We start from the raw sequence: 275,994 nt of genomic DNA on the forward strand, positions 1-275,994 counted from the left end.
AAAAAAATTCACTAAAAATTTGGTCAGATTTTGGATTTTTCAAAAATTTTTCAGAAAAATAATTGCCAAAAAATTCAAAAAAAATTCCTAAAAAAAATCTACAACTGTTTCTATTATCGAGAACCCTTCTTTTTTGCTTTTGATTTCTTTTGTCTCCTCTGTGTTTCTGATCTATGTGTATTTATCGGGATTCAATTTCAAAGTCCCTAACCAATTCAAATTTCCTTTCTGATTAGGTTTTCTAATAGTTGAATTTATCCTATACATGGTTTAATCCAACTATGATTTTCTACTGCCCTTATTCATGGCAAAATTCATTTTCATTTTAATTATTATCTCCTAGCCGAAAATTAATCTGAAAAAGAAAAAGAAAAAAAATCTTGAAGAAAAACAAATCAATAAATTAGTAAATCATAATATATATATATAAACCCAAATCTTTAGGTTTGTTTGACCCCATTTAGACTAGGCCCAATAGATTCAGGCTTGGACCAAATTGGGTATCTACAATCACCCTTAAAAAGGAAAAAAATAGGTGCATCTACTTCATTCTAGCATTTTTTAGCAACTTCATATTCATATCTTCAAGAAATAGTACCAACTAACTCTCTTGCAGGGCCAACGATAGATTAAAACGCCATCTTTGAAGGTTATTGCTTTTTTTTTTTTATCTTTTTGATTTTTGCGATTTGGGTTTTTTGAAAAGTTGAAACTTTTTTCTTATTTTGATTTTTTTATGTTGGTTTACCTTTTTTTTTTTTTTTGGTTCTTTTTTCTTTTGTATGCCTATATTATTTTAGATCTTTTGTTTCTCTCTTTTTTTTTTTTTTTATGTTTGGTGTGGACTTTTTTGGATTGTCTGCATAATTTTTATACTCAAAAATATATTTGGTCTATCACTCACACATGGCAAAAAATGTTGTGCATTTATACATGTATTTTGGTTTATGTATCTATTGAGCATGAGTTGAAATATCTTCTAATTGTTTCACTTTTTTTCACATTTTTACAAGATTGAAAAGTGAACATCAGAAAAGAATAAGGATTGAATTCAAAGCAACCAATTTCTCTCAATCTCTAAAACCTAAAAATACTAATACAAATATCATTTTTTCTTTCCTAATGTATGTACATACATATATGTTTTTATGTCAGTAATGACATGCATTAGAAAATAAGGTCAGTGAACACCATGCATGATGTCATCATACATTGGGAACTCGCAAGACATACTAATTTTATTTTTATCATATTTATCAAAGTAATTAACATCACTATATATTATAATACTATCAATCTAAATACTAACAAACTACTCTTTTTTTCTTTTTACAGTAAATAAAGATATAAATAAAGTTCTTTAAACTTGTGTAATGTCACCTAGCTTATATTCAAGACTTTGTTATCGATATAATGATGAATTTGTATTTATGAATTATATTGACCTTTGGTTGGTGAAATATTGTTTCATGAAAATTTTAAATTGTTTTCAAACAATTTTTTTTATTTGAATAAATGGTGACAATATGGATTGGCAATTTTTTTTTTTTTAATTTTTGTTGGTTGGTTTAAGGATGGGACTTTTAAGGTATAGAGGAAGAAGACATAGCTATTTGTTATTCCATTATTTTCAGGTGATAATTTTTGTTTGGCTTTCATATATTAAGTATGTGTGTGTGTGCACTGTAATCATGTATATTATTCATATCTTTTTGAGATGTAAGGTTAATAGTTAGTTATATTTTCTTTCCATGTTTTGGACTTGTGTAATATAGGATTTCTTTTTTCCATGCATGGTTTCATTTCATTCACTATGATTTTAATTTGATCTTCATTTGTATTGTTTTCAAGAATTTTTTTCTACAAAAAATATATAGTCTTACCTTCATTTTAATAGATATATATATATATATATATATAATTGTTTTTACCTTAATATCAAACTTTAAAGTTTGTGTTTTTTTTTTTTTTGGTTAATGACAAATTACATTATCAATTCATTAGTTTTTGTTAGTTAAATACAATTAGCATTGTTATTTTTTAAATGCTATGATCTTTAGGAACTAATAAAACATTTTAAATATGAATTTGCTAAATATAATATCACATATTATAGATTTTACATTATAGATATATGTTTCTTAAATTCAATATATGTTATGATAAATTAATAGATTCAGGTAAAACTTTACAAGTGAGGAAAGATAATAGCTTCTTTTTCAATATTGAATTGATCTACTAATTGGAAAATGATTAAAAGATAGAAGGTTCTATTTGTTTTCAATGATTATATAGAAAAAAATATATAAACTATATCAGTATTTAAATATATTCACTCTAGACTCAAATATTACATGTGTCCATCATGTACATTATTGTTATTTTTAACAAGTTTATTAGTGTTGTACGTTATTCTCTTAACTTTAAAGAAAAATTTTTAAGAATTACTTAAGAATCTTACGGGTAAAAGAATATGAAACAAGAATTACATCTGTTTATATTTAAAGATTGAAGGGTAGGGTTCATAGGGATAAAATAGCAACTAGGCAAGTGGTATGGGTAAGGTTGTGGGACTTATAGATATATCTAACTTACATATATTTTCATTCCCTATTATCTAGAATTGTGATATATGGACATTACCACATCACCTCCATATCATCAGAGAATACCACATCAGTCACATTAAATCCATTTATAGGTCCATTTTTTCGAAGCTTGCAATTCATCTTCATATTTGAAAAAAAAAAAAAAAAAACCTAGTCCTTTAATCTCTTTAAATGCTTTCAATCTATCCAAATAGCCTTTTGACTCCCTTCAATAATTTCAATCAAGCATTATATTCTATTGACAGTTTACCATACTTTAATGTGTTTGAACTGTTTGGTATTACATTTATAGATTTATATAAGTATGCTAAGCATGTTATTTTACTTTTTTACATAAATCTTTGATTGTTTTAATATAGATTATGCAAGAAAATGAAAGATTGCAATGACACATAGATTGTTATATAGTATATATATATATATATATATATATACATTGCTATTTATTTCTTTTATATCCCATTTCTTTCTTTTTTCCCATACTCTTTCTTTTTGTTTCTTTTTTCCCATTTCTTTTTTTTTTTTTTCAAAATTGGCCTAAACACACCAATTTGTCTTGCTTTTTCAACAAGAAGATTTTATTTTTTTTTAAATTTCCTTTTTATTTGTTCTATGCTTTTTTTTTCAAGTTATTTCTTTATGTTTGTGTTTCTTTTTTGTTCTTGATAATTGTTTAATTTTGTCTTTATAATTCTTTTCTTCATATTTTTATTGGTGATTTTAAAGATAACTAAAATAGATTACTGCATGGAATGATTTGGTTAGTTTGTTAAAAAGATTAAGATTTAAGCCTAAAATTTTGTTTTTCAATTTCTTTTAACATTTTATCATTGAGAATTGAAGTAGGGTTGATGTTTTATGAGATTTCTTATTTTTTTAATAGGAACCTTTTTCTTTTAGAAAAATTTCTGTTGTAATATTTGAATATAAAAAATACAAAATATTTTTCCTCATTAAGGTTCATACATAACATATAACTCGCTAGCTCATTGGGTTACAACATGGGTAGCATTAGAGCATGAGGTTTGCATTTCATCATGTTTTCCTATGTTGAAGTATTTTTATTTTCTTTTTAAATTGTTGGATATTTAATTTTTATATTGAAAAGCTATAAAACACTATAACATGTGCAAGCTGTCTTAATGTAAAATATGTGCTTTAATAAATGTTTTATTTAGATCGAAGTGTATGGTGATAGGAAATCTATAGTTTGGACCCATATATATTTATTAATTATATCTCTCAATCAACATTGATTTAGGTTGTTATGTTATTTTTTTATTCTTTTTGGAAATTGAGAACATAATTGAGATCTAGGTTTTTTTTTTTTTTCATTTTAGGTTTTTAATTTTAAGTTTTGTAGCACAGGAAGTATGTATAATGGCATTGAAAGACTTGGACATTTCTTTATAATTGCATACTTATTATGTGAAAATTTTATTCCTATTGATTAATTAGCAAATTTGGAATATATGGAAGAACGAATGTTGATGCTTCCCTGATTAGATTGTCATTGCTTCTAAGTTAACCATTTTTGTGTAAGTTTTTTTGCTTAAACAAAATCAAATCTTTTACTTTTTTAATGTTACATGTTCCACTTTTAGAGGGTCTTTAAAGAAAATTTTTTTTAATGAAGCAAATGAAGGATATTACTATTAAGGGTAACTTAATAGTTTTTTTTTATTTTATTTTACATGGAAATGTTAGATTTCATATCACCTTTATGATGTGCTTGGATATTTATTTAATTATTTTTCCAAAATTGGAAATATGATATTTTTTCCTTTCCTTTTTTATTATAATTTTGATCACCTATTTGACTAAGTTTTAGCATAGCTAGATCTTGGTGATGGAAAAGCATATAAAAAGTGTTTCATTTAGCATTGATCTTTGTGGGGATGTTTGTTATTAGCTATAAACAATTTTGAACATTTTCAATACTTCTATTGGGTTTTTTTCATTTGAAAATGTTTCATCTTTCAAAGTTTTTTTGTGCTTTTATTTTATAGAATCTAATTGGTATCAAAGTCTTTTATTTAAAGCTTATCGTATCCTTGGGCTATGAGGCCAGTAACAAAAGGCCATTTTTAAACCATCTTCATCAATGTTGTACTACTTATTATTTTTTGTTCATTAAAAAAACAAAATTCTTTGATGATTTTTCTCTTTAAATGTTTCACTAACATCGCTTTCCTAATTGAATGTTGGTTTATTTATAGGTTACTGCAATTTGCACTCATTAATCGTGATTTGTCATGTGAAGGTTTCGTCCTTTGATTTTAAGAAAATTTTCAAATTTAATTGTTGTGATCTTTCTTATCTTTTTCTTTGGCGTTTGTACCTTGCTTAATAATTTATTTATCTTTGAGGTTATCTACATGTGTGTTTTGGAATTAAAAGCTTGATAATATGTTTTACGTCTCTTTTATAATTTTTTTCATTTATTATTGATTGTATTTTAACAAATTTAAAACATGCATTTTCTCGTTGTTCGATTAATTATTTTTGTTTATTTTGCATTATGTAGGTTGTTTTCATGTGGGTTGTGTATTGCTGCTTCGATGTTTTTGTGTTTGTACATGCATGTTGTTCGCTTAATTATTTCTATTTCTTTTACATTGTGTAGGTTGTTTTTCTTGCATTATGCACTTTGAAGATGAAGTAGAACTTAGTTAATTAAAGTTTGGCTCATAGCAAAACAAGCAAAAGGATAAGCTCCTAATAGCTCTCTTTATAGAAAAGTAAGTCTATCAATTCTCAATATTCCTACTCAGACCTTTTTCTTTGAAGGTGAAATTAGATCTAAGCTTTTTTATCTACATTATAGATATTACAAATGGGCTTCAAGTCAGTTGCACATTATTTCATTCAAACTCGACGTGTGCAAATCAATTTTCTGTTTATTTGGTTTTTTACGTATAGTAAAATGTGTTACCCATCTTTTTTTTTTTTTTTGGTTTAAGAGAGGGCATAGCCCTAACAAAGGGACAATAAAAAGGAGATATAAGCTTGAAACCAGGATCTCTATGTCTTCATAAAGCCTTTTTAACTACTAGACCAAAATGTGGTGGACTGTTACCCATTTTCTTTAATCAATTTGCAATATATTTTTTCATAGAGTGTAACATGGTTTGTTTTTTTAGTTTGCAGCTTTTTGATGAAACCTGAAATGCATTATGCTGAGGAGAACTGTCTTGTTTCAATTTCAAGTAGTTTCCCAAAAGAAGATGAACTCCATTTTGAAATTGAGTTGATAGATTTCTCCAAAGCCCAAGGTAAGATGCTACAAATTTGATAGTTGTCTTTTTGTTATAATATTTTGGCATAAACCAATTTTCGTTTCTTTATACAATGTATATTCATTTTTCTTTCGAAGTAATGTCTATAGTATTCATCAAAATTTTTTTTGATGTTTGAGGTGCTGATAATATCTAGTTGTCATTGATTAATTTGTATATGGCTTCTTTTTAGTTCTAATATCATGTTATTTTATGCCCGTTTTTAGGTCGTTTGAGATGATTTATGAGTTTTAAAGAAAGCTATAGTGCCACACTACGGCTTAAATTTGGCTAGAGTTTGGTGGTAGTTTGTAATTTAGAACTATATAAGGAAGATTAGGAAATTCACACCTTATTGTAATATGCTGACTAATTTTTAGTACTTCTTATACGTGAATCATTATCATAATAATTTTTTTTGTTTGCTCTGCTTTGTTGTTGCATGGACTTTTATTCTCTCTTGCATATTTGCACCAAATTTATTTTAGTATGAAAATGTTCATAATTAATACTTATATAATATTGGAAGGCAATAGATGAAGACTAAGGTTGGGAATCACCTAGGGAACCATATGAAGTAAAAGTTTCATAAACTTATTCTTAAGCCTTTTAGCATATTCTTTTTTATATATTGCATTAAATTTTAAGAATGTTGTTGATCATTTGTCAGATGTATTATATGTGAGTCTTTTAGGATTTCTACTAAGATGGGTGATAGGAAGTTGATTCTGTCACACACATAGGATAACAATATTTTTTTACTTTTGGAAAATTTAAGGTAAGTGATTTGTACTATTTATAGTGTTTCATTTTTAATTAGTCATCATGGTTTTCCTTATTTAATAATGTGCTTGATTTACCTTGCTTCATGTTGTCATGCTTAAACTCTTTTTGATATGGATTATGTACTTGATCTCATTAAATTTAGTTACCCAAAGGTCTTGAGATGGGAATAGGAACAATGGCATGGAAAGAGAAAGCTTTTCCTTGCTCCAAAACTTTCATAAAATCAATAGAAAATTGATAGAATTTTTTATTATACTGCTCAAATGTACTTACTAACTTGAATCTCTTGATTTTTCGTCTATTTTTCACTACTTTATTTTTGTTTGATTTGTTGCTTGGTTGGTAAAAAAGTGAAAGAAAAGATCGAAGAAAAGGAATGGAAATGGAATTGAAGTTATTAATTTATAAAAAAATTTTAAATATGAATGAAGTAAGTTTTTAGATATGAGTAATGAGTTCTTCTTGTCAGTCCATATTCTTGGTAAACAAATAAAAATGTGATTTTAAAGATCTATTAGCTTATATGATTATGTTATTACTGTATCATTTATTATAATGATTAGATAGATTAATAATTGAAGTTATGATTGTTTAAATGTTTCATGTTAATAAAGAAAGGATTGATGGTGTCATTTTTCTTTTTTGGTATATTTTCAAAAGTGATCTAATTACTGAACTCTATAAATGTTTTTTGAAAGGAAAACCTTTAGACTAGAATGACTATCTACTGATTTGTTATGAGAATTGAGAAGAACATTTTTTAGAGATAAGGGCTCTATTACATAGATTAACTTCAGATGCTAAGAATAATTGATACTTAGATTATTACACAATTTTCATTTGAAAAGATATTGACATGAAAGAAAGTGTTCAGTTGCTTTTTTTTTTTTTATGATTATGATTTTGTTTTATTATATTTTTGGATTCTTTTCGCTTTCATTTTAACATATTTGTAATTTGTTGGTTCCAACTACTCATGAATGGAACAAATCCTTTGAAATTACTCATTGAAATGAGTTGAAGGCGAGAAGGCAAAATGTTTTAATTTTGGCTATTCAAGTTTGGTATTAAGAATGTATAGATCTTGAATTGTTTTACTTGTAGGAAATCTTGACTTCTCATGAACTTACTTTTTTTTTTTTTAATCTTCTATTCATTTGTTGGTTTTATTGAATTGTTGTATATTTGTAATGCACGATTAAAGGGATTAGTAAACACAATTGAAACTATTTAAACATTATCTATTATCTTTTGTTTTTTTGAACTATTTTAAGACTTTAATTTCAAATTACTATCATTCATGACAAACAACTTTTTCTTTATTATTCAAACAAACCCACAACATCACAGGCCTTCAGTCTAGTATATATAATTATAGATGTATTTATTAATTTTTACTACAAAATGTTTCTACAAGAAAATTTTTCTTTATTTGCTTATTGTTTAATCTTTGATATATTTATAAATAATCTTGACAAATATGAGGATCCACCATTAATTCGTCAAGCTTTAGCTTTCTTCCCATAAAAAAAAAAAAAAACTTTTTAGCTCCTTTAGAACTTACAAAGATAATTAATTTTTGAATTGATAGAATTTTCTAATGCTAATTATTGTAATAATTTTGGGGTTGCTAGACAAATTTGAAAACAAAAAGAGGAGTCACCACTAATCTTTGTTGGCTAGGTGTGATTGGTCATCTATTAAAACTTATCTTTTTTATAAAATTTTAAAATTAATTAAAACTTAATAAAAAGATGATTTTTTGGATTTAAGAGTTGGTTACACGTGAGAAATAATTAGCACCCCCATAGTACTCATTTAAAATGATACTAATTAGTTATGTGTTATCCTTTTAATTTTGATTTAAATGATCTTAATTTTGATATTTAAAATTAATTTTTTTAATTTTTTTATTATAGTAAGAAAACATATTTTTATTTTTATTTTATCTTGGTTGAAAAAATAAATAAGAACCTTATTTATTGAAAAATTTTCAAAAATATTTCAATACTTTGACATTATTAAAAAGAACTTTATCACCTAAAAATCTCTTAAAAATCACTACTTGAATTTTTCAAAAATCCTATCCTCGATAATTCATATTTATCTTTAAAATCAATATTTACTATTCGTATAAGAAAGTATGATGTCTATAATTTAATCCAAATAAATTTTATAAAAATTCATTTCTTATTTTATTTATTAGAAAAACAAGAAATCTTTATCAAAAATTATTCTAAACGATCTAATACATTAATAGTATTTTAGACAAATTTTTTCACCTAAGAGATTTTTAAAAAATCAGTGCTTAGATTTCTTTAGACTATCATCTTCAGAGATTTTTTCTATTTTTTAGAATTGATGTGTATGAATGAAATATGATGTACATAGACTTATTAATAATATTATTGCATTGTATAAAAAAAAAATTTTTTAGGAAAAGTAGTCTTAAATATCCTAATATTTTGATAATAATTTAGGAAAATTTTATCACTTATAGATTTCTTGAAAATTACTATTTGGAGTTATCTATAATCCCATCATCGAAAACTTTTGTTTTTGCCCCTCTTTTTTTATTACAAATTATTATTAACAATTTTGTCACTATCAAAAATTTATTTCGTAATTATTAATTATTATTTTTATTATTATCATTATTATTAGTAAAGTGTTATTATTATCATTTTTTTCGAAAATCTTCATATTGAATATTTTTTCCAAACTTATCGTTTTGGCGATGTTTTAGAAAAATGTTTTTACCTAAAGATTTTAAGGATTCACTATTCGGATATCCTCAATATCTTATCTTTGAATTTTGTATATATATATATATATATTAATTTTTATCATTTTTTACATTTTTTTATATTTTTTACATTTTTTATGTTTATTTTATACACATATTTCTTAATTTACTAAGTTTAAAACACCTAATTTTTTATTTCTAAGAATATAAATTTATTGTTAATAATTTAAAAACACAAATATGCATTAATAAATAAAATAAATAATTTAAAAATTAGAGAAAATTAAAAAATACAAAAAATTATCCAAAACTGGCTAGTTAATGCAATTAATGGTTCAAGGCGGTTCGAGCCAGTTCAAGGTGATTCAAGTGATTTTTTACAATTTAGAGAGTTTTTGACTGGTTTAGGAGTTACTTAGGTGGTTGAGAGTTGTTTTTGGTTAGTTCAAGCATGGTTCAGGTTCGATTCAATTGGATCGATTAAGGTTTGGGGCTAAAGTGGGTCGTCGGGTCAGGTAACGGGGTCACGCACGGATCCTCTGGGGTAAAATAACGTCATTTTGGCTCTTTTTTTTAGCTATAAAAATGAACTTTTTTTTAATTCATTTACAACTTTTCTTCTAAAAAATATTCATAGAACTCCAAAAAAAAAAAACTCCTAACACTTTCTACCTGGTCTTGAATTTGGCGTCGTGCCACTGTGTCAGCTATCGTTGCTCTATTGCCGGCTGTCTTTGCCAATGTCGAAAAACTCTAAAAAAACACTAACAAATTTCAACTATTATGTAGAAAGTTTTTTTTTTTTTGGTTTTTTTTAAAAATAGGTTTCAGAATAGGAAATTGAAGGATATTTTTAGGTAATTTTTGGTTGTTTGGTTTCGATTTGGGCAAGAATGGAGTTGTGGTGTTTTTGGTTTGGACAGTGGGTGCTCATAGTGGTGAAAGGAAAATTTTTAGTTGCTGTTTAGGGAGTCAGGCGATGGCTATCAATTTTGGTTGAGGCTAAGTTGGTTTTTATGTTAGGGTGTTTTATGAGGGCTCTAAGGAAAAAAAGTATGGTGTTAGGTGTGACATTGTTACTGGGAGTGTATGGTTTAGGAGGTGGCTTGGGCTTAAGGGTGGCTGACTAGGTTTTGTGAATGATGGGTGTTGTTGGTGCTTAGTGTTGGTGTTTAAAGGGTGCTGCTGGCTTGGTGGAATAGAGGGTTGAAGTTGCTAAGGTGGTGGAATGAAAGGACTGTGCTGGGGGTTTGGATTTGCTAGGTTCCGGTTGAATGGGATTTCTAGGTAGTTTTGTGAAGGAAGGATTTTTTTGCCCATTTCTTTTTATATGAATTGTCTTCTATCAATAAGAGTTTGCTATCTATAATTTGGCTTATTGTGACGTGCAGGTTGCTTTCAAGGTATGGTTGTAGGGTAATGGTTTTTGCAATTGCTTGTCGACCACTACTTGTTGGCTGTCTTTTTTTCTGTTCTTCTGTTCTTTTTTTTTTTTGTTCATTTGCTTTTTTTGTGTTCTTTTTTATTTTTCCATTTTTAATTAATAAAAATAAAAGTAAAATTGGATTTAAAATTGAAAGTTGAGTTCTATTGGATTTTAATTGAATTTGTATTTGGACCATTAATATCGTATTTGGATTTTTTATATTGGGCCTTTGAACATAAACTTAAAATTAATCCAATAATTAAATGGAATTAAATTTGAATATATACAAAATTTATTCAAAAATGATTAATTCAAAATAAAACCTAATCAAGCTCAATTGATAAATCTAATCCAAATCAAAATATTTAAATCAAGTACAAAAATTGAATAAACTCAAATGATTCAGATAAAATTAGATGTCTACACTAATAATATATAAATAATTTATTTTGAATTACTATTAGATAATTGTTTTTTGTTCGAGTATGCAACTTAATGTTTAATATATAAATTTTTCTTTTATCCTTTAAAAAAATGATTTAAGGTGTTTTTTTCAAATAAAAAAATTATTATGAGTGAAAATGAGCCATGAGATATTCAAATTGATCACCTTTTTTATAACCAAATGAGATACATTTTTTTTGAAGATAAAATATTGCTTTATGAAAATATGGATCATTTAATAGATATCTCATGAATGCATACATATATGCTTTTAATTTACTTTGGCCTTCAATTTTGAAGGTTTCTCCGTCTCTCTCTCTTTTTTTTTTTTTAAATACTGTTAAAAATATTTTTAAATTTTGGTTGAGTTTAATTATTGGATAATTTTAAAAGTGCACTTTTTTATATTGATATGGCACATTCTTTTTTTTTTTTTTTGAAATATTTTCATGATGATCGAATTTTAATTGATAAGAAAATATTTTATCAAATGTAAATAAATAAAAAAACCTCAAAATATTGCACCCCAAAATGAGTTTACATATGTATAGATAGACAATAAAGATACGAAAAAAAAAGGAAGAAAATATAGGGGAAAAAGCAAAAGCGACAAAGTCTCATATTAAAATTTTATGCATTGAATTTGTAAATGGAGAAAGTTAGGATTAGGAATGCTTTGGAAATGAAAGAAAAGATTGGCAACCGCCCAAAGACATTGAATTCAAGGGGAGATGTACATGAGGAAAGGCCAGCGGAAAACTGTGGGGTCCTTCGAAATGTAAGCCCCACCACCACTAGCGCCATTGCATGTGGACGAGCCCCACATTTGCTTTTTATTTTTTTAAGAATTTATTTTTTAATAAATATAATATATATTCTTAGTTTTTTTTTGTTTTAAAATATTTGTTATATATTTTTTAAAATTTTAAATTTTTTTAGTTTAATGTTTCTAATATTAAATTTTAAAATTTTTTTTTATAAATTTAAAATTTCATGATTTTTAATGTCAAAAAATTAAAAAAAATCATAAAATATAATTTTAAAATATAAAAAAAGAATTTTGGATATTTAAACAAATAAGACACAATTTTAGGAAATCTTTAAAAAATATGAATAAAAAAATGGATAGAAAAAATATATCATAAATCATTACATTAAAATATGTATTTTTTAAAATATAAAATTTTAAAAAATTATAATAATCATATAATAATTTATGATGCTCTGATAATGAATAACAATAAACAACTATGCGTTTGTGCTAGTGGGTTAGGCTCCACGCATGCAGCCTGCCAATGCCTTACTCTTGACGTATGCTTCATGTAAGACGGGAGAAAGCAAAAAAAAAAACTCGAAATCGATGAGGTTTAATTGATTCGATATTTTAGGATCGATTTTTAATTTTAAAAATTAAATATTGGATCGAGTCGGATCGGATGACATGAAAAAAAATTGAGGTTAAATTTTAGATAAATATGACTCTATTCGATTTGATATATATAAAAATAATTTTTTTAATAATTTTTTTAATTTTATAATTATTTATAATTATTTATATATTTAATTTTATATTTATATTAAAAATAAAATTTTATTAATTTTAGATCGGATTGGGTTTAATGTGATTTTATATAATGTCGGGTTGGATCAGGTTCAGGTATAAAAATAATAAAAAATTATTGAATCAGATCAAATTCAAATTTTACATGTTAAAATCGAGTCGAATTCGAGACGAACAAAAATTCATCTCAACTTGATTCGTTGTCATCTTTAACTTTACATCCGGAATATGGATCCTCCGACGATTGTGATATTGAGATGGTGTACTTTTTTTTTCAGAGATACTATAGTTAATACTTCAATTGTGTATAAAATTTGTATATGATATATATAACTTTTAAATTATTATTATATGATAAACAATATATAACAATATTCTCAATTTTTAAGATAAAAAGTCATTCTAAAATATTTTCAAATTTTAAGATAAGAATTTAATATAAAAGTAATTAGTAATATGACCAATGCGTCTCGTGATTTCCATTACAAGCACAACAACTCTATTAAGTTCCACCTCTATTTTAATAGCATGTTAAATTTTAAAATTTATATTTAATTTAAAAATAATCAACAAAAGATTAAGTAACTGTTATTATATTTATATATGTTATGGATATTCAATTTAATTGATTTAATTTATATGGTCTGATTTTTTTATTAAAGTACTAATCTCTCAATTTAAGTGATCAAAATTAGTATTGATAATTTTAATTAAAAAAAATTTTGCTTCATCATCATATCTCTTAGTATTAATTTAAGAATTTTTTATTTATAATGTATTGAACACGTGCCGGCTACCTAAAGATGTTACGAGAGAAAATGCCACCGCGAGTCGGTGAATAAGTTGAATAATTTTAATAATTTTTATTTGCTTAAATTACACTTTTTGTATTTTTGTTGATAGATTAAGCTCTTACTGAATTTAGTACTAGTATCATGCAGCAGAATCTACAAGTGTTTATTTCTCGATATAAGTAAAGGTTTCTTCATAACTCTTTTTTTTTTTTTTTTTTTTTTAGAAGTGAGAAAATGATACTTCACTTGTTGACATGGGGTATCCATTCAATGTTGAAAATGACAATTTTCATTTCTCTAAATTTGTAAATCGGTTCATTGCTCCAAATTAGGTGTAGTTGTAAGGCTGATTGCTTATTTTTTCATTATTGTTTTTACGTTTTAAGAACAGTATATATATACATATATATTTTACAGATTTGCATATTTTTCCTCTTCAAATTTCAGTGGTTGTCAATAAATCTCAAACGTTATTGTTGTTGTTCATAAAAGACATTGATTCTCCATGTAATAAATAATGCAAAAAACAGTAGAGACGTCAAACTTTGAAAATGTCAAAAGAGATGGACTGGATGAATTAGTCCACGCGGAGAAAAACCATATACTTGTCTTTACTCTTTATCCTCTTTATACTAAAGGATCAACGACATTTTGAACTTTTGGGAGTTGGTCCCAGCCAGGGTCAGTTCTTGGGTCCCATTGTGGCCAGACCCTGCCAGGTCTAGATCAGTTGGACAACCCCAAAATCAGGTGATACCAGGCCCAAGTCCATATAATTCAAGCTGGCTGGAATTTCCCAAGCCGACCGCAAATTTGTCATCTAATTATTGATTTAAGCGGAACCATACAATCGGAAATGCAGTATATGTTCTTTTATGCTTCAATAAAGAATAATCATACTCTGCCCTGGAATGCTCTGTGATTAACTGTATTATTGCTATGATTTTATCAGTATCAGGCCAATAGCAGTGACTATAAGAGTGGAAGGGACTCCAAATTTGAGATGGTTCAAAAAGGTTAAAATGTGCCCCAGATTTGGAACACGGCTGGCCTGCTCACACGCTATCAAGTTGGCAGCAGATCCCAATAATGAGAGGTTCCCAGCCGCAGTACCGACCCAAGCTAAAATCAGCCATGCCTTCTTCTCAAAGGCTGGTGAAATCAATGCTGCTGATGCCGCCATTCTTGCCCCAAGCAAGAGAACTGAGACGAGGAAAAACATGTTGGGTTTAAGTTATCAATACCTCATATTTGCATAGTTTAAATTATGACAGCTTAGAAGTCAGTAATGATTCAAAACAAACAAAAGCTTCATCCTAAGGATAGAGAATTAAGACCACACGCACTCAACACGAACATGTGAAAGAATTTCAGTCAGAGATGCTATTCAAGAGGTCCATTGGCAACTTAGAATATGTGCCTTGTCCCATAGATCTGATTCAAATGGACACAAAAGCATAAGTTCAATACTTCCACAAATATGCACAACAAAAAAAATGCCTCATCATTTGTTCTAAATTTCCATTACTTTAGTTGCAGTTGAACCTTCAAAGAATTAAAAAAGAGATTCTTACCTAATTGAAGCTTGTTAATTTCATGAAATTAAAGTAACAAGATCCACAATTTCAGAAGGAAATTGATTTTTTTTCATTGCCCTTCTTGACTTTGTTAAGTGTATGTGTGTGTGAGTTGGAATATTATGGGAAAATTCTATGGGAGACAATTTAGGAGAGATTAATTAGGCACATTAATGTGTAATTTGTAATTGATTCTCTTTCTTTAGTATTGTCAATATAATGAAAGGCTAATCCAATGGATTAGCAAGTTGTTCTCCAAAAACCTTAATTTTAACATGGTATTAGGCCAGCAGCACAACCCTAGCCACTACCACCCTTTTTTCTCTTTCCCTAAACCTCTCAATGATAGCCCTTGTGCCGTCACCCAAGCTGTCACTACTATAGGCTTTGATCTTGTAGCTCTAAAACTACATATTTAAAGCCTTTCTTTCATTTTCAGTAATCCTTCATCTGTTGAGAGAGGGCTGCCTTTTATTCTCAAAGATGACAAGAAGAAGGGGTTGCAACTTCTTCATGAATGATAGATTAAGGGAGTCAAGTTCTTTTCAATATAGAGCATGGCTGCAGAACTAGGGACAGAGTTCCTCATTGTTAATTAAGAGTTGTGTTCCCCAATTAAAAGATTATTAGTTGTGTTTTGGAGGAAGAAGGTTGTGTGATCATGCCCAAGGAAGAGGCAACCACATAGAAGGTGATAACTCAAGAGATTATCACAGGCTTATGGTTGTTGAATGAGAAACTTGATGGCTCCAACTATTTGTCATGGAGCAAGACTATATTGGTGACCTTGCGAGGTCTTGGAAAGGTTCAGTTTTTGACAAGTGAGCCGCTAGCAAATGAAAGCTTGGAGTATGCAGCGCGGAAGCAAAAGGACAATCGAGTACTAGGACAATTGTTCAACTTCTTGGAACAACAGGCCAAGGCGATGTTTAATCAATACCTCACAAGTAAAGAACTTTAGGATGCTTTAAAAATTGTTTATGAAAATTCTGAGAATTGGCAGAGGATCTCAGATGTTACCATGGACTAGAATGAAGAAGTTTGATAGGAGCCTGAGAGAATATTTTATTGTGTTCAAGGAGGTCTATGACAAGTTTAATGAACTCATGCCCTTGTCTACCAATTTGAAGATAGACCAAAAGCAAAAAGAGGCTATGGTTGTAGTGTTTTTCTTCATAAGATTGAGAAAGGAGTATGCCACTGTTAGAACTCAAATATTAGTAGGTAGAGATCCATTTTATTTACTGGATGCTTATAAATGCCTAAGCAGGGTCTCCTAATATGATCTTCCACAAGAAGACAGGGTAGCATTTATGGCCCTACAGTGTAAGGGGTAAGCACCACGCAGAAGACATGGTGGATAAGGTAGAAGACATGAAGGTGCTAAAGGGGACCCATAATCTTGCTAACATTATGAACAACAAGGATACTTACAAAATGTTTGTCAGCACCTTTGGGGCAATTCTGGCCCATTAACGGCATATGTAACTGATGCTATGCTTCAGCCCCAACAGCAAGAAGAGAAAAGAGTTTAGTTATCTTAAGATAAGTATGACAAGCATATTTAGATGCTTCAGAATCAAACTTTGATCTCCACTTTGACAACAACTTTTATATAAGGTAAATCTACTACAAGCCTGGCTAACCCCTTTAGGACTTAAGTGATTGATTCAAGAGTTTTGAATCATATGACAAGTACTGTAAGTACTCTTTATTCATTTACTCCTATGACAGAGAAATAATCTGTTTTGGTTGCTGATGGAAAATCTATAGATTTGTGGGAAGTGGCAAAGCTCGACCTTTATCTACATTACCTTTACATTCTGAGCTATATGTCTTTTTTTTTCTTTTTAACTTACTTTCAATCAGTCAAATCACAAGAAATTTAAATTGTAGTGTCTCATTCTTTCTTACTTATTATGTTTTTCAAGATCTGTTGACAAAGCAGACTATTGGTAGGGAAAGAATTGAAGAAGGTCTTTATGTGCTAGAAGACATACAAAAGATACAGTCTGGACTAATGGTATACTTGAGAGAATTATCATCAGCTTATGAGTTGCATTATTGTTTTGGTCATTTATCCATGTCAACTTTACGAGCTATGTGTCCTAATTTATCATCTTTTAGTTTTGATTGTGAATTGTACAAGTTTGCTAAACTACACAGTGTCTTATCTACCTTGATTTAATAAAAGAGAAAAGTTTTCTTTTGCTTTTGAGATATGGAGGTCTTACCCTATTATTTTGAAATCTGATTATAGAGACTTTGTGATATTTGTTTATGATTATTTATGAATTTGTTGGTTTTATTTGTTATGGAGCTGCTTCGAATTATTTTCTATCTTCACTACCTTTCATACAGAAATAGAGAATCAATTCGGTAAACCAATAAAAATTTTACAGACTGATAATGAGGGAAAGATTTTTCTATAGAGTTGGTTCAATTCTTAAATGCAAAAGGTATTATTTATCAGTCTTTGTGTTTAGATGCCTCACAACAAAATGGGATTATTGAAAGGAAGAATTGTTATTTGTTGAAAATGGCTAGAGCTTTTTTGTTTCAAATGAAGGTCCTTAATCTATTCTGTAGTGAAGCTATCCTCACAACATGCTATCTTATAAACCGTTTGCCATCTTTGACCTTTCAAGAAAAAGTTCATTTTTAAGTATTGTGTCATGATCGTCCCTTATTTCTAATCTCCTTCAAGGAGTTTGGGTGCACATATTTTCTTCATGAGACTCATTTGGGTTGCACTAAATTAGACTTACGTTCCCTTAAGTATATCTTCCTAGATTATTTACATGTCCAAAAAGGGTATTGGTTCTACTTTCCAGACCATGATTTCGATAAATGTTGTGTTTCATAAGTTAGTTCCTTTTCTTTTGGTATTACAATCTCATCCATCACCTATCTCATCAAAAATTTTTTTTTTCTCATCTATCAGATACATAGTTCATCGATCAATGCATATCTTTTAGAGGTATGCCCTAATACTTGATTTGTTCATACGTACACTAGACAAGCCTGCCTAGATCTACTTGCGAAAACTTCCCTTATCAAGATAATTTCTTTGTCGATGGATACATCTTGAGACACTACGACTAAGGATGTATCTATTGTTCTATGGAAATGTATGTGAACTTGCAAAAATTTTCCTTTATACACGCCCTCGTACAAAGGATTTTTTACTTAACTTTGGACTTGTATTGCCATAATTGATACTATTACTATGTCACATACTTTTCATGATGCTTTTGTAAATTTAAAAGGGCGTAAGGCTATAAAGGATGAGATAATGACCCTAGAGACCAATCATATATGGGACTTGGTTTCCCTGCCAGAAGGGAAGCAAGCTATTGGGTGCAAGTGGGTCTACACTACAAAATTGAATCTTGATGGTTCATTGGCTAGATTGAAGGTAAGGCTAATAGCATAGGGATATGCACAGACATATAGAGTATATTATTTTCATACATTTTCACAAGTGGCAAAGACGACATCTATTCGCCTATTTCTTAGTTTTGCTACTACACATATATAGGCATTACATCAGTTGGATGTGAAGAATGCTTTTCTATATAGTGACTTGGTTAAAGAGGTATATATAGAGCAACCACTGGGGTTTATTGCTCAAGCAGAGTTTAGGAAGGTGTGCCATTTGCATAGGTCTTTGTATGGCCTAAAGCAATCTCCACATGCGTGGTTTGACAAATTTAGTGTAATTTTTGTTTAGTATAGCATACAGCAGAATGAAAAGGACCATTCAATATTTTATATATCTAAGAGTGCTGACCATATATTGTTAGGATTGTATATAGATGATATCATCATCACTGGCAGTTATAGTGCAAAGATTGATAGACTTAAGATGTATCTTAAGTCCCAATTTGAAACCAAAGATATTGATAAATTGAAATATTTTTTGGGTAATGAAGTGATAAAGTGTAAAAAGAGAATCTTTGTATCTCAAAGGAAGCATGTGTTGGATATTGTGAGAGATGCAAGCTTGTTTCATGCCAAGCCAAGTGACACATTGATGGATCTAGGTATCAATCTTTCTTTAGAATATGACACTTTATTTGATGATATCACACTTTACAAGAGACTAGTGAGAAAATTGAATTACTTGAACATGACGAGACCTGATATATCTTTTTCTATGAGTGTGGTTAGTAAATTCATAGCAGCTTTTAGAGATACTTATGGAGGGCAGTGATACGCATCCTTTGATATTTGTTGAGAAATCCTAGAAAGGGAATACTCTACAATTCTACTAGTGATGGAGATATTCGAGCCTATATAGATGCAGATTGAGCAGGTTCTCCCATAGATAGGAAGTTTATATCTGGTTATGCTACCTTCCTTAGAAATAATTTAGTGTCTTGAAAGAGCAACAAGCAACAAGTATTTGCTAGGTTTAGCGTAAAAGCAGAGTATAGAGCCATGGCTTTGGCTACAACAAAGGTATTATAGATGGCTAAATTCTTAGATGAAATTTGGCTTTTAGTTCAGACACCTACAGAGTTATGATGTGATAATTAGGCAACAATTCATATTGCTACCAATCTAGTATTTCATGAAAGACCAAGCATATAGAATTTGATTATCATTTCATCAAGGAAAAGATGTTGAGTGGAACAATATTATAAGCATGTGAACACAAGGGAACAACTAGCCTATATTCTTATGAAATCACTTCCAAGAGTTCGAGTTAACTATATATGTAACAAGCTGAGCATGATTGACATATATGCGCCAGTCTAAGGGGAAGTGTTAATTTATGCATGTGTGTGGGTTGGATATTATGGAAATATTCTATGGGAGACAGTTTAGGAGGGATTAATTATGAGCACTAATGTGTAATTGATTCTCTTTCCTTAGTATTGTTTATATACTGAAAGGCTAATCTAAGGGATTTACAAGCTGTTCTTCAAAACCTTAATTCTAACGGACTTGACTTGAGTATTTGTATTGCATATGACTTCAGCCACATATTTGGCAAGATTATTACCTTTTTGAAGCTTGTCAATTTCATTAAATTAAAATGTGTAGAGAGCCATAATTCTTGAACAAAATTTGTTCCAGTGCATTTCTCTTCTTTTCCCACATTTGAGTAATGCTTGGCCCATACCGCATATGTCAAAAAAGCAGTTAAAATGTTTCAAGATATCATAAAAAAAAATTCACTTTTTTGGGGAATGAGGCTGTTTCAAACATACATGGTGTGGATACTGATTTTTTTACATCAAATGAATTTTGCTAAGTTTTATAATTTACCAAATTGCCATGTTGAAGTTTGCTTCTTTACATGGTTAAGTTCTTCAAAGCTCTCAAAACATACGGCTTAGTTCTCTCTAGAAAGATATGCTAAAGCATATCTTGTTGTCATAACGCATATCAAATGTATCATCAGCAAATTTGTTCTTTGCATTTTTGTGTTGTTCATTTGTTCTTATGACTATGACTAGGATCTATTCAAGTTTTATATTTTTCATTTAGTAACATCAGTCATTCTGTTAAAAACATAATCCATCACAGCTGCAAGAACCAAAAAATCCTAGATACCTAAAATAAAATGTGAGAGATGTTTTATATTCTTCAGCACTGATTAGCATTTCTACTGCTGAAAAACTACATTTGCTTCCAAGCAAGTGTTGCAAAGAAATTAAATTTAAATGAGCTAGATTTCCAAACCAGGTCTGAAGGCCACTCTTATCAAGAAGATAATAGAGTACATGGAAGAGAAAAATCAACATACCGGTAGGCACATTTGAAACCAAATTTGACAAGATAAAAATTACAAGTGCAAGAACTGCTATTCCACTAACTTAATCAATCTTTCCACAGGTTTCCATTAACTCCCATAGAGCGCTTGGGATCCCAGTTTTATTAAACCTTTGGACTGTGACAAACATCCCGCAGAAGAAAATTAGAAGAGAGTAGGATACCTGTTCAAACCAGAGAAATAAGATCCCCAACAAGTTATTGACACTTCCATCGGTCCATGCAAGCAGTAAAATGATCAATTTGAATCTAAATTAGGGAACAAAAGAGCCATAGTTGCTGATTGTCCCTTCTCTAAGCAAGGCAGAGCATCCTTAAAATCGAGAATCATGAGAGCAAGTGAAGCAGTAATTGCAGTCCCTGACATATTAAGACCCATAAGCAAAGAGATCAACATTCCTACAACAACTAGATAAACACAGGATTTCCACAGCTTCCTTTTCCATCTTTCTGAACAAGTTAAGGTCCTGGACTCCTTGGCACAATTCATGAACGAGTGAGTCTCAGTTTCATTCTGGTTTGAATTTACATGGTTCCTAAGAGAATCATGATGAGTCAAGCTCCCACTGGCATTCAAATTGGGAGAGGTTAGCACATTTGTAATTTCCAATCCAGGTAGTCGTCCTTGAGAGCTAGATGATGCAAAGTGTGACATTGTGACTGGTGAAAACTGGTAAGAACTCACACTGTCCCCAGTAACAAATTCTGCAGCTGAATCTTCATTTTTCTTAACAGACGTCAAATTCCAATACATGCACATAAGTAATATAGCATTGACAACAACTCCTAGTATGGTCGCAGGAAGAATTCCGGTTAAGAATTCCCTAAAAGAAATCCCACTCTCAACTGCTATAACCAAAATTTGGGGGGAGTTGCTGTAGATCCAATATTAGCACTTAAGGCAAGGGCAAGTAGGAAAGGTTGAGGTGGGAGATTATTTTGCCTTGCAATTTTCAACACAAATTCAGTCAAAACCATACAAGATGTGTCATTGGTGAACAAAGCACTTGAAATGGCAGAAATTAAGCAGATTCTGCAAATTAAGTCCTTTGCGCCTTTACTCTCCGTGTGAGCAACTTGCCGAAGTACTTAAATGCAACTGCTCTTTCAAGATATCCACTGAAAACCATTGTACCAAAAAGAAGACCAAGGATTGAAAGATCAATTGCTTCATATGCTTGATCAACAGTAAGGACTTGAAAAATGACCATCAGCATACCTCCGAAGAGGGACCTTGCAGTTCTCCCAATAAGTAGAAATGGAACTGTAGGGAAAACTGCCAGTACCCAGAACATTGCAAAGGCAATTGAGCCTAGAAGCGATTTTACATAAGATGCCATTACCATCTTTTAGCATTCTTAAAAAACCCTTATCAAACAGAAATTGTTGGAGAGACTCAATGCCTCAAAACTCCGAATCAAGATAATTTTAAAACGATAAGGATAAATTAGATTGCTGACATCATTCTACTAAGACAAAAAAAGTCATGATACTACTTTTTCAACAAGTACAATGCAAAAACTGGAAAGTTAATTGGTGCGTTTTATCAGCAATATTGTTGTTACAAAGCTGTTGACAGTACGCTGACTAAATCCCTTACCTGGAATCAGCTATCCCTTTTAGTTGAGAATGCTAAGCACTTCCAGGAATAGGATCATCCCACATGTACCTTTGGCATGCCTCTCGGCTCTCTCTCTCTCTCTCTTTTCAGAGTTTAAAAAACTAGTAAGACTCGGAGGTTAGACATGAAATTATAGAGGAAAAGGTACATGCAACAACTGCAAAACCTCAAGTTGTTGACGGCTCGTTTGGAAACAAAAAATTTTTATGGCTAAGATCAACTGCTTCAAATGCGGCATTGTCATTTCAATATTTTAATAGCGGCCTATACTCGCAAGATTTCCTGAGGTAAGCCTAAACAAATTATTTACCATATTTATTGTTCTTACAAAGAAAGCTAAACTCATGGTAAAAGAAAAAGAGGTTAAACCTTAATAACTGGAGATTGAATAGGGCTCAAAATTGTAGTTCTAGTTTCCAAGTTAGGGCCCAAGCCTTTATAACACGAGAGAGTTTAGTTAGATAAAAGATGAGATTGATTTTAATAAAAATTAAAATAATTATGAAAGTGAGATTAGTTATTATAATATTATTGATTATTATAACAGTAAAATTAAATGATTATTAAAGATATTAAATTAAAAAATTTAAATTATTTAATGTTTATAAAATTAATAAATAATTAAAATTTTTATTTATTATGTTAAATTAATAAGATTATTTTAGAGTTCTTAAAGAAAAAATTTTAAATGAAAAAAAAAAAGAGTTGTCTTGTAGGGATATATTTGTCTTTATGGTCCAAATAAAGGGTAGAATAAGAAAAAAAATGAGATGAGAGGTGCGTTTTGCCACAGAACCAAAAATGTCACTGACCAAACGTAAGAAAAATCAAGCCATCGTGCCATGTGTTGGGAATCCAAATGACTATCCAGTAGCTTTTTGTTAGTTTTTGGAATGTAATCGCGCCTCAACGCCAAGCCTAACTTTGGGAAAACAGAAAAAAAAGGCATTGGGCAAAGCACACTCAAGCTCAAACTGTGCGGGTATCAAAGGCAGTGTTTATTAACTTGATATAATACTTACATTGATGGCTAAAAGGGAAAAAGAAACTTCAAAGTGATCAAACTTTTTGCAGAATATTGTGACACTCTCTTTCTCCTTTTTTGCTAGAAGAAAAAGTTTAAAACCATAGCATTATTTCAATTTAACATTGCAGCTTTTGATCTTCCCTAATCTCTGGAGAGAAATGCTCACAAGAAAGTGGAAGCGGGATTTCTTCCCTTCTTATGTGAGCCTCTTATTGAAGTACATTTATTTAATCATCTAATGAGTGTCAAACCAATAGCGGTGACTATAAGCGTGGAAGGAACTCCAAACTTAATGTGTTTCCAGAAGGACAATGTGTATGCAAGGTGTGGAGTACGACGAGCTTGTTCACACACTATCAAGTTAGCAGCTGATCCCAATAGTGACAGGTTCCCAGCAACAGTGCTGACCCAAGCCAAAATAAGCCATGCTTTCTTCCCATCAGATGCAGAAATTGCAGCTGCTGATGCTGCCACTCGCCCTCCGAGCAAGAGAACTGGAAATATTAATCATGTTAGTGGTAAGCAACTGCATAAAGGTGGCAGTACAGAACTGATAAGTGTTCACAGGGGAAAAGCATCAACATACCAGTTGGTACATTTGAAGCCAAATTCGACAGGACAAGTATTACAATGGCTAGAACTGCTATCCCTGAAACATGATTGATCTTTGCATAGGGTTCCATCAAGTCCCAAAGGCTGCTTGGAATTCCAGTTTTGTTGAACCCCTCGACAGTGATAAACATTCCACAGAAGAAAATTAAAAGCATATAGGACACCTGGTCACAGAAAATAATTGAGCTTAATTAATTAACTATAACATTGAAAATCTTGCTTTTCTATAAATATGTTTTTAGTTTTCAAATCTGATTTCATTTTTGAAAAACCTTTTCTAGGCAAGGCCGAGCATCCTCGAAATCAAGAACCACAAGAGCAAGTGCTGCGGTAATTGCAGTCCAGGACATATTGAGACCCATAAGCAGAGAAATCAGCATCCCTACGGTAACAAAGTAAACACAGAATTTCCAAAACCTCCTTTTCCACCTTGTGGTTAAGTTTTCCTTTTCTTCTGAAGGTTGCGCAGAAAGTGCATCTTTCAAGCTATCCGCTGTTGCAATCATCTTTGAAGCAACAGCATCTGTTGGTGCCTCCTTTGATGCATTTGAATTCTTTGCAGAATCAGTTGCACCACCAGGTACCCTCTGGATTTCATTCTGATCAGCTGAAATTACTCGGTTTCTAAGGGAGTCAGGATGAGCTGTGCTTCCATTCCCGTTGGGAGAGCTTTGCACATTCATGGATTCCAATCTTGAGTTCCATTCTTGAGAGTTCAAAGATGGAAAATGTGACATTGTAGCTGGTGAAAACCTATGAGAAATCACATCGTCTTCAGCTACAACTTCTCCAGTTGCGTCTTCTTCATCCTTCTGAGCAGATAACAATCTCCAATACATGCATAGAAGAAGTAAAACATTCACTAAGACTCCCACAAGCATTGCAGGTAGAATTCCAATAAGAAAATCCCCAAAGGAAATTTTACTCTGAACTGCTATAACCAGGTTTTGAGGATTTCCAATTGGTGTAGCTGCGGACCCTATATTGGCACTTGAGGCAAGGGCAAGCAGGAATGGATGAGGGGGTAGATTATGTTGCCTTGCAATTTTTAACACAAATTCAGTCAAGATCACACAAGTGGTGTCATTGGTGAAAACAGCACTTGAAATGGCAGAAATCAGGCAGATTCTACAAATTAAGTCCTTAGCTCCTTTGCTTTTCCATGAAAGCAACTTACCTAAATATTTGAAAATATCTGCTCTTTCAAGATAGACACTGACAACCATAGTACCAAATAAAAGACCAAGGATTGGGAGATCAATTGCAGCATATGCTTGATCTGGGGTTACGACTCTGAACAAAACCATAAGCACGGCCCCTAGTAAGGACCCTGCTGTCCTCCCAACTGGTAGAAATGGGACAGCAGGGAAAACTGCCAATACCCAGAAGATTGCAAAGGCAATTGAGCCAAGAACCACTTTAACAGAAAAAGCCAAGGCCATTGTTTCTGATCAATAAAAAGAATAATATCCTTGCAAGAATCCCAAACCTTCAAAATCTTATTCAGTACAGGCACTCCAGTTCATGTCGTCAGTTTCCCGCCCAAAAGAACAGCCCAGAGCAGCTTATGAGTAAAACCCAACAGAACATTGCTTTCTAAATTCTAAGTGAAAGAGTTTTGAGCTCCAGACACTGTCATAGATTCAAGTCAAATGTCAAAAGAGCCCAGAAAATTCAGTAACACTAAAGACAATCAACTCAAAAGCAGCAAGCACCCCATAAACTTTTAGAAAGATATATCATATAACCGTGTCCATGGCTATTTTAGTGAAATTCCAATGTAAACCCTGTATTGAAATTCAAATACCCAGATAGAAGGACACAAAGTAACGAAGAAAACGACGTAGTTCAGACTCACCGAAACGTTCAGTTAAACATGGCCGTCTTTGCATGCGAATTGAACACCTTTTCATCAAACCTAATGTATAATTTTGGATTAGATGGGTTGGACTCAAAAGCAGTCATACCACTTGTTTTTGAGTTTTGTGAAAGAGAAATGTGGATCACAAGTTCGGTTTTATGAGCTGAAGCTTCTGCTTTAGTATATATTATGGAAGAAAAGCTTGTATTACATTCATGGCCACGAGTCAATCGCATCATCACTATCTTCAAAAAATTTACAACTCTATTCAAGATTTCTATTTCATTTTTGCTTTTTTTTTTTTTTTAAGTTACTGTCCTAATCATCCTTGTAATAACACTAATTAATCAAATTGAATTTAACGCACAATAATTCACTCCTCTAATATATAAATGTTGCATATTTTGCTTTAGACGTGTAATACTTCACTCATCTAATTTATAAATGTTACACATTTTGCTGTACACGTACTCATCTAATGTATAATTCACTCGTCTAATTTATAAATGTTGCACATTTTGCTATACACGTACTCATCTAATGTATAATTCACTCATCTAATATACAAATGTTACATATTTTGCTTTACACATATAATAATGTACTAACTTAAATATATAAATGTTGTTTACTTTACGCGCATCAATCCTTTATTAAGCTCTCCTTTTCTACCATATCCATCTCGTAAAAAAATTCAAAGTCCTTGTCACACTCATTTACTCATCCACCCAGCCATAAACACCATTATCACCATTATCACTTGAAATTAAAAAAAAAAAAAAAAAAAAAAAAACACAAAGAAAAGATGAAATGCTTGATTGAAGAGAGAAAAAGGAAAAGAGAAGGAAGGAGAATGAATGAAAATGAAAGGTTTTTTTGCTGAGATTGTTTTCGATGACACTGATGCTTGCAAAAAATGAAGTTCATTTTTTCTTCCTTTTTATTTTCTCTTTTGCTATCAATTATATTTTTTTATTCTTGAAGAATTTGGGCTTTTTGAAATGCAAAGAAAAATTGCATCTTATTTTATCATTTTCTATTAGTTATTTTGATATCTTGAAAATATTAAAAAGAAAAGGAAGAATCTGGAAATAAAAGAGAAGACATGAAATTTTTTGACTAAATACTTAACTTAGGATTTAACATATGTGAGTTTTCCCAAGGAAATCATCTTTAATTTGACTTAATGCAGGACTAAACTTTTTTTTTTGTTAAAAAAAAAGCTCCTTTACAGTTGTGTTTCACGTGTGTTGAAATAAAGTGAAGTTGCTTATTTGTCTTGGTTGGTGGAAAAACAAGGGTAAAATGTTATTTTTAATATAGAAATAAATCAGGCTTAATAAAAAAACATAATTAAAAAATAAAACTAATAAATCAAAACCAACTTTTTCATTTATATGCATTATAAGGATAGAAATAAAAGCAACATCAAATGCTCTATTAGGAGTCTATTCATCATATTATATGGAACAGAGATGTTCATCTACAAACCCCTTCACAGTTTGCTCAGAATTTATTTCATTCCCCTTTTGAAAATCCCATAAATGAATTTTTTGAAAGCAACATGGAAACATCTCATCCCTATCCCAATGTACATCTCTGCCATTCCCATTACACCTTAAATCGTCCCATCTCCTAACAAAATGCTACATGTTTTATCATCTTTCAAGGGCATTTCATAAAAAGCTAGAGTAATCCCAAAATCCAAGTACCCATTTTGTCCGGGGTCTTTTGTCAATTAAAACCAGTCCAAGCTCGATTGTAAAATTTTTATTCATTTTTATTTCAGATTTTTATTTCAGATTTATCATTTTTTAATTTTTATCTTATGGTCTACTTATTGTTTATTTTCTTTTTCTATTTTCATTATCTGATTATTTTTTTAAAAAAAAAGAAAGATTGAGATTAGGCTTGATGATGATTAGAAAGCATAATTAGATACTAATCTTTAGCATTGGATGACTAATTGGAATTGAACTGAAACTCTATCAGCATGGTTTGATAAATCATTGTGATTCACAGTTTGAAGGTATGAGGAAAGATAGAAGAAGAATCCGAATAGGAGAGGAAAAAAGTAGAGTCAAAAGGTGTTCAGTCTTCTGTTAGCAACTTTACCGCCTAGAGTAGTATCGAGAAGGCGTGGGCTGTTTTATAAAAGCCGATAACCTGCTCGCAAGGATGCTGCTTGAAGCGGTACAGTCTGGGTGATTGCTATCTTCCTTCATTTGATAAAAGAATCCAACTTTCAAGGGTCAGATGAATAGGCTGATTATATAGTCCGGATGGACCCTGGTTCCATTTGAATCTGGCAATTGGTTGATCTCAGTCAAAGACTCGGTTGTATTGAGGATCTATAGAGCATCGGAGGTGAGTAAGATGACTACTTCTAGCCCGAAACTTTGAAGGTAAAATCTCTCACTCTGAAGGAACTTTGAAGGAAATAGATCACTTTTAACCAAGAAAAAGGTTCAGCCTTTCCCTTCGTGCACCAGAAAGAAAAGAATAAAAATGAGGCACTTCCTTCGTCAAGCAATATAGACCAACCAACACAACACAACAATCACAGCCTGCATTTAGAGTGGTATATTTGGTTCCTCCACACCTTTTGGTTCAAGTCGATCTGCATTTAGTTCCAGTACTTCTGTTTTTGGTGCCACGAGCACCCCTACCTTTAGTTCCACAAGCATCCCTGCCTTTGGTACCCCTGCCTTTGGTTCAACTGGAAGTCCAGCATTTAGGAGCATTGGAACTGCATTCGGTGTGTCTAATGCCCAGGTATTTGGAACAGGGGGGCACATTTGGAGCATCAAGCACACATACTTTTGGTACTTCTAGCACTCTTGTTTTCGATTCTTCTAGTTCTACATTTGGGGGTTCCATCCCTCCTGCTTTTGGGGCTTCAAACACTCTTCCTTTTGGAGCATTTTCTACTCTTTCATTCAGCTTTGGGTTTAGCCTAGCTTTTGGCCAATTAACGTCAACATTCGGTAGTTCTCCTTTTCGAACCACTACATTTACAGCCCCAAGTTCTCTTTTTGGGACCTAATCTTTTGTACCGGCATCTGGAAACACAAGCTTTGGCCAATCACCATTTGAGGATCAATGTGGGGGAAGTAGAGTAGCTTCTTACACACTTACAATCGAAGCAGATAGTGGGAGTAGTGCACAGCCAGCTGCAAAGCTGGAGTCAATATCAGCGATGCCTGTTTACAAAGATAAAAGTCATGAGGAGCTGCGATGGGAGTATTATCAATTAAAGGATAAAGGTGGACCACAGGTAGCTGTTCAACCTTCTGGAGAGACTGGCTTTGTTGTGTCAACCGCACCTATTAGTCCTTTTGGCTCTTCGTCAACGTTCGGTCAAACATCTCTAAATCCATTTTCCAGCAACACAAGTATCAATCTATTTAGCCTAAAATCGCCATCCTTTAATAGTACAGGTTGTACAACCTCGACTACTACATCAAATCCTTTTCAATCAACATCATCAAACGTTTTTCGCCCAACTTCGTCAACAACTTTAGTATTTAGTTCATCTGCAACTCTTACATTTGGAATCGATCCATTTTTTTTTATCTCATCTGTCACTCTTTATTTTCAACTTTGACATCCATTTTTTGTATTAGTGGAGCTCCGATAACAACTCCAACATTTGCTACTAGTTTAAATTTCATTTTTATTTTTATTTTATTTCCTTTAAATAAAATTCAAAAAAAATATTTTTGAGTAAAAGTTGAAAGCATCAATTTTTTTTGAAAATAAACTTTTCAAAAAATATTTTTGGAGAAAAATTGAAAGTACCAATTTTCCTTAAAAATAAATTTTCAAAAAAAATATATTTTTTTAAGAAAAAGTTGAAAGTATCAATTTTCCTCAAAATTAAAATTTTCAAAAAATATTTTTGGAAAAAAGTTGAAAGTATCAATTTTTCTTGAAAATAAGCTTTCCAAAAAATATTTTTGGGGAAAAGTTGAAAGTATCAATTTTTCTCGAAATTAAAATTTTCAAAAAAAATTTTTGGGGAATAGATAAAAGTATCAATTTTCCTTGAAAATAAATTTTTAAAAAAAGTTTTTTTTGAGAAAAAGTTGAATGTATCAATTTTCCTCAAAATTAAAGTTTTCAAAAAATATTTTTGAAGAAAAGTTGAAAGTATCAAGTTTTCTCGAAATTAAAGTTTTCTAAAAAATATTTTGAGAAGAAGTTGAAAGTATCAATTTTTCCTGTATAAAAGCGATCATTTTTCTTTTCCTTTTTTTATTTCTTTGAAATTTTTTTAATGTTAAATAATCCGATGATGGAGCTTTAATGTTAAATAATCCGATGATGGAGCCTTTACAAATGAAACAGTAGTTTTCTTGCATACTCTTGAGGTGAGGAAATTTTCTTAATTTTCTGCTAAAAGTATTAGAGTCAATTGAGAATAATTTTCAATAATTAATTACTTGGTAAATTTTTAAGGCTTATTGGATAACATAAAATTAAGCTAGTACCATCTTTCGATGGGCATTGTGAGGGTGCTATAACCTTCCTCACACGTAATCGAACTCTCAAATCCTGTTCTGGTTAGTAGACCCGAATCTATTCTTGTAGGGACCCTTAAACTTAGGTGTTCCCTGAAAGGATGAATTCCTTAGGTGGCCAATCGCACATAGATAAAAAAGATTGGTGGCGACTTTTTCAAGTCAATGTCTAGCGATAGATCCTCGGATCTAGACGTTATGACAGCTTGGCGACTCCACTGAGGACGTTTAAGAGTCAGGCTAGTAAATATATTTGTGTTAACCAAAAGCCTAATTAAATTAAACCTTTTTGTATATATGTTTTATTTATTTATTCATTCATGATTATTTACTTTATTAATTATGTCATTATATGCATATGCATAACATAAGCTTTATACCCGAGCTTCGTCCCTCTAGGAGGGAGTAAAGTACCTATTACTTTCGTGAGGTTTAATACCTCCGCAGTGGCTAGCGAAATACTTTCATTCAAATTGAACATTTTCTGCTTGTAGCCTGTAATAGGTGAGGATTAGGGTGCCTTACTAGTCTGTGATGAAAAATGATGTAATGAACAATTTTAAAACCTTTAGACTTTAACCTTAAGCCACATATAGTGAACCTTATAATTGCCTAAACCTAAGATAGAGCCCTTTCTACCCAATGATAGGTATACCCTGAAACTAGGACACAAGAAGAATGTTTATCTAATCATTTTGATTGTCTGACTTTGTGCATCATTTTCATTATCATATGTAATATTATGCATCGGCATCACTTTCATTTCATTTATGAAACTAACTATGTTGTTTGTCTGATTTTATGCATCTGCATTATTTTCATGATCATATTTTAACGCAATCATTTACATCCATTTCATATTAGATTTCATCCAGAAAAATGTACATTTCATTCATGCATCAATGTATCATACATAAAGCATAGCATTTCTAATCATAATTATGGTGCTAAAGGTTCAATGATAGCTTCACCAAGTAACCCCACTCACCAATACAATACAAGAGCTCAAGCCAGACTAATGGAACAAGAAAATTTCAATCGTCTCAAGAAAATAGAGAAAGCTCAGAAAAAGTTAGAAGGGGAATTGAATAAGATTTTAAAGGCTTTGAACAAGTTAAACAAAGGGAAGTTAATAGAGGAGAATGCTAGCTAACAAGATCATCCCTTACAAGAGGAGGATGACTTACTGTACCCTCATGGTTTCAAGCCACATCAAGTTTAACCTGCACAAGGTTCGCCATCACAGCAGTTCACCTATCTTGTGGAGTACACATATCCCAGAATACCATGTGATTCAAATCAAGGACAGTACCAAAGTTATATAAATTTTATCTTTACTGAAGAGGCAGTAGAACCAATATCAATCCCTAATTTGGATGATATAAAAGAATAAAAAAATTGAGGCCCAAAGAGAAAGAGCTCGTAGAAGCCTTAAAAGCTAAACAAAAGATAAACTTGTTAGAAAAAAAGCTACGAGTAATGGAAGGAGTGGGTTTTTTGTGGTTCTGTCGATGCTGATAGACTTTGTTTAATCTCAGATATGGTTATTTCTCTGAAGTTTAAAGTACCAGAGTTTGAGAAATATGATAGTACAAGGTGTCCGAAAACTCACATTACTATGTACTATTGAAAAATGGCTGCCCATGCTAATAATGAAAAGCTCTTGATGCACGTCTTTCAAGATAGCTTAATAGGCTCTGCTGCTAAATGGTATGTCCAATTGACAGGACCCGTATTTGTTCTTGAAGCAATATGGCTCATGCTTTCATTAGTCAATATCGGTATATAATAGACTTGGCCTCTGATCGTCTTTTTTTACAGAATATGGAGAAGAAAGCAACTGAATCATTCAAAGAATATGCCTCAGAGGTGGAAGGACATAGTATTCAGGTACAACATTCTTTAATTGAAAAGAAGACCACTATATTGTTTGTCAGCACTTTGAAATCTCCTTATTATGAAAAGATAATAGAAAATACAATAAAAAATTTTATCGACATAGTGATCTTTGAAGAAATTATTGAGAGTATCATCAAGAATGATCAGTTGAAATAAGGAAAAACCAAGAAGGCATCAGAAAAGAAAGAAACTGAAGCTCAAGCTGTGAGTTTTGATAGGCGATAATTCAAGGGATATCAACCCTATCCACCCTAAGATTACTCTTCATACTACCCTACTATGAACAATACTTCATCTTATCCATATCAACCAGCCCCATAATCACCTAATTCATCAATATACTAGCCTATTTTTATCATTCAAGCTCCCATATATAGCCTTAACAGTCAAACTCTTGTAAGACCCTAAATTCATCTTATTAACCTGAAAAGTGGTTCACGAGAACAATAGACTATTTGAGAAAAGCTTGACTTATACGAAGTTATATCGAGAGCTCTATAATAGCCACCTGATTACCTTCAAGTTGTGTGAAGCTGCTCAAGCCATCTTATCCTAAGCGGTATGATCTTATAGTTCACTGTGACTACCACTATGAAATTGCTGGCCATTTCACTGAAAATGACACTACTCTAAAGCATGAGGTGCAACGATTAATCAAAGATGGAATGGTAAGTTTTGATCAAAGAAGAGCAACAACACTTAATGTTAGTGGTAATCCATTGCCTAATTAGAATGTCAATGCTCTAAATGAGAATCAAGAATATGTTAATTCAAAAGGGCCTGAAGAGTCGCAATGAATCAATGGGGCGAGATAAAAATCCTTCACCTGATTGCACATGGGCATGATTTTAAAGAGAGATGTTAAAACTGGTTGAATGCTACTTGTCATTCTAAGAGTTCTTTTAAAGCAATGTTAGGATTTCTTTCTTACAATATGATTTCATTTATTATCATTTTAATAAAGGTAAGTTAATGCGTTTCATTACATTTTTTTTTTCACTCGACCATTATTTCATGCCCTGTTACCTTTCGTAGCTTTGCACCCATTCTCAAATTTCAGATGATGAATATTTAGACAATGATAACAATAATTCTGAGATTTAATTTTGAGAACTCATCCACATTAATATGATAAGATGATTTGAGCAAAAAAGAAGTAAGCTGTTACCAGAGGTGAAATAAATATCTCTTGAAGATGTGCAATCTTTTATACAGGTTCATAAGCTTTGTTCAATAGATGATGTTCAAGAAAAGTATTCACAATTGAGATGAAAAATGGCTATCTTTCTTTTACCATTCGAAAAACCATTCATTGCTACCCTTTAGAGCCTATTATGATTTTTTTTTTAAAGAACCCTAACCAATGATCACCCTTTACATTGGGGGATAATTTTTGAAAAAAAATATCACAAAAGGTCTCAAAGATATAAAGAAAAAGAAAAGCAAAAGAAAAAATAAATGCCACACATGATTTGGGGGTAAAATAATGAGAATCTTTTATGTGAGAAAAGAAAAAGTAGTAAAATGATGTGGGGGTAAAATGTCAAGTTGCATCAAATGATCCTTTGATCTTGAACCTTTTTAATACATGTTTTACGCCTATTATATCCATTTCTTTTATGACCCCTCACTTTGGCCTACATTATAACCTTAAAAAGTCAATTTGGATCAAGTGTGAATGCTCAACTTGAATGATCATATGTTGGGCGAAGGCATGCTCATGATGAAATAATGGAGTCATGCTACATTGCTCTAAAGTTTGATATGAAGAAAGATATCAACAATGGATGAAAGATAAGGAAAAAAAAATGAAGATGATGAAAAAAGAAAAAATGAAAAATGAAGAAAAAAAAAATAAAGAAAAAAATAAAAAAATGAAAAAAGATTCAAATTGAAAACCTGAAAAGATGATTTTGGTAGAAAAAGATCTAAGTTAAATGGTTCACATGGATGGAAGATCAAAGACATCTGAAGATCCCTCAAAAATTGGGGTAAAGTTCACCAAGCTCAAAATGACTTCAACAATAAATGAAATGAGTTTTTGAAAAAGAATCCTAGATTAATGTTGAGAATTGTCTGAATATTCATCGTTTGGATATACCATTCATCCCAATGACATGTAACCAATTTATTTCTTTTTCCATTTGTTTTGTATCAAAATAGATCTTCATTGATTATCTTTATCATAATTCACCTTGTGTTCTCTTATTGTTACATCCCTAGAATAAATCAAAAAAATGTATAAGTGCATTATAATTGTCAAGAATTGAAATGATGATGAATGAATGACAATGTGCATAAAAAAGTCTTGCATTTCTTTAAAGAGAAATCTAAGATGAGGGTGGCAACACAATGAAAAAATGGTAGAAACCTAAAAGAGATGATTTGGAAGGACATATGATGTGACCAAATGGAGAATATGATGATGGATTGGATAATAAAATGAAGATGGGACAAATCTTAAAAAGTGGTATAATCAAGTGATGAATATGAGGATGTATTGGTTGATATAACCTATGAGTTATTATTAAGTGATGAAAATGATATGGGGTAATAGATAAAATTGGTGCTGAGAAGCTTATGAATGATGACCAAGTGATAGATGATAAAATTTCTTTTGAAGTGGCTAGTATTGAGAAGCTTATGAATGATGACCAAGTGACAGAACATGAAATTTATTTTGAAATGGTTAGTGCTGATAAGCCTAACATGTAGAGTAATAGGTAAAATTTATTGGTGCTGAAAAACCTCCGGATGGTGATCAAGTAATGGAAACAATGATGATCAGTTGATAAAACTTGTTCCAAAATGTTGAGAAGCTAAATAAAGGGAAAATGTGAGATGGTAGGCTCTTGAGGACCATATTTCATAATTATTTAAGATTTCATCACATTATTGACATTCGCATTACATGCAACATGTTGGCATCATTGCTTGAATAGTACATGCACATAATTTGATGAATTAAACTTTGTTTGGACATGCATGGCACTATGAGAATCTAGGTTGTTGCATTTGTATCATTAAGAAAGCATTTGCATTCTTGATCATAACATTCATTCATGCAAATTTTTGAGTCACTTAAGAAATAAATTGTGAATATTTTGATAAAAATTTTTGAGAACTCAAATGAGAATCTTTGAGTTTCAAAATGAGAATCTTTGAGGAGTGAAACCCTAAAGTTCGTCGAATATGAATCTTCAAACAAATGAAAAGTTTTGAACTTTTGGATGTGAATATCCAAAATACAAAGCTTCAACTTTTTGGATATGAATTTATAATGTTTTAAATGAGAACCTCTAAACTTAGATGTGAAACTTTAAGTTTAATTGCATGTGAGCCTTTGAACTCAAATGAGAAGCTTTTTGGATGTGAATCTTTAAAATTCAAATGAAAAGCTTTAGATTTTTGGATATGAATTCCAAGTTTGCTAAATGAGAACCTTTGAAAAGCCTTGAACTTTTGGATGTGAATCTCCAAAATTCAAATAAGGATTTTTAAATGTTGGATGCAAGTCTTACAAGTTGCAAATGCAGATCTCGAGATATTACAAATTTGAATGAAACTAAAATTTTGAGAATCAAATTTTAGTAAATTCTTACGAAGCTGAAAGATTCTTACGAATTTAAACCTCTGAATGTTGAACTCGAATTGTGAATCCTTAAGTTCCTATTACAAAATTCCTTCAATCACGATCTATAATTCCTTTGAACATGATTGTTAAGGAGTAATTTATTTTTCAAAGTTGTGGTGCCTCTATTTAGATGAGCAATTTACTTTTCAAAAGTTGAGGCTTCTCTGTTTAGAGGAGCAATTTACTTTCAAAGTTATGGTGTCTTTGTTTAGAGGAGCAATTTATTTTCCAAAGTTGTGGTGCCTCTATTTAGAAGAGCAATTTACTTTTCAAAAGTTGAGGTGCCTCTGTTTAGAGGAGCAATTTACTTTCAAAGTCGTGGTGCCTCTGATTAGAGGAACCATTTATTTTTCCAAAGTCGTTGAACCTCTGATTAGAGGAGCCATTTATTTTTCCAAAATCGTTGAGCCTCTGATTAGAGGAGCTTTATTTATTTTTCAAAGTTGTTGAGCCTTTGCTTAGAGGAGCTTTTATTTATTTTTTAAAGTCGTTAAGCCTCTGTTTAGAGGAGCCTTTATTTATTTCTCAAAGTCGTTGAGCCTCTGCTTAGAGGAGCTTTGATCAAATTTAAAAAAAAAACCAAAAAAATAAAAAAAAATTGCCTCTGTTTAAAAGAGCTTTGTTTATGTTTCTCAAAGTCGTTGAGCCTTTGCAACTTTGATCAAAATTAAAAACAAAAAAATAAAAAAAATTACCTCTGTTTAGAGGATCTTTGTTTATGTTTCTCAAAGTCGTTGAGCCTCTGCTTAGAGGAGCTTTGATCAAATTTAAAAAAAATAAAAAAAATAAAAAAAATTACCTCTGTTTAGAGGAGCTTTGTTTATGTTTCTCAAAGTCGTTGAGCCTCTGCTTAGAGTGGCTTTGATCAAAATTTAAAAAATAAAAAAAATAAAAAAAGTAAAAAAAAAATTCAGTTGAATCTTGAATGGGTGTCTACGTCTTTGCACAATTTTTATTTCACAGAAAATGTGTAAAGAGAGGCAGTTGTAGACACCACATTTTGTCTGGGGTCCTTTGTCAATCAAAACTAGTCCAAGCTCGATTGTAAAAATTTTTATTCATTTTTATTTCAGATTTTTATTTCATATTTATCATTTATCATTTTTATCTTATGGTCTACTTATTGTTTTTTTTTTTCTATCTTCATTATCTGATTTTTTTTTTTTAAAAAAAGATTGAGATTAGGCTTAATAATGATCAGAAAGCATAATTAAATGCTAATCTTTAGCATTGGATGACTAATTGAAATTGAACTGAAACTCTATCAGCATGGTTTGATAAATCATTATGATTCACAGTTTGAAGGTGGGAGGAAAGATAGAAGAAGAATCCGAATAGGAAAGGAAAAAGGTAGAGTCAAAAAGTGTTCAGTCTTCTGTTAGCAACTTTATCGCCTAGAGTAGTATCGAGAAGGCATGGGATGCTTTATAAAAGTCGATAACCTGCTCGTTAGGATGCTGTTTGAAGTGGTACAATCTGGTGATTGCTATCTTCCTTCATTCGATAAAAGAATCCAACTTTCAAAGGTCAGATGAAGAGGTTGATTATCCAATCCGGATGGACCCTGGTTTTATTTGAATCTGGCAATTGGTTGATCTCAGTCAAAGACTAGATTGTATTGAAGATTTATAGAGCATCGGAGGTGAGTAAGATGACTACTTCTAGCTCGAAACTTTGAAGGTAAAATCTCCCACTCTGAAGGAACTCTGAAGGAAATAGATCACTTTTAACCAAGAAAAAGGTTCAGCCTTTCTTTTCGTGCACCAAAAAGAAAAGAATAAAAATGAGGCATTTCTTTCGTCAAGCAATACAGACCAACCAATATAACACAGCAATCATAGCCTGCATTTAGAAGTGGTATACTTGGTTCCTCCATACCTTTTGGTTTAAGTCGATCTGCATTTAATTCTAGTACTCCTGCTTTTGGTGCCATGAGCACCCCTGCCTTTAGTTCCATAAGCATCCCTGCCTTTGGTTCAACTGAAAGTCCAGCATTTGAGAGCACTGAAACTGCATTCAGTGTGTTTAATGCCCAGGTATTTGGAACATGAGGCACATTTGGAGCATCAAACACACTTGCTTTTAGCACTTCTAGCACTTTTGTTTTCAGTTCTTTTAGTTCTGCATTTGGGGGTTCTATCCCTCCTATTTTTAGAGCTTCAAACACTCCTCTTTTTGAAGCATCTTTTACTCTTTCATTCAGCTTTGGGTCTAGCCTAGCTTTTAGCCAATCAACGCCAACATTCGGTAGTTCTCCTTTTGGAACCATTACATTTGGAGCCCGGAGTTCTCTTTTTGGAACCCAATCTTCTGTACCAACATCTGGAAACACAAGCTTTGGCCAATCACCATTTGAGGGTCAACGTGGGAGAAGTAGAGTAGCTCCTTACACACATACAATCGAAGCAGATAGTGGGAGTAGTGCACAGCCAACTGCAAAGCTGGAGTCAATATCAACGATGCTTGTTTACAAAGATAAAAGTCATGAAGAGCTGCGATGGGAGGATTATCAATTAGAGGATAAAGGTGGACCACAGGTAGCTGCTCGACCTTCTGGAAAGACTGGTTTTGTTGTGTCAACCGCACCTATTAGTCGTTTTGGCTCTTCTCCAACGTTCGATCAAACATCTGTAAATCCATTTTCTAGCAGCATAAGTATCAATCCATTTAGCCTAAAACCTCAATCCATTTAGCCTAAAACCGCCATCTTTTAATAGTACAGGTTGTACAACCTCAACTACTATGTCAAATCCTTTTCAATCAACATCATCAAACCTTTTTCGCCCAACTTCATCAACAACTTCAGTATTTAGTTCATCTGCAACTCTTACATTTGGGACTGGTCCATTTCTTTTTAGCTCATCTGTCACTCCTTCATTTTCAACTTTGCCATCCATTTTTGGTATTGGTGTAGCTCCGATAACAACTCCAGCATTTGCTATTGGTTTAAATTTCATTTTCATTTTTATTTTTTTATTTTATTTTTTTATTTGAAAATGAACTTTCTAAAAAATATTTTTGGGGAAAAGTTGAAAGTATCAATTTTCCTTAAAAATAAATTTTCAAAAAAAAAGTTTTTTTTGAGTAAAATTGAAAGTATCAATTTTCCTTGAAAATAAGCTTTCCAAAAAATATTTTTGGAGAAAAGTTGAAAGTATTAATTTTCCTTAAAAATAAATTTTCAAAAAAAGTTTTTTTTGAGGAAAAGTTGAAAATATTAATTTTCCTCGAAATTAAAATTTCCAAAAAATATTTTTGAGAAAAAGTTGAAAGTATTAATTTTTCTCGAAATTAAAGTTTCCAAAAAAATATTTTTGGAGAAAAGTTGAAAGTATCAATTTTTCTTAAAAATAAATTTTCAAAAAAAAGGTTTTGAGGAAAAGTTAAAAGTGTTAATTTTCCTCGAAATTAAAGTTTCCAAAAAATATTTTTGAGAAAAAGTTGAAAGTATCAATTTTTCTCGAAATTAAAGTTTTTTAAAAAATATTTTGGAGAGAAGTTGAAAATATCACTTTTTCCTGTACAAAAGCGATCATTTTTCTTTTTTTTTTTATTTTTTTAGAATTTTTTTAATGTTAAATAATCCGATGATGGAGCCTCTGCAAATGAAATAGTAGTTTTCTTGTATACTCTTAAGGTGAGGGAATTTTTTCAATTTTTTGCTAAAAGTATTAGAATCAATTGAGAATAATTTTCAATAATTAATTACTTCATAAATTTTTAAGGGTTATTGGATAACACAAAATTAAGTTGGTACCATCTTTTGATGGGCGTTGTGAGGGTGCTATAACCTTCCTAACACGTAACCGAACTTCTGAACCATGTTTTGGTTAGTAGACCCGAACCTATTCTTGTAGGGACCCTTAAACTTAGGTGTTCCCTAAAAGGATGGATTCTTTAGGTGGCCAATCGCACCTAGATAAAAAAGATTAGTGACGACTCCTTCAAGTCAATGTCTAGCGATGGATCTCCGGATCTAAACGTTATGACAATCTCCACTTTTTTTTTCTCTTTGTGCTCTTCCATCCCACCCAAAATCAACCTAAAAACTCATAGATTTCTTAATTCTTGGACCTATAAAAATAAAAAAGACAAAAAAAAAAAGAAAAAGACACAAAACTTGGAGAAAATGGGTAAAAAATGTTGGAACATTTTTAATAATAATATATTACATGAATTACATGCGATGGTAAAAGGTTATGTTCCTCTAAAAGACATGATTATTTCTTAAGAATTGTGTTTCAAAATTATGTATATCTAAATAGTCACATATTAGAACTGTTATGTCTATACAAATAGACATCTATTTGGATAGTCATGTTTGTACAAAGAGATGTCTATTTTATTATAAATAGATTTCTAATTTTGAAAAGTAGAACAATAATTTTCAGATATAACACTTTATGTTAAATTCTCCCTCCATTGTTCCAATAAATTTCAGATTACTTCCATAAAGTTTTGATGTAGAAATTCTTTATATAAGACAATAATCTTGTTATATGCTACTATATGCTTAGTGGATTGATTTCATTAATGCAAAACGCAGTCAATCGTTGGACTTCATTGTATTTTCAAGGTTTATCACCAGTAGCTCTTTTCACATTAATTAATCAAGTGGTGAGGGCAAATAAAACTTTAAAGAAAGTGGCACCATTATATGCCTTGAAGCCTTTCCTTAATTTCTCATGTTTTTTTCAAACCTCAAGTTCTAACCATCTTAAGATTTTATTTTTGTAATTTTGTGAGAAATTATGGTTCAAGGCGGTGATGACAGACAAGGAAGGGTTCATTTTTGTGGTGGAAACAAAAATTATATCTTTTATTCAATATGAATTAATTTTCTCTTTGGACTTGTTCAAGAAAAATTGGATTCTTTAATCAAAATAGGTATGTAATTTATTTTACGCATCATTCTGGTAAGGATATTAACTCAATGTGCTAGACAATTTTTATCAAAGTGTATGCATATTAATTACATTAATTACTATATTTATTTGAGATAAGTGTATTTGTTTTTAATGTAATTAGTATTTGCATATTCAATGAAACTGGCCTGAAATTAGGTCAAGAAAAGTTTTATTATGCTTTAATGGAATGATGTTGTCTTTAGTTACATATAAAATAGACATGGATTTGATATTTTCATTCCATGATTTTCATGAAAACCCACTAGCTAGTGATAAAAGGAATGTTAATGAAAGTATGCATGTGGAGTAGATGATTAAAACTTATAAATTGAATCTTCTTAGAGTACTAATCAACAAATTTATTGATATATGCAAGAAACAACAATTTCACTTTTAAGATACCATAGCATGAAAATTGAAATACTTGTATATTTAGAGAATAAGTGATTTCAATATTTATTTAATTTTCGTAATGGCCATGATATGTATATTATGAAGTGCATAAATTTATTTTCATTTATTGTATATCTTCAATTTTGAGTTTGCAAAAGTGACCATTGAAACATGGGATTACTATTGAATTAATAATAGTAATCATTTTGTTTATTCATGATATGATATAATCATGTGATGATTATGGATTATTATTGAGAGAACACTGCACTTGAAAAGGTTAAACTATTAACCATGAAATATATATTTATATGCAAAATGCAATTATGTAATAAAAAATAAAGATATGGGTTAAATTTTAATTTGTAATTTCATCAAGAATGTAGGCAATGTGACATTTCTTTTGCCTGTTGGATGTATTACACTATAAATAATTTTACAAAATAGAATTTTATTATGAACAATCACAAAATGAAAATCATAAATAGCCATCAAAGAGTTAATCAATGCTACACAAAAGCATTGCTGCTTTTGGCACATGAGATATTGATTACAAGGAAAAACATGTCATAAACATTGAGACAATTGCCAGTTATCATAGGTTTGAGGGAAACTCATCCAGTGTGTAATTAGTCATGTTTATGAATTTGAAAAGTTCTATGTTGGAATGTAATGGAGAAAATGACACGGTTTGCCATGAAAACAAATAAAAATAAAGTTTGTTTTAATGCAAATAGAGAATATAAATAATTGTAATGATATATGGCATTTATGTGCAAAAAAAAAAAAATGAACAAGTCTCCATGGATTTTTATAATTTCATGACAAGGATGTGTACTAGTTATGTATGGTTAATGTGTAAGCCTTGGTTTGTCATGTTTCATGACTTGCATTGTCATGATGATTTGGATATGAATATAATGATCACAAAATATTTGTGAAGGCTATTGAAATTAGAAATAAATATTAATGGACTCTAATTGCAATTTCATGAAAAATTTTTATAGAAAGTGACAAGGTTAGACAAAGACATTCATTTTTGGATTACAAAAGTTAATTCTGGGATTGTGTAATTTAAAAATTCACATGAATTCACAAGGTATGTTTTGCATATCTTTTATTATGGCATATTGGTCCTATAAATAAAGTTTGAATTTATTATACACAAAATATTATTATGACCCATTCAGGTGATAGACATGGTTTTGATCAAGGCTATAAAAATGACTAAAAACATTCATGATAAAGGATATGTATATGTACGATATTTTGATTGTCGCTTGGTAGGTCCATTGATGACCCTTTAATAAGACTACATTTTAAAGGGATATATGAAACACCTTTGTTCATATATGTAACTTGTTGACAAAAAAAGTCAAGTTATTTAAGTATATATACACACAATAAGCTTCAAATTTTACATTAACTATGATTAGAAGCAACGAAAGATAGCAAAAAGATTGTCTTTTAACACCAAGAGATTTGAGGTCTTTTACCAATAATTTACTTTGTGAAAAAGGCAATATGATGTATAGTTCGTAATTTGGTGGTAATCACATTGATTTCTTTGGATATCAAGAAATATATAAAATAATCAAATGTGAAACCATCATGACAAAAATAAAGATAAAATGATCACTGTAGACACCCTATTTAGTCCAGACCCAAGTCCATTGGGCCTGGTCCAATAAGATTTGAGTCTAAGCCTATTGGACTCGATTTAAGATCTAATTAGCTGGCTCCAATTGGCTTTTATTTTTATTTTCATTATTTAATATAATATATTTTTTTATCTATTAATATTTTTATTATTTATCTGCTTTTATTTATTATTATTATTTATCTATTTCTTTTATTTATCTAATTATTTTTTTTGTTATCTATTAATATATTTATCTTTTTATTTTGATTAATTTTCGGTTAAGATTAGGATAAAAAAATTAGAATGAATTTGACTGTGATTTGAAAATTGACAGAGTTGGAATTGGATTCAAAGATTGAATCCAAATCCCAGAAAGAGTTGAGATTGATCAAAAACTTTTCTGATCAATCTTTATAAATAGGTGCTGGAAGAACAGAAGAAAACACACAGAAAAACACAGACACAGAGAAAAAAAGGAAGCTAAAAAAGGGTTTTTGTATGTTAGAATAGTTTTAGAAATTGATGAAAAATTTTTGGAGAGATTTTTACGATTTTTTTTTAGAAATTTCTGAAAAATTTTCAGATTCCAGTTAAATTTTCTGACGAAGGTTGAATTTTTCAGTAACTTTTCCGGTCAAGTTTGAATTTTTCGGACAACTTCCCAGTTTTCGGTGATTATTTCCAGAAACCGATTAGTTTTTCGACGAACTTTCAACGAAAAACCTAAATTCCGACGAAAATTTCCAGAATCCAATGAAATTCAACCAGAGTTCTTCATGTTTTAGAGAGAAAAGAGAGAAGAGGAAGGAAAGAGAGAGAGAGGGAATGAGGGTTCTGCTGAAAAAATAGAGGAATTAGCCTTTTATACCTACTGAAAACGACGTCGTTTTGATGTTACTGTGCCCAGAGGATCCGCGCGTTTTAAAATCGAGCGACCCGACTCGATCGCCAACCCGCTTTCGACCTGTGTCTCTGAACTGTTTTCTTGAGCCGAGCCGACGCCCCGAGCTGCATCTCCGAGCAGTCTTTTCTTCCTCCAATCGAGTCGAGTCGAGCCCTCAAGCCTAGCCGTTCCCAGGTTTTTTTTTTCATTTTTTTCGTTTATTTATTTATTTTTTATTATTATTATATTAGAATTGTTTAATATTTTTATTTTTATTTTTATTTTTATTTTTATTTTTTATTTTATTTTCTTTAAATAAAATTAAAAATATATATTTTTGAGGAAAAGTTGAAAGTATCAATTTTCCTTAAAAATAAGCTTTCTAAAAAATATTTTTGAGGAAAAGTTAAAAGTATCAATTTTTCTTGGAAATAAATTTTTCAAAAAATATTTTTGAGAAAAAGTTGAAAGTATCAATTGAAAATAAGCTTTCTAAAAAAATATATTTTGGGGAAAAGTTGAAAGTACCAATTTTTCTTAAAAAAAAGTTTTCAAAAATGAATTTTTGAGAAAAAGTTGAAAGTAAATTTTTTCCTTAGAAACAAGTTTTCAAAAGTGAATTTTTGAGGAAAAGTTAAAAATATCAATTTTCCTTAGAAATAAGCTTTCAAAAATGAATTTTTGAGGAAAAGTTGAAAGTATCAATTTTTCTCGAAATTAAAGTTTCAAAAAAATATTTTTGAGAAAAGATTGAAAGTATCAATTTTTCCTGCACAAAAGCAATCATTTTTTTTTATTTTCTTGAATTTTTTTAAATGTTAAATAATCAGACGATGGAGCCTCTGCAAGTGAAACAGTAGTTTTCTTGCATACTCTTGAGGTAAGGAGATTTTTTTAATTTTTTGCTAAAAGTATTAGAGTCAATTGAGAATAATTTTCAATAATTAATTACTTGATAAATTTTTAAGGCTTATTGGATAACACAAAATTAAGCTGGTATCATCTTTCTATGGGTGTTGTGAAGGTGCTATAACCTTCCTCACACGTAACCAAACTCTCGAACCTTGTTCTGGTTAGTAGATCCGAACATATTCTTGTAGGGACTCTTAAACTTAGATGTTCCCTGAAAGGATAGATTCCTTAGGTGGCCAATTGCACCTAGATAAAAAAGATTGGTGGTGACTCCTTCAAGTCAATGTCTAGCGATAGATCCCCAGATCTAGACGTTATGACAATCACTATGAGCTAAAAGAATTTATGCTAATTTTACAATGGATATCTTTAATAGTTGAATTACTATGGAAAAAGCATTTTTTAAAGAATGGATAAACATACATGGTAGGGTTGTTGGTTTTATGAACCTTCAAATTATAAAATATGAATAAAAGTTTCACCATGTAATATGAAAAATTAATGTAGCTATGGAAATTTAGGGATGACGTTCAAGCCTATAACATAAAGTCACTCAAGATAGAAACTTGACTTAACGTTTGGTATAACGTCAAGTCTTGAATTCAATGAGCCAAAGTACATCATCTGTATGTGACTAGAAGTACTATAATCTTATATTTTCATATTAAGTAAAGTACTTGGTACTCGTAATGATAAGGGAAATAGGAGATTATTTTCTTAATAGACTCATAACATAAATATGTTAGAGTGTTATAGTTACGAAAACACTCTTGATGAAAGTTACCTATGTGAGTATGAAGTATTGTCGCTTCTTAAGAGTTGAAGGGCTTAGCTCTAACAGCACTCAAGAAAAAAAGATGTAGAGACATGGCTAAAATAGTGTCCCTGGATATTGAGCATTCATTGGGTGTTGAAATCATTGTGTAAAATAAGTTCAGTTAACCAAATGGAACAGTTGATTCAAAGCATAGTCTACCATATAATTTCGGTTAACTTTACTTATTTTCACTAAATGAAGGTTCAAATCGTAAGATATCTTCATTTATGCAATTCATTTATAAGATTGTCATAAATCTGAATTAAACCATAAAATAAGACTTTAACTTTTTCTTTTCTCTCCCCAATTTTCTCTTAAATGAAACAAAAGTTACAATATCAAAACTACTAAAAAAAATGTAAGTTTTAACTAATAGATCTACATACAAACCGCAATGAACACTAAAATTAAATAAAAACAATAGCTAAAAAGTATTGTTAAACATTAAACGAAATAAAAGAAAAGAAAAACTTACTTCACATGCTTTGAGCTATGAATTTGAGTTCCAACTTACTGATAAATTGACAAAAATCGAGCAAGAATTTGATTTAAACCATGTAATATATTGCCAGCTAAGAAGCACAAATAATGACAGATCTTGACCTTTAATTTTAATGGGGGCCAATATAATATTTTATAATAAATTTTTTTTCAAAATATATCAAATCTATTAATAATAGAAAATAGATACAAACATATAATAACAAAACTTATAATTATAAATATGCTAATATGTAAAAATATATATATATAACAAAATAAATATATTAAACAATTAGTCTCATGATTCCTAATTATAAATCACTAATAATATCCTTTATAAAAATAAAATCATTATATTTTTTACAATATCAACACATTATTTTATCATATTTAATATTTAAAGTATTAAAGTGAAAAAAATCACAAAAAAATATATATTTTAAATAAATTAAATTTTAAAAAAATAAAATAAAAATTTTGACATGATAAATTAAAACCTTCTAATTTTTTACATGATGTTTTTACATTATGAAAATTGAAAATGTATTTAAGCTAATCATATTATTATTTTGACATGTAACAATTTTCAAATAAAATGAACATACAAAATATAGTAAAAAAATGATTAGAAAAAATAATCACAATTGGATATTTGTCAAGTCTGTTTTAGTTATTATAATACTTACGTATATATTAAACTTAAATTTACATGGTTGTGAAAATATAGTGTTGACAAATTTATTATTCATTTTAAATTGAATAGTATTTATAATAAGTAAACAAAAGTTAAAGAATTATAGTTTTTTTGAAATTAAGAGTTGTAATAGTTAGATATAAATAACTTTTGTAACTATATATATAATATAAATACATAGAATAAAGAATAATATATATATCAACATAATAAATTTAAGTTTAAAGGGGCCAAACTAATTTTTTTTAACAAAAAATTCAAAATTATAATGATGATAATATATGTATAAAAAATTTAAAATTTTTGGGGAGGCCATGGCTCATCTAGGTTCTTTAAAGGATTTGCCACTAAGCAAAAACCAGAACAAAAAAAAAAAATCCTAGAAATCTAAATTGACAGAGAGATATATTTCACAATTTTTAATTTTTTTTTTTTTTTAGCTTTTGATAAATTGTGAGTCTCTTAATGGATCCATAGAGACTGGAGAGAGACTGATAGAAATGGAAAGAAAGGAAGTCTGAGTTGAGACTTGGGATTGTCAAAATGTTGATTTTAGAATATTAAAAAGATAAATTGTATTAATTATAAATAAAATAAATAAAAAGTATTGTCATAAGATATAGGTTGGGAAAACTTAAGACACAAAAGTTATGGAGTTACCATTAATATTTTTTATGTAGATATAATTGATTACTTATGTGAATTTATCTTTTTTAAGATTGCCCTAAGTGTAAACTAAGAGTCATTAAAAAAAATAAATTATAGTCTGTATCAATATAACTAAGGTTTCAAAATCGGTTATATGTAAGAAAGTTGTATCATCTCTTTACGTTCAAATCGGTATTAAATTAATTATGTGTTGTCTTATCTAAACGTTAATCAAAGATAATTTTTCATCATGCCAATACATCAATTCAAATCCTTTTATTTATTTATTTATATAACATGATAATATAAAAATTCTATTAAAAATCAAATCATGCAATCATGCAAATATAAAAATATTCTATTAAAATTATAATGCGACTAAAAATCATGCAAAAATATCATACAATTTACCAAAGTTTTTTCATTTCCAAAGAACAATAGAATATTAAAAAAAAAAAAACCTAAAGTCAAATAACAAACAAAATTAAATTAAAAAAAGGGTTTACCATTCGGGTCGGGTTATCCACCGAGCAACACGAGGGTTTGAGTTGGAATTTCGGCTTTGAAACGGTGCCGTTTCAACTTAATCACAAAATCTTAGTCTTCCCCTTCAAATTCTCCCTTCTTCAACAGCTTCAAAGACCAGTGCCCAACAACCCATAAACCAGTGAACTAGCCGTCGTTCGACCACCACCAACCTCTCCGCTGTTCGCCGCTGGCAGCCTTCTTCCTTTCCCCTTCTATTCTTCACCGAAACACCTAGCTGCAACCCAAACCAGAACAACAGTGGCGTCGTTCCAGAATTCGATGAAATCCAACAGCCACTTCCCCTTTTTATTCCTTTTCTAAATTGAGCCAAAGCCCAATCACAAATCTCTCAAAAAATCTATGCAACCGAAATCCCCTAAATGGAGCTGCTGGGTCTGTTTCTGGGTTTGCCGAATGTGTGCTCTTTTGTTCCTGGTTGTCTGTTTCTTTTTATTGCAGTTGGGGTATGTGTTGGCTGCTAGAAGCTTGTGCTGCAATCTTTATTTTTTTTGTATAATGTCTGCTGTCGATGACTGAGACTGTGGTGTTGAATTGGCTTGCTGGATTGCTTGATTGATGATTTTACTGCTGAATTGATTCTGATTTGTTTGATTCTTCTTCTTCGTGCTTTTCGGTACTGTCCGGCGCACCTTTCTGATTGCAAATTTGAACAAAGATCTCCAAGATTTTATTCTTCTAAATTTACCATTTTTCCCTTTAATGGAACCAAGTATTTTCATGCATCATCAATCAATAATTTCAGAATCTGAGGATGAGAATGCAAGATTTACCCCTTTTACAAAATCTTTTCCTTTTTTTTTTTTTTTTTACTTTGATAAAAATAATATAAGATTTAAAAGTTTAATAAATTTCAAAAAAATCTTCGAGTACAGCTAGGAGAAATAGTAAATTTCCACGTGCAATCATTTTTATATTCCTCTTGATCTGATTCCGTCTTTTAACTTTTTTTTTTCCTTTTTTAAAAGTCATTTTGATTTTTGGAAAAAATAAATTAGAAATTAGAAATAGGACTCTGCTCCATTCTTTAGTCGAATTATAAAATTGATTTAATTTGTAAATTCTTTATCTGTATTTTAGTATTGCTTCATTAATTATTTTGAATATTATTATATTTTAATAATTATGTAAGCAACGTCTTGTTATCTTATCCATATTGATACATAATTTCAAGGCAAATAATTATATCATCATTCAATAAGTATAAAAAAAAATCGATATTATTCTTTACTTTATTCTCTGTTTGTTTTTCTCTCATCGTCTCTTTTTATTCTTTGCATCTCTCCTTTTTATTTATTTATTTGACATTTTTTTTGCTTTTAATTAGTTTTTGTAACAAATTTGAACGCTTCCTACGCCAACCTCTATTCAGTTTTTCCTTCACCAAAATTAGAAATTATATCAATAAATATTATAATATGAACCTCAATCTATTGTCTTTTTTGCAAAAAGCTTAACTATCATTTAATCAAATTTGAATTCTTAAATCATAAAATTTGGTAAGTCAAATTTAAGTAATTCGATATTTTGAAATGATAAAATGTCATGTTGCAATTTTTTATTATTAAAATTTAAATTGAAAGGAAAAAGACGGCTTAATTTAATTTTTGTCGGAGGAAAGTATTTTTACTTGGGTGGACAATGTGCCTGATATTCATTAAAACTTTAAAAGAAGAAAAAAATATATAATTATGGGATCAGTGGGCTATAACTATTAAAAGAATTATATACGTACTAAACGAGTTTCATTCTTTAAAAAAAGAAATAATTTGATTCCCAAGGTCAATCAACATTTCTCTTAATATTAATATAATTTTTCTTTATTTATAATGTATTGGACATGTGCCGGCAACCTAAACGTGTTTATGAGAGAAAAAATTCCGCAGCGAGTCAGTGAGTGTGTTGAACAAATTTTAATAATTTTTATTTACTTAAAATACGCTTTTTGTTTTTTTTTTTTTGTTGATAGATTAAACTTTCTTACTCTATTGAGTACTAGTATCATGCAGTAGTATCTTCAAGTGTTTATTTCTTGATAATAGTAAAGGGTTCTTAGAACTTGCATTTTTGTAGTGGTGAGAAAATGATATTTCACTTGTTGAAAATGACCCTTGGGGAATGACAATTTTCATTTCTCCAAATTTGTAAATCAATTCATTGCTGCAAATTAGATTTTGTTGTAAAGTTGATTGCTTATTTTGATGTTGGTGGTATTTTTGGATGTTTTAGTTGGAACTAATTGGTGCTAGATTGTTGGAGGGTGTGTGACTTAAACCTATAGCTAGCAAGCATAGTCAAAGGGTGTCAGGAGTTTTTTTTTCAAGGTGTACCGTAATGCTCAAGTTAATAAGATGCCTAATGAAGAGTGAGGAAGGAGGTGAGGTATGTGAAGAAATCTTCCTTGGAATGAAGATGCTTAAGTGTGAAGTATATGGATTGTCTTATGTACTTGGAACTCATCTTTATCTTATATATGAGATAAAGGATGGTAACCTAATTGAGATAGTTGACAATGGAGAAGAAGTATATTTAAAGCTCGAAGAGGATCCATGTAGATAACTGCAAGTCACATTTTATGACCTTAGAAAGACACAAGCTACATTTCATGATTCCAAGCAAGTTGGAAGTCAAATATTCAATTATGATATAATGTCTTAATGGAATGTTTGTAGACGTTGAACGAGTCTTTCTTTTGACAAAGGACAACCCATTTCTTTGGATACTGATAACATGACAACTTAGACGTGCACTATCTAAATGACCTAGGAATTTGATCGTATTGATCAAACTTTGACTAGGTGAATGGCCATAACATTTCTCATTATTGCTTTTAAGTTTTAATAACAATATTTTTCTTTACAAATTTGCACATTCTTCCTCTTGAAATTTCAGTGGTTTACAATAAATCTCAAATGTTGTTGTTGTTGATAAAAGACATTGATTCTTCATGTAATAAACAAAAATATCACTTATGTGAGCTTTAAAGCTCAACAGCTCATGCAAAAATAGTAGAGATGTTTGTCATAACGTATAGATTTATGGATTTATAGCTAGACATGACTTAAAAAGTTGTCACAAACTTTTTTTATCGGAGTGCAATTGGCCACTTAAAAAATCTATTGCATTTTAAAGAAAAATCTCAAGTTTGACTCAAATATCTTTAAAAGATAGATTATAGTTTACAAAACTAAAACTAAGTTTTGGAGTATAGTTATGTATGAAGAAAGTTATATCATCTTTACAACGCCTATCGAAGGATGGTACCGATTTGATTTCGTGTTATCTAAACCTTAAAACATGTTAGTAATTTACCAAGTAAATTTAATTATTGAAAATTAATCTTAAGGTCACTCCAATCATTTGGCAATAATTTAAGATAATTTTTTCACCTTAGAAGTATTTATAGAGACTCATGTCCTACTCTAAAAAGGTTTCGTCGTTGTATTATTTATTTGTCTTATCAAAATTTATGCATTCTAGAAAATCTTAATTTTAAGGAAAAATTAATATGTCAACTTTTTCCTTAAAAATTGATATTTCGACTTTCCAAAAATCTTAAAAATATTTAAACAAGGAAATTGATATTTCAACTTTTCCTCTTATTTTAAAATTCATTTTTGTTTCAAAGAAAAATTAATATTTCAATTTTTTTCATAACTTTTCGCAAAAATTTTATTTTAAGGAAAAATTAATGTTTTACTTTTTTCTTCACATTTTCTTGAAAATTACTTTTGTTAAAGAAAAAATTGATATTTCAACTTTCTCCTTAATTTATTTTTTATGAATTTCTTTCAAGGTAAAATTGATAATTTAACTTTTCCTTAAATCCTTTGAAATTTTTTTTGCAAAGAAAATTGGATATTTCAACCCTTTCTTTTAATCATTTGAAATTTCTTTAAAAGGAAATATTAATATTTCAACCCATTCCTCAAAACTTTTGAAATTCATTGAAAAGAAATATTGATATTTCAACTCTTCCCTTTAATTTTGAAAAAAATATTTTTTTTGTTTAAGGAAAATTTAATACTTCAATTTTTCCTTAAATTTCAAAATTATTTTTTTTATTTAAGGAAAATTTGATATTTAACTTTTTTCTCAAAATTTTTATTTAAAATTATTTTTGTTTAAGAAAAAATTGATACTTCAATTTTTTTCTCAAAATTATTTTTGTTTAAGGAAAAGCTGATACTTCATATTTTTCCTTAATCATTGAAATTATCATAATAAATTTTAATAAAAAAATTATTTGAATTTTTTATTTGATATTATACACTTTACCCATATCAAATAATAAAACACTTTCCAGGAACTAGCACAAAAGTAGGTGATTAAATAAACAAAAAGTAAAAATAGAGAAAAAAGAAAAAAGGTACCAAAGTTTGACTAAAACGAGGCCTGAGCACGTAGGTCTTTATAAAGTTCCTCAAATTAAATTATGGGTTTGTCTAAACTAAGTCTTCTTTGTATAAACCACATCAGTTTCACTCTCTTTCTCATATCTTCTATGCAAACAATGGTTTTTCATGGTTTGCTTGTTGCAATAGAATTGGTGGGGATTCAAATTCTAAACAGCTTGTGGTGGCCTTTTGGAAATCAAAGCTTCAAAATAGAAAAACCACTACCATTTCCTTTATGTGAATTATTCTTTTAGTGAATTGTTGTTGGGTAAAATGGATTATGGCATATTCAGTAGAGGAATTTGCAGGGATTGTTTGCTTTTTCTTTTTCTTTTTTTTAGAATATGAGTATGTCTCTCTATTGTATGTGAATTTTGGTGAGGATTGGATAAAGGGTATCCGAGGTGGCTTTAGGAATGGAAAAGATTGAATAACGGTGTTGGACTAATTCTTTTTTAGGCTATCAAAAGTTGTGGCTAGGAATGACAAACATGTATAGTGGAATGCTTGGTGGCTGTGGATTTTGAAGGTTTGGGTATTGAATAGCTAGAATTGTTTAAAGGATGGTGGACTGGATTGGCAGTGTATTTAGTAAAAGTCGGGTATAAGAGGACTAGTGATGATAGTGGCGATAAAAGGTTTTTGGTACCAATATTGTTGAGTTACCATGGGGTAAAAATCCCTTTAAGCTAAGTTATAGTTGATTTTATAAGCACTTTGATCACAATCCAAAAAGAAATTTAGACCAGAAACAATTCTTTTAAAAATTTGCTATCTTTGGGAAATTTTATCTCACAGAGATTTAATTTCAAATGATTTTATCTAGAAGTTGTTTTGTCAAGATCAAATCCATTTTTTTTTCAAATCTTCCCCTTTTCTTTTTTTTTTTTTATTGTTAATCAGATAATGAAAGAAAAAAAATTAATGAGATAAAGGAAAATAAATTGCCAAAGATAACCAATAATAAAATAAAGAGGATAAGCAAGATAAAAAATCAAATCAAATTAATTAATTAATAAAATAAATATAAAAATATAAAGAAGATAAATGAGATAAATATATATATATATATAGATAAATACAACACTGGTAAAAATGTAAAGTAAAAAAAAAAAAATTCAATAGTTGAGTTTAGAGTGAGTCCAAACCTAACTAATTTAGGCTCCAGCTTAAATAAGGTGTCTACAATGTCAAATTTTGAAAATGTAAAAAGCTAGATGAAGGAGAGAAAAACCATGATATATATATATATATATGTACATATATTTGTCTTTATGCTTTTGACACTTACGGATCAATGACATGGTGAACTTTTGAGAGTTGCGACTAGGGATGTAATAGATCCGGGTTGAGACAATACAGTGAAAAGCTTGAGCTTGAGCTTGAGCTTGAGCTCAAGCTTCACTTTTAACTCATGACTCAATACTCAGCTTGAACTTGATCGAATTTCGTTGTTTTAGCTCAAGCTAGACTCATGATTGAAACCAAACTACTTGAACCCACTTGATTAGGCTCATTTTTTAATAACAAATGAGTTCGATTTCATGCTCGGTTTCAAACTCAATTATTTATACTTGAGCTTGAGCTCAAACTCAAACTCAAATTTTTTTCACATTAAACTATTTGTATAAATTAAATCAAATGAATAATTATATTTTTAAAAAACATAAAATAAATTAATTAATTAATTAAAACCTTACCCAACATGTAAATCTAAATTTTTCTTAACACAAAAATCCCAATCAAATTAACCAAATATAAGAATACTACTAAACATTACTTTCAAGTTTAGTAAAGGTTAATTATTATTGTTGAATGGAAGCCATTTGAAATAGAATATCCATTATATTGTCAAACTACGTTAAAGTGAAAAAAATGAGAAAATATAACAAATTATATAAAGATGAATTATAAAGAAAAGCAAGATTATTAAGCACCTTAAATCTCCAAAGCTGGTGAAATTTCCACAGCAACCTTTAAATAAGTATAACTGCAAAACTCAATTATTTTCTGCCAAGCTTCGAGCTGGGGATAATCTTGGAATTACAAGATAAGATAAGAGAACGGTTAAAAGCAAAGGCAAAGAATGTTCCCTACGTTTGCATTTCGAGGTGTAAATCAAATACCAGCATAAAAGATGTCGAAAAAAGAAAAAAACAAGAAAATGGGGATAAGATAGAATTGGAGAGATAGTACCAAACATGTCAAGTTGGTTTAACATTTCAAATTAATCCAAATGTCTAAAATGCCCTTGGCTAACTACTGACAGTTTCTAATGAGAGAAATGATTAGAATACCCTTTTGACCAATAAATGCCTCTAACATTCAATCTCTTTACCAAACAATCTAAGTATCAACTTGTTGGGTGTTTAGTTAACCATTTTGGTATATATTTGCAAATTCGACCATAATTTTTACACATACAAGCCTTGAAAAATTGCCTGGAGTCAAACCTTTTATTGTCGAGGTTGAATGTCTATAAGGCTGTCGTGAGAAACAAGCAAAAAAAGCTTGCACTTATTATTTAGCTCAACTTAGATGGTCCCAGCAAGTGTCGACCTAGCGTAGGTTTGATTTTGCACATGTGATTTAGGTTAGGTATATAAAGAATCTATTCAAGGGTTATTGAAGTAACTCTTTCTTGGGTGTCAAAGAGATGAAAATATTTATATGAGCTAGTAAGGTTTGTTTGTCCGAGGCAAGGCTTGGCATTTTTTAAAATTTAGTCCTTGTGTCTACCCTAAAGTTAGTCTAGTAGTTGGTTCACCTAGTCGATTTGACTTGGATTCTACGATCAGTTTGGCCTATTTGGTCAGGTAAGATGATCAATTTACCCTTTAGGTATTTAAAAATTACATTTAATGAGAAAAAAGATTTTTAGGTGGTAAAATCTAAATGGGGAAATGTGAAAAGATGCTATTCAACGGTAACCTGACACATGGCACGATTTGTGCTATTCATTTTATCTGAGACACGACTATATAAAGGGCTATTTAGGCCTTCATTTGTTATTTTTTTGCTTTTTACTTTTAATTCAACCTAAGTCTTCTAACCTAAAAAGTTTTTGAGTTCTCTCCAATTTTAAAATTCATCTTTCTTTCCAATCGTTATCCCTTCTTTCACTTCGATACATATTTTTTCTTTATATCTACTAGCATGAGTTCTGGGAGTGAAAGAGGTTATAAGGTGGAGCCCAAGCCGGGTCGGTTTAGCCATGGTGATGATGACCTAATCCTATCGATCATTATTGGACTAGCTATAATAAGATGGCATACTAGCTAAATTTGATATAAAAAAGAAAGTGCAACGGAGGGTTGAAGACAATGCTCGAGCTTGTGGGAAATGATTTTGAATGTGGACAAACTATATGCTCAGATTGACTTTGACTTGGAGAATTCTTCCATTCTTTTTCTAATCTCTTAGGTTGATCCGACTTCTTTTATTGATTTTTTTTCTTTTTTAGTTGTTCCCCCTTTTGGGGTTTAACTTCATCAACTTTCTACCTTTTTTACTTCTTAGTCTTTTATTATCAATGCTCCTATCTTTTCTTTCCTTGCTCTTCCTCAGTCAACTCCTATTAACATCTCTTTTTCCTTGGAGAAATCTTTTTGTCCTTTTTCTTTTTTAATATTGTGGTACTTTCCACCACTACTTTAATTTAACATCCCATTTTTTCCTTAGAGTTTAAGTTTTCTGACAATGAAAGCTCCAATGATGAGGGGGGTTTTGATGAAGAGCTAATGGGGAAGGATAACCTACTCAAAGATACTGAAAATGAAGAGGAGTCTTCTTTAGTCTCAGAGGGTTTGGCTGAGGTCTTTTTTTATACTCTTTGCTCTTTAGGCATAGTTTTCAAAAATGTGATGATGAATTTAAAGGGCAAGGCTAACCCCAAAGATTGCCCTATGATGTGTTCTACTTATCACATCCATTTTTTTAGAGTGAACTTTTGTTTTCCAAATAAGGGGTCTAGTATATTGATGTTGAGCATCTCAGACTGGATCATTGATAAATTAAAGCCTCGTCAGCTTTAAGTGTACTAGGACTTAATAATGATTAGCCTGAGGTTCCTTTTTTATGTTTTGTTTACTAAAAATTTTCTTTCTTATAATCACTCAGTTCACCTCTAATTCTTTTTGGTACACAGTAGTGTTTATTATTCTTTGCCAACACTTAGGTATTCTTCTTATTTTAACTCTATTCAGGGAGTTTTTCTCTATTAAAAGGCATCCAAATGATAAAATATGGTTCTATGTGACAGCTCATCCCATTAAGAAGTTATTTGCAAATAGCATGAGCTTAATAAATTGAAAGTTACTTTTCTTTTGCATCCAAAAAAAGAAAAAAATAATAAAGACAATGAGTTTAAGGTGAGCTTAAAATTTTGATGACATGTCCATTGCTTTTTTTGCATCTAACTTTATAGATTAAGATAAAATAATGGACTTCACATAAAGAAGGGAGTTGGTTATAGATGTAAATAAACTGACCTCCTCTAAAATGGTAAAATAGTCTAAGTATCAGGGTAAGTGTAAAGTAATCTCATAGAGTCTTTAATTTTATTGATTTTTTTCTAACTCTTAGCTTATCTTTGAAAAGATGACTTCTTAGCCATCCAAAGAATTCAACTTCCATTTATTCACACATAAGCTGAGGTCTAAGAAGAGTTAGAAAAATAACTTATTTAGCTCAATACCCCCTCCCTAAGAGCTATAAGCCAACAAACCCCTCATTTAGTAAACAGTCGAGCTTGTCAGCTCAGACCTCTGCCACCATAGGGGCAAGCAAAAAGTGATTGCACATATTAAGATCTCAATAGTAGCTCTTTCTCTCCTTAAAAAAAATAAAAGGATAAATGCATCTTTCTCTTTAAAAACCCTAAAGCCTAAATTTTAAGACCTAAATAAAAAAAAATCTACATAAGCCAACCCATTGAAGAATGTTGACATGGCTAGGAGGTTTGCTAAAGCTGTGGTCTTTCTAAGCAATAAGTAATGTTTTAGCTTGATTCTAGTGTTACAACTATTAGTTTTATTATTTCTCAAGTTTAAGCATTATTTTGTTATTGCTTTTAGTTTATGAAAAACTCCCACCTAAGCCTTTCATCTATGCCAGCTAGGCTTTACACCACATCTATATGGCTATGGCCTGTATCCTCAAGTTGAGAAAGACCTAAATGTCTTGGTTTAAAAGAATCAGAAAAACACTTAGTCCCTAACCAGTCTACGATCCAACCTCATCATTTCCTATAAAAAAGAGCTAGAACTAAAAAAGAAAATGGATAGGCTAGCGACCAAGCTCAAGGGAATGTAGATTAAAAAGATTTCAGCTGAATCAATAAAGGAGCAAGCCAAGCTCAAGCTAATATTGCCAAGCTAAGGTCTTAGATGAAGGCTGAGGTGTATGAGAAAAAAGAGATCAAGTAAAAAGCCAAGAAAATATGTAAAAATGAGATCATCCATGAGTTCATGGCTTTCAAGAAATTTACCAAGCTTCATGTCGATTTCTCAAGGATGAACGTCATCAACACGTTCTAACTAGCAAAACAGAAAGTGCTTTTCAAGTATACTGACCACAACCTTTACCTCCAGGACATCAGTTTGAATAACATTAAGTCAAGGTCTCCATTGCCTCAATCCAAAATGGAAAAAGAATAGGACAAAGATGTGGCCATAGATCTAAGGTTGAGAAGGGGCTTACCACTGTTACTATTGATCAAAGGGATGATTGAAGGGCATTCTTTCTTTTTTTTTTTTTTTTTGTAAATTTATGTAAGTGTAAGGTTGAGTTTTTATAATGACTTTAGTTAAGAACACTTCAAACTTTTATCAACTGATTTTTTTTTGTCTTACTGATCACTCGATGAGAATTCTATCAATAAAATGAATAGGAATATTTTTTGTTCAAGTTTCAATTCAATCATTCAAGTTTGTTTTCTTTTTATGCTTTGATAAATCAATAAGACATCTAATTTTTAATTCAAATAAATCAAATAACAAAGTCTTAGCTCAGGCACTATGTTTGGTCAAGCTTAAATAACTTGAATTAATCTTTTGGTAAATCAATTAACCAAGGTAACCTTAGCCCATATCAGGTGAGCTTATAAGGATTTAATTAATTATTTCAAAATTCATTAAATTAACTTGAGAATCAAGTCCCAGCTCAAACTTGTCCAGTTTTCATGACTAGATCAATTGATGCTTGAGTTTGAGATTCTCATAATAAATATAACCAGAGTGTAAGCTTTATTCCATTATATAAATTACAATGACTTTTAAATTATGAGGGTGAGCTCGATTTGTCTGAGCTATTGGTAGTAAACTTTTAAGTTATCTGCATTCTATGTCTTTAAGATAGGACTACCATTCATATCTTATAGCCTGTAGGTTATATCATGGGTAACCTTTTTAATGATATAGGGCCTCTCTCAAGTCGAGGCTAATTTCCCACCTTAACCTTTTACTCTTGAGGCTTCAACTTTTCTTAATACTAGGTCATCTTTCTTTATGATCTTACATTAGACTCTTTTGTTGTAATAATTAGACACTCTTTATTGGTAGGTTGCTATTCTAGTTAAAGCTAAATCTCTTCATTCTTTTACCAAATTTAGGTCGTCCTTAAGGGCATTTTCATTTTTCTTTTCTAATCTAATCTCAATTCTCAAGCTTGGGAGACCAATTTTAACGGGCATCATAACTTCATTCTTAGGGCCTATAGGACCCCAAAAAGCTCATCAGCCCACTTGCCCTTAGCTTCATCTAGTCTTTTCTTTAAAGCTTCTAATATTGCTTCATTGGCTACCTGATCATTAGATTGGGGATAGACAATCGGCATAAATCATAGGTCGATATAAAGGTTAAAGCACCACTCTTTGAACCTTAAAATTTTAAATCATTTATTATTGTCTGATATGATAGACCAAGGTAAACCAAATTCACAAACTATATTCTTCCATAAGAATTTCTCAACCTACGCTTTCATCATAGTAACTAGGGCCTCAACCTTAAGCTATTTTGTGAAATAGTCGACTATTACTAGAACAAATATTCTTTCTCTGATAATCAAGATGAATGGTCTGAGTACGTTCATTTTCCATTGTATGAATGGCCAAGGGCTAATAATAAATGTAAGCTTAATTAACGGAAGATGTTGTACATGGGCAAATCTTTTGTATTTGTCACATCTTTTCATTAGGTCAATCATATTCTTTCTGATAGTGGGTCAATAGTAACCCTGTTTAAGTATGTTGTAGATGAGTAGCTGAGGTCTGAGATGATGTTCATATATCATCTCATGAAGTTTCCTGAGGACATGGTTTGCTTTATCGTCATTGATGTATCTTAGGTAGGGCAAATTGAAAGATATCCTATATAGCTTTCCATTAATTATGGCATATCGAAGAGCTTTTCTTCTCAAGGCTTTAGCTCGAACCTTATCTTTAGACAATTCTCTCGAGGTCAAGTATGCCTTAATCGGGGTCATCCATTGTTCTTTTTCTTCGATTTGTTTGACCAATTTCTCTTTAATGCTTTTTTATGTCTGTCATCTACCAAGACTTAGTCTAATTTTCTATTATTATTCCTGAGGCCAACTTAGATAAAGAGTCTGCCAACATGTTCTCTAATTTTGGTATTTTCTTAACCTTTACTTTAAAAGGTGGCGATAAGAGCCAATGCCTTTTCAAAATATTTTTTTTATCTTTTCTTTTCAAGCTCTAAACTCATTATTTATCAATTGACCACTAATTGTGAATCACTGTATGTAATGATATAATTAACATTAAGTTCGGCTGCAAACTTTAGGTTGGCTATTAATGCATCATATTTGGCCTCATTGTTGGATATTTTAAATTTGAATATAAGGGCATATGGTATCATAGGTTTTCTATGCCAATTAGAATGAGATCAGCCCTATTACTATGGTTGGTGGCTGATTTGTCGAAGAAAAGTTTTCATATTTCCTCTTCTCTAACTTCCTTGCTTTTCAGGTCACTCATCAATTTGAGCCAAGGTGCATTCCATAATAAAGTCCACTAGGGCTTGTGATTTTAAGATTGACCTAAAAAGCATATACAAGTCATATTTACTAAGTTTTACTATCTATTTGATTAGTATTTTGGTTTTTGCAAGATCTACCTGAGCGATTAGTCGATTAACACATGAATTATATGAGCTTGAAAATATGGTCTGAGCTTTCTGGCCTACATGACCACTACGTAGGCTAATTTTGCAATCCTGGCATAGTTTATTTTTTACCCTGTCAATACCTTACTTACAAAATATATTGTTCTCTACCCTCTTTCTTCTTTTCAAACCAATATTGAGCTAATGGCCTGATTGATAATGGTTAGATACAAATATAATATCTTGTTGGGTCTCGACATGAAAAAAATAAGTGGAGTAGAGAAAAAAATTTTGAGCTCTTTAAATACTTTCTAACATTGAAGAGTCCATCTAAAGTTATAAATATTTTTTAAGATCTTGAAAAATGCCAAGCAACACTCTACCAACCTAGACATGAACCTACTTAGAGTAGCTATTTTACCTGTTAATCTCAACATCTTTTTTATTAAGGTCTGCACTTTCATATCTAAGATGACTTGAATCTTTTTTGGGTTTGCTTCTATCCCTTTTCTATTGATTATATAGCTAAAAAACTTGCCCGACGTAACTCTTATGGTGCATTTACTCAGATTAAGTCTCATATTATATTTTTTTCATAATATTTAAAATCTCCTATAGGTTCTTTAACTATTAGACTAGACTCTTGCTCTTCACTATTATGTTGTCTACATATACCTTTATATTTCAATTGATCTAATTTTTGAAGACCTTGTTGACCAACCTCTAGTAGGTCACTTCTGTATTTTTGAAATCAAATGGCATGACCTTATAGTAATAGAGGTATTTCTTAGTAATGAAAGCCATTTTTTTTCATCTTCCTTTAATATTTTGATCTGATTATAGCCATAATAGGCATCCATGAAACTAATAAGGCCATGTTTAGTGCTTTATCCACCAAACAATTTATGTTAGAGAGAGAAAAATTATCCTTTGAATAGGTTTCATTAAGGTCGATAAAGTCAATGCACATTTTTCATTTATCGCTGTACTTATTTACCATAACAATGTTAGCTCTCTATTTAAGGTAATAGACCTTTTATGATAAAGCTTGCCTATAGTTGCTTACTAACCTCTTCCTCAATAGCTTTTTACCTTTCTAAGGTAAAAGTTCTCTTCTTTTCTTAAACTAGTTTCATGTTTTAGTTAGTATACAATCTATGGACCATCACTTCAAAGTAAATTCTTGGCATGTTAAGTAGTGTCTAGGCAAATAAGTTAGCATTATTTCTCAAAAGTTAAATTAATTGTTCTTTATGATTAAGTATAGTCATGATTTGCACGCACTTTTCTAAGGTGTTCTCTAAAAATGGTATAGAAATGAGGTCTTTTTTTTATTTAGGTCGATTTTTATCTATATCAGGTTTTTGGTAAATTATTTATTTTTGCTTAGTCAAGTTGAGACTATTTCCTACTAGGATGGATCTCTACGTGGTAGTTAGTTCATTGTTAGTAAGATGATAAACAGTAAGAATGTATAACAAAATAAAATGTATATTTTCATTTATATTTTCCTTTGGTCAATGTATTAGCTCAATCTGTTGACATGTATGTGTTTATGCTGTTTAAGAGATCGGTCACTATAGAATCTGTTTAAAAGTTACAACAACTATGGTTTACACAAGTATGAAGCTTAAAAGCTCAGAACAACTTAAATGTGTACTTTTTTAGGTCAATTTTCTTTTGTTGCTATTGCTTACCCTTACTTTCTTATTTTTTTTCACTTTCTATTGCTTCCTTCTCTTGTTCATTTTTCTTGGTTTCAATCAAATTGTTAGTTTACTTCTTAATCCTTCCTCTCATCACTGTAACATAGAATTATCATGCCATGGACTGGTCTCCTTAAATTTCTCTAACTCCATCAGGTGTTGGAAACTTTACTTTCAAATAGAGAGCTGAACCTATGAATCACATAACAGATTGACAGGTCGATCTAATTTATGTTGTAGGCTGACGGGACATCTATGAGCATAAACTCTATAATCGAGGTGATTATTTTTGGCTCAGTTTCTAAGAAGATCGAGAGTTTGATGGTCCCCTTAATTGTCACTTGCTAATTCCTAAATCCAATCAAAGTGGTGGTGATCAGTTGCAATTGGTCTTCCCTAATTCCCATCATTTTCATGGTTACATAATATAAGATGTCAATCGAGCTTCCCTTATCGAATAGGATTTTTTTAACCATATAATTGTACATTACAACTATAATTACTATGGCTTTGTCACGATGATATTAGATTCCCTCTAACTCTTTCATACTGAAAAGAGTAGCTTTTTCTTCTAGTCTTTTTCTTTTTTTACCAAAGAACTAATGGCTATGACCAAACCTTGGTCACACTTTTTCTTGGTTAAGGTAGAGCTTCCCTTAATGATTATATTGATTACCCTCTAATTGGTTAATTATCAATAGCTTAATCTTCGTATTCCCTTTATTCATCCCTTCAAACTTTTTCTCTTTATTTCTCTTCGGTCTATCCATCCTATTTCTTACAAGTTTTTTACGGTCTCTCATTTTGTAATCTGACCTGTTCTGACCTTGTCTACGTCGATTCATAAACTTTTCTAGTTGGCCTTTCCTAATTAGACTTTTAATTTTATTCTTTAGATTAACATAATCTTCAATGTTGTGGTCTCTGTTGAAGGCACATCTTTTGGTTAAATCCTTCTCTGTGTTTTATCTCAATGGCTTCAACCATTTGACCTTTGGATTTCTTTTGATTTGTATCATAATCTTATTTCGAGAGAAATTTAGTGTGGTGTAATTTCCTTCTCTATTAAGGCTCTTAGCCTTGTATTTTTTCCCTATTAGGGGAAGGTCATAAAAATCTTTACCTTTTTTACGATCGATGAATGGAGATGAGCTTCTTTCACCTCAACCGCTGATGAAAAGGGATGAGCCTCTCTCACTTCTATTGTTTTTCATTATAACTTCAACATTTATATATTTTTTTACCATAAATAAAACATCAGCTACTTTCTTTGGTGGCCCTAAGGATAAGGTCGGTTTAAAATGGTACTCTCTGTCACTAAGTTCACTTGTCAAGATGATTACAATAGTTGTCTATTCTAAGTCTTTCACTTGTAGAGCTTTCACATTAAAACATGTAACTTAGTCTTTCAAAAACTCATTTTTGCTTCTATGAATTGACATTAAGCTTGGTTCTTTTACTACTTACAAAATAAAAAAATAATGAATGGCTAAGCTCTTTAAACATTGTGACTGACTACAGTTTGAGGTTGCAATACCAGGACCAAGCTATCTTTCTAAGAACAATGGCTATTCTTTTACACATAAGCATTACATCATCATTTAGTTCTATAAAGTTCTAAATGATCAAAAGGATAAGATATACCATTGTAAGTTTCTAAGGTCGGCATCTTAAATCTTTTTGGTGGCATAGCCCTATCAAACTTTTAAATGATGGGTGAAGTCTTCAAGAATTTAAGCTCATCCTTAAAAGCAATAGCCTTCCTTTTCAATTCCTTTTTTATAGCCTACATTTGAACCTCTAGGTCTCTGCTCGGTTGGGGTTTTAGGTTTATTTGTTTAGACTTTTAGGTTGTGGCTGGGTTAAATTATGGTTAGAGTAATGGTAAATGGTTGAGGCAATGCGTTCTTCTTCTTTAAATGCTAAGGAAGCCTCTGCTTCCTTGTAACTCAATTGTCTTTTTACAACTTGTCAACCAAGGGTGGCCAGCTCAAGCACCTTTAAATCCTGAAGTGTGCTTATATTTTGTAGCAATTTTTTTAGGGCTTGTATCTACTTAATTAGAGTTTGGAATTGCTCCATGTTCAAACCAACCTATTGTTAGGTAGATTAATTCGTGTGCTGCCTATTATGTGTTTTTGCTCCAATAAAGATGGCTATCTCTCTTTCTTTATTAGCTTTTTTTTGAGGTGGTATGGTTTTTAGCTTGGCTAACTAATGAGTATGCCACACCTGGCATGACAAATGTTTGTGTCAAGCTCTGAGTTGGAGATAATCCTAAAATTACAATATAAGAAAAGAAAGTGGTTAGAAGTAATGGCAGTGAGTGTTTATTGTGTTTACACTTTGCCATGCAAGTTAGAAACCAATATAAAAGAGGTCAAAATAAGAGAAAAGTAAAGAATTAGGGATAAGATGGAATTGAAGAGATAGTATTTTAATGTCAATATTTATAGGCAGAAACAGGGGACTTGTGGGAGACAACAGTGACATGGCCAAGCGAATATGGCACTGAGCATGTCAAGTTAGCCTAAAAGCTTAAAATGTCCTTGGCTATCTACTGACAATCTATAATAAGAGAAAAGACTACAATGCCCTTTTGACCAATAAATTGCCATAACATAAATGTCAAAAACAATTCAAGCTTAATTTTTTTAAGTAATAAACAATTTTAATTAGCAAATAAAAGTAAATGCATATTAACTATATTAGTACTTAAAAATATAGAAATCAATGTTTCAATCAAATTTGATGAAAATGATAAAAAAAAAAAAAGGAAAAATTAACATTAAAAGCCAAGGTTCTATTCAATAGCCAAAACATATATTTTGCTTCTTTTATATTCACCTATAAGCTCGAATATTCTGTCATGTATTTTTTTATCCTTGGTAAATGAAATATTGATTCAGAGATAAGATTACAGCCTAAAAAATCTCCTCTATATGACTTGCAAGAGCAGGGACATAGCAACAACAAAAGGAAATCAACCATTACTATTAAAAGACTATAACTTGCTAGTTATCAAAGAAATTATCATTTTGGCAGAATCAATCATTTTCATATTATGACTATTCATCAAAGCTATCTATATTATAAGAAAATTGCCCATTTTATATACTAATTTCAAGATTCAAGCAGCCTGTATATTTATTGTTGAATTTCTTTTACCAACAAAAATCGTAAGAAGTTAACTAATTCATGAAATGAAGTAGCTAAGCACATTTTCTTTATCTAAAAAGAAATGAAATGTTTGTTATGATTCATAGGGAAAAAGCATATTTACATTCAACATTTTCTAAGTGATTTCAGATCAAAAGCCAAGGCTCTATTCAATTTCATATTTATATTGCTAGCTAGCCAAACCAAATTATACTGTACAAATTGTGACCAATTCAACTTAAATGTACAAATGATAGATCATAAAATGACAAAGTTCAAAGTAACCTAAAACATAGCCTCAAAAGCAACAAACTTCCATTTAGATTATATTTAAATAAACTATTATCTTAGTTAACATCAACGAACTAAACCTTGGTTAAACTTAAAATGAAACAAAAAACAATCTTTTTCTAAAAACTAGAAGTACAGACCTTGGCTACTGCTTTCTACCTTTGCTGTTGCTAGTTATGGTGTCGATGTTCTCATTGCTTAATTTAACGTGAATGAGTTTCACTATTGCTCGAGTTCTATAAAGCTTCACAATAGCTATGCTAACTAGGAAAGGAAAGGGGTGTCATTGCTAGGAGTATGCATCAGCGATAGACGGCAATAAAAAAAGAAAAAAATGTTATTGATGAAAGCAAAAGGATAAATTGGTAGAGTGAGGAAATGAAGGGCATCGTTAGGGGAAAAAAAAGAAGAAAATGTTTTGAGTTTTGTTTTGAAGATTAAGAATTTAAGGTTTTTAGGTGAGTAAATATATTAAGGGTAAAATAGTAAATTACTAATAAAATATAAAAATATATATTAAAAATAAAAAGCTTGATTAGGCTTAATAGTCATTCTAGCCAAACATCAGAATACTCAAACTTGGCTTGTTAGATAACTTGAGCTATTTGAGCTCGAGCTCAACTCAGCAACAATCAAATCGAATTCGAGTTTTTCTCGAACCAAACCTAAATAGCTTGCGAGTATAGACGTCTCATTTGCACCGCTAATTAGGACTAGATGGGGTCACTTTTTGGGTTCCATTGTGGATAACCTTTCCAAGTCTGGATTAGTAGGACAACCTCAAAGATCAAGTGATGCTAGGCCCAAGTCCATATAATTCAACTCGGCTAGAATTTACCAAGCTAACTGCAAATTTGTCATCTAATTATTATTCAATGGGAACCATATAACCAAAAATGCAATATATGTTCTTTTATGCTTCAATAAAGAATAATCATACCCTGCCCTGGAATGTTCTACGATTAATTGTATTGTTGCTATGATTTTATCAAAATCAAGCTAATGTTAGTGGCTATAAGAGTGAATGGAATTCCAAATTTAAGATGGTTCCAAAAGGTTAAAGTGTACCCCAGATTTAGAACATTACAAGCCTGCTCACACACTATCAAATTGGCTAGAATTAGCCATACCTTCTTTTCAAACACTAGTGAAATTAATCCTGTTGATGCTACCATCTTTGCCCTAAGCAAGAGAATTGAGACAAGGAAAAACATGTTGGGATTAAGTTACACAATACCTCATATTTGTGTAGTTTAAATTATGACAACTTAGAAGTCAATAGTGATTCAAAACAAACAAAAGCTTTATCATAAGGATAGAGAATTAAAACCATACACACTCAACACAAACATGTGAAAGAGTTTCAGTTAGATATGCTATTCAAAAGGTTTAAGTCCATTGGCAACTTAAAATATATAAACTAACACAATGAGTGATTAACAAAGGCACTTTGCCTTGTCTTCTAGATCTTATCCAAATGGACACCAAAGCATAAGTTCAACACTTCCACAAATATGTACAACAGAAAAAAAAAAAAAAGTCCAATCATTTGTTCTAAATTTTCATTACCCTAATTGTACTTAAATCTTCAAAGAACTAAAAGAAAGATTGTTACTTAAGTGAAGCTTGTTAATTTCATGAATTAAATTAAAAAGATCTATAATTCCATAAGGAAATTAATTTTGTTTCTTACCTTTCTTAACTTGACTTGAGTATTAGTATTGCATATGACTTTAACCATAAATATTTGGCAAGATTATTACCTTTTTTAAGCTTGTCAAATTCATTAAATTAAAAAGCATAGAGAGCCATAATTCTTGAACAAAATTGTTTTGAGTTCATTGCCTTTTTTTTACTACATTTGAGTGATGCTTCACCCAAACTGTAGATGTAAAAAAAGCAGTTACAATGTTTCAAGATTTCATAAAAAAAAAAAAAGAATCATTTTTTTTTGGGATGAAGTTGTTTCAAACATATATGGTGTGGATACTAACCTTTTACATCAGATGAATTTGGCTAAGTTTTATAATTTACCAAATTGATATGTCGAAGTTTGCTTCTTTACATGGTGAAGTTTTTAAAAGATCTCAAAACATATAGCTTAATTCTCTCCAGAAAGATATGCTAAAGTATATCTTATTGTCATAATGCCTATCAATGTATCATCAACAAATTTGTTTTTTACATTTTTATGCTATTCATTTGTTCATATGATTATGAATAAGATCTATTCAAGTTTTATATTTTCCATTCAGCAACATCAGTCATTTTGTAACAAACAAAATCCATCACTTCTTCAAGAACTAAAGAATCCTTGATGCCTAAAATAAAATGTGAGAGGTACTTTATATTTGAACAATAATTAGCATTTATACTACTCAAAAATCACATTTGCTTCCAAGTAAGCATTGTAAATAAATAAAATTTAAATGAGCTAGATTTCCAACCAGGTTTGAAAGCCACTCTTATCAAAGAGACAATAGAACACATAAAAGAGAAAAATCAACATACTAGTTGGCACATTTGAAACCAAATTTGATAAGATAAGAATGACAAGTGCAAGAACCACTAACTTGATCAATATTTGCATAGGATTCTATTAACTCCAATAGAGAGCTTGGGATCCCAATTTTATTAAACCCTTGGACTGTAACAAACATCTCATAGAAGAAAATAAAAAAAAAAGTAAAATACCTATTCAAACCCGAGAAATAAGATTCCCAACAAGTTATTGACACTTCCATTGGTCTAAGTAAGTAGTAAAATGATCAATTGGAATTTAAATTAGGAAAAAAGTCATTGTTGCTAATTCTACCTTTTCTAAGCAAGGCACAACATCCTTAAAATCGAGAATCATGAGAGCAAATGAAGTGGTAATAATAGTCTCTGACATATTTAAGACCCATAAGCAAAGAGATCAATATTCCTACAACAACTAAATAAACACAGGATTTCCACAACTTCCTTTTCCATCTTTCTAAACAAGTCGAAGTATTCAACTCTTAGAAACCATTCATGAACAAGTGAGTCTCAATCTTATTTTGGTTTGAATTTACACGATTTATAAGAGAGTCATGATGAGCCAAGCTCCCACTGGCATTCACATTGGGAGAGGTTGGTACATTTGTAATTTCCAAACTAGGTAGTTGTCTTTAAGAGCTAGAAAATGCTAAATGTAACATTATGGTTGGTGAAAACTTATAAGAAGTCACATTGTCCCTAATATCAAATTTTACTATTGAATCATTTTCATATTTCATAACAGACAACAAATTCTAATACATGTATATAAGTAATATAGCATTGATAATTACCCATACTATGGTCACGCTAAGAATTTTGATTAAGAATTCCCTAAAAGAAATCCTACTCTCAGTGGCTATAACCAAATTTTGGGGGTTACAATAGGAGTTGCTGTAGATCTAATATTAGTACTTAAGGTAAAGGTGAGTAGGAAAGGTTTACGTAAGATATTATTTTGCCTTGCAATTTTCAACACAAATTCAATCAAAACCATTCAAGATGTGTCATTGGTGAACAAAGCACTTGAAATTATAGAAATTAAGTAAATTGTACAAATTAAGTCCTTTACACCTTTACTCTTTCATGAGAGTAACTTACCTAAGTATTTAAATGCATCTACTTTTTGAAGATTATAGACAACTAATTTTGTCCAGGCAAAATCTGATCATTTGTGAAGTGCTTTAAGTTTTAACCCAGCCTAAATTCAATATTTCTTTAATTTTGACAAGCTTTTAAAGTCAAAATTGAGACCAATTTGATCCAAATGCCCCAAAGTTAACTCTAATCAAATATGGTTAACATTAGTCAAACCAAGTCAAATTTAGTCAACTTGATCAAAATGAATAGAACTTGGGTCAATTTTCAAAATTCACAACCTAATTGGAATCAATGAGGTTCAAAATTGAAATTTATGATTTTTAAAGCACTAAGAAGTTTAATTGCACTTTGGAAAATGTAAAATTACTAAAATACCTTTAAAGGTATTTTTTCTTATTTGGTTTTTTCGAAGTCTAATTTTTGTGAGATCAATTTAGCCTTTCAAATAAAATAATATCTTGGTGGGTATTAGAATGGCAAAAATGAAAGATCAATTGAAAGTAAGGATCAGTGCATTGAAGCTAAACCAAGAGAAATACGAGCACGAGATTCATGAAATAGAATAACAAATTACCCAATTGGTGGAAATGGTTAAGTGTGGTGAAAAGGTTAAGATTGTTGCTCCTTAAGGGTCTTAATCACTTTCAATTCAATGAAATCAAGATCAACCAATTCTTACCAAGCTCAACATGCCTCAGAAGGATCTTGATGCACATGATGTCTTGAATGAATATAAGAGTTTGAACAAGTCCATGACAAGAATGAATAACTTGACCACCGAAATGACTGAACCTAAAAGTTTGATTTTAAAGACAAAGTCACTAGGTTTCAAATAACCCTTACTAACTATCTTGACTCCAAATCTACATTCAAATTCCCCCATGTCTACCTTTGACCTCTTTTTAAGACACCTAGGACTAGGCCCTCGAGCTTTATGCAACCTTTAATAATCCCATATCTGAATTCATATTCTTAATCACCTATTCCATCTCACATTCCACAACCATCTGTTCAATCTGTTACTCTCTAACCACATATTCAACCAATATCACAAGTTTGAACCTTTGCACCATCACCAAATATTTAGAGTTTGAGCAAACTTGTTGCCCAAAAACCACTCAAGAGGAAAAAATATACACAGCGAGATCATTTCCATCTCATATAGAAAATGTTTTTCCTTTCTAGTTCAAAAACACCTTGTTGCCTCATTGCTTGTAAACCCTAAAAAGCCTTCTTACCTAAAATGATACAATCCCAATGCCAAATATGAATACCATTATAGGGTTAAAGGGCATTCTATAGAATATTGCTCTACTTTCAAAGATACAGTTCAATCTTTAATTGACATAAATCCTATAAAATTTGAAAAGTTAATGTGTGGTTATCATAATTGATGGTGATAGAATTAAGGGTCAAGATTCTAAGACTAAGACACCAAAATAGGGATATTTAAAAAAAAATTCCTTCAAACCTTTTTTTTTTTAAGAATTACTTTTCAGATTTGAGTGACTTATGCTTAAAATGATAAATGATCATCTTTTATCATCCCTTCACAAATATAAAAATTTATCCTTTGCTACTTCTTTAAGCTTGATAAAAAATTTTTTAAAATAAATTCAAACTAAGAATCACCCTTTATACTAAGAGACAAAAGGGATACAATGAGAAGATTAAGTATGGTAATGTTTATGAACAAACTTTATATGTTGGGGGCAAAATGTCTAATAAAAGGTCCCTAAGTTTTACATTGATTCAAGGAAAAAAAATTAAAAAAAAAAAATGAAAGAAAAAAATAAAAAAATGAAAAAAATGAAGGAAAGAAAAAAAAGAAAAAAATAAAAAAAAAGAGAAAAAAAAAAAGAAAAAGAGAAACAAAAATAAAAAAGAAGAAAACAATGAATGAATGATTGAATGGAATACATAGGAACACAAAGTGACATATGCCCCAAAGTGAATCCTTTAAATAAAAAAGATGATGCTCCTTGGTTTAATCTTGAATATTTTTTGTCTCCCTTTATCACATAATTACCCATTTGGACCATTAGTTCATACAAATAATTTTGAATTCTTAAGTGCATAGTATAATGATCAAAAATGAAAAAAAAAAAAAAAGGAATATGGCTTTAGAGTGAAAACCCTACAAAAAGACAGTCTAGAGTAAATTTTGAAGCCCTCAAAGCCATTTTAATGTTAATCTAAGGCCACCTTTACCTTTTTAAATAATCCAAAAGCTTTGAAATGCACAAAAAGATGTTAATTTCAAAAATCTGAGCCTTTTTTTATCCTTCCTAAATGGCTTCCCAAAATTTTGAACCCATCACAATTGACCTTAATATTTATCAAAATGTTATATTTAGATACTAAAGAAAATGTCAAACTTGTTTGATTTCAAATGACTCATGTTTTAAAAAAATATTATTATTATATTTCATTTGTGAGCTTGGTTGAAAAAATGTATATCATTTTTATCTCCTTTAAATGATGAAAACTTTTTTAATTGAACTAAAACCTTCACATGCTGAATCATTCAACCCATTTGAAAAAAAAAAACTATCAGCTTTTTTATTTCTAGTAGGGAATGCTAACTTTCAAGAGACTCTCAAAGCCATATCTGTTTAAATGTTTTATTCTTTTTGACTTAGGAATTTAATTATGTAGGGTAAATTTTATTGACCATGTCATAACACATAGATCCGTAAATCTATAGCTAGACTTAATAAATGGATTCACTACCAATCTTTTTTTACTAGGTGTGATTGACTACATAAGGATTCTATTTTTTTAAGAAGCTTCTAACCTTGACTAAGGGTCTCTAAAAGAATAGTTTCAAGTCTACTAACAAGAACAGCACTCGAGAGTTCGGTTACATATGGAAAAGGTTATAGCACCCTCACATGCCCATTTGAAGGATGGTACCATATTATCTTAAATTTATCCTAAGGTCTTAATTCTAATAGTTTCAAATTTTTATGCTAAAATATTGAAAATAATTCTTAAGACTCTCTATCGATCTGATAGAACTCTTAAAAAAATATTTTCTCACCTCAAAAGTATGCCAGAATCCTTTTTGTTTTCTTGAATACGCTCCATCATCGAAAAGTTTTTTTTTTTAGTTTTATTTTTGGTCTTTGTCGAAAATATATCTAATTATTCCACCATTTGAGTCAAATTAGAAATATTTTCTCTTTTTCAATTTTTAAATTTTTCACCAATTGGGCCTATTTAAAAATTCTTATTATTTTTTTTTTATTTTTAGAAAGAAAATAATATGATAATTATTTTTTATTGAAATTTCATTTAAATTCTTTCACCATTTGGGACAAATTTAAATAAATTTTTCACCTAAAAATTTCTTAGGAATTTACCATTTGAAATTTCTAAAAAATCTCATCATTAGATAATTATCAAATATTTTCAACCAAAATTTTTTTTTTTTTATTTTTTCTTTTTTTGATTGAAAATAAATATTAATTATTGTTATTGAAACTTTTTCTAAATTATTCCACCATTTAGAACAAATTTAAATAAAATTTCTCACCTAAGAATTTTATAGAAATTTACCATTTAAAATTTCTATAAATTCCACCATTAAATAATTAATATTTTATTTTTTATTTTATATTTTTTCAATTTTTTGTAATTTTCTCTAAAATTTGTTCATGCAAAAATATTTCTAAAAATAAACAAATACATAAATAAAAATAAATAAATAAATTTAAAAAATACAAAAAAAGATTAAAATGGCTCGACTGGTGGATTCGGCTATACTCAAAGGATCGGTTGGTACGTGGGTCAAAAGTGGGTCGTGCTACGGGTCTGATCGCCTAAATGAAAAATGTGCGGATCTTAGGTTTTCTTAAACGCCAAAACGATGTCATTTCGGGGTGCTATAAATGGTCAAATTCCAACTTTTTGCTTTCAATCTCCCTTTCCCCTTTTCTCTCTTCCTTTTTATTTTCTCTCCCTCTCTCTAGAACTGAATAAACTCCAGTTAAATATCAACAAAATTTTAGGGAATACCGTTGGAATCTAGGTAGGTTCATCAGATGGTCGTAAAAAAATTCAACCTTTACTGGAATCACGATCAGATTTTGGAAAACCTATCAAAAAAATTTAACCAACATCGAAAAAATCACCGAAAAATTCAACTGATGCCAAAAAATTGTCAAAATCTAAAAATTTTTCAAATTTTTCTAAAAAAACCTTTTCTTTTCTCTAAACCCAAAAATCTTCAAAATTTTTTTGGCACTTTCTGCTTACTGTGTTTTTGTGATTTTGCTTATGTCCATTATATTGAATTTAATCCAGTATTTATAAGGCAAAAATCAAGAGAGTTTCTGTTTGTAAGTCCACAATTAGATAGGATTTCACAACTTATCCCATACTGATTGAGTCCATCCACCATTTTGCCACCCCTTTTATGGTAGAATCTTCTTTTTTTTTATGTTATCCTAAAAGGTAAGTCTGAAAAGAAAAATAGATAAATCAATAAATTAATAAAATCATAGATAAACAAGTAAATAATCAGGAAAAGATAAACCTAGAAGAAAATAAAATATATATAAATAATTAATAAATAAAATTAATAAATAAAAGGTAATTAGGCCTAATTATTTAGACTCTATTGAATCGGGCCCAATGGGCTTAAGCCCAAACCCTGTTGAACCAAGCCTAATAGGCTTGGGTTTGGACCAATTTGGGTATCTATAGCCGCCCCTCTTTATGCAATTCTTGTATAATAGGAATTATGCAAAGACATAGACACCCCATATATGATCACCCCAATAAATTCATCTTTTTTCGATTTTTTGTTTTTAAAAATAAACAAAGCTTCTCTAAATAGAGGCTTAATGACTTTGAGAAAAATAAATGCTCCTCTAAGCAGAAGCACCATAACTTTTGAAAATAAAAGGCTCCTCTAAACAGAGACTCAATAACTTTTGAAAATTAAAATGCTCCTCTAAATAGAGCTACCACAATTTTGAAAAGTAAAATGCTCCTTTAAACAAAGGCACCACAACTTTAAAAAATAAAATACTCCTCTAAACAAATGCACCACAATTTTGGAAAATAAAATGCTCCTCTAAATAGAGGCATCACAACTTTGAAAAATAAAAGACTCATTGACAATCATGTCTAGAAGAGTCAAAGATCAAATATGATGAAATTTGTAATGGAAACTTAAAGATTCACAATTTGAGTTCGAAATTCAAAGGTTCAAATTCGCAAGAATCTTTCAACTTCATAAAAATTCACTAAAATTTTATTCTCAAAATTTTAGTTTCACAAGAATTTGATTCGTAAAATTTCATATATGCAAGAATTCAAGATTCACATTTATGAGATTATCATCTAAAGTTTCAATATAGGGATTTGCATGCAAATTGCAAGGCTTACATCTAACATCTAAAAATTTTCATTCAAATTTTGGAGATTCACATCCAAAAGTTCAAAGCTTCATTTAAGTTTGAAGATTCATATTCGATAAATTTTAGGGTTTCACACCTTAAAGATTCTCATTTGAAACTCAAAACTCAAAGATTCTTATTTGAAAACTAAAAAATTCTCATTTAAGGATTCACAATCTTGTCTTAAAGACTTTATCCAAAGATTCAAAATTTTTTCTTCAAATGACTTCCAAACTTTTACCAAAATCAAAATTTTGTATGTAATAAATGTCATGATCAATGATGTAAATGCTTTCTTAATGCTGCAAATGCAATAATCTAAATTCTCACAATGCTCTATTTTAAGTCATAATTCAAATGCTTATTGGCCGATGCATGTCCTAACAAAGTTTTAATTCATCAAATTATGCGCATGAACTATTCAAACAACAATGCTAACATAATGCATGGAATGTGGATGTTAATAATGTCATGAAATCCTAAATAATTGTTGTAACAAAGTTCTTAAGACTCCACCATTTTGAGCCTTTTAGCACTAGCCATCTTAGAATATATTCTATCTTCTATCACTTGATCATCGCTTATAAGCTTCTCAGCACTAGCCATTTCAGCATATACTATTCAAACAACAATGCTAACATAATGCATGAAATACAGATGTTAATAATGTCATGAAATCCTACATAATTGTGGTAATATGGTTCTCAAGACTCTACTATTTTAAGGTTTTTAGCACTAACCATCTCAAAATATATTTTATCTTCTATCACTTGATCATCACTCATAAGCTTCTCAACACTAGCCATTCAGAACAAATTTCATCATCTATCACTTGGTCACCACTCATAGGTTTCTCACACTAGCCATTTCAGAATGAATTTCATCCATTGATCCACATTATTTTCATCACTTAATCATAACTTACAGGTTATGTCGATCAATTCATCTTCATATCCATCACTTAGTCATACCATTTTTTCAAATTTTGACTTTTTTCATTTTGTTGACCAATCCATCATAATATTCATCATTTGGTCATAGCATGTGTCTTCTCAAATCATCTTTTTTTAGGTTTCTATTATCTCTTCATTTTTGCCCCCTATCATCTTAGATTTCTTTTCAAAGGAATGCAAGAATCTTCTAATCACATATTCATTCATTTATTATCATTTCAAATCATGACAAATACAATGCAATCATACATTTTCTCAATTTATTCTAGAGATTTAACAATAAGAGAGTACAAGGTGAATTGAGAGAAAGATAATTAATAAGGATCGAGTTTAGTATAAAAACAAATAGGAAAACAAACAAGTTGGATACATGTCATTGGGATGGATGGTATATCCAAACAATGAATATTCAAACAATTCTGAACATTAATTTAGGATTCTTTTTCAAAAACTCATTTCATTAACCATCAAAGTCATTTTGAGCTTACTGAACTTTGCCTCAGCTTTAAAAGATCTTTAGATGTCTTTGACCTTCCATTCATGTGAACTATTTATCCAACTCTCAACTCAAAGATTTTTCTATCCAAATTACCCTTTTGGGTTTTCAATTTAAGTCTTTCTTTTCTCTTCTTTTCATTTTTTATTTTTTCCTCTTTTATTTTTTTTTCATTATTTTCTCTCTTTTTTTCTTTTTATCTTATTTTTTTTTTCTATTTTTCCCATCTATTAGCGATATCTCTCACACATCAATATCTAGAGTAATATGGCATGATTCTATTGTTCTATCACGAGTATACCTTAGCTCAACATATGATCATTCAATTCGAGCACCCATATTTGATCCAAATAGACTTTTAAAGGTTATAATGTAGGCTATGATAAGGGTCATGAAAGAAATGGATAAAACAGGTTCAAAATATATGTTTAAAGGGTTCAAAATCAAAAGATTATTTTTCATCATTTGATGCAACTTGGTATTTTGCCCCATTCCACATCATTTCACCACTCTTTATTTTTTCATTCATCTTATTTCTCATAAAAAGACTCTTATTTCTTTGCTCCAACTCATTTGTGACATTTATTTTTTTTCTTTTTTTTCTTCCTATTTGAGATCTTTTACGATCTTTTACCTTTTTTCTTTTTAAAAAATTATCCTCTAATGTGAATGGTGATCATTGGTCAGGGTTCTTTAGAAAAAGAAATCATAATAGGTTAAAAAATGTAGCAATGAATGGTTTTCCAAATAGTAAAAGAAAAATAGCTATTTTTTATCTTAAATGTAAATGCTTTCGTTGAAGATCATCTATTAAACAAAAACAAGCTTATGGATATTTATAAAAGACTGCACATCTTCTAGACATATTAAATTTGTATCTACTAGTAGTTGACTTCTTTTACTTAAATAATCTTCTCAAATCAATGTGAATGAGTTCTCAAATTAAATACTAGTTATTGTTGTCATTGTCTAAATAATCACCATCTGAAATTTAAAAATGGGAATGAAAAGTTATGAAAGATAACAAAGTATGGAACAACAATTGAATGAAAGAGAAAATGTAATGAAATGCATTATCCTTGCCTTTTATTAAATGATAACGAATGAAATCCTATTGCATAAAAGAAATTCTAACATTACTCTAAAAGAAATCCTAAAATGATAAACAACTTCCAATCAGCCTCAACATCCTTTTTTTTTCCAAAATTTATGCCCTTATATAATCTAGTGAAAGGCTTTTATTAACATCTGCCCCCTAATTCATTAAAGCTCATCAAGCCCTTTTTAGATCAAACACATTCTTGGTCTTCAATCGAAGCACTGACATTGTGATTGGGCAATGAATTGCCACTAACATTAGGTGTTATTGTTCATTCTTAATCAAAGTTTATCATTTCATCCTTGATCAATCGTTGCCTCTTACAATTTAGAGTAGTGTAATTTTTAATGAAATAATAAAAAATTCTACAGTGGTATCACAGTGAGCTGTAAAATCATAGCACTTAGGATAGAGTGGCTTGAGTGGCTCCACATGGATAAGAATAATCAAGTGGTTGTTATAGAACTCTTGGTATAGCTCCGTATAAGTCATGGGGATTGGGTCAAATACGAACTTCTTTTGAGTAGTTTGTTGCTTTCATAAATCACTTGTTAGATTAGCAGGATGAATCTGAGATCTTATAGGCCATTGAATGTTAAGGTTATATATGGAAGCTTGGGAGCTGAAAATAGCCTAGTATAGATAAGATGACAATGGGGTTGGCTGGTATAGGTAGGATGAGGTACTATTCACAATAGGATAGTATGGAGAATAATCTTATAGTGGATAGGGTTAATCTTTCTTGAACTGTCTACCAAAACTCACGACTTAAGTTTCGGTGTCTTTATCCTTTGATGCTTTATTGGTTTCTCCTATTTTTAACTTATCATTTTTATGGCAATCTCAATGATTTTGCACGAGATCATAATGTCAACGAAATCTTTGTTGCATTCTCTCTCATCTTTTTATAATAGAAAGATTTCAAAGTGCTGACAAACAATACCATGGTTTCTTTCTCAATAAAAAAAAATTACACTTGAGAAGCAATATCCTTTCACCTCTGGGCATACTCTTTAAATGATTCAGTTGCTTTCTTTTTCATATTCTATAAAGAAAGGTGATCTGAGGCTAAGTATATGATATATCGATACTGACAAATGAAATCATGAGCTATATCACTTTAGGTTCAAATATGGGTCTTATCCAGTTGGACATATCGTCTAGTAGCAGAGCCCATAAAGCTATCTTGGAACACATGCATTAACAGTTTTCATTATTAGCATAAGTAGCCATTTTTTGATAGTATATGATAATGTGGGTCTTTGGATCTTTGTACCACCATACTTCTCAAACTCTGACACCTTGAACTTTAGAGGAATAACTATATCTAAGATAAACAGAGCCCAACAGCTTTTACAGAAGCATAAAAATTGATACCTTCTATGGCTCGCAACATTTCCTTTAATAAGTTCATTTTCTATTCAACTTTCAAGTTCCTCAGTAACTTGCCCCCTTTTGGTTTTAACTTTTCATTCTCCTTTTGATCATCCAAATCAAAGACTTGAATTGGTTCTACTATTTTTTTGTAAAGACTTGATTTGCATAACTCTGGTATTGTCTAGGGTTTAATGTTGATGGCATTCTAAAGTATGTTTACCTTACAAGATAGGTGAACTGCTGTGGTGGTGGACCTTATTTGGGTTAGGCTTAATGTGGCCCAAAATCAAAAGGATACAGTAGGTCATCCACCTCTTGTGATAGATGGTCTTGTTGGCTAGTACTTTTGTTTATTCTTTTTCCCTTATTTAATTTATTCAAGGCCTCTAAAATCTTACTCAACTTTTCTTCTAACTTCTCTTGAGCTTTCTCTACCCTTTCAAGATGATTAGAATTTTTTTATTCCATTTGTCTAACTTAAGCTCTTGTATTGTATTAGTGAGTGGGGTTCTTGCTTGGTGAAGCTATTCTTGAACCTTGAGTACCATAATTATGATCAGAAATTATATGCTTTATGTGTAATGCATATAACATACATTTCCATGGATGTTGGTATAAGATGTGGCAAACATTCCCTATATGAAAATAATGCAAATGATAATGTTAAATATGAAAATGATGCATGACATTATAATGCAAATATACAAAGTCAAACAAACAAAATGGTTAGATCACAAATTGTTCCTTTTTGTGTCGTAACTCTAGGTTTCATCTATCACTGGGTAGAAAGGGCTCTATGTTATGGCTAGCCTCTTAAGTCTACACCATATGCAGGGTTAAGTGATATTAACCACTAAGGGTTCCCAAATTGTTCCTTACATCATTGTCCATCACAGACTAGTAAGGCATTCCAATCCTCACCCATCACAAGCTACTAACGAAAAGGATTTAATTTGAGTGAGAGTATTTCACAAGCCATTGTGAACATTATCATCTCACGAGAGTGTAGGTACTTTACTCCCTCCTAAAATGGACAAAGCCTAGGTATAGAGCTTATGTAATACATGTGGTAATGTATATGAAGGAACATATGGGTTTTATGCCCCATAAATCAAATAAGAAATATAAAAGGAAACATGTTAGTAAACAAATAATTACAATTTAAAACCTTTAGATGAAAAGGATAAAATTAAAATGTTATCGCCTAACTCTCTATAGCATCCCCAACGAAGTTGTCAAACTGTATAAAATATAGATCCAAAAATCTATAACAAGACTTAACAAATGGATTCGCCACCAATCTTTTTTTACTAGATGTGATTGGCCACCTAAAGAATATATCCTTTTAGGGAGCTCCTAAACTTGACTAAAGATCCCTAAAAGAATAGGTTCAGGTCTACTAACCAAAACTAGGCTCAGAAGTTTAGTTAGATATAGGAAAAGTTATAACACCCTCACATTCACATCCGAAGGATGGTACCATATTATCTTAACTTTATTCTAAGGTCTTGATTCTAATGGTTTCAAATTTTTATGTTGAAATATTATAAATAATTCTTAAGACTCTCCATCAATTCGATAGAACTTTTAAAAAAATATTTTCTCACCTCAAGAGTATTCAAGAATTTTTTTTGTTTTCTTAAAAAGTCTCTGTCATCATAAAGTTTTTTTTTAGTTTTATTTTTTATTTTTGTCAAAAATATATCTAATTATTCCACCATTTGAGCCAAATTAGAAACATTTTCTCATTTTGAATTTCTAAATTTTTCGTCATTTGGTCATGTTTAGAAATTCTCTTTATTTCTTTTTTTTTTTTTTGTTTTTGAAAAGAAAATAATATGACAATTATTTTTTATTGAAATTTCATTTAAATTCTTCCACCATTTGGATAAATTTAAAGAAATTTTTTACCTAGAGATTTCTTAAGAATTTTACTATTTTAAATTTCTAAAAATCTCATCATTTGATAATTATCAAATATTTTCAACCAAATTTTTTTATTATTTTTTCTTTTTTTATTGAAAATAAACATTAATTATTGTTATTGAAACTTTATTTAAATTATTCTACTATTTGAGATAAATTTAGATAAAATTTTTCACCTAAAAATTTTATAAAAATTTACTATTTGAAATTTTTATAAATTTTATTATTAGATAATTAATATTTTATTTTTTATTTTTTTAATTTTTTGTAATTTTCTCTAAAATTTGATCATGCAAAAATATTTCTAAAAATAAACAAATACATAAATAAAAATAAATAAATAAATACCAAAAAATTGAAATGGCTTGGCTGGTGGATTCAGTCCGACTCGACTTGGCTCAAGGGATCAACTGATACGTGGGTCAAAAACGGGTCACGCTACAAGTCGAGTCACCCGAATGAAAAATGCCTAGATCTTGGGTCTTCTTAAACGTCAAAACGATATCATTTTGAAATACTACAAAAGGCCAAATTATAGCTTTCTACTTCAAATCTCCCATTCCCCTTCCTCTCTTCCTGTTTCTTTTCTTTTTCTCTTTCTAGAACCGGATGAACTCCAATTGAATATCAACTGAATTTTGGGAAATACCGTTGAACTCTGGGTAGGTCCATCAGATGATCACCGAAAAATTCAACCTTTGTCAAAATCACTAATGGATTCTAGAAAACCTAGCCAAAATATTCAACTGAAGCCGAAAAAGTCACCGAAACATTCAACTGGTGCTGAAAAATTTTGTCAAAATTTGAAAATTTTCCAAATTTTTCCAAAAAAAAACCTTTTTTTTTCTAAACCTAAAAATCTTTGAATTTTTTTTTTGCACTTTCTGCTTACCGTGTTTTTGTGATTTTGCTTATGTCCATTCTATCGAATTTAATCCAGTATTTATAAGGTAAAAATCAAGAGAGTTTATGTTTGATTATGAGTCTACAATTTGATGAGATTTCACAATTTATCCCATACTGATTAAGTCCATCCACTATTTTGCCACCCCTTTCACGGTAAAATTTTCTTTTTTTATGTTATCTTAAAAGATAAGTCTAAAAATAAATAAATCAATAAAATCATAGATAAACAAGTAAATAATCAGGACAAGATAAACCAAAAAATAAATAAATAAATAGATAAATAATTAAAAAATATAAATAAATAAATAAAAGGTAATTGGGCCTAATTAGTTAGACTCTATTGAATCGAGTCCAATAAGCTTAGGCTCGGACCCAATTGAACCAAGCCCAATGGGCTTAGGCCCGGATCAATTTGGGTATTTACAAACCATTTTGAAAATTTTTAAATAACCAATCATGCATTTTTGTGAAAAAAAAAAAGAAATAATATTTAGCAAAAAAAAAAAATCATTGGTCTATGAAAACCTTGAAACCAGTTTGTATTCAAAAAACAAAAAGTTTTTTTGAATAATTATGTTGTTGAAAAAAAAAAAAAGAGAAAATATGTTTTTAAGAATGGTGGTGTGTCTACATATTAAGTAAGAAAAACACGATGAAAAAAAAAATAAAAAAGGTAGAAATTGGTAAAAAAGACCATGAAAAAAATGGGAGAAACAAAGAAAAGGACATGAGAAAATGGAAAATGAGACCCTTTTAAGAGAAAGTTGAAATGCTAAGAAGAAATCAACAAAAACAAAATCTAAAAAATGAAAAAAAAAACCTTGGCATTTGTATCTTTATGTAGACACCTACATCATGTAAAAAAAAAAGTGTACATTTCCATCATGGTAAGGATTTTTGCATCTGTATCCTCATATTTGCATCATGAAAAAGGTCTTTACAATTGCATCATTGCAATACAATCACATTGCTAAGACAAAAATTTGTATTTATATGGATCATTTGCATCAGGAAAAAATATATGCATTTGTATCAAGAGAAAGATATTTGTATGTTCGCAAAAAGCATTTATTTGCAACTTTGCATGAAGGAGAAAATTTACAGTTGCATGATTATTTCATTAACCTTTTGCATTATGGTTATGTTTGCCAAATTTAGGTAGTAAAACAAAAAAGAGAAAATTTATTCTTTGAACTTTTAAAACACTTAAGAAATGGTTTAAAGCACTTCTAGAAAGAAAAAGAGAAGTAACAAAGATGAATTATTGAACATTTTCAAATCTAAAAAGATAAGATTTTTTTAAACAAAAAGTGAAAAACTTTTGAAATAAAAAGTGAAAATTTTGAAAGTGAAAACTTTCAAACTCTAAAGAAGAATATAATTGAGAGAATGAATACAAAACTTTCAAGACTTTCAAGTAAAATCTTAAAATTTTGAATGATTTCCAATACTTCAGGGTAAAATCTTAAATTTTAAATGAATTGCAAGATTTCTATGCCAAACTTTAAATTTTTTTAATGATTTCCAAGACTTTTGGACAATTTTTAATTTTCAAAAAATTTTCAAGTCCCTTGGGCAAAATTTTAAATTTTCAAAAAATTGCAAAGTTATCTAGACTCATTCTCAAAGTCTTGTGGGCATAATTTCAAAATCCTCCAGGCACAATCTAAAAGTCCTCCAGGCACAATCTAAAAGTCTTCCAGACACAATCTCAAAGTTCTCCAAGCATAATCACAAAGCCCTTCGGACACAATTTCAAAGTCTTTCAGGCATAATTTTAAAGTCCTCCGAGCACAGATTCAAAGTCCTCCAAGCACAGTTTCAAAGTCTTTTGGGTGGAATTTCAATTTTCAAAAATCTCCTACAACTAAAAAAACAAAAGCAAAAACAAAAAATTAAAAAAAAAAACCTCTTCCAACTCGAAAACAAACAAATGTACAAACAAGACCCTCTCAACCTTTGGTACTAGACAAAATTGATGTCTTTGGTCTTTGTAGTATTTCTGATTCTCAAAAATATGGTAAGAAGGACAACTGTAAACACTTAACTTTGTTTGAACAAAATTCAATCATTTGTGAAGTACTTTAAATTTCAACCTAGTTCAAATCCAATATTTCTTTAATTTCGACAAGTTTTTAAAATCAAAATTAAAACTAATTTGACCCAAATGTTTCAAAGTTAATTATGGTAAAATCTAGTCAACACTGATTAAATAAAATCAAACTTAGCCAAAATTGGTCAAATTTGATCAAAATGAATAGAACCCAAGTCAACTTTTAAAATTCACAACCCAATTAGAATCAATGAGGTTCAAAATTGAAATTTGTGATTTTGAAAGAACTAAAAAGTTTAATTGTACTTTGAAAAGTATAAAATTATTGAAATACCCTTAAGGATATTTTTGTGATTTGACTTTTTCAAAGTTAGATTTTCGTGAAAACTTCTAGCTCATAATTGAATTTTTTTAATGATTTTTGATACATTGAAAACTCATATCACACCTTGGAAGGTGTGAAATTACAAAAAATACTCTTAAAGGTATTTTTGTAATTTGACTTTTCCTATGTCAAAATTTCTTAAAATACTCTAGCTCATGATTTGATATTATTTGATAATTGTTCGAATTTTGAAAACCTTGATTATACCTTGAGATGTGTGAAATTATCAAAATATCTCTTAGGGTTAATTTCCTAATTTCACCTTCCCAAGATCGATTTTTTCCAAAACTTTTCAGATCATGTTTTTATAATATTTGATTATTTTTTGTGCATTCAAAATCACAACAGTATCTCAAGAATATGTGAAATTATCAAAATACCACTTAGGGGTAATTTCATAATTTGGCTTTCCCAACATTGAATTTTCACAAAATTTTTCATATCTCAATTTTATAAGATTTCATCATTTTTAGTGCCTTAAAATCATAAAATTGAATATGGGAACATTGATTTCCAAAAAATGGTCAAAAGATTGAAAACTTTATACTATAGGTAAAATGCTTTTTTCACTTGGTTTTAACAGCTATAAAAATCTAACATTTGCAATGAACAATATAGACCATTGGATCACATGAGGAATCTTGATCTAATAGTTAAAGTTTGCTCCTTGAATTAAAAATAAGGATGAATTTTAAACCCTTTGATGAACTTTTGATCCTAAGGTCAATATTCAATCTTAATGAGATATTTTTCCATCTTCTTTAAGAACCAAATAAGACATTTTTTGCATGAAAAACTAGAGGATGAGCTCATGAAAAATAGAGGAGTAAAGAAATAAAAAATAAAAATTGTGAGAAAAAATTTTATTTATCCTTTGTTTGCTTAGAAGTATACTTTCTCAACTCCCATCTACATTTTCTTGCATCCTAATTACATTTTTCATTACATTTTCATATTGTTCTATTCCATTTTCTTTGGTTTCTTAAAGCTTTTTAATTCATTTTTGTTTGATTAAAGCTTGAATCATCTTCAGCCAATTAGGCAATAGTTGGATTGAAGTTGAAATTCAAGCAACAAAAATCAAATCCACCATGGAAACAACAAAGCTGAAGGTTCGATCATGGTGTCCCTTTTATTAGCTAACCTCTTATTGGCCTCTTTAATGTTTTACTTGCTTTTTAATTTTGCTTATAATGGTTAAATGACTAGTTTGTATTTTGTATAAATTTTGCTTGGTTAACGATATATGATGGTGTTTGGCTCATGTTTCAATTATTCATGATCTCTTTGTTATTTTTGCTTTGTTTTATCTTTGATGAAATTCTCCTTGTGAAATGAATGTTTTTACATGATGGTTTGGAAGGCAAATAAGGTAAGGTTGGCTTTAATGAAGTGAAATTGCTATGATGGAATAATGTTGAAGGTTCAGCCATGGTGGACCTTGGTTTGTCGAACCTCTCTCTTCATTTCATCCATGATGATTGCTTTAATTCATGTATGGGATTATGCTTTTATGATGATTGGCAAGTTTTTAATGTGTTTGAACTAAATTTTCAATGTAAAAAAATGTTGTTTTGATGGTTGTTTTGGTTGATATTTAAAATTGTTCGATTGGGTTTAATGATGAACAAATGATGGAAGATTCAAACAAAATTCAAAGTTTTTTTTTATGTTTGATTTATAATGTTCTTGAATTTTCATGCATAACATGTTTATGATTTAATTTTACAAAAACCTTAGTTTGTAATTATTTTTCAATGTCATACTTTTGTCACATTCATTCATTAATGGCATTTTTGTAATTTTCTTTTGTTGCATATCTATTTTTATGAAACCACAAATCCAATGAAACCCAAATTCCAAATCTCAAAACCCTAAACCCCAAACTCTGAACCCTAAAACCCAAACCTTATCCATAAAACCTAAAATCCTAACTCCTAAACTATACCTCAAACCTTAAACCCTCAACCAACCCAAACCCTAAACTGACCCAAAACCCTAAAACCAAACGTCAAACCCTAAAACTAATCATGCATTTGCATTTCATCATATGCATTTTTATATTGTCATGTATTCATAATTTGTCATTCCTATTATAACATTATGCATTCATCATATTTTATTATGTTCATGTATTTCATGCATTGATTTTCAAATTTTGATTTTCAAAGAAAAATGTTTTAAAATAAGATAATATCTTAAATAAATATAATCATTGAGATCCGGTCAAACTATAAGAGGACTATCAATGATTTTTATTTATGAAAGGTGTTATTTTGATTTTGTAGGACAATTTAAAAACCCTTAAATTAGAGATATATTTGAAACATTACCTAATTATAGGAAAGTGAAAAAAGTGTTTCGATATTTAAGATATTATCATATTGATCCAAAAGTAAAAAAAAAAAAAGTTTTTTTTTTTAATTTTGATTTGTTTTTGTTTATAAAAAAAAGAAAAGAAAAAAAGGAATTAATTTTAAAAATTAAGTAAAAAAGAACCAGTTATACCAAAATTAAAGGATAGCATACAATCAATTGGTATCATCTTCGACAAGCATTATTGAGGTGCTAATCTTTTTTCACGCATAATCGACTCACGAATCTAAACTTTGATTTTCTATACCATAAATTTGTTCTTTTTACAAAAATTTTAAACCTATTTTAAAATGTTTCATTAAAAGAATAAAATTTTTGGGTGGCCAATCATATTTTAAAAAAAGTTGATGGTGACTCTTTGTTTTAATTTTTTATAAAAAAATTTTAGCTCACGTTTTTCCAAATTTTCCCATTCGATCAGCTTTTGGGTCATCTACCCCAAGGTCTCAAAATATCACAACAAAGATATCCATTAACAACCATTTTACCAAAAAAAAAAAAAAAAAACAAGGATTGAAAGATCAATTGCTTCATATGCTTGATCAACAATAATGACTTGAAAAATGACTGTCAAAATAGCTCTTAAGAAAGGCACTGCAATCCTTTCAAAAAGTAAAAATGGAACAACAAGGAAAACTGCCAATACCCAAAAGATTGCAAAAGCAATTAAACCTAGAATCACTTTTAGAAATATAACATTGCCATCTTTTAGCATTCTTAAAAAACCTTTATCAAACAGAAATTGTAAAAGAGACTCAATGCTTCAAAACTCCAAATTAAGATGATTTTAAAATGATAAGGATGGATCATATAGCTGACATAATTTTACTAAGATAAAAAAAATAATAATACTATTTTTTCAAGCAAGTACAATGAAAAATTTGAAAAGTTAATTTGTGGGTTTTATCAACAAGAATGTTATTACAGAGTTACTGACTATTTTGATTAAATCCCCTAGCTGGAATCAGCTTTTTCTTCTAGTTGAGAATATTAAGCATTTTCAAGAATAAGATCATCCCAAATGTACTTTTGGCCTGCCTTTCAACTTTTACTCTCACTTTTTATAGTTTATGAACTAATTAGACTTGGAGGATAGAAATGAAAACTATGCATATGATAAAAAAATCCTTAAAAGATTATTAAATTGCTCTCGAAGCCATTTTTTATGTTAACTAAATGCCACCCATACCCTTTTGAAATATCCATAAGCTTTGAAATGCACAAAACAATACTGATTTTGAAAATTTAAGCCTTCTTTCTTCCTCCCCAAATGGCCTTCTAAAATTTTGAACCTATCACAACTGATCTTGAACAAAATGTCGCATTTAGATATTAAAGAAAATGTCAAACTTGTTTGAATTTCAAATGACTCATGTTTTAAAAAAAAATTATTATATTTCATTTGTAAGCTTGGGTGGAAAAGTATAAACCACTTTTATCTTTTTCAGGTGGTGAAACCCTTTCTGATTGAACTGAAACCTCTGCATGCTAAATTATTCAACCCATTTAAAAAAAAAAATCACATCCTTCATTTCTAATAGGGAATGCTAACTTTTAAGAGACTCTCAAAGCCACATCTATTCAAATATTTCATTCTTTTTTACTAATGAATTTAATTATGTGGGGCAAATTTTATAGACAATTTTGAAAATTTTTAAATAATCAATCATGCATTTTTGTGAAGAAAAAAAGAAATAATGTTTTGTAAAAGAAAATCATTGGACTATAAGAACCTTTAGACCAATTTGTATTCAAAAAAGAAAAAGTTTTTCTAAATAATCAATATTGTTGAAAAAAAAAGAATGAGAGAAAAAATGTTTTTTAGAATGGTGGTGTCTTCTTGTTAAAACTAAAACACATTACATATTGAGTGTTGTATATTGCATGATTGTATGAAAGCTTGTTGAAAATGATAGGAAAATCAAGAAAAACATGATGAAAAAATAAATAAGGTAGAAATTGGTAAAAAAGACCATGAGAAAGATGGGAGAAACAAAGAAAAGGACATGACAAAATGGAAAAGGGGACCCTTTCGAGAGAAAGTTGAAATGCCAAAAAGAAATCAGCAAATACAAAATCTGAAAAATGAAAAAATCTTGGCATTTGCATCTTTATGTAGACACCTGCATCATATAAAATAGTGTACATTTCCATCATGGTAAGGATTTTTGCATCTACATCATTATATTTGCATCATGAAAAAGGTCTTTACACATATATCATCGTAATACATCTACATTGCTAGGACATAAATTTGCATTTGTATGGATCATTTGCATTAAGAAAAGACATTTGCATTTATATCAAGAGAAAGATATTTGCATGTTCGCATAGAACATTTATTTGTACTTTTGCATGAAGTAAAAAATTTACAGTTGCATGATCATTTCATTAGCCTATTACATCATGGTTATGTTTGCCAAATTTAGATGGTAAAATGAGAAAGAGGAAATTTATTCTATAAACTTTTAAAACACTTAAGAAATGGTTCAAAGCACTTCTGGAAAGAAAAAGGGTTGTAATAAAAATGAAATAGTGAATATTTTCAAATCTAAAAAAATAAGATCTCTTAAAACTAAGAGAAAAAAACTTTTGGAATGAAAAGTGAAAATTTTGAAAATGAGAACTTTCAAAGTCTAAAAAAGATTATGATTGAGGAAATAAATACAAAACTTCCAAGACTTTTAGGTAAAATCTTAAAATTTTTGAAAGAATTGCAAGAGCTTCAGGTAAAATCTTAAATTTTTGAATAATTTCCAACGCCTCCGAGCAAAACCTTAAATTTTTAAATGAATTGCAAGATTTATGGGCAAAACTTTAAATGTTTTGAATGATTTCCAAGACTTCTGGATAAAATTTTAATTTTCAAAAGATTTTCAAGACTTTGTGGGCAAAATTTTAATTTTTCAAAAGATTTCAAAGCCCTCCAGCCACAATTTCAAAGTCCTTTGGACAGATTCTCAAAGTCTTAAGGACACAATTTCAAAGTCCTCTAGGCACAATCTCAAAGTTCTCATGACACAATCTCAAAGTCCTCCAAGTATAATTTCAAAATCCTCTAAGCACAATCTCAGCATCCTCCTAGCACAATTTTAAAATCCTTCGAGCACAATATCAATTTACAAAAAACTTTGACAACCAAAAATACAAACAAACAAACAAAAACAAAAACAAAAGCAAAAGCAAAAGCAAAAATAAAAAAATAAAAACTCTTCTAACATAAAAACAAACAAATGTACACACAAAACCCTCTTAACCTTGGTCCCAGACAAAATCAGTGTCCTTGATTTTTGTCTTATTTCTAATTATTAAAAATATACAAAGAATGACAATTATAGATACCTAACTTTATTCAGAGAAAATCTGATCATTTGTGAAGCACTTTAAATTTTGACACAGTTCAACTCTAATATTTCTTTAATTTTGATAAGTTTTTAAAATCAAAATTAAAATAAATTTGACCCAAATGCCTCAAAGTCAATTATGGTCAAATCTAGTCAACACTGGTCAAACAAAATCAAACTTAGTCAAAATTGGTTAAACTTGATCAAGATAGATAGAACTTGGTTCAACTTTCAAAATTTATAACCCAATTGGAATCAATGAGGTTCAAAATAAAAATTTGTGATTTTTATGCGCTAAAAAGTTTAATTGCACTTCAAAAATATAAAATTACTTAAATACCTTTAGGGGTATTTTCATAATTTGATTTTTTCAAAGTTGAATTTTTGTGAACACTTCTAACTCATAATTGAATTTTTTTTAATGATTTTTAATGCATTAAAATCTAGATCACACTATGAAATGTATGAAATTACAAAAAATACTCTTAGAGGTATTTTTGTAATTTGACCTTCCCTATGTTGAAATTTCGCAAAACACTCCAAGTCATAGTTTGATATTTTTTGATGATTTTTAAAATTTTAAAAACTTCGATTGTACCTCGGGAGGTGTCAAATTATCAAAAATCTCTTATGGGTAATTTCCTAATTTCAACTCCCCGAGATCATTTTTTGTAAAACTTTTTAGATTATATTTCTATAATATTTGATGATTTTTGGTGCATTTGAAATGACATCAATACTTTAAGAGGTGTGAAATGACCAAAATACCCTTTAGGGATAATTTCATAATTTAACTTTCCCAAGGATGGATTTTCATAAAAAAATTTTTATCTCAATTTTATAATATTTCATGATTTTTTGTGTTTTAAAATCATAACAATTAATACAGGAACATTGATTTCTAAAAAAAGGTCAAAAGGTTAAAAACTTTATATTATAGGCAAAATGGTTTTTTCACTTGATTTTAATGGCTGTAAAATCAACATTTGCAGTGAACAATATAAGATCACATGAGTAATCTTGATCTAATGGCTCAAGTTTGCTCCTTGAAATAAAAATAAAGGTGAATTTTGGACCCTTAAATAAACTTTTGACCTTAGTATCAATATTCAATCTTAATGAGATATTTTTCTATCTTCTTCAAGAGCCAAATGAGACATTTTTTGCATGAAAAACCTAAGGATGAGCTCATTAAAAATAGTGAAGGAAAGAAAAAGAAAAGAAAATTTGTGAAAAAATAAGAAAAAATTTATGTGTGCTTTGCTTGCTTGGAAGTATACTTGCTCAACTCTCATATTCATTTTTTTTGCATCCTCATTACATTTTTCATAACATTTTTATATTGTTCTATTCCATTTTCTTTGGTTTTTAAAGCTTTTTAATTCATTTTTGCTTGATTAAAGCTTAAATCATCTTTAGCTAATTAAGCAATAGTTGGATTCAAATTGAAATTCAAGCAACAAAAATAAAATCCACCATAGAAAAAGCAAAGTTAGAGGTTCGACCATGGTGTCCGTCTTGTTGGCTAACCTCATATTAGCCATTTTAATGTTTTACTTGCTTTTCAATCTTGCTTATGATGGTTAAATGACTAGTTTACTTGTATTTTGTATAAATTTTGCTTGGTTAATGATATATGATGGTGTTTGGCTCATGTTTCAATTGTTCATGATCTCTTTGTTATTTTTAATTGGTTTTATGTTTGATGAAATTCTCCTTGTGATATGAATGTTTTTACATGATGGTTTGGAAGGCAAATGAGGTATGGTTGGCTTGAATGAAGTGAAATTGTTATGATGGAATGAAGTTGAAGGTTCGACCATGGTGGACCTTAATTGGCCTAACTTGTCTTTTCATTTTATGCATGATGGTTGCTTTAATTCATGTACGGGATTATGTTTTTATGATGATTGTGAGTTTTTAATGTATTTGAACAAAATTTTCAATGAAAAAAAGGTTGTTTTAATGGTTGTTTTGGTTCATTTTTGAAATTTTTCGATTGGGTTTAATGATGAACAAATGGTGGAACATTCAAACAAAATTCAAATTTTTTTTTAATGTTTGATCCATTTTGTTCTTGAATTTTCATGCACAACATGTTTATGATTTAATTTTTTAAACACTTTAGTTTGTAATAATTTTTCAATGTCATGCTTTTGTCATCTGCATTCATTAATAGCATGTTTATAATTTGCTTTTGTCACATATCCATTTTTATGAAACCCCAAAACCCTAAACTAAACTCTAAACCTCAAACTCTAAACCTTAAACCTCAAACCCTAAACCTTAAAATCAACCCATACCCCAAAAACCAAACCTCAAACCCTAAAACTAATCATGCATTTGCATTTCATCATTTGTATTTTTATATTATCATGCATTCAAACTTTGTTATTCATGTTATATTGTCATGCATTCATCATATTTTTATTATGTTCATGCATCTCATGTATTTGTTTTCAAAAATTGATTTTCAAAGAAAAATATTTTAAAATAAGATAACATCTCAAATAAATATAGTCATTAAGATCTAGTCTAACTATAAAAGGATTCTCGATGATTATTATTTATAAAAGGTGCTATCTCAGTTTTGTAAGACAATTTAAAAACCCTTAAATTAGAGATATAATTGAAACTTTCCTAATTATAGGAGAGTGAAAAAAGTATTTTGATATTTAAAATGTTTTCATCTTGATCCAATGTTAAAAAAAAAGTTTTATTTTTTTTAATTTTAATTTGCTTTTTTTAAAGAAAAAAAAGGAAAAAAAATAAATGAAAAAAAAAAGAAAAGAAGAAAAGGAATTAATTTTAAACATTAAGGAAAATATGACCATTTTTACCAAAATTAAATGATAGCATACAATCAATTGGTACCATTTTTTATTGGCGTTATTGGGGTGTTATTCTTTCTCCAAGTGTAACCGACTCCCTAATTTAAACTCTAATTTTGTAGACCATAAATTTTTTTTTTTATAAAATTTTTGAACCCATTTTAAAATGTTTTATTAAAAAAAATAAAATTTTTGGGTGGCTAATCACACTCTAAAAAAAATAGTGGTTACTTTTTATTTTAATTTTTTATCGAAAATTTGTTTTCACCCCCGTTTTTCCAAATTTTCCCATGCAGTCGACTTTTGGGTTATCTACCCCAAGGTTTCAAGATGTTGTGACAAAGATATCCGTTAACAGCCATTGTACCCAAAAAAAGACCAAGGATTGAAAAATCAATTGCTTCATATGCTTGATCAACAGTAAGGACTTGAAAAATGACCATTAGCATACCTTCTAAGAAAAGCCTTACAGTCTTTCTGATAGGTAAAAATAGGTAAAAATAGAACAACAGGGAAAATTGCCAATACCTAAAAAATTGCAAAAGCAATTAAGCCTAGAATCACTTTTACATAAGATGCCATGGCCATCTTTTAGCATTCTTAAGAAACCCTTATCAAACAGAAATTGTAGAAAATACTCAATGCCTCAAAACTCCAAATCAAGATAATTTTAAAATGATAAGGATGGATCGATTGCAACATCACTTTACTAAGACCAAAAAGTAATAATACTATTTTTTCAAGTAAGTACAATGAAAAAAACTAGAAAATTAATTGGTGGGTTTTATCAGCAAAAATGTTATTACAAAGCTGTTGACAGTACTTTGACTAAATCCCCTACTTGGAATCAACTTTTCCTTTTAGTTGAGAATACTAAGCACTTTCAAGAATAGGATCATCTTAAATGTACTTTGGGTTGCCTCTCAACTCTCTCTCTCACTTTTTAGAGTTTAAGAAGTAATAAGACTTTGAGGATAGACATGAAATCTATACATATAATAAAAAAAATCCGTAAAGAAATTACTAACTTGCCTTTCACATTATTTAATAAGTAGTGCTATTTACACCTAAAAATTCTCAATACACCCCAAAAAATTAACCTTTAAGAAAATTACTAAATACCCATTACTTAATTACCTTTTTATCATTCACACCCCTTCTCAGTAAGTTATCAAAATTTCATTTTTGAAAAGTTCTTCACTATACCAAAAAATGCATTTTTGGAAAACATTACAATTATCTGAAAATTCATTTCCAAAAAGTATTATAATTATACGAAAATTCATTTCTGAGAGTAATTTTTTACTTTAGTTTCTTTGTTGCAATCTCTTAGTCAATGTCTAGCACGAGAATATTGAATGTCTCTTGCTGTGATCTCCAAATAGGTTTCTAATGATTTCTTCAAAATATAGGCTATTTAAATCCAGTAATAGAAATCTCTAATCTTTTAGTCACCGAGCATTATCCATTCAATAAAGTTTGCAATATTTTGTAATTTTGACAAACATACATCTGAGAGGAATTGGTAATTATGAAGAGACATTCATGCAAGTTGGCTATTGCACCATATGCAATGAGACAGTCACACTCCATTACATATAATGCAATAGCCAAATTGCATAAGCGTCTCTTCACATTTAATGATTCCTCTCAGATGCATATTTTTCAAAATTACAAAAATATTACAAATATTATTAAATGGATAGTACCGTAACCAAAAGATTAGAGGTCCTTATTGTCGAATTTTCTAGCCTGTTGATAACATTGTGAGGGTTAATGTTCATTACGCTGCCAATTTATTATGTATTAAAAGTCCATTTTCAAAAATTTTTAAAAGATTCCAAAAATAAACGTTCGAAAACCATTAAGAAATGTCGAAAATACACTTTCAAAAATTCTTAAAAGTTTTTGAAAATGGATGTTTAAAAGCCTTTAAGGGATTCCAGAAATAAATTTTCAAAAGTTCTTGAACGATTCTGGATATCTATTTTAGAAAATCTTTAACAATTTCTAGAAATTCATTTTCAAATGTTCGAATCGTACCTTAAATCACATCCAAAAACTTAAAATCCTAAATCTTTTTAAACTAAACACAAAATCAAATGAAAAAATAAAAAAAAATGAATGATTTACCTCTAATTCTAAGTTATCTAACATCAAATGGGTGATTGAAGCTTAATCTGGAGCTTATTCCTTCAAGGGTTTAGGTTTTCGATTAAGGGAGATAGGGCGTGAAGAGATTGGTATTTGGGTTTTTAATAAATTTGTGTTTTGGATTTGAGATATGTTGAGTAAAAAATTGAGTGTTAATAGTAGTAGGGTATTAAGAGAATAACTTAAGGTGTAAATAGTACCACTCTATTTGATAAGAAAATTACACATGTCCAAATCATTATTTTGTCCTCATATCATAATTACGAAATATACATTTTCATATAATTATTTACAATAATATCCTCTTATCATAATTACAAAAATATCACTTATTATAAATTGATTGTTATGCTCTCAAATTATAACTATGAAAATACCATTTTCTTATAATTATTTACTATAATACCTCATATTATAATTACAAAAATACCCTTGCACTTATTATTGAATTACAAAAATACCTTTTTCTTATTATTGATCAAATTTAATATAATATCCTCTTCTTATAATTATGGAAATACTTTTCTCTCATAATTGATCAAAATTACTATAATACCCCACTTACTATAATTACGAAAATATCTTTATGAATACTTAATAGGAAGTTGACATGTGGCATTTTGTTTCAAAATTAATAACATGTATTAAAACAATTCCCTTAATAATTATTATAATATACATATAATGAAAAAATCCCTAATGAAATTGCCAAATTACCTTTCACATTATTTGATAAGAAAATGACACATGTCTAAAATTACAATTTTATGCTCACATCATAATTACAAAAATATCCCTTCTCTTATAATTATTTACTATAAACCCTTATTCCATAATTAGAAAAATATCCCCTCTCATAAAATTGACTACTATTTTCTCATATTATAATTACAAAAATATTCATTCTCTTATAATTATTTAATATAATACCCTCATATCATAATTACATAAATATCCATTCACTTATTATTGAATTACGAAGGTATTCATTCTCTTATTATTGATCAAAATTACTATAATACCCCTCTTATCATAATTACAAAATACCTTTATGAATGCTTAATAAGAAGTTAACATGTGACATTTTGTTTCAAAATCAATAACATATAGAGATGGTAATGGGTCGGGGAAGGGAAGGTTTTTGCTCACCTCAAATCCAACTCGATCTGATTTTTTTTAATTTTTTTAATTTTTTTATACCTGATCCGACCTAAAATTAATAAAATATTTTTAATATAAAATATTATTTTTTAATGTAAATATAAAATTAAATAAATATATAAAAATATACATATAATTAATTAATTAATTAAAAAATAATATATATACCAGATAAGGTCAGGGCAGGTTTGCCTAAAACCTAATCCCGATTTTATTCTACAATTATCTGAGCTGAAATCTAATTTTCAAAAAAAAAAAATCAACCCTAAAAGGTCGAGTCAAATCAAAACTTGTCAAGTACAGATTAGGCTACCATTCCTAATAACATATAATAAAACAATTCTATTAATAATTGTTATAATAACCCTCTGTTTATTTGATATAATATCAATATGTATTCAAATTTACTACAATGCTTTTCTACCATAATCACGAAAATACTTATCTTCTTATAATTACTTAAAATTACTATAATATCTTTCTACAATAATTATAAAAATATCTTTCCAATATAATTGACTAAAATTTGACATGAAATTTTTTTAAAATTTACTATAATACGCTATTAAATAACTTATTAAATGTTAAATAACATATATTAAAATAATTTTCATAAAAATTACTATAATACCTCTATATTTATTTGATATAATTTTGACACGTATTCTAATTTACTATAATACTTGTTTATAATAATTACAGAAATACTCCTCTTCACATAATTAATCAAAATTATTATAATACTCTTGTACTATAATTATAGAAATACCTTCCCACTATAATTGACCAAAATTATTATAATGTTTTCTTATTATAATTACAAAATATCCTTTTTACCATATTTGATTAAAATTATTATAATACCCCTCATATCATATTTATAAGAATATTTTTCTTATCATAATTGATCAAAATTATTGTAATACTTCTTATATCATAATTATGTAAATACTCTTATGAATGTTTTATAAAATATTAATATGTAATATTTTGTTTCAAAATTATTATAATATTTTTATTAAATTATGTATTAAATTTTAACATAATATAAAATTAATCACATATTAAATTATTAAATTGACATTATTTTATAAATTTTGATATATGATATTTTATTAAAAATAATCAAATGAGTTAAACAATTATAATTTATATTAAAATAAAAAATTAATTTATATTTTAAAATTAAAAAATTTGATCCTGACATAATAGGACCGGACACTAGTTATTGAGGGAAAGGTACATGTAACAACTATAACACCACAGGTTGTTGACAACTCGTTTGGAAATAAAAATTTTTATGGCTAAGATCAACTGCTTCAAATGTGGCATCGCCATTTCAATATTTTAGCGGCGGCCTATACATGCGAGATTCCCTTGGGTAAGCCTAAACAAATTATTTACTATTTGTATTGTGTTTACAAAGAGAGCTAAACTCACGGTTAAAGAAAAAGGGACTTGTTTTTTTGTTATATCGGGAAGAAAAGAATTTAATATGAATAAAAAAAATTTTGATTCAAAATTAAACTTTTAATATTTTTTTAAATATCTTTAGTCATTAAATCAAAAATTTAAGAATAAAAAAAAAAGAGATTAAACCTTAATAAATGCATATTGAATAATACACTAGGGCTTGGGTTGCCTGTTAGGCTTGAGAATAAAGGGCTCAAAATTGTAGTTCAAGTTTTTAAAAAGGGGGCCCAAATCTTTATAAAACTGAGGGTGAAGATAAGATTGACTAATGATGTTAAAAATAATAACGAACATGAGATTAATTATTATAATATTAAAATTAATTATTAAAATAATAAAATTAAAATGGTTATTAAAAATATTGAATAAAAATTATATATAATAAAATTTTTAAATTATTTAATATTTATAAAACTAATAAATAATAAAATTATATTTTTATTATATTAAATTAATAAAATTATTTTATAGTTTTCAAATTAAAAATTAAAAAAATAAAAATAAAGAGTTTCTTGTAAGGATATTTTTGTCTTTAGGTATCAATAAAGGGCAAAATAGGAAAAAAAAAAAGATAGGAGGGGCGTTTAGCAACTGAACCATAAATGTCGGTGGCCAAACGTAGGAAAAATCGAGCAATCGTGCAAAATCCAAATGACTATACAGTAATTTTTGTTAGTTTTTTGGAATATCCAGTAGCCTTTTGTTAGTTTTTGGAATGTAATCGCGCCTCAACGCCAAGCCTAAACTTTGTGAAAACAGAAAAAAAGGCACTGGGCAAAGCATACCCAAGCTCAAACTGTACGGTTATCCAAGGCAGTGTTTATTAACTTGACATACTACCATATTGATGGCTACAAGGGAAAAAGAAACTTCAAAGTGATCAAACCTTTTGCAGAATATTGTGACCCTTTCTTTCTTCCATTTTTGCTAGAAGAAAAAGTTTAAAACCATACGTTACGAGAACAAAGTCTTAACACAAGAAAAAAAAAATCTGATTCGAAATCATGCTTTGATATCCCTCAAGCGTCTCACATCAATCAGTTCATAGCTAGTCAATTTGAAAAAAAAATTTGAGCAAGCCAATTTACATTTGCTGCCAGTTACCATGCCTCATTTGTGAAACATTGCAGCTTTTGATCTTCCCCAATCTCTAGAGAGAAATGCTCAAAAGAAACTAGAAGCGGGATTTCTTCCATTCTTATTATATAAGCCTCTTATTTAAGTACATTTATTTAATCATCTAATGAGTGTCAAACCAATAGCAGTGACTATAAGCGTGGAAGGAACTCCAAACTTAAGGTGTTTCCAGAAGGACAATGTGTATTCAAGGTGTGGAGTACGACGAGCTTGTTCACAAACTATCAAGTTAGCAGCTGATCCCAATAGTGACAAGTTCCCAGCAACAGTACTAACCCAGGCTAAAATAAGCCATGCTTTCTTCCCATCAGATGCAGAAATTGCAGCTGCCGATGCTGCCACTGGCCCTCCAAGCAAGAGAACTGGTAATATTAATCATGTTAGCGGTAAGCAACTACATAAAGGTGGCAGTACAGAACTGATAAGTGTTCACAGGAGAAAAGCATCAACATACCAGTTGGTACATTTGAAGCCAAATTCGACAGGACAAGTATTACAATGGCTAGAACTGCTTTCCCTGAAACATGATTGATCTTTGCATAGGGTTCCATCAAGTACCAAAGGCTACTTGGAATTCCAGTTTTGTTGAACCCCTCGACCGTGATAAACATTCCACAGAAGAAAATTAAAAGCGAATAGGACACCTGGTCACAGAAAATAATTGAGCTTAATTAATTAACTATAACATTGAAAATCCTGCTTTTCTCTAATATGTTTTTAGTTTTGAAATCTGATTTCATTTTTTGAAAAACCTTTTCTAGGCAAGGCCGAGCATCCGTGAAATCAAGAACCACAAGAGCAAGTGCTGCGGTAATTGCAGTCCAGGACATATTGAGACCCATAAGCAGAGAAATCAGCATCCCTACGGTAACAAAGTAAACACAGAATTTCCAAAACCTCCTTTTCCACCTTGTGGATAAGTTTTCCTTTTCTTCTGAAGATTGCACAGAAAGTACGTCTTTCAAGCTATCCGCTGTTGCAATCATCTTTAAAGCAACAGCATCTGCTGTTGCCTCCTTTGATGCATTTGAATTCTTTGCAGAATCAGTTGCACCACTAGGTACCCTCTGGATTTCATTCTGATCAGCTGAAATTACTCGGTTTCTAAGGGTGTCAAGATGAGCTGTGCTTCCATTCCCGTTGGGAGAGCTTTGCACATTCATGGATTCCAATCTTGAGTTCCATTCTTGAGAGTTCAAAGACGGAAAATGCGACATTGTAGCTGGTGAAAACCTATGAGAAATCACATCTTCTTCAGCTACAACTTCTCCAGTTGCGTCTTCTTCATCCTTCTGAACACATAACAATTTCCAGTACATGCATAGAAGAAGTAAAGCATTCACTAAGACTCCCACTAGCATTGCGGGTAGAATTCCAAGGACAAAATCCCCAAAGGAAATTTTACTCTGAACTGCTATAACCAGGTTTTGAGGATTTCCAATTGGAGTCGCTGCAGACCCTATATTTGCACTTGAGGCAAGGGCAAGCAGAAATGGATGAGGGGGTAGATTATGTTGCCTTGCAATTTTTAACACAAACTCAGTCAAGATCACACAAGAGGTGTCATTGGTGAAAAGAGCACTTGAAATGGCAGAAATCAGGCAGATTCTACAAATTAAGTCCTTAGCTCCTTTGCTTTTCCATGAAAGCAACTTACCTAAATATTTGAAAATATCTGCTCTTTCAAGATAGACACTGACAACCATAGTACCAAATAAAAGACCAAGGATTGGGAGATCAATTGCATCATATGCGTGATCTGGAGTTATTACTCTGAACAAAACCATAAGCATGGCCCCTAGTAAGGACCCTGCCGTCCTCCCAACTGGTAGAAATGGGACAGCAGGGAAAACTGCCAATACCCAGAAGATTGCAAAGGCAATTGAGCCAAGAACCACTTTAACAGAAGAAGCCAAGGCCATTGTTTCTGATCAATAAAAACAATAATATCCTTGCAAGAATCCCAAACCTCCAAAATCTTATTCAGTACAGGCACTCCAGTTCATGCCATCAGTTTCCCGCCCAAAAGAACTGCACAGAGCAGCTTATGAGTAAAACCCAACAGAACATTGCTTTCTAAATTCTAAGTGAAGAGTTTTGAGCTCCAGACCTGTCATAAATTCAAGTCAAATGTCGAAAGAACCCAGAAAATTCAGTAGCATAAAAGACAATCAACTCAAAAGCAGCAGATACCCCAGAAACTTTTAGAAAGATATAACCGAGTCCATGGCTATTTTAGTGAAATTCTAATGTAAACCCCGTATTGAAATTAAAATACCCAAATAGAAAGACACGAAGTAATGAAGAAAACAACGAAGTTTAGACTCACCGAAACGTTAGTTAAACAGGGCCGTCTTTGCATGTGAATTGAACACGCTTTCATCAAACCTAATAATTTTGGATTAGATTGGTTGGACTCAAAAGCAGTAATACTACTTTTTGAGTTTTCTGAAGAAGAAATGTGGATCACAGATATGGTTTTAGGAGCTGAAGCTTCTGTTTTAGTATAAATTATGGCAGAAATCTTGTTATGACTTTCATGGCCACGAGTCAACAAATCATCACTATCTTCCAAAATGTACTACTCATTCATGATTTCAACTTCATTTTTTGCTTTTTTTCTTTTTTAAAGTTACTGTCCTAATCATTCTTTTAGTAACACCAATTACTCAAATTAAATTTAAGGCACGATAATTCACTCATCGAATCTTAAAATGTTGCATATTATGCTTTACACGCATAATAATTCACTAATTGAATGTATAAATGTTTCATATTTTGCTTTACACGTATCCATTCCATATTAACCTCTCTTTTTTTTCTTATTTCCTTCCCTTTTGTTCTCCCCTTCTCCCATAATCATCTCATCTCTTCCCGTGTAAAAAATTTCAAGGTCTTTATCAGACTCATCTACTCACCTACTCATCCACCCACCCACAGACACCATTATTGCATTATCACTTGAAAGTTAATAAAAAAATATTACCACAAAGAAAAGGAGGTGAAAGGCTCGAGCGAAAAGAGAAAAAAGAAAAAAGAAAGAAGATGAATGGATGGAAATGAAAGATTTTGCCGTTTTCGATGATACCGATGCTTGCAAAAAAAAAAAAAGGAGGAGTTCATTTTTTTCTGCCCTTTTCTTTTCTCGTGCTATAAATTATATATTTTTTATTCTTGAAGAATTTGGGCTTTTTGAAATGCAAAGAAAAATTCATATTATTTTATTATTTTTTAATTTTTTAAATATTTAACATACAAATGTGGCAAATGTTCGGGGCTATTGTAGAGGCCTTTATTTTTTTTTTGCTTTTTTTTTTATATATTTTATTAATATTTGTCTCTTACAAATGGGGTCCATCATTTTTTTTAGGACCCATATTTTTTATCCGGTTTTCGCTTTCCTTTTTTTGTTATTTTTTAATTATTTAATTAATTTTATTATTTTCAAGTGGAGCTCATTATTTTTTGTTGGATTTTTTTTGTTTTTTTTAGTTTATTTTTTTTAATTTTTTAATATATAATATTATTAAATTAAATTTATTACTTTCGACTGAGGCTTGCTACTTTTTGTGAGACTAATTTTTCTTTTCATTTTTTTTTCTTTTTCAACTTTTAAAATATTATTATTTTTTAATATTTAATGTTATAAAATATTTTTTCATGACCCATTATTTTTTAATGGTAGGACTATTTTTTCCCTTGATAAATTTTTTTACCGTTTGACTTACTTATATTTTTATATTTTTAAAAGTTTTATATATTTATTATTCAAAAATATTTTTTTTTGTTGGAAGCCATCAATATTGCCTTATATAAAAAGGATCTCTTGAGGATCCTAGTGATGACAATTAGTTTTTTTTCTTAGGCTTTAATTCTTTATTCGATTCAATAATTGTTTTTTTTGTTTTTTTTTAATTATTTTTTTATGTCTATGAAAGCTTTCACCTTTTTTTTCACAACCCTTGAACTTCATTCTATTACTTTCTTTCTCTTTTTCATATTTTACCTTTCTTTATTTTTCTTGCTTTTGCCTTTTTTTTAATAGGTCTTTAGGTTTCAACATTATCGACCAATAAACTTGTGTTTTTTTCATTGTAGCTAAAACAAACCTAGTTCATATTTTTTTTCAATCATCAATATTTACTTTTTTAATCAAAAATATTTTTCTTAAAAGCTCAATTTTGATTAAAAATTTGCTTACTTTTTGGTGTTATTAACACGATTTTTTTTGTTTTTATGTTTGAGGGTATAAATTGTATTTTTATTTTTTGTGCAGGGAAATATAGTGATATATTTGAAAAGTTCTAGATGTGAGTAGTAGATTCAACCAAAATGACAAATTAAGTTTTTTGTACAATTTTATTACCATTGAATTATTAATTATCTCTCTGTCTATGTCATTTTAACATTAAGGATAAAGGACAACAACTTTTCTCTTTCCAAATTGGTTCGCATGTTAGTAATTTTTTAAAATATTTATCTAAAATATTTGTTACATATTGCATGGATAATAGTTAGTTAGATTTTTTTGTAAATTAGTTTGTATTTTTTTGTTTAATTAGTGTTTTTTTATATAGATATTATAGAAAATTGTTCTGGAACAAGTCTTGAATCAAATGAGTGAATGAATTGGCAATGATGGCAAAAGTAAAGAAATTTGTGGAAGCTAATAGTGCATTGATTTGTTCCTATCTCAAGAACAAACCCATAGAAGTTCTTAAAATTGCATTTTAGGGCTCTCTGCCTATGACCCGAAATGAGTGATGCAAGGTTTCGAACAAAAGTAGAAACTTTTTTTAAATTTTTTATTTAATTATAAAAAGAAATTTTTTTTTTTTTTGGATTTAGGCTTTGCAGTCTACAAATTAGATAGCTGTGCATAGAGCATTAATGGCTATAAAATATGTTGAATGAATGTTCTTTACTTTAGATCTCAAGTATTATGATATTTTTATAAAGTGAGTCTTTTTTTTTCTTTTTTATTATTTTTTTTAGTTTAAATTGCAATTCATTTATATATTTTTATGTTTTATTCCCAATTATGCATATGATTTTTATGATCCTTGCCAAAAATATTAATGTCTATTCCCTCTTTTTAATTGTTGATGATATGAGTCCAATTTCCTGCACTTTACAACTTTCTCAAAATAGCTCAATTTCAAAAATTTTCCTTTAGATAAGTAAAATGTTTTGTTTATCCAACGAAATAGCAATTGCTACTATACTCACAAACAAAGCTATACTCAGTAGCAAAATACGATCAAACTATTATGCAAATATAGAAACACATAGACTCTAAGCATAACATAAAGACTTACTTATAGAATCTCATGCTATGTTTTTAAATCCAACTAATAAAGATTAAATTATATTAGTAATTAATCAATATAAAATATGGTCTGATTTGCTCAATCCTCTATGGAGTCTCCCATTATGGTTTTACACTTTTACTATTTATATTGATTAAAAGTTTAATTGAAAATCATGTTACTCAGTTCATAAAGAATGCTACGAATGATAGATTTGTTTTCTAAACATTTAAAAAGATATTGGGTCTTTTAACCTAATCGAGTTTGGTTTTTATTATCATTGTTTTTGACAATTGCTTTCATTACAAACACATACTCTATAGTTGTGTATTCGATATTGCAAATGAATAACAAGTGATGACTATTATGTTATTTCTATGTACTTATATAGAGGATTGTTAACTAGAGATCACCCCTTATGTGATCAGTGCCCTAAGATCCATAATAAGCTGACAAAGAAAGCTAGTTTGGCATGCATACTTCATTCCCTTACAAACATTGTAAATACAATTTGAATCTAATTAACCTTTCTCTCGAAAAATATGTATTCTAGAAAGATTTGGCATTTTCCCCCGATTATTACACATGTATGTGAAATATAAATATTGTTTCATGGCTACAATTATACATCTTTGTTGAACAAAAAAGTGCAAAATGTTTTCAAGTGTTATTCCTTAATAATCGAAGTCCTTAAAAGTTTGTGTGATACCTTTTTCCCCTAATTCGTATTTCATTAGTCATTTTTTCATTCTTGGAATTATCACATTCTAAGCCTATTGCAAAAGGTTTTTTTTTTTTTTGTCAAGTCTTGTTATTATGTTAAAATGAAAGTAAAAATAGTGAGGTATTATCACTTTAATTTTGAAGCCTATAACAAATAAAAAAAATGATTAGAAACACGACTTATAGTTTATAATAATACTCATATATAGCTTTTCAACTTGGGGTAATTAGAAGTCTTTAATTATTGAATAATGAGCTGTTACCTCTCTCTGTTCTCAATTCTACTTATCGAATTACTTTATTTATATGTTTACCTAATGATTCTTTTGTGATTCTTTTTTGTCTTTCTTTTTTCTTTTTATATAGAGAAGCTAAATTTTTTGGATATTTGGAATGTGATTGATCAAAGTCTCCAGTTTCTAAAATGCAGAAATCTCTTGTTGAGTTCATACTAATTTGCTCTCCTCTCCTTTGTTAGTTTTAATCATCTTTCAAAATGAGGGTTTTAAAAAACATATTGATACTTACATCAATACTTTGGTAATAGTAAAATATATCTAAGTAATCTCTTCAACTATAAATGTATCTAATCTATTTATTTTATTTATTTAACATTAATTTAGCCTAAAATTATTTTGAATGGAGGTACATTCATCTTTCAATACAATTTCCCGCTTAAAATGTAATACATTAGTCATGATTGAATAAAAATATGGGTTTGTTTTGGACAGGAAATATTCAAATGAGCTAAATCCATCTAATAAATGGTTTAAGCAAGGAAAATTTCTAAGTAATACATACTTGCATATTGTCTGGGTTTTAGCACCTAAACTATGGCTTAAAGTTCTTTATTTTTTACTTTAATTTGATTTAATAGGTGAAGGCTTATCCAGTTTATGGCATTGGTGAGAAAGCTAAAGATTCAATTTTTTCACTAACCATGAGAACTAGCTCTCAAGCCTTAGTTGATGTTTTCAGGTAAGGTAAATACCTTATATATATATATATATATATATATATATATAAGGACTATCTTCAAGTAATTATTATTACTTCTAAATTTTATTTTGTGATTAATTCTGATAAGTTAAATATTGGTTTTTTTTAGTGAGTTTAATGAAAAAGCATCAATGTTGGAGCTTAATTTAGCTAGAAATTTGATGGCTACTTACTTGCTTTGGTATAAACTTGATTTATATGTGCTACAGTAAGATTTAAGGGGATTTGATTTTGGCTAAAATAGTGTTAGAAGTGAGGTGCTAAAATAGTGCTAGAAGTGAGGTGTTGGACCAAAAGAGGCAAATATCTTGGTTTCGCACTTACATTTTCTTATGTTTCACTTCCATGCTCCAAGGTCCCAAATGATTATCACTTAGGTTAAGTATGATCCATTCTACAACTCCAAAGAAAGCATTATAGTTGTAGTTTTTATTCTTTACATTTTTCATTAAAAATCAAGTTGGACATCTCTTAAATTCCTTTTAATTATAATTTTACATATTAGTTTTGCTTATTAATTTCCTTACTTTAAAATTCAGTGCTAGTATTTTTTAAAATTTTATTATTCTTTCTTGAAGTCTTAGTTTTATTTATGTTAGAGGAATGATCAATAAGTTTTCAATTCAATAAAATATTAAAAATTATTATAATAATCTGTGCAAAGCGGTGTTTTATGAACTAATTATTTTAATAGCGTTCATCTTTTTTAGTTTCTTTTATATATATATTTACATTTTTTTTTATTTCAATGGGGACTATGATTTTTTATTGAATTATTTTTTGTTTTGTATTTTTTCAGGGCTTATTATTTTTAAATTTTTTTACTAATGGGCCGGTACTGTGCAATCTACGCATCAGTTATTCAAGCTTTTTTTTTAAATTTTTATTATATATTTTATTATAAAAAATACTTTTAATGGTGGAGCCCACCTTATTTTTGGGGCCCATTTATTTTTTTATTATAAAAACATTTACAGTGGGCCCACATCTTATTGTGGGACCCATTTTTTAGCTAGTTTTTATTTATTTTTATATATTTTGTTATAAAAATTCTTTTACAGTGGGGCTAACGCCTTTTTCCCCTTTTCTGTTTTTTTATATTTTATATATTTTACTATTTTTTCAAGCTTTTTTTTTAATTTTATGTATAAAAAAATGATATTTTTAGTCAATAATATCAAATTAACTTTGCAAATGATTACAATATAACAAAGAATATTAAATATAAAAATGAAGAAGTAAATTAAAAAAATATAAATTATTATATAAATTTTATAAAGAAAAGTCATCATTGTTAATATTGCATCATTTTAATTAGATAATTAACAACAAAGGCAATTGATAAATTAATTTTTTAAGAAAAATTTTAATTGAGATATAGATAATAAAATAATTTGTATTTGATGGGTTTGATTTATTTAGATCTAAGTTTTTTTATTTTGGCATCAAATTGAGAATTTTTTCATAAAAAATTAAAGTCAAGTTGAATGCTAGTGTATGATGTTCCATCCTATCTTAACTATATATATTAAATTATATTTTAAATAATTTTTTTACTTTTATATTTGCATATATATATTAATAAAATTATTATTCAATATTAGAATTTAATAAAAATTTTATTTATGCATAAATAAAATGTAATCCATTAATCTATCCATACATTATATATATTTGATTCATTATATGTTTAACCTTCGTTGGAAGTCTCAACATATTATTTTTTTAAATTATTTTTACTATTTTTCTTTTTTTTTTTTGAACATTTTTATAGATCTTTTTTTTTTTAGATAAATTTATGAATAAAATAATATAGGCGCATGCATAATGTTTCTATTTGCCTTTTTTTTTTTTCTTTTCAATTTTTAATTAGTTAAATTTGACAAAAAAGGAACCGATTAATAGTAATGACAAAACAATTGATATTCTATGAGTCTCAACTAAAATGTTTGCGTAGTTACCCCGATAAGTTTTCATTTGTTTTTTTTTCCTTTTTAAAACTTTCACTTTTTTGCAATTTTTTCATTTTTCTTTTAAATAAAAGTAATTTTGTAATTAAAAAATTATAAATGTGTTTACGTGACATCTTATTTAAGTGTTTTTACCTTTTATTTTTTAATTTTTTTATTAGATAACTTTGCAACATAAAATGTCAATTGATAAAAATGTGAAAACAATATGTTTCTTACGAATTTTGATCCAACCCAATTTGAGGGATATTTTTTAAATCAAGCTTAAATTTAGACAAAAAATTTTTTTTAAAGAAAGTTGAGATTAGATCAAAAACAATTTTATGGTGCTTTGTCCTTATCATTATAAAATATTTTTTTTATTATTTATTTAGTTTTATACATAAATATATTATATTAATAAAATAATTTTTTATCTTAATTTAATAAATTTATAATTTAAATTCAATATGAATTGTCAATATAGCACCCTCTATCAGCCTTTTTTTCTTTCTTTTTTTTATGTAATTTTAGTTTTTTCTCTACTTTTTTGGTTTATCCTTTTCTCATTTTTTGCACTTTTTTGTTTTTAATATTTTTAGATTAATTTTACAATAAAAGTGAGGCAATTAATATATACATATTTTATTCTCATTTATTTTTTTATTTTATTTTTATAATTTAATAAATTTTACAACAAAAATACGGAGAATAGATATGGCAAAAAAAGATTTTGACTCATAATTAGATCAAGTAATTCAAAATATAATATAATAATATGACATAAAAATAATATAAAAATATAGATAAAAATGATATGAATTAAAATTTAGCATAAACATATATAGGTTTAATTGAAAAAAAGAATATATTTCATATTTTTCATCTTAATATAAAATATAACATGTAATTTCTTTTGTAAAATATAAGATTAATATAAATATTTTATTATTTTATATAATACAAATATATAAATTATCAAATTTATCCAAAACAACTTGCAGACACTCTTCTAATATCATACAAAAAAATATATTTATTACTATTATTTCATAAAAATTATCTCTCAAATATAAATTTAAATCTCGTCTATGATATCTTTATGTTTAACCAATACAAAGTTAAAGGGCGTCGCACAACTACCAGTAGCAACAAATGCGGGCAGCACTAAGAGTCCCAGAGCCCGCCAGAGGGGAAGGCAATTGCGGAAGGTTTTTTGTGCGTAGTTTAGTCAAGGCAATAATTCAAGTTCAGGAACACCGACAGACAGGGACAACTCTAAAATTTTCCAAGATGTCAGGCTAACTTTAAAATTTTCCAAGATGTCAGGCTAACTCTAAAACGTGGCCATATTTATCTTATTTTATTCGAACACGGTGGAATAAGTACTTTTTATTTAAGTTTTACAAGATGTCAGTGGATATATCATTAGATACGGGTTAATTGTTTATTTAAGCTGTTTGAGTTGGATCGCATTCTATGATTTATCGAAAGTCAACAATTAGGTTTTATTATTAAAGATAATATATTTTTATAGATTCAGATTATTATTTTTATAGATTAAGATTATATATACATACTTCTGGACTTGTGTTTTCTCATTTTAATCAATTATAATAATAGATAGAAGTAATCAAATTGGATATGATTATGAAACTTCCTGGAAGGAAGGATTTAATTTTAAATTATTCCTTAATTTATATTTATTCCATTTCAAATTATTTAAATGCTATTAATTTTTATGAAAATTTTAACCTTAATACATTTAATATTAGATTTAAATTTTTTTATAAAATTAAAATTTTATAATTTTTAATGTCAAAAAAATAAAAAAAATTATAAAAAAATATGAATTTTAGATATTAAAAATATATAATTTTAAGATATCTAAAAAAATGGGGAAAAAAAATGAGATTGAAGAAATACTATATATACTAGCTAGTCCTTTATATTTGGCTAACAAAATAATTACATTTTAATGATACACCTATATGGGCTAGTATCACGTGATATAATTGGTCATTAATGATTTATGTGTATAAAGCATGAAATTTTTTTATAAAAGAAAATGTAATTTGAAAATAAAAAAAAATTTAAAATTTATACAATCATTTTTAAAATCATTAAATGTAGTCGAAAGTATTGGTGAAGGTTATTATCGAGCTGACCAAAGCTCTAAAATTTCAAACAGAACCTAATTTTGTTATGACAAATGAAACCTAACTTTCTTTTGGGGTTTGTATGATATATGTATATATATATATATATATATATGATTAATTTCCATTATTCAGAAATTAAGTAATGTAAACATGCAGTAATGTCTAGTCATGAATTTTGTAGTTTATTGATGAGTTTTGATTTTGAATTTTATATAACAATAAAAGGGGGAAAAAAAAAAGAAACTTTGTTTTCTGATGAGAAAATATAAAATTTGATTGAAACTCCAGATAGAGGTGTAGAAGTAAAAGACGAAGCATTGGACGGCACCAAAATACAAGCTGACAGCAGAAGTTTCTGGCTCTTTGGGCTGAGAGCCTCTAACAATAGGGTCCATTTACAACCGTTACAAGTCGAAGCAATCCAATTCTAATTTGTTAGCTTTTGTTTGGCCAACATCCAATTTGTTAACTTCTTAATTTTATTCTGAGTTAACACTACTTGTAATTTTTAAATTTTGATCTAAATATTAAATTTTGATCCATTTATAACCGTCACAAGTCGAAGCAATCCACAAAGAAGAAAGTGGTGATTCATAGGACATCCATGGGTGCATGGGCTGTCCTCCAACAAACAGGAAGCAACTTGTAAATTGTAATTATAAGGTTTGAAAGTAACAAAAAAGAGTAGGAAAAATATGAACAACTGAAAACTGATGATTAAGACTTACACTAGGGATTTTAGAGGATAGACAAGTACCCAACACCAACAAACAAAATCAGCTCAGGTAGTTGGCTTTCCATTCCACCTTTGGCTTTCCATTCCACCTTCTAAGACAAAATGATGATGGTTTTGAGTTTTACTTTGGAGGTTTCCCAGATGATTTCATTCTAAAATTCCCTTTGCTTCAGCATGCAATGATGCATGAGTGCCTCAGCACTGCCACATGCAGTGATGCATGACTGCCTCAGCCCATGGGTGCATGGGCTGTCCTCCAATAAACAGGAAGCACCTTGTAAATTGTAATTATAAGGTTTGAAAGCAACAAAAAAGAGTAGGAAAAGTAGGAACAAATGAAAACTGATGATTAAGACTTGTACTAGGGATTTTAGAGGATAGACAAGTATCCAACTCCAACAAACAAAATCAGCTCAGGTAGTTGGCTTTCCATTCCATCTTCTAAGACAAAATGATGATGGTTTTGAGTTTTACTTTGGAGCTTTCCCAGATGATTTCATTCTAAAATTCCCTTTGCTTCAGCATGCAGTGATGCATGAGTGCCTTAGCACTGCCTCAACCAGAAAACCAAGGCTATGTTTTTTTTTTTTTTTTAAAGATTCACTGTTTAGAGAACAAAGAGGATATCAATAGACCCAAGAGCATTTGGGAGAGTGCCATGCATATAGAGTGAATCTTGGTTGGGAATTAAAATGCAAGAGTCCCCACAGCCATATATATATCTAACCATTGTATAATTGTGTCATATAAAATATTGTTATAAAATATTGTATTTATATCATATTTTATATAAAAATCATGTGTTACAATTCATGTTGACATAAAAATATAAAATGTAATTTTTTTATTTTATTAAATTTATTTATGATTTTTTAAAAATTTTAAGTTATATTATCTCTATATTTTTTAATGGTTTCATTTTTATATTATATCATCTATCGTATTTCAATTTGGCAGGTACCCATATGTAGCATGCATGCCATGCCATCTTGGTTTGACAAATATTAGATGCCCTTTGTCTAGAAAGGTGCTAAAATTGGCATGCATGATGGAAGCAATAGTCCTCTCAATGATACCCTACTTGATAAAACAATCTACCTCCAACAGCAAATTTGACTACCAAAGCTATTTATTGAATAAAAAAAAAAAACCCAAAGGCAATAACATTCGAGTTTCTAGTTTGGTCTAAAACTTTCTGTCATTGATATTTTTAATTACTAAGGGGCAAATTAAAGTGAGCTCTTGAGAATTGTCTGATTAGTCAAATGGGTTTTCAAAGGAACAAAGATTTTTAACTATCCCCAAAGCTCCAACGAACCTGTAAATTAGGGGCTAAAGTTTCAAATTCTTTTTTTAAAAATTCAATATCATTTTAAAAACAAAAAATATTTTCTTTTAAAAATATTATTTTACACAAAAAAAAAAATAATAATATTTTTTATCCATAAAATATATATTTTAAAATATTAAATATCTTTTATTTTTATTTTTTAAATATATTTTATAAAAATAAATAAAGAAAAAGATAAAAACAATTCAAGAAAAATTTTGATTTTTATATTTTTCAAATATATTTTATAAAACATTATAAGTTAAATTATATTTAATTTTTATTATGATATAATTTATCAATAAATTAATATTTTTAATAGAAAATAAATTTTAAAAAATTAAAATTAAGTTGAAAATTTCTAAACATTTTTGTAAAAATTACATATCATTTTTTAAAATTAAGTAAAAATTTTTATATCGATTTAAAAAATTAAATAAAAACTCTATATCATGTTAAAATATTATGTAAAATTTTCATATCTTTTTAAAAAATAAATTTATTAATCTATTCAAAAATATAAAATCTTTATATCCATATAAAATGAAAAAATAATTTAAAACATTTTTTCTTTTTTTTAAAAAAAGTATTTTATAAAATAATTTAAAATGAAAAAACAAAAGATATTTAATTTTTTTTAAAAAAAATTTTGGATAAAAATAATGTGTTTTATTATGATTTATGAGTAAAATAATATTTTTAATAAATTTTTTTAAAATGTATTAAATTTGTAAAAAAGGAATTTAAAATTTTAACTTAATTTAAGTTTTGAATATCTACTTTCTATTTAAAATAAAAATTTATTCAATAAGTTATATTATAACAAAAAATACAAATATAATTTTAAATTTAATATTTTTATAATACATGTATGAAATATATAAAATTTTGAAATAATTTCGTATTTAATCTTTAAATTTTAAGAGAATTTTATTTTAATTCTTCATTTGTCATGTAAAATGTTAACTGACTTTATCACGTAATGTCAATTAGTATTTATTATCAATTTAGATGATTTCATAGACAAAATGAATAAATAATTAAGAATTTAATTAAAATTTTAAAATTTTAAGGATCAAAGTAGAATTTAGATTAAAATTTAAGAACTATAAATACTATTAACTCTTTTATTCTTCATTTATGTTTCAAAACTTTTTAAAGAATTTTTTTTTCTTTTAAGAGGACTCTTGAAACTCAAATCTCTTTTTCATCCAAATTATTTTAGAAGGAAAAAAAGTTAAGTTTATTATTTTATTCAAGATAATTGATCAAGTTTATCATTCATCTTTAAACATGTATAATTTTATTATTATAATTTTAAAAAAAATAATTAAAAATTAAAATATTATATTAAATTTTATATTTATTTGTATTGAATACTCGTTTACTATTAAATTTTTATTAAAGGTATTTTTGGGCTAGACCGTACCACGCCAAGCATGGTTGGCAAACATAAGCTTTAGCACGCCGCACCCATTTAAGTTATGTTTATTACTAAACTATTTTATATTATCAAATATATTTTACAATTAAAATTTACTTATAATAATAAATTTATATTATTTATTAATATAAAATATTTTTTAGTTAGGACTGAATCTAAACAATAAGTCTAGGGTTTAAATGAGTTGTGCAAGCTAGCTGGCCCAGCAAATAACGTGACCCTTAGGCTTTTTTACTTTTGATATTTTTAACAAAAATAAAAGTATAGAAATAAAATTATACCAATTTAAAAATGAATGATAATTTATCACCCTCGGTAGAAAATCAAATTTAGATTAGCAGAAATTTAGACCTTATTAAAAACAATAAATTTTGGCTAAAATGATTAAATAGCAAATATAACATCTTAGTCTATGCACGAATTTGGTTCTAACTCAATACAATGGGAAGTTTGGACTTCAGATTCACTGTAAAAATCAAATTTCAATTTGACAAATACCAAGCATTGCTCATGTTAGGGAACACCACAGCTCTGATACAATTTATTAGGCTAAAAGTTTTCAATCTAATCATACCAGCGAAAGTAAAATCAAATAATAAATCAAACACATAAGAGATAATAATTTAACGTGGTTCGATCTAACTAACCTATATCCACGAATGAGAAACAAGATCTACTAGTTATAGAAAATTACAAACATACATCAAATCATCAACTTCACTCAACAATCAATACTCATAAGACACTCTCAATCTCCTTTAGTCCTATGAAGTATTCTCAACCCAAACAAACACAAACCAAAACTCTTGTGCACCATTTCAATATAACTAAACACGTACCCATATGTACTCATACATCATACCTATGTGGACCCTCTCAGTCTCCTCTAGTCCACTCACAAACAAACATACATACCCATAAGACATAGAGCCCCAATACTCCTATGGGATGTCTATCCCACAAAATCTTATAACTCTCATACATATTTTTCTCATACCTAATCTTGTAGAGACTTCACCTATTTATAACCATACAAACTTGCCCATTAAGAATCCCTTTCTTTTTAAAATTCTTCTTCTGTAAGTCAAACTTGCCTATTAAAAATCTTTTTCCTTTTAGAATTCTTCTCTTGCAAGTCAAACTTACTTATTAAGAATATTCTTTCTCTTAGAATTCTTCTTTTACAAGTTTTCTTGTCCATCAAGCAATATCTGACAAATCTCAAATAAATCTCTAACAAATCTCAAACAAATCTCTTATGAGATTTGAGTAATTATTTTCAATAATCTTCACCTTGACTCAAATTTCATCAATCATCTGTCTTCATGTTAGACATGTTTGGCTCTACCTGCAATGGAAGTCTCACAATCATCTTCTCTTCTCTTGTGTCTTCACGCTTCATACAAATCAATTCTCAATCTTCAAAACTTAAACTCGAACTCTTCTCTTGAATTGAGCTCTTCTGGACTTGCTTCTTTCCATGTCTCAAACCATGCACTTCCCACATCTTAAACCTTTAGCTTTTCCCACATCTCAAACTTTCAGCTTTTTCACGTCTCTAACCTTCGGCTCTTTTCACATTTTGAATCTTCAACTCTTCTCACGTTTCAAACTTTCAGCTCTGATACCACTTGTTGAGGAACACCACAGCTCTGATACCATTTATTGAGCTAAAAGCCTCCAATCCAATCATACTAAATGAAGCAAAATCAAATAATAAATCAAACACACAAGAGATAACAATTTAACGTAGTTCGATCCAACTAACTTACATCCACGAATGAGAAACAAGATCCACTAGTTGTAGAGAATTATAAACATACATCAAATCATCAACCTCACTTAACAATTAGTACTTATAAGACACTTTCAATCTCCTCTAGTCTTATGAAGTATTTTTAATCCAAATAAATATAAATCCAAACCTTTATGTACCATTTCAACATAACCAAATACATACTCATATGCTCTTATACATCATACTTATGTAGACCCTCTCAATCTCCTCTAGTCCACTCATAAACAAACATACATACCCATAAGACGTAGAGCTTCAATACTCTTATGAGGTGTCTATCCCACAAAACTCTATAACTTTCTTACATCTTTTTCTTAAACTTAACCATGTAGAGACTTTACCTATTTATAACCATACAAACTTGCCCATTAAGAATCTCTCTCCTCTTAGAATTTTTCTCTTGTAAATTAAATTTGCCTATCAAGAATCTCTTTTTTTTTAGAATTCTTCTCTAACAAGTCAAACTTACTTATTAAAAATCTTTTTTCTCTTAGAATTCTTCCTTTGTAAGTCTTCTTATCCATCAAGCAATATCTGACAAATCTCAAATAATCTTTAACAAATCCTAAACAAATCTCTTATGAGATTTGAGTCATTATTCCTAGCAGCTCAATTAGTCAGATACTAAAAAAAATAGAAGGATATGAGAAAAGTAATAGAGCAAAAGTGAGGCCGTAAAATTCCCTCACTGATTTTACGATTTGTGAAGAAGCAGAGTCAATTTCTGTTGGGCAGAGACATTAGCCTCGACTGCTACCTAACAAATATTATTCTGCTTATCCTCAGCCAGCATAAAAAATGCTGGCATCAACCATAAATGGGCATCATTTTATGATCTACCAAAGCTTCACTTTATTACTCATCTATTTCCCACTAAGATTTGTCTATTAAAATCATATTGACTTGAATATTATGCAAGACTACTTCATGTGCAAATTCTTTTGGTTAATTCTGGATTCATGTATTAAATTCTTGCTTACGCTACAACTTGGAAGGGCTTTGTTATAGCTTTCAAACTGATGGTTTTTTCCAACAAAATTTAAGAGTTCAACTGCTAACCTGGAATGACGATAAGCATAAAAAGATATGTATTAGCCATTTGACTATCAAATCTAACTTGTGTTAAAGACCACCCCCCACTAGCGTTATCCTCTTTCTCTGACAACATTTCATCATTAATATTTTTTTATAGTGACAAGTGATGTTCCTTCTTCAATGTACGTTTTCAATCCCAAGAATCTTATTGAACTGTCTTACTTGACCGTCACAACAGAATGTAGACCAGCCTTCCAATTTTTGTAATTCCTAATAGAGAGATTCTTTGTGCACCAACTTAACTATATCTAGATACACATGACCAAGCGCTTCCTAAACACTTTGACACAACCAAGCAAGGTTAACACATAGCACAAGTTTTCGGGTACCGCTAAAAGATAATTTCTGATAGAGCAAGAATGAATTAGCAATTTGAAATATATGGTTCATTTTCATCTTTTTTTATTTTTCTTCAAATACTAAGTAGACTCGTACAATTTTCCATCCCATATTAGGCTCTTGTTTTTTTTTCTTATTTCCTTCCATTTTGTTCTCCCATTCTCCTATATTCGTCTCATCTCTTCCTGTGCAAAAAAATTCAAAGTCTTTATCAAACTCATCTACTCACCTACCAATCCACCCGCCCACAAACACCATTATTGCCATGATCACTTGAAAGTTAATAAAAAAAGATTACCACAAAGAAAAAGTCAAAGGCTTGAGTGGAATGAGAAAAAAAAAAAAGAAAGAAGATGAATTGATGGAAATGAAAGATTTTACCATTCTCGATGATACCGATGCTTGCAAAAAAAGAGTTCATTTTATCTTCCCTTTTCTTTTCTCGCGCTATCAATTATATATTTTCTATTCTTAAAGAATTTGGGCTTTTTAAAATGCAAAGAAAAATTCGTATTATTTTATTATTTTTAAATTTTTTAAATACTTAACATATAAATTTAGCAAATGTTCGGGGGCATTGTATAAGGGCCACCTTTTTTTTTTTACTTTTTTTATATATATTTTATTAATATTTTCTCTTACAAGTAGGGTCCATCATTTTTTTTAGGACCCATATTTTTTATCCGGCGTTTGCTTTTTTTTTTTTTTTTCAAGTGGAGCTTATTATTTTTTGTTGGACCTTTTTTTTGGTTTGTTTTTTATTCTTTTATATTTTATTTTTTAATTTTTTAAATATATAATATTATTAAATTAAGTTTATTACTTTCAACTTAAGCTTGTTACTTTTTGTGAAACTAATTTTTCTTTCCATTTTTTTTTTTGCTTTTTCAACTTTTTAAATATATTATATTTTTTAAATATATAATATTATAAAATATTTTTTCATAACCCATTATTTTTGAATGGTAGCACCTATTTTTTCCCTTGATAATTTTTTTTACCATTTGACTTATATTTTATATTTTTAAAAATTTTATATATTTATTATTTAAAAATATTTTTTTGGGTTAGAAGCCATCAATACTACCCTATATAAAAAGAATCTCTTGAAGATCCTAGTGATGATAGTTGACTTTTTTTCTTAGGCTTTAATTCTTTATTCGACTCAACAACTATCTTTTTTTTTTGCTATTTTATTTTTAATTATTTTTTTATGTCTTTGAAAGCTTTTTTTCATGACCCCTGAACTTGATTCTATTATTTTTTTCTTTTTTTTTTCATATTTTACCTTTTTTATTTTTTTTCTTTTTTTTTAACTAGATCTTTAGGTTTTAGCATCATCGACCAATAAACTTGTGATTTTTTCATTGTAGCTGAAAAAAACTTAGTTCATATTTTTTCAATCATCAATATTTACTTTTTTAATAAAAAATATTTTTCCTAAAAGCCCAATTTTGATTAAAAATTTGCTTACTTTTTGGTGCTATTAACATGATTTTTTTTCTATGTTTGATGGTGTGAATTATACTTTTATTTTTTGTGTAGGGAAAAATGGTGATATATTTGAGATGTTCTGAATGTGAGTAGTGGATTCACTCAGAATGATAAATTGGGTTTTTTGTATAATTTTATTACCATTGAATTATTAATTATCTCTCTGTTTATGTCATTTTAGCATTAAGGATAAAGGACAACAACCTTTCCTTTTTCCAAATGGGTTCGCGTGTTGGTTTTTTTTTTTAAATATTTGTCTAAAATATTTGTTGCATGTTGCTAGGATGATAGTTAGTTGGATTTTTTTGTAAATTAGTTTGTGTTTTTTGTTTAATTAGTGTTTTTTTTATGCAGATATTATTAAATGTTGTTCTGGAGGCAAGTCTTGAATCAAATGAGTGAATGAATTTGCAATGATGGCAAAAGTAGAGAAATTTGTAGAAGCTTATATGCATTGATTTGTTCTTATCTCAAGACTAAGCCCATAGAAGTTCTTAAAACTGCATTCAAGGGCTCTCCCCCTGTGACCTGAGATGAGTGATGCAACGTTTCGAAAAAAAGTAGAAATTTTTTAAAAATTTTTATTTAATTAAAAAAAGAATTAAACTTTTTTTTTTTTGGATTTGGGCTTTGTAGTCTGCAAATTGGATAGTTGTGCATAGAGTATTAATGGTTACAAAATATGTTGAAAGAATGTTCTCTACTTTAGATCCCGAGTATTATGATATTCTTATTAAGTGAGTCATTCCTTTCTTTTTTATCTTTTTTTTTAGTTTAAATTACAATTCATTTATATATTTTTATGTTTTATTCCCAATTACGCATATGATTTTTATGATATTTGCCAAAAATATTAATGTCGATTCCCTCTTTTTAATTGTTGATGATATGAGTCCAATTTCCTACATTTTACAACTTTTTCAAAATAACTCAATTTCAATAATTTTTTTTTGGATAAGTAAAATGTTTTATTTATCCAAATAAATAACAGTTGCTGCTATACTCACAAACAAAGCTATACTCAGTAGCAAAACATGATCAAACTATTTTACAAACATAGAAACATGTAGACTCTAAGAAGAACATAAAGACTTACTTATAGAATCTCATGCTATGTTTTTAAACCCAGCTAATAAAGATTTAATTATGTTAGTAATTGATCAATATAAAATCTAGTCTGTTTGCTTAATCCTCAATGTAGTCTCCCGTTATGGTTTTACATTTTTACTATTTATATTAAAAGTTTGATTGTAAACCATGTTACTCAGTATATAAAAAATGTTGCGAATGATAGATTTGCTTTCTAACCATTTAAAAGGATATTGGGTCCTTTTTTTTTTTTCTTGATAGAGTTTGGTTATTACTATCTTTGTTTTTGACAATTATTTTCATTACAAACACATTTTCTATAGTCATATATTTGATATTGCAAATGAATAACAAGTGATGACTGTTATGTTATTTCTAGGTACTTATATAAAGGATTGTTATCTAGAGATTGCCCCTCATGTGATCAGCTCCTTAGGATCCATTAGAAGCTGACAAAAAAAGCTAGTTTATGATGCATACTTCATTCCCTTAAATATAGTTTGAATCTAATTGACCTTTTTCTTGAAAAATATGTATTCTAGAAAGATTTGGCATTTTCCCCCAATTATTACACATGTATGTGCAATACAAATTTTGTTTCATGGTTACAATTATACATCTTTGTTGAACAAAAAAAGTGCTAAATGTTTTCAAGTGTTATTTTCAATAATTGAAGTGCTTAAGAAGTTTGTGTGATACGTTTTTCCACTAATTCGTATTTCATTAGTCATTTTTTCATTCTTGAAATTGTCATATTGCAAGCCTGTCGCAAAAGGTTTTTTTTTTTGTCAAGTCTTGTTATTACCTTGAAACGAAAATAAAAATAATGAGGTATTATCACTTTAATTTTAAAGCCTATAACAAATTAAAAATTGATTAAGGACATGACTTATAGTTTATAATAATACTCATATATGGCTTTTCAACTTGGGGTAATTAGAGGTCTTTAATTATTGAATAATGAGCTATTCTCCTCTCTCTGTTCTTAATTCTACTTATCAAATTACTTTACATGTATGTTCACCTAATGACTCTTTGTGATTCTTTTTTGTCTTTTTTTTTTATATATATATAGAGAAGCTGACTTTTTGGGATATTTAAAGTGTGATCGATCAAAGTCTCCAACTTTTAAAATGCAAAAATCTAATCAAGAAAAGTAAGATTAAAGGTAAATATAGTTTGGGTATTTCTTTCATTTTAGATTTTTTTTATACTCTTAGTTTCATTTATGTTATTAAAATAGTTTAAGCTCATGGGTTCTTTTCCTTTTTCTTTATTTTTGGTAAGGTATGAACTTCTTTTCATTTTTAGATTACTGTTAAGCTTATAGATTAGTATTCTATTGCTTGTTTCTTTGTTTTGGGTTTTAAAAGGAGTAAGCTTCAGTTAAAAAGCTAAAATTTAAAGCTTTCAAAATATGTTTGTCTTGAGTGATGTAATGTAAAACCTGGTGCATGAACAATTTATTTCTATATAAATTGTGGAAAGTTAGCTATTTGAATTGGATTGATTAGGATTTTGAAATGAGAGTTATTGGGAATATCATTATTTTAAAGATTAGGTTGGGGACGCTTCTCTTTACAAAATTTGCTAGCAAAAGAATTTAAAAAAGCTTGAGAACTACTCTTAGTGATCCTACTTTTAATTTTCATGCTATGGTGAATGATGCTAGAACTCAGTTTAGAGGTTTCTCTTCCAAATACACTTAACATTTGTTGCTAACTGTGCTTTTTGATGTGATACTAATTGGTATATTACTATTTTTAGCCAACAAAAAGTCTTTGTTGTGTAAGTATTCAAGTTGCATAGACTAATAAAGGTAAACCGATTATTGTGCTATTGACTTACTTATCATTTTAGCAAATATTTATGTAATCACAATTTTTCTGTTTTATTTTATTGTAGGATGACAAATTAACAATATTGGATGTTTGAAAAATTTAACCCTATTCACAAACACAAGTTGTTACAAGGTATTGTTGAGTTCATACTAATTTGCTCTCCTCTATTTTGTTAGTTTTAATCATCCTTCAAAATGAGAGTTTTAGAAAACATATCGATACTTGCATTAGTACTTTGGTAATAGCAAAATATGTCTAAGTAATCTCTTTAACTATAGGTGTATATAATCTATTTATTTTATTTTTTTAACATCAATTTAGTCTAAAATTATTTTGAATGGAGTTACATTCATCTTTCAATACAATTTCCCCCTTAAAATGTAATGCATTAGTCATGATTGAATAAAAATATAGGTTTTTTTTGAAGGAAATATTCAAATGAGCTAAATCCATCTAATAAATGGTTTAAGCAAGGGAAATTTGTGAGTAATACATACTTGTAGATTGTTTGGGTTTTAGCTCCTAAGCTATGCATTAAAGTTCTTTATTTTTTCTTTAATTTGATTTGATAGGTGAAAGCTTATACAGTTTGTGGCATTCGTGAGAAAGCTAAAGATTCAATTTTTGGACTAACCATGAAAGTTGGCTTTCAAGCCTCGGTTGATGTTTTCAGGTAAGGTAAATAGCTTATATATATATATATATATATATATATATATATAAAGACTATCTTCAAGAAATTATTATTACTTCTAAATTTTGTTTAGTGATTAATTCTGATAAGTTAAATATTGATTTTTTTTAATGAGTTTAATGAAAAAGCATCAATGTTGGAGCTTAATTTAGCAGAAAATTTAATGGCTACTTACTTGCTTTGGTATAAACTTGATTTATATGTGCTATGTGCTACAGTAAGATTTAAGGGGATTTGATTTAGGCTGAAATAGTGCTGGGAGTAAGGTGTTGGGCCAAAAGAGGCAAACATCTTGGTTTCGCACCTAGATTTTCTTATGTTTCACTTCTATGCTCTAAGGTCCCAAATGATTATCACTTAGGTTAAGTATGATCCATCCTACAATTCTAAAGAAAGCATTATAGTTGTAATTTTTATTCTTCACATTTTTTGTTAAAAATCAAGTTAGACATCTATTAAATTCTTTTTAATTATAATTTTACATATTAGTTTTGCTTATTGATTTCTTTACTTTAAAATTTAATACTAGTATCTCTTAAAATTTTACTATTCTTTCTTGAAGTCTTAGTTTTGTTTATGTTAGAAAAATGATCAATAAGCTTTCAATTCAACAAAATACTAAAAATTATTATAACAAATCTATGCGAAATCGTGTTTTATGCACTAATTATTTTAAAAGCGTTCATCTTTTTTAGTTTCTTTTATATATATATTTACATTTTTTGGTTTTAATGGGGACTATGATTTTTTATTGAATAATTTTTTGTTTTGTATTTTTTAGGACTTATTATTTTAAATTTTTTTTTACTAATGGGTTGGCACTGTATAGGCTACACATTGCTCTTCAAGCTTTTTTAGAATTTTTTTATTATAAAAAATAATTTTAATGATACAGCCCACACTTATTTTTAGGACCCATTTATTTTTTTTATTATATGTTTTATTATAAAAACATTTTCAATGGGCCCCGTAGCTTTATTGTGGGACCCATTTTTTAGTTAGTTTTTATTTATTTTTATATATTTTGTTATAAAAATTCTTTTACAACGGCGCTAACGCCCTTTTTTTCACTTTTTTTGTTTTTTTATATTTTATATATTTTACTATTTTTTCAAGCATTTTTTTTTATTTTATGTATAAAGAAAATGATATTTTTTGTGAATAATATCAAATTGACTTTGCAAATGATTACAATAGAACAAAGAATATTAAATATAAAAATGAAAACGTAAATTAAAAAATATAAATCTATTATATAAATTTTATAAAAAAAAATCATTATTGTTAACATTGCATCGTTGTTAATCAGATAATTAACAACAAAGGTAATTGATAAATTAATTTTTTATGAAAGGTTTTAATTGAGGTATAGATAATAAAACAATCTATATTTGATGGATTTGATTCGTTTAAATCTAATAGGTATGTTTTTTTTTATTTTTTATTTTGGGATCAAATCAAGAATTTTTTTTATAAATAATTAAGGTCTAAGTTGAATGCTAGTGTATGGTGTTTCCTTTTATCTTAACTATATATATTAAATTATATTTTAAATAATTTATTTACTTTTATATTTACATATATGTTATATTAATAAAGTTATTATTTAATATTTTAATTTAATAAAAAATTTATTTATGCATAAATAAAATTTAATCCATTAATCTATTCATACATTATGTATATTCGATTCATTTTAACTTATATTTAGCCCTCATTTCGAAGTCTCAACATACTATCTTTTTTTTTTTAACTATTTTTACTATTTGTCTTTTTCTTTTAACATTTTCATATATATTTTTTTATTTTTTTAGATAAATTTATGAAAAATAATGTAGGCGCCCACATGATGTCCCAATTTGCTTTTTTTTTTTTTTTTTTTCAATTTTTTAATTAGATAAATTTTACAAAAAAAAAACCAATTAATAGTAACAACAAAACAATTGGTATCTCATGGGTCTCCACTCAACTAAAATGTCTGCATAGTATCCTCCATAAGTTTTCATTTACTTTTTTTCCTTTTTAAACTTTTTACTTTAACTTTTTTGCAAGTATTTTTTTCATTTTTGTTTTAAATAAAAGTAATTTTATAATTAAAAAAACTATGAATGTGTCGGCGTGACATCTTATTTGAGTGTTTTTATCTTTTATTTTTTTATTTTTTATTAGATAACTTTTGCAATGTAAGGTGTTAATTGATAAAAATGTGAAAATAATTTGTATGTTACGAATTTTGATTCAACCTAATTTGATAAGGGATATTTTTTAAATCAAGATTAAATTTAGATGAGAAAATTTTTTTAAAGAAAGTTGAGATCAAATAAAAACACTTTTATGGTACTTTGTCCTTATCATTAGAAAATATATTTTTATTATTTATTTAGTTTTATACATAAATATATTATATTAATAAAATAATTTTTATCTTAATTTAATAAATTTATATTTTAATCTCAATATGAATTGTCAATATAGCACCCTCTATTAGCTTTTTTCTTTCTCTTTTTTACGTAATTTTAGTTTTTTTATCTACTTTTTTTTGTTTATCCTTTTCTCACTTTTTATACTTTTTTTGTTTTTGATATTTTTAGATTAATTTTACAATAAAAGTGAGGCAATTAATACAAACATATTTCATTCTTTTTTTTTCTTTTTTTTTAATTTAATAAATTTTACAACAAAAATAGGAAGAATAGATATGGTAAAACAAAAAAAAATTTTGACTCATAGTTAGACTAAATAATTCAAAACATAACATAATAATATGAGACAAAAATAATATAAAAAATATAGATAAAAGTGATATAGGTTAAAATTTAGTATGAACATATATAGGTTTAATTGAAAAAATGTATTTTATATTTTTCATCTCAAATGAAATGTAATATGTAATTTTCTTATAAAATATAAAATTAATATAAATATTTTATTATTTTATATGATATAAATTATTAAATTATTAAATTTACTCAAAACAACTCGTAGACACTCTTTTAATATTATAAAAAAACATATTACTATTATTTCCTTAAATTTATCTCTCAAATATAAATTTAAATCTCATCTATCATATCTTTATATTTAACCAGTACAAAGTTAAAGGGCGTCGCATGACTACCAATAGCAACAAATGTGGGCAGCACTAAGAGTCCCGTAGTCCGCCAGTGGGAAGGCAATGACGGAAGGTTTTTTGTACGTAGTTAAGTCAAGGCAATAATTCAAGTTCAGAAACACCGGTAGACAGGGACAACTCTAAAAATTTCCAAGATGTGATGTCAGGCTAAACTTAAAGCATGGCCACTTTTATTTTATTTTAGTCCAACCCAGTGGAATAAGTACTTTTATTTAAGTTTTACAAGATGTCAGTGGATATATCATTAGATACGGGTTAATTGTTTATTTGAGGTGTTTGATTTGGATCACATTCTATGATTGATCAAATAAGTTAATTGTTTTTTTTTTAAGGTGTCTGATTTGGATCGCATTTTATGATTTATCGAACAAGTCAAGAATTAGGTTTTATTATTAAAAATAATATATTTTTATAGATTCAGGTTATTAATTTTATAGATTAAGTGTTGGGATTTACTTTGACTCTCAAAATCTCACATCAAAAGTTAAGTGAGTTTGAGTTTATCTTGTATCTCACATCGGAAGTTTAGTAAAGGTATAAAGAGTTTCATATTTATAAATATGATATTTTACTTTTAGTTTGGTAACTCCAGAGAGTTAGATATTAAGAGAATAGCTAAGTGAGTAGGCTATTAAACGGTGTAATTGGGTTTTGGGTTAAGTTTTGAGTAAGGAATTTTAGGAGACTTTTCTCATTCTAAAAGCCTCACAGTTATAAAGATTTATTTGTTAGTAGATTGTGTTTGGAGTAGGCCATTTTGAGTTAGGTTATTTTGAGTTAAGCCGAACTAAATATATTTGTGTGTTCTTATTCTTGATTTAAGCTTGTTATTTTATGTGTGGTTGCTGCTGTGGGTGTTATTTTTCCCAACAAGTGGTATCAGAGAGAGGTTCGAGGTTCGAGGTTTAAGATTCGTGAGCCCAAGAGATCGTGAAGCTGTGTTTCAAGATGTCTGAAAAAGGTATGTCTAGTATGTCTATGCCTAAGTTTGAGATTCCGTTATTTGATGGAAAGAATAATTTTATGTTATGGTAAAGTACGATTCAAGATCTGTTAGTACAACAAGGGTTGGATAAGGCATTAGAGAGTAGTAAGCCTGAAAGAATGTCTGATACTAATTGGAATAGGATTTAGAAGAAAGTTGTTAGTACTATTAGATTGGCGTTAGTTCCAGAAGTAAAGTACAATGTGTTAACTGAGAGTACTCCAAAAAGTTTATGGGATAAGCTTGAAAGTATTTATCCTTCAAAGTCATTGACTAATAGATTATGTTTGAAGATGGATCTATATTCTCTGAAGATGGATTTATATTCTCTGAAGATAGAAGAAGGTATGAATCTTCATAATCACCTGAATGAGTTTAATAGATTGATTTCTCAATTGCTAGTGATTTCTATTGATGAGTTAAAAGATGAAAAGAATGCTTTAATTTTGCTGTCATCTTTACCCAAGTCTTATAGGCTTTTAGTTCAGACTGTGTTGATAGGCAGGTCTACTTTGAAGTTGAATGATGTGATTGCCTTGTTGAGTGAGAATGAAAGGTTTATGGGAGCTTAGAGCTCATCACCTAGAGGGAGTACACTAGCTGTAGAAGATTTTGATCGAGGGAGGACTCAAAAGAGGATTGATGGATCAAGATAGAGATCTAAGTCAAGAGAAGAGATTACAGTGATATAGAATGTTATTATTGTGGTGAGAAGGGACATATCCAAGTGCGCTACAGAAAGCTGAGAAGGGATATGGCTGCTTTCAAAATGATGAATAATGAGAAAAAATCAGATGAAAAAAAAAGTGATATTACTGCTGTCGTATTGATGATGGTGATGTTATTTTGACAACTTGTGTGAATGTGACTCAGACTTTGAAAGTGATAAAAGTTGGATTTAAGATTCAGCTGCTATAGTTCATATTTGTAATGATAGGAGTTGTTTTATGGAGTTGGATGAAAATGAAAAGTATAGAGATATTGTGGTTGCTAACAAAGAAAAGGTACAGATTCAAGGTATTAGGAGTGCTCGTCTTAGATCTCATAATGGTGTTATTAGGACACTTCGTCATGTAAGGTATGTACCAAATTGTCACTACAATTTGATTGTTTTGGGTGAGTTAGCTTCTCGGGGGTGCACATATTATGGTAGTAATGAGTGGTTGAAAGTGTACAAGAATGGTAGTGTGATTCTACAAGAGAATAGGATCAATAATCATTTGTACATGTTTGATGGAGATTCAGTTGCTGATATGCCTATGATGAATGAAAAGAAGAAAGGTAAGCGTGTTAGCTTTGTAGATACTGTTGAAGAGTTTGGAGATTCAAGTCAAGGGAGGATTTGTTGGAATTTACTTTGAATCTAAGAATCCCACATCGAAAGTTAAGTGAATTTGAGTTTATCTTATATCTCACATCGAGAGTTTAGTAAAGGTATAAGAGGTTTCATATTTATAAATATGATATTTTGTTTTTAGTTTGATAACCATAGAGAGTTAGATATCAAGAGAATAGCTAAGTGAGTAGGCTATTAAAAGGTGTAATTAAGTTTTTGGTTAAGTTTTGAGTAAGGAGTTTTAGGAGACTTTTTTCATTCTAAAAGTCTCACAGTTGTAAAAGATTTATTTGTTAGTGGATTGTGTTTGGAGTAGGTCATTTTAAGTTGGGTCGAACAAAATATATTTGTGTGTTCTTATTCTTGATTTGAGCTTGCTATTTTGTGTGTGATTGTTGCGTGTGGGTGTTATTTTTCCCAACATTAAGATTATATATACAAACTTCTAGACTTGTGTTTTCTCATTTTAATCAATTATAATAATAGATAGAAGTAATCGAATTGGATATGATTATGAAACTTCCTGGAAGGAAGGATTTAATATTAAATTTTTCCTTAATTTATATTTATTCTGTTTCAAATTATTTAATGTTATTAATTTTTATAGAAATTTTTAAAAATTTTAAGTTTAATATATTTAATATTAGATTTAAATTTTTTATAAAATTAAAATTTTATAATTTTTAATGTCAAAAAATAAAAAATCATAAAAATTATGAATTTTAGATATTAAAAAAATATAACTTTAAGATATCTAAAAAAATGAAAAAAAAAAAAAGAGATCGAAGAAATACTATATATACTAGCTAGTATATATCATCACGTGGTATAATTGTTCATTAATGATTTATGTGTATAAAGCATGAATTTTTTTATAAAAGAAAATGTAATTTGAAAATAAAAAAATTTTAAATATTAAATTTTAAATTTTATACAATCATTTTTAGAACCATTAAATGTAGTCGAAAATATTGGTGAAGGTTATTATCAAGCTGAACAAAGCTCTAAAATTTCAAACAGAACCTAATTTTGTTATGAGAAATAGAACCTAATTTTCTTTTGGGGTTTGTTTGATATATATATATATATATATGATTAATTTCCATTCTTCAGAAATTAAGTAATGTAAACATGCAGTAATGTCTAGCCATGAATTTTGTAGTTTAATTTTATATAACAATAAAAGGAAAAAAAAAAAAGAAACTTTGTTTTCTGATGTAAAAAATGTAAAATTTGATAGAAACTCCAAATAGAGGTGTAGAAGTAAAAGATGAAGCATTGAACGGCACCAAAATATAAGCGGATAGCAGAAGTTTCTGGCTCTTTGGGCTGACAGCCCTCTAACAATAGGGTCCATTTATAACCGTCACAAGTCGAAGTAATCCAATTCTAATTTGTTGACTTTCGTTTGGCCAATACCCAATTTGTTAACTTTTTCATTTTATTCTGAGTTAACAGTTCTTGTAATTTTTAAATTTTGATCCATTTATAACCGTTACAAGTCGAAGCAATCCAAAAAGAAGAAAGTGGTGATTCATAGGAAACCCATGAGTGCATGGGCTGTCCTCCAACAAATAGGAAGCACCTTGAAAATTGTAATTATGAGGTTTGAAAGCAACAAAAAAGAGTAGGAAAAGTGGAACAAATGACAACTGATGATTAAGACTTAGACTAGGGATTTTACAGGATAGACAAGTATCCAACTCCAACAAACAAAATCAGCACAGGCAGTTGGCTTTCCATTCCATCTTCTACGACAAAATGATGATGGTTTTGAGTTTTACTTTGGAGGTTTCCCTGATGATTTCATTCTAAAATTCCCTTTGCTTCAGCATGCAGTGATGCATGAGTGCCTTAGCACTGCCTCAGCCAGAAAACCAAGGCTACGTTAAATTTTTTTTTTTTAAAGATTCACTGTTTTGAGAACAAAGAGGATATCGATAGACCCAAGAGCATTCGGGAGAGTGCCATGCATATAGAGTGAATCTTGGTTGGGAATTAAAATTCAAGAGTCCCCACAGCCATATGTATATATGATAATTTGTATCATTATATCATATAAAATATTATATTTATATCATATTTATATAAAAATTACGTGTCACGATTCATGTTAGGAGCTAAAATTTCAAATTTTTTTTTAAAAATTCAATATCATTTTAAAAATAAAAAATTATTTTCTTTTAAAAATATTGTTTCACACAAAAATAATAATAAAAATATTATTTTTATCCATAAAATATATTTTTTAAAATATTAAATATCTTTTATATTTATTTTTTAAAATATATTTTATAAAAATAAATAAAGAAAAAGATAAAAACAATTCAAGAAAAAATTTGATTTTTATATTTTTCAAATATATTTTATAAAACATTATAATTTAAAATATATTTAATTTTTATTATGATATAATTTATCAATAAATTAATATTTTTAATAGAATATAGATTTTTAAAATTAAGTTGAAAATTTTTAAATAATTTTGTTAAAATTACATATTATTTTAAAAAATTAAGTAAAAATTTTTATATTGGTTTGAAAAATTAACTAAAAACTCTATATCATGTTAAAATATAATGTAAAATTTTCGTATCTTTTTAAAAAATAAATTTATTAATCTATTAAAAAAATCTTTATATTCATATAAAATAAAAAAATAATTTAAAACATTTTTATTTTTCTCTTTTTTAAAAAATGTATTTTAAAAAATAATTTAAAACGAAAAACAAAAGATATTTAATATTGTAAAAAATAAATTTTTTTGCACAAAAATAATATGTTTTATTATGACTTATAAGTAAAATAGTATTTTAAATAAAATCTTTTTAAAATGTATTAAATTTTTAAAAAAGGAACTTAAAAATTTCAACTTAATTTTAAGTTTTGAATATCTATTTTTTATTTAAAATAAAAATTTATCTAATAAGTTATATTATAACAAAAAAATATAAATATAATTTTAAATTTAATATTTTTATAATACATGAATGACATATATAAAATTTTGAGATAATTTTATATTTGATTTTTAAATTTTAAGAGAATTCTATTTTAATTTCTCATTTGTCATGTAAAATATTAACTAACGTTATCACATAATGCCAATTAGCATTTATCGTCAATTTAGATGATTTTATAGACAGAATGAATAGGCAATTAAGAATTTAATTAAAATTTTTAAAAATTTTAAGATCAAAGTAGAACTTCGATTAAAATTTAAGGATTATAAATACTATTAACTCTTTTATTCTTCATTTATGTTTCAAAACTTTTTAAAGATTTTTTTTTCTTTTAAGAGGACTTTTGAAACTCAAATCTTTTTTTCATCTAAATTATTTTAGAAGGAAAAAAAAGTTAAGTTTATTATTTTATTCAAGATGATTGATCAAGTTTATCATTCATCTTTAAACATGTATAATTTTATTATTATAATTTTTATTTTTAAAAAAATAATTAAAAATTAAAATATTTTATAAAATTTTATATTTATTTTTATTGAATACTCATTTACTATTAATTTTTTATTAAAAGTATTTCTGGGCTAGACCGTACCAAGCCAAACTTGATTGGCAAACATAAGCTTTAGCACGCCGCACGTATTTAAGTTATGTTTATTATTAAACTATTTTATATTATCAAATATATTTTACAATTAAAATTTACTTATAATAATAAATTTATATTTTTTATTAATATAAAATATTTTTTAGTTAGGACTGAATCTGAACAATCAAGTCTAGGGTTTAAATGACTTGTGCTAAGCTAGTTGGCCCAGCAAATAACGCCATCCTCAGGTACTTTTAATTCTGATATTTTTAACAAACATAAAAGTATAGAAATAAAATTATACCAGTTTAAAACTGAATGATAATTTATCACCCTAAGTAGAACATTAAATTTAGATTACCAGAAATTTAGTAGGCTAAAATGGTTAAATAGCAAATATAACATCTTAGTCGATGCACGAATTTGGTTCCAACTCAATACAATGGGAAGTTTGGATTTCAGATTCACTGTAAAAATCAAGTTTCAATTTGACAAATACCAAGCATTGCTCAATTAGTCAGATACTAAAAAAAAACAGAAGGATATAAGAGAAGCAACAGAGCAGAAGTGAGGCCGCAAAATTCCCCCGCTGATCTTACAATTTGTGAAGAAGCAGAGTCAATTTCTGTTGGGCAGAGACATTAGCCTCGGCTGCTACCTAACCAATATTATTCTGCTTATCCTCAGCCAGCATAAAAAATGCTGGCGTCAACCATAAATGGGTATCATTTTATGATCTACCAAAGCTTCACTCTATTACTCATCTATTCCCCACAAAGATTTGTCTATTAAAATCGTATTGACTTGAATGCTATGCAGGACTGCTTCAGGTGCAAATTCTTTTGGTTAATTCTGGATTCATGTATTAAATTCTTGCTTAAGCTGCAACTTGGAACTGGCTTTTGGGCTTTGTTATAGCTTCCAAACTGATGATATTTTCCAACAAAATTTAAGAGTTCTACTGCTAACCTGCAATGACGATAAGCATAAAAAGATATGCATTAGCCATTTGACTATCAAATCTAACTTGTGTTAAAGACGACCCCCCCCCCCCCCCCCCCCCCAATAGCCTTATCCTCTTTCTCTGACAGCACTTCAAGATTAATATTTCTTTATAGTGAGCAAGTGATGTTCTTTCTTCAATGTTTCTTTTCAATCCCAAGAATCCTATTGAACTGGCTTACTTGACCGTCACAACAGAATGTGGACCAGCCTTCTAATTTTTGCAGTTCCTAATAGAGAGATTTTTTTGTGCACCAGCCTAACTAGATCTAGATGCACATGACCAAGCGCTTCCTAAAAACCTTGACACAACCAAGCAAGGTTAACACGTAGCACCAGTTTTCAGGTGCCGCTAAAAGATAATTTCTGATGGAGCAAGAATGAATTAGCAATTGAAATATATGGTTCATCTCTATCTTTTTTTATTTGTCTTCTAATACGAAGCAGACTCGTACATCGGAATGGTGTAGTTAATCCAAAATCCAATGGCAACAAGACAGCAAGTTGAGTTGGCTGTTGATGAGCAACTGGCAGCTGATTGATTAAACGTAGAACCAAGGCATATAGTGGGTAGTGGAATGTTATTGAGAGGGAGCTGACATATTGTCGTTGCCTAACAAGAGCAAGATATCAAATACAGAAATCATCAAATGAGCTGCAATTTACTAGCATAAGAAAAGAAATCATCCTTCTCATTATTACATATTTAGAAGAACATAACAATAACACAACACTATATGTGAATACTACTCTTTTTTTTTTCTTTTGTATAACATCAGGTAAAGAAATATTAAAAGAAATGCTCTATTATCAGTACCCACACTGTTGATCCCTATGAACCATTCCCTCACTGGATCTTCTTTCAGGTCATAAGGAATAAAGACTCTTATGACCTCTGAAAACTAGCCTTCGGTCCAACACCTAACTATACAGACTGTTGATTGTTGACGCTGCGTCTCTGGGGAAGTACAACCTTCAGGACAAACAACTGGAAAGCCAGTCAGCTTAGGTGTTGCAAATCTATTACACAATTTTATGCGTCAAGGTGAAACTAAGTTGTATAGCCCCAAAGTCAGCTCACCTCTGGCTGCAGCATAGGGAAGAAAGTCCAGTTGTTACCAGGCCTAGCTTCCTTTCCAGCAACCTTTTCATTGGCCCACCACTCGGACCTGATGGCAGGCTTATCAGAAGCTTCTCCTTTCGTATTGTCAAAGTTGAACTCTTTAATTGACCCAAGAGTAACAGAACGATGCTTTTGATAAAAATGCTCCTCTTCAGCATCTCCTGAAGCTTTTTCTACTGTTTCGTTGGAAGTTTCCCCAATAAACAGCTCACAAGAACTTTCTATATCCTTCATGATTCCATGGCTTTCTATCCTGCCCTCTGCAACCAATTCCTTTGGATATTCTGACTTGGTTCTACTTGATATCAATGACTTGTTTTCGAGACAGCGTGCAACATCTTCACCACTCAACTCAAAAGAGACTCTGTGATCAATTATAATTTCATCATTTTTAGGTCCATTCTCTGGGTTAGCAAGCAATGCTACCTCAGAAATCTGACTCTCCACAAGAAAACCATCTCGTAAGGCTGGACCCAAACCATCAGGAGTCAATGATCCCGAATCCAATCTTGAACCCAAGCCCATACCATCAGGAGTCACACATCCAGAACCCAGTCTTGAACCTTGCCCAAGTCCATCTGGCGTCAATGATCCAGAACCCAGCCTTGAACCCCATTTGCGAGTAGTAAAATGTTCAAATCCTAAGATTTTGGGGGCCTCCCCCATGCGGAACTCAAGGATTGGACGTCTATCGGGGAAAGGAGAGGATGTGCCAGAATTAGAGATTGCTGACCCAGGTGATATGAGATTACCACCAGGGCTCGCAGGGTATATTTGATAAGACTGAAATTCATAATGGGATAATCCAAATTTCTGATTGATCCCACTGTTCCGCCGAGCACGTTCCAATGAAGATGTCAACAGCTGAGCAAATGGTACTTCAGGGGAGGAAGGTGTAGTCAGTTGAACAGATTCAGGAGGGGGTGTGAAAGGAGCAGTAGATGGTTCAGTTGTCAAGGCAGAGAACACCGGTGGTGTGACTGACTGTGTTTCATGTGCATAAGGGCCTACGGCAAAAATGGATGCAGGTCCACAGGGGGAGTAGGCATTAACTGATAGAGTAGTTAGGGATAGCAATCCAGCTGGTGATTGGGTGGCAGATGGAGGATCTGATTGGAGGAATGATGCAGGAGATGAGGGCGGGGCAATAAAGGGCATTACAATGCCAGTTGGATTACTTGCATTTACAGCAGTTGAGACTGCAGCTCCAGTTACCACTGGTTCAGGGACAAGGACAGCATGGCCAATTCGCTTACTGTTTCTGTGAGATCCAAAGCACCAGTAACGGCTCCAGCAGCTTCTCCATCTTTTCTTCTGTATTTAAATGAAAAGTGTGAATCAGTATTCTATACAGAAAATTAGTTTTTCATCCTCAAGTATTCTATACAAGGCAGTGAGCAATATAGGCATATCTATTTCAACTCTCAACCACAAGAATAAGATGGGGGTGGAGGACTAAATGAAGAGCAAGGTGAAGATAATCTTCAGTCTCTACTCCTCAGCTCCCCTCAAGTAATGAATTAGGGCAATCATGAATAATTTTATTTGAAATTTTAAACCGAATATTAAGCATCTGTTCTCATGCTGCCGCGTGCAAACTTTTTGGAGAATAGTAGAATACCATAGACCACACACTTTATCAACACAAAAATTTCAAGGTCTAGAAATAAACATATAGGTTGAAATAAAAGCAAGAGTGCACTTCACATTTAATGGCATTTATCCAGACTCTAAAATAGCATTTCCCTCTGTCTGTTATCAAAACATGATAATAAGTAAATCAGGATGACAAATTTCAACATCAAAAGTTGATAAAATTTTCTATGCCAGGAGGCATAATCTCAATGTTGCAATATGTTTAATAAACTCTGGTTTTTCATATTGCTTTGGTAATTTTGCACGTACAATGTGATATACATGAAAAAAGAGTTCCATCACACTAGCACAAAATTCACACACAAACACCATAAACATTAAAACAAGTCTGGATTTGTGTGTTTTTTGACAGCATCCACCATTTAAATCAACCCAAAACCATTGTCAAAATGCAAAGTGAGCAAGCAATTAATGTACTTAATTACTGTTTCAGAATTCTAAGGAAGATGACATATTAAACTGCATATTACACACTTTTTTTAGAATTACTTTTAATCGAAGAAGAATACGAGCCAGGTCAACTATTTTGGTAAATCAAATTTCATTCTTCCCAGAATATGTTTACACAGGCATCTCAATAAAATGTAAACCATTCAAACGATTAAGTTCCATTTCTTTTAATATTTTTCCACCATAACCTAATATCTTATTTTAAAAAGAAAAAAAATTGCTCTAATTCACCCTAACCTGAAATCAGAGAATTCTTCCACAAAAGACACTAGAATGAATAGAAAAGCTGCTCCCATCACCCAAATCATGAAGGAATAGCAGAAGTATAAACTACCAGAAATTTTACTTTTTTACTTAAAAAGAAAAAAGAAACCTAAACTTTCTCAACTCAAATCAGCGCCTTAAAAGTACATGTGTAAAGCGATATTTTTAGTTTTTTTTTTTTAATTTTGTAATTCAAATTCCAATGTTAAGATATTTCGTTTTTTGCTTTTTCTTAAGAAGGATGAAAACCCAAGAGTAAAACCGGAACCTTGACAAAGCCTAGCTCAGCTAATTGACTTGTTTGCTAACATTAAAAGCAATTTAAAACTCAAGATCCGAATTTCAACCCCTTTTACTTTTCCCTCGGTTTCTCGGCAGCCAAACAAACAATGAAGGAAAAAAAAAAAAAAAAGGAGTTCAATACTGAAAACAAATCACGAAACAAAATTTCAAACTTTTCACCATAAAAAAAGCAAGCAAAGAACGCGATCAAGAAAATTTCCAAAACTCCACTTTCTGCTCTCTTCTCTTCTACCCTCCAGAGATTCTCAATTCAAAACAGAGCTTAAGTAATCAGAACATCCCGAATTTTCCAGTACTTTTCTCGGTAATCAATCAGAAAACAAACAAAAAAAAAGACCTCGTTTTAAAAATAGCAAAAGAATTTATTTTTTTTTAAGTAGTACTCGTAATAAAAGTGGATGTTCTGATTTTTATTCACATATATAAACAAGTACCTGAACGGTGGTAGGCTGGACTCTGGACTCGGCGGACACGATGGCTGAGGCAGCGGCGTTGACGGTCTCGACGCTGTCGTTTACGTTTCTCATCTTCGATTTCTAAGCTTAAAACGACATCAGCTTCATGTAACTTAGAATCTCTTTTAACTCCCACGATTCAACAAATCTCAACAACGATTTGAAGACAACAGGAGTGAAATAAAAGAAATTAAAAATTGTCAAGTTGAAAATGTGACTTTCTTCCCTTTATTATTATTATTATTTTTTGTTTAAATCAATTCATTCAGATCATCTCTATATGCCCTTTTTTCTTTCCGGTTCAGCTCCCCTCCAGTTTTCGTCCATTTTGCATATTGCCACGTCATCTTAAAGATGATTGGGACCCACTGGTTTTATTTATTTTTTTCATTTGTTGTTATTTATATTTTGTTATTTTTAGAATGAAAAAGAAAACTATTTTTCTTTTCATGTGCAATTTGTGGACTCATGTGAGAAGTTAGTGAATGAAAGAAATTCCAACCTACTACAAAAATGAATATATCATTCATTTTTTTTAGTTGTTGAAAATAAAAATATCATTTTCATTTGATAATATTTTGTTTTTGTTATTTATTTTTTATTTTTATAAGAAAAAGTAAACAAATTACACATATACCAAAGGGAGTTTTAAATTTTGGGCTCAAATGTAATTAAAGTATGAGATGGAAATTTTAGTTAAGTTAATTATGCTCTTTATTTTTTATTATTTTATAAAATTTTATTTTGCTATAAGATTATTAGTTTCTTTTCTTTTTTGTGCTTTTGTGTATGGCAATTTAAAGTCTATAAGTATTTCATTTAAAAATTTATTTTTTATATTTATGAACTTTTTTAAAGAATTTTCCCATATATATCAAAATGTGTTTAAAAATAATAAGTTAATATAATAAAAATAACACATGATCATTTTTAATTTTATTGTAAAATTTAAAATTTTGATCAATAATTTATAAAATAATATTTTTTTCATTAACATCATTTTTTTCTTCTTGTATAAGAGTTTATATTATAACATACCAAAAGTCATATTTGATACATAAGATTATAGATAAAATAGTATGATAATAATTTTATATTATATTTAGTTTATATCTAATTAAAATGATAAAATTATAAGGAGGATTATTATTCTTTTGGTATATGATGATTTAATCTTCTCAATATAAAAAAAATTATTTTTAATTCATGGGATTAAATTTATATATTTTATTATATTTTAAAAATTATATTAATAATTTAAATTATATAAATTTTAAAAAAAATTTAATTAATAAATAAATTATCTTATTTTAATTTTTACATATATCAAATATAAAATAAAATAAAACTATTTAATCTAATTATATTTATAATTCATTTTATTTTCTCTTATTATAATTTTATGCATCAATTATATACTTAATCTTAATATCAAAATAAAGAGGAGAGAGTGAACAAGAAACAGCTTTCTATCTTCACTCTCTCTAATTGTTTTATTGTATTTGTATTGTAATATGATTTTGTAAATATTATAATAATAAAAAATATAGTTTCTGTTTTAAGGTCAAACAAATAATAGTAAGAAGAGCTCAACAATAATTAAAGTCACACGGAAGTTTTGGCCGAAGAAAAGGATAAAATGCTTCGCATATTTTTGGGTAGCTGATTAGTTTGACGAGATTGCCCTTCCCCTCTTTAATATGTTTCCATGATGCCACTTTATTTGTCATCTATCTGCAGCCAAAGCTTCCAAGCAAGACTCTCGTGACTGCATTTCTTTCGGTCTTTCACCTCACCTGGCCTTTGTGAGCTAACTTGTTAATAAAATTAGTGAGCATATTATTTATAATAATTTTAATATAATTAATTTATAATACATAAATTTTAAATGAAATTTATATTTATATATAATAAGTTTATATATAATTTTTTATTATAATTAAATAATTATAAAATTATAAAATAAATGCTCTCCAAAAACAATAACAACTTTTTTCAAATTACCCTATCCATTTTGTCAAAAAAAATATACAAATAGTAAATACCCAATTCATCAATTTCAATTTAGCTATTATCTATATTTACTTATTAAAATTTTGATTGAACGAAACCAAATTTCAATTAAAAAAAAGTATAATGTATAAATTATTGTGTTAGTACAACTTACATGAAAATAGAAAAAAAAAAAAAAACAAAACAAAACAAAAGCAAAGACAAGCCGCTAAATTGTGTTAAGTTCCGAGGGGTATTTTTGATTCATAAGCAAAACAGGAAAAAAAAATGGAATTCCGTTACTTTTATTTCAGTTTTTTGTTTTCTCATTCATTCTTTTGCTGTTTTAGTGGAACTCCGTTACTTTTATTGGAGCAATGGGAACTCTTTTGTCAAAGTTGTGCACGTGTGCTCATCCACTTGTTGGCATTATGGTTGGTTCTTGGTTACTATTCGCTCTTTACCCCGTTGTCATTTTCCTCTTTGATAATGATATCACAACCCCCATTATCTTTTGGCTCCTTTTTCCCTCTCTACCCAATTTCCCATTCCACCTTTTTCTTTCATCTCTTTTTTCTTCTTTATTACTATTGTCTTATCATCAAATAAAATCCTTCTCCTTTTGTTTTATAAAATATATTGTCGACTCAATCTAAAAAAAGTTAAAAATTTAGATTTCTAACATTATTTTTAAAATAAATTTTAATTTAAAAAATAAAATAGTTCTTGATAGGAGTTAAACAAGAAAAAAATTTGTTTGATCTTTACCATTTATTAACTTTTTTTTTTTTTTTTTGGTGATTCTAACTTTTTACATAGATTTCATTGCCTTTACCTCTGCAAGACTAGAAGATGATAGTGATGGGAAAAGTTGGAATGCATAAGGCAATGATTCATATATCAACTTCTAATCTTTATAATCTTTTTGGAGGAGGGATACTTTTTAAATCATGCATGTTTGCCTTTGTTCTTTTTCATGCATCTTTTTTATTTTTCTGATAATGGGGTTATAAAGTTCCAAATTATGATGATTCACTTTTCTACTTCCCACTCGTGTAGCTCATCAAAAAGGTAAAGCAAGATTGTTGCATGCAAAAGTAACATAAGATGATTTACCACTATCTACAATTCAAAGAAAATTAAAGTTGGTTTTAGGAAATCATATGCATCTTGATTTTATTTTTAGATTTTATCTAAACTTAATTTTTATTTAAAATAGTATTAAAAACTATATGTTTTCATATCAATTTAGTTTAAGATTTAATTTTTTTTAATATTTGTTTCTTTATAATCGGACTTTAATTGAATAAAGAAAAATTTTTTTATCACTATTAGACTAACCTTTGTTATATACATCTTAATTTTATATAATAACTCATTAAGCAAATGCAGGCATTAAAAGAAAAAGTTTCTTCATTAGGGGAGTGGGTCCAGATGGAGGGTAGAAGCGGTGGATATTTAAGGAACTGACCCCAAATGGGTGTGGCTGAGTGTGGCTATGGTCCTACAAGGCAAAAGCTAAACCGGCACACCACATGTTGAAGCTATCAAGTAGGTGAAGGTTTGATCCAAATTTTATGAAGTTATAAATAATAAAATCCCAAACCATCCCATATATTGCAAAAATTCCACCAGGCGTATTTCTTTCTCACAAAATATAAATGCGAGGGGGTGGGGTGGAGGTGGCCATCTCACAGATATACGCAGGGATGCTTTGTCACCAAACGCACACCGTATGCTTCATCCCTTATCGTATACATATGGCGTTCTTATGAAGTTGGAATGGAATGATTCGTTGAATTTTTTAAATAAATTAATTTAATTAATTTATTTATTTTTAATAAACATTTATTATGTATGTCATTCGATAACATTACGCAATACATTTCATCTTTCAAAACTCAATTTCATAACATCTATCATCACACTAGATTATGAATTTAATAACTCAAATCAGAGTATGTTTTCGATTGAATAGATCATAAATTAAATTTGAGCGGTTCAAAATGTTTTATCACTCCGATTTTTTTTTTTCATCTTTAGGAGGATTTTTGACTAACTGTTCAAAAGTATTCAATCAAGTTTTGTGGAAATTTTTTTATTTAAAATTTCCAAGTTTGAATATTAAAGAACGAGCAATCTCTGTGAAATTGAATACAATAATGTTGCTTTCATTTATATAATAAAAATAATGGAACCATAATTTCCAGTTTGAGGGACAAAAATCTTATATTTAATTTTTTAAGAAAAAGTTATAATTTTTCACTCATCTAAGCTAAGCTAAAATTAAATTGTATATAAATATAAGGAAATTTTAAGAACTTTGAGGTTGATCGCCTCACCGCTCCCTAGTTCCGTCCTTGTATAGTTGCATAATAATCAGAGGCTTCAAAGGGAAAAAAAAATGTTATATTGAATAATGTTTGCTTAAAATAAGGCAGTGATACAAATAAATGCAAAATTTAGCAATTTTTTTTTCGTTTTTGTGATCAGATTACGATTGTTGGAACCCAAAATAAGATGAACAAAAAAAATTATTGAAAACAAAAAAACGAAGCTGAGAAAGAGAGCAATATTCGATTGAAGGAAGGGGCCAAGCACATTGGTACATGTAACTGAAATGGAAGTATTATATGAAAGTCAAAAAAGAGATTAGCATCGAACAGTTCCCCGAGTACTACTTTAGGGAACACGCCTGCAGACATCAGCTCATGTTTAGTCATGTAACTCATTTTCATTAATCATCGTGGAAACGCCCAAGTATTTGGGCTATCCCAAACATGATGTGCGAGCCTGTGACTGCCCTAATCGAGCCCAGGACTAATGGCTGATCAAGAGAGTGACGCCTCGGCCCAACCATGAAAACCGAGCAGTGTTGGCAGGCCTTTAGCCTAGAATAAAATCAACCGAGCTGAGCTCTGAAAGAAAATTTTGCTGTAATCTTCTCGACAATCATTTTCCACCTGTTGCATTTTTGGGCATCTTCCGGTTCGAGATAATCTTTGGTCCCCCCACATGTCTCTATGCCTCGAAAAATCTAAGCTCTCGTAAAACTCAGAGTAAAATTACCTCTTCAAATGACCACAGGCATGGTCATGGCCTCAACAGTTTCAACTGCCGCATTCTTGTTCACATCTTCTGTTAGCTCGAAATCAACTAACTGCTCCTTGTCTCCTTTGGTTTCATGTTCCAAAGCCTCGACTTTCCGTTTATCCAAGTGGTTTCCTCAGTTGGGTCCATCACTTTTTTCTCAATGGAGTGGTCTAAAGCATCTGAGCATTTCAATCTCACCAAAATCTGTTAAATTAGGTACCTTTTGTTGTTTTTCCTAATGCGGGTTTCCTTTTTAAGCTGTACTTTTTTTTCCTTTAAAGTTAATTTATTTTTTATTCCTAATTCTGCTTTTTTTTTTGTATGAAATGGTGGTGGTTCAGAACAAATCAGAAGAAGTAAAGTTAAGGTGGTTCATGCATCTCTATTTGGGGTTGGAGCTCCTGAGGCTCTGGTTATTGGGGTAGTTGCTTTGTTGGTGTTTGGTCCCAAGGGTCTGGCTGAGGTATGTTCTACCTTTATACTTAGGGACCGTTTATTGACGTGTACTTGTTCTTTCAATTATAAACACGAACACATCACTTGCTCCTTTTGTGGCTTGTAATATTTGATGATTTTCCAGACTGTTTTTTTCCTTCATATGTATGTGTTATTTTGCAATTTCATGTATTTTCATGCGGGTATTGGATTTAGGTAGTTCTAAGCTTTGGAAACATAGGCCTCATGGCAACTATTTTCAAATACTAGTCTCTCATAAATGGTTCAAGTAATGAATAATCCCCAATGAGTTAAGCAACAACCAGCAATAGATACTATAAAGTCTGACATAAGTCAGGGAACGATATGGTGTTAGACGGTTAGAATTTTTCTTAAGAGCAGTTGGGTGGATAAAATATTGTTCCTGAAAATGTGAGCTGGTCTAGTGTTGGATTTTCTAGAGAAAACTTAACTTTGCCTGAAATTTATGTGGTTTCTTGTTTTGGAAACGTGTTTGAATCTTTTGATATTTCTCACATGAGAATCCACTGGACCATCTAAATTAATTGACAGCTCCATAAAATCTTAGATGATAAAATGATCATTGATGAATCCCTGTTATGGAGATGAAAGTTTTATTTTGTTCTATCAACAGACTGAAATTCACTGCTTGCTGCTGTTATCATACTTAATGTGGTATCTTTTGACAAGACAATGCCCAATTACACTTGATGCGAAAATCTTTTCTTTATGTGACAACCTAAGCCCAACGCATTTCAGTTGATGATCTTTGTTGACTTTATGACTCCCATGGCTTTCCCATTATCTGGAAAGAAATAGACCATTGTATTACCCTACTTTAAACTCTAAGTTCCCTTGTCCTTTCAGAGCTCATTCTAATTTATGCCTTTCTGATGAGCGCTCTTAGGTGTCTTTAGTGATCCAGATTGTTAGGATCAAGTGTTATGTCTTTACCTGAGATCCCTCTTGACATTTTACTAAATGGCTCCATATCTAGAAGCATCTAACTTGTGGGGACTGGAGAGTTAAAAGACATATTGATATTGCTATATATCACATTTATCAATTAGACTTCATGTTATTCAAATCTTAGGTTGAACATTTCCTTTTGTGATAAAGGTCAGTAATCAATTATTTGATATGCTGCATCCACAAAGTCTGAAGTGCCATAAAGGCATTAAAAGAAGACAAATCAGTGCCTGGCTGCTCTGATCTTTTAAGTGGAAGTTGCAATGTGTTACTTATGAATGCATCAAGAATTTATTTACAACTGCATAGCAATCATTTTGATGCCTTCATGGAAGTTAAATGATTATCCTTAGAGTTTGCCAAGGTTTGGATACTAACTGTTTAAGTTGCATGTTATTGTTACTTTTGCTACTTATTTGAAATAATTAAAAATAGAAAATTTGTGTACAAAATACATGATTTTCCTTTTATATGACATAATTATGTTTAAATTTTGTTACATTTGAACTACACATTCATTTTTAGTTTGAATATGATTTTGCTTTTTAATATTCACTTATACTTTGTAGCAATTTTGAGGATGCAAAAGCCACGTACTAAATATGAGAACCAAACAACTAAACAGAACCTTATATAGTTAGGGTAATATTCTTTTCAAGTTAAATCCTTTTTGCATCTCAATGGCCTACTAAAGTGCAGGTTGCTAGGAATCTGGGAAAAACGTTGCGTGCATTTCAACCCACCATTAGAGAACTTCAGGTAGGGCCTGAACTCTTTGGTTTTACTTATATCTTTACCATGTGATAGCTTTGCCCTTCTGAATTCTTCGCCTTTCATTATTTCTTCTGTGAAGGAAGTTTCAAGGGAATTCAAGAGCACCCTTGAGCGGGAGATTGGTCTTGATGAGATGTCAAGTTCAACACAAAATACACTGAATAGAAACAGTCCCTATCTAAGTAACTCTACCCCAACCCCTTTATCAGTTGCCAGCACTGAGGAATCTGGTACCAAGGCTGACCCCAGTGAGTGCTTCATATTCTTGTATGTAAGGTTATTAGTGGCATGAATTTGCCTTAGGGTTTCTAATCCTTCATGAGATTTTTCCTTTGAATCTCATTTATATTATTACTTGATCTGTTACCCTGTAACATGCACTAAATGCTACCCAATAGTGTTCAATCCTGCTGTTTATGGCTTAGTAGAAGGATCTTCCTTGGTTCTTTTACCATTCCATTTTTATCTTTCAAAGAAATTTAATGAACCAGGAGATTCGTCTTCTTCATGCAGATGGTACTTCATCTGTGAATGAGGCTTATACTAGTGAAGAGTACCTAAAGATCGCACAAGAGCAGCTAAAAGCTTCAGCATCTCAACAGCAGGGCCAGACTGCCTCCCCTGGAGAAAGCCAGTTAGAATTCCAAAATCAACATGAAGGTTGGTTCTTTTTCTTCTTCTTTCTCTCTCTTTCCTTTCCCTTTCTCACTGTGATGTTTTGTTTGTAAATTGGTGACAGCTACTCCCAAAGAAACTGCCGCTGCGATGCCTCCATCTCAGAAACCTGAAAACGAGTCACGTAATCCCATGAAGTGAGAATGATTGAGTTATCCATTAATATTACAGAAGCCTCAGAGCAAGGGAATAAACCTCCTCGAAAAATATAAATGGAGAAAGAAACACAGCTTTTTGTCCCTTTTTTTTCTTCTAAATTTTGGTTAAATGACTGTAAATTAGTTCTTGCAATTGTCTGTAGTCACCAAGAGTAATTGTACAACATTTTCATATCAAGTTCCATTTCAGTGGAGGAATGCCGACTTTTGGGATGGTGAATGTGAATCCTCTTTATTTCTTTTGTTCACTTCTAGAGATGTTTGCATTCTAGCTAAAAAATTTTTGGAATATAAAATATCTGTAGACCTCTCATTTGTCCGGCTTGTTTCGTTTCAATTTTTCTATCAACATTTTTAAGTCTTATAGCATTATTCGAGTTGTGGGCTTGATTCGGACTTTGAAGCTCCAATTGAAGTATTCATTAGGACATTGATTTTGGCATAAGCCCATTGAAGTGTAGGATCTATAAATTGTTTTATTTTTTATTTTTTATTTTTTATTTTTGTTACTTTGAAAAGAATTTTAAGAAAAAGTTAAAAATTTAAAAAGTTTAAAAGAAAAATGGTCTTGATAAAAATCTGGAAAAGATTTGGATCAAATTTCTTTAGTAATAAAATTGTTTCTGGATTGAACCTCTTAAACGGTGAAATTCTTAAGCATAATACATACTCCTATCTGTTTTAGAGACATAACCCAACTGAATATACAGGTCTCCATAAAAGGACAATCAGCATCTGCCAAAGGTGGGAGGAACAAAAAAAAAAAAAAGAAAAAAATTAATAGTGAGGTTTTCTTCTAGCTTCGGTAAAAATATTTTAGGGGAGAAGGAAAGAGCAGCACAAGAAAAAAAAAAACCCAGTTCTCGACCATACACGATAGTTGTTTCGTGACACAGCCGAAACCGTATTCTCGCTATAGTCCCGAAACTACCATTGGCCCTATAGAAAATCTGACTTGCTAGAAGGGTGGAGAATAAAAAGGAAGGTTGGTGCTCGGAATCTGTCGGCAACTGAAAGGAGCCGCTTGTTAGGAAATTAAAGGTAGCGTTGGTGGTCCGGGAAGGAAAGGCTGGTTTGTTATAAGGGCATGAGACGAATATAAAGAAAGGGGTAAGGATTTTGTGACCTGGTCTAATTTTCTTCAAAAATTTTAGATAAGATAATTTTTTTCTAAATTCGATAAAGACTCGGAGGATTTAGAAATTGAGCTCAATAAAATAATTTTTATTTATTTATAATTTGAGATAAAAATTAAAATTAAAATAATATATCAAATTTTGTATTTGATTATTATATTTTATTATTATGAAATTGATTATGTATGTTATAATATATCTTTTTTTATAAAAAATATTTAATAAATTCGATGACGAGTCTTCGAAGAAACATATGTATTACTTAATGTGAAGATAGAGTGAAGCAATGTGTTAAACAAAAATAATAAAAATTAATTAGAAATAATAGATCATCAAATTAAAGTTAAAAAAATAATTTAAGAATATCAATTTGTGTAATTTAAGAATATCAATTTATGAGTATCATGGGTGCTATAACTTTAACTAAAAGTATCTTTAGTGAAGTTTAAAATTTTTTTATTGCGGGTGCTATAACCTTAATTGAAATATTCTTAGTCAAGTTTATAATTTTTTTAACAAGAATAGACTTATTTAAAATTTTTAGAAATGATAGACTCACTTTGATGTACATAAAAAGAATAGGTTTACTTAGATGATCAATCATACATAAAAAACAAAAATAGTAATGACTTCTTGTTTTATATCTAATGAGTTAATTTTTAGACTTACTCGTTATAACAATCTCATCGATTTTTTTTTTTTTTTTGAGTTGAGTGAAAAGGTATGGCAAGTAAATTAAGTTGAACAAAGTATAATGACATTTGTGAAGATTTCAATTGAAACACCACAAGAGAAAAAGTCTTTAGCGATTTTATATTTTTATATATATTTAACGACATTTATAAAATGTTGTTAAATATTTCATTGTGGTTGTTAAAAATATCGTTAGGAGCATTAATTATATCTATGTTAAGAAATCACCACTAAATTTAGAGGCATTTTTACTCATAAATACTGCTAAATTATAGAAATTAACTTGTTTGTATTAAAAAAAAGTACTAAATTTAATAATATTTTTGAACATAAATACTGTTAATTTTGTAATTTAATGATATTTTTTACTACAAATACCACTAAAGTAAGAAATTTATTTTTTTTTATTTCTTTCAATATATACTACTATAATAAAATAAAAAATTTATTGAAAGAAATAAAAATAAATTTAAATTTCATAAACTGAATATTATAAATATTTAAATACAAAAGCCATTTTTTTTTTCCAAACATAGAAACAACCACACTTAAAAAATACTTGGCATGAGAAAGCAAAGAACATTATTATGGAATTATCAATCATTCAGTGTATAAGCCTTTCACATGAACAAGTGTATAGAAATGAATCAGAATAAATAAATTTGCCATTGACGAGTTATATGTAATCTTAGAGGCCTCAAGAGTAAAAATTGTAACATATGGGGACTTTTTGGCTCCTTACCTATTAATGATATGTAAATTCTGCTTCTACATGATAAGCTAGCTAGTGCATTCTCACAAATTATAAAATCGAAGGATTGATCATTTCTTTTCAACAATTGCAAAACTTGCAATGACCAGACACAAATGTCACCTTAAATATGTCTGTCCCTGTATGAGCATCAATAACACTAAAAACGTCATCATGAAGGTAGATGTCACAATCCTGGTAAATAGCTCTAGCTAGTTGTACTTGTAGCTTCCGGCCCCAACTGAGGTTAATTCCACATTCTCCAATTTCAGTCTGATCACCAAACTCCATCATTTCCAAGTCTTTCTCCTAATAATAAACCCTTATAACCCCCTTATATTTTTCCCTGTTCATTGCCAAACCAAATAGTATGTTCTCCTGAATTGTCCCATTCTGAATACAAGATGTTTGAGTTACATATGCGGTTGTCCCACAGCTTAACCTGTCATGTAAGCAGCAACAATTGTATTTAACAGTCATTCATTATTCTATTGCATTCTTATGATGATGTTGTTGCATCTTAAACAATCAAAAAGTGAAACTTGACTAGAGATATCCAATTCTCAGAAGACCACAAGGATAAATAAAGTGGTCCATTAGTATTTCAAGACGAGTCCCGAAAGAAATTTTAAACAAATGAGAAAAAAAGCACAATTCACCAAAGCTCGTGTAACAGCTAACCTTGGTCTAGAAAAAATTGCATGAACAACCAACTAGCATTAAATGCAAACATTTTAATCAACAAAACCAAAGCAAAATGCATATATAATGAAGTGGGGAAAGACACAACTTCGTTCTCAGGCTGCATACCTTCCCTGATATTGTGTGCATCTTACCAACAACTGAAGCCAAGAGAGAAGACTTTTCAAATCCCGCAGTCCCAACTATAGCGGCAAGCTGCCCTTTTTTGACCTCTAAAAAAGTCTAAGGCAGCATACTACAAAAAGTCCCCATATGTTACAATATTTCTTGCTCAAATTTAGATTAAGAACACTTACTCCAAGTTGAACTAATAATACTCTCATTCAGCTATAGAAGAGCTCCCTCTTCATGCATGACTCGGCATTTTTTTCTGGCTGAAACTTCAAGTGCTGGCAGTTCCATAGCTTCTATGTTTTTGGCTGTTCAGTCTTTGTTCTTTGTTTTTCCTTTTGCTGTAAATTTATTTTAAGTTTATTTTACACTCCTTTACTTGTTATTTAGCTTTACTTTAGTTCTTTTAAGCAAACATTTTCCACTGAGCTTGCAATTTCAGTTTGTATTCAACACAGTTTTTGAGTTTCCAGGTTTGATGTTAGCTGCTGTTTAATTAATTTTCAAGTTGATTTCAATTTCAACAAATCATGAGCTTTTTATAGGTTGTTCCTCTATTTGTTAGCTTGAATTACAATGCTTCCTCTTGATCAAATAGTTGTAGTTGAGCTAGCAAATTTAATCTTTTTTTAAAAGCTATTTCCAGAATGTTGTTCTGTTTTTGAATTTTATTTTGTTTCGGTTTTTGTTACTTTTCAAGTTCAATTCGGTCTCAATTTGTTTCAAGCTTTTTAGTACTTGTTCATCTATGAGTTATCTAAGCTTCCATAAAATTTGAGAGCAAAATTCCATATATTTTGAGCAAGATCTAAGGTTTAGTAAAAGCCGTTCTCTTTTCCAAGCTGAAATTCCATATTCTGTTTACGGTTTTGGATAAATTTTAAGTACTAAATGATTTCCAATGCTCTTGAAAATTTATGTGCATGTTCACATATTAGTTACTTACTTCCACAAAAAATTTGGAGATCAAATACTATCAAATGAGAGTGGAAACCAAATTTTAATCAGTTGCTGTCCAAAACCAATTTTCAAATTTTGATGTTTGCTTTAGGTTGTTGTTTCTTTGATTTTTCATGACTGTTGGGGGGTTGATAAGGATGGTACAAGGTTGCTATTGGGTTCAGCATTGACCTAGGAAGCATCTTGTTACTTGAATCAAGAGATTTAAATTTTTGTTTGATTTATTTTCATGCTACTGCTTTACTACCCCATTAATTTTGGGTTTTAGTTTGCTTGTTCATTTATCTGAGTTTGGTTTCTGTATTAATCTTCTTGTCATTTAATTTTCATGTTTATTTATTACATTTACAGTCAGTTAACTAGCCAAACCACCATAATCATTATAAGAGTAGTGCACTGTGGATTTCCAGTTTGATTTACCCAGGTAAGAGATATAAAAGGAAACCTCATGAATAGAGAACTGGTAACCTCAAAAATGCAGTCAAGTATTTAAACTAAAATTAAAAAAAAAAAAGACACGGATCACTTGTAGTTTACCTATAGGAAGTGCTCAAATTAGAAAAATATAACATTTAACAGTTTAACATCAGACTGCATATCAGTATAAACATCAAAAGCATACGAAAGCAAAATCTCACCTCTTTCATCACGATTTTTATGGCAACCACTATAAGAATCTATCTTGATATTCGCTTTTTCAAGCCCAACTAGAGCTTTCAAATGAAAGTTGTGGGCACTACAATTAGAAATGAAAGCAGCTGCAGGGCCTTCTCAGTTGCAAAAGCTTCCAAAATCAGTATAATGTTCAATACACTATATTACGTAACGACCTTACAAAGACCAAAAAAAAACCTTGATCATACTATCATTTGACCTAAAAAACAAAAAAGAAGAAGAGGAAATAGTGAAGAAACCTGCTCAGCACCAGAAACTCAGATGAGATCCTTGCCAAATCCCTTGAATAAACCACGGCATCTTCTCTTTCAAGCCACTCCTCATAGCTCTCTTTAACTAAGTTCTAATCGCCACAAAAACTTCAATCCCGAACTTTTCAACGCCATCAACCTCTACTCCACCAGAAGAATATGATTGATAGAACAACTCAGGTTATGAATCGAAAAAGGCAGCATTTTGGCATGTCAAGATGACCTAGAAACGCAGTTTCATCTATGACCACAAGTAAACTGTGAAATTAAATATGAGAATGATATAAGATAAACCAACTATCAGATTTCAAGGTTTGACAAAACAAATAGCTCAATACAAGAAGATTGATATCCGGAAGACGAAGCGACAGAAAGAAGAAAGGAGAATGGGATTTGAGAAAGAGAGAAGACAAGAGGGAAATTTGAGAAAGGGGAAATGTTCGGGTGAAAGAGAAGGGGCGGGGTATTTTGGGAAAATTTTGCAACGTTTATTAAAATAAATGCCATTAAATTTTGTACGATAGTGGCGTTTACAAAAGAAAAATGCCTCTAAAACTATTTCATATAGTGACATTTTATGTATAAATGTCGCTAATATCACAATCTTCATAAGAATACGAAAATTAGTTACGTTTATAAATAAAATATCGTTAAAAAACTGCACATAATTTTCCATTCTCTTGTAGTGAAACCAATAATAGTAACAACAAAGTGTTAGGCCCCTACCAGTCGAAGCCTACTATAACATCAGGCGAAGAATGAGAACCGGTAGCTCTCTGTTTCCCTAATGCCTTGGCGTAGAGAAAGGAGCCAAAGGAAAGAAAAACTAAGAGATGTATCAATGCCAAATTTTGGTGCTAGTTTGTCAAAGTGTGAGTCTTGTGTCAATTCTTTTCTGTAAGGATGATGATTAATTCATGGCCGCCTTTTTATTAATCATTCGGTTAGTATAAAGTATAAACCATAATGTAGGCCATTTAATTCAAGCTGCAGATTATAGTGCTGGTTTGACGTACAATAAATGGCTCATGTTCATGTTATTGTTGGATTCCCATTCGTTCCAAGGAAAATAATAGCCGAAATTAGTTCAAGGATCAGCTTTTTTTCAATTGGTTAGCTGACTTTATCGTCCAACAAGAGGAAGGGACAGTTATGTGTCTTGTCCCTTCTTCTCCACCCGATCCATAAGCAGTGGTCTTGAATGGCCGGTTTAATAAGTTGAATTATTGCCTAAGCTAGCCTTTGCCTTTTGCTGCTTCTCAGCCAATCTTTTATAAGCTGTGCGGCTGTGCCTCGACAATCAGTCTCAGCATAGATAATTCTGGTCCAAGCCTCTCATTTGATTAAGTTCCACTTCCAATTCACAATGAGAAAGTCTAATGATAGTCATCGAATTAATTTTAATTTTGTGCAACAGATGTTGTAATTTTTACATGTAGGACAAGGACGAAGGTTGAGATTAAACAGGTAGCTAAACAGAAACAGCTGCCTTTTTGGTAGCACATCTTCAGTCCTTGTGCCAATCTGGTAAAAGGAAAAGGTGGATAAGATTAATGAGATTGACTACTATCAATACACCCACATGGACATGCTGCACTGGCAACAGATGGGAAGCTGTATGCAGGTAGATCTAATAAATGATATCGGAGCCTTTATACGGTGGAGATTGGCTGCAATTCATGGAGGGCTTGGCCATAGCTAGCATTTTTTTTTTCAATAACGTGATAAAGGACATCCTCTAATTTTAATTTGACATATTATCTTTTTCTCAAACGATTTTAAGAGCACATTTTTCTAAGTCAATTTAATGCATTTAAAAAAATTAGCTAATGCCGACGCTCATTTTACCGTGACCTGGTGCGAATAATAGCAAGGAAAAGCCAAAATTGTCAGTTTATTTATATCCGATCACCTTTCCCTTGGTGTTTTGATATCGTCAACTAATAACACGTCTTTTTACAAGATTTGCCATACACATGCCATGCACGTGTTCTGCTACTCCCCCTGTTTGTTTTGGTTCGACAACGTCTATTGTCTTAAATTCTATTTGTTACCACAACTTAAGTATAAACAGTTTAGTCCAACTACTCCAATTGAATCGCTAAAAGGGAGTTCGATATTCCTTCAGGAGAGCACACGTGAGACTACTGTTCCGACATGATATATTTATATAGTCCTGAATCTCAAGTGTTGTATGATTTCAACAAAATTGCCAAACGAGAGAATCCCAACTACTTCTATATCTCATATTCAGTGCTCTTAGTTGAAAATCAATTAAGTCCATAAAGCCACAGCATTAACAACAGAGAATCGATCCAAAGCCAAAGGCAAACCCTTAACTGACTAACAAGTCAAAGCAGCTGCTCACCGTGAAAACAAAACGAAAAAACCAACATAAAGTTGAGTAGCAATAGCATAATGTAGCCTTCATTTTACAATATTTTTAAACACTTCCGGTTCTTATTCAAAGGGTGCAATGCAAACTATTTTCACATTTATATCGATTAATTCATTTCAATCAACAAAGTTTTCATATGATCAAAATAAATGTGAAAATAGCACCCTCTTCATATATCAATTCGTTAAAACTAGACTTCCATGAGAAACTCCTTATCTTTCTCTAACATCTCCAGGGCTCCAGCTTCCAAGGTGATCTCCACGTCAATGCTCCTGCCACCGCTCTTCCCTTGATACAAATACACCATCCCATCAAACCTGTTGTTGGAACCACTTCTCACCCCTTCTGGCTTTCCCCACCCGAAATCCACATCGTAAACCTTAAACCTGGGAGAGCTCCCAACAGCCAGGCAGTTGACACCAGCATCCTTGAACTGGAAAATCTTGGGTGCAGCTTCCCACTCCTTGTTACGTTCATCGATGGCCTTAGCATTGTGTGCTTCTATAGCTTTTTTTACCATTGATGCACCGAATTCCGGTGGGTTCACCAGCAATAACCCGGCTGCCGTGACGGTGAAGATGGCTTGAATCAGGTTGCCAAAGTAACATTCTGGCATGGGAGGATCAACCCTTTTACGACAATCTGCAAAGACAGTGAAAACTGAGTAGTCTTCAGGTTTAAGATTACGCGCTTGGGTTACGTGCTGCCAAATGTGGCCAGCTAGAGATTGAAAAGTTGAGAATTGTTTAGAGCCGTCGGATGGTGGGTTAGAGTTGACTTTTGACTTGATCTTGTCGATGGCAGCTTCGGAAAACCTGAAGAGTTTCTCCCTCAGTTGCGGGCCTACCTTGGCATCACCGTTGGATGAAGCGAGTGGGTTGGGTGGGAGAGAGAGGTCCAGCTTCACGCGGGTGTTTCGGGCTTTGGTCCGCTCGAGAAACGGTGGAACAGAGACGGAGTTGGACCCTCTACAGATTTGGGCCCATGAGCTCATGAAATGCCAGGTGGAGGTTCCATCAAGAATGGAGTGGTTGAACGCGCACCCCATTGCCAGTCCACCTTTCAACTTCGTTAACTATCGGACAAAATCATTATCAAGATAAACAGTTGAAAAGTGAATCCAAAATAGACGGTGATGTTGACAATCGATTTGCATCCAACGGACCAAAAAGAATAAAGTAAAGGCCTAGGACAAGGACTACTTTTCTTCGGGTTCCAACCCCATTAAAATATCGTAGAAAGAAATGTGCAAGATATTATCTTATTTTATCTTGCAGCAGTTCATGTGTTCTTCAAATTGGGCTTATGTCGTTCGAAAATGGAGAAAACCCAAAATAAATGCAGGTGGGTCATTGGTTGGTATGAGAAACTACAGGGTCTAATCACGTGATACGAATTTAGTGAAAAGGCCAGAACCATCAAGTAGTTACTTCCCTCTGGCTCAGGATGAATGTTTCAGCTATAGAAATGAGATTCAATCTCAAATTCTTGGCAAACCTACACCGTATCTTTGAACAAATGTTTTGATTATGAAATTAATGTATGAGATTAATGTATGCACTGTCGGGACAGATAAAATTAAACAGCTGTAACTTCAATAACATTTTATTCCATTTGGTACTCCATCAAATTAAGAAGGGTCACCAGTTGTCCTCCTTTTAAGTGACACCACAAGTACATTTTATGAAGAAAATATTACTATATGACATCTATCACATTTTTGTTCCAAAGAAACTTGATTTTCCTTGTTTCATCTTCTTCTACAAAGCCATTGTCAAATGTAGCTTATGACTAAAAAAAAATAATCATCCCAATCTGCTTATGAGCATGCGAGGATGATTACCTAGCTAATTAGATACAGTATAAATACTCAATTGGTAGAAAATTGCAGGAAATAAGAGAGTGACTGAATGGAATTTGGACAGAGATCTGACTTTGTGGAAAGCAGACAATATATGCAGAATTATGCTGTCACCTAGCAAATATCAATTTAATGGACAAACAGCAAAAAGTTAAACAAGTATTTACCTGCACAGACAACAGAGGCCTGTGAAGGCCCTCCAAGTTCAAGACACCATTGTACGGTATGAGGTCCTTGAGAGAGCTTGTGCCTTCATCGGCCGCAAGTTCATCGACGCTGACCCCCTCTGCGATGGCTTCCAACACCTCAACACCGTCCATATCATCATCGTAGTCCACCCTGAAAACCCCTTCCTCATCTTTTCCAAGCTTGCCTCCCAGCTGATAAAACTCCTCCAAAACTACCCTGAGCCCATCCTTGAGTTTTTCCACTTTCTCCTCAAACTCCCCACCCTTGTAAAACAGCAACTTCTGGTTGTAATAGAATGCCAGATATGGTAGATCAAATGTGACCAGTTGGCATTCTTTTCTTCCTACAATCTTCCCAGGCTTGACATGGCTTTTGCTGGTGATTTTCACCTTCGCCATCTCTTCCTTCTTCCCTGTTTCAGCTGCCATATCCTTGATGATTGTTATTTATTTATTTATTTTGGGTTTAGGAAAATGAAAATCTTAGAAGAAATAGAAAAAATGTTTCCGAAGATACAAAGAATTGTAGGTAGAAAAAGGAGACTAGAATTTAGAGTGTAGAAATACTGATAGAAGAAGAGAGACAAACACATACATACACTTGATGTAGTTGGGATTGCATTAATGGGATTCATGAGAGCAGTTGTGATCCATTAATATGCCAGAGTCCCCTATTCTGGTTTCGGAAGCTGTTGTCAAGTTGGGTAAAAATGTGCTATCTCACTGTCTGTGCCATGGTTAAAATAAATGTCAATATTACAAAAAAAAAAAAAAAAAAACCTCAAAATTTGCACCTTTACCATCCGCTTCGGCTTTCTCAATGGGAGTAAATTAAAAAAAAAAAACCTGGAGGCACTCAAGTTTCAAAAAATAGAGAATAAACTATATAGTAATATGAGTCGTGGTCATAAATTATGCTGAATCTTCCCCACCATTTGAGCATAAGAAAGATTGAAAGTATTGTATTCTCTTATGTCTTAATATTTTTCCCTTTCCAGAAGACTAATTAGTAGCACTACTTGTAAATTAAGGCAAATCCCACCTTCTATCTCATGATCTTTTGCATTAACTGAACTTAAAACCCCTCTAATGCCAAATCTGCCAACATTACAAGGATGCCGTGTAATAATAGCAAAATGAAACAAGATCACTCTTACTAAATGTGTGTCTTGTAATGGAAATTTTCATTTGAGATGCTTGATTTCATAATTCATTGTTGAAAACTGTTTTTAAAAGCCTTTTTTTCAACAATGAGATTTGCTTTCATGGCTATACTCTTAATTCATTGATGAAGAGTTACCATCGAAAGTAACACCTTGCAAAGAATTGATGATTAATAAATTTGCAACTATAAACGTTGCAACTATATCGAGTATACTTTGGCCTTATCGAAAGTTTATCGAGTCAAATAATTTGAAAGTTTTCTAAATGGACTACACTTTTTATAAGATCCTTCTGATGCCTATGAAAATGATGTATGCATGGGACCTTAATCATGTGCGGTTCTTATTGTCTATCAATGATATTTTACTATTATTTAGTAATATTCTAAATTAATTTCAATTATATTATTTTAATAATATTTAATATTGATTTAAAAAATATTATATATTTATTTAATTTATTATAAGAATGGATTTAATCATTATTTTTATTTATTATATTTTTTATTTTATAATATTTTATCTCTATATAAATAAGTTTTGAGTTTTATTGTAAAATACAAGACTTTATAATAAAATTTTTTATCATTTTCTTATCATAGCATCAAAGTGATTTTATGGTTCATTTCAAAGGTGAATCACCTTAGAATAATCAATATTTTCTTATTCTCATACTTAGTTAATGTTCATTTCTAACTTCTTCTTTTTTTCTTGCTTTCACATTTTAATTTTTTTCATTTCTTTTCTCATATTCAAATTTCATCTTTTATATCAATACCCATAACTTCCCACATTTCAATTTTATTTTTTTCAATCAAGAACTTAATGGTGAGTATTAACGAGAAAATATATAACTAATTTCAATTATCCTTGATAAAAATAATTATAATTGGTGGGTTATAGCTGTGCATAGTTATCTAAAAAGAATGAAATTATGTCTTGTTATTATTGAAAAACACAAACCAACAGAAAACGAAAAAGAATAATCCGTTGATAAATTTTCATATTGGCTAGAGGAATGGAAAAGTAAGAATTATCAAATTATTACATAGTTCACTAATACTACTATTTTTTCTATCAATGTACATTTTGGACAATTTGAGCTGGTTAAAGACGCTTGAGATTTTCTTACCACATGGCATTACTCTACTACCCTTACTTATCAACATCATATTTTGATCAATTTATCTCGTCATCATCAAGAATTAGGTAAGTTGATTGATGATTTTCATTCTAAAATGTAACATTTATGAGACATATTTGAGAATTTTAAGCTGAAATTCAAAGATGAAAGTGATGTTAGCAACTTTATTAATTATCGAAATCAAATTCATGTTATTCAATTTCTAATAGCACTTCAAAATGAATTTGAGAATACCGGATCTTCACTTTTATGCCAACGCCTTTTATCAATTATAGATAATGCTCATATGAAATTGATATCTGAGAAAATTAGGTTAGGTATGAGTCAAACTCATAGTACTAATACTATTGTTGCTGCTGCTCTTAAGCAAAATAGTAGCTCTATTTTTAAAAAATGTTGTTCATGATGTGTGAGGACTAATCATCCTGTTTAGAAATATAAAGATAAATATCATCGTAACAGTAGTTGAATTTATAATTCTTGCATCGACCAAACTATTAGAGCAATAACCACTAAACCAAATACTTTTGAGTATTCTTTTGAAACCATTATAATCTTTACTACTGATTTTCCTATTCAATCAAGTTTTCATATTCTTGTCATGTCTGCTGCTACATTAGGTAATGTTTGGTTGTTTGATATTGCTTGTGAAAATCATATGCTTGTTGATCCTTCTTTGTTTAAAAACAAGATACATGTACCTAATGGTTCAATCATTAAAACAACAAATGGATCTATCTTAAAAGCTAACCACATTGGTAATATTGAAACCTCAAAATTTTGTATATCTAACACTTACCATGCTTCTAATCTTACCTTAAATTTGCTATCTATTGGCCAACTTCGTGACTTTGGTCTTGATTTGTATTTTTCACAACTATATGGCTATGTTATGCAGGATCCTCTAATAGACCAAAAAATTAGGATAGGGCATAAGATTGAAACATTATTTGAGTTTGAAACTTTGAAAATTCCACAACATTTGATTACTATTACTACATTTCAAGCAATTAACTCTTCAGTTTCTTTAGATTTATGGCATCTAAATTAAGACTTACATTTATTTCTCAAATAAAGTCACTTGATTCTACTGGTGTCTTAGGCCGTGTTTCTCATAATATTTTTTTTAGGTTATGAAATAAAACATAAAGGGCATAAGTCTTATAATCCTATGTCTAAACGTCTTCGCATCTCAAAACATGTTTTTTGAAAAAATAAAAAGTTCACGAATGTGTCCTCATTACATTCGCCATGTTTTTCTCTATATATTTTTATAGATTCATATTTTATTTTTTCTTCAAATGAGGAGACTATTATAGGTATTTCAGACTTAAATAGTGATTTATCTTCTTTCATTCCTACTATGTTTGATTTGACTAAAGCTTCTATTGATATAGTTATCTTGTCACGATACATATCGCCTTCATTTCGTCGTTTCACCCAAGTAAGGGAACTCAACACTCAACTTTGTAATTTTTACTGTTATTATGCTTTAACCACGTTACATAAACCTCATAATTTTTGTGGGGCTATCTCTAATCTTATGTGGTAACAAACAATGGAAAAGAGTTTTAGGCTCTTGAGAAAACTAATACTTAGAACATTGTTGAATGATTTTTTGATAAGTCAGAGATTGATTGAAAGTGGGTCTACAAAATCAAGATTCAATTTAATGGGCCAGTGGAATGTTGCAAAGCTTGTCTTATTGCTTAAGGAATTAGACAAGAATATGATATTGACTATGAAGAGACTTTTACCTCAGTTGCATGTCTCACATCTATTTGATTATTATTAGCTATTGTTACAGGTAGAAAGTGGCAAACCTATTAAGTAGATGGTAAAAATGCCTTCTTAAATGGTGATCTTGTTGAAGAAGTCTATATAAAGTCACCCATTAGTTCATCTATACCTTTCAACATGGTCTTTCATTTTTTATGTGCCCTATATTATCTTAAGCAAACCCTTAAAGCTTGGTTCTCGAAATATAGTACCATTGTTGCATAATTTGGTTTTACATCTAGTAATTATGTTTTACCTTTTTTACTCAAAACTATTGATAAAGGTACTACTTTTCTCTTATTTTATGTGGATAACATGATCATTATAGGTAATGACGTAGATGGTATTTGAGATTTGAAGACTTTTCTTCATTTTAAGTTTGAGATGAAAGATCTTAATCTTTTTAGTTATTTTTTGGGTCTTGAAGTCACTAGTGATTCTATTGGCTTACATTTGTCTCAAATAAAGTATGCTTCTAATCGTAATGCTCAAGCAAGTTTAACTTATAGTAAGATTGCATCATCACCATTTGAATAATTTTGAAGCCTTCTTCTTCTGATGGTACACCATTTTTAAACCTTTCTTTGTATCAAACTTTGGTGAATAGTCTAGTATAGTTGACAGTTATTTGTCCGAACATGGCCTATGATGTTTTTTTTGGTTAGTCAATTTCTATCTGCTCCTTAATATACTCATTTTGCTATTGTCTTCTAAATCTTACGCTATGTCAAGGGTACTATGATCCTTGGTTTGAATTTTTTCTCTAATTCTTCTTTAGACTTGCATTGTTATTGTGATGCTGATTGGATAGAAGATTTTACTAATCATTGTTTTACCATGGGCTCCTATTTCTTTCTTAATGCTTTTCTTATTTCTTGGTGAAGTAAGAAACAAACTGTGGTGTCTCACTTTAGCACTGAAGCTGATTATCGAGTTCTTGCAGATGCCATATCAAAACTTCTATGGTTACAATGGTTACTTCAGGATATAGGTGTTTCTAATCACTCCAATACTCCTATATTTAGTGATATCAAAGTATCATTCAAATAGCTCACTTTGATTTTTTTTCATGAACATACTAAACATATTAAAATCATTGCCACTTCATTCATCACCATTTACTCACTCAAACGCTTTGACTTGTTTTTGTTGCCAGTGCTAATTAAAAAGTAGATATTTTCACCAAATCACATTCACTTGATCAATTTTTTGTCCAAGTTTCAAAACTCAAGTTAACCTCTACAATAGCATCTTGAGTTTACAAGGGTGTCAATGATATTCTAGTAATATTATGATAATATTCTAAATTAATTTCAATGATATATTCTAGTAATATTTTAAATTAATTTGATATTAATTTAATTTATTATAATAATTGATTTAGTCATTATTTTTATTTATTATATTTCTTATTTTGTAATATTTTACCTTTATATAAATAATTTTTGAGGCTCGTTGTAAAATAAAAGATTACAATAAAAATTTTCATCATTTTTTCTTTATCACTTCTTCGTCTCAAAACAGCTCATAGGAAAACCAAAGAAGAAAATGTAAGGATTAAACCACAAAGCCACCCTTGTTTGGACCAAAAAGAAAATGTTATAAGTCAACCACGCTTGTTGCTTGGCCCATAAGTTTTTCTTCGTCTAAAAGAAATTTGACCATTAGTACATCCATGGCATTCCCCTGTAGTAAAATGTAAGACTTCGATTAACAATTACGTACGACACAAAATTACGACACATAAACGGTGCAAAGGAGAACATCCCCACTGGACATCACTATGTTTCAATATCACGGACTTGATTCTGCGAATACTGATAGATCTCATGTTGTTGTGTTCATTTTATTTTTTTTCAGTACCTTTGATTAATTGTAATGCAGCTGGCTTGATCTTCAATTATCAATGATGCCAGACATGGTAGATAGCGTACAGAGCTTAGACTTTGAAGTTAAAAGAAAAAAGAAGTGTCATAAATTTCGAGTGATGCTGGAATTGTTTCTTGGGGAGCAAAGTGGGAAGTGCAACCGTCTCGATTTACCAGAATTTTCGTAGTTCTTCATTTTCTTTAGTTTTGTACTTCACACTCGTGGAAATATCATGTAATTTCATGTATATCACAAGAAAAGATGGTGACAAGGGCATGGGAGACACCAAATAGTAGATATTGATTCTAAATATCTGATTGACTGTTCATCAGATCTGCGACTTCTACGGTAAAGAGTTGGTGAGCAATAAATATTCATCATCCTTGGCTTAAAATTGTTGGTAATTAGTTGAGCCTTTGAGGTGGCATTGATTTGTAACCGGCCGTAATTATTATTTACAAAAAAAGTACCCAGTGGCCTAAGTTTTCCTAATTTTTTTTTTTTTTTTTTATGTTCGACGAAACTAATTCTTTTAATGAAAATATATGTTTTTTGATTGAATTTTTTTAATATTTTGTGAAAACAATTAAGAAAAATCAACAATAGTAAAGAGATTTTTGGGCTACATCATTGTGGACAGAATAAATGGATTAATTATCTTGGTATCATCAGATCAGGATGGATTCAAAATCTCTTTCACAACAAGGTTTCGAGCCCTATTTATGGTCATGAAACACAAATAAAGATGCTCCTCTAAGTCATCAAGTTGTTGGGTAAAGTTGGCATCATTCTTCTTCAGCTGGCGCGCCACTTCACCACTGGCTTGAAGTCTATCTTCTCCACGCTCAAGCCAAAACTTAACCATTGCACGCATGTCCTCAAGCTCATCATTTAGCCGAGCTACTAGCCGACTTATTGTGTCCAAATCTCTATTCAATATGTAAGTCCCCTTGGCAGCTGTGTCGAGCTGAGCCGACTCCCTTGCAAGCCTTCTAGTCGAGGCCAACTCAAGTGAAGCTGCTACAAGACCCGGCGCAGCCACAAGCAACGCTAGAGCATGGGATGCAACTATTATGGTTAGTGAAGCCGTTAATGCCACTAGAAATATGCCCGACCCATGCTGTAATTTGTTTATTATATGGAGCTTAGCCCGAGCCTTGTTGCGACTAGACTCAAGTCGTTTGAGCAATTCACAACAACCGGCTTGAATTACACGAACCCGGCTTGAAGATGGAGCAGTTGATATAAACGGGTTAGGAGAATTTGAGAAGTCAATTAAGCGGGTGATAATACCCGAAAATTGAATTTCGTCTGAGAATTGAGCAGCTTGAAATGAGGTCCTAAAAGAGCGGTATTTGACACGCGTATGGTCGATATCTTTTAGTAATAAGCCACAATAGAGAGAAGCGTTGGCAGTTTGGGAAAAATAGTCTAACAAAATAGTGTGGGTTTGGGGTCGGTTTTGGATCAAAGTAAGGATCCGAGTAACTGTGGGTTGGTTCGGATCCAAGAGATGCTCAGCGAAGAGCCGATAAGAAGGAAGCCGAGCTGCAGTAGTTGAATCCATTGTGCTAATACACGTGGCAGAATCTAGATGGGATACGGCTAGGACATGTGTCCAAAACTCGTTGTATGATTCTGTTCGGAAGGCATTGGCATATTCTTCACGTACATCTACGCTGTTTGGGATGATAGCGGAGTTAGCACCGGATGCTGCAAAGCAACAACAAGAAGCGTCAAAGATTAATGGCTAATGGGATTATCAATTGAATTTTACTAAAAACCGATTTGATTATTTTCAAAAACAAAATTTATGATAAGTTTTGTCAATAACGTAAAAAACCTCCGTGTGGGAGATCAGGTTTATCAAATAAGTATTTTTTATCTGTAATTTTACTGGAAATATTTTTTATAGTCTATTGAAACAAATTTATTTATATTAAATTTAATAAATTTATAGATAATTACTTTCTTATAAATAATAAATATTTGCCAATAATAAATATTTTCTTTTTTCTAGGAAAAAAAATCAACCTTGCACAAAATAAATGGGTTTTTGAGACATATACATACCAGTGCACGAGAGAAACTTTCTGATTTTTGCAATTATTCTTTTCTTCATAATTTGCCTCTTCAAATAGAAAATTTCGGAGCTGCAATCAAAGCATGGAATGTAGGCATAATACATCAAATTTACTTGATAGAAAAAAGAAAAAAAGAGGAAACTAAAGGTTGCATGATAACATGAAAGAAATGAACATTGAAATCAAACTAATCCTTCAAAAGATAACCCAATGCACGCAATTTCTTTGGTTTCAAATGTTGTTAGGTACGGTGTAGGAACTAAAAAAGAAATGAGGAAGAAGGCTCTTTATAATACAAGATATCCCTTTGGTTTTGCTTATGCTTGTAGGAAAAATAAAACTAATATAGTACAACATTAAAAGTCTTTATTTGGAAGTGAAGAAATCGTTCAAAAGTCTTAGAAGTCAAATAATGTACTTTGCTTCTTTCGGTTCATTGAAGAGAAATTAACCCTTCCTCTTTCTAGGAACCCACATATGGTAAATTGTTGAGGTTCTACCTCGCGGCAATCTAGGCCCAACCCACGGTACAAGCCCATAAATTCATGTGGACCAAAACAGGTCACGCATGATGTCCAACATTTGTTTTTAACAATAAATAATCTCTCCATCGCAGTCTCTTCTCCCCTTTTCTCTCTTCGATTACCTCACCCTCCCTCATCTATGGCCTACTAAGGTCATTATTCGACCAGATGTGGTCCTGGCATGTTCGAGCTATTTTCGACCTCTTTAAAGGCATCCAATCCGATCTTATTTAATCGGACTTAATTGAATAATGGTTGAAGGACAAAAACCGGGAAAATATTTAATTATTATTTGACTTATAAATATTTCTGCAATGAAACACTAACTATAAAAAGAAAAAACCTATCATCCAACTCTGAAAGAGCCACAGTAAGCTACAGAAGTGGAACGTAAAAACTAATCTAAAGGTTTGTCATTTAAACTTCCTCGTAGCATCCATAGAATCATATGAAAAGATTGGCAATGTACATCCTCCTATTTTAATGTTTTTATAAATGTTCCCCATGCCTACAAGGGAGTATTCGATAGAGCAAATATATTATTCTTAAACAATGAGATGAAAAGATCCAAATACCACCAGGTGGATTCTTCGAGAGCGTTTGATTCTTAAATTGGATTATTCTCGATTTCCTTCTTGTTACTGGAAAATCTTGATAAATTTCCTTTTACTCATCCGGTCATATTTAAGGTTAAAATTGTCGAACTTAAAACGATAAATATAATAATGTGAAAGTAATATATCACAATAAATTCATAACAAAAATATGATAATCAATAATTAATAACACAATAATAATAAAACATATAAAAATTTACGTAAAAAAACTTTCATTTTAATGAAAAAAATTATAAACCATCAAAAAAATCTTTATTATCAAATAATGAATATATAATTTTTTTTTTTTAGCTAAAACTAGAGTTAAACAACATTAGAGAAATAATTAAAAAAATTTTACTAAATAAGAAACTAAATAAATACACTAAAAATTTATTTTTAGAGAGCTTCAATTCTGATCTTCACTGTATAGAATATAGAACACTAAATCATGAACGTGCTAATAGAATTTTAACGCAATCAGACTACAAATTGATCTCTGTTCAATCTCTTGATCAATTTGATAGCTGTCATTTATTCAATTTCTTGATCGATTTGATAGCTCTCCATTCTCCTTTTCCTATTTCTCTATTTCTTTTTCTAGTTTCTCTTTTTCTTTCTTCTCTAATGGCTCACTTTTTTCACATCTAATCAATCAATTCTCACTTCATTAGTAACTAGGGCTTTTATTTCTCAATTGCCTAAAACAAAACCCATGGTTTTTTTTTTATTATTATTATTAAGACATATGGGGCTAGACCCCACATGCTTATTAATCTTCCCCTCCAACCCCATTAAAAGGAAATCTATCACTATAGCAATATGATTTGGAACTTATCTTACCTAAGGAATCTATTCCGACTAAATTACTGTAAAGTTGAAGCATTTCCTTTAAAAGTGTCTTTATCAACATATCTGTCACATTTTTATTAGTATGGACTTTCTTTAACTGCATCTGCTGCTTCTTAATTATCGAATGCAATCAGTGATATCTAACATCAATGTGCTTTATTTTAGTATGGTACGTGGTATTCTTACTTAAATCTAAAGCATTCTAGCTATCACAAAATATCACATACTCTTTCTGATTCAACCTTAATTCAAAAAAAAAATGTTTCACCCAAAGCATTTCTTTACTTGCTTCGATTGCTACAATATATTTAACTTTTGTAGTTGAGAAGGTAACACATTTTTGCAACTTAGACTGTCAAGACATAACTCCTCTTACAAAAGTGAACAAATACCCTAAAATAGATTTCTTACCATTAAGATCACCTACTATGTTAGCATCAGTAAACCCTTCTAAAACTGGTTATGTATTCTATAACTCAAGCATATTTTTAAAATGCCCTTCAAATATCTAAAAATCTATTTTATTGCTTTCCAATAAACCTTCTTCGGATTAGAAAGAAATTTACTCACTACACCAATTATATAAGCAATGTTAGGTCATATACAAATCATAAGATATATTAAAGAACTGACTGAAAAAGAATAAGGAATACTAGACATAGCTAGTTGTTCTTTCTGAGTCACCAAATAAGATTTCTTATTAAGATAAAACTGGTTGGCAAGTGGTGTGCTAACTAATTTAGTATGTTACATGTTGAATCTACTAAATACCTTATCAACATAGCTTTCTTGTGACAACCATAGCTTTTTAGCTCTTTTATCCTAAATAATATCCATACTGAGAATCTATTTTATTGGACCTAAATCCTTCATGTCAAAGAACTTAGACAATTCTTCACTCAACTTGCAAATCATACTAGCATCTTGTCACATAATCACCATATCACCAATATATAATAAGAGAATAATGAAGTTATCAACAGAGAATTTTTTTACATACACATAAGTATTGGCTATTATTCTTTTATAGCTATAACTCACCATAAAAGAATTAAACTTTTTGTACCACTACCACGGAGCTTGTTTTAAGCTATATAAGCTTTTTTTCAATTTGTAACTAGATGTTCTTTCCCTTTCACTTTAAAACCCTTAAGCTGATACATATAAATCTCTTCTAATATTTCACCATGTAAGAATACAATCTTAATATCAAGTTACTTAAGCTCAAGAGTCAAACTAGCTGTTAATCTCTTTACCACTAAAATGAAACTCATCTTCACAGTTGGAGAGAAAACCTCATCAAAATCGATGCCAAGTTTATGAGAAAAACTTTTTACTATCAATCGAGCTTTATACCTCACTAGCTTATCACCATCATTTTTTAGCTTAAACACCCATTTTTCTTCAATGGCCTTCTCTTTTTTGAAAACTTAATAAGATCGTATGTATCATTTTTTTCAATGACTCTATTTCTTTTTTCATTACTTTTAATCAGTGCTTTTTATCTTGAATAGTCTACACATCTTGAAGCTTTCTAGCTCTCCCTTACTAATAACCAAAATAAAATTTAAACTTAAATACTTGAAGGAATGCCAATGTTTTCTGCTAGATCTTTTAGGCTAAGATTCTATACTACTTAATGCTAGTTTTCCCTATTCACCATTCTCTGGTGGAGAGGATTGTTTACCTTGCTCAATAATTTTCAGTAGAAATGACTATTCCCTCTACTCAAAATTGATTGCATATGGCTCATTACTAATTGTGGCTGACTCATTCATATCCTCAAGTCTTGTCTCTTACTTATTTTCGTCATCTGTGGCTTTTCTAGGTGAAAACCTCGTCGATGTTAAATCATCACAATCACCAGTAACTTTTGTAATCTTCTCACTCTTTTCAAGGTTTGTTATGGTTTATTTTTTATAGAAGACCACAGCTCTACTTGTTATTATTTTTCTCTTCACTAAATCCCATATTTTGTTGTTAAATCCCTCATTATCATATCAAACAAATACATACTATGTGGCTTTATTGTCAAGCTTTAGCCTATACTCTTTCGATACATGCATGAATGCTTTATACCCGAAAACCTTCAAGTAAGAGTATAAAGCATCTTTTTCTACCTATACTCTTTTTGGAATGTCAAAACTTAATGAAACTTATGGTGGTTTATTATAAATAGTAGGCTGTGTTGACTGCTTCACCCCAAAATGACTTTGATAATTTTGTTGTCCTTAGCATGCATATGACTTTTATCATAATGGTGTGTTCATCCTTTCAGCTACATCATTATGTTATGGTGTTTTCGGTTCTATTATCTCATGCCTAATCTCATGCTTTGAACAATATTCTTCAAAGTCTTTAAATATGTATTCTTTACCATTATTGGTCTAAATACACTTCAAGAGCAACTTTATCATTCTTTCCATCATGGCATAAAATTTTGGAAAATTTTACAGTACTTGGCTCTTTTTTTTTAACATATACACTCAAGTTTTATGTGAAATGTCATTAATAAAAGTAATAAAGTATCTGCTACCACCCAATAACTTAACTTTAATGAGATCACGTACATCAAAATAAATCAATTCTAATTTATTTTCTTTCATTTGAAAATGCTTATGAAAAAAACTTTATGATACTTGCCATGCAAACAATGATCATATGAATTGAGAGACATACATTTGATCAAGGAAATGAAAGATTGTCTCATTAAAATATCTAACCCCTTCTTGCTTACTTGTGCCAGCCTTTTGTACCATAAATTTGCTAAAACATTATTATCAATGACATTATCTGGTTATTATTCAATTTCATTCATATCTTATACATTTTGCAACATAGTTTTACTCTTGCAAATATCATAGATCTTTTGAAAAGCTTTCATTGTTCATTTTTTTGGTTAACTCTCATATCTTTCCTCACCATTGATATTAATTGTAAACAACTTCATTATCATATCTAGAATATGTCTCACATCTTTTAAAGTTAACATACAGCCCTTACTAGTTTATATTACAATATCACTAATCAAAACAAATTGTGACATTCTCTTATTTTCTATCTTAATGTAACTAAAATCCCTTGCTTTGTAAGTTGTAAAAAACTCCCTCCTAGAAATATAATAATATATCATTCTTATGTCAACTATCCAATCAATGCTGGGATCACCAACATTATTACAATACAATGTGTATAAATTAAGGTAACTAAATTATTATCTGAATTCACGTTATGACACTGACATTATCTAAACTTTTACCTTTTTCATCTTTTTGCTCTTGCTTCAAGATTTTATAGTTTCACTTTATATGACTAGGTTTATCATAATGATAGCACTTTACTTTAACTCTGGACATAGATCTATGTTTGAACTTACTACGACTTTTCAAGTTTTGAACTCTGTCAATATTTCTACCCCCATTCTCTATGACAAGAGCTTGATTCAAAGAGTCTGACTCTTTTCACCTTGCTTTTTCCTTAAACATGTTGTCTTTTACCGTATCTAACGTCATCTTGTACTTAGGAGCTAAATTAATAACAATCACAACTAAAGCATTTCAATTGTCTGGCAATAAACTCAAGAAAAATAACACTTTCTTTTCTCATCCAATTTAAGCTCAATAGTAATCATTTGATTAAACATACCTTAAAAATCACTCAAGTGCTCTGTAATCGATCGTCCATCTTTGTACTATAAGGTTACAAGCTTTTTAACTAGTATAACTAGTATAACTAGTATAACTATGTTTGAACTTATTACGACCTTTCAAGTTTTGAACTCTGTCAATATTTCTACCCTCATTCTCTATGGCAAGAGCTTGATTCAAAGAGTATGACTCTTTTTACCTTGCTTTTTCCTTAAGCATGTTGTCTTTTACCGTATCTAACGTCATCTTGTAGTTATGAGCTAAATTAATAACAATCACAACTACGGTATTTCAATTGTCTGGCAATAAACTCAAAAAAAAAAAAAAACACTTTCTTTTCTCATTCAATTTAAGCTCAATAGTAATCATTTGATTAAACATACCTTAATAATCACTCAAGTGCTCTGTAATCGATCGTCTATCTTTGTATTATAAAGTTACAAGCTTTTTAATTAGTATAACTTTATTCATGCATGTTTTTTCCTTATACAATGCTGTTAATTTTCTTAAATGGCGTGAGCATTTGGCTTCTGTACTATATGATGAAATATTTTGATATCAACCCATTTTTTAATTGTGGCCAACGTCTTTCTACTTAACTTCTTTTAGTTTTCATCTTTCATATCCGCTAGTTTAGCCAAATCACCCAATACCAACTTATACAAATTCATGTAGTATAAATGATCCTTCATCATTGACTTCAAAATTGAATAATTTGATATTGTCAATTTTATTATAAAGCTAGTATCACCATCTATGATCTTAAACAGTATTTACTTCTATCTTAGGTTGCTACTTTATCAATGTCTCAAAAATAACTGTAACTTTGATATCACTTGTTGGGTATAAAATGATAAACACAATAACACAAAAGCAATATATTATAATTTGATATTATAAAGCTAGTATCACCCTCTATGATCTTAAATAGTATTTACTTCTGCCTAGGTTGCTACTTTATCAATGTATCAAAAATAACTGTAACTCTGATATCACTTGTTGGGTATAAAATGATAAATACAATAACACAAAAGTAATATATTATAACAAGCCCATAATAAATAAACAACAATAAAAAATTAACAACATAAAAAAAATAAAAGACACCAAAATTTATGTCGAAAACCTTCCAGTGTAGAAACAAAAAAATCATGGATCATTAGAAAAATCTCTATTATCAAACAATAAATATAAAGAGTTTTTCTCTAGCTAAAACCAATGTTAAACAACAATTAGAGAGAATTGGATAAATCTCACCAAATAGGTAACTAACAGTATACTCTAAATTTATTTCTAAAAAGCTTTAACTCTGATATTCACCATTCAAGATGTAGAACACTTAGTCATGAACATGTTGACAAAATTTTATTTCAATTGAACCATAGATTTACCTTCGTTCAACCTCTTAATCAATCTGATAACTCTTATTTCTCTTTTTCTTATTTCTCTCTTTTTTTTTTGGTTTCTTTTTTTCTTTTTCTTTGGCAGCTCACTCTTTTCACACCTAATCAATCAGCCCTTACCTTAACAGTAACTAGGGCTTTTATTTCTCAGTTGCCTAAAACAAAAGCCTTTATGGGCTTTTTTATTATTAAGACATACTAGTTTTAAGCCCATGTTATGCACGAGTAAGCAAACAATTATAATTTTCATTATATATAATATTATTATCATTAAAAGAATTGTATAAGTAAAACATTAGAAGGTTTATATTGGCATAATAAATACATGGTTATATTTAACATATTCACTTTTTTTCTAAAATGTTGAAAAGTTAAGTTTTGATTTCTATCAAATATTTAATAATATTATATAATTTCAAAAAATTAGGGTCAAGAAAAAAAATTTTCAATTCAAAAAAATTAATTGTCAAGTATTAATTATTTGAAAATTTAAAGTTTTATATTTGTGCTATGCACGAGACAAGTGTATTTATAATAATTTTATAATATACTATTATTTCAAACTTTAATATAATTACAATTTTAAAGAACAATTTAAAATTTATTTTCATGATCACAAATATATTGATAATGGTTGATAAAAAAAACTTAAGTCACCCTAAATAATTTTTTATCATCATTTTAGTTATAATTTAAGTGATAATCTTGATTTGATTATTAAAAAAAGCTATAAAAGTACAAAATAAAAAATATGATATAGATTTTTTTTCTCAGTCAAAAAGATAATTTCATTCATAAAACCAACAGATTAAAGAACTTAAATATCTCACCAAAAAAAACTTTAATGATAAACAAAAAAATAATAATAACAATGCCTAATAGTACATACAATTTGATTTCTTAAAAAAATAATAATACACATATTCTAACCCTTTGGAGTCTACTACCAATAGGTATAAAATAATTCTATTCTTTTTTCAATCCCATCTTTGTTAAAGAATTAACAATATAGTTTGTTATTTTGCTTCCCTATAGGTATGGACAAAATCAACAATTTCAATTTTACTTATAACAATTTAAAACTTTCCACTCATCCAAATTCGTGAATGTGTATTGAATATTTAGAATATAATTGCAACTTTAAATCAAATACCATATATATTCACCTAATTTTAAGGGGACATAAAAATAATTAATTCGATAAAGTTGCATGCTTTTTAAAAAATCAATATGAAATTAAATTTGATAGTAATTGAAGGATTTTTTTGTAATATTAATATATTAAATTCAGAATTTAATTGTAGGTATGTTTTCTTCAAACAAATGAAGCAGTTGTATTAATATATATCTTATATTATGAAGGAGTTAAACTTACATTAAAATTAAATCATTGGTATTTTTATTTCAACATTGTGTGTTTTTGTTATGAAATGGTGGCATATAAATATGGCATCTTAAAATGTTTATCTATCTAAAAAAGAAATTAAATCAGCAATGTCTATCCAAAAAAAATATAGAAGAATATAGGAAATTAAATATAAGAGTTTTAATTATAGTTTGAGTATTTCTAAAATTTTAAGACTTGTTAAATGAAACAAATGGTAAATTTCACGAAATTGAAAATTTTGTTCTATTTCTTATAAGATTAGTAAAAATTACAAATTAACACCCCTTAAATCATCTAAAGCTTTATTCACTAAGAATTGGAAAAATAATCTTTCCATTTTCAATTGAAATCAAGACATATTTAGCTAGGTCATAATCAACTATGTCATTTTAAGTGGATTAGGCTTACAATACAATATCTAAGAATTTTTATGATTTGACTCCCAACCAATGCATTGCCACCCAGCATGGTAGTATCCAAATTAATCAATTGTTCTTGGTATCTAATTGTAAAATCTAGCAAATCAACATAATCTTATCAAATAACTCACAAAATAAAACAAAATTAAGCATTTACCAATTAATACCTCACAAAAGAAAGGAATTCTCTAGCAACATTATATTCAATACATATATAAAATAAAAAATTCACCTTTAAATTATAAATTAGAAAAATATTATAATAAAATATATAGTTAATAAAATTACTATTCTAAAAATAAAATCTAACAATTATACAAATAAAAAGTATGAGTAAAAACTGCAATAAACTTACAAAAAAATCGCAAGGAAGACTACCAAATAACTTTCTTATAAGATAATAAAGAAAAAATTGCATAAAGTTAAAAAATAGTAAAATTCGATTTGCTTAATATTTTTTTAAAAGAACATTTGTATTTGCATTACTATCAAGAAACATTATTGTAAGTGTATTAAAAGTTATTATTATTAAACGTGTATTGTAATAAGAAATAAAAGATATGATATTAATGCAGTTTTTCCTTCAAAATTATAAATTATGAATTCTTGCCTAATTTGCTATCTTTAAAAAAAAAATAGACAAAATCTTCTCTAAATTAATGATATCATTTTTGTCAACCCATTAAATGGCTCATTTCTCTTTCCTTATTTACTACATTAAATTTCATTTAATTTTTCATGAGTAATTAGAAGATATGGAAATATATTCATGAGTAATTAGCCTTTTATTTATTTTCATCTTTTATTTGTATCATTGACTAAATTACATGTAACTTAATCATAAAAGATAAAAATATTGGATACTTAAAAGCTAATAAATGTAATTAATTTAGTCTAACTAATTATTTTTAATTAATAAAAATCTTACTATAAGAAAATAAAAATGTTTTAAATAAATAAAATATTTGTATTAGAGAATACATGATAAGTTTTTAAAATCATTCACATGTCAAAAATATAAACTATCTACACTAGACTATTTTTTTTTATCAAAAGTTTTAGCTTTTATATATTTATATAAGATAAAGTATATAGTTTATAAAATTATTGTTATAATGTTTTTCGTCTGGGGAAACTTGATCGCTATACTTGGTGAAAATTTTCGGAGTCACCACCAATCTTTTGTAGGGTGTGATTGACCACTCAAAATATCATTTTTTAGTAAAAATCTTAAAATTAATTAATATTTACTAAAAGAAGTTTAGGTCTGCAAAATCAGGATTCGGTCTGAGAGTACAGTTATAAGTGAGAAAGGTATTAGCACCCTCACATCATCTGTTTAAAGAACGGTATCAATTAAACATGTCCTATAATTTTGATAATGTGATCTTTTTTATTTAAATTTAATTTCTTAAAATTTATTTTAAAAAATATTTCTTTGTTCTAAAATTAACATTATTATTTCGTATTTTATAAATTCTCCAACCTTGGGCGAAATTTATAAAAAATCACTATTTAGAAAATATTTCGAGAAAATTGACCATTCACAAAATTCTCAAAATCTCGTCATAAGATATTTTATTTATTTGTTTTAAAAAAGATTTTGGAACATCCGGACTCTTTGGTGAGTTTCCAAAATTTATTAAATAAATTTTAATATTATCCCAACTCTTCGGTGAAATCTTAAAAATTTTGAACAAGTTTTACGATCATCTCAACTTTTGACAAGATCCTAATTAAAAATTATTTTTTTATAGTTAAAGGAGTTAATTAATTAATTTTTATTATGGTTATTTTAAAATTTTATATTATTTTATTATTTATTATTTAGTTATTTTTATTAAAAAATGTAGATTATCCTGACTCACTGGTGAAATCTAAACATTAATTTCTTGCTTGGATTGAAGAAAATCGAACTTTTTCTGTTTTCTATATTTTTTAAAAAATTTATTCAAAATATCAATTATTATTATTATTATTATTTTCATTTTTTATTATTGTTTTACATAGTTTAAATCAACCTTTGTTCTAGTAAAAATAATTTTAGATTATCTCAACTTTATAGTGTAATCCAAAAAAATTATTTTTACTTGCAATAATTAAAGAAAACTAAACTCTTTCAACTTTCTTTAAAAATTACATTTAAAAAGATTCATTTAAATAATTTATCATTTTTATTATATTTATCATTTTTATTTTTATTTTTTTTAGCAAAAATTATTTTTTAAATTATCCCAACACTTTGGTGAAATTTAAATAATATTTTTGCTTGTAATAAAATTTTATTTTTCGTAAATAGTTATTATTATTAATTTTTTTACATATTATATTTTTTAGGTCTTTATTTTATTTTATTTATTTCTTTCTAAAAGAATTATTACTAGTAATAATATAAAATAATAATAATAATAATAACAATAATATCATAAAAAATAAACATAAAATCAACACAAAATAAATAAAATAGAAAATAAAAAGAAAAATAAAAGAGAAAACCTATGAAGCAGGTTGGGTTGGCACAAGGATCCTGTGCGGGTCAGATGCTGGTCAAGTGCTTAAAACAACGTTGTTTTGGAGTGCTTATAAAAAGCCTACGTTAGTTTTTTTTTTATTTTTTCTTTCTTTTTTTTCTCTCTACCCCAGAGTTTCTCTTTCTCTAAAAAACCCAGCCTCTTCTGTTGGTCGCCGTGGAGCCCAATTTTTGGCCAGTTACCATTGTGCATCGATGGTCAAAAACTTTAACCGATGCCAAAAAATTCAAACCTACCCAAATTCAAACCTAACCAAATTCTAGTCACCAAAAAATTCAAAAGTAACCAAAAAATTCAAACTTTCAAAAAAAAATCTTTTTTTGACGACCCAAAAAAAATTTCAAAAAATTCCTAAAAATTTCCAAACTAATCCATTTTATTTTCTACACACTCTTTCAAGCCCAAATTAAAAAAAAAAAAATCTTAAAATTCCTAGATCGAGAATTTCATTCTCGATAATTTTTTAAATTTTTTTTTTTTTGTGTTTGCTACTGTTTTCCCTGTAAAAAATGACTATGATTTTTTTAAATTTTAATAGTATTCCCTTCCTTTGTTTTCTCTTCTGTTCCTTTTTTCCTGTAAAAATTAGCTCTATTTATAGAGCTTTCGGGATTCAAGTCTCAGATCTTCTGGGATCTTTTTGTCAAAAATTTAGAGGCCTATCCGATGACTTTTGGTCATTGAATTTCATGCTGTCAAGTTAAGCAGTGTTAGAGAGAAAATATTACTCTAGTAGCTTGATTTCAGCTGCCAGAGTTGAAACCAATAGTCTTTTTTTTTTAGATTAATAATAATATTATTATTAATATTAATATAAACAAAATTACATCAATCAAAATTGATGTCTACATCTATCTTTCTTTGCTTATTTTTTAGAATAAAGAATAAAGCAAAGAAAAAAAACACAAATTTGGTTTGGACAAATACATACCAAAGATGAAACATTGAACATAAAGTTTTTTTTTTTTATGAAATAAAATTTGAAAGGCTTTTTTAAACAAAGGTTATGAAATTTTAAATTCAAAAGGCTCCTCTCACTAGAGGCAACGAACTTTAAATTCAAAAAGCTCCTTTAACCAAAGGCAACGAACTTTAAATATTAAAAAGCTCTTCTAACCAGAGGTAAGAAACTTTAAATGTTAAAAGGCTCCTTTAACTAGAGGCAACAAATTTTAAATTAAAAAAAAAAAAACTTATTTAACCAAAGGCAACAAACTTTAAATGTTAAAAGAATCTTATGACCAGAGATAATGAACTTTAAATGGCTTCATTAATCAAAGGCAACAAACTTTAAATTAAAAATTTGAGAGGACTTAAAGATTATACCATTTAGTCTTACAAATCATGCCTAATTTTGATAGAGTCCTTTAACCAAAGGCTCTTAAAAGTAAACAGCTCCTCTATCTAGAGGCTATGAAACTTAAATGTTAAAAAGCTCCTCTAACCAGAGTCAATGAACTTTAAATTCAAAATGCTGAGAGGCAATGGTATTTGAAAGATTTTTTTAAATAGAGGGTTCATACCTTTCTCGCTTTTGACTTTTTCTTTTGTTGGTCTTGGATTATCCTAAAACCATACATATATTGTGTCACATGCATGCATGAATGACATTTTCATGTTTTTGCAATACCATACAATGAATGATGATCATGATGTGAATGCACTTATTATGCAAATGAAAAGACCATCTTTTTTCTTTTTGTCATTTTTTTTAATCCTCAAAATTTCTCAAGGTTTGTTTTCTTTTTTTCTTCTCTTGAATCTCATGCATTCCAGCAGTTGATTAAGTTCAAACAAAAAAAGATTTCTTTTCATATTTCCCATATTCAATGTCAATCACTTTTATGACTAATAGGCCACCCTTCTCATTAACCTTTGTTCCTTACTATTTTGCTTATCATTTTAAATCTTTTTCAAAATAATGTGAGTGTTTTTTATAGTCATTGTTATTCCTTCATCATCTTTTGAATGTCACGACAATTATAACACATTGCGTATTTTTTTTAATGAGAGGGACAGAAGAAGGATAAACAAAGATATATTTTATTTCGGTAAAAAGGAAAAGTGTTTCATGCATTATCCAAAAGGATATAACAAGGATAACAAATAATCATATAACAAATATTCAGATCATCATGAACTAATTCATCATAGATTCTTTTCTGAAGACTCTTGATCAGTGCCTTTGACTTTTCAAAAATGTAGCAAACCAAACTAGCCCAAAACTAATGAGATCTTTTAGTACATATTAAGAATTGACCCACTCCATTCACTAACCCCTTCTTATTTTTATCTAAGTTGTCTTTTCAGGTTTTCAACTCTGATATCTTTTCAATTCATTTTGTTTTTTTTGTTTTTTTTTTATTTTTGTGATAGTCAATCTCATTTTTCACTCAAAGTTCTCCTGATGATAAAAATCAAGTTATATAGGATTGATCACATAGTTCAAAAAGGCTCTTTAGACTCTAAATTTTTTTATATTTTCTTGATGAAAAGAAAAGAAAAGGTATAAAGGTATGAAACAAATTGTCTTAGGCAAAAAAAGATTTTACTTTTTTTAATCTATGTGCCTTAAGACGTGAAACAAGGGTTACTTAAGAGAAAAAGTTTAGGTATTTTTTTGTCTATGGTCATAGCAAAGTTTTGACACACATTGAATTACCAATTAAAAATTTGAAAGAGCATTTTACTTGATTTTTGAACTTCAAAATGAAATTTTAAAAATGAACTATTTATGTCAAAAATAAATTCAAACTCACATTCTCTAAATAGCTATAGTAAACAAGTCAAATCATTTGAGTGATTAGGGACATAAAAAGGTATGAAGATATTTGATGAGCTTTTTCGTAATAGTAATCACCATTTTCTTCGAGAATCTTTTCATTTTTTATTGTAAAAAAAACTTTTTTTATTTTTTTTTATGATTTTGAAAATTAGTTATAAGAGACTTTTATTCAAACAAATGCATAAAGAGAAATTTTCATAGAAAAATCCAAAGCATTCAATTCTTTTAAAATAAGTTAGATAACTCATAAGGACACCATGTACGTGTCATACATAATTGGTGAAAAAATTAAAAAAAAATCATCCTATCTTTATCTTTCAACACTCGAAACCTTATCTTACATTTCAACTCTTCACATTTCACAATTTGATACAGTCAACTTCCAGTGTTCTATCATTTTTAGAGCCAGAATACCACTATTGATAAGATCTTTAATCTTTTCTTTCAGTTTGTCTATATTTTTTAGTTGAATGACCAATTACCCCTATATAATAATCACACTTGCTATTAGGATCATAACTCTTTGTCAATGGATTTGATGTTATTTTAGGAGGCACAAGAGTGAGAAACTGACCTTCTATTAATAAAGATAAAAGGTGAGAAATAGGGATTAACAGTTTCTTTTTATAATTCTTTAATCTCTTTCAATTCTTTATTGGTCGGGTGATAGGTTTAACTGTAAGGACAAGATTGTGAATGGTCATTTGAGGATGAAAATTACTAAAAAATTTAAATGCTGGCTTGGTTGGCAAAGATATGAGCTTTAAGAGATACTGTATGTGATAGGGTAATGGGGTTGATGAAAATGAAAAGGGTTACACGGGATTAAATTCTTGGGTAGTTGCCTTTCCATTGTGACCACTTACACTTCTCTTTCATTCTTTTCTAATGTGCTTCCTTTTTCAACATTCGTTACATCTTTCAACTTAATCCTGTCATTTTTTATTGTATTTTTTATAATCTAACCAAAAATCACCATGTCAGTAAAATTTTTCATTACATGACCAATGAACCTATCATAGTATGGGGCTCGAAGGGTATTGATGAATAAAATAGTCATTTTTTCTCAGTGAAAGGAGGTTGAACTTAGGTACCAACATCTCGCATCTCTGGGCATATTCTTTAAAATTTTTGTTAGCTTTATTTCCCATGTTTTGCAAGGATAGTCTATCTGGAGTCATGTCTATAACATGTTTGTATTGAGTAACAAATTATTTAGCCAGATCTTTTCATGAATAAATACGACTCCTGTCCAATTGAACATACTACCTGGTAGCTAATCTAGTAAGACTATTTTCAAAACAATGGATAAGCAACTTGTTATTGTCTGTATGCACGATTATTTTTTGGTAGAACATAGTGATATATGCCTGAGAGCATTTGGGTTTATCATATTTTTCAAATTTTGATACTTTAAACTTTGGTGAGATTACCAAATCTAGAACCAAACTGAGTTCACTGACATCAATTGTACCAAAAATATTTATACCTTCAACAGCTTGTAGCTTTTCTTTCAAGAGATCTAACTTTTATTGCGCCTTTATATTCTCAAATTGTTCGAATGTGCCTTTCTTTAGTTTCTCTTCTCTTAGATCATCTAAATCTGAGACCATAATGGGCTCAACATGACTTACCCCAATGTTTACACCAACATGTCCTTGACTACGTGGTTGAACCGTGAATGAAGGTAAATTAAACTAAGCATGTGGCTGCCTTTCAGGCTGTGTCATTTATGGATATATTTGATGAGAGGTTTGAGCATAAGGTGGAGTAAACCCTAGTGGATCAATAGATCCTCCTTAACACTGGTATTTTCTTGGGCTTGAGGCTCTTTCTCATTTGTCACTTTTTCAGCTACCCATTTTTCCTTGGTCATTTTTCTTATTATGTCCATCATTGTAACCATTTTTTTCTAGTCTTTTCTTGAGACCTAGTCATTTGTTATATCAACTCTTATTAAGACCTAATCATTTGCTCATGTATATCAAATTACGCTTTTTTTTATCCTTTCTATTTTATATGCTTGCTCACTTTTCATGATTTTAACTTGTGAGCGAGTGTTGTAATGATGACGAGTGGTCTGATTTATGTTTTTTGATGGCCTAACTATCTTTGTACCTAATTAAGTTAAAAGAAACTCTTTAAGATTTGTTATTTCGAGGCCTCTTTTTTTTAGTCATAGTGCATATTTTAAATGAAACACACATATGATGCATAAATGTATGACTGCAAAAGATGTGCTTGTTATATATCCAATATTTGCAAAAGATTTTTATCTGAACTTGAACTACCATATCATAACTTCACATTATCCTTATTAAATACTTCTTTCATTATAATATTAAAATTTTTAAAAGAAGTGTCTTACATGTTTGTACTATTCATAAGCATTATTTAGAAAATTAGTTAAACGTTGACTATGCTATCCTGGGTAAATTTTTTTCTTTACTTGTTTAGCTTTTTGGGCTATATCTTTTGCTTTAAAGCTAACTTCTCTTATCTAAACTACTAGATGGATGGCTTGAGATTCCTTCAGTTGACATTTTTCTTTTTAATACTGTGCTCTATGTTCAAATTGATCACATTCCTCTCTCAAAACTTGAATGGCTTCACATCGATAATGCATTTACAATTTCAAATCATCTACGAGACTTTCTAATATCTTATTTTCTTCCACAAACTGACTAAGCTCTTTTTCTTTAGATAATAAATTAGACCAAAGCTATTTTACATTCTTTCTAAATTCTTCAAGCTCTATGGTCATTATGGTGATGGATCTATGCCAGCTTTCAAAAATCTCTTCTTGTTTTCTTTCAAACCTTTGAGATTTTACTTTATTCTTATCAGTTTTATCTTTTCACTCATTAATCTTATGCTGAAGTCTCTTCTTTTTAAGCTCTTATATTTTTTTTCTTCTTCAAATTTACGCTTCATAATCTTCATATCTTCAAGAATCTTTTCACAATAGGTGTCTTCTTGGTGGCATGGTCTATTTTTTTAGACTAACTTTGCTTGTGACCCGTTGACTTTTCTATATCAGATATTCAGGTGTGGCTTTGTCTGTATATCCCTCACGATCTACTCTTCAATTCTACTTTCATTCTCTGATAATCTCTTTTACCTTTCCCAAAAATCTTGATTTTTCAAAAGAGAATTTTAATTCCTAAAGCCCATGAGTTATCGGGATAAATTACCCTGATCTTAATTGTCGATGAACCAGTGCTGGAGCATAGCTTATACCTCTCCACAGTCCTAAGGGTAGAACTCATGGCTTGTTACCACACTTGTATAACATGGCTTATCATGGCATCTATAGAGCTCTCCATATAACTTAAGCACCAGTGAGATTTTTCAAAGTTAATACTCACTATTCCTTAGTCTTTGATTCCGGCCACTCAACATTGTAGTATTCTTCAATTGGCCTACTTTTATTACTCTAAGCAGGATAAAATTTACCTATAAGATGTTGAATATGACTTTTTACCCAAATGTTGAGCAACTATGCATACCCTATAAAGCGTCACCCTCTTATTCGATAGTGATTTAATGATATAAAGGTCTCTGCCAGTATAGAAAGAACAAGATTGATTTTATTGTCCACCTATTCTAAAAAGTCAATTATTGATAACTTAATGTACCTCAGGACCTTTGAAAAAAATGATCAAGCCATAAATTGCTAAAGCTATCATTCTCATGCCTCGTTCATCCTCTAAGTGTTTGATGATGAAATTACATAAGATTTCCTATGGGATGCAATCATTTTTGTCTTTTGTTTGGATATATAAGTTCACATTCTGAGTGGAGACCTTCATCATAGAAGAAAATTTCTTTTGAGATCCAAGTTTTTGACTCATACAAGAAAGTTTCTTTCAAGATCCAAGTTTTTGACTTTGCCAATAGATTTTATCTGGATTAAAAAGATGCAATCATAGCAATGTAGTATACTCTTCGATCATTTGGATCATATCTATCTCATTGAATATAAAACATCAATGTACAAGGCTCAAAACTAAACTAAAGCTCTTATCAACTGATTTTTCATAGACACCTTAAGAAGTGAAGCAATATGATTGTATTTTTCCTCGAAAGCCATTTTTTTAAGAGTTGTTACATAGCGCCAGATCTTGACCAACTTAGAGATGTCATTTTGTTAAAGTCTTAATTTGATTTCTTCAGGTAAAATTTCTTGTTTAGATTTTTTCAAACAATTTCCCATTCTAATTTGGGCTTATAATGATAGAGTTATCACCACATTGATCTCTTCACACATAGTAAGCTTCAAAGCTGAAAACATCATGATAGTGTTTTCGAAGCAAGACAAAAAATTTTCTTACTAATATTGGCATATTGAATAACACATCCCGTATGCAAGTGTTTATGATGATGCATAATCATGAAACAAAAGAAGTGCAAAACAAAATAGGGTTAGTAATCATATTAAAATAAATATTCCCTCATGTGTCTTAATTTAGGGTATAATCTACAAAAGTGGTATGGCCTTGTCTAAAATTGGTTCATGAGATGCATGATTTGGTAATTAACACAGGCTAAAAAGGTTCTCAAATTGATCTTCACTGTCATCCATTCTGGACTAGTAAGACCCCCGATCCTCACCCTTAACGGGTTGTCGATGAAAAGGGTTCAACTTAAGTGAAAGCATTTCGCTAGCCTAAGCGGAGGCATTACAACCTTACGAAAGCGTAGTTACATTACTCCCTCCTAAAAAGGGATAGATTAGGGAGCCCAAGATTAGAGCTCATGCATGAATGCAAATGTGCATGTGTGTGAGGGGACGTAACAATTATTAATAAAATTAACAATATAATTAGCAATAATATAAAATAAGTACAATAACATAACAAAACTAAATGAAACCATCAAAAAAAAAATTTTTTTACTCTTTTTTATTCTAAGATAAGATAAGAAATTAAAATTAAATATCAAAAAGATCATAAAATCAAAGTTTGGATGATGCATGTTTAATTTTTTAGCTTGACTTTCAAGTGTTCTTAGTGGAGTCGCCAAGCTGTTATAACAATTTTTCATCCGAAAAGACTCGACCGTTATACTTGGTGAAAATTTTCAAAGTCATCACCAATCATTTTGTAGGGTGTAATTGATCACTTAAAATATCATCTTTTAGCAAAAATTTTAAAATTAATTAAGATTTACTAAAAGAAATTTAGGTCTGTGAAATCAGGGTTAAGTCCGAGAGTACGGGTACAAGTGAGAAAAATATTAGCACACTCACGTCACCCCGTACCAATTTAACATGTATAATTCTATAATTTTGATTATGTGATCTTTTTTTATTTAAATTTAATTTTCTAAAATTTATTTTTAAAAATATTTCTTTGTTTTGAAATTAACATTATTATTATTATTATTATTTCATATTTTATAAATTCTCTAATGCTTTGACGAAATTTATAGAAAATCATTATTTAAAAAATATTTCAAGAAAGTTGGCTATTCACAAAATTTTTGAAATTTCGTCATAATATATTTTATTTATTATTTTAAAAAGGATTTTAGGAACATTCACACTCTTTGGTGAGTTCTCAAAATTTATTAAATAAATTTTAAGATTCTCAACTTTTCGATGAAATCCTAAAAATTTTAAACAAATTTTAGGATCATCTCAACTTCTAACAAGATCCTAATTAAAAATTATTTTTTGATAGTTAAAGTAATTAATTAATTAATTTTTATTATGGTTATTTTAAAATTTTGTATTATTTATTATTTATTATTTTTATTAAAAAATTTAGATTATCTTGACTCACTGGTGAAATTTAAATATTAATCTCTTGCCTGGATTAAAGAAAATCAAACTATTTTAATTTTTTATATTTTTTAAAAATGTATTCAAAATATTAATTATTATTATTATTATTTCATTTTCATTTTTTATTATTATTTTACATTATTTAAATCAACTTTTATTCTAGTAAAAATAATTTTGGGTTATCTCAACTCTATGGTGAAATCTGAAAAAATTATTTTTACTTACAATAATTAAAAAAAACTAAACTCTTTCAGCTTTCTTTAAAAATTACATTTAAAAAGATTCATTTAAACAATATATCATTATAATTATATTTATCATTTTTCTTATTTTATTATTTTTTAGTAAAAATTATTTTTTAAATTATTCTAACACTTTGATGAAATTTAAATAACATTTTTGCTTATAATAAAATTTTATTTTTCTTAAATAGTTATTATTATTAATTTTTTTGCATATTATATTTTTTAGGTCTTTATTTTTATTTTATTTATTTCTTTCTAAAAGAATTATTACTAGTAATAATATAAAATAATTATAATAATAATAACAATAATATCATAGAAAAAATAAACATAAAAATCAACACAAAATAAATAAAATAAAATAAAAACCTGTGAAGTAGGTGGGCTGGGGTGTGGGTCAACACGTGGATCCTATACGGGTCGGATATGGGTCAAACACTTAAAACAACGTCATTTTGGAATACCCATAAAAAGCCTATTTTAGTTTTTTTTTTAATTTTTTCTTTTTCTCTCTCTATCCCAGAGTCTTTATTTAAAAAATGTAACCCTTTTTTGCTAGCCACTGTGGAGCCCATTTTTTGGTTAGTTGTCGTTATGCACCGATAGCCGAAAACTTCAACTAACACAGAAAAATTCAAACCATACCCAGATTTCGACCATTTTTTTTAGATTTCGATCACCGAAAATTTCAAAAGTCACAAAAAAATTTAAACTTTTCCAAAATTTGGTGACCCAAAAAATTTTCAAAAAATTTCCAAAAATTCACAAACTGATCTTTTTTATTTCTAAACACTCTTTCAAGCTCAAATTTTTTATAACAAAAATCTTAAACTTTCTAGATCGATAATTTCATTTTCAATGATTTTTTTTTGAAATTTTTTTTGTGTTTGCTGTTGATTCCTTTTTTAAAGAGGACTATGATTTTTTTTTTACAGTATTCCCATCCCTTGTTTTTTCCTTTGTTCCTTTTTCTTTTGTATAAATTAGCTCTATTTATAGAGCTTTTGGGATTCAAGTCCTAGATCTTTTGAAATCTTTTTGTGAAAAATTTGGAGGTCTATATGGTGACTTTTGATCAATGGATTTCATGCTACCAAGTTAGGCAGTGTCAGAGAGAAAATATCACTTTGACAGCTTGATTTCAGCTGCTAGTGTTGAAATCAACATATTTTTTTTACTTTTTTTTCTTTTTTATAATAATAATAATAATAATAATAATAATAATAATATTATTATTATTATTATTATTATTATTATTATTATTATTATAAACAAAATTACATCAATCAAAATTAATGTCTACAATTGCTATTTTAAAAATAAAATCTAACAATTGCACAAATAAAAAATATGAGTCAAAACCTCTATAAACTTATAAAAGAATAGCAAGTAAGATTATAAAGTTAATTTCTTATAAGATAATAGAGATAAAATTGTTATAAAACAAATTTGAAAAATAGTTAAATTCAGCTTGTTTAATATTCTTTTTGAAAAAACATTTGTATTTATATTACTATCAAGAGATATTAGCTTAAATATATTAAAAAGTTATTATTATTAACTGTATACCGCAATAAGTAATAAAAAAATAAAATTAATGTGATTTTTCTTTCAAAATTATAAATTCTCGATTCTTGCCTAATATGTTAACACTTTTAAAAAAGAAAACAAATCTTTATTAATTTAATGATCTCATTATTGTTAACCTATTTAATGACTCATTTCTTTTTTTTTTTATTTACTACATTAAATTTCATTTAATTTTTCATGGGTAATTAGAAGATATAAAAATATATTCATGAATAATTAATTTTTTTACTTTTTTTTATTTGTATTATTGATAAAATTAATTGTAACTTATTCATATAAAATAAAAATATTTGATATTTAAAAGATAATAAATATAATTAATTTAGTCTAATTTATTATTTTTAAGTAATAAAAATATTATTATAAAAATAAAAATAATTTATATAAATAAAATATATTTATCAAAGAACACATAATAATCTTTTAAATCTATGACATTGATTTTTTTACCAAAAATTTTGAATTTTAGATAGACCGGACCCCGCATGCCTAGTAGCAATGGGACACCATTCAGGCTATATGCTAAAAGGACCTAAGGAGATCAGAACAACGATTTCTCAAACAGCATATTTTTCGAATTAGTAGTAATTAGTAATTTCCTTGTGTCTGCGGGTTCTCATGGTACAACTGGCTGCTTACGGTTCGAACTTCGAATAGATTTTATACTTAGGAGATCAAAAGGACGCCTTGACTCTAGACTTTACGTGTACAATGAGTTTTATTTAAAGATATAAATGATACATTAATATTCGTAAATTATTCAAATTCGATTCGAAAAAAATTTAAAATTGATTCGATTATTATCGAGTCGAACTCGAGCTCGAGTAGCTCGACTTATCGATCGAGTCGAATTCGAGTATTCTTATATCTGACTCGAGTAACTCGTGAACTTAATCGAGCTTTTATATTTAAATATATTTTTATTATTTTAATTAATAAAATATTTCGAGTTCGAGTTCGAATATAAATAATCGAACTCTTGTCGAGTATACGAATCGAACTTATTTTTACATATTAATCGAGCTTAATCGAGTGAATTCGAATAGTTTGAATTCGATCACGAATCGAGTTCGAACTTGAAAAATAAAACTCGATCGAGTTCGAATCAAATATCAAACCTCGAATTGTGAGTCGAACTCGAGCTCGAACTCAAACTTCTCATTATTCAACTCGACTCGACTCGTTTACACTTCTAATTTTGCTCCTTCTAATAGCCTTTCTAACTCTTAATCTCAGTGATTTAAGTTTTTTTTTTTTTTTGGCTAATCGGTGATGAAATTCATAGCGTCTGTCTAAGTCTAATCATCAAGTTAATCAAGAAGGCTTCCACTTTGACGTTCCTATTAGTACAATTCTTTTATTTTTGAGAAGAAAAAATTATTGGGATATAAAGCTTCACCATATATATCAGTATATGTACGAAAAAGATTTTTTCCCCATTTATCAAAATAGTGAAAATTTTAGATGTGAATAATATATTTTTATCTAAATCTATTATTAATATTTAATATTTTAAAATTGAATATAAAAATAAATATAAACTAACTAAAAAATAAATTAATTTAAACGAATGTAACCATATATAATTTATTCAGATAAAATAAATATATTTTTTAAATAAAGGAAAAAAAAAATCCCTTCCCTATATATACACCCTTAAAAATCACAGTAACATTTTAATCATCGACCGACTTATGACATAAAAAAAAATTGGTATGCTCAAAATATTAAAAGAGTTCGTAAAATTTATTATTTTATTTAAATACATTTTTATAGTTTTATTATGTATAAATAAATTTTTATTTTTAGATTTATATTTACGTATGTCTTTATTTCAAATATAATGTTTATTTATGCTAAAAATTTATTTAAGTAATAATTAAAAAATAATAATTTATTCAAATATAAATTAAAATTTAAAAATTTATTTGAATGTCAAATAAATATAAAAAATTTATTTAAATACAATAAAAATATAAAATTTTATCTAAATAAAATAATAAAATTTAAATCTTTTATTATTTTTATCGTATCTAATTTGCCCATTCCCTAGCATATACGATATGCTTTATTCTTTTCCGACGAAAATGGTTTTTCTTTTGATAATAAAGTAATTATCCGATACATAAGACCGTGTTTTACGGTGGGCATAAGATGCCTAACTTCAGCTTTTATTTCCGACAAATATGTCTTTTTCATCATGGGCAGTGGGCCATAATCCCACAATGCAAAACCCAAAGCTTATCGCCTACGACAGCAACTATTAAAATGTCCATCAACTCAAAAAGCAAATCATAAAAAAGACCAAACCAAAACCACGAATGGCCATTACATCAATTGATTAAATAAAAATACTTATACTATAATACGATAAATCAATTGACATAAACAGCCTTGTAACCTGGAGAACGGTCTGGAAAATTAGAAATCATCGCCACCATCATCGTATCCAAGATCCTCCTCAACCTTCTCCGCCACTTCATCTTCGAAATGATCCTCCAGCGCATCCACACCCTCCGCTAATGCGAGTCCACCCAAAGCCCCTGCAACCGCACCCACAGCCAATCCTGTCCCCATCCCTCCAAACTTACTCTTCTTCTTCTCCTCTTGCCCGTAGTACCCACCACTTCCCTCACCGTAGGCCGGCTGAGTATTATAATTGTACGTACTGTAGGGGTAGGCAGTTGGTGGGGCCGCGTAGTAAGGATTTTGTGGCGGTGGCGGCTGAGCGTATGGATAACCATAAGATGGCGGAGCTGCTTGGTAGTCTCTTGAAGCCGGTGGTGGGACCGCGTAGGGAGGTGCCCGGTACGGATCATAAGCATGATAGCGTGGCTCTCTGATGAAAACTTTAACATCAACTTTTCCTTGGGGTCTCCCAGAGGGTCGCTTCAGGCGGAGCGTTTTCATGTGGCTTTCTCCAAAGCCGGCTTCTTCGAGGACTTCTCGGAGCTTCATCTTAGCGGAGCCGATGAGAGGCTTGGTATCCTCCTCAGATCCAGCGTGGACGACGTCGATGAAGAGAGTGGTATCGTCGTTGATGGGACCAGGGAGAGGGATGACCAGAGTTTCGTCCCAGATGGGACACGTGTCACCCTCCTCATCGACTTTGGTGGAACTCTTATTTTTTGGGTCCACCCAGAGGACGACGTAGGGCCTGATCGGGCCGTAGCGCCAATTCACATTTTTGAGGTCTTTGGCGGAGGAGATGGTCACCTCTATTTCATGGGGAGAGGCCATTAATCTGCTTCTTTCAAGGTTTAAACTGGAATTTGGGAGAAGAAAAGACAGGCTTTGTTGTTCATTACGAAGGGATGAGGAGATGGGCGAGGCCATTTATAGGTTCAACGAAGAGGTTTTATTACTTTAAAACGTAATTACTCCATTGACCTTGAAGAGTGGATAAAATAAGTTGAAAGGGAAGTCGGTGGGAGGGTATTGGGGTAAAAAGAGTAGGGAAGAATAAGCTTTTTTAGTATGTAGTTTGTACTCATCTGGGGAGGGTATATTTGGGAGAAGGAGATAGGCAGCAGGGACTAAAAAAAGGGTGAGACCGGGCAGGGAATAATCACAGGAGGGGCAAAGGATCCCTTAAGCCTTAAGGGTTGAGGGATTTGCTTAAAAGTGAGACAGGCAAATTCTGAGCGGAAAATGACCAAATAGTGAGAACGTTTTTACGATTTCCGTTTGTCCCGTTAAAGGATAATGAACAGTGTTTAAGTGTTTGCGTCGGGCTTTCTTGCTTGGAGTTGGGGGGGGGGGGGAATATTCTGGTCAATGCTACACGCTACACGGTGTAAACACGGATTGAGTTGGCTCAATCAAGCAATAGTCAGGGCAGTCCATTATCTTTCTCTTCTCCAATTTTTTGGACCATCAAAATTGCTTATGATTTCCATAATAGAAAGAATGGACCCCAGGCAGAAAATGCATCAGTGGGAGGTATCAAATGAAAGTGGAAAATAAGAAAGAACAACAACAGACAACTTAATTGCTTGCATTTATATATAATATAGATATAAGGCATGGTATATTCTAAACACCTTAACTACAATTGAAATTGAACTTTATTTGTTTGGAATTTTGGTTGCTGGCATTCCAGGATGCTATACTCACATTTCGTGCACTTTGCGTCAATGAGTTTTGAAAGGACAGAGATTTATACTATTTGAGTTTGACATTTGCTAATGGCTACTACCTTTGTTTTATTTGCTGTAATTGAAAATTACTTTCTCATGTATTCTTTTTTTTGATAGAAGAAGGCCTTTATTTAATAATAAATAAATAAATAAAATGGAATTATAAATGGTACAATATGAAACCTTAAATTCCCAGATTTTTTTTTTTTAAACTGTGAAAACTTTAACCGTAATCAGTAATGTCAAGGTGTACTTCAAACTGTGTCCCCCATTCGAGCTTTCCAATGCTTAGGCTGGCGCTTCCAGGCCCAAAAGTCTGACTTCTAGATTGGCTCCGGCTTCTATAATTCCTTCATGGAGAATTCTATTTACAGCTTAATTTTTATTTTATATATCTCATTATTAAATATATCTTAAATTTAAATTTAAATTTTTTATTTTTACTAAACGCATCGCATCCATCAATAATTAATTTTTTCTTCATACCTCCAATATTTTTTTCCTTATCTCTTCAATCTCAAATCCAAATTAATTCAAAAACTACATTATTTTTAATTTTTCATTGATTAAAAGTAAGATTTCAAAATTTATTTTATTTAATTTGATTTAAATGCATGCGAAAAGTAAATTAAGATTGATGAAATGGATTCTTCATAATTCGAGTTTCTCATAAATAGATTTTCAAAAAACCTTTAAAACTCTAAAAAATGTATTTCAAGAAGTCTAAAGGTCTTCCAAAATCCATTTTCGAAAAGCTATTAAAGTTTTTGAAAATCCATTTCCATTTCTAAAAAGGCTTTAAATCTTCGGAAATCCATTTTCAAAAAACTTTTAAAGTTTTTGAAAATCTATTTCCAAGAAACCTGATTTTCAAAAATATAACATAAAAAATTATGTTGTATTCTCGAAAATGAATTTCTGAAAATATTAAAAAAAAATTAGATTCAAATGTGTATAAGAAAAAGAATGATGAAAGAGAAAGAAAAAGAAAGAAAATGGAAAGAAAAAGAAGATGGTAAAATTGTAATTTATTAAAAGATAAATTTTATATTTGTTATGTAAATATTTTTGAAAAAAAAATTGATGGTGTTAAAGGCATTTGATGGTTAAAAAGGCATAATGATCTTTTTCTCTTTAAAGCCTTTAACAGGCAACAAGGATATTTTTATTATTTATACCACACTGATATGTCAGGTCAATCTAACAAGCTTAGTGTCATATCAGCTCAATACTGTTTTTATTGTCTCTTAGTGTCTCCCTCAGCTTACCTATAAATATGAAGGTCCAAGCATCATTAAAGCAGGTTGATCCTACTCCATTTTCTCTTAATCCTACTTCTTTTCCAACCTCAACCTTTTTGATTAACGCATTGGAGTGCAAATGCAAGGAATACACCCTGTCGCTAACCATATTTTTCTTTTCTTTTGCCTTTCTAGGAATGCCCCTAGGTCGAAACTTAGCACCAACATTTGGCGCGTTAGGTAATGGACTCTTTTATTAGCTGAGCATAAAACAATGCCATAAAGGACAAGAACCTTAGAGGAAAGAGAAACAACTATCCCAACTAGAATGGAAACTCACCATAGTCAGTATTCTATCCACCCAGCCCAACCACAGGTAGGCCCGACCATGGAATAATTTCAAGCCTTGATCAAACAGATACAAGCTCTTAAGTAGATGTTGCAAACCATAACCCTATCTAAAGTTTCAAAAGTGCCAAACTTAATCACACATGACCGAGGAACCGCTATCGAACAACCAAGCTACGAAGAGGTGAAAGCCTCTTCAACCTCCAGATAAGAGGAACACATAATCCCAGCCATAATTCAATACAAGTCATAAATCAAAAATCCAAACAAACAAACCCTGAATCCTAATCGAACAGAGATTTAGAAACTTAGATGCAAGCCATGAAAAAAAAGTTAAAAATAAAAATAGTGACGTTTAAGGATGAGATCAAGTTTTTAAAGACCTCATCCTTCATTAAAGAGATTGACAAAGTTGTGCCTCGTAAAGGATTTAAAATGTCGACCTTGAAAACATATGATGGTACTTTTAATTTTTTCAATCATTTAGAGCTTTGTAAGACTAATATGATGATGTAGGGGGCAGATGATACTCTAATATGCAAAGGCCTAGCCATTACCTTAAAAGGCATAGCTTGGTCCTGGTATAGCAACCTAGAACCAAGGTCTATCATGACGTTCAAAGAGCTCGATCATTCTTTTTTGTTTAGATTTGTTAGCAGTCGAAAAGCGAAAAAAATAACCTTAAGTTTGATATCAATTTATCAAGGTCGGAATGAATTTTTGAATAGTTATGTCATACATTTTAATACGAAGGCTCTACAAGTTAAAAACCTGGAGCAAATCACCACTGTCGCCGCTTTGACGAGTGGACTCAGTGATAAAAAATACCACTTGAAGTTAACTCTATCTCTAGAATAGCCTAAAACTCTAGCTAATGTACTACTGATAGACAATAAGTACATGAATGGTAAAGTTACAATGAAAACTAATCGAGGTGAAAGGGGCTAATCCCCTCTCTTCAACAGTTGAAGTGAAAGAGGCTAATCTCCATTCTTCAATCGTAAAAAAAGTAAAGATTTTTATGATCTTTTTTTAAGAGGGAGACAACATAAAGTTAAAAGTCCCAACAAAGAAAGAAGTTACACTACACTAAACACCTCTCGAAAGAGGATTCTAATACGAACTGAAAGAAACCCTAATCTCATATGGCATAAGCCATTAAGGCAGAACATAAAAAAGGATTTAACAAAAAGATATGCCTTTTATAAGGATATCGATCATAATACTGAAGATTGTGTCAACCTAAAAAATGAGATTGAAGCCTTAATAAAAAAAGGCTAGCTGAAAAAATTTATAGTGCAGCGCAGACAAGGCTAGCCTAGAACAAATTACAAATAACATCGAAAAGAACCTACCAGGGACAGAAAAAAAAGATCAAAACACAAAAGAAGGGAAGCTCAAAGAGATAAGTTGACCTGAGAAGAATGTTGAACTAATAACAATAAGCCAATCCTCGGGGTGATTAATGTAATCACTGGTGGTAGCATTACCTCAACCAAGAAAAAGTTTAACCCAGGCATGATTATGATAGTAAAAACCTCGATAAAGAAAAAAATACTAAAGATATAAGTCAATCTCATTTAGCTCAAAAGATCTTGAAAGAATTTAACACTTACATGATAAAGCTATAGTGATTACAGCCTTAGTGTACAACTATATAGTTACAAAAAATTATATTTGATAATGAGAGTTCAACCAATGTCATGTACTATGGCTGTATAAAAAAATAAGGATTGGTAAAAATTAGCTTAAGTCGATCAATACCACACTTATAGGATTTGAAAATGAGTAAGTGCCAGTAAAAGAAACTATTAAGCTTTCAATTTTCTTAGGGACTGAATCGAAGATGATCACCTTAGTTATAAAATTTATGCTTGTGAATGTCCCATAAACTTATAATATGATACTGAATTGATCTAACTAGTTTGTTATACGACTTATAAGCTCAACTTCTCATTTGAAAGTGAAATTCTTAACACCTAATGGGATTTGAGAGGTTTGGAGAGACCAATCCATAACATAATAGTATTATATCACAATAATGAAAGGTAAAACTAGGAAACAGATTAACAGCATGACAAAAATCAAGGTTAAAAGTAAAGAAAAATAATCACCAAAATTGACAAGAAATAAAAAGTCACCAACGAAAGCATAGAACGTAAGATTGACCTAACAAAATCACATTTTTAAGCTGCTCTAAGCTCTTAAGCTCTAACAAAAAGAAACTTTTACTCTATTTTTTGAATTTTTTAAGCAACAACAAAAACAACTGAGCTCTTGAGTCAGTATGAATAATCATATGTCATTTGGATCAAGCTAATACATCAACCAAAACACAACATGAAATGAAAAATATACACCAATTTTACTAACATGCTCAACAAGTTTTTCATTAATATACTAATCATCACATTAGGGTCTGTCTTCGTAGGAAATGATCTCAACCTAATTGAACAAAAAAAGCTAACTGATCAAAGATTGAACACGAATGTAAATCGATCTGAACCGATTGAGCACCTCGTAATAGTTTTATTCTGGGAAACATCCCTAAAAAATATATACAAATCGGAGCTAAGCTTCAACATAAGGATAAACTAATTCAACTCTTAAAAGATAATGCCAACCTATTTGCTTGGACACCGTTTGATATGCCTAAAATTGATACTGAAGTGATGGTTCATAAGCTATACATTAATCTTGATGTAAAATCAGTTTGACAAAAGAAGAAAACTTTTACCCCTAAAAGATAACAGGCCATCGAGAAAAAAATTGACAAATTATTACGAGTTCACTTTATTAGGAAAGTCTATTACCTTGAATAGATAGCCAATGTGGTCATGGTTAAAAAACATAACAGAAAATGAAGCATGTGCATTGACTTTATTGACTTAAATAAAGCTTGTCAGAAATATAGCTTTCCTCTCTCTAGCATAGATCGATTGGTAGATGACAGTGTTGAGTATGATCTCTTTAACTTTATAGATGCCTATTCTGGTTACAATCATATCAAAATGCTAAAAGACAATGAGGAAAAATAGTTTTTATCACCAAAAAAGATCTTTACTATTACAAGGTAATACCCTTTAGATTGAATAATACAAGGGCGATCTACCAAAGGTTGGTAAACAAGGTGTTTAAAAATGAAATCAATCACAACATAGAGGTATATGTAAACGACATGATAGTTAAGAGCAAAATTTTGATCGAGCATATAGAAAACTTTAAAGAGACCTTCAACACTTTGAAAAAATATAATATGAGACTTAACCTAAGCAAATGGGCTTTTAAGGTTATATCGGGTAAGTTTCTTGGTTATATGATCAATCAAAGATGGATAGAGGTGAATCCAAAAAAGGTTTAGGTAATTTTAGATATAAAGGCGTCGACCTTGATCAAATAAGCATAGAGGTTAACTGGTAGAATAGCCACACTCAACTGATTCATGTCTAGGTTGGTAGAATGATATTTGTCATTCTTTAAAATACTAAAAAATATCTTTGACTTTAAGTGTACTTTTTAATGCCAAAAAGCTTTTGAAGAACTTAAAGAGTTTTTATCTTTACCACCTATTTTATCTAAGTTGAGGTTCAGTGAAACCTTGTATTTATACATAGCTAGCATAGATTAGGCCATTAGCTTAATCTTATTTGAGAAAAAAAAAGATCAATCTATTTTACAAGCAAAGTACTAACAAGGCTTGAGATTAACTATAGTAGCATAAAAAAGCTAGCTTATACTATTGTCACCTCGATCAGAAAACTCAGGCCATACTTTCAAGCCCACACGATTTATGTACTAACTGACCAGCCATTAAGACAGGTTTTATAAAGGCTTAAAATGTCAAAAAGATTAATTAAATTGGCAATAAGGCTTAGTGAATTTGACCTACATATATTACCCATATCGACATTAAAATTATAGGTACTGATAGATTTTATCGTAGACTCATTTTGGTACACCCAGGATGGTAGTCCAAAAAAAAAATGAAAACCTTGGATAAAGATGATTGAAAATTTTATGTTAACGGGTTGACCACAAATCACAACGGAGGAGTTGACCTTATTCTGATAAGCCTAAAAAGGTTATAATACCCATACACCTTGAGATTTAAGTTCAAGGCTTCCAATAGTGAGACAAAATATAAGGCATTGACAGCTGGTCTAAAATTGGTAACCGAGCCGAACGTTCAATGCTTAACTATGTATAGTGACTCCCAATTAGTGGTTGAACAAATAAATAGAGAGTTCAAAGCCAGAGAAAATGGGATTCAAAAGTATCTTAAAAAAGCACTAGCTTTAGTGGCTAGCTTTAAGAAAGCTAAGAAAAAAAAAGATCAAAGAATTCACTAGTAGACTTTTTATCTAAGTTAGCTTTAAGAATAATGCTGAAATGCTTAGACCAAATTTTGGTAAAAGAGCTAACACATAAAAATACTGAGGATAAACTCATAAGATAGATCATAAAGAAAAAAACCTAAATGATGCCAGTTAAGGCATACTTGACCACATGAGCACTACCTCAAGAAAGAATCTGAGCTAAAGCATTGATAAGAAAGGCCCCTCAATACACAATAATTAAAAAAAAAAATTATACAGAAGATTTTTTAGCCTACACTACTTAAGATGTGTTAATGAAAAAGAGACAGATTATGTTTTACGAGAAATCCATAAAAAAATATATGAAAGTCACCTCAGACCACGATCATTAGCCTACAAGGTGCTGAGGTAGGGCTATTATTGGCCCACTATCAAGAGGGATGCAACTGAATTGTTGAAGAGATGTGACAAGTGTTAGAGGTTCGTTCACGTGCAACGCCTTCCTTTGTTTAAGCTTACTCCTATCATCAGCCTATGGCCCTCGTATAGTGAAGAATAGATATCTTCAGACCATTCACTCCGATCATAATTCAAATGAGATTTGTTTTAGTGACAATAAATCACTTCACAAAATAGTTAAAAGTTGATGCCTCAGCTACCACCACGGAGGCCCAAGTTGAAAAATTCATGTAAAAAAACATAGTCTATAGATTTGGGTTATCTCGGTCCATAGTAACAAATAATGGCAAACAATTTGAAAACTCGAGATTTAGGGAATGGTATTCAAATTTTCACATCGACCTCAGGTTCTTGTTGAATACCTACCCTCAATCCAATGAGTAGGCTAAAGCTATGAATAAGACAATATTAGAAGCTCTAAAACAAAATACTTGATGTGACAAAAAAAATAGGCCAAAAGCTAACAAGAGTGTTATAGGCCCTGATGATGACTATGAAGGTACCCACTAGTGAAACTTCATTCCATTGAGCCTTTGGAATAGAGGATGTAGTACTGGTTAAAATCGACCTACCGAGCTTGAAAGTTAACCTGACCTTAGAAGGAAAAAATAAAAAAATGCTTAGGGTCGACCTCGACCTCACTGAAAAATAAAGAGATATAGCCTTAACACGAATAGCATCTTTTCAGTAAAAAATAATCAACTATTATAATAAAAAGTCTAACGTAAGCATATTGGGAAAGATGACCTGGTACTTAAAAAAGTTAAAGCTTTTGGAATAAATGACTGAGGTAGCAAATTAGTCTCGACATGGGAATGATTATATGTTGTTAAAAAAGTTACCCACGATGCGACCTACAAACTATAATACTTGAACGGCAATGTCATTTCAAGGACATAGAATACAGATAACTTAAAGGTCTACTATCAGTAACTAGATTTAAATCGAGCTCACACTTGTGTTTTATTTTGTACTCAAAGACATGAGTTAAATCATTCAACAAGTTTATATCTAAGCGATCTAAATAAATTTGACCTATAACTAAGAAAGATTCTTAGGTTAATTTGATCCAAATGATCATGTAACTTTTCAGTTCAATTAATCATCTCAAACTTATACAAATAAATAAAAAATTACGATAGAATCGACCTAGAACTTAAACATAACAAAAAATTCTTCTATTTTATTTCTGTTAATTATTTGTTAGGCTAATCATCCATGTCCGAGATTGTTACAAAAAATCGATCTCATACATTAACAAAAAACTACAAAAAAATAAAAAATAAAAGTTAAAAAAATTATTTTTTAACAATTTCAGCAATAACAATGGGGGCAACACCTTTTTTAGTAGGAGCAATAGCAAGGTTAGCAATAGTAACCTCATTCTCTTCAGTCTCTAACACCTCATCCTTAAGCCTTAGAGCTACCTCTAGTTCAGCCTTTGAGGCCTCATCCTTATATCAATCTTCATCTTCTTTATTCTTATCCTCCTCAAGCTGATTTGGATGAATCTTTAATCTGATATTATTGATGTCAATATCATATAGGTCAAAATTCAAAGTGAAAATTTTAAACTACACCTTATCTTTGACCAGTTGGAAGGCACCGAGCATGTTTTTCCTAAAAAAATTCACCTTTATCTGAAGACACTTATTAGAAACCTTGAATTCCTTCACATTTTTCTTTTTCAAGTCTTTCTTCACCTTTTCTCTAGCCTTAAGCTCGAATCTAACCTTGGCTATCTCAACCTGAGCATTATTGAGCTTGAGCTCGACTTGCTTTCTCATTGAGTTAGCTGAGGCTTTATTAATTAAGACGACCTCCAGCTTCGCTATCAGCTCATCAATTCTTCTTCTTTGCTCAACCTCTTTTTTATAGGATACGTTGAGACTAGATAGAACATTGCTCAGCAAGTCCAAACTCGTCTTATGTTCTTCAGCTAAAGGAGCCATGTTCTTTTCAACTTTTATCAAATAAGCTATCGTAATATAAGCATGGTGAAGGGCTTTGCTAACATTTTTCAGGGGCTGAAAGGAAAATTTTTGTTGAACTATGTAGAATGACATCAAATTTAGTAAAATAAAAAAACATTAATAAAACTGAGATGAGGTTACAACTAGTACTTACCAAAAGAGAGGATCATAACTTTATTGAATCTCTTTGCCATAGCCAAGTTTGAGATAGGGTCATCGACAGAAGTGTACTCAAAGTTGGTGGAGATCTTATCTGAGCTAAGCTTTAATACCCTAGCCTGGAGGAAGATGCCTCTATATGTAATATTTTGGTATGAGAAAATGGTGTTGGTGCCAAGGTTGAGGACAAATCCCAGCTTACCCTGGCTTTGGTTTTTTGACCTATGAAAAAGCGGTGCAATGAAATGTTAATCACCTTATCTCCCCCTCGAGATGGAGCCCCAAGCTGAATTTTCTTTTGGCCTATCTTGGGCCTAGGGGCATAGTGGTAAAATTTAAAATCAAAGTCTTTATCGTTGGCTATCTCTGTAATATCAAGCTAACAATTAGATAAAAATCAAGTTAAAATAAAATTCTACAAGGTTATCTTAAACTTACCTCAATACTTTATCATGTTTATTACAAAGTCCTCTTTACTGGCTATATCTATAAAATCGAGCTAATAGTTAGATAAAAATCAAGTTGAAATAAAATTCTACAAGGTTACCTTAAACTTACCTTAATACTTTGTCTTGTTTATTACTCTTGGAGAGGTTAGCTCATGGGCATTAATAATATGCCCCTCTTCAAAAAAATTCTAAAATTTTATCCCAATCTCATAAATCCAGGATGAAAAGGGCCACCAATGTGTTTATGAAAAAGTCGATTGTACTTCTTATTTCCTAGGCTTTAACCTCAAAAGTAGCCTCAACCTCGGGCTCACCATATTTATTTATTCTTTGCTTTCCAAGGTAAAAAAAAAATAGTTTCTAATTTTTTATTAAGCTCAAACAATTGGCAAGAAGTTTCTTATTTAACTGAGCTATTATATAGTACCACCTACTATCATTGGGATGTTTCTTGAGAGAAAAGAATTTTCTAAATAAAGGGAAAAAAGAAAGAATGTTTAAGTGTTGGTAAAGAATAATGAAAGTTATTATGTATTGTATGAAGTTAGGAGTGAGCTAAATGAGAGTTAAATTATAAGAGTTAAAAATTAAAATGAATAAGGAATGAAGTGAGAACCTCAAATTGGCCATGAAGGAATCCTAATACACATAAAGCTAATATGGCTCCAGTCTATCAATGACCCAATTTGAGGAGTTTGGCATTATTATACTATATCCTTCTCTAGGAAAAAAAAGTTATACCTAAAGCACGAACGTGGTGAATTGAACACATGTTAGGGCAATCTTCAGGATTTATCTTGTCCTTTAGTTGGCTCATCACATCTTTAAAAATCATACCAAGGTCATAGAGATTATATACAAAGATCTCAATGAGTTCATCCTCCACCATAGGGCTTTTTTTTCCTACCATCACTTCTCTCAGTCAAGGAATTCCCTTCCTCTCTTTTCTCTTCAAAACCCTCATTGTCAAAATCTTCACAATTAGAAAACTCTAACTCTTAAGTAAGAATAAGATTCCAAGAAAGAGTAGTGGATGAAAGTAACTTAATCTCAAAGAAAGAAAGACGAGGTAGAGACCCCTTAGAAGAGGAAAAGATATCAACTAAAACTAATGAAAAAGGGATGGAAGTGATAACGAGAGCATTGATAAGAGGGAAAGCAAAAAAAAATAGGGTTAATGAGATCGAACCCCTAAAGGGAGAACAACTGAGGATGAAAAAAATCGGTCATAAAGGATGGACCAACTTGAGAGATAAGTAAATGAGGTGAATTTTGTAGGTCAAAGTCAATTTGAGCACACGGCTCTTTCGTGCTCAAAACTCATTCCTTTCTTGCCTGAGCATTATTTTCATTTCATCGCTATCTTTTCTTATAAATCAATGTGAACCAATAGGCCATCTTTTTATAATTATGGCTTTTGATAATTAGTGAGATCAGATCATCGGCTTGCTACCACACTAACTTTCTCTAAGTTTTACTTGATAACTCTTAGGTTATACTTGGTAACTCTCGATTTTTTCAAAACTCATACTAGAATCTATGGTTAAGAATATATACAAAAAAAAAATGTGAAGAAACTTTAAAGGTCAAAAAGCCTTTGAAATTGAAAAACTTATGTTAGATTGAGAGCAAAAAAAATGAAAAGGTGAAAAATTAAAGCCCTAGTGGCTCTTTATATAGACACGTCATAGACCAGGTAAATGGCATAGACTGCGTCATATGTCAGAGCAAATACGAAAAGACATCTTTTTATCTTCTTATTTTAAATCCTCCTGCTTAGCTACCTCTTTTCTTATTTAATAATGTCAAACCAACCTAGCTGAATAAACCCTAGGTTAGGCTAGATGAACCAGACGATTCTCCAAGGGAAACTAAAAACCTAATTCCCTGTTAGAGTTCAAAGTGGAGGCTTAAAGACAAGATTCTAAAATAAAATACAAGTTTCACCATGGCCATACAAACTCCAACACTAACCTCATATCATTTCACACAATTATTATCTCGGTAACCTTTTAACTAGTTATACACTCAACTCGATAAGCATGCGCGAGATCAGGCAACCACAAGGTTAGACTATAACTCAAAGCTTACCATTATGTTAGCTCAAAGATTTAGAAATAAATCAAGAGGGGATGAATTGGTTTTAATGAAAATTTTAAAAACAATATTCAATAAGCATAAATTTTGTTAAATAATTAAACATAATAATTGAGAGTAAATAAGAGATAGGGTTAGAGAATTTGACATCGAGATTTATAGAGGTTCGATTCTTCCTTAGGCACCTACATCCTCTTCCTTAGCCTCTCTTGCCAAGGAGTTTAATCCACTATGATTTGAAGATTACAACCAAGCTTCTCAAAGCTTTGCAAACTCAACAATACAAATTCTTAAGGGTTATCTTCTTCCTTAAGCTTACAAACTCAAAATACATAATTTTTAAAGTGTTTTACAAACTCTAAGAACCTCTCAAACGTTGGGTGTTTGCTAATTTAAAGTACACAACAGTTTGGACAAGAAAATAGAGAAAAATTAATATAAATTCTACACTTTTCTGACTTGGAATAGCTTTAAATGCTTGAACAAATTGGTAGGTAATAGCAATAAGTTTTCTTGGCTTTAGTTACCCTTGGTCTGTAGTGAAATGCTTGATTTATAGGTAAGAAAAAGTTGAAAGCCGTTGGAATGCATTTAATGTTTCAAACCTATAGAAAAATTCAGACAAAAATAACCATTTAGAATTTTTAGCCTTCAGAGGATCGATCTCCTCCTCTAGGGGATCGATTGGTTCATGAGGAGAAGGCACGACTTTGTGCCTAAAATGCCTTACTCGATCGATCCCTTAATCCAAGAGATCGATCCATTCTTTAGGTGATCGATCCCCTATGTGGGGAGATCGATCCTTTTTTTAGATTTTCATACTTGGGAGCATTCTGTTTGAGCAATCGATCTATCCCTTGAAGAGGGGATCGATCCCTTGCCTTAGGTGATCGATCCCCTATGTGGGGGGATCGATCCCTTTTCTGAAAAATAGCATAATGAAAACTTTTTGTATGAAAAAGTGATCAATCTCTTAAATGAGGGGATCGATTTGGTCAATTTGAAACCCTAGCCAATCGATCCCTACGAGAGGGGATCGATTGGTTTTTGTCAAAACATAAAGAATTTTGATTCTAAAAAAAGACATGATCGATCCTTTTTACTAGAGGATCGATCTGGTAAGGAAGGGATTGATCCCTTCCCTTATGAGATCGATCTCTTCTATCAAAACTTATACTTTTTAGGTTTTATTTCGAGAATTTGACTTGTTTGATTCTCAAATGTATTTTGGCAAGATAAAAGGGTGAAAAAATATTCAATTTAAGCTTAGAAAAGATTGATTCAAGTTAAACAAATTTTTTTTTTGTCAAATCAAAACTCTTGATCAATTCAAGGCCAATAATCTCTCCCTTTTTTATATTACAAAACCAAATAAAAAATTTACATGAAAAACATTTTTCCTTTTGAAAAACAAGCTCCCCTTAAAGTTATAAAAAGTAAACTCCCCCTGAAGTTAGGCATAAATTTTAAGGCAACTAGGCAAAACCAATATCACCAAAACCATCAATGTCATTAGGATCATCAAAGCAATTATTAAAGTAATTTTTCAAACCAATATTTCTCCCCCTTTTTGTCATAGCAAAAAGGATGAAGTAAAGCCAAATGAAAGAACAATCAATTCAAGGCCACTCAAGTTCATATTAATCATCAAATAACACATCAAATGCCATAATACCATAAGCAATATGAGAATGAAAGAGAAATTGCATTAATATATATATTAAGTACCAAAGGTTACAAACAATAATGCAAAGGTTTCAAAGATAGATTTACAATAGACAAAAATATGGGAAAACATAAGTCATGGCACTAATAGAGCTCATTGAGGTAGAGGTGAAGAATAAAGAGACTGATGAGGATGAGAAGAGTGAGAAGAAGGTTGCCCCATGTATGAAGGTGTAGACCGTATTTACTCAATATCAACGTAAAAGTGGTAAACTTATGCTACCAATTCATTCTGCGTTCCCTCCATAGTTTCCAATCTGATGTTCATATTACCAACCATCGAATGCAAGCTGTCATTTGAAGCAAGAGCATCTCTAAGGTACCTTGAGTATTGAAAGGTAGGGTAAAGGATTCATCTTGAGGTAGAGGCATATCTAAGGGTTCTTACTCTTCCTTCTCTTCTGGTGTAACTTCAATATCACCTTTTTTTAACCCTTTATCCTGTTACATTCTAAACATAACCCATACTATGCAGTGTAAGAGCCCTTAGAACACTAAATGGGCTATTGAATACCATATGATTGTCTCCTCTGGTATTCACCTCCAAATGCCTCAATACAATAACCTATCATGCATGAATGACCTAGAGGCTTGGGTGAAAGTAACTTGTAGATTGTGATTGCTAAAGATGTCTTAAGCAAGTGACATCACATCACATCAATAATTGTTTCCCCCTCATCATCTAATTGAAAAACTTCAGCCAGCACTTATTTTGTAACTAATATTTCCTTTCTCATCACATAAATTCTGAATCTATCAAGGTAATGCCTATTTGTTCCTTCAAATTGGACACAGCTAGCATTACTATAGAAAACTCTTACTAAATTTTTAAATAGTAAATTTTTTATGCATAAATAATGTAACCAACCAAATTGCTCAAAAGCATGTAAATAGGGAAACTCTATGGATTGAAAGAATGCTAACGAGATTACCCTCTTAGGCTTTACTTTACAATGTGCAAAATGCATCTCATACCAATCTTTTGCATCTAGATTATTGAAATTCTGATTGAAGGATGGCTTCAATGTTGAGCTTGAAGCCTCCTTTAGAGGGTTTTTTCTGTCAACAGTAACTTTGGTTTTTGTTGCCATGTTGGAGTGAAATCAAGATAGGTATGAATTTTTATGGGATTTGATGGGTTTCAAGAAGGAATTTCGGTAAAAAATCAAGTTTGAGTAAGGGAATTTGTAAGAGATGGTGGTAAGAAAGATTAATTTTGGATGAAAAATGAGTGGAAGTGTGTAAGGTTTTGAGAGGATGAGTTTGGAAAGAAGATGAACATGAGAGAAAAGCTGAAATGATCGATCAACTAAGAAAATACTCGACTTTGTCACACCTAAAAGTTATGACTCGATCGATCAGTTGAAGTAAGGGATTGATCCCTTACCTTAGGTGATTGATCTTCTATGTAGAGGGATTGATCTTTTTTTAAAAAAATAACACGATGAAAACTTTTTGTATGAAAAAGTGATCGGTTGAAGTAGGGGGTCGATCGATTATGGTTCTTTTCATGGAATCGATCGATCGATTTTGCATGTTTCAAACTTTTTATAGCTACTGGTTGAATACTCGATTGATCCTGTCCCAAGGGGATCGATCAGTGCTACATGCGTTGAACTAAAATTGACTATTGCCTATATATTCGATTGATCCTGTCCAAAAGGGATTGATTGGTTCCCTATGTTTTCTCTTTAATTTGGCTACGGGGTGAAGAACCAATCAATCCATTCCAAAAGGGATCGATTGGTTTTTGCTGTAACATTTTTTTAATTAAAATATTTAAAACCCATGCAATATGATCATTCAAGCATACAATCATGCACAAATCATAGAAAATTTTAGATAAACACACATTTGATCAATCAAGAGCGTACTATTCATCATAACATTAAGAAATTCACTTAAAAAAACATTCATCATGCAAAGTTCACCTCTAATTGCATAAAATCTATCCTTATCAAAAGGTTTTGTGAAGATATTAGCTAGTTGATGTAAGGTATCAACATATTCAAGCACAATATCACCCTTTTGAACATGATCTCTAATAAAATTATGCATAATTTCAATATGTTTGGTTCTAGAGTATTGAATTAGATTTTTAGTGAGATTGATGGCACTAGTATTGTCACATTTAATGGAAATATGATCCATTGTTATTTCAAAATCCTTTAATTGTTGCTTAATCCACAAAACCTAAGCACAACAACTTTCAACTGCCACATATTTAGCTTCGATTGTAGATTAAGCAACACTATTTTATTTCTTGGAAAACCATGATATGAGCATATTTTTAAATAATTGACAAGTACCATATATGCTTTTTCTATCTATTTTGTATCCACCAAAATTCGTATCGGAATAAGCATGTAAAGTAAAATATGAGCATATTAGATACCATGATCCTAAATTAGGGGTGTCCTTAAGGTACCTAAAATTTTTTTTGATAGCAGATAAATGTGATTCTCTAAGTGAAGATTAAAATCTAGCATATAAACATACATTAAACATAATATCGGTCTACTAGCAGTAAGATATAGCAATGAACCAATCATAGACCTATAAAGTTTAAAGTCAACACATTTACCTCTTTCATCCTTGTCAAGTTTTGTTGAAGTGCTAATTGGTGTTAAGCAAGGCTTTGATTCTTTCAATCCAAATCTTGTGAGCAAATCCTTGATGTATTTGGCTTGATTGATAAAGGTGTCATCTTTTTTTTGCTTTACTTGTAGTCCCAAGAAGAATGTGAGTTCTTTCATCATGCTCATTTTAAATTTACCTTGCATAATCTTAGTAAATTTTTGACAAAGAATTTAATTAGTAACACCGAATATAATATCATCAACATAATTTGCACTGTGAGAATGTCCTTTCCTTTTATTTTAATAAAAAGTGTAGTATCGACCTTTCCTCTATTAAAACCATTTTTTACCAAAAAATTTAACAATCTTTCATATCAAGCTCTAAGAGCTTGTTTTAAACCATATAATGCTTTTGTCAATTTGTAAAAATGATTTAAAAATTTTGAATTTTCAAAATCGGGAGGTTACTCTACATACACTTCTTCATTTATAAAACTATTAAGAAATGCACTCTTGATATCCATTTGAAAAAGCTTGAAATTTTTAACACATGCAAACGCAAGCAACATTCTTATGGCCTCTAACCTTGCAACTGGGGTATTGGTTTCATCATAATCAATTCCCTCTTCTTGACTATACCCTTGAGCTACCAATCTAGCTTTGTTCCTAATAACATTCCTGTGCTCATCCATTTTATTCTTAAAAATCATTTTGTGCCTATAGTAGGATGACCACTAGGCCTAGGTATAAGATTTCATACTTGGTGTCTCTCAAATTGGTTCAATTCCTCTTGCATGGCCAAAATTCAGTGATCATCTCCTAAGGCTTCATTCATATTTTTGGGTTCAATATGAAATAAGAAAGCAACATAATTACATATATTATAAGAGGATCTAGTTCTTATCCCTTGAGTTAGATCACTAATAATTTCATTATCTTTGACATATCTTCTTTCTCTATGGTGATTTGGCTCTCTCTCTATGTGTTATAGCTCCTCTACAAACTCATCATATTTTTTTTAATTGTTCTCCTCAATGTCATGAGGTGCATCATTGATCCATTCTTGAAATATACCAACACCATCATCATCAAGAAGCACATTTCTTGGAAGTGGGTTAGACTAATAAAAAATAACATATATAGATTCTTCAACCATTAATGTTCTTTTATTAAAAACTCTATAAGCTTTTGAATTTAAAGAATATCCTAGGAAAATTCATTCATCACTTTTTGCATCAAATTTACTAAGATCATTTTTTCCATTGTTCAAAATGAAACACTTGCAACCAAAAAAATGAAAATAACTTATGTTAGGCCTTTTTCCTTTAAAAAATTCATAGGGAGTTTTCTTCAAAATTGGCCTAATCATAGCTCTATTTATGATATAACAAGAAGTATTTATGATTTTTGCCCAAAAATATCTAGGTAAATTATTTTTACAAAGCATGATTCTAGCTATTTCTTCTAAGGTTCTATTTCTCCTTTCTACTACCTCATTTTTTTGATGAGTTCTAAATGCAAAAAAATTATGGCTAATACCATTTTCACTACAAAATACATTAAAGCTAAGATTTTCAAATTCCTTTCCATGATCACTTCTAATACTAGTAATTGAATAACCTTTTCCATTTTGTATTTGTTTGCTAAAAGTGATAAATTTTTCCAAAGCCTCATTCTTTGAATGTAAAAAAAGAACCCATGTGAATCTAGTAAAATCATCAACAATAACAAACCCATATTGTTTTTCACTAAGACTCATTGTTCTAGTAGGGCCAAAAAGATTAATATGAAGTAGTTGAAGAGGTCTAGTAGTTGAAATGCAATTCTTAGGTTTAAAAAAAATTCTTCTATGTTTTTCTTGAGCACATGCATCACAAACCTTATCATTTTCATATTTCAACTTTGGCAAACCAACAACCAAATCATTTTGAAAAAGTTTTGAAATTACATGCATACTTGTATGTCCAAGCCTTTTATGCCAAATCTAACTCTCATTTTCTTTTTTAGACATAAAACAAACATTTTTAGAAGATAGGTCATCTAGATGCACTACATAAATATTTTTTTGACGATGTCCAATAAAAATAAGTTTGTTATTTTTTATATCAATTACTTGACAGCACATGAATTCAAACACAACCCTAAATCCTTTATCACACAATTAACTAATGCTAAGTAAATTATGCTTGAATCCTTTTACAAGTAAAACATTTTCAATAGTAGTAGAGGAATTGTTACCAATTGAGCCAATCCCTTCAATTTGGCCTTTTGAGTTGTCACTAAATGTAATATCTCCTTCACTTTTCGCTTTAAAATCTTTAAAAAGAGTTTTATCCTCGATCATAAGTTTTGAGCATCCACTATCAAGATACCATGGATTGTTTTTACTTAAATTGACTTTATAGCAATGTTCATCCACCTACAAAAACACAATTAAATTTTTATTTTGGGTACCCAAATTTTTTTGGGTCCTTAAGTGTTAGTACTAACAATTTTTATGCCTTTTAGAATCCATTTCATTTTAGTAATCTCATCTTAAGATGTGCTAACTTCTTTTGGAATCCACACTCTCCTAATGAGCTTACTTCTATAAGTGATTTTCTTCAAGGAACAATATTGCATTGAATGACCTAATTTATGACAATGTGCACATATGCTAGATGAATCATTTGGCTTAACAAGGAAATTTTTCAAATAAGTTTCTTTGTTACCACTATTATAGCCTAGTCTATCTTTATCAAAGAAAACTCTTTGTGTTTCAAGCATGTCATTAAGCTTTTGATGTCCCATATAAAATCTAGAAAAAGAATTATGCAAATTTTCATTTTTTTCAGTCAGGTCATTGACATTCAACTTTAAGAGCTCAATTTTCTTTTTTAAGTCTTCTTTTGCTTTAGTCAATGATTCATTTTCTAGTTTCAATTTAGAGACCATTTTTCTATATTTCATGCTCATATTCTCAAATTCTATGGCTAATTCATCATAGGCATCTTGTAGTTCATCAAATATGTTTGAATTTAAATCACATGGATTAGAGGTTACCTTGGACTCATCAAGAGCCATGAGATATAGATTTGCTACTTTTTTCTCATTTGATTCATCATTGGAAAAGTCACTGTCATTTTATGTTGCCACTATAGTTTTTTTCTTTGGCTTTGTCATGTTTTACTTTTTTCACAAAGGACAATCAAGTTTAATGTGACCTGATTTGTTGCATTCATAGTAAATAATTTGATCCCTTTTCTCTTATACTTGATTCATCTTTAGTCATCTTCCTTTGTGGTCTTCTTCTACTTGAAAACTTGTTCATCCTCATAAACTTCTTGAATCTTTTTACAAATATGGCCATTTCTTCATCTTCATCATCCTCTTCTTGTCTAAAATTTTTTTCATCTTTTTGAAAGGTAGATTTGAGAGCAATTTCACCCTTTTTGATTGGTTCTTTTCCCCTTTTAATCTTCATTTCATAGGTGAAGAGAGAGCCCATTAGTTCATCCAAAAATAGTATGTAAGGATATTTGGACTCTTCAATGGCTGTCACTTTGGCTTTTCAGCTCTTTGGTAGACTGTTGAAATTTTTTTTCATCATTTCCACGTTTGAGTAGGTCTTTTCAAGAGCCTTTAAATCATTAATGATGTTAGTGAAGTGGTTTGACATCTCACTAATAGTTTCATTTGGTTTCATCTTAAATGGCTCATAATCGTGAGTGAGTATGTCAATTGTTGTCTCTTTCACTTAATTGGTACCTTATGAGTAACAGCTAGCTTATCCTAAATTTTTTTTATATTTTCACATAAAAAAACTTTATTATACTCACTTGGCCCCAATGCACAAAATAATGTATGCATTACTTTGGTATTGAGTTGAGTCATCTTTATGTCATTGACATCTCATTCACTCTCTAGCTTGATCACCTCCCTACCATCCACCATTTTCATTAGAATTTGAGGACCATTTACAATGACCCTCTAAACTTCATAGTCATTAGCTTGATTGAACAACCACATCCTAGTCTTCCAATAAGAATAGTTGTCACAAAAAAAAGAGAGAGTCTTACAATTGAGTGCCCTTCATTTCTAAGAGATGTTGCAACTGTTTCATTTGCCATAAGACACATCTCTTATTGACCACTATAGTTGTTGTAGCTTAAGGATGGTTTTTTCACATTGATTACCATATTTCATTGAGCCATTTTTAGGATCACTCTTAGATTGTTAAACCTATAAAAAAAAAGAGTACTAGCTCTGATACCAATTGTTAGCTCAAAGATTTGGAATAGACCAAGAAGGAGGTGAATTGGTTTTAATAAAATTTTCAAAAATAATATTCAATAAGCACAAATTTTGCTAAATAATTAAACATAATAATTGAAAGAATATAAGAGATAGGGTTAGAGAATTTAACACCGAGATTTATAGAGGTTCGATCCTTTATTAGGCACCTATATCTTTTTCCTTAGCCTCTCTTGCCAAGGAGTTCAATCCACTATGATTTGAAGATTACAACCAAGCTTCTCAAAGCTTTGCAAACTCAACAATACACACTTTTAAGGATTATCTTCCCTCTTAAGCTTACAAACTCAAAACACATAATTTTTAAAATGTTTTGCAATCTTAAAGGTTGGGTGTTTGCTAATTTGAAGTACACAATAGTTTGGACAAGAAAATAGAGAAAAACTGATATAAATTCTATATTTTTTTAACTTGGAACAGCTTTGAATGCTTGAGCAAATTGGTAGGTGATAGCAATAAGATTTCTTGGCTCTAGTTACCCTTGATCTGTAGTTAAATGCTTGATTTATAGGTAGAAAGAAGTTGAGAGCCGTTGAAACGCATTTAATACTTGAAACCTGTAAAAAATTTCAAACAAAAATAGTCGTTGGGAGTTTTTAACCTTCAAATGATCGATCCCTTCCTCTAGAGGATCTATTGGTTTATGTTAGAGAAGGCACGATTTTGTGCCTAAAATGCCTTACCCAATCGATCCCTTCATCTAAAGGATCGATCCATTCTTTAGGTGATTGATCCCTTATGTAAGGGGATCGATCCCTTTTCTGGATTTCAAACTTTGAAGTATTCTGTTTGAGCAATCGATCGATCCCTTGAAGAAGGGATCGATCCTTTGCCTTCGGTGATCGATCTCTTATGTGGGGAGATCGATTCCTTTTTCTGAAAAATAGCATGATGAAAACTTTCTGTATGAAAAAATGACCGATCCCTTGAATGAGGGGATCGATCTAGTCAATTTGAAACCCCAACTAATCGATCCCTACATGAAAGGGATCGATTGGTTTTTGTCAAAACATGAAGAATTTTGGTTTTGAAAAAAGATAAGATCGCTCCCTTTTACTAAGGGATCGATCTGGTAAGGAAGGGATCGATCCTTTCTCTTAGGGGATTAATCCCTTCTATCAAAACTTGCACTTTTCAAGTTTTATTCCGAGAATTTGACTTGTTTTGGTTCTCAAATGTATTTTGGCAAGATAGAAAGGTGAAAAAATGTTCAATTTAAACTTAGAAAAGATTGATTCAAGTTAGACAAATTTTTGTTTTGTCAAATCAAAACTCTTGATCAAATCAAGGCCAACACATCCTCTAAGACCATCTTTCCTTTTATAACGTTGGCCAAAAATAATCAAACTTCCATGTTATTTCCTTTGACCAATGTATCTTATACTGGGGACGTCGATCATATATTCGGTGATCTAATACTCAGACCGCCTAGTAAAGGGATAAAGTGTTAGGGCCATTTGATGATCAAAAAGACATATTGGTATTTTTTCTCTTTGAAACCTTCAACAAACAACCAAAGGTATTTTTATCATTTATGTCGACCTAACATATCAAGTCTCTAACATACTTAGTATCACATCAACTCAGTATTATCATTATTGTCCCCTAATGGTCTTTCACAGCTTTCTTATAAATATTAAGGTCCAAGCACCATTAAGGCAAATTGATCCTACCCCATTTTCTTTCTTTCCTACTTTTTTTCTAATCTTAGCCTTTCTAAGTAGTGTATCAAGTACAAAAACAAAAAGCATACCTTACATTTGCCTTTAATCGTCATTTTCTTCTCTTTTATCTTTCCAGGAATGGTCATAGGTCAGAGCTCGTCACCAAAAGATGGGATGTATAGAGTAATTTGGGAGATAATTTAGAAACCCTTTCTTTTAAAGCTTGGTTGGATTATCACACACACACAATGTTTGATGCTTACTGGCGAGCTTGAATTTTTATTCTTGAAGACCCAAACCCAAATTATATTGGACTCAAACTTATGTAAGCCCGTCTCATTGGGACTTTTTAAAACTTGTTATTTTTATTTCTCATCAAGGTTATTGGTGTTTAAAATTACTGAGACTTTTTTTTTTTTTTATCATTCAAGTTCAAAACAACCATGGTGATTACTCGCTATCAAATTAAGGAAAAAGTCAATAACCACCATTTTATTCTCATCTTCTGTTTGATAATATAATGTTATATCTCGAACCCGGATCTTACTGATAAATCACTAATCAGCGCAGAAACAATTGAATTGTGACTTTGGGCTTTAATGTCCCCATTTGTATGGTTTACCGTTCAATATAGAAAAGGTTTCACAAGCCCTCGATTTTTTACTTCTGGCCGAAATGCGGCCTTAGTCTTATCTAAACTATAAACCCTGGGTTTTAGGCCTAGCTATAAACCCTAGCATATGCCCCAAAAATTGCTTCGTCTCTCACTCTCTCTCTGTTTCCCTAGTTTCTCGCTGTTCACTCTCTTTGCTTTCAGACTCTACCAGGGATGAGACCCCCAAGAGGTAACTAGTGCCTCTTATTTTTCTTTGTAATTTAGAGCAGCATCTGCGTCTGATGGTTTGGAGCTAAGAAGCAGTTTAGTTCTTTATGTTTTTTTTTTTAAATTAGTTTGGAGTCTCGTTATTGGTATTTCTAATGGTTTGATTATGTGCAGGCCGTCGTGGTGGTGGTGGGTTCAGGGGCAGAGGTGATGGAGGGAGAGGAAGAGGAAGAGGTGGCGATAGGGGGGGCAGTGCCATGAAGTCCCGTGGTGGGGGACGTGGTGGCCGAGGTTTAGGAAGAGGGCGTGGAGGAAGAGGAGGAATGAAAGGTGGGAGCAAGGTTGTAGTAGAGCCCCATAGACACGAGGGAGTTTTTGTTGCCAAGGGTAAAGAAGATGCTCTTGTTACTAAGAATATGGTCCCTGGCGAGGCTGTCTACAATGAAAAGAGGATTGCTGTCCAGGTCATTTTGTCTTTCTAATAACTCAGTCCATTTTCGTTCTGTTATATGGGTCGATAAGATAATTGATGTGATTTATTGAATATGCTCTGTGTTTGGCTACTTGGGTATTTTGCTCTTCCACTTGTTGCCAAGAGTATGATTAATCTTGCAATGACAAATTGAGGTTCTTTTATGTTTTTGCCTTAACAGAATGAAGACGGGACCAAAGTTGAGTACAGGGTTTGGAATCCTTTCCGATCCAAGTTGGCAGCTGCAATTCTTGGTGGTGTTGATAATATATGGATCGTGAGCTTTCATCTCTCTTTTTGTTTTTGTTCAATGTACATTATGTGTATCTCTCATAACAACCGTCTAATTCAATTATTTTTTCTTGTTAATCAAGAAACCCGGTGCCAAGGTTCTCTACCTTGGAGCTGCTTCTGGTACCACTGTTTCTCACGTATCTGACATTGTTGGTACTGTAAGTATAGTATTGACGCAAACATTGTCTTTGTTTCTATCTTGCTGAGTTGCTTATTGTCTGTCTTTTGTTTGTCAGAATGGAGTGGTTTATGCTGTGGAATTTTCTCACAGAAGTGGTAGAGACTTGGTCAACATGGCTAAGAAGCGAACAAATGTTATACCTATAATTGAAGATGCTAGGCATCCATCGAAATACAGGATGCTGGTTGGCATGGTGGATGTGATATTTTCTGATGTTGCTCAACCTGATCAGGTTTGCTTTGAGTATTTGTGACCATGTTCGATTTAGATAACAGTGAAAAACAATCATGAGGATCAGGTTTATTTGCTGAATTAACAACTGTCTGCTTGAGATTGTGGTGTTATTTGCTGAATCGTCTATAATGTGCATATGATTAACTCTATTCAGATTCCCCTTCAAGACTTCATGGGTGATGCAAACTCGAGTTTTCTGATGCAATATTAAGTCATGAACTTTAAATGGTTCACAAACTTGGTTTATAGGAAGTTTTTCTTCTTTTTTTTTTTTTAATTATGTTTCTGGGTTTTTTTACTATACTGATACTATTACTTGGCTGCCAGGAATTGAAATTTAAATATACTTCCTGTTTACCTGGAAGTATGTCTATGAAACTCTTCTATAGCAGCCTCTCTCTCTTATACCTTATTTTTCTTCATGTTATTTTTATTTGACTTTATCACTGCAAATGATGAATTACTCGGATTTCCCTTCAAGACATCATGGGGGATGCAATACCAAGTTTCTGATGCTTCTTTGAATCTTTCTATCATGGTTATGCAAGGTTTCTTTTTTAACAAGCATTGGTTTTTTTTTACTCTCTTAAGAGTAGTAATTGTATATATTCGATTATTTAATTTCTTTTTTGGTTCTTTCATTGTTAAAACATGTTACTCTAGTATTTGGAAACTTTTTTTTCTTTGTTTTGCAAGCTCATACATTCTTTGCTATAGACATGCATTGCAAAAATTGAAAAAGAGAAAGCATCTATTTCCATCAGTGCTCTTTATTGCACTTAATGAGTCTATGATAATTTAACAGCTCTGATTTTAGTCCGCTGACAATCATCCAGACTACTCAACTTTTCTATCTCATATCCTTTACGGTGGTGATGAGTTGATGTTATCTTCCTGTTTTCCTTTTGTTTCTGAGTCTGTTTTCTTCTAACTTTATTTGCAGGCAAGGATTCTGGCTTTGAATGCATCATATTTCCTGAAAACTGGAGGTCATTTTGTTATTTCAATCAAGGTTAGTGTTCCAAAATTTTGTGATTTTAAACTTAAAATGTGAAATTTGTGGTTTTTTTGAGACAGGGAAGTTCATATGTGATACTTCAATTTCTCTAGAAGCTTTCAGTTCAATATGTTGTCTTAACTTGAATTGATATTTGTTTTCAGGCGAACTGCATTGACTCCACTGTTCCTGCTGAGGCTGTATTTCAGAATGAAGTTAAGAAATTGCAACAGGAGCAGTTCAAGCCTTTCGAGCAAGTCACTCTTGAACCTTTTGAGCGTGACCATGCCTGTGTTGTTGGTGGCTACCGAATGCCAAAGAAACAGAAAGCTGCTGCATAATGTTCTCCAGGCTGGCTTAAATTCAATGTTTCATGCTTGTTAGAAAACAGATGGAATTTTGGTAGAGTAGGGAAACTGTCCGTTCAGCCTTCTGTAATGTTTCCTCGTTTTTTTTTTTGTAACTTATGTTTGATTAAAACTCAATATCAATGTTGTTTTTGAACATTTGTCGCTAATGTTTGCTTTGATTCCCATTCCCTCTCCCTCAATGCCTGTCTTCTGCAAAACTAAAACAATCAATTCCAGGAGCAAAATGCTCCTGACAAATGGAATTGCGAACGGTCTCCGTCTCGCGATTTGCAAAATGTATGATCATATCAGTTTGCATTGAATTAACGTCAAGTCTGCTCTGAGCAGTCACCACTATTTGTATGATGGAATTGCAGCCGTGAGACAAACCTGGTTTACCTGGATGGCTGCTCTCTTGTCTGTAAGCCTTGTGGATGTGTCATGTGAAAGGAGCATCATAAAAAGTTAGTACTGTCCATGAAGTATCATAAAAAGGGCTACTCGTATATTTGAAACCCTTGCCGTTCATCATCTCCTTGTAAATTATAGTAATTGATATGGGATGTCATCAGTCCAAAAATTTACAATTAGAAAAGCATCAACCTTTTCAGATGCCAAATGCATCCAAAAACCGGTTGACTTTTTTTTTCATTTTTAAATCTATAATTGGAAATGCCTCCATATAAAAGTCACGAGGGACAAAAACAGGGATTCATGTCATCTTGTGACAGTATTCAATATCAACTAACCAGAAATAAAACGAAACTGCTGCTAAAGGCTAATATCTATATTGTCATTCTTTTAACAACTGATCTCATATGCTATTATTTATCCTGTCAGTACTGATGTCTTGGCCACCCCACAGCCTCATTCGTTCCGTTGTTTGTTCCACCTGCAATGCAAATGAATTAATATACTACTTAGAATTTTGAACATCCTGGATTTCATTAGAGAAAAACAGAACGCTATTAACCATACACAATCAAAATGAAATCATATTCATTTTCTATTTGATTATGCTCTATTATATGCAAAATTAAAACTGAAAAAACACCATTATCTGGTGAGCATATAATAAAAGTAATTTTAACTGACCTCCTTGTTCCAATTGGTTCTATAGAGAACAATCAAGAGAAGCAAGGTTTGCAAAGCAGCTCCAGCTATCATACCTCCCCAAAGTCCCTGCAATAGTGAGAAGAAAAGTTATTTTGGTCAGAGTGTTGGAGTAGAATTTTAGCTTGAGACTTCTATCAGAGGAGAGACATGGCTGCTGAATGCATAATGCCACCGTTGGAGACAATGCCTTTTTTTGACATTAAACTAATTAGAATCCAATGGAAACTGGTAGCTTGTTCATCATGCAGAGAGAGGAGGGGAGAGGAAGTGAAACAGAAACACCATACCATCACTCCTAAGTCTGCTTTATAACCAAGTAGGTAGCCGAGCGGAAGACCAAAAACATAATAACAACCTAAGTTAATATAAGCAACCAATGTCTGCCATCCTCCGCCAACAGCAACACCTACAAGAATGGCATAGAAGAGTGTATATAACCAAGAGAAGAGCCAAAATTATGCAATTAATTTCACAGCCAAAAGAAAATGGAAACCAAACATATTGACACCTGATATCACAGGCTGAACACTGTTAAGAACCATGGTCACACCAAGAAGGTATGCCAGATGAGCAACAGCTCGTTGCATTTCTTCGCTGCTAGTAAAAATGACAGCAAAGTGGTCCCTGGTTATAACAAGAACAACCATGCAGAAAAGCCCAATGAAGAGAGACTGAAGCACGGTAACATATACAGAGTATTTGGCTGCTCTTGGATGTCCCAATCCAAGCTCATTGGAAACCCGAACGCTGAGAAAACAGGACCGGAATGTGAAATCGATTGCTTTAAGATGCTTCATCATCCAAGAAAAAGTAAAGCAATAAACCCTTTGATTCAGCAAAGCAAACTAGGAAAATTTACAAAGCCATAGAAGGCAGCTGTTCTGTGGAACCTTTAACATTAACATTAATTTCGACTAAGATAAGATCACTATTGCTATGGCTGCCGAAAATTTTCAGTTTACATGGTAATCATGCCAGTGTGCTTTATGGATATTCAGCCAAAAAGGAAACAAATGTTTGAGAAAAATCTGAAAATGATGAATTCTTAGCATTATGCAGATTCTTAGCATTTACCTCATAGCAGCGTTTATTCCAATGAACAACATGGCTTCCCACCCATTCAAATTCAGACTGTCACACAAAATCAAATCAAGCAAACAAGTAAGAAGCTTAGATAATTTTAAAAAATGGATCATAAATTTTTTTAAAAAATGCATCACAGCAATCCAAAGAATTGTAAAATTAACTAGCTGGACTCCTTTAATATCCTTTTACATAATTGATTAAATACGTTGCTTCTTTTGAAACTTTTTCCTTTTTTCAATCCCAATTGCCCATCTTAGCATCCATATTCAATATCCAGAATGAGAAAACAGATTGTTAAGACACAAAAGTCAAAATTTTTCTGCACTTCCAAATTAACATTGAAAAGTGATTGAAATCAACAGTAATAAGGTACAATAATATGAAATGATTCAAAAAAAATATTTTATGCGAAGCTTTTATGAACTCACCATATAGAAAGGGAACCGACTGCAATCACTGCATTATTAAGGTTACCAACAAGAAGAATCATGCTCATCATGTACCAAACCTCTAGGCAAAGCATCACAGCTGAGGCAATGGAGAGTCGAACAAAGGCCCATATCTCCTTGAATGCCAACCATGAAAAGCCATGCCATCCGTCTTTGCACCAAAAAACAACATAGGCGAATTGAGCTAAAGTGATCTCCCAGCTGGTGATGTCAAATGCTATGGCTGCACCAGTTGTACCCCAACCGAACACATTAATGAAGAGCCATAGAATTCCAATGTGGAGAAGCAGAGCCAGAAAACCAATCCAAGCTAGCACGTTAACCTTGCTTTGAGCCTGAAGGAACTTTATAGTAGGGAAGGTAATGGCAAGTGAAAACAATTGTGGGATGGTAAGTATAGTGAACTGCCCAGCCAGGTCAGCGATCTCATCTTCTTGGCCAAGAAGTTTAAGTATTGGGGTGGCGAAAATGTAAAACGGCAAAAGAATGAAACAGGTGGCAAGCAAGATAATCCAGGACCTCTGCATATAAACCCCAAGCAAGTGTACTTGTCCTGCACCAAAAGCTTGACCACAAAGTGTCTCAAGTGCACTCCCCATGCCAAGCTACATGTTAATAATTTGCACAGTAAATCAGGGTCTGTAAGTCAACAACTTTATAAAAGTGTGTTGCCAAACCATTGCAAAGAAAATGTTCATGCTTTCAAATCCCACTACATATTAGCCAGGGAAGAGGGACTTTATTTAGTATTAAAAACCAAAGGCTTAATTATAATCCTATAATTGACAATATTAGCTTCTTGAGGGTGACGAAGAAGACAAGAAAAACACATAATTTGATGGAATGTTGTAGCTAGTGTGCTTATGTTATAGTTTGAAACAGATACAAATTAAATCATGGTTCATATGTAGGGTTCTCATTTTTCCTTCTTGATAGCACTAAAAGAAAGAAATTCAAATGTTTTCTAAATGTAAATACTACTAATTTGACTTTCATTCATTCACTTCCTCAGTTTACATTTTGATTCCCAAAATTATATATTTGAAATTAGCAAATGGATCTCTACAGGGTTCTTAAGACTAAATACTTTCCTCAATCTTTTTTTCTTGAAGCAAGTGTGGGACAAAGCTCCTCTTATATGTGGAAAAGTATTTTTAAGGGTAGGGAAGATATGGCATGATCTATGGATTCCAAGGACTAAGGGTCTATTTAGTTGGGCGTGAGAATAGTTTCGATTAAAAACAGTAGTAAAAATGAGATTATAAGAGTGAGATTAAAATTAATGATAAAAATATATGATTAGATATAAATGTAATGGTGATAATAAGATGAATTATAATAAAATAAAAAATAATCATTAAAAATATTAGTTTAAATTTATATGTAATAAAAATTTTAAATTATTTAACTTATAAAAATATTTTTATGATAAATAATATTTTTGTTAATAAAATAAATAAATAAATAATATATTAAACAGTATTTTTATTATGTTAATTATAAATTATTTTATAATTTTTTAAAAAAATTAAAATAAAAAGGGAAGAGAGTAAGTCAAATTAAAGGATAAAAAAGTTAAAACAAAAAAATCAATTGGCCCTTTATCGGCTTGACCTGAAACCTCCAGTTAAAAAAAAAAAAGCTTGTTTTCGCACATCAGATTATACATCCAACCGGATGTTTGGTGCGTTCAGCACAATTTTTCATAACAAATGCAGCCCTAAACTTTCACACCCACGCCAGTAGAAAGTGGTAACCCGGATGATGGAATGGTTGAAGACGAGGAGGCAGGTAGATGGGATGGGGATAAGCTTTTACAAAGATTTTCAACAGATACGGTGAAGAACATCATGGAAATACGGCTGAGTGGAGTAGATGCTAAGGACGTTCTTGTTTGGCACCATAATAAGGACGGGATGTACATTTTAAAAAGTGGATACCACATTCAGTACGTACATGAATAACAGGTGCAAGTAAATCAGGAAGAAAACATGGATGGCATAGAGGCAAGGGAAAGGAAGTTATGGGAAAAAAATATGACGTGGATCTCCCAAGCAAACTGAAGGTTTTCGGCAGGAGGAGGCGCAACGAAATCTTTCCTGTCTATTAAAATTTACAACGAAAGAAAATAGTTGGACAAGCGGATTGTCAGAGTCTCAGAGATGCAATGCGAGGAGGAAACGGAGCTACATGCCATAGCTGAATGCCCGAGAGCAGCGGCAGTATGGCAGGAAGTGGGATTGAATAGCCAAGATGAGGAATCCCAAGAACAGAGGGTTGGTCAATGGTTAAGAGGAATTACCATGGATTTTGAGGAAGATATGATGGAGAAGGTGTTAACGGTATTTTGGGCGATATGGGCGATATGGGCAAATAGGAACAATCATGTCAAGAACAACAAAGTAGCCAATTTACAGCTTGTTTTGCCATTCAATACATGGAAGAGTATAAGAGAGCACAGGAGCATACAAAAAATTCAACAACAAAAACCGCAGACAAGTGACAGGTGCCACATGAGGACAAGGTTTACATAAATTGTGATGGGGCTCTGGACGTAGACAAGGGTCTGGGGGGCAAAGGCGTTGTAGTTGGTGACTCAGCTGGTGGGGTCCGACAAGTAAGGGGCAAACAGATCCCAGGGATAAAAGACCCCATGGTAATTGATGCACTGGCAATGGTGAAAGCAGTAAAGATGGCATCAGAGACGGGCCTTCTCCAAATTGAGCTTGAGGATGACGCAGGGGAAAAGGACTTCAATAAAGGCGAAAGGACAGGAACCTAAATCTCATGGAGGAGATTAAAAGTAGACTGCAAAATTTCACGTCATGAGAGAGCACGCATGTCAATATGGTGGCCCACTACATGACAAAGAGGGCCTTTTGGGGAGAGGGCTTGAGTACCTCTGGTTGATTGTTTTATGTGAACAAGGGAGACTTGGAAATCAGCAATGAAATTCACTTTACAAAAAAAGGAAATAAGCAAATGGATCCGGTTAGTGAGAAACAATTATACATTAATTACAATTTTTTTCTTAAAAATATCCCAAAATGAATGTAATCGTAACTTTAAAATCATACTAATGGACATGGAGAGAGAAATTGAGAGAGAGAGAGAGGACAAACCATGAAGCCGAAAGAGAAAGTTCCGATGACAGTAAGAGAAATGGTGACTGCAGAGAGTTCAACATTACCGATGTGGCCGACGAATATATTAGTAAAAGAGTTGGTACCATACTGACATATTATTTGGAAAGCAATGGGACCTGCAATCTTCCACGTCTTCACCGTCTCTATCCAAAACACCGACTTCGCTTCCTTGAAGCTCCTCAGCGGCGCATAGTCTCCATTCTCCAACAGCGTTAACGTACTAGTCGTAGTTGGTGCCCCGTTTAGAAGTGGCGTCGTCTCCATTTGTCCGCTGAGAGTTGGCCCTGCAGGTTGGAGACAAGTGCGAAAGAAGGTATTGATTTTGAGGAGATATTTGATTGGGTTGAATGTGCCCGCTTCTCAGGCTAAGTCTTCCAATGGTTTTGGCCTGTTTGTTACTACGAATTACTACTAACAAGTTACAAGCAACACTAACTCTCAACTCTCAAAAATATCATATTCATTCCAACTCATATATCCTACAAGCCATTAGTAGTTACGCACGTTTATGACATTAATTGCTACCAGTTCAGATCTCAAAAAAAAAAAAAAAATCTAATATTGTCTGATCTTTTAGCAGTATATTATATATATCATGTATCCATGTATCGAGGGGAAAAAACTTTTAAAATTGTTTTTCATACTAGTAGTAATTTTTTTTCTCCACGTATGAAAGTTGATTGAAATCTCAGCGGATCTCCATCCCAAAGTCCACTTAACCTCACAATCATTTTTCGAAACTATCAAAACATGGCTCCCCTACCCTTCATCTTGGATATCTTATAGTTATTGCAGTAAAAAAAAAAAAAAAAACGAAACTTCATTTTCTTAAATGAAGTATGTTACGATTTACTAATTATTAGTGTAGCCTAAGATCCCCGGTGATTTAATTGGAGATGTTAATTGATTTTGTTACGAAATGTTAACAGGCGCTTGCTTATAGGCAGCTCGGCGTATACCGTCGACGAACCAATTAGAATGACGAGGGTTGGGTTGGCAGTGGCACATCAAGGTCCAAGGATGTGTGATCTGGATTCTCTTCTAAAACAAAGTCAAAACCATCCAACCAAATACTAGTACTTAGTGGGTTTTTTTTGTTTTTTGGCCAATAGTGAGACTGTTTGTTGAGGAATGCTATTTCCGTATATTAGGCATTTATGCATCGTTTTCCAACAAGAAAACAAGTATCCGAAGCGAAATCACGCTCAAAATGCTTCTTTAGCATTAATTTCACCGCCAGTCCGTATCTGCTATTGCACATAGAAAAATGCTTATTTTTATCTATTACTAGTATCTTTTATCTTTTTTAAATTTATCAATTTTCTTTTTCATCTACACATAATTAGATTTTGAATTTTATTTTATATTATATTTAAATTAAACTCTTTTACTTATCATTAATTAATTTTAAATTAAACACTTAACCACTCAATTACGTAACTACCAGCCACTATCCAGAGAAATATAAGATGATAAGAAGCTAACCAACCAAATTAGAAAATTCATATGAATTGGTTAATTCACTGTTTTTGGCAATATTTTCTCACGAATCGCTCTAATTGTTCTTGCAATGTATAGAATATATGCTTCACCGGCCAATGCCAAATATTGGTAGAGACTGCGAAATCATATTTAAAGGTTTAGTAATTATTTCTGCATGTATCCACCATTCCGTTTGACGTCTATGAATAAAGACAATAAAAGTGGGCCACATTTTGATAGAACTGGTAATCATCGATTATGCTTGCAAGGATTAAATTTGACTTTAATGATTTTTTTATGAATAATTTGTAAATTTAATATAAATTTTTGTTGAAACATGTAATATGCCTTGATTTTAAAGTGAAATAATTTTTTTCACCTAATTTTTTTGTAAAAATAATAATAATAAAGCTGAAAGGCTTGCATAAGAAGATTTATATACACTTTTATGATAAATATAAAAATTAAGGGTATTTTTAATATACAAATTATGATAAAATAGAATAAAATAATATTATAAATTAAATTAAATTAAATAATATTATCATATCTTATATTTGATATGTGTAAATATTATGATAAGATAATTTTATTTATTAATTAAAATTATCTTTTCTTAAAATTTATAAAATTTAAGTTATTAATATAATTTTTAAAGGTATAATATGATATGTAAATTTAATTTTTTTAATTAAAAATAATTCTTTTCACTTTAAGAGAATTGAATTATCTTATACTAAGAAGATAATTAATCTTTCTTACAATCATATCTCTTTCTTTATATACAAATCAAATATAATATAAAATAATTATAATCACATCTTATATATCATTTTATGCACTAAATATGAATTAAAAAGATAATATAAAAATAATTTTCCCCTACATTTTCTTATTATCTTATGAGAAAACTGAAAGTTAAGAGTAATTATCAATTAAAAACAATTTTTCTATAAAAAAGAGGGTATAGTTACCTCTTCCGTACATTACAGGGGTTTTAATTTTTAACGACGTTTTTTTAACCTTTTAGCGGCGTTTATTAACGCCATTATAAGGTTGCGACGTTTGCGAAAAAATGTCACACAGAGTGTCGCCTATACACGCGTCACGATAAATAATAGCATTTTCGAGAAAACGTCTCAATATTAGTGGCATTTGTATTTGAAACGTCATCATTTTAGCAGTGTTTATATCTTAGAGACGCCGTTATTTCAGTGACATTTTTATGAGAAAAATGTCGTTCCATTGCCTGCGTTTGTAACAGAAAATATCGCTACTTTGCATGACGTTTGAATCTGAAAATACCTCAATATTTACGGCGTTTGTATCTTTTAGACGTTGCTAATTCGGTGACGTTGTTATGAGAAAAATGCCATTGCTTTTGTGACATTTCTATAAAAACTCCACTGAACTAGTGATATTTGCTGGAAAGAGCGTCGCTACTACTAGTGGCGTTTTATGCTACAAACGTCATTAAATTATTCATTTAGCAACATTGGCCAATGCAAACGCCGTCATTATGTAAAAGTTTTTTTTTTACAATTTTTATAATAAATTTTATTTTTAGTAAAAAGCTTAAATTCAAAAACCGAAATTAATAGTAACTTCACTCACGTTTAAATATACATCTAATTAATACAAAGTTTAATAATTAGTATAATAACATTCAAATATTGTAAATACATTAACTAAATAAAAAATTAAAATCTATGAAATGGATGACTACATACATTTTGCTGGCTCTCAATTAATGAAAAAAATTTTGCACCTTGGTCACTAACGTGCTCAACAACCTACTGAATAATACCATACAATTTTTAATACTTCATTGTATGCTTATTTTTTATTTAAAAATTTTAATATTTACTAAATATAATACCTGAGTTAATGGAGCACCAAGATCATTTCCTGAAAATTATTTTTGCACAAAATTCATAAGATAATCGAATTGATTATGCAACTGCTGAAATTTTACACGCTCTAGCTCTATTCTAGTATGTTCTTCTTCAATTTTGGCACGTCAATGTTCTCTTTCTGCTTCCATTTGCTGAACATATTGTTGCATAGTTTGCAACTCCCCTCTCAATATTAAAATGTCTCGCGAAGATTGACTTGCTAAGAATGTAAATTACAAAGAGTTATGTCCATAGTAGGCAGATGGTGTTGGACCCAATCCAAGGCCTCAGACCCGTCCATGCCTTTCTTTTCCAGTAACTTTTATGAATATCCGATTTTTCATTTCTTGCATGTTGAGAGAACCTTCAGATGCTACTTCAATCTCAATAGCTTTTTTTTTTTTCTTGTGAATTTGTCATATACAACAATCAAGTTTAATGACTAATTGATTATATGTTAAAAACAGTTAATATTTACTTTATGTTAAAATAGAAGATACAAATTATCATAATTTTTTGTGTTTCGACATTCATGTAAAATTCATCTTTTTTTGTGTGTGTTACGTGAAAAAGTTTCACACGTCTAATTGTACTGCCCATCTCATTCTCATATACAAAAACATATGCTATTTGATTTGATACATATCAACCGTAACTTATTTATGCATATCAATCCTATCAATCAAATATTAAAATTTCGAGTAACTTTAATCTCTTTTATTTATATTTTAACCCTGTAACAACACAATAGTCTTAAATATACGCAAAGAATAAATGCATTTTGGGCTTTCACACATATCGATCATGAAAACCATATTCAATTATTTTCTTTCGGTTTAATACGAAGGATTGAAGTCATTCAATATGTTGAAAGGCATCCAAAATTTATTTGTATATTTGCCTTTTATATGCAAAAATATTTCCAAACAGAGATAACTAACAACTTTTACTCTCATATCAATCATAAAAACCAATTTCAATCAATCGAACAAGTTTAATATCAAGTATTGAAGGTATCGAAACTATTAAAAATCAACAATAATAACAACCAGATAATCAAGGCATAAATATACGTAAACAGTAACCTTCCATGCATATCATCTGTGTAACTAAGTTTAAAACTTTCGATAAGTTTAATATCATGTATTGAAATAATCAAATCTATTAAAATAGAACAATAAATGTTAATTTTCATATTTACCTTTCAACGGCAGAAAAAGTTCATTAATTGAAATAAGTTAATTATCATAAACTTACGATTTCTTTTTGCTTTCTTGCAAAACTTTTTGATCCACTTGTGTGGCTATATTTCTATTACTTTCTGCTACCAATCCCAATCTATTCACTTTTCTGTCATAAAAAATAATTGCCTATATGATAGAAATACAAATATTACCAACTTAAACCATCAAACACTTTCATCATTTCATTCTATTATACAAAGTTATAAACTACTACCTCTCCTGTTCTTGAGAATCAAAATCTAACCAGTTGTTCATATTACCACCTAATCACATTACGGGATAGATTTTGCATCATCGCCTCTACAGTACTATTTCGATCGAAATACTTATTCTTCAAACTATGCTTATAATCTTTCTATTTTTTTCCCAAGGACTTAAGCACATATGAAGTTGGTATTTTAAGTACAAATCTTGACTATAATAATACAATAAGAAAAGTTTGAATAAGTAAACAAAATGTAAAATAAAAAATTTGAATATATCTAATTAATTATACTAATACATTAATAAAGTTTAACGCACCGACCTTAACTTTTTATGAAATATTATGCCATGTTTCGTAATGAATAGACAATTTCATTCCATTACGGGCTAACATGCCTAGAAATTCAGCTAATAGTTGAGCCTCTTCACCAATTGGTTGCCTATCAAAGTTTGCAGACACTACAATACACTTATTAGGAGGTAGTGCAAACAATTCCTTCAAAGTTGTCCGACCTCTGGTCCTCCGTTGACCATTGTTATCAACTGCAACAAATACATAATATATTTGTACAATCGTAATACTTTTGTGATTATACTCAAATTCTAAAATTAAAGAATATCATACCTACATTCAAATTTAAAGTATAATCAATTGATAGGATACTATCTAAACTTGAACCTCCCATATTATTTGATCCAATATCAGTTGAATGATTAAAAATGATGGAGCTAGATCCGACAGTACGTTCATTTCTCTCCAAAAGATTTAGTCCATAACCAATATCTACAGGTGCCACAGACGGTTCTGAACTAAGATTTTTGATATGTTTTCTTTTCAATCTACTTCTCCGCACTGTAGCTTACCTACATCATAAAAACGAATATAAAAAAAAATTTAGTTCAGAAGAGATATAAAGACATTTTCAATTGAAGAAATCAAAACTTACAATATTTAAAGAACATATCGATTTAATTAAATTAAAATATAATGTATGATTTAGAAAACAATCATTAAACAATAGCGAATGTGACATTATTTACATACTATTATTTACTACATTATATTTTAAACACTCGAATTACAAATTATAGGTGCACGAAATCATGGTTTGTAAATATCTTCAGTAACATTTTTGCAGACCCATTGAGCGTTGGTACTAGAGATATTCTCATCCAAGTTTTGTTCAGCAAAAGGATAACATTCAGTTTCATGTTCAACATCATCTTTAGTATATAACCTCATATCAAATAAGTCTCTAGGTGTGTTTCAAATAACAACAAACCAACCCAATTGTTTTAGATCTTCAAAGTAAAATATTTATTTGATTTGAGATGAAAATACATAAGGTTTATCGATGAGGTGTTGTCATGTATGAATTAATCGAAAAAAATTAATAAGTGTAAATCGATACTAATCTTTTTTAAGACCTCTCTTACTATTCACATCTGCCTAATCACATCGAAATAAGATAACTTTCCACTTGCCATAATAATCCAACTCAATAATGTCATTAATCATGCCATAATAGTCAACATTTCTTTCTAAAGGGTTTGTGTCCCTAGCACTAGCATAGCTAGTAGTTGATGAAGTCACAACAACTTTTGAATTTTATGTACTTTTAAATCTCTCACAAGATTTTTTATGAAATTTAAATTCATTGATGATGAAACCTTTGTATCGTTTCACAATCTGGTTTGGACCGTGTGAAAGACACTTTACCTCTTCACTAACAAGCCTTCCACTCCAAACCTATAAAAGTGAAATAAATATATATATGTTATTAATATTATTTTTACCGTAAGCATTCTATGTAGATAAAAAATAATGGAAAGTATGGCATTACTTACAGTTGCTTCTAACCATTCATGAAAGTTTTCAGCGAACAACTTATCAACCGCTCGAGGGTTTGATCATCAATAATGTGTAGGATCTCTCAAATTATTTTTATACTCACTATAAAGTATCATGATAAAGTATTAACATAAAAAAACACAATAAATAATGCCTACTGTAATGTATAATTTGCTTGCTAAACAACTTACGTGTGAAACGATTCAATTGAGTCATTATGAAAAGGAACATATCGATGTGCTTGTGCCTAAGATTTATCTTCTAACTCCACCGACTCAGCTTTGCCTATAGGTTGTCCAAAACTTTGAAAAAGATAATTGTAGGCTGAGTCTGTATGCTGTATTTCAACATTTTTTGAAGGTCTATTAAATCTCGTTTCAACATCTTTCAAATAACGATAACAAAATATCATACACTTTTTTACTAAATATCCTTCAATAATAGAACCTTCTTGATAGCATTTGTTGCGACAATAAGACTTTAACTTCCCCAAAAACCTATATCATAAAACATTTGTCATATGTTATTTTAAATAGATTGGCTTGATAATCAATAAAAATGTAATCAATATATTAACAAATAATACATTTCAATATGATACATCCATCGATAATAAACTGACCTACCGACTTTTGCTTCATATGAAAGGTGGATAATCAAATGCATCATAATAGTAAAGAAGTTTGGAGGAAAGATCTTTTTTAAATAGCATAAAGTAATCGCGGCTCAATCTTGAACTTTGTCAAGCTCTTCCATATTCATACATTTCTGACATAGAGATTTAAATATGTTACTCAATTCAATTACCACAGAAGTCACTTGCTTTGACATTAATGAGTGTAAAGCAATTAAAAGTAAGTCTTGCATCAAAATATGATAATCATGTGACTTTAATGATGATAATTTTTGCTCTTTCATATTCACTCATCTTGATATATTTGACGCATAGCCATCCGAAACTTTGATTTTTTTTAAAACCTTACAAAATACATCTTTTTCAGCTTTAGAAATCTCAAAACAAGTAACAGGTAATCAATATTTACCATTAAAAAGCAACATCAAATGGAGGTCTGGGTGAATCCCCATATCAACTAAGTCATGCCAACTCTTTAAGTCATCTTTGAATCTTCTATTCACATTGAGAATTATCTCGATAAAATTTTCGTAAACATTTTTCTCTATGTGCATCAAATCAAAGTTAATGGCGTAATAAACTATATTCTCAATAAGATAACTCAAAAAATATACTTTTTTTTCTCAATTCATACTCATTGGGGTCATCTACTTCATCATCATTTTTATCACTTTGAACATCAAGATCACCAATTTTTGTATGACTATCACCAACTTACGTAATATGAGGCAAGACACCTTCAAAGATATCCCTCATTTTTTTTCTTGATAGAGTCATTTTTTCATATGTAAAATTGATATCTTTTAACTTTGACAAGATAGTAGACCCATTAATAAGTAAAAATGATCTTCTCAACTCTTCAATTCCATCAAAGAGATGTTTTTAGAATCTAAATCGATGATAATCATCTAACCATTGATGATGTCTCATATAACATAACTTCCTACCATTAGTAACCACGTTAAACATGTCTGTGCAGCATAACATGGACAAGCATAATGACTTTTTGTACTTCAACCAGATAAATTCGTATAAGCAAGAAAATTATTGATAGTTCATAATAAAGCAGCTCGTATAATGAAGTTCTTTGCATTTGATGCATCATAGCTCTCAACTCATTCTCATAATTACTTTAACTCTTTAATAAGAGGTTGTAAATAGATGTCTATATCATTGCCCTAACCTTTTTTTTCAAGAATTATCATAAATAATATAAATGACTGTTGCTTCATAGCAATTCATGGTGACAAATTATAAAGAATCAATACAACTGACTAAATACTATAAAAAGTGCTCATCATTTAAAACGGGTTGAATCCATCAGATGCTAGTTCAAGCATAACATTTTGAGTATCAGATGCAAAGTCTGAAAACCTAGAATGAAATGACTTTTATGCCAAAAAATCTACAGGATGCCTCAATGATCCATCATCTGTCCGCTTCTCATGATACCACCTCATTGAATCTATAATTTTAAAAGACATGTAAAGTCGTTGCAGTCTTGGTATTAATGAAAAATAGCGTAAAATCTTAACAGGCTTCTTTTTGACACATACCTCATCACCATCATCATTCAACCTTTGATCAAGATTTTTGTCAACCTAATGAGAAATACCACACAAATGATAAGATTTTTTATTTTTTCTATCCTTCAAATACAACATGCAATCATTGAGACAACTATAAATTTTTTTATATCTGAGACCTAAATTATTAATCATCTTCTTTGATTCCTTATAAGATTCAAAGATTTTTACAAAAAAAAAATATTTTTTTCATAAATTGTAATAATAAAGTCAGAAAATTTTTCATCCATCCACATAAGCATTTCAAGTGAAAAAGATAAACACAAAATGATAACCTTGAATGCTTTGATCCCTCAAAAAGTTCTTCATTTATTTCTTCAAGCAACCTATAGAACTTTGATGCTTCTCCTCTAGGTTGTTGGTCACGTACACCTATCCTATGTTCATCAAATTCATGCATTTCAACATTGGACTGATTAAATCCTTCATTTTCATGAGAAAGATTACAAAAATTTTGGTTATGAATGTTAAAAGCATCTCGCAACATGCCTTCAATGTCATCTACTATAGAGGGATCATGTTGGTGATTGGGAGCCTTTGATGTTGAAGAATTATAGTGGAAGACCTTGACGGTATAGAATCTCTATGAAAATACTAATTAACATATCCCGATAGAAATTCAATACAAATTAAATGCTCATAAACAACTTGACGTATTTGTCACTCAATATTAGCACATTTCACACATGGACATAATATCATATTATCTTCACTTGTATTCTCAAATACAAAATTAAGAAAATTTTTCACTCCATCTCTATACTTTTTACTTAATCTACACTTTTGCTTCTAACTCTTATCCATTTATTAGTTGCTACATAATCAGACTAAATGTATAGAAATAATTAATATGAAAATGAATATGTATAATTGCATAGTTTACTATATTTTAAACAAAAGATAATAACAAGAACAGTACTTACACAAAATGATAATTCCTTGGTGTAAAGTAATTTATCAACTATCAGATATTATGATTGTTAAAACTCTACTGCTGACGTAGACAGTACCCAAGAGTATATGGTATTGGGGTTGACATAAGGTGAAATAAGGTGGGTTTTATAGAAAATTTTTTTCACGAAAAAAAAAATTGTGATTTGCAAAAGCTGAAAGAATAGTTGAATTAAGTAAAAGCTAAAGTCAATAAGTTATTAATAGTCAAAATAGGGTTCTAAAAGATAATGCTCGAATACTAAAAGTTGAAGAAAAAGAAAAGTAAATTGTACTTGGTCTGAAAAGATATGATAACAAGGATAGGATTATGGAAGGCATTTATTAACAAAAAATGCCAACAATAATTACCTCCCAAATATTTTTTGAATATATTATAGGCGCCTTGAACATATCGCCACAGAAATTCTAACACTATTATTGAAGGTGTATATCTAAGAAAGACGTTTTTAATAAATCATATCATAGTTTGTAGTTAATTACTGAATACGATTACAGAAAATAACACATTCAGTAATTTTAGTAAAAAAAATTTTGCTGATTATTGAAGGCGTCCTTTATTATAACACGCCTTCAATATACCATGATGGTAATGAAAGACGTTTATTTGAACAAGCGCCTTTAATATACCTTTAAACATAGTAATTCATTACAAAAGGCATTTATTAGAAATGGATGGCTTCAAAATTTTTTCACTAAATATTTTAGGAATTATTAAAGACATCTTCTACTGTAAAATGCCTTCTATATATCGCTACACATATTATAACACTGTTATTGAAGCTGTATATTTAAGATAAATGCATTTAATAATTCTTATCACAGTTTATATATAATTACTAAAAGCAGTTTCAGATAACAATGCCTCCAATAATTTTTCTAATAAAAGTTTTCAGGATTATTAAAGGCATTTTTTATTATAAGCCGCCTTCGATATACCACGATGGTAATCGAAGATGAGTATTAGAAAAAGCACCTTCAATTACTAAAGGTGTTTGTTAATAACAGACGCCTTCAAAATTTTTTCACTAAATATTTTGAGAATTATTAAAAGCATTTTCTACTGTAAAATAACTTCTATATACCGTTACACACATTATAACACTGTTATTGAAGGCATATATTTAAGATAGACGCATTTAATAATTTCTATTACAGTTTGTATATAATTACTAAAGGTGATTTCAGATAACAACACCTTTAATAATTTTCCTAATAAAAGTTTCTATGATTATTAAAGGCATCTTTTATTATAAGCCGCCTTCGATATATCACGATGATAATCGAAAGCATTTATTAAAAAAGGTACCTTTAATTACTGAAGGCGTTTGTTAATAACAGACGCTTTCAAAATTTTTTCACTAAATATTTTAAGAATTATTAAAGGCATCTTTTACTGTAACATACTTTTTATATACCGCTACACATATTGTAACACTGTTATTGAAGGTGTATATTTAAGATAGACACCCTTAATAATTCCTATCATAGTTTGTAATATAATTACTAAAAGCGATTTCAGATAACAACGCCTTCAATAATTTTTCTAATAAAAGTTTTCAGGATTATTAAAGGCATCTTTTATTATAAGTTGTCTTCAATATACCACGATGGTAATCAAAGGCATTTATTAGAAAAGGTACCTTCAATTACTAAAGGCGTTTGTTAATAACAGACACCTTCAAAATTTTTTCACTAAATATTTTAAGAATTATTAAAGGCGTCGTCTACTATAAAATACCTTTTATATACCGTTACACATATTGTAACACTGCTATTGAAGCCGTATATTTAAGATAGATGCCTTTAATAATTTTTATCACAGTTTGTATATAATTACTGAATGTGGTTTCAGATAACAATGCCTTCAATATTTTCCCAAAAAAAAATTTTCAGATTATTAAAGACGTCTTTTATTATAAGTCACCTTCAATAATTTGTTATAAACTTTAGAAATCCATACTTATTAAAGGCGATTTTTTTCTAAAAACGCCTTTTATAATTTTTAAAATTTAGAAAAGGCATTTTTTTTATAAAAATCGCCTTTAATAAGTTGGGTGCACAATTTTAAAAGTTTATAATTAAAGGCAACTTTTCGTAAGAAACATCTTTTATAATCTCCAATAAAATTTTCAAGTGATTATTAAAGGCATTGTTCCATGGAAATACCTTTATTAATTAATTTTATATTCATTTCCCTACCTTGAACATAGGAAGTTGCAAAGTCTTGGTACACAGGATGATTAGAAGCTACGTTATTCTACCAAACAAACCAAACCTTTAAACACATTTCTACCAGACCATTGCTTTCTTTCTCCAATTCTTCACCTCCGACCTTCAACAAATCACCGTTGTGAACCTCTATTTTAAGTTGGTAAGTCTTTTTTTTTAGTTTACTGTATTATTTACGCCTTCAATAAAGAATTTTTATTTTTTCAGTTCCTTAATATTGGCATATGCATTTATATATTTTCATTAATATTGGCAAGTATGCTATTTCTATGTAGTATGTATTCCTCTATGTTGTGGTTTGCTGAACCTTGTTGACTGATATTATATTGTCGAATGATATTGTATGATATTGGGGGTCTGAATAATATTTCATGCTGAATGGTTTGCTGAACTTATTGTCTGATATTATTTTGCTGAATAGGTTTAAATGGGGGCTGAGTGGTTTACTGAATGGTGTGTTTGAGCACATTGTTGAATAGTATGTTAAATGATGTTTATGTTCTCAGTATGGTATTGATTGTATTAAATTAAGTACAATGATCAATTTAGAGGGTCATATTGTGTAATTCGTATAATTATTATCAACATTACAAGTAATATGGACTCCAAACAACCTCATTCTCCTTCTAATGAACATGCAAAAGAAAGAAGTGTAGGCCAAAAAAAAAAGGAAGGGGCCCAAATAAACAAATCAAACGACTGACAGTAAAATTCATGTTGACTTCAATCAAAGTGGGCAACCTGTGTCAAAAAGAGCTGCCAAGATAGCTACTTATATTGGAGCCATCGTCTGTAAGAGAATTTCAATTACGTACACCAATTGGCAATGAGTTTTTGATGATCTAAAGGATGAGATATAACAGTCCGTTGTGGTATGTTTATGCAACTATTTCGTAAACTTTGTTATAAGGTCATTTAAATTAAATTCAATGTGTTGATATTATTTGTGTTAACTTATTTAAGAATGGTTTGATGTTTCAATTGAGTGTAAAAAGATTGTGTTACAATCTGCTAGAAAAGCTTTCAGAGACTTTAAAAGTAGATTGACAACCTAATATATTTTATCGATGGCTGGTAAAGGTGATGTTTTGGTTGTTTCACCTATGGTATATGCAGATGTCATAAGTGTTGAAGATTTGATAAATTTTGTTCAATATCGACTTTTAAAAGATTTCTCGGTACTCAAACCATTACCAAATTAAACCAAGTTTCTAAGTCTTTATGCAATATAGCCTTTGATTTTCATATGTGATTGACGTAATTTCTTGATTTTGTAAAAAATTAAAGAACAACATCGGGACATTCGAGCCAAATAGCAATATCATCATCGAACAGTAAGAAAAAGATATGCAACTGTGAAGTATGAGCTTATATGTCTTCGCACACTTGTTTAATACTCATTAATGAATATTTATGAACATTAATTTCATACATTTTGATTCTTTTATTACGATAATTTAATAAAAATCAGTGAGTTCAAACACAAAAGTTTTCAGATGAGATGTCTGGAAACAAGGACATCTACAGAATGATGGATCCTTCGCAGATGAAGCAATCGAGGAACTAGCAAAAAAGATTATATGTATAACTAATTTTTTGCTATAATGCATGATTGGCAATGTGGCTGTATGCATGAGTATATACTAGCTTGTGTAGATTTATTCAAATAGCCTAACTTATTATTGTCTTTCAAGATGATTATGCTGTCAAAATAAAACTGGTGAACTGGTAACCCAGTATGACGAAGATCCTTTATTTTTAGCATTAGGCCCTAAAAAAAGGTCCGGTTGGGTTCGTGGGGTTGGTAAATTTATCTTGTCATCAACGTATTTTGGTAAACAAATAAAAACCCCACGAATGAGAAATGCACAATATGAAGCAATAATTTCGTAACAACAGCAACAAATGACCAGGAGCAACGCCTCAATGACCAAGAGCAAAGACTCACTGCTTTGGAGTCCATGTTGGCAGCAATGCAGCAGGTAATGCCAGTACCCCAGCCTGATAGCATCATCCCCGTGCGAAAAGCTATCGATGCAAGTAACGAAGCAATCCCATCATTCGCTACCACCCAAGAAGTAAGATTTTTATTATAATTTGAATATTAAATTGATTATAATATTGAGTGATTTGGTTTTAATACTTATAAATAAGTTTAATATTGTAGGAGGATGTTCAACCTCAACGTCTGACCCTTGGCCAAGCTTTCATGGATAAGTTAACAAAATATTCGTTGGACAAATGTACCGGCAGAAACTTCATATCCATTAAGGCTGATGAAAACTTATTTGATAAACAATCATTTTCTTTCATTTGTGTGGATGAGGTGAAAGAATTTTGTGAAATGGATTAATTATCAGCTACTGAAATTGTTACTTATATGAGGTAAGCTTATAAATACAAATATGCACATTCAATATGTAGTAAGTTAGTATTAGGGTGTAATACTAACCAGCAGTGTTGATTGTTATCATGTAGCTTCCTATATAGAGAGCTAAATGGAAGACAGTTGACGAACGAATTTCGATTCATTGACCCCAACTTCATTAGTGAACAGAGTGACATAGTCGTGTATCATGCTAATCATGTGATCCAATGCATGAAAAGATTGGCTGATTATTATTTACTCCCGTATAATGCGCAATAAGCTATATTCAAACCTTAATTACTCCAACCTGCTTCATTCTATGATTTGAAGCTTATTCTGAGTATATCATTGTTATTATTTTGCAATCGTCATTGGGTGCTTATTATGATTGACACAAAATCCTTAACGCCATACATTCTTAATTCAGTTAATCCAATAAGGATGTCTAACCCCGATATTGAAACTTTTATAAAGAGGTATTACAGTAATTTATTATATTATATATGTTCTGTTTCTTCATATTGTAAATTTTATTTAGGTTCCCACTAATTTTTTTTCTTTTCAATTTAGGGTAATATCTATATTCAATAAGAAGATAAAGAAATCGAAATGGGTGTCATTATCGGTAAATGTCAAATTTATTCTTTTAATGTTGAGTTTATGTAGATAACTATTTTTTAAACCTACTCAATTTAATTTTCAAGTTCCTTGTCAACTCGGTAATACTGAATGTGGATATTATATTTTTCGTTTTATGCAGAAGATTGTGTCACATGATTTTATGACCACACCATTCAAGGTTAGTATAAATTTCATAAACTCATTATATATTCAAAAAAATAAAATGGTACATTATGTTCTCATTTCTTAACATTTACGTCTGATTTTTTTTTAGTGAGAGGGTAAAAAAGCTTCACAGAAGAGGAGCTGGATGAAGTCCGTAAAGAATGGTATGATTATGTATTGTCATTTATCAATGTTGATAAACTTTCAGGTTAGACATTGTTGGTTGATTGTAAATATATATGGAACAAATTGCTATAATGTTGTTAACATGCAATATTGAATGAAAACTTTAAGTTTGTACATTGGGGCCGAGTATTGGTTTAATATTATTGATATACTTAATATGAATACACTATGTGTAATTATTAAATTATTTAGTACGATTATTTCATAAAAGTATATTAATATGACAACGTTATCAGTTTTAATTTCGAATATATGATAAATTTTTTGGAATACAACAATGTTCATTATGCAAATTCCAAAATGTAATTCATAGTATCATATATATAAACTAAATGTTTTCTAGGCATAAATATACAACTAACAGCAAACGTTTTCCTAGGTATAAATGTACAACTGACTTCACATATTAATTATGTTTATTTGATGCGATTAATGAAGGCGTTTTTAGCAAGAAAACGCATTCATTCACCCCTACGAAAAACATTGAAGGCATTTTTTACCAAAATCGCCTTCAATAACTCCCTTAGGAAATTATTGTCTAGAATATTAAAGGTATTTTGGGCAAAAAACACTTTCAATAATACCAACTAAAAATAAATCGAATTGATTATGAACGGCATTTTCCTACGGGTAATGCCTTCAATAATCCCAACAAAAAAGTTATGAAGGCATTTTCGGATATAGCTGCCTTCAATAATCCAACCATTAAAAATTATCCATGCGAATATTAAAGGCGTTTTGACCCAAAAATATCTTCAACCATCCCATCCAAGTTTTGTCTATGAAATATTGAAAGCGTTTATTATAAAACCACTTTTAAAAATTCAAAACATATTTACTAGATTATAGAATGCGAGTTCGGCTAAAAACATTTTCAATAATCGACCTCATATTTTTCCTATCGATTATTAAGCGCGTCTCTCAATGAAAAATGCCTTCAATATTCTATGATAAATTTTTTAAAGCAATTGGTAAAGGCGTTTATGCCAAAAAAATGCCTAAAATAATCAATAATAAATAATATGTGCCTGAACCCAAAAAAAGCCCGAAGGACGGATCGAACCAACAATCTTATGGTAATTAAACATCTGTACGATCCTAGCAATTTGATAAGCTTAAAATTGGTTGAGTTTTTGAAGAAAATAAATTTAATAAGATTGGAGAAATTTTTGATCTAAATATTAACGCCGTTTCTTATAGACAACGCCTTCTTTAATCTCATACAATTTTTTATGACGTGATTATTGAAAGCGTTGTCTGTCAAAAATACGCCTTAACTATTCATCAAAACTTTTAATAAAAAATATTCAAGGCGATTTAGTTGAGAAACGCCTCTAATATCAAGTCTTCGGTGGCGTTTATAAGTAACAACGCCACTATTTGAATATTTAGTGACGTTTGGATAATAAATGCCTGAAGTTTTGTAAAAACATGGAAGCTAGCGGCGTTTGTAAGTGAAAAGCTACTACAAAACTATCACTAATACGACATTTTGCTGTAGTGGTATCAACAAATTAGTAATTAATTAATGTCTTCAGCTACTTGGTCTAATGACCAAGATAACCTTAAAGAAGACATCAAAGCTGGGGTTCGAACCCTAACCTTCCCCTTTCCCTTAATGTAAGGCTCTGCCCCCTTGAATGATAAAAAAAAATTAGTAATTAATATGATCAAAGTTGATGTAACTTTTTAATATATTATTTTATCTTAGTTGTTTTGTAAATTCAACTAAGCTAGTGGGTAATTACAAAGTATTATACTTGTAATCATCTTAAGATATTTATAATTATATAAAGATGATTTTGTGTTATTATATGATACTAATAGGCAACTCTATTTTTTTTTTCATCTAATTTTAATGAATTTGAAGTGATCATTTCCTTTCCATGAACCCTTTCTTTTTTATGCTTAAAACTTAAAATATATACTCCTATTATTGATTAGAACAAGAAGAAGATAAGCAAAAATTTACCTTAACCCAATCTGCATCAACCATAAAAAAAATGGGGGCAAATAATATCACAAACAAATCAAATGCAAATTTAGTTAGATTATAAACATGAGATAATTTGGAGTTGTCAAAGAATATTGAAATTCTGCACTAAATTCACAACTTCTCATTGGAGGAACTTGAACCAGGTTTAATAATGGAATGGATAATTGATAATTTTTTAGGAATCATTAGATTCATTAGACAGCATAGTGGGAAGGACTTCCATTGTATCCTGATTTCGTTTTATGACTAAATCTTTAAGAATTTAATCATAAAATGTAACCATAGTATGGTGAAAGTCCCTTTTATGCCAAATGAAGCCCCTTAATCATTAGGAAACCTGTTATTAAAATGAAGTTACGAGACAAAGTAAGACAAAAGGAAAAGGCCGCCTACATTAAAGCCAAGGCCTAGTACCTAGCCCAAGCTTTGCTCATTCTCAAGTCAATAAACATACGTTAAGCCCAACTCAAACATTTGGCCTGGGATTTACCATCGACTCCAACCACAGCCCAACTGTCGGGTGGACGATGGATTCTCTTGAGACCTCACCTACCGGAGTTGTAGGTAAATATAATAAGCAAATCGTAACTTGCAGTTGCAGATAAATGTTTTTAATCTCTATGGAGTATAAAATTTCTGTTTCAAAACAGTAGAGCTACAGCTGCTGCACCCCACACCAAAAATCGGTTATAGAAAAACTGACCACGTATTTCATGTTAGACACCTTTGTTTTTATGAATTGTCATACGTTATATAATGTGAACAACATGACCCAACAAAATAAATCTTTATTGATTGGGGGACCCTTGATATGAGTTGTCTACATATATATATATATATATATATATTTGTATAGATTGCTCAAAATGATTACATTCATCTCACCTTGTGATACATTTATATAAAATGATAGAGATATAATTAGTGAACTTCATCTACTTTTCATTTTAATTAGTGCTTTGATCTCAATCTATAATTGGGTTGTTTCTTCTTCTATTTTTTCCTCTCTTTTTTTTTTTCTAATAAAGGTTTACTTGTCAAGAGCTGGATTTGGAGCAGTCAGTCTTGTGTCAACATCACTATCCACTGGCATATTAAAAACATGGGTGAGTGTCTAAATGAGGTTGATACCTTCAAATCTGAGGAATGCAACACAGCATTTACCCAGCTATCTCATCTCTCTGGAGCGAGTCCCACCCAAGCGGCCGTTCGTTCTTTGAACCAACCCTCTTTCATGAAAGTTCTTGGGAGTTTGGTACTTCCAACTCGATATCCAGCAGCTCTGTTTTGTCCCATCTTAGCCCACGCAATTTTCACGTGTATTTGTAATTTAGTGGTTCATTTTTTTTATTCATTTACGTCAAATAAATATAATTCAATCTGTACTAGTGTTATTGGTTTTTGGTTTAATAAAAAGTATTTTAATTAAAAAAAAAAAACATTTGAAAGAGGAATCAATCAAAGAAGCTGAAAGCAAGATGGGGTGTTTGTTTATTCTTATTCCAACTTTGTAATTCGATCTTTATTCCTTATCTCCAATAAATATGTATAAAATATATGGGGCCCTCCTCCTTCCGGATGCGAAAAGGTCGGCTTTTGAAGCCCAAAACAGGTCCACGAACCGTCTGTTTAGCCACAATTCATTTCTGTTTAGACTAAAATATAATTATAATTATAATTAAACAAAAAAAAAAAAGAGAGAAAGGAGAATAAAAATATTTGCTTTATGAAATAAACACGAATATATGATACTATTCGCCATCGGACCCCCTTTTTTAGCTTCTTGACGGCATTTGCATAAACTCAATAATATATCAATTTATATGGAAAAAAATATTAAATTTTTAATTTTAATAATTAAAATTTAATTTATGGTGTTTCAAATAAAAAAATTGATTTAAAGAAAGTGGAATGCTGAAAATTAATTCCGCAATAATTATACTACTATAATTTCTACCTCCTTTTACTCATTAGCATATTTATTTCTCCTTCTTCACACATTGGTAAGGTAAGCAATAACATTTATTTTGCGCTTTAATTTTAAAAATTAAAATTGATTATTTAATTGATTATATAGATTTAATATTTTATTATAATTATAACTTAAATTTTTTTTAAAATAAAATATCCTCTTCTCTTATCTAACTTAATTACCAAAGATTTATTAATAACATTTTGTTTAATGGTAAGAAAGAAGTTATACAATTTTAAAGTATTAGGTTTAAGTCTCATGTGAATTTGATTCAATTTTATATTAAATTTATTTTATTATATTTTAACTTATTAGTTTATTATTCAATAATTTTTTATATATATAAATATAATATTTGATTTTGATGATAACTTCTCTTATAATTATAATTTTACGAAAAGAAATTTATCAAAGATTTCTCACAATAATTGAACACAAATCAAGTTGATTAAAATAATTGAATGAGATATGAAGAAAAGTATGACAAGGAAATTTACTATATATATATATATATATATATATGAAATACTACGGCATTGTTTGATTGATATTTTTGTTATTTTTTAGTTTTTTTATTTTAATAAATAAAATAAAATATCAATAAAACAAACCTTCCTGGCCAGAAAATTTAAATGAACCTTTATAGATATAGTTTATGCACAGTACATTTTGAAGTTTGAAATAAATATTGATAAATTAAATTTCCAGACGTCATGTGGTACAATGTACTGCTGTCAGAAAGGCCATTTAAAGCACTTGTACATTTTATCTTAACAGGACAACAACATAATCAATGTAACTTGCCACAAACTCATTAATTTTGTATACAAATCTTACCATATGTCTGGCGAAATAAATAATATCTGTTGGAATGTTGAAATCAAATTACCATTACCACCAGAGATAAGAATATTAGCATTGCAAAAATGAATTCACTCAAATTAAATTTGTTCATCTCTCCATCATAAACCTATTGACATCATTGATTTGTCATGCTTGACATACTTAACTAGTTACATTAATATATGGCGTTTTTTTATTGAAAATTTATGATAAATTTGCACAAATCAATATAAACTTAATTGCAATTTTTATTTTTTAAAAAAATTGAAATATGCTCTTAAAATAAGTAATCATGCATCAAATAAATTAAATTGAATGTTTAAATGGAATTTGTTATTAATAATTTAATTGAATAATCAATAAAAAGTCCTTAAATTATTTTATTTTTTAAATAAAGTATTTTTTATCCAAATAAATTCTTTTTTTATTTTTATTTAAATAAACTTTTATTTCAAATAAAAAATTGATTTATATTAAAATTTTATTTAAGTATAAATTATATATGATTAGGGATTCATTTGGCTACAAATTAAAATTTTAAAAATTATTTAAATGTAATAAAAATATATATTTTAATAATTTTTATTATTTTATTTAATTTAATTTTATATAAATTTATTCATAAATCAATTGAACCGTCAAACCCATAACCCTCCTTGTCCAAAAAATGGATCATGGATACCTCTAGTTTTCAATAAAAATAGTTTTTTAATGATTTTAATTACACAATGAAAGATAATTTGAACAAGGGTTTTTTAGTTTGTTTGGAGAAATTAATGGGCATGACTTTCAATCATTTATTGAGAAGGTGTACGCATACAAGTCGAACCAGCCCCAATGTCCGGATTTCTCTTTTTTGGCCAAATAAAATTAAAAACCGCTTCTACAGAGGAAGGAAGAAAGGCCGAAAAAGGGCGAAAGGAAAAGGTTAAAAAGGGAGAGAGGAAAGTGGAGAGCAGTTCATAAATACAGCGCATTCCCATTCGCAGGATTTAACCACAACTGTTATGACATCAGCTTTTCTTTTTGGGCGTTGGCCAGAATTTGAAACATCACGTGGCCTACACTCTGACTCATTCGTACCCATCAAACTAAATCCTGATCTACCACGTCTTCCATGCAAATCTAATGAACACAATCCAACGGTTAACATTCGGCCAACAGTCTGGAAAAAGCGGCGTCGTCTACGGCGCTCAACGTTGAGGAAAAGAAGGCAAAAAGTAGTTTGTATTTTGCAGCTGTTTCTACTGATGTGGTGTGGCCTGCCACAACTTGTTTCGATTTGACAACTCCTCAGCATTTTTTTTCCCAACCAATATATCTCACCGGCTACACCCGGTAACCCGAATTCCCTCTTCTTTTCTTTGTTACTGTGACGTTTCGTGGTTGGGATAAAGTGACTATTAACGATACGTTTCGACTTGAGGATTGAAAATAATAATAGAGATTAAATTATTTATTGTAATAATAAAATTAAAATTAATTATAAGATATATATATGATTATTAAAAATATTAATTAAAAATTATTTAATAAAATTTAAAATTATTTAATATTTATAAATTTAATAAATTATTTTTAAATCAAATAATTTTATTAATAAATAATTTAATTTATTAATTTATTAATTTATTACATAATAATAAAAAAATTTTATTATATTAAATTAATAATTTTATTTTACAATTTGTAAATAAAAAAATCAAAAGTTGCCAGGATAGTTTTGTTTTTATAATTCAACTTTGAAGGAAAAAAAGTAAAGAAAGAAAATAAAGGAACTGCAATTTAGTTTATTTGATTTTAATTATAATCGATCTTTTAAATTAATTAAATTGATTAATTCGATAGATTTTTATTTTTAAAATTGATAATCGTATTTATCGAATTAATCAACTTTTTAATAATTAAAAATAAAAAAAATTGAGATAAATATTTTTATTTTTTTTTATAAAATATTGTTAAAATTATTAAATTTTTTAGTAATTTAGTTTGAATGATACTAGAGTTTGAATTTTATTAAATTGAATTTATTGTTAAATAATTATTCATAATAAAAAAATGATTAAAAAATCAGTTATTTAATCGAACCGATCAAATCGAACCGATTTTGATCGGTTCGATTATGATCGATTATTTAATAATATTTAATTTATTTAATTATTTATTAAATAAACATCGATTAAATCGATTATTGATTTTTTCAAATCGAATCGATCGAACCGATAATTTATTCACCTCTAATGATTAATCGATAATAATCATACCATAGCACGGGCATCCAAACGAGTGTCCAATCTGTTTTGCAAATTTGTTTCATGCAAACCACACCTCCGTTGAGGGTTCCGATTGATTCCAAATGGCCCCTAAGTGAGTCAATCCAAAACAGGAGAAGTTTCCTTTGCTCAAAATGCTCACAATAGCCACGCCATTTGTTCTTGTTTGTTATTGCAATACAATTTAATTCATGCCTAAAAAAAAAAAAGAAAAAAACAAAAGTCTACAAAAAGCAATAATATTTCAACACTTTTCTTCCCAACCTTTTAATTCTTCAGGAACTTTTTTTTTTCTAGAAAGGTGATTATGATTTTCGATTATATTCAATTTATTCTTTTCAAATTTATTTCTGAAAATATAAAAAAAACTACTATTACATTAAAAATTCTTATAATTTTATCATATGTTTTTTAAAGAAGAGTGAATTTTTCGGATATGAATAGTGAAAATTTTTAAATTTTATAACCAACGTTAAAATATTATCACATCTCATTATTATTATATAAATATATTACTATTATTTAAATATGATTAACTAAATATATTTATTGATATTTTTCAATTTCACTGACGTTAAATAAAAAAAAAATTTTGAATCATATTTGAATCATATTCCTTTAGAGTTTTAAAAAATTGGAAAGAAACGTGATCTGAATGTACTTTATATAAGGTTTTTTAGTGATGTTTTAATTTATTAATTGATAATTCAATTATTGTAATTTAATTATAATATAATATTTAATTATTTAATTGATTATATAAATATAATTTTTTATTATAATCAAATTTCTAAAAAAGAATGAGAAAAGCGTGCAATCCAAACGTTTTCGGCATTGATGCTAACAAGTTACATATAAATGCGCTCACATTTCAAATTAAAAACGTGATCGCAACATGCTTTGTATAAGGCGACATTTTTCTTTTAAGGAAAGTATAAGAACAATTTGTTTATAATTGCTGAAACTTTCGTGATGTTTTTTTTCTTTTTTCTTTTTTTACAAGCAATAATGAAAGAAAAAAAACATTTAAGAACATCATTCTTGGATTACGTCCACTTCAATTTAAACAAAAAATGTTGATTTAATATCTTCATCAAGAAGCTTTACCATAATGTCACATGAAAAACGTTGAAAATCACCTATTTTTAAAAAAGTATTTCTAAAATTAGTAATATTTTTATTTAATACTAGAATGCATTCTACTTCTTGCTGCAGGAATTATTTTTATGAATATTTATGTTTTTATTGAAAATGAAAATTGATTAATAAAAATAGTTTTTTCAAATTTTAACCAAAAATATTTTTAAATAAAAATTAGATCCCTTATTTAAGAGTACTTTGATAAATTTGGTGAAGGTCTTTTATTATTATATTTCAATTTTATCCTTTAAATAATCAAGCCAATTAATTAAGGTGTTGTTTGATAAATTCGAAGAAATTCAGTACTTAAATTTTAAATATTAAATTTTAATTCTGAAAATTTTAAATGCTGAATTTGTAGTATAAAAATTATTTGTTATTTTACTAAAATTTAATTATTAAGAAATTCTTATGAAATATTTTATTAAAGAGGAAACGACTTTATAAATATTTTTATTTGTAAAAGTTTTAAAATATATCTTTTATGTGATTAAATAATATTTTTTTATTTGTTTCTCTGAAATTTACATTATTAATATTTCAATAGTACTAGCAATATCACTTAATAAGGTGGTAATATTTAAAATTTTTTTTGTATAATTAAAGTATTATCCCCATCTAAATTTAGTGAAAAAATATATTAAATAAAAATATTTTTAAAATTGAAATTTTTAATTAATTGTAGTTAATTAGATTTTTTTTTTTTTTTGGTTTTTTAAACCTCATCTTTTGTCTGCTTTGGTGTCAAAACTTGCAAGGCCCTGCATGGACCAATCTATTTCATTGAATTCATGTTTTCTCATTAATATGGACCACTTTTCAAGTATTTCATTAATCACTAATTAAAATATTACGTAATCCACATTACTTTTGGCAGCCTCTGACCTAAGAGCGCCTTTAGTTCGGTTGAAATCTTTTTTTAGTAATTTAATTTTTTTAATTTGGTTGATGGAACGTAATTTTTTAGATTTTAAAATTTTTAAATAATGTCAAAAAAAAGAAAAATAAAAAAATTTTCTTTTGTTAAGCTTTTTTTTTTTCAATTCAAAGCAAAAATAAAAATTTTATCTTATTTACTCTCATTTAATTACATTTTCATATTATATTATCTTTTTTTATTTTTTTAAATTATAAAATAAATGTGCTTTTTGTTATTTATAATTTCAACAATTATTATGTTTTTAAGATAAAAAATGTAGTGTATATTAAAATTTTATTTTCTAAATTTTAAAATGTTAATAAAAATCATATTTTTAAAATTAAAAACGTAATAAATGTTGAAATTATATTTTTGAAAATTTTAAATTTTAATAAAAATAATGTTTTTAAGATAAAAAAAATAATAAATGTTGAAACTTTATTTTTAAAATTCTAAAATTTCAACAAAGACTATATTAGAGCCAAAAAAATGTAGTGAACATTAAAATTTTATTTTTGAAATTTTAAAAGCATAAAAAATATAATGTATTTTGAAATTTTATTTCCAACTTTTAAAAATTTAACAAAGATTGTGTTTTGAGTATTAAAAACGCAATGGATGTTGAAATTTTATTTTCAAAATTATGAGATTTTAATAAATTCACGTTTTGAGTATAAAAAAACATTATGGATATTGAAATTTTATTTTTGAAATTCTTAAAATTTTAACAAATATTCCATTTTTATGATAAAAAAACATAATGGTTGTTGTTATTTATAATAAAATTAAAATAAAAAGTAAAATATCTATTTAATATTATTACACATAAAATTTAAAATATATTTATTTAATATTATTACTTATAAATTTTGTTTTAAGGATTATCTATCAAATCCAAAGACAAGAGTTTATCATCCCCTTTTAACCCTCGTATTGATTTTATCAAAAGTCTATTCACGTTTTTTTTTTTTTTAATGTAGAAACAATTAACTAGGGATAGTAATTAAGATTATAAAATTATGTTTTTGAAAATATAAGAAAATTTTAAAAATGTTTATTTTTTGCAAAAACAATGTACAATTTATTTGTAACTTATTATGAATATTCGTATTATTTACAAGTCATCGTATATAATATAATAACAAATTTTATTAAATAATTTTATATTCTTTAAAATTAAATATAAAAATCACATATTTTTAAAATCAATAAAATTTAAAATTCATATATTTTATTTTAATATTATTTTTTCAAAATTATTTTCTCTCTCAAAAATTAAAAATCCCCGAACTACAACACAATTTTTGAGAGCGTGGATTTCGTGTGTTGGCCTAGCGCCCCCAACCCCGCCAACTGTCGACGGCACTGGATTCCAGGTGTGCACAGGCTATCCCGGTTGAAACAAAAACCCTTGTAGCCAAACGGGCCCCACATGGTCATTCAATCACGATACTGCCCTGGGCTTCCACGAGTTGAGAGAGAATGATTTGTTTTCTGTTAGGCAGTCCCACCAACTCCTAAATAGATGGCTTTTCTTTTCTAATTAAACTAAAATAGAAAAATAAAACCGGTTGAGTCTAAATGACCAATTTACCCTCCTTGCAGTTAGCTACATTTTAGGTGCGTGTGGTGGCTGCAATTTTTGGTAAAGCATTTCATTTTTTTATTTAATTTATTGAAAAAATATTACATATTTAAATCTTATCAAATGAGATTAGGGTTAGTTATGTGATTTGTATTTGACACTTGTTGGCGTAAGAGGTTTTGATTCCATTGTGAGAAAAAATTAAGATAAAAGGTAGTTTGGATGGTTTAGATGCTAACCAAATTTTTATATGATTTTGCCTACACGCAACCTATTGCAAATTGTCAAATTATTAAAGGCACTTGTAAAGTTTTTTAATAAGAATTTTGGGTTTTACCTAAATATCATATTTATCCTTGCATTAAATTCTTATACTTTTAAATCGTATTAAGTAATATTAGTTGATAATAAAGAGAACAGTTTGTTTTATTTGTTAATTAAATTTTGATTTTTGTAAAAAATATTTTGAAAGTAAAAATTGAATACATTAAATTGATGTAAAACAACACATGTTTAAGATTGGTCATGAAATGAAAAGAAAAAAAACTCAAGGGAAATATGAGAATATCTCCTACCGAATTTTATAGAAAAAAGAAAAGCTTTTTAATATATTTTTATTTTTAATATTCACATTTGATTTTATATGTAATTTAAGAAAAAAAAAGTTACTTTGAGGTTTTTATACTATAAATCTAAAATTTTTCCACCATATTAATATTTAATGATTCCAAAGTCAAGAATGAAATAAAAATAAAAATAATTAGAAAAATTAAGAGTTTTAAATATTTAAAAAGATTATTTCAATTAAAACAAGAAAAGAAAACAACTTTTAGAAAACTTATCAACTAAACATACACAAACAATGTACGAGCAGAATTGTGTGCACATGGAATTCCAACATTGCACGTGTAAGGAAAACCATATAGATGGGTTTCAAATAGTGTTATTCATTTCCAAGCTTACTTGAAAATACTTGTCATGTAATGAAGATTAGCCATGTGCGTCTTGAGAATATTTAGTCAAAGTATTCTAAAAGTTCCTATTTCTTGATAGTCACATTAAAATTTTTTTATTTATAAAAGAAAGAATAATAAAAAAAAAGCTCAATTTGACTCATCTTTTTCCTCTTTCACGTTGATTGGCGTTAATTTTAACACTGTTTTTGGGGCATCGAAAGTCGTGGGAAGGAGGTAGACTAAAGTTTTAAAGTTTTATTTGGATGATCGCTAAAATTAATTTTAAAAAAATTAAAATTAATAATAAAATTATTTTAATTATAATTAAAAATTATTATTATTATGATTAAAAAATTTTAATAAAAATTTTATATTAATTAAATTTTATTATAATTAATATTTAAATTCAATTAATGATACGATAAGTTCAATTGTATTATATTGAATATACAATGGAATGAAAACTTAACCTAATTAGTTTCTTGATCAAAGAGTAAACTAATGCTTCAAACAAAAGATTTGGGGCTCACAGATTCCAACTACGTTACGTAAAACAAACAAGAAATTTATTAGCAAATGATTTTTTATAATAAACAAAAAATTAGTGTATCAAGAACATTCTTTTAAGTTAGTTAATTAATATATTATTTATAGTAGTATATTTAAATTAAATATATCAGTTGATAATTATGTAATAGTTTCAATGCATTATAAAAATATTATTTTAATATAATAATCCTAACAAGTACTTTTAAAGCACTAGTTAGCAAAATTCATAAAAAAAATATAGTGATTAAATTGAAACTCAAATGTTTTAATGATACCAAAAATGATGATTTTGTTTAATGTTAAACATCCTACTACTATAAGGATTAGAAATACAGCCTTTTCAAATGCAATTTGAAATGGCTTAATCTTTAAGCATTACTTGAATGAATCCCACATTTCGCATGAAACATTAAAATGCAGTTTGAATATATATATATATATATATTTGTTTATAAAGAGTAGAGTAGGAAAGGAATTTAAGTAAAAAGGATGTATGATCAAAGAAAAAACTTACATGAAGTTTCATAGGTGAAATTCGTAAATTTTTTTATTAAAAATTAGTAAATAAAAACTAAAATTAAAAATCAAAATTGATATATTGAAAGATTTTATCACATAAATCAAACGTATAAAATTTTAAAAAAATTGAAATTTTTTTAATATATTTATTAAATAAATATTTTTAATAAAAATATCGGTAGAATTTTTATTATTACATAAGTATTGATCAAATTTGAAATATAAATAATATTTTTAATAATTTTTTGTACATATTATTGATTTTTACATTAAATTCTATCAATTTATCGATTTGAATTTTTTATCAAAATTTTTATTTATTTATTTTTAATAAAGAACTTTACAAACTCCACCTATGTAACTTCATGTAAATATTATCCTATGATTAAAAGGGTATATAAAATATAGTTTTGAGCTAAATAACCAGCCAAATATACTTACAACAAAAAATTTCACAGTTTGAGAACATAAATCAAAGTGCAAAATAAGACAACAATAATTAAAAAAAAAGAGCATAACATAATGCTTCCAACAACATAATTTTTGTGTCCTTATGTAAGTTAAAAAAAAAAACATTGAAAATGTATCAAAAGGAGGACCCCGTTCATGAGAGTTTTAAACATATTATTGGTAGGTATTGATGATTTAAGATGGCAGTGGGAATAAGTAGGAGTGTAGAAGGAAGGAAGGAGTTCTAAAATTCAAGTTGGCTCTTGAAGAGTAACTAGTAGGACTGGGAAAGGGTGGGAAGCAGGCAGTTGCTTCTATAACTGTGGTCCTTTGTGCCCATCACCTTTACCTAACAAAGAGAGAGAGAGAGTAATAGATGGGTTGAATGTGAGAGGTACTTGTGTCATTCTTATAGTAAAAAGGATATATCATAATATATCTAATCTATTTCTTTTTATTTACTACAAATCAATTAATTTAAATTCGTTCTTTTGGTTTTATTTTGAATGTGATCACTTAATGTGAGGTAATCTTATTTTATTTCATAAACCCCGTCACTTTTGTTTCATGATTTAACCTCCTCAATGCCACTTTAACTTCTCTTTTCTCCATTTATATATGCAATGTTATTCATTCATGTTAATCTTTTTTTATAATTAAAATTTAATTAATAAAAACAAATAAGAAAATCAATAGTTATATGATCTGGTAATAAAATACTAAAATTTTAATTTTAATGATCAATATTTAATCCTTAATATTCTCAAATAATAAAAAACAAATAAGAAGTGTAAATATTAATTACTATATAATTGAGGTTTTACTTGATCGATTTGTTCAAATTTGCTGCCCCTTAGAGTATATCTCAATTAGTAGCCACATGTTTGAATTGCAAAATACATAAATATTTGGTGTAATATATATATATATATATATATGTACTCATATTTATATATTTGTGGTACTACTTACATTAATGTTAGTCTTATAGTTTTTTTTTTATTATTTTTGGATTAAAATTAAGATTAATGTCATGAATGATATTTAAATTATAATAAAATATTTAATATGATATCTAAATTTTTTAAATTTCTAAAATAATATATAAATTATGAATTTGTCAACTAAAATAATATTTAAAGAGTTATTTTTTCTATCATATGTTATCATTTAAAATTAAACATATTAAAAGTGGATACCACGTTAATTAATATATTTATAATTTAAGTAATACATCATAAATTTTTAAAATTCAAGTATCACATTAAATATTTTATTATAATTTAAAAATTATTTATGATATTAATCCTTAAAAATTAAAATCAAGATATATATATATATATATATATATATATATTCCTCCTTACTTGAAGATTTAAGCGTCAAGTTCCGCGTTACAGACTTGAGTGTATGATTTTGCCACCGTAAAGAGTCAATCTAGGACAAATCTACGTGACTAACATGGGGCGAGAGTTTGCGCTTGACTCGGATGAAATACAGCTATAGCCTCCAACTAGTGAGTGACCCTTTGATTTTCACCCTCCTTATCAAGGGCAATAATCAGGTTATAAAAAAGTTAGGAGGTTGTTCCTAACAATTGCTTCCCCTCCCCGTACATCTTATGGTTTGAATGAAATAATTTCTTTTGAAACTTTTATTTTATATTTTTTGGAAAAGTTAAGGAAAAAGAGATGAAAATTGTTGTTGGGATGAATATATATACATATATATATATATATATATATATATTGGATCTTTGTTTCAATAGCACTTCTCCCTTTTTTTCACTTTAGTAGATAAATCGGACAATTTGTGTTTATTTTTTTATATTTTGTATTGTATTTTATATATATAATAATATAAATTATTAAAATATTAACACGATATAAATTATAAAACTTATTTAAATTATAAATACGAATATAATAAATTTATTATACGTGTTACATATGACGTGACATGATTAATAGGTGTATAATTAATTTATTTAAAAATTACATAATGAACACGAATAACATATATATACACAAATAGATATAATTAACATTGATATATACGAATAGGCATGACTAACATAAATATATACAAAAACACAATTGAAAATAATAAATAATTATAAACTATCCATAATTTATAACCTAATAAAATTTGTATATTAATAATATAAAAAAGTATTTACATATTAAAAAATAAAAAAATTATAATACCCATTTAATATGTATTTAATGTATATATATTTAAATTTTAATATATATTACATAACTATATTAATTTTTAGTATCAAATTCAAAATGATAAACTATTAAAGATTAAAAAATAAAATAATAATGCATAAGACTAATATTAATATTTATATTGTATTTATGTTATTAATTTATAAAATAATTTTAAAATAATTATTAAATTAGTATCATAATTAAATGTTTAAAATAATTTTTATATGATATTAAATAGTTAATTAAATATCATAATTAAAAGATTAAAAATTAAAATAATCTTTATATGTTTATATTAAATTAAATAAATTTAAAAAATATATTAAATATGTACTTATATAACAAGATTAAATTAAAAATATTATTTATATCATGTCATATTTTTATATCATATCATCGTATCGTATCTAAAATTATCATGTCTACTAGTAGATTGGATTACGCAACCGTAAAGTCCATTTTTCATAATTGCAAATGCTAGAAATGAATGAAAGAAAATGGTTGAAGAAAAAATGAGAATAAGTAAAAAGACAACATACTCTTCCAAGAAAAATGGTGACAACCAACTTGTTAATATATATATATATATATATATATATATATACACTAACTACAAACAAAAGCTTGTGGATTAATAATTTATTAATCAATTTTAAGACCAATTAATGGATTTGTTCAAATAAAAATTGATATCATACAGGAGGATAATTAATTCACCTTATGGATGATTAGTTAATTGTTCCAAATAATATTTTGAATTCTTGAATATGTTGTGAAGCTAGCAAATGTTACTTAAACCTGCAAATCTATAAAAAAATTGTTACTTAAACCTGCAAATCTATCAAATCTATCAAAAATTGAACCCAAATCTATTTGATTTGAAAAAAAAATCAAATTCAAATCTAAAACAATTCAAACTCAAGGATATAAAAAATTAACTTGACACTTTTTAAATTTAAATTAATTTAAATTAAATTTAAAATTTAATTCAATTGATTTATATATTCATCTTTAAAAAAATTCATCTAATAAGCCTAAAGTTTGAATTTTAGTATCAATAATCAAAATCGAATAAATCAAATTTGAATTAAGTAAAAAGTTTTTTAACATGAAATGACTTAATCTAAACATGATTAACTTGGCCAACTGCCACATCTATATTTGAAAAAAATAAAGAAAATTGGAAGACAAGGGACGGCAGATCACTCTCAATAGAAGTTTAATAATGTTTTCTTAATTGGCATTTTACCAATTTGGTGAAAAGTGGAATAAATAAGCAACAATTTACTTCCACCTTATTATTATTGTTCTTTTTTGGCGTTGGACCACATTCATTATGCTCCTCCAATTCAATTGTTTGCTAACAAACGCTCCCCAACTCAGCGCGGCCTTTCAAAAAAATTCACCTTGTAAATATAACCTAAGGAATCTTGGAATTACAAAACAACACAAGAGATCCCTCCCATATTCTCATTCCACTTATTCTACTCTCTCCAACTAAATAATTTTTTTTTTCTAGCTCCGTAAGACCAAACTCAGAACTGAATGTTTCAGTTCCCAATTTAAAAAAAATACAAAGAAAAATGCAATTTGAAAATAAAATAAGAAATTTATGTTAAAAAATTTAAATTTCAAATTTATCAAATATTATTTTTTAAAAATAATTATATAAATTAATTGCATTATTTTTTAAAAAAATATAAAAAATGAACATAGCTGTTTAAATTGGATGTATGATGATTATTCTAAAGCATTTTATTTACAGTGAATTCAGCCAGAGGTCAATGCTTTAGATTTCCAATTAGCACATTTTATAAGAAATTTTAGTATATAATGGATAAGTCTAAAAAACAGTGGGAAAAAAAAAAAAGTCCAACTATGTAACCGTAATGCTAGATAAATTGGAGTGTTCAAAGTTTAAACTGGCTCATAAAGTTTAAAAAGAAAAAAAGAATTAAAAGAAAATTCCATTTGACAGATGAACCAATGAAAGAACTCCCTATCAAGATACTTTTGATTTATTCACAAACTTTTGTTGAAATGGAATTGGATGCACTGCAAATCCTGATTGGAGCTTCTAATTTATCAATGATTGCCCCGTTTTGCATCTTTTTCCGGTGCTTTAAATTTAAAGCACTTGATATTTACCCATTCAATTTAAAAGAAAAAAAAGAAATTCGTGGGTCCCAAACTATTCTTCCAAAATAAATGCTGATTGTAGATTCTAGTGTTTGACGATAGTTGGTTACTCGATTTTTGTTTCAATTGACCGGCTAATTCTGATTAACTGTTTTAGTGGCAATTTGGTCATTTTGTTTAAAAAGGTTGTCCGGCGAATTTACTTTAATTTGAAGAAAAACGGAGTTCAACAGTTGTTTCTGTGAGCTTAAATTTTATATTGTATTTTGGAATTTTTTTAAAAAATTTTTGTGTGTTGGAATGAATATTTTAAGGTTGGGGCGTGGCCAACGTAGGCAACTTTTGTGGATTTGAAATTCTCTCCTTGGAGACGTAACGTGTGCAACGAACAGGTGTCGGTAAAACCCACCAGAATCAACCGGGAATCGTCTGTTAGGGCTTAGGACAAACCGAGGTACTGGAATTTCGAATCAGCGAACAAGTTTTGAGAAGTTTCAAACTGACGGGGCAGTTACCGCAAATTCCCTCAAAGCTCAACCTCATTGCTCGATTTATTGCAGGATAGCTTTCTTTGTTGTTGTGGATTGTATTTAAAATACCATAAGATAATATTAAATGAATAAAAAATATAATTTAAAATTTTAATAAATTTAATAAAAAATATTTTATTTTTTTATATTCACATAAATTATTAAACATATTTTTATGTAAAGGAAATATAAACACATAACTTACTATTATTTTATATTATTATATATAAATTATCAAACCTAAATTTTTTTCTTTTCGTTAAATTTTTTAAACAGTTGGTAACTGTCCTGTCAGGTGATCAAACACCCAACAAAGTTCATTAGAATTTCACACAATTGAAATTCAAGTCCGACGATCCTGTTCATTGCGTGGAGCCACATTCCCATATTTTGTTGTTGCATTCTCAATTTCCCATTGATGCGTGAAGTCAACGCTCGGGAAAGACATATGGTGCTGTTTCAAACAGCTCGCAGAGCAGTTATATCCGTGTAATGAAGAAGAGTTGGTCTTAATCAAAGCAATCCCAAGCTGTCATAAAAGAATATCAAGAACTGCCAAATCACGATGAAATGAACGGCCGTGATCTGATTTCTATCTTTCATGAAATCCCATAGAAAAACAATATTCACATTTCTTCATTAATTTAAAGAGAAAACCGAAAGCCACCAAAACCAGACGGGTAAGAGCTAGTTGGATTTTGGAAACCCCTTTTATTTTTTCCCTCTCCATTAACCCCTCTCCTTTATATTCAGGGGAATCGTTTCTACGCCATAAGCGAAATCTTTCTCTCTCTCTCATCTTTTGTAATGCGTTTTTCTAAAAGCTAATTCTTGTAACTCTTGTTTCGTCTTTTTTTTTTCTCTGTGAATTCTTCTCTAAAGAGAGAAAGGAGAGGGGAGGGAAATGGCATCGGGGTTCTCTGGGGGCGGCTCAGATTTTTACGGTGGAATAACAGGCAGATCCGTGGCTAAAACTGGCATCATGAGCAACAACCAACCCACTGCACCGTACGGGCCACAAGTCCATGGAATCTTCGTGGACCAGGCGTCTCAGATCATGAATCGAGCCACACCCAGCCTCATCGGCAAGCGAACACTAGCTGACTTCCAAACGCAACAACTCCAGAACAATCATGCCGGCCTCAGTAGTCTTTATATCCGTTCAGTTAAGCCCAGAACTTACCAGAACGCTTCTCCGATTTCTCCGTTATCTCCCACAGATATGTCTTCCAACATGTTGCCAGACGTTACAAGTAATTTCTCTTCTCCTTCTTGCTTGTCGCAGCGAAACGGAGTGCCGCTTTTACAACAACTGAGGCCGCAGCAACTTCGTCTTGGAATCACCTCCGGAGCCACAATCCAGGCCGTGAGCCCTGGTTTATCAGGCGCTCAGTTCATGAAACCTGTTCAAGGACGGGTGGTCCAGGCGCAAGACCCGGAAAAGAAGATGATGAATCAGCTTCAAGAGCTGGAGAAACAGTTGTTAGACGACGACAACGACGAGGAAGGAGATGCGGTTTCGGTGATTACCAATAACAACAGCGAGTGGTCTGAAACTATACAAAACTTGGTCAGTTCTGGCAGCCCTAACAACCCGATTGCCCCATCGCCTACTTCTTCAACTACTTCATCGTCGTCGTCCACGTCATCAGCGGCTTCTCCTTCTTCGACTTGTTCAAAGCAGACAATAATGGAGGCCGCATCAGCTATTTCCGAGGGCAAAATTGATGTCGTTAACGAGATCCTGACCCGATTAGCTCAAGTGGCTAACGGTAAAGGGAATTCAGAGCAGAGGTTGATGGAGTGCATGTTGTTGGCTCTTAAATCGCGGGTTAACTCATTAGAAAACACGCCACCGGTGGCTGAGTTGTTCAGCAAGGAACACGCTGCTGCGACTCAGTTGCTTTATGATCGGTCTCCTTGTTTTAAGCTCGGGTTCTTGGCTGCTCATATGGCTATCCTGGATGCCACTTTGGACCAACCAAGCTGTAATAAGTTACATGTTATTGATTTTGATATTGGCCAAGGAGGGCAATATAGAGATCTTCTCCACGCGCTCTCGGAGCGTGGGAGAGGGAACCCTGCAATGGTAAAGATTACAGCTATTGCTGATAATGGTGGGGATGAGAGGCTGAAGATGGTTGACGATACGCTGAGTCAAATTGCTGACCGATTTGGAATTTGTTTGAAATTTAATGTGGTAGCGGGTCTTAAACTCAGCGATCTGAGTCGCGAGTCGCTCGGTTGCGAACCAGACGAGCCATTGGCTGTTAATTTCGCGTTCAAGCTTTATCGAATGCCCGATGAGAGCGTGTCCGTGGAAAATCCGAGAGACGAGCTTCTCCGTCGCGTGAAAGGATTGGCGCCGCGCGTGGTGACATTAGTGGAACAAGAAATTAACACTAATACGGCGCCGTTCGCATCGCGGGTGGGAGAAGCGTGTGGATATTATGGAGCGTTGTTTGAGTCGATTGAGTTGACTGTGTCGAGGGAGAAACCGGAACGAGTGAAGCTGGACGAAGCGCTAATGCGCAAAATTGCCAACTCAGTTGCGTGTGAGGGGAGGGATCGCGTTGAGAGATGCGAGGTTTTCGGGAAGTGGAGGGCCCGGATGAGCATGGCGGGGTTCGAGTTAAAGCCACTGAGCCAAAATGTTGCAGAGTCGATGCGTGCCGGACTCATTTATGGTAAGCGAGTCAACCCGGGATTCACCGTTAAAGAAGAAAACGGAGGGGTGAGTTTTGGTTGGATGGGCCGAACTCTCACCGTCGCATCCGCTTGGCGTTAACTTCACTTTTCCTTTTTCTCTCTCTAATATTAATATTAATTGTTATTATAGTTTTCCTTAGAAGAAAAAAAATATGAAAAAGGAAAAAAAAATCCCACCAAACCCTAATAATAAAAATGAGTGTTTGGATTCGAGGAAAATTCTGCCCCTCCATTTTATTTTTAATGTTTTCTTCGTTGCTTGTGTGAATGAAGTGTCCGGTATATTTGTGGTATGGCATGGTGTGTAGTTTTGCCCTCACCTTACCAACAATTGGAGGGCTCCACTTTTGGGTTATTATTTATTTATTTATTTTGACAATTTTATTTTTAAGGCAAATTTTAGTTGCTTCTAGGATTACGTGTGATTGGAATTCTTTGCAAAGTAACGTTGTCGAGGATCAATGGGTTATATGGCCATGGCAGGGTTTCACGTCGATATGTTTGGATTTGCGTTTAGACCCTTTTAATTTTGGTTATCAAACACTTTGTTGTTCTGCAAATTTTTATTTCGAATCCCGATTTAAAAGCTTTCATGGCAAAAGATACGTATTATGGTTAATCTTCAGTTAGGTTCTCAAATGAACCTTTAGTATTAATTTTCGTTGCAATATAAATTTTCACACATATATTTGCTTTCATAATTATTATTATTTTTATTTGAAATAAGAGAATTCAAATATTATTTTTTTAAAAAATGCATTGATCAATGGAGTTAAATGCATATTCATAATTTCAAAATCTTAACACATTTGTTTTGATGTAGATATTAAATACCCTGATCAACTGTAATAATTGAAAAGGAATAATGAAAACAAGCAATAGTAAAAAGAGTAGTAACTTTTCATTTTCAAACAAATATCTCACCAAGATGATTCTATTTATACCATTTTGTATTTAAAGCTAGGCCTTGCCATTTGCCACTTCGCTTTGTCACCAAATTCATGATAGATAAGGAGATTTTTGTGGAGAGCAGCATGTCTTCATCAATAAATGGAATTTAACTTTTTACTGATCATGGGACAGCAAAAATGCAAGCAAAATCTGAAAGCTTTGGCATGCCCGTGAAAATTTAAATTAACTCCGTCTGTTACCTTTTTTTTTTTTTAATTTGAAATAGATAAATTATTTAATTTTTCTATTTCACAACAAAATAAATTTTAATTAATTAAATCAATTATTTGTTGGTATTTTATTTTTATTTTTTTTATTGAAGTTTGTTTCCTATTAAAAAAAACCTTAAATGAAATTTGGAGGAAGGAAATGTCTTATTTATTTATTTTTTTAAGAACGGAAGGTTGGGGGGTCCGGTTCAATAAGAGTGATGATATTTTTGAGATTTTTATTTTTTGGCTGTGATTTATTCTTTCTCTTTATCTCTTTTCTTCTTTAGAGTCTACATTCCATACGAGCAATTTTTTTTTTCTTGAAAATGTCTATTTGTTTCTTGCTACCTTACCCTTTTTCTTTTTGAAACAAATTAATTAAATATTGCAAATGATTAGACAGATTAAGTTTAGAGGGTGCTTAGGTATAACCACCTTTTCAACTTTTAACTTCGGAGGCCAACCAACATTGTCAAGAAAATAAATTGGATATTACTATTGTCATTTCTTGTTATAATTTCTATTTTTCATCTTCCCTCTACCGAAGGAGTATGTATATATGCATAAAAAAGGCGTATAATAGATGTCAAGATAGTCTAACACATAATATATATATATATATATATAATGGATTTTTTTGTTTTAAAAATATTTCAATTGTTAAAATTTGAGATTCTAATTTAAAGATTAAAACATGAACATTAAAAATACAACTGAATAAAAAAAATTAAAAGGATTAAAGAGAGTTACGTTGTATTATGTGATAAAAATCACAAGAAAATAATGGAGATTTAAAAAATTAAAAGTAATTATGCATACAATAAGTAGCGATTTTTTACATTAAGATGTAGTTTAATGATAATAAAAGATATTATAAGTATTAAAATTTGAATTCAAACTTGTTAAATATTGCATTTAAAAGTGACTGTATGAATAAATTGAACTAAATATAATATTCAATAAATAACAATTTTAATAAGATAATGTATTTTTTGTTAGAAACATTTTTAAAATATTAAAATAGTTTAATTAAGTAAAATTTTAATTATAAAAGAAATCATCTTTAAGCTATTTAATAGCTTGAAGTAATGTTAAAAAAAGATTGAATCAAAAGTTACAAACCAATAGAAGAAGGTTTACCAAATGAGTAGTTGATTGTCTTAATTGACTACCATATACAAGTTTTAAAGAGCAGTTAACTACTATCGAGATAAGGTTTATATATTAGTAAAAAATTTTACGTCATTAGAAAATGTGAATGAGATATCCTATATATATATATATATATATATAAAGAATCCAAGAATCTAATAATTTAAGTTTTTGGATTCAAATGGTGTACAATATATGTGTATAGGCTTTCTAGTGTGCTCTCGTAAACTCTAAGTGTGACGTATCTCTCCATCTATTGGTATCAAAGTTGAAATGTTCAACTTGAATGTAACAAATATATGATAATATGTAAAAATGAAATATCTAACTGGATGATATATTGAGTCAACCTGAAGTGTAAACTTGAAGAGACATTGAGACAACTTAGGTAGCAAGATTAAGTGTTGTGCTCTGACCTAAAAGTACACAAAAAATGTAAGATTGCCTAGCCCAAATGAGGTATTGCTAAGACTTATTGGCACAAGGGAGTCGAGGTAAAACTTGATAAAAAACTCATAAGTGAATGGAGGAGATTGTTAGGATAAGGTTTACATTTGAGTAAAAAATCTCACATCACTAAAAAATATGAATGAGATGTTATATATATATATATATATATAGAGAGAGAGAGAGAGAGACCCAATAACTTAATAATTTAAATTTTTTAGCTCAAGTGGTGTATAATATATATGTATGAGCTATTTGATGTATTTTTATGGGCTCGAAGTGTGACGTATTTTCTCAACAACTACTTATACTAAAGGAGTAAATTGCTATGAATTTAAAAAAATTCTAAGATCTAGATACAAAACTTATCAAAAAAATAGTCAACTTTTTATGTTTGACAATTGACTGTTATGGTTGGAATTAATTACTTTATGATTACTTTAATTTTTGAGTATTTTAGAAATAAAAAAAGTCGATTGCCTTTAAAAAAAAGTCAACTGTCATATTTCTTGAAACATTCTAGAAACATAAAATATAAATCGATTGCGTGTAAGGAGCAATCGATTATTCTAGTGAAAAATTATAATTTTTTAAAACGTGAAAAATAATTTATATTAGAATGAAAAAAGTGATTATTCTAATGAATTAACATAACTTTAATGATTTAAAAAGGTATATTTATACTTAAAAGAAGTGATCTTTGATTAAAATGATACAATTAAAAGGACACAATTTTAAGATTTAATATCTATAAATAGAGACATTAAGTGTTCATTTGAAGATGTTGTAGAAATTGAATAATTTGGAAACTCTCTATTTTCTTTCATTATTTCACAAAAAAAGTTAGTTATTTTGACATTATTTATGCAAAAATTACTATTTAAAATTAAATGTTTTCATTTCTCATGAAGTGATATTTAATGGTTTGATATCAAAAGTACTATAAGGTAATATCAAACTTGGCTTCATTATATCTTAAAGGTATTTTGGTTATATATCTTTTGTATATCATAACTAATAGGGAAAAAATAAATATTAAAAAAAGTGGCATTTGTAGTGAGAACATATTACCTATAATAATTGTATTACAATTAACCAATCATGTTTTAGAGTTATATAGAATCTACCAAAATATTATGTAAAATCCATTCTTATAACTGGTGGATCTGCATTATATTTTTAATTATGATTAGATAATTATAGCATTGTAATAAAAAAATTATAATTGAAATACTCTCATTTACAACATACCTTGAAGTCATATCATTTATTTTTTGAAAATTTCATCCTAAATTCAAATAAGGCTTAGAAAGAAAAATTATAACCGAAATCACAAGAAAAAAAAAACATTACGACAATAAATCATGAAGCAGAAAATCTTGAAAATAACATCTTTCGTTAATTGTAAAACAAAATGAATTAAATTTGTTACCATGTAATCGGTTATGGTGGTACAATGTTTGGTACTTCGATAGAGATAACACAAATGGATGCATAATTATAAAAGTATATCCACCATCATGGAATTTGGTAAAAACAATTACTTGTGAGAGGCCTAAAAACCAGATTTTTATTTGTTTGCAAAGTCTATTAAGCTGTTTTTGGCATATGGGTGGGGGGACGCTCTACCATAAATGAAATCAATTTGAACATTTGAAAGGAAGTGAAATAAATGGGTTTATTAAATGAGGAAATCAAACAAAATAGAAAATATTAGCAAATAGAAAAATATACTACTAATAAATGGCAGCCCAAAAGGGTAAGAATTATGACCACATAGAGTTGGATTTGACGGGGGTGAAGGGAATGGGTGATCATGTTCATCCCAGCTATGTCGCCTAAAGTTGGGTTAAAAAACTACGGGCATAACAAAAAGGTACTTCCTCTTGCACCCAAAGTCAAAACTCTCCACTTTTTTTTTTTATACATAAAAAGTTAAAATGGACAGCAAAATTTTTCATTTCAAAATTACGGTATACTATAAATTTTAGAAAAAAAAAACTTAAATTAAATTTATAAACAGTCAATAAAAAAATTAATAGTTAAATATGAATTTAATTTTATAAATAAAATATTTAAATTTTATGAACTTAATTATTCCTGTTGGCCTTAACCTTTTACTTTTTGTGATATATATATTTATGACCTAAAATTTCATCTTTCATTCATCCAACATTTGAATCCATACTGGCATAAATAAAATCTCTGCTCAGATATTTTCTTGGAGACATAATATACTTGTTCATATGAATCAAAATTTTAGTCCAATATACTTGTTTTTTCTTCCCTTTAATCTTCATCCTTTTTCTTTTTTTAATTGCTAATAATTTGGAAATAGCATATATATCAGTGTCACATTCACGTTAAACACTAATGTTTTGGATTGTCGGGTGGCGTTTATGCTGGAAGAAGAGTAGCCTTAAAAAAGGGAAAAGTTTATTTTAATTTATTTTATTTAACTAGCAAACTTTTTTTAAATATTGTACAATGATTGTGCACCCTGTAGCAATTATTATCTGCCAACTAAATTCTTTTTAGTATTTAATGTTAAATTAAACAATTATTTGTCTAACTCCGATCATTGTTATTCAAGAAAATAACCTTGCTTCAGTCACATAGGAAAACAATCTCCCAGTTCAGTTTGATATGTGTGTTTTAGTCTAGTTATATTTTGGTTAGCACATTTGACTTGCTACCCATAGGCAAAAGTTTTGTCAATTTCATGAATGATAGTTTGTCATTGAAGACCAACCATAACTTGCCACATTATATAAAAAGTGATGGGCTAAAAGGAAAAAAAAAAAAAAAAAGAGCAAACAAATTAATTAGTAAGAAAAATGGGAGAAAATGAACTTACATTTATAAGATTTAGTGCCTTCATTGACAAAATCGTTATATCAAATATCAAGGACTAGAATTGGATATTCTACTATCAATTCTGGGCCTTTTATTTTTTTTAATATTAAATATGGTAAATTTGACTTTAAGTCCCATTTAATATAAGAACATGAGCTTCTTTTCATTGTATTGGAATATTGTTTTGGTATTAAATCATCGTGCTACCATATGTACTCTAAATGATTTATGGTATTTTACTAAGAGAAGTAGCATCCTTATAAGATTTGAGATTAAAATATTAGGATCTTGGCCATTACGAAATTAAGTAAAAATATTTAGTGTTACAAAAACAATGATTCCTTAAATGTAAAGCCATAGGTCTCTTAATTTGTTTTTATGGGCAACTATGTTTCAATATTTTCTTATTAAATGTAAAATGTAGAACATTCTAAGTGGGATTCACCATTTTCTTAGGAAACCAAGGATAGAAATCAAAGCCCGGTTGTTGATCGAGAAAAGGAAAGAGCTATCCATTAAATTGGAAATTTCAAGCAAATTCGGTTAAGGAAGTAGGAAAGACGGGTTGAATTTCGTCCTGTGACCCATCTGTAAGTTTCTTTCTCTCCTTTTTTTTTTATAATTATTTTAATGATCTTAAGGATCTTTTCGACTTAGATAATCGTTTTTGATATGAATAGAAATGGGGTTTTCGTTTTTTGGGGTCAAGAACATATTTGGACATGTTACTATCAGCCCTTTTTTTCGACAATGGGCTTAACAACCCATCAGCCATTTTATGATCCTTGAATTGTTGAATTGAATCCGTCTTTGGGCTTTTTCGGTTCAACCTCGAGATAATATATCGAACAGCGACAAAGATCGAACGACCATAATTCTCAATGCACGCCAACACGTACACACACCCACACACCCCCTTCGGAAGCCTCATCTCTGTTCTTCCGACCCTGAAGAAAGATCGAAGGCTCAGAATTTAGCCCACTCCCTGATATGGTGTCGTCTCTAAGGCTACCAACGCTCATCTCTCTCTTCTCTCCCTCCTTCACCCGCCGCTCCATGGTGTCGCTTCGGCGGCGCCTCCATCTCCGTCCCCTTCTAGCCTCGGGGTTCTCCTCCCCGAGCTCGGCGTCGAGTCCACCTGAAGCCGAGGACCGAGTGGACAACAAGAATAGTAGCCAACTCCAGGACCGAGCGAACAGGGACTGAGTCATCACGCCTCGGTCTCAGTACACCAATGCTTCGTACCTTGATGTTATTGCCAATGCTGAGCTCGCTGATTATGGTCCTGTTCGTGGTACCATGGTTATTCGCCCCTATGGCTATGCTATTTGGGAGGCAATTCAGGTCGCTTCATTTTCTTCTAATTTCACCACTAATTATTACACTTCCATTGTTCTTTTTCTTTTTAAAATTTTTTGTTGATTTTGAAAAAACTGCAGGATTATTGGAATGTTAAATTCAAGGAGACTGGGTACAGTAACATGTACTTTCCACAGGTTTGGGGTTTTTTTTTTTTTGTATAATTTTTTAACTCTGCTTTGGTTTATTTGCTTTGCTTTCTTTATGTTACTAGTTTAATGGAATTTACTTTGTGACTGCAGTTCATTACATATTCATTTTTAGAGAAAGAAGCTAGCAATGTTGAGGGATTTAGTCCAGAATTAGCTCTTGTTACAATTGGAGGAGGAAAGGAACTCGAAGAGAAACTTGTGGTAAACATAGTATTGCTTAGCTTAATTCTGTTTGTTTACAAGATTACTGGGTCTTATCAATGCATTACAATCTAATGAATTTTTAATGAAAATGCTGGTTCAAGAGTAACCATGATGGCATGACCTGAGTTTTGTCTTTGATTGTTGTACTTCCCGAGGTTGTGACAGGTTTGACCTACCAGTGAAACCATTGTAAATCATATGTTTACACAGTGGATTCACAGTTATCGTGATCTTCCTCTTATGATTAATCAGGTATAAGCTTAGTTACATGTACCCTGGTTGTACACTTATGCAAGGTTTCCACTCACTGTTTTCCCCGTGTTTTCTTATGATTTGTATGCTTCAGTGGGCAAATGTCACGAGATGGGAGATGTGCACGAAACCATTTGTGAGGACTCTTGAATTTCAATGGCAGGAGGGTCACACTGCTCATGCCACACCAGAAGAGGCAGAAAAAGAGGTTTATGCCACTTTACCTATGGCTTAGTCATGATGATTTTTAATGGTAATGTTTTTATTTAAAGGATTGGGGGCTACTGAACTGCAGGCACTACTGATGATTGACGTCTATACGAAGTTTGCTTATGAGCAAGCTGCAATAGCTGTAATAGCAGGTCGAAAATCTAAAGTGGAAGTGTTTGCTGGTGCTGATAAAACCTACACAATAGAGGCTATGATGGGTGATCGTAAGGCCTTGCAAGCTGGAACCAGCCACAATCTTGGGCAAAACTTCTCCCGTGCTTTTGGGACACAGTTAATTGATACGCTAGGTGCTCCTTTTGGATCTCTTTTCCAATCCTAACATGGATGCGTGTTCAGGGAGCAAATAATTTTTCAACAAACGGAGTATAATGTTGAGCAAATTGCTGGAAAACAGTGCGTTTCTAATATTTACTTTCACATAACTTAAAGATGAACACGCTATCTTTCTGTTTAAATCTTTAAAGCTTGAGTCATTATTGAATGAGGGTACTGTCATGGATTTTTTTTTTCACTTAAAGACCCTTTGATCAGGCAAATGTGTAGAGATATATTGGTGTACAGGGTTGAAGCTTGTAGGGGTTACATTTTTTGGAAAGACACTTTCTAGGCATCTTTTGTTGGTTGTCTGTTATCCTCAGACGTAGGTAGCTTTAGTTTCCTTTTTTCCCCCTGTTTTCATGGTTCTAGTATCCTCAGTGTTTTATTATCTCTGTTCTTGGTCCTAGCATTTTAGAGAAAGTCAATCCAAAAGTCAGTAAAGGTAAGTGAATTTTTTTTTTTATAAATTATTGCACTTCTTAAACACTATAGGTTGGATGATGTTCTTCATACTAGTTAAGTTGTCCTGCCGCGGGCTCACAGCTTTTTGTTGTTTAAAATTTGTTCTTCAATATTTATTTTTGATAGGCCTTTCAAATGCTAATATGAATAGGTGCTTCTCTTTGTTGCATATTATTGTTTGCTTTTGTATTAGTAAACTCCATAAACAATATAAGGCTTTTGACTGAAACTTGTGCTTGTGAAGTTCACTGATGAAAATAGACAAAGACAACACGTGTGGCAAACATCTTGGGCAATAAGCACAAGGTTTGTTGGTGGTATTATCATGACCCATGGAGATGATGCTGGCCTGATGCTTCCTCCTAAAATTGCACCAATACAGGTATGTAAAAATGCCTTTAGGTGGTGAATTGTAATAGGTGGCCTGAACTGTTTTTGGCATCAGTTGATTGGTCTTTTTCTCATTAAAGGCAATGGTAAATATGCTGCTGACATAAAATTATTTGGAGGCTGAGACTGCTATTTGATCATAGCGATTCGTATCTTGGCATTTCCTGTGTTTTCTGAAAAAAAAAAAATGTTATTGGTTTGAAGAAATTATGGCAAAATACAGTTTGGGACCCTTTTGGATTGGTCCATTATGTCAGGTGGAACTGAATGATTTATATACTGGCAGCTTCATTTGCAAATTACTTTGTGGACATTAGAAGTTATTTATTTATCTTCATGCAACTCATTGATCCGTAATTATGTTCTGAAGTTAAATAAGTAGGCATAAGTATAAAAAAGCCCTTGAACTAAAATTAAATAATCATCCAGGCCTCTATTGTTTTATTGTAATCAATTAAGCCCTCAAACATCTATTTTTACCAATTGAGCTCTTATTAGATGAAAATTGATTAATCATTGTAGACACCGAATTTTGTCCAGGGCATTTTTCAACATTATTGATCCATGCCTTATTTGCGAACATGGGCGGAGATCATTTAGGACCATTTATGACCATAAAAGGCTCACAAATTTGCTTATTAAAAAATTCAAATTCAACTCGGGTCAAATTCGGTCAAACAAAGTAAAAATTGCACAAAACTTAGTCAAAATGGATGAGGCTGGGTCAATTCTGAAAATTTATAACCTAATTGAAATCAATATGGTTTAAAATTGAATTTGGGATTTTTTCAAAACACTAAAATTTTCATTGTGCCTCGAAAAGGGAAAAATTACCAAAATACCCTTATAGGGGGTATTTTCATAATTTGATTTTTTCAAGCTCGGATTTTTGTAAAATTTTTTGGATCTTAATTTTATAATATTTTATGATTTTTAGTGCATTTAAAATCATCGCAATACCTCGTGAATGGTGAAATCACTAAAATACCCTTTTAAGGGTATTTTCATAATTTGGCTTCCTCAGCTCAGATTTTCGTGAAACTTTGCAGATTTTAATTTTATAATATTTCATGATTTTTGGTGAGTTTGAAATCATAGTCGTACCTTGGGAAGTGTGAAATTATCAAAATACCTTTTAAGAGTTATTTTAGTAATTTGGTCTTTTCGAGCTCGAAATTTCATGAAACTTTCTAGATCTTAATTTCATAATATTTTATGATTTTTGGTGCATTTGAAATTATAGCAGTACCTTAAGAAGTGTGAAATTACCAAAATACCCTTTTAGGGGTATTTTCGTAATTTGGTCTTTTTGAGTTAGGATTTTTACGAAATTTTTCAGATCTTAATTTCATAATATTTCATGATTTTTAGTGCTTTAAAATCCCAAAAATGACTATAGGAACATTGATTTCTAAGAAAATGACTATAAATATCAAAACTTTACACTAGGCGTAAAATGGTCTTTTGATGGGTTTGAGGGGCATAAAAATTCAACCTTTGCAGTATTTAATGTGGGCCAGTAGATCTTGTGCTCACTTTTGATCCAAGAGCCAAATGTTGCATTTTGGAAAGAAGAAAAGGAGGAATTTTGACTCTTGGATGAGATATTATCTAAGGGCCTTCATTGATCGAGATTGAAATCTTGCTTTGGAGTTTTTGTTGATTGAATAAGAAGAGATGAGAGTTGGTTGGAGAAGGAGAGAGCAGAGAGGCTTTTGATAAAAAAAAAAAAGCAAAAACACAAAGAAAAAGAAGCTAGAAAAATAGAAAAAGTTAAAAGGTGAGCAGCCTATATAAGGGCGCATGTTGGTTATTTATATTTTTGTTCTTACTCCATTTTTGTACCAGTCATGATCTTTTCTGCAAAATTTTCTCATGTGTTTTTTGCATGTTTTAGAAGTTGGTGTGAATGTTGATAAAGTTTGAAGCTTTACATGTTCAATGCTTTTTTTTTTTTTTTTTACAAATGGTTGGAACTCCATCTCTTTTTTTTGGGATTACCAAACAACTTCTACCTCCTTCAATGGTAGTAGCAATTGGCCTACTTTCATAAAGTATTCCACCTTTGCTTTTCCATTTTTCATGAATAATTTTTAGTTAGCCTAAGTTGGAACAAATAAATAAGCTTGGAACAACCAAACCGTATTGCTTAGCTCTCCATGTGCAGTCACGGTTTGGATGCCTTTCCACATAGCCATGGGTAGTCACAATTTGGAGGCCATTCACACAACCTCACCTATTTGACATGGAAAGAGAATTTTAACAGAAAATGGCTTCCAAAGAGGGGAGTGATAAGTTGTTGTTGTAGGGGAAAGAAAAGTTTAAAAATTGGAGCTTTTCTTCTAGCGCTTTGTTTCATAATTGGTAAGAGATCTTATAAAATTCAAAGCTTCAAGCTTTTTGTTTTCTTTTGGTTTCTTTCTTCTGCGTGGGGTCTTGTCTTGGTTTATTCTTGTTATTGACTATATGAAGAATGGAAAGTTAAAAATTAGGCATGTGGAAGGGGAGCTTCACAGTAACTACAAGTTGTTCCATCAGTCCATGAATCATCTATGGATGTAAGGGAAATATTATAAACACTACATGGTCCCATCATTATCTTGTTGCTTAGCTTTATTGGTGTAAGATAGTTTTACATATGTTGCATGTTTTTCTTGGCATGATAGCTGTAAGGTTGGATTAATTTTTCTTTTATCTTTGGCATGATGGTTACTATATGATCTAAAAAATATAATAACAAATAAAATGAGGCTAAGGTGGATAATAAAACAATTAGGGTATAAGAATATTTAAATATCTTTTTGCATAATGATTTTTAGCATGATAATCATGTTTATTTTTTGGATTATGCTAGGTTTTGAATGTCTAATCTCATTATGCATGTATTAGCTTTTAATTTGATTTGTTTATGTTCTTTGAATATATTTTATGTATTTTAATTGTTATTTGTTTTTCGAAAGTTTTTACTAATAATAATAATAATAATTTTATGCTAAAAATATATAATTAGTTATATAAAGAGTTTTAATTAATTTTTGGAACAACTATAAAAATAAGCTTGCTCTGAAAGTCTGCCTAGATGTTGGAGATTTTTAGAGAGGTTCGTAAATTCTCAAAATTTAACTCAAATCTGTCCTAAAATCTTAAACTCATTTTAAATTTATAAGGATTTGCATGAAAATCTTTTGTGAAGTAATCTGTTCCTGAATGCTACCTAGACGTTGTAGTGTTTAGGAAATTTTATTTCATTAAGTATTTTTATACATTTCCATGACTTAAAAGTAAATTCGTTTTGTTTAAATCTTGATATAAAAATACAATAATAATAAAGATAATAGGATGTGATTTTAAATATAAAGATCTGCATATAAACTCTACCTAGATGTTAGAGAGTCCAGGTGGTCTTTTATATTTGAAAACCTGATTTTTTTTTTAAATTCACACTTGATCATCATTTTATATATGTTTCGTTCTTAAATTAATGCCTTCATTTATAATGTACATATATATATATATGTTTGCTTTACTTATGGTTGTTTAATATTAATTATATTATTACATTCAATTTTTTACCACATAAAAAGTTTTTTTAAAATTTTTGATTTTTAACAAATAAAATTAAAATAGCATTCTATGAAATATAATTGATTGGTACTCTGTCTAGATGTTGGAGACTCATCAATAATTATTATTTACAAATAATGCTATTTTATTTTTAGGAAGAATGCTATGATGAATTTTAAATGGAAAAACTATCTTCGAATTCTACTTTTATGTCGGATACTTTGAAGGTATTTTTTTAATTTGAAGATTTTCTTAATATTCTTCAATAAAAGATTTTTTTAACTAATTTTATTTCTTATAAACAAAGGGAATTATAATTAAATTTCATAGAGAAAATCATTTTTATTCAAAATTACAAATAGCGCATAATTAATTGGTACCAATTTTTTGGGGTGTTGTGGGGTGCTAATCCTTTTTCACATGTAACCGACTCCTGAACCTGATCTTGTTTTCGCAGACCAAAATTATTTTTTTTAATAAAGCTTTAAAGCTTTTTTATTGTTTTATTGAAAAGATAAAATTTTTGCGTGATCAATCACACTTTAAAAAAAAAAATGGTGGCGATTCCCAATGTTTTTCAAGATATTTTCAAATTTTTACATCTAGCGATTAAGTCTCTGGACCGATACATTACGACAACTAATACATCGTCTTGCATACACTCTGCATATTCATTTGCATGTATGAGCCTTAGACTTGGGCTCCGTCCTTTTTAGGAGGAGGTGAAGTAGTTACGCTCTTATAAGGTGATAGCCTCCGCATTTGCTAGCGAAACATTTTCACTCAGATTGAATCATTTTCGTTGTTAGCTTATAATGGGTGAGGATCGGGAAGTCTTATTAGTTTATGATGGATGATGATGTAAGTAATAGTCTGAGAACCTTTAGACATATAAATCCAAACCCAGCATATCGTGAACCCTAAAGATCTAGCCTAGGATACAGCAATGCCATCTTTCTTGATAAAATTACCAAAAGTTAGGACACTTTATACATTTTATTATTTTGTTGTATGGTTGCTATATTGTTTGTATTATTTATTTGTTTTGAATTATTGAGTCATTTTGTTTTCTTTGTTTTTGTTGTTTACATTATATAGCTATTATACTTTAAGATGGAGTATTTATTTTAGGTTAGTCATCAACAAAAAAAAAAAAGAATTTTAAATTTGAATCTTTCATATTTTCATTTGATCTTTTACATGCATTTTTAACATGTTTGAAAAAAAAAGAAGAGCAAAAATAATGAGGTAGTATATACACCCCATCCCATGCATCTTAATAGATAGTACATGCATCCTATATGATATACATCATAATAAGATAATACATGTATTGCATCTCATTTACATCAGTGGATAGTACACGCATCCAATTTCATGCACATAAATGCACATTTTAATAGGTGGTGCATGCACTCCATCTCATCACATATTTTAAGGTAGTGTCAACCTCATTAGGCCAACACAACACATGCATTGTATTTCAAGTAGACATTTTGTGCACTTGATAGGTTCATGCATTCTATACAAGTACATTGCATTAGTCAGAGGAATATATCTCATCACTCATATAAGTATGTTATTGCATTTCATGCATAAGGATTCATGGATGGTAGGGTTTTATGAACATGCATTGCATTTCATATACCATAATCCCTGCAACATAACATTACATTCCTTGCATGTACATTCATGGATGATGAAATTTTTATTATTTGAGGCTTGTACATGTGAAAATTCATTTGCCTTAGGTATATTTGCATTTCATGACATTTTTTACATCATCATATTCATGTGTTCATAACCATGCTGTGTGTCACATAAGTTAGAAATTGTTTCCGTGACATTCATTTGATGAGGGTAATAATATAAAATTTTGGCCTAAGTTTCGGAATAAAGTGTTTGTTTTGGTGGAAATTAGAATGGTGAAAATGAGAGATCAATTGGAAGGAAGGATTAGTGTGATGGAGTTGAATCAAGAGGAATTTGGGCTCGAGCTTCGGGAGATGAAACAACAAATTGCTCAATTATCAAAGATGGTTAAATGTAGTGGTATGGGTGAATTTGTTGCTCCTCAAGGATCGTTGTCACTTTCGATTCCATCAAATCAAAATCAGTTGGCTCTGGTTGGTTTCAATATTTTTTTCAAGCATATTAAGGCATTGGGTAATTTGAACAGTGACCAAAGTTTGGGCGAGCTCAAAAGAGAATGAAGGAATTAAATACACTAATAGCTGAATTCAAAATATGATCTTCAAGATGGAGTCACCTGGCCTTAAACAACCTTCACCAACCACCCTAACGACTAGGTAGCATTCGGGAACAGATTACTTCACAAAAAGTTTTAATGCAGATTTTTATAAATTTAAAACGAGTTTGAGGTTTTAGGATAGATTTGGGTTTATATTTTGAGAATTTACAAACCTTTCTAAAAATTTTTAACATCTAGGCAAGCTATCGGAGCAAGCTTTTTTTTATAGTTGTTTTAAAAATTAATTAAAACTCTTTATATAACTAATTATATATTTTTAGCATAAAATTATTATTATTATTAGCAAAAACTTTTGAAATGCAAATAATAATTAAAATAAATAAAATATATTCAAAGAACATAAACAAATCAAATTAAAAGCTAATACATGCATAAGTAGATTAAACATTCAAAACCTAGCATAATCTAAGAAATAAACATGATTATCATGCTAAAAATCATTATGCAAAAGGATATTTAAATATTTTTATACCCTGATTGTTTTATTATCCACCTTAGCCTTATTTGATTTGTTATCATATTTTTTAGATTAAATAGTAACCATCATGCCAAAGAAAAAAGAAAAATTAATCCACCCTTATAACTATTAGGTAAAGGAAATCATGCAATGTATATAAAACTATCTCTACACCAAGAAAACTAAGTAACAAGATAATGGTTGGATCATATAGTGTTTATAATATTTTCTTTACATTCATAGATGATTCATGCACTGATGGAATAAACAAATAGCATGCAAAATGCCAAGCAAATAAAAAATTACTAAGGGAACAACTTGTAGTTCATGTGAAGCTCCCCCTACATATGCCTTATTTTCAACTTTCTATTTTTCATATAGTCAACAACAAGAATAAACTAAGACAAGACGTAGAAGAAAGAAATCAGAAGAAAACAAAAAGCTTGAAGCTTTGACTTTTATAAGATCCTCTCCCAATCGTGAAACAAAGCCTTGTAAGAAAAGCTCTAATTTTTAAACCTTTCTTTCCCTTCCAATAACTTATCACTCCCCTCTTTGGAAGCCATTTTTTGTTAAAGTTTTCTTTCCATGTCAAATAAGTGGGGCTGTGTGAATGGCCTCCAAATTGTGACTATCCATGGCTATGTGGAAAGGCATCTAAACCATGACTACTCATGGAGAGCTAAGCAGTACGGTTTGGTTGTTCCAAATTGATTTATTTGTTCCAGCGTAGGCTAACTAAGGATTATTTATAAAAAATGTAAAAGCAAAGGTAGAATATTTTATGGAAGGAGGCCGACTGCTATTGCCATCTAAGGAGGCAGAAGTTGTTTGGTAATACCAGAAAAACGAGATAAAATTTCAACCATTTGCTAAAAAAAATAGAACATATAAAGTTTCAAATTTTATCAACATTCACACCAACGTCAAAGCATGTAAGAAACACATGAAAATACTTTGCAGAAAAGATCATGGCTGGTACAAAAATGGAGTAAGAACAAAGATATAAACAACCAACATGCACCATTGTATGGGCTATTCACCTTTTAACTTTTTCTATTTTTTTGACTTATTTTTCTTTGTGTTTTTGCTATTTTTTTTTTACTAGAAGCCTCTCTATTCTCTCCTTCTCCAACCAGCTCCCCTCTCTTCTTATTCAATCGGCAAAAGCTCCAAGAAAGGTAAGATTTCAATCTTGACCAATGAGGGCCCTTGGATGAAATCTCATCCAAGGGTCAAAGCTTTCATCCAAGGGTTAAAGCTCCTCCTTTTCTTCTTTCCAAAGAGCCACCTTTGGCCCGTGAATCAAAAGTTGGCACAAGATTCAATGGCCCACATTAAATACTGTAAGGTTGAATTTTTATACTCCTCAAATCCATGAAAAGATCATTTTACCCCTGGTGCAAAGTTTTGATATTTATGTTCATTTTCTTAGAAATCAATGTTCACATTATCATTTTTGGGATTTTAAAGCATTAAAAATCATGAAATATTATGAAATTAAGATCTGAAAAGTATCGTGAAAATCCGAGTTTGAAAAGTTCAAATTACGAAAATACCCCTATAAGGATGTTTTGGTAATTTCACACTTTCCGGGGTACTGCAATGATTTCAAATACACAAAAAATCATGAAATATTATAAAATTAAAATTTGAAAAGTTTCGTGAAATTCCTAGTTCGGGAAAGCCGAATTATAAAAATACACCTTAAAAGGTATTTTGGTAATTTCGAACTTACTGGGGTACTGCTGTGGTTTCAAACTCATCAAAAATCATAAAATATTATAAAATTGAAATTTGAAAAGTTTCACGAAAATCTGAACTTGGAAAAGCCAAATTACAAAAATACCTTTAGAAGGGTATTTTTGTAATTTCACCTTTCCTGGGGTATTGCTGTGATTTTAAATGCACTAAAATCATGAAATATTATAAAATTAAAATCTGAAAAGTTTCACAAAAATCCGAGCTCTGAAAGATCAAATCACAGAAATGCCCTCTATAAGGGTATTTTCGTAATTTTGCCTATCTAGGGCACAATGAAAATTTTAGTGTTTTGAGAAGATCTCAAATTCAATTTTAAACCATATTGATTTCAATTAGGTTTTGAATTTTCAAAATTGATCCAAGCTCTTATCCATTTTGATCAAGTGTTGTGCAGTTTTGACTTTGTTTGACCAGATTTGACTCATGTTGACTTTGGATTTTTGAATAGGCAAATTTGTGAGCCCTTTATAGGTCGCAAATGGTCCTCCTAAATGGACTCGGTCCATGTTCGCAAATGAGCTCTAAATCAATCATGTTGAAAAATGCCTCGGACAAAATTCAATATAATCAATTAAGCCCTCAAACATCTATTTTTACCAATTGAGCCCTTATTAGATGAAAATTGGTTAATCACCAACAGCAATTTTCATCCAATTGAAGGCTTGATTGGGTGAAAATATTTGTTTTAAGGGCTCAATTTAATGAAAATAAATGTTTGAGATCTTTATTGATTGCAAGAAAACAATAGGGACTTGAATAATTATTTAATTTTGTTTAACGGCTTTTTCATATTTAAGGCAAATAAATATTAGGAGAACTAGGACTGTTACATGTTCTACAGGTAGAAAGGAGAGTGTATATATATGTGTGTGTGTGTGTGTGCTCATAGAAAAAGTAATGGTGGTGTTATTACTAGTATTTTGACAACACATTTGTGGGTTTATACCTGCATATTGGTGCTCATTGGGCGTTGGGTGACAAAATGGAGTAGATTTCCTTCATCCTATGGACACCTATTGCTCCTAAGATTTGAACTTGATATGTCCAAGTTCAAAGTAAGAAATTCCCACCAGCTAGGTGTCCCCTTGGAGATATTCTTTTACAAATAATAATACGCAAAAAAGGGGGAAAATAAAAGAAGAAAATTTGTAGATAATTGGAGTCCATACGCAGCATCCAGGTTTTTTATAGCTCAATCATGTTATGTGAAGATAAAGCAGTATCATTATGTCGGCGTACCTTTATAACTTCGACTGGTGTTTCAATAGGTTATTACTGACTAATGAGTCTGATGCTTATGAGACTGCTTGATCTTAGATAATGGAAAAGATACTTGTAAATATAGATGTGATATTGATCTGTTCTCCCTATCTTTCGTTATATATCACTAGCTTGTAAACTATTGGAGTTGTGGCTGTTTTAAATGATCTTCATTTACATCTGCTAATTGTTACATATGGAGTAACACTGTTACTTATTTTCTTGGTTCAGTTGTTTATCTTTCAATTGATCATGCAGATATAACCAACTGATGATATCTTTTTATGTTGTCCATCATACACTACCTGGTGGTAATTGTACCTATTTGGAAGAAGGTTGAGGAGAAAACAGGTGTTCTAAATGCTGCATCATCTGTTGTAGAAATTCTAAAAACTGCTGGATGTAAAGTTAAACTTGACGATGCAGATCAGAGGACACCCAGGTGGAAGTTCAATTTCTGGGAGATGAAGGTATGCTCTTTATGTTTAAATGTGGTAACTCTTTGATTGGTTATTCTGAAGTGTGAAAGCTTATTCCTCAACTTTAGGATCTTGCTCAAACTGACAAGTCGTTATAGGGGAAACCCCTAGAAAATTCATGAAACCTGGCCAAAATCCAGAATATATGCATGCATGAAATCTTTATCTGTCCCTCGTGTTGTTTTGGGGTGCTTAAATTATTTTATTATGCAACGTAATCTGATCTTATTTTGCTTAGAACACAAGTGTCTGTCTCTCTCTCCTTTTACCTTGTAGAGCTAACTTTTAGCTGCCTCAAGCTTTAGATAATGATTATGTAGGGAGTACCTTGAGTATTGAAATTGGTCCCCGTGATGTTTCAAGTGGGAGTGTGGTCATGTCGAGAAGAGATGTTCATGGGGAGCAAGGGAAAGTTTTTGGAATATCTATGGAACCTTCAATATTGGAAGCTTATGTCAAAGACTGGTTGGATGAGATCCAATCATCTCTTCTTCAGAAGGCAATATCTTTTCAGGACAGGTGTGTTTTCTTGCTCAAGCAATTATTAACAGTTTGAAGCCAAGCAGAGTTTGACCAATAACAGATTTTTTTAGCTCTGTTGCTCATTATGGCCACATAGTGTCTAATCTTTAGATTGGAATCAAGCTTAGTAATGTACCATTGCATATGGATATGATAACTATGTCAAGCTAAAGCATGCTTGCTACATTACTGAATTGGGGAATCTGTTCTTTCATTTGTAAACAGCAGATCTTAAACTGTATGACTAGCCTCCTGTTTTGCAGAGCTAACATAACCAGCCGTCTTCAGCTCAATGATCACCCCTGAAGAATTAGGGAAACAACCTATATAAGTGCTGGTTTAACATCTTTCATTGGATAATCAATCTAGAGTCCTAAAGTAAATGAGTAGAATTGATGTCTTGATTAAATGATATATCTTTATATCCTTCTTATATGTACCCTCAAGTGTTGCCACTGTCTTTACCTGCAAATTTCTATTATCTACACTGCCAGAAATGATAAAAAATTCAGCATGAGAATTTCTGACCTTGGCTCTAAGTACTATTTAAGTCATTTTGTCTTATTAGATTCATGTAATCAGCAATAGATTTTATGGTTTCATGGTCAGTCACTACATGGATGGAATAGATTGTATCTGTTTCTCTGCTCTCTCTTGGGTTTATTGCTCTTTTTCCCATGCTTCCCTGACTCTTTTGGCAGTAACATTGTGGATGTGAGCTCTTATGAAGAACTCAAGGAAGCAATATCCTTGGGCAAATGGGCTAGGGTTCCTTGGTCAGCTAGGTCGAGTACTCTTTCTTAGATAATAACTATATCAGAATTATTTGACTATTATTCATTTGATAGCATATTCTGAGACAAATGCATTTGTAGGTCTAACAATGTGTTTCTATCATTGGTGCAGCAATACTGATGAATTAAGAGTAAAAGAGGAAACAGGGGCAACGATTTGCTGTTTCCCTTTCGAACAGCCCCAGCGGATAAAAACATGCTTGATGACAGGCAACCCTGCTAAGGAAGTTATCATTTTGGCAAAGTGTTATTAAGTCTTTAGTTGATTTTCAAGCTCGCAGACTATCTAGTTTTGCGGTTAGATGTCATAAATTTTTTGCAGCTTTTTATTCCCTCTTTCTCACCTATATAAAAAGCAGCTTTGTAGTGTGGTCATGTTCTTGCCCCACTTTGAGGGGATCTAGGACAACAATTTATAGTTATGGTCTGATGTGGCGATATTCTTTTATATAGGTGACATTGATATGTATTTTTTTAATAAGTTGCTGTGTTTTTATAAATACAGGTTCTTCATGAACATGGCTAATCTTGGCATAACTTGATTATTGTAAGTAGCCAGATAGATTGAGATCTTTCCTAAGCCACCTACACACACCTGCACCTGCACATGCACATGCCAACACATGCAGGCATAGAAATTTCCGCTTTTGTTTTTGGTTAGTGTCTTTTTTCGGCCACTCGGTTGTTGGAATAGAGACACATAGGATTGAGATTATTTGGTTTTGATCATTAGCACAAATATGCATCTTTGTTCTCATCTATCTTAGGTCACTATATATAATTGAGTTGAACTATCTTTTCTTTCCTACCTAAGGTGGTTGAAGACTAAGGTGGTTGAAGACGATGTGAGTCGAATCGTAATTAATGTTTTTTTTTTTGTTCCAAGTACTTCATGTTGGATGTTTTCTTTGGACTTTGAAGAGTAGGCAGAGACATTGCCTCATAGCTTTAGCATTGAATGAGTAAGATTTTTCTTTGAAAGCTTAATTTGCTTCAAGTCCTGAAGTCCTGGCCTGGCCTGGATGATTTCTTTTTACAAGATTTTTGGATGTGACTGATCTACGATTCAAGAAAACATGGGTGCTTTTAGACACAAGTTTTAATATTCTTTGATTAGGAAGGTATTCAGAGATGACATAATCACCGGCTGAATTCAAGCAAGCATGCATGATTATGATTGATTAAGCCAGTGTTGCTATCACAGGACCTCTTAACACGTATAACGGCGTTACTCTTTTCGCCGGGGCCTTTGGTGTTAGAAAGCATGATAGAGTGGTCTAATCACAGACGCAACTACACGCTTACGTCTGGGCCGTCGAATTAACCATTGAGTAGGCCACGTCTACTGACGTGGAAGGCTGAGATGCAACGGGACTAATTTTCAGGAGCCAAAGGGGGAATCTTTTGTCTTTGGTTGACCAATGGGGCTTCTTTACTTGAGAGAAGACGAGAGGGTGGGGTTCCTTCCGTAGCATAAAAGTCACGCGGTTTCGCGGAGCGAAAAGTGGAACCCAAAATGAAAAGGACATAAATTCACAAGCAAGGTATCCAAAATAAATTAATTTACAAGATATTTAGAATATTTAAACTTTGCCATTACAAAAAAAAAAAAAATAATTGCTGTTTATTTTATATATTTTCTGATAATAAAATATTTTTGTTCCAAAAAAAATTAAAATTTCAATATATAATTTTATTTA

At 30.0% G+C, this 275,994-nt stretch overlaps 11 protein-coding genes, 1 long non-coding RNA gene, 2 other non-coding genes and 3 pseudogenes across 32 annotated transcripts; 7 read left to right on the forward strand and 10 right to left on the reverse strand.

The window, feature by feature from the left end:
- Positions 1-14,329: 14,329 nt before the first annotated feature.
- On the reverse strand, positions 14,330-22,833 carry LOC111291360 (silicon efflux transporter LSI2-like; annotated as a pseudogene).
- Positions 22,834-23,605: 772 nt separating this feature from the next.
- Positions 23,606-25,897, reverse strand: LOC111290718 (silicon efflux transporter LSI2-like). Its single transcript, XM_022882154.2, has 3 exons — positions 24,538-25,897; positions 24,240-24,429; positions 23,606-24,147 (listed from the first exon to the last, which is right to left on the reverse strand). Exons 1-3 carry the CDS (start codon positions 25,705-25,707, stop codon positions 23,885-23,887), a joined length of 1,623 nt encoding a protein of 540 aa, XP_022737889.2. The 5' UTR covers positions 25,708-25,897; the 3' UTR covers positions 23,606-23,884.
- A 308-nt stretch (positions 25,898-26,205) lies between these two features.
- Positions 26,206-39,176, forward strand: LOC149516023 (uncharacterized; annotated as a pseudogene).
- Positions 39,177-66,729: 27,553 nt separating this feature from the next.
- LOC111290121 (silicon efflux transporter LSI3-like) lies at positions 66,730-93,146 on the reverse strand (annotated as a pseudogene).
- A 5,183-nt stretch (positions 93,147-98,329) lies between these two features.
- Positions 98,330-101,053, reverse strand: LOC111289914 (silicon efflux transporter LSI2-like). The gene is made up of 4 exons (XM_022881274.2): positions 100,813-101,053; positions 99,236-100,593; positions 98,938-99,127; positions 98,330-98,845 (listed from the first exon to the last, which is right to left on the reverse strand). Exons 2-4 carry the CDS (start codon positions 100,403-100,405, stop codon positions 98,583-98,585), a joined length of 1,623 nt encoding a protein of 540 aa, XP_022737009.1. The 5' UTR covers positions 100,406-100,593; positions 100,813-101,053; the 3' UTR covers positions 98,330-98,582.
- Positions 101,054-132,125: 31,072 nt separating this feature from the next.
- LOC111290655 (uncharacterized) lies at positions 132,126-136,004 on the reverse strand. 3 transcript variants are annotated; one of them, XM_089767874.1, is made up of 3 exons: positions 135,721-136,004; positions 132,572-133,927; positions 132,126-132,463 (listed from the first exon to the last, which is right to left on the reverse strand). In XM_089767874.1, exons 1-3 carry the CDS (start codon positions 135,811-135,813, stop codon positions 132,416-132,418), a joined length of 1,497 nt encoding a protein of 498 aa, XP_089624000.1. In that variant the 5' UTR covers positions 135,814-136,004; the 3' UTR covers positions 132,126-132,415. The 3 variants fall into 3 exon arrangements, with proteins under 3 accessions (XP_089624000.1, XP_022737794.1, XP_089624001.1); XM_022882059.2 differs by having other exon boundaries at positions 132,126-132,478; positions 135,721-135,994; XM_089767875.1 differs by having other exon boundaries at positions 132,429-133,927; positions 135,721-135,947.
- Positions 136,005-140,582: 4,578 nt separating this feature from the next.
- Positions 140,583-144,078, forward strand: LOC111291405 (sec-independent protein translocase protein TATB, chloroplastic-like). The gene is made up of 6 exons (XM_022883111.2): positions 140,583-141,042; positions 141,168-141,289; positions 142,951-143,010; positions 143,105-143,273; positions 143,539-143,685; positions 143,765-144,078. The coding sequence occupies exons 1-6, from the start codon at positions 140,811-140,813 to the stop codon at positions 143,839-143,841; spliced, it is 807 nt and encodes a 268-aa protein (XP_022738846.2). The 5' UTR covers positions 140,583-140,810; the 3' UTR covers positions 143,842-144,078.
- A 2,252-nt stretch (positions 144,079-146,330) lies between these two features.
- Positions 146,331-150,120, reverse strand: LOC149516024 (uncharacterized). Its single transcript, XR_016346278.1, has 2 exons — positions 148,850-150,120; positions 146,331-146,880 (listed from the first exon to the last, which is right to left on the reverse strand). It is a non-coding gene; the product is annotated as an uncharacterized LOC149516024 (long non-coding RNA).
- Positions 150,121-151,396: 1,276 nt separating this feature from the next.
- On the reverse strand, positions 151,397-154,560 carry LOC111291137 (BAHD acyltransferase DCR-like). 7 transcript variants are annotated; one of them, XM_022882744.2, is made up of 4 exons: positions 154,385-154,560; positions 154,184-154,311; positions 153,564-154,006; positions 151,397-152,610 (listed from the first exon to the last, which is right to left on the reverse strand). In XM_022882744.2, the coding sequence occupies exons 3-4, from the start codon at positions 153,981-153,983 to the stop codon at positions 151,726-151,728; spliced, it is 1,305 nt and encodes a 434-aa protein (XP_022738479.1). In that variant the 5' UTR covers positions 153,984-154,006; positions 154,184-154,311; positions 154,385-154,560; the 3' UTR covers positions 151,397-151,725. The 7 variants fall into 7 exon arrangements, with proteins under 7 accessions (XP_022738479.1, XP_089624004.1, XP_089624006.1 ...); XM_089767878.1 differs by having other exon boundaries at positions 154,180-154,311; XM_089767880.1 differs by having other exon boundaries at positions 154,184-154,273; positions 154,379-154,560.
- A 5,625-nt stretch (positions 154,561-160,185) lies between these two features.
- On the reverse strand, positions 160,186-162,589 carry LOC111291220 (transmembrane protein, putative (DUF677)). Of its 2 annotated transcripts, XM_022882856.2 has the most exons (3): positions 161,799-162,589; positions 161,613-161,692; positions 160,186-161,252 (listed from the first exon to the last, which is right to left on the reverse strand). In XM_022882856.2, the coding sequence occupies exons 2-3, from the start codon at positions 161,659-161,661 to the stop codon at positions 160,213-160,215; spliced, it is 1,089 nt and encodes a 362-aa protein (XP_022738591.2). In that variant the 5' UTR covers positions 161,662-161,692; positions 161,799-162,589; the 3' UTR covers positions 160,186-160,212. The 2 variants fall into 2 exon arrangements, with proteins under 2 accessions (XP_022738591.2, XP_022738589.2); XM_022882854.2 differs by having other exon boundaries at positions 161,613-162,588.
- A 22,937-nt stretch (positions 162,590-185,526) lies between these two features.
- LOC111290650 (uncharacterized) lies at positions 185,527-187,638 on the reverse strand. The gene has a single exon (XM_022882053.2). It carries the CDS (start codon positions 186,724-186,726, stop codon positions 185,812-185,814), a length of 915 nt encoding a protein of 304 aa, XP_022737788.2. The 5' UTR covers positions 186,727-187,638; the 3' UTR covers positions 185,527-185,811.
- A 21,894-nt stretch (positions 187,639-209,532) lies between these two features.
- On the forward strand, positions 209,533-212,339 carry LOC111289700 (rRNA 2'-O-methyltransferase fibrillarin 1-like). Its single transcript, XM_022880949.2, has 7 exons — positions 209,533-209,677; positions 209,830-210,119; positions 210,309-210,404; positions 210,502-210,579; positions 210,658-210,834; positions 211,780-211,848; positions 211,998-212,339. Exons 1-7 carry the CDS (start codon positions 209,662-209,664, stop codon positions 212,172-212,174), a joined length of 903 nt encoding a protein of 300 aa, XP_022736684.2. The 5' UTR covers positions 209,533-209,661; the 3' UTR covers positions 212,175-212,339.
- Positions 210,967-211,040, forward strand: LOC149516025 (small nucleolar RNA snoR60). The gene has a single exon (XR_016346731.1). It is a non-coding gene; the product is annotated as a small nucleolar RNA snoR60 (small nucleolar RNA).
- On the forward strand, positions 211,283-211,353 carry LOC149516026 (small nucleolar RNA snoR60). The gene has a single exon (XR_016346730.1). It is a non-coding gene; the product is annotated as a small nucleolar RNA snoR60 (small nucleolar RNA).
- Positions 212,340-212,721: 382 nt separating the features above from the next.
- Positions 212,722-218,447, reverse strand: DTX35 (detoxifying efflux carrier 35). Its single transcript, XM_022881774.2, has 7 exons — positions 217,957-218,447; positions 214,814-215,439; positions 214,374-214,430; positions 213,808-214,046; positions 213,587-213,705; positions 213,279-213,365; positions 212,722-213,075 (listed from the first exon to the last, which is right to left on the reverse strand). Exons 1-7 carry the CDS (start codon positions 218,242-218,244, stop codon positions 212,998-213,000), a joined length of 1,494 nt encoding a protein of 497 aa, XP_022737509.2. The 5' UTR covers positions 218,245-218,447; the 3' UTR covers positions 212,722-212,997.
- A 33,557-nt stretch (positions 218,448-252,004) lies between these two features.
- Positions 252,005-254,489, forward strand: LOC111289644 (scarecrow-like protein 8). Of its 2 annotated transcripts, XM_022880867.2 has the most exons (2): positions 252,055-252,652; positions 252,773-254,489. In XM_022880867.2, the coding sequence occupies exons 1-2, from the start codon at positions 252,392-252,394 to the stop codon at positions 254,273-254,275; spliced, it is 1,764 nt and encodes a 587-aa protein (XP_022736602.1). In that variant the 5' UTR covers positions 252,055-252,391; the 3' UTR covers positions 254,276-254,489. The 2 variants fall into 2 exon arrangements, with proteins under 2 accessions (XP_022736601.1, XP_022736602.1); XM_022880866.2 differs by having other exon boundaries at positions 252,005-254,489.
- A 6,180-nt stretch (positions 254,490-260,669) lies between these two features.
- On the forward strand, positions 260,670-274,535 carry LOC111289551 (proline--tRNA ligase, chloroplastic/mitochondrial-like). 9 transcript variants are annotated; one of them, XM_089767889.1, is made up of 9 exons: positions 260,670-261,158; positions 261,254-261,310; positions 261,416-261,526; positions 261,876-261,989; positions 262,077-262,299; positions 263,037-263,174; positions 272,758-272,969; positions 273,255-273,497; positions 274,407-274,535. In XM_089767889.1, the coding sequence occupies exons 1-6, from the start codon at positions 261,114-261,116 to the stop codon at positions 263,042-263,044; spliced, it is 558 nt and encodes a 185-aa protein (XP_089624015.1). In that variant the 5' UTR covers positions 260,670-261,113; the 3' UTR covers positions 263,045-263,174; positions 272,758-272,969; positions 273,255-273,497; positions 274,407-274,535. The 9 variants fall into 9 exon arrangements, with proteins under 9 accessions (XP_089624015.1, XP_089624010.1, XP_089624008.1 ...); XM_089767884.1 differs by having other exon boundaries at positions 260,671-261,158; positions 262,077-262,405; positions 273,284-273,497; XM_089767882.1 differs by having other exon boundaries at positions 260,671-261,158; positions 262,077-262,405; positions 273,299-273,497.
- Positions 274,536-275,994: the final 1,459 nt, after the last annotated feature.

This window comes from Durio zibethinus, chromosome 11, assembly GCF_047325235.1.
Source record: "Durio zibethinus cultivar Kanyao isolate XHJ-2024 chromosome 11, ASM4732523v1, whole genome shotgun sequence".
NCBI lineage: Eukaryota > Viridiplantae > Streptophyta > Magnoliopsida > Malvales > Malvaceae > Durio > Durio zibethinus.

Bases quoted from the DNA above. Each gene is read 5' to 3' on its own strand.
- LOC111290650 (XM_022882053.2), bottom strand. From the start codon at position 186,726: ATGGCCTCGCCCATCTCCTCATCCCTTCGTAATGAACAACAAAGCCTG.
- LOC111291405 (XM_022883111.2), top strand. From the start codon at position 140,811: ATGACCACAGGCATGGTCATGGCCTCAACAGTTTCAACTGCCGCATTC. The intron at 141,290-142,950 runs GTATGTTCTACC...ACTAAAGTGCAG, and splicing joins GTCCCAAGGGTCTGGCTGAG to GTTGCTAGGAATCTGGGAAA. The intron at 143,274-143,538 runs GTGAGTGCTTCA...TTCTTCATGCAG, and splicing joins TGGTACCAAGGCTGACCCCA to ATGGTACTTCATCTGTGAAT.
- DTX35 (XM_022881774.2), bottom strand. From the start codon at position 218,244: ATGGAGACGACGCCACTTCTAAACGGGGCACCAACTACGACTAGTACG. The intron at 213,706-213,807 runs GTGTCAATATGT...CCATTCTTGTAG, and splicing joins TGTTCAGCCTGTGATATCAG to GTGTTGCTGTTGGCGGAGGA. The intron at 213,076-213,278 runs GTCAGTTAAAAT...TTTGCATTGCAG, and splicing joins GAACCAATTGGAACAAGGAG to GTGGAACAAACAACGGAACG.
- LOC111289551 (XM_089767884.1), top strand. From the start codon at position 261,114: ATGGTTATTCGCCCCTATGGCTATGCTATTTGGGAGGCAATTCAG. The intron at 261,527-261,875 runs GTAAACATAGTA...TGTATGCTTCAG, and splicing joins AACTCGAAGAGAAACTTGTG to TGGGCAAATGTCACGAGATG. The intron at 261,990-262,076 runs GTTTATGCCACT...ACTGAACTGCAG, and splicing joins CAGAAGAGGCAGAAAAAGAG to GCACTACTGATGATTGACGT.
- LOC111291220 (XM_022882854.2), bottom strand. From the start codon at position 161,727: ATGTATTATGCCTACATTCCATGCTTTGATTGCAGCTCCGAAATTTTC. The intron at 161,253-161,612 runs GTATGTATATGT...GTTGCTTTGCAG, and splicing joins AAAGTTTCTCTCGTGCACTG to CATCCGGTGCTAACTCCGCT.
- LOC111289914 (XM_022881274.2), bottom strand. From the start codon at position 100,405: ATGGCCTTGGCTTCTTCTGTTAAAGTGGTTCTTGGCTCAATTGCCTTT. The intron at 99,128-99,235 runs GTTTTTCAAAAA...TTCTGTGACCAG, and splicing joins CTCGGCCTTGCCTAGAAAAG to GTGTCCTATTCGCTTTTAAT. The intron at 98,846-98,937 runs GTATGTTGATGC...TAATATTACCAG, and splicing joins GGCTTCAAATGTACCAACTG to TTCTCTTGCTTGGAGGGCCA.
- LOC111289700 (XM_022880949.2), top strand. The intron at 210,120-210,308 runs GTCATTTTGTCT...TTGCCTTAACAG, and splicing joins AAAAGAGGATTGCTGTCCAG to AATGAAGACGGGACCAAAGT. The intron at 210,580-210,657 runs GTAAGTATAGTA...TTTGTTTGTCAG, and splicing joins TATCTGACATTGTTGGTACT to AATGGAGTGGTTTATGCTGT.
- LOC111291137 (XM_089767878.1), bottom strand. From the start codon at position 154,219: ATGAATCCCATTAATGCAATCCCAACTACATCAAGTGTAT. The intron at 154,007-154,179 runs GTATGTGTTTGT...AGGATATGGCAG, and splicing joins CCCAACTACATCAAGTGTAT to CTGAAACAGGGAAGAAGGAA. The intron at 152,611-153,563 runs GTAAATACTTGT...TTTGTCCGATAG, and splicing joins GGCCTCTGTTGTCTGTGCAG to TTAACGAAGTTGAAAGGTGG.
- LOC111289644 (XM_022880866.2), top strand. From the start codon at position 252,392: ATGGCATCGGGGTTCTCTGGGGGCGGCTCAGATTTTTACGGTGGAATA.
- LOC111290655 (XM_022882059.2), bottom strand. From the start codon at position 135,813: ATGAGAAACGTAAACGACAGCGTCGAGACCGTCAACGCCGCTGCCTCA. The intron at 133,928-135,720 runs GTACTTGTTTAT...ATTTAAATACAG, and splicing joins TCCAGCCTACCACCGTTCAG to AAGAAAAGATGGAGAAGCTG. The intron at 132,479-132,571 runs GTGAGCTGACTT...CTGGCTTTCCAG, and splicing joins TCCCTATGCTGCAGCCAGAG to TTGTTTGTCCTGAAGGTTGT.
- LOC111290718 (XM_022882154.2), bottom strand. From the start codon at position 25,707: ATGGCCTTGGCTTTTTCTGTTAAAGTGGTTCTTGGCTCAATTGCCTTT. The intron at 24,430-24,537 runs GTTTTTCAAAAA...TTCTGTGACCAG, and splicing joins CTCGGCCTTGCCTAGAAAAG to GTGTCCTATATGCTTTTAAT. The intron at 24,148-24,239 runs GTATGTTGATGC...TAATATTTCCAG, and splicing joins GGCTTCAAATGTACCAACTG to TTCTCTTGCTCGGAGGGCGA.